This window comes from Eretmochelys imbricata, chromosome 21 (assembly GCF_965152235.1).
Source record: "Eretmochelys imbricata isolate rEreImb1 chromosome 21, rEreImb1.hap1, whole genome shotgun sequence".
Taxonomy (NCBI): Eukaryota; Metazoa; Chordata; order Testudines; family Cheloniidae; genus Eretmochelys; species Eretmochelys imbricata.
This window is the reverse complement of record NC_135592.1, coordinates 15,210,596-15,495,662: the sequence shown is the minus strand read 5'-3', so window position 1 is coordinate 15,495,662 and position 285,067 is coordinate 15,210,596. Positions and strand designations below refer to the sequence as shown.

General features: G+C 55.7%; 1 protein-coding gene across 1 annotated transcript; it reads right to left on the bottom strand.

Moving 5' to 3' along the window:
• Nucleotides 1–56,066: 56,066 nt before the first annotated feature.
• NAV1 (neuron navigator 1) lies at nt 56,067–259,545 on the bottom strand. The gene is made up of 32 exons (XM_077839105.1): nt 258,746–259,545; nt 255,380–255,483; nt 233,903–234,649; nt 151,900–152,002; nt 143,181–143,546; nt 84,977–85,115; nt 83,940–84,240; nt 81,917–82,610; nt 80,602–81,045; nt 80,135–80,176; nt 79,199–79,347; nt 78,000–78,170; nt 76,884–76,936; nt 76,570–76,593; nt 76,379–76,456; nt 74,856–74,939; nt 74,031–74,142; nt 72,624–72,745; nt 71,972–71,980; nt 66,894–67,090; nt 66,180–66,345; nt 65,598–65,772; nt 65,014–65,105; nt 64,789–64,884; nt 63,959–64,118; nt 63,253–63,488; nt 62,367–62,521; nt 61,387–61,458; nt 60,610–60,806; nt 58,964–59,082; nt 58,385–58,582; nt 56,067–56,768 (listed from the first exon to the last, which is right to left on the bottom strand). The coding sequence occupies exons 1-32, from the start codon at nt 259,543–259,545 to the stop codon at nt 56,673–56,675; spliced, it is 6,501 nt and encodes a 2,166-aa protein (XP_077695231.1). The 3' UTR covers nt 56,067–56,672.
• Nucleotides 259,546–285,067: the final 25,522 nt, after the last annotated feature.

Here is a 285,067-nt window from a genome sequence, read left to right as displayed (position 1 = left end):
AACATTGTAAATGAACATCTCACTCAAACTTCGCTTTTAAACTGAAAACTTCCTGTTTTCATTAAAACAACATTTTTCATGGAAAAGATTTCTTTTAGCAAAATTTCACTTTTGATGAAAAAAATCTTTTTTGTCCATTAGTTTTGACCAAATGTAACAATAACACATTTCATTTCTATCATACCAACTTGCAGGGTCTCACGTGGAAACACAAATTATACAGTTACACCCCCACGGGAATACAGCTAGGTCTGGGGTGGGATCTGTGAGGTGGAACATCACTAGAGCACCTCAAGAGATTGCAAATGACAACATTCATCCAACTTCACTCCAACTTCCAGTTTTAAACAAAAAACTTTTCAATTGGCTGAAAACTCAAAGATTCTTGGGGGCAGGGGGGAGTCTCAGGTTTTTTTTGCTCAAACCTCAGCATTTTTCATGGGACAGTTTGAGAAAACCAAAGCATTTTTAATTATAATTATTTTTAAAAGGGAAAAAAAATCATCTCCCAACCAGTTCTAATTATTATCCTAGTGGAGTGGCCTTTTGACAGTGCTTTTTTCTATGAGAAGAATCAGAGAATGAACCTTTGTCATCTGAGAATGAGATCCAAGACAAAAGCAATTTTCTCCTCTCTCCCGGCCTACCTGCTGTGTTAACGCACAGGGTGCCCGTTCAGTTACAGTGTTGAAGTCCATCACTCCTGGATGCACAAGTCTGTATTTGCAAATTGGCAGCTAACTGTTCAGAAAGCTGGTTACACACCTGGGAATGGGCAGTTTGCAAGATGTGTATGGCTCTGTTTTAATACATCCTTTCTACATATTCCCTTGTCTGCCTGTATCAGCCTGCTGTCTCTTCTCATATTTACATTGTAAGTTCTCTGGGGCAGGGAACATCTCTCTATCCTGTTTGTACAGCAGCTGGCACAATAGGGTCTGTGTCCATGACGGGAGCTCCTAAGCACAACAAATTGCATGCACACGCTACAATAAAAGACTATTAAGTACGCAAAGCAAAGTACACAAAAGTTAGGCATTAAGGTTGCCTATTCACTTATAAGCAACTGAAAACTGGGCCTTATCATGGAAAATGTCAAGCAACCTTAATCATAGGCATAGCTATCGTAATAATAATTTTCAGTTAACTGCAGATGATAGCACATGTCAAAAATGAAACACAGGGGAAACAAGGTGGCTTAAGGATTGGTAACGAATGAGCCTTTCACCTCCTGCCGGGGCTGGTCGAAAAGTAGAGTTCCATTTTTGTGAAAAATTTCAAAAGAACCAGAAAATTTTTGCTGCAACTCAAAATGTGTCTCTTTTCTTCCCCATGCTCACTGAGATAAGAAGGCATCTCTGTGCCAAAGACCAGCACAACATTTATGCGCCACTTACGACCTCAAAATAGGGCTTAAGAAGGATTTAGGAAATACATCAGCTTTGCACTGGCCTCTGCACAGAGATGAATTTCACCCTTAATGCTCAAAAAACAACAACCCTCCAAACCGCAAATAATTATACACCTTAGTATTCTTTGCTCAGTGCATACACAGGTTACCAACAGTCATGGCAGTGTACAGTGACTCTGATTGTTAATATATACTTGTAAAACTAAATCTCAGACATTAGGGTAGGAAGGGACCTCATGGATCTTCTAAGACTAACGGAGTAATGGAGATAACTGGAAATCAGCATGGAAAAATTAAGGCCACAAAACCCACTTGCTAATCCCTGATTCGCCAAGAATCCATTCAAATTGTTCTTTTATACACACTGGGCTTGATTCAGATCTCAGTGTAAACTGAGACACACTCCGTTGTTTTCAGTGGACAATATTGGGGAAACTCCACTAATTTAACGGGGGTCACACCATTGCAAACTTGACATCAGAGAGATCGGCATCTAGCCCAGCATCTCAGCCGCTGTCGCATCCGTGATCAGCGATGGACTGATAGTGCTGGGGGGATGCATGGGAATCTGGGAAGTCTGGCACCTTTCTGGATGCATTTGTACCACAATTGGCTGAAATTTTCCAAATACCTTTTTTCCCCATTGAAAATTTGCAATGTTGATCTTCAAAATGTCTGCGCAGGGTGAACTTCACCCAAATTGCTTTTTGAACCCCTCGAGTTCGCACCCTGATTCTCTGAAAGGCCACCTCCAGCTCCTGCGTTTTCCTGATTGCTTGAGGTACCATAAGGCTGATTGCTTAGGTGTCCCTGCTGCCTTTCACCATCTGGTTCAACAAATATTTGCCATCAGTCCGAGGCCCCCACTCTGCCCAATAACACTAAAGGCAGCCGGTGCTGTTACCTCTTACACTCTCCTGCTATCACTTACATCAAAAGCTAGACACCATAACCCTGTCTAATTAAAAATAATTATGTGCTTGGGTTCACCGGGCTGCTTTGGCCCGGCATCTAGCTCCCGCTCACTGGGATCGCCCTAGAGAGCAGACACAACTGCAGAGCCTTCCGTGAGAGATGAGTAATCTGGAGGTGTTTTATTTCGGCCGAGACATACGTGTCTTCTGTAAAGACCCATTTGATCAGCCTCCTTGGCTGATTTTACAGCAGAGCTAATTTAATTGTATTGCTGAGTCCCTGGAGCCGCCTCTGAGCCATATGATATTTTTATCGTCTAAACTCCTAATACATTTTTTGTGCCCTCTAAACTTCGAAACTTTGGTCACTGACGCTCCACTTTCCCATCAAACTCTCTTAACCTGCAGGTAGGGGGAATTGCCCCCAGTGCAGAGAGCCCAGGACCACATATGTGGGTGGACGGGTGAGGGGGAGGTTATGATAACACCTTGGCTTTGCACTGCTCCCTCTGCCCGGGGGCAATTTCAGCCCAGATTAGAGGCCCATTTCCCATTCACTGGAAGCTGTCCCTTAAACACCCAGCTGTATTTTAGGGAGCTGTCCACACACTCCAGTTCTGAAACACACGGGCCCTTTGATTAAACCAGCAGTCAGTTAAAGCAAAGGGCCATCTTGTGGCAGTGATTTTTGAGCAGAACTCTCCCACTGGGCCTAAATGAAGCCTGCAGGAGCTGACGCTAGCTAAGCTCCCCTCACAGTTCATGCACCAACGGTGAGCTATCAGCTGTCCCATCATGATTCCAGGAATAAGCCTGAGCTCCTGCACAGAACTCTTCATCAGCACATCTCAGAGTACTTTACACAGGACAAAAGCATCATTATCCCCATTTTACAAATGGGGAAACTGAGGCACCGGGCAGTTAAAGTCACTTGCCCAAGAACACGGAGCAGGCTGGTGGAAGAGCTGGGAATAGAACCTAGGTCCCCTGAATCCTAGTGCAGTGCTCTATCCACAAGGAAACATTGCTTCTGTAGGGGATTGTTATTTACTTCTACGCAGCTCTGAAGGCTGCTGTCAGACCCCACTCTGGGGATTGCTGAGTCAGATTCCTCCCTGCAGCAGCCACCTCCCTGAGTGAAAAGCACATTAAAATCCCTTTAATGCTTTGAACTTTCACTATTAAAACTATATGAGCTGGGAATGATGGAAGCAGTTGCATCGCAAGGCAATACATTAAGGAAGCAATAACCAATTTTTCTGACCGCAGAACATCATAAGCCATTCATCTGGTGCCCAAGTGATGGATGAAGGCTACTTTTCAGACTATATTTAAGTTTTGTTTATTTTTAAAGAGTGTCAGAAACATAATGTCTTTATCGTGACTGCCAGAGAGGGAGGCAGGGATGCAGAGATTGGCTAAAAGGAAAAAATGGCAGATTTTTTAAAATTAAATTATTTTTAGAAAAAGAGTTGACATTTTCGATGTGATCTCAGAGCTGTTCCCCTTGGCTACAGAAACGCTCACCACCTTGGCATGAAAGAGCAGCAGGGACAGACTGATCAGTGTACTAAGATCTGAGAGGACACATAGATATATCAGATCGCGCTCTTCCGCGTAGCCTCCTGAGCAGGGTCCTGAATGGGAAAGCTCAGGAAATACTGGACATGATTTCTCAGCGATAGTTGCTGGAACATAACAATGAATTTGCTCAGGCCATGCTTACAACCCTGTTCTGTTCACTCCCATTTATCTAATCTCTCTATTTATGCGGCCCTCAGTAGATAGATAAATGTACTAAGATCTAGGAGGAAAGATATATCTGATAATTCAATTCTATCTATCTTCCTAGATCTTAGTACACTGGCTGGTCTATCTATCTTCTTATGTGATACTCATCACAATGGTACCTGGGTACTCAGCTCTGTGGCCATTCGAGCCATTGAGTTTCCTGGGATCAGTGTTCACAGAAAGTGAATTTCAAAGCAGCATATATGAGTATTCATGCTGGAAGTGCTTAAGAGGCTCATCCAATCAAAGAACAGGACCTGAACCATGTGACTTATCTGCCCACACGGCAACCAGATGAATGGCTTATGATGTTCTGCCGTCAGAACAATTGGTTACTGATTCCTTAATGTATTGCCTTGCAGTGCTACTGGTTCCATCATTCCCAGGTTATACAGTTTTAGTAAGGAAAGTCCAAAGCATTAAAGGGACTTCAATGTGCAGCCGCTCAGGGAGGTGTCCTGGCATGATTGGGTGTGTTTGTGTCGCCATGCAAAATAGCGAAGGGAGAGTTACCATTAAAGGCCAGATCAAGTCACCCAGGAAGGGCATTGGAGGAAAGATACCATCTTGGTTTGGCACACATGACTTCTTAGTCCTTTTATCTGCCTACCAACCAGCCCTGACATTTGCATGGCCCTTATCACAGGAGAGAAACAGAGGGGTATGCATGGGGATAGGCAGATAGACCAACCTCTGTATCCTCCTAGATCTTACTACACTGGTATACGTAGCTAGCTAGCTCACACCCCTGTGATCTACTTAGCTCAGACCCATCTTCTGTTCCCTCCCCTCTGTTCATGTCCCTAGATATTTACATGGCCCTCATCACAGCAGGTAGCTAATTCGCTCTTTCTAGATTTTTATGCCCATCACCATGGTATGTGAGCCTCCTTCGGGAATAGTAGAGTTTTTCTACTAGATTTTAGCTTTCCTGTCCTTAAGCCAACATGTCCCCATTCCACTTACATTTCCCCAGGCCTAGGTCCCTCTTCAGGAACACACTTAAGTACATGGTTCACTTCAAGCACATGCCTCGGTCCCATTAAAGTTGATCGTGTGCTGAAGGGCTTTCCTGAATGGGGGCCTTCGTGTCTGAGCGGGTGATTGTGCCATCAGTCTTCTATCGGTCTGGCCGCTAGGCAACTGAGCCAGACTCTTCAATGGCTGCTGGGGATTGGTACCCAAACCATAGAAGTGCTTTCCCCACCTTGACTTAGTAAAATCAGGCCACCGCCGAGATAAAATCAGAGCATGGGCTACAAGAAACAGTAGAAAAGGGAGTGCATCATGTGATTCAATCAGAGCCCCAAGGATGCCGGACTGCCAATGGCTTAGGCCAGATCCCCCTTCCGCCGAACTACGGCACTTCAAATCTTTGCCCCGTTCCCATCGGGCCATGCTTGCGGTTAACCACCCCTTGCTGCATTTCAAGTTTACATGCTTCTTTTGCACACGGCAGCAGTGCCTTGGCTGGAGTCACCTCCCGAATTATACATTAGGTGCCACATCTTGCAACCTGTCCCTCCCACAAGACGTCCTTACTCATGCCAGTCCCATTGCAACGTGCAAGCTTCGGGTGCGGGCGCTCCTGCTGTCGCCCTCCAAGGGCCGGGTCTGTGAGAAAGAGAAAGGAACAGCTTTCTGCATCCACCTACGGGAGGTCTCTGCTAACTCAAGTGGTAGAGGCGGGTGGTTTGAAAGCTCAAGGACCCGGATTCTAGCCGCAGCTCCCAAAGCATGCGTGCAATTTATACAGCGACTGTGAGTGTCACTCACTAGCTGGACTCATTACATTAGAAGGGTGGATTTGGAGGGTCAGGATTCCTAGGCTCTGTGGGAGTGCTGTGAGGCTGAACGCATTCATGTGCTTGGAGATCCCCTGGAGCGAAGGGACCGCAGTTGTGGAAAGCATCACAGAGCCTGAGCCCCAGCTGACAGAAATCCCTCTTGCTCTTTTGGAGCCAATGGATCTAGGTTCCTTTACTCCTGCTGAGGAGCCGGACTGCCCTGTGCAAATGAACACAAGATAGAGCCTGGGTCTGCAATAAATGACTAAACTATCAAAAAGGTGAAGGTCTGAAAAAGTCCAATCTCCATCATAGAATATCAGGGTTGGAAGGGACCTCAGGAGGTCATCTAGTCCAACCCCCTGCTCAAAGCAGGACCAATCTCCAACTACATCATCCCAGCCAGGGCTTTGTCAAGCCTGACCTTAAAAACCTCAAAGGAAGGAGATTCCACCACCTCCCTAGGTAACCCATTCCAGTGTTTCACCACCCTCCTACTGAACAAGTTTTTCCTAATATCCAACCTAAACATCCCCCACTGCAACTTGAGACCATTACTCCTTGTTCTGTCATCTGCTACCACTGAGAACAGTCTAGAGCCATCCTCTTTGGAACCCCCTTTCAGGTAGTTGAAAGCAGCTATCAAATCCCCCCTCATTCTTCTCTTCTGCATAACAGTGCCCTTGGGAGCCATCAGAACGCACTGGAACAGGGATTGTCATTTCCCTCGGATACAAACAACATTTTAATATGTTTCCAAAGCCATCAGACCAGCGACTGTTTTCTCTTCTCCCCCATCTCCACCGCCACCTGTTCTTCCCTGCTCCTCTTTGCTTTGGTTTCATTAAGTGGTGTTGCAACATTCGGCCAGCTGCCAAGAACACCAGGGAAGGAAGTTTCCTTTCTAATAAGCTGGAAGGAAGGAGAGATCATTTCCAGATACCTGCTCCTGTGGCTACTGAGCCAGAGATCCCTAGTGGCAAAGACATTTCTCCCTTTGCTCGAGGCACACTCACTTTCCTAGGACTTTAATGAGGTTTTTTTAGGATCCTGCCACGGAGCAGAAGCAAGACCTAACACACTCAGCATAAGCCCCAGCTCCCCAGACTCCCACGGCACCCTTGGTTTTGCTTCCACTGAGCAGGTGTCTGATTGGCTCATGCAAGATGAGCTAGGGCAGGGGTAGGCAATAGGCAGACTGCGGGCCAAATCCAGATGTCAGATGCTTTTTGAACAGACCCAGAGATCTTTTTATTTATTTATCATCATCATTATCAGGGGTTTTATTGGTTTCTCTAGAATCTGGACCATGCCTATAGCTTGACCAAGAAATTTGGACCTTGATAAAAATAATTGACTACCCCTGGTCTAGGGGTTAGAGCAGGGAAGGGGAAAACATGATTTCTGGACAGGATATTGGCTCTGCTACAAGCCTCCTGTCTGATCTCAGATGAATCGATTAGCTGATCTTTATTATGGGAGCACCTGGATGGCTCAGCCATGATCAGTCATTTTGCTGGGCTCTGCACAAAACACAGAGTGAGAGACAGTCTGAAGAAGCAAAACAGACAAAGGGTGTGAGGGGAAAGTGAGGCAGGGAGCGAGGAAAGGCCTGTTTCAAGGGCAGGCCAGTGGCAGAGCTGGGACTAGAGCCTAGGTCTCCTGCGTCTTCCTTCCCTATGCCTCAGTTTCCTTGCCCAGGATGACACCTACCCGCCTCATGGGGGGGGGAGGGGCTGCATGGGGTTAAACTGCCACCGTTTGTCACGTGCTTTGAGGCCCTTGCAGGAGCGATGCTACAGAACGGGAAGGGAACGAGCCATTAATCACAATGACTCTGCATCCCACTGCTCCCCCAAGCTGCCTCGTGATGCTGGACCCTCGTTTCCAAAAAGCTCGCAGTCGCAGTTATGCCGCACGAGCTCAGCGACGGTGTCGAAGGCCCTCGTTAAATAAAGGCCCCTGACTTCTTATCACTTGGCTAGTTCTAGAGGTATAAAAGAAAGAATCAAAATCGCTGGCTGCCAGTGTAAGGGCCTTCTCTTACTGTGACAGTCTGAGGCCCTGTGCTTAGGCTAAGGCCTTTGGCTAAGTAGCAGAGGCAGCCATGAGCTGAGAAGCGACTGGTTACCTCCTCACATCCCAGACTAGTCACATTGAAAGAAGGTGCTATTGGGCTGTTAGGATACAATCCTGTCCTGATAATGCCCATCGCCTCCAGAGAAAGGGAAGTGCCTAGAAGATGTAAAAGGAAACTTAGTTTGATAGCATCCTGTCTGGCAAGAACTCACTTATCAATAGCTGGGATGTGAAATCCTCACTTCTGTATTGTTTTGTCATTATAGTTCCCACTTTGCTATTGTTTGCCTGTATAATCTCTGTCTGGTTCTGTGATTGTTCCTGTCTGCTGTATAATTAATTTTGCTGGGTGTAAACTAATTAAGGTGGTGGGATATAATTGGTTAAATAATCATGTTACAATATGTTAGGATTGGTTTGTTAAATTTCAGTAAAATGATTGGTTAAGGTACAGCTGAGCAGAACTCAAAGTTTTACTATATAGTCTGCAGTCAATCAGGAGTGGGTGTGTGGGGGGGGAAATGGGAACAGGGAATGGGGGTGGGGGACTTGGAATCATGTTTGGCTAAGGGGGGGAAATGGGACCAGAGACACAGGTAAGGCTCTGTGGTGTCAGAGCTGGGAAGGGGGACACTAAGGATGGAAACTGGAATCATGCTTGCTGGAAGTTCACCCCAATAAACATTGAATTGTTTGCACCTTTGGACTTCGGGTATTGTTGCTCTCTGTTCATGCGAGAAGGACCAGGGAAGTAAGTGGGTGAAGGAATAAACCCCCTAACACCAGGTTCTTTGAAATCCCAGCACAGGAGGTTTGCAGGTTCAGACTCCCAGGGCTTGATCCTGAGCTCCTAGAGACACCATGGTTGGTAAACTCACCCAACCCCACCCACCCCTGTGGGCAGAATGGCTCCCCTTGCCTGGAAACATCCATAGGGCAAATCTGGAGGGGGGAGAAAAACAGCCCCATCCCTAGATCTCCGTGGGCTCCTTCACAGCACCCCATGCCCAGATCAGTGGGGCACAATCAGGCCCAAGAGGTGATTTCGCTGGGCACGTGTTAGCAGCAGCCAGCTCAGGTGGCTGGTGCTGATGTTCCCAGGGCTGCAAGTCTCTGAGTCATCAAGGGAAACACTCTCCGGCTGCTCAACGAATGACAAACTGCACCGCAGAAGGGAGCGTAGATCAGAGTAAGCGTGGATTCTGCTGCAGCCACGTCTCCCAGGCCCCTGGGACACTTGCTGCCTTTATAGGGAACATCAACACTAGCATGTGGTGACATCTTTCCTGCCCAGCCAGCCTTCCCCACACCACGGGCTCATCTCGTCTGGGTTGGGCCCAATCCTGCCCTGATCCCAGGTAGACTCGCCATCTAGAGAAGGGTGGTCCTGAGATTTCTGTGTCATCCAGGCTCCCGTTGGCAGGACAGGGGTAGCCCCATGTGTGCATGAAGTTAAACTGGGCCTTCTCTCCCCTTACCTCACACACATACACAAGCAGAATTGCACTCCCCTCAATGCATGCTATGACTCACACACACACACACACGCTCACACACTTCCTGGCGCACAATCATCCTCTCACTCAAAGACACACAAGGTCTGTACTTAACTCAGGTTCAAATAGCCACGAAGAGACAGCAACTCCGCATTTAACTCGAGTTAGCAGGGCGAGTTTGAGCCTAGGGTTGAATCCGTGTTCAGTGGCTGGTATGTGCTTCCAGGGATGGAATGTGCAAGGTGTTTGGGGAAGAGAGAAATGCTGTCGAAAGAGGAGTATTCCTTGTCTCTGGACAGAGAGTAGTAGCAGTTAGGAAATCCCTTTGAGGTCCCACAGCCCACCTCCCACAGGTGCCTCTGCCAGATTGGTCTCCCCAGCACACTCAGTGCTTCGTTCCGTTTAGCTGTAAATATCGCAAGGGATGCAGCCGTGGTCACATAGCGTATAGTGCCTTGGTCACAGAGCCCGCAGAAAAGGACACGCCCAGCCTCAAGATCTCACCAGCTAAACGAGGCCTGCACTGGGGTGCTGAAAGCTGCAGGTTCAAAGCCTGCGATGGTCCAGGTGTGGGCTACAGAACTGGCCTCAGGGGGTGTCTTCTCCCCAGTGCTGGCAGACCTGCTCCAGGCAGGGCAGGATGGGGGAAGAAGCCCCCTGGCCGGTAACGCAACCGCGGGGAATTTGGGTTAAAAGTCTCTGGGCCAGTAGCAATGACATCTCACCCCTACTGGAGAGGAGATCCCACGTATAAGCTCCCCTGAGCAAGGCTGTTTCTGCAACTTGTCACACAGCTGTTGCTGAAGCACTGGTAACATCACAGCTTATTTTACCACCCCCATCCCCACCTTGCCCCATTTCATCCAACGACCTCAACGCTTCTGCGAGGGACGGCTCAGGATACCCTAGATGGGGAAACTGAGGCAGGGAGCAGGGAAGTGACTTGCCCAAGGTCCCACAGTGAGTCAAAGGGACTTAAGTGGAATAGAACCCAGGAGTCCTGACTCCCCAAGCTCTTCTCTTCGCCTAGTGCACAGTGCCTGCCAGACTCAGGAATAGAACCCAGGAGTCCTGCCGGGGGGGACCCTGCTTGAACTGTTAGACATACTCCCCTCCCAGAGACTGAAATAAAACCCAAGATTCCTGACTCCCAATCTCCTGGTCTAGCTCCTAAACCACATTGCTCCTGTCTTGTGCTGCTCAGAAGGGCTGCAGACACCACTATGACAGAGTCCTTCCCTGGTATCTCGGCTCCTAGGTTCCAAGCCCAGAAGGGATATCTGTGATCCAGTCTGCCCTCCTACATAACAGGCCAGAGCATTTCCCTGAAATAATTCCAGTGAGAATCAGAGCAGATCTTTATCAGAAAACATCCAGTCTGGATTTTAAAACGTCCAGTGATGGAGACTCCGCCCTTGGTAAATTCTTCTGCTGGTTAATCGGTCTCACTGTTTCTAGTCTGCATCAGAGCAATCTGTGTCAAGCCAAGCTAGGTAGGAGCGGCCCGATGCACAGCCAATGATCTTTGAATGAGCGCCGTAAGAGGTGACTGGGCCATTGCAGCAGATCTGTCCTGGACTCGTGCAGGGGCCCCAGGCACTGCCAGCTTGCATGGGACAACAGTGCGTCTAAGAGAGAGACGAGGTCTTGCAACTCATTGCACCCAAAGCTCCCTGGGCTGCATGCCAGAACCGCCAAGAGCAGAGATCAGTTCTTTACTTGTGTCTCTGTCCGGTTTACCCTTCTGTCTTAACAATAGACCCAGGTGGTAAAAAAACCATCCACCCGGGTAACCAGATCAGATCCGGGATCCTGAGAGCTGGGAGAGAGGCAGGAGGCGAGAACAGGCCGGGCTTTGTTTATTGTGCATTTCGCTGCAATAACTGTGGGAGACCCGCTCCCCGTGGCCCCTGGCTCTGCACACAGTGGTCTGGGTTAGGGATCAGATGACAGAAAACGTGCACAGGAGTTCACAAAATCACGTGTATGTTAGTGAGGGGGGGCGGGGGTACGAGAGCAGGCCACGTGTGGCCACGTTTGTGGATCTGCGGTTGTTAGTGCCCCTCTCTCCCCCAGCCCCATTCTGTACGCAGCCCCACAAGCTGACTGAGTGCAGGATGCTGCCCCCCGATTGATTAACACTCAGTCAGGAAGGGGACGGGCAATCCCTGGCCCCTCAGATGTCTGCAGGGAACACAGGCTTGACCTTGAAGTCGGCCTCTGAGACTGGCTCGAGAACAGCCCCAGCAGGCTGGGCTGGGAGCCTTTTGCTGCCTGCCAGTTCGTGGTGACCCCCATTAACATTGCCCCAGAGGTGGGTCTGCATGCAGGCACTGCACCAATTTCTTTTGCAGAGCTCTCTCCTTCTGCAATTGCATTCACCCAGTGCAGACGATGGGGATAGTCCCTCCTTGCTCCAACCTTCCGCTTTTCGGGAGCTGGTTTTGCAGCAGGAAACGAGCCAAGCTGGGGCAGAAGCTGATCCTGAATTTGCACAGGATTCTGCAGGGGACGGAGGTGCTTTCATTCTGGTGCAGTCTCTTCCTGCTGCAGCAGTGAGCGGAGGGGTGCCAGAGTGGAGAGCAGCAGCAAGTAGGCAGAGCTACCAGCCCTGATGCACAAGCTCCAGGCAACCTACAGGCTTTTGCTCCCTAGCAAACAGTCCCTGCAGTTTCCTTGCTCCGCATACCCTCTGCCTTGTTCCCTGACATGAGGAGCCAGGACAAAATATGACCCCCATGCAATAGCATCCTCCGAAAGCCAACAGGAAATTCAAGGCAAGAGGGAGAAGGGGGTGTAACAGGCGGGGGAGGAAGGGGAAAAGGGTTACTGGAAAACACCAGCCAAGCATCGGAACCCAAATGAGAATGATTCCTTCCCTTCCACCTTCATTAGTCTAAGTTCACATTTGTTTTCCCCTTTTCCAGGGCACACAATCATTGATGAAAGGTGGCGATTTCAGGGAAGCCAGAAATGATACAAACAGATCACAAGGGACGCGCCGATGTCCGATTCTGGCTCACGCAAAAGGCTCTGTTTGCTTAGAGTGAAGGATACTCCCGGGAGTTCCCAGTGACTCAATGAAGCTGCTACAAATCTGGGCAATCACTAGCATCCTCTGCAACCTCCAACAGCATCATACCTCCAAACAGCATTGTGCCCCCCACACCCTCGCTGTCCCAGCACTCCCCCATCCCCAAGCCACACATCCAGTCCCCTCCACAGCACGCGGACATGCAGCTTTAACTCGTGCCCCATAGAGTGTAAGGGCTAGGCTGTGACTTGGATTGGACACCTGTACAGGGGACTCTGTGCACCCCTGCCTGAGCTACCTGGGCCTTGGGGTACTCCCCCATCCCAGACCAGCGGAACGGGGGGAGTCTTGTCGCCTTCCCTTAACACAACTAGCACCAGGGGGTGTCAATTTCCAGCTGCGAAGTGGGATGCAGGGGGGGATTTGTCCCTCCGAGGGTTGTGGGAGTGACTCCTGGGGGTCTCGCTCGCTGAGCGCCTTTGGGATCTGCCCTCTACCCCTCTCCACCCCGTCCACTGCACGGCATCGGTGCTGGGGCGCAGAAGCTCATTTCACTTTGTCTTGAGCCACCGAAGCAGACTTGCCCCAGGCTTCTTCACACTTCTGCTCGTCTCAGTGGCTCCCTCTTGAGGCTAAGGGCCTGGTCTAGGCGTCAGGAGAGCACCCCCGCCGTCGGCTCTCCGTGTGATCTTCAGCGAGCAGCTTCACCTCTGGGGGTCTCACTTTCCACAGCTATAAACCGAGGAGGTTGCTGATGGCGTGCGGGGAGGATACATTCACGAATGTCTCGGAGGTGCCCAGCTGCTGCTGTGATGAGGGTTGTAGAAGCCGGGTGAGGTCTCATTTTCCTGGGTCTATCGCCCGGGCGCAACGTTGAGCCTCCAGTACAGAAGGAGAAAGGCAGGGGTCAGAGAGGCTCCTCCGACAGCTTCTGCAAGAGCTGGAGGGCACGATATCGCTGGTTCTGCCCGGCAGCGATGGTTCTGGGCAGCGTCACAGGGGAGCGGTCATGCACAGTGGCCTGCTGACGGACAGCCGTTTGATCTGTGCTGAATACCAGCATGGCCGAGCCAGCGACATGCCTCCAGGAGCTCAGAGCCTCTCTCTAACAGCACGGAGACCCAGTGTGGGACCCAGAGATCAATTCCAGGGACAGCATCGACTGCCGTACTGGCAGCAGGCGTGAGGGAGGCTGCTCTCACCCCAGTGACTCATCACGCTCCGACCCCAGAACGTATCTCCAACCCCACTTAGGAGATTCTCCTCCTCGGATTCCTTAAAAACGAGGTGATGAATGTGTTTCTAGGGCCTCTATATGGGAACCAGTGCTGCTGGTCCCTGGATTTAATATCACCAATGTCCACTGCAAATAGGGGAGAGTCCCATTGGTTTCAAAAGGTTTTGGATCAGGACTGTGAGGTGGGGAATGTTTTCACTCTGATAAGGCAGCTGAGACGTATGAGCTGGAATTCCAGTTAGCTGGTACGTAACATGGGCTTGTGCCCAGGGGGTCTTCGCACACATTTCTGGAGTAGTGAAACTCTTCTCTGGGCTCTAGGGAACTACATGATGCATCCTCCAGACACCCCTGGGAAACGGCTAATATCATTATACCCCTGTTTTGGGGGTGGAAATAGTTGAGACACAGAGAGGCTAAAGGGACAGATCTTTAAAGATAAGTAGGTGCCCAACTCCTAGGGTGACCAGGTGTCCAGTTTTCGACCAAAACAGCCGGTTGAAAAGGGACCCTGGGCTCTGGTCAGCACCGCCGACCGGGCCATTAAAAGTCTGGTCGGTGGTGCTGCAGGTCTAAGGCAGGCTAGTCCCAAACTGTCCTGACTGGCACTGCACTGCACCCTGGAAATGGCTAGCAGGTCCAGCTCCTAGGCAGGGGAGGGCACAGGGCTCTGCACGCTGCTCCCGCCCCAAGCACTGGCTCCACACTCCCATTGGCCGGTTCCCAGCCAATGCGAGCTGGGGGGCGGGGCGGTGCCTGTGGGCAAGAGTGGTGCATGGAGCCTCCTGTCCCCCCCACCTAGGACCTGAGCCCCAACCCCCTGCTCCAGCCCAGAGCCCCCCCCAAACCCAGAGCCCCCTCCTGCACCCCAAACCCATCATCCCTGGCCCCAACCTAGAGTCCACACCCCCAACCCAGAGCCCTCAACCCCCTGTACCCCAACCCTCTCCCACACTCCAAATCCCTCGGTCCTACCCCCCCCAGTCTGGAGCCCCCTCCTGCACCCCAAACCCCTCATCCCCAGCCCCACCCCAGAGCCCACACCCCCAGCTGAAGCCTGCACCCCCTCCCACACCCCAAGCCCCTGCCCTTGCCCAGTGAAAATTAGTGAGGGTGGGGGAGAGCAAGCCACCGAGGGAGGGGGAATGTAGTGAGCGGGGGTGGGGCCTCAGGAAAGGGGCGGGGCTAGTTTGGTTTTGTGTGACTAGAAAGTTGGCAACCCTACCAACGCCCACTGATTTCACTGGCAGTTAGGAGCCTAAATACCTTTGAAAATCCAGCCCTAAGTGACATGCCCAAGGCCACACGGGAAGTCTGTGGCTAAGCTGGGAAGACAACACAGCCAGCGCCTGCTAAACCCAGGGTTGTGAGTTCAATCCTTGAGGGGGCTGTTAAGTTGATCCGGGGCAAAAAATGGGGATTGGTCCTGCTTTGAGCAGGGGGTTGGACTAGATGACCTCCTGAGGTCCCTTCCAACCCTGAGATTCTGTGATTACCTGATTATTTTCCTACAGAACCCCTCAAAATCAGAGCGACGCCCCCTGTTGCTACAGGAGCGAGAGCACAGACTGTTTGCCAGTCTGAGTGCCATGCGATTCACCGCATTAAAGAGCTACAGTCACCCAATCAGGGAGCAAAACCCCATACCACGACTTAGGGGACCAATCAGAAACCACAAACTGCTCACCGGGAGCAAGGCTGAAAATTTGTCCCTCCGCACTATTCGCAGAAGGTGAAATTCACCCCAGTCCCGGGAGCCAGCCCGCGGGAGGTCGGATTGTCAAGAAGAGCAGAGAGCCAGATTTCCAGGGGCTCAGCACCCACAATTGGGGCAGAATTTCACCAGAGCCCTCTGCCCATTTAGGCACCAAAGGAGGGGGCCGATTTGCAGAAGTGCTCAGTCCCCAGTATGCTGAATCATTGAAAATCTGGCCACTTATTTAGCTGCCTGTGTGGGAGCTGAGCTCTTTGGAAAACCAGACCCTCAGGGGCTTAACTGGGACTTAAGTGACTTCTCTGCACAGGATGCATCCCCCCAGAAATTAACAGCATGTATCACCCACACTTAGTGCTGCGTGCTCATCCCCCCAGTGGTGGCTGGGGCACAGAGAGAGCCGACTGCAGCCTTGGCTAGCAAAACTGGCATTCTGGCTCAGGCGTTAGAGGCCGGTGCTTTTAGAACCAGGAGTCGCAGGTTCCATCCCCACGGCTGAGAGCCCAGCATTACTTTAGGAACAATTTGCAAATGGGGGAAAAAAAGCAGCAAACTTGTAAAGAAATAATCCAGCCAGTTCTACTTACCCCCCGATTTCTCTCCCGCTGATGTGTGTCGTGCTGCACGCACCTAGCTCTACATCAACACCCACCCCTACCCCGCCACCTCTTTCAGACCCCCCAGAAGTTAGTGCCCCAAGGTCGTTTCTCCACAGCGTGTGCAATCCCTACCCTCTGTCCAGAGGACAAGGTCAAAAGAGAGCTTTTTAAATGTCTCTGCAAGCAGCGCGAGGGCTCAGTCTATCAAGCGGTTCTCTGAGCAGCTCACATTCAGTCTGGCCTGACCCTTGCTGCTCAGTTCATCGCAGCCAAAGCCAGCCACGAAGCGGCTGCACATCCCAATGGAGGTTTCCTGCGTGAACAGGAGACGAGGCTGGAGCTGATCCCCAGACTGTGCAATTCACACAGGTCCATATGCAGCAGGCCTGGCTAAGGGAGTCATTCTGCCAGCCTCTGTGGGGCCCCTGGAGCGAGCACGGAGAGCAAAACTGGAAACAAAGGCATCTACCCCACAAAGCCCCAGGCATGGACTCCGAGGTGCCGTGGCAGGAGGGGTAGGTATCTACCGGCAAGTGAGTTGAAGGGAGGGCACGGCAGGGCTTGCAGCGACCAGGAGGAGGTGGTCAGAGGATGTAAGTGGACGCAAGCATCCCTTCCTTTCACCAACATCGTCCTCCACCAACCCTAAGCTGCTTGTCAAGGCCCTTCCCAGTCAGTCCCCACTCTGCTTCTGATCTCTCATTTGCTACTGGGCTCTCGATGCTCGCCTCCAGTCGGCCAATGCTGCCAGCCTCCATTGCCCGCTCGTTCTGTTTTCCAACGACCACCTTCGTGCGGTCTCCCCAGCTCCCCTTCACGATGGGGGGGAGCTCCCCGTAAACATCCACAAAGCCACCTCCTTCTTCTCAAACCCTACACAAAACTCGGCCATGAGCAGGCCACTGGTGTGCCAAGACAATGGTCCGTCATGCTAACTCCTCGTACTCCCCTGTCTGGCTGTGGGCATCAGCTGTCTCAGGTCTTATGCTTAGAATGTCAGCTCCTTGGGGCAGAGACAGTCTGTCTGTTGTGTGTGTCCGTACAGCACCAGGAGGTCCTGAATTGTGGCCGAGGCTCCTGGCCTTGACGGTAATATAAATAATATTTATTACTATTTAAGTCACATCAGCTACACTCTGACTCAGTGGACAGGGATGGTGGTAGGGAGCTGGTTGTGCTTCCCTGATCTCGGGCCACCTGGTCTAGGCAGAAGTTAGAGGGGCAGGGAGGCTACCCTAATTTCTGCTTCTGGTGCTCCACCATGGCCCTCCCTCCCGCCTTCCCTCCCCTTGCATGGTGGGTTTCCCAGGGACCGGCAGAACTGCCTCTGCTGGCAGATGGTTCCCTTCCACAAGGAGAATTCTCCACCAGATTCCAGCCCTCAAAGGGACAAGCACAAGCCCATGATGCGTGTGGCCTCGCCGAGGTCCAAAGGGATTTGAATCCTAAGCATTGTGGGAAAAACATTGGTGCCAAAGAGCGGGGCTGTTAGCCCGTCTCTCGACTGCAGAGGGGAACCAGCACTTCGATGGTTGCGATGGGAAGACGGCTCCAAGTCCAAACACGCGCTGTCTGAATTGGCCTTGAAGGTTTAATTAATAAATGGGAAATTATGCTGATTGTATCCAATACTTTAGGACGCGTGACATTCTCAAAATCCCATTATAAACTAAGGGAAGCATGATGAGCAAAATTAGCCACAGCATCTGAAACATCTCAATCCAAGTGATAACACCGTTATTAGGGGTAATGATCAAACGGCGCTTTGGGAACTGCAGCCTCCTCTGGGACGGGTTGTGGACCTGAGGCCCGGACTAGGTGAGCCGAGAGCATATGGGGCCACGGCCTCTGCGAAGTGACCCTCATAACCAAGGGTGGAGAATAACTTTGCAGAATTCAACTTCTCTCCCAGCTGAGATGGCTCTCCTGGTCCCAGCAGCACACAGCGGCTGCATGAGCCAATTGGCCAAGATGTGAGCTCCCATGCACAGCCCTGTCGGTCCCTAGCATTCAAAACTCCTGAATTGAGCCTCCAGAAACCATGGTTATTGCTTTAAAAAAAAAAAAAATCACAAGACCTCAAAAGTAACACGTGCTGGGTTCTGTTTATTTGCCTGCTGGTGCCACAGCCTTTGGCCGTCTTTTCCAGCTCTTCTTTACAACCAGGAGGGCTAGGAACTGAATGGTGACCCTCCCAGAACCACCTGACTCCAGGAGCTGGAGCTTGCTGGGAAAACACCTAAAATCACAGTCGTCGTGATCCAGTAACAGGAGCTGGGGACACGAGGGCCAAATCCTGCCCCTGGAAGTCAGCGGGCGTGTTTCCACCGTGTGTGCTTTAGGTCAGGCCCGCTGCCCAACATCATCGTGGGAAGGGTCCCCAGAATAACGGTACAGGCGTGGGTTCAGCAAGCAGCAGGGCTGGCAGAGGGCTCCCTTGGAGAACAGACACACCCTGAGCGACCTTCCCTTCCCAGTTATCTCCAGAGATGAGGCACTACCCCTCCCGGGAGCACCACGGGACACCTACTCGCCTGCCACTGGTACTGGCCTGCAGGGGAGCAAGCTCGCTGGCACTCAGCACCTCCCAGGATCAGCCTGGAGAGCTCCTTGCAATGGAGAAGAGCCAGGACTGGGCTGTAATGGATACAAAGGGGAGTCTCTAGTGAGGCTGCAGAACCTGGACAGACCTTGTGGTTCTCTCTGGCTCCCACTAGCCCTCTCCTTAAGTCATGGCACGTCCCCAGAGAGGAGTCCTTTGCCCAAACTGAGCGAGACGCAGATGGGGAGGGAGGAAGAGGGGAGAAGAAGAGAAGGAGCAGGAAGCAGATTTCCCAGGCCCTTGCACAGAAAGGTGGGTGAGTGCTGCTGAGATAGCATCTGGCCATGCTAACAGTCCCTCCGGCCCCAGACAGCGCTGCCAAGCCCCGTTTTCACAGGCACAACATTCCAGCTGTCATTCCCTTTTAAAACATAAAGACGGGGGCACTTGATGGCCCAAAGGGCTGAGAATGGGAATGGAGCCTCCCAGCCCCTGAAACGGAGTCCCAGGCAGCAGTGACCCACAGCCGATGGCTGCCACATGACCCCAGTGCGCAAGGCACCGTTTGGGTCTCAGTCCGCTTCCGAGCTGAGGAGATGTGTTGGCATCCCATTGGCTACCCCAACCAGCGCTAATTAGCCCACTCAGCAAGAGTCTTTTCATCTTCTTCCTTTGGCTCAATTGTGCGTACAGCCCCTAGCGCAAAGGGGTCCTGGTGCTACTGTAATACACCTAACAATAGCAAAGCTAGGTTGCCGCTGGTGTGTTGGGGGCTGATGCTCACAGAAAGCAAGCCCGTCACGGAGAAACTGGACATCTTGACAGCTTCTCTCTAGCTACACCAAGGAAGGTCAGTGTGGTCCAGTGGATCAAACATATAACTGCGGGCCAAGAGACTGGGGTTCTAAGCCTGACTCTCGCACTGACTTGCTATGTAACTTCAGGGAAGCCACCGCCCCACTCTTTGCCTCAGTTTCGCCATCTGTAAAATGGGGAGTAAACACTGACTTCTCTTGGCAAAGCACTTTGAAATCAGTGAGCAAGAAGGCCTGGACGAGTGTTTCGGTAGGTTTTGTTCTGGCGGAGTAGCAGTAATATCGTTTGAAAGGCAGGAAGACCTAGGAAGTCTGACTCCACAACTAAATCACAGCTAGGACCTTGGGAATGTCACGCCTTTTCAAATGGGGGAAACTGAGGCATAGAGCAAAGCGGGATAACGACATTTTTGCAAAGTGCTTTGAGATTCTCAAGTGACAGGCAAACGCAGAGTATTAACTACTGCTCCTATCTCATTAGAGCAGCCAGCAATTACAGAGAGTCTCCTTCAAAGGACACGTGCTATAGAGAAATGATGCAGCAGACGGCAAGTGACCCTTCCTACCCGTTGCTGCTTTTCTGTAGTTTCTGGTGCCAGGAGGGGAAAAAAGAAATCTGCAGCATCATCTCAGCAACAAAGAATTAACAAATAAAACCCTGCGCTCGTTAAGCGACAGGCACCGGGCGGTGACCACAGCACTCCACCACTGCAGAGAGGCATCTGTATGGCCCAGTCAGTTCCCAGTGGCTCCAAACTGGTGAACACCAAGCTGCACAAGCTGGGCGGGGGGGTGGGGGGGGGAGAAAGACTGGAGGGTTCTGAGGGGCTTTCCAAAGCAGTTCCCCCCACTCAAGCTCCCACACCCCGAGGGATGAACGCAGCTGCCTGATTGGCAATGAAGATCCAGGATGCATTGTGCCCACTCATCATAGGAGGTGCCAAGTCGGGCCCCCTGATTGCAGGCCGTTCGACCACCCATGGGACAGGCACATCCCCATGCACCGAGGAATCCGCCCGCCGAAACCTGGCTGCGGCTGGATGAGAGGTTTGGGGTGGGGCGGGGGGAGTGAAGTGCAGGCTGCCTGCCTGTGGATAAACTCCTCCTGCCGCCCTCCACCTCCCTAACCCTTCTCTCTCTCGGGGAGGAGTCTCTGTAGCCAGGTGAGAAGATCGTAGCGCAGACAGAGATGGACCCAAGCTGCAAGGTTGGGATGCAGAACTCCTGTCTCTCTCACGGAGCTCAGGGAGGTGGGACCCTGGATTTTGGTTCCGATCCCCCACTCCAGGTCTATCCTGAGCTCTAAACCACCCACCAGGGCCTACGGCAGGCAGCTGCTCTGGGCCAAGCTAACACGGCTAAACACAGGAGTAGCTGGGGTTCCCCACATGGCTGTTGCGACCAGTCAGAGCATAGCAGCATGTGCAGCAGCATCACTCCCCTTCCTGCCCCATCCCTTCACTTCCTCCAAGGGAGGGGAAAGTTCCCATGGCATTTGGGACTGTGAGATGCCAGGCATCCGTGCTGCACGCCCGCCTGCCCCACGGGTCCTGTGTGCAAGGGGAGCAGTAATGGGGCCAGGGAACTAGCCTTGGCTAATACACTGATCATGGTACTCTCAGCCAGACCCAACTCGGCTGTCATCCCAGCTCTGCCACTGACTCATTGTGTGACCTTGCGCAAGTCACTTACCCAACCCGGGTTAGACTCTTGCTTGGGTCCTAACCCCTTTTCCTGCTTCGGGGGGGGGGGGGGGGGGCGCGGGGAGTGAGCCCTGGCCACATGCTGCCAGAGAACAGGAGACATAAGAACAGCCATATTGGGTCAGACCAATGATCCATCTAGCCCAGTATCCTGTTTTCTGACAATGGCCTGTGCCAGATACTTCAAAGGAAATGAACAGAACAGGGCAGTTATCAAGTGATCCATCCCCTGTCCTCCAGTCCCAGCATCTGACAGTCAGAGGCCCAGGTCTACCAGCTGCATCCAGCCACGCTGCAAGGGGGTGGGAGGGGGAGGTGTTTCACAGAGATGTGGCTCAGCACTGATGGGGTTAATGCAACCATTCCACTCTCCTTATGTTATCGTGGGCTCTGGGGAGCAGAACCTTGTCTTTCAAGTCTCATAGGAAGGTGGCCTGGTCTAGCAGTTAGAGGGGACTGGCAGTCTGGCCTTATGGGTTCTATTTTGGGCTCTGCTGTGTGGCCTGAGGCACATGCAGTTTCCCTGCCTCAGTTTCCCCCTTTGTCAAATGCCAGCCATAATAATGACACTCACTTCTATAGCACATGGTGATCTCAAAGCACTTTGCCGGCATTCATTCATTCAGCGTCACGATTCCTTTGGGTGGTGCGTACAGAACAGAGAGGCCTTACTTATTCCATGGCTGAAATGCAGCCGCCCCTTGGGTGGGTCGTGGCTACTGTGTAGCAGTGCACAAGAACACGACACTACATTAGGGCAGGAAGCGAAGGAGAATATCGTATGCAACTGAAACTGCAGGGGGAATTCAGTTCAGCAGAACGTAATCACTGGACGTGGGCAGGGCACCAGCTTTAATTCCTCTGCTCCGATGGAAAGCACCAGCAGCCCATGAGTGGGGAGGGCCTAGGCTTGATGTCTCACCAAAACCATCCCCCCATTTTGCCGCACAGCACCCCTAGCACCGTGCTGGGGCATGGGGGTCAGCACTGACTCAGAGGGGAGAGCGCCCCCTACTGAGTCCCCTTCCGGCTCCCTGCAGCGCGCTCCTGGGGCATTGGGGTCAGCGTTGTCTGCAAGGGGAGAATGCCCCCTAACCCAAGCTGTAGCAAGGTCCCAGCTGGGGCAGTCCGTGGCTGCAGGCTGGACTCCCAGTGACAGGGCTCCCAGAGGGGTATGAAACACCCCCTCTCTGCCCAGAGGGAACGAAGCTGCCAGAGAACAGGGTGCCCACGCCAACAACGTCAGCCACGTCACAGCCAGACAGGCCCTTCTTAGAACAAGAGGGGTCAGAGCCCGGACGTGCTCGTGCCGTGTGAACACTGCCACCAATTTCTGGTGCTGCTGGTTATACGGTAGAGCCCACTGGAACACCCCCCTTACCCCCCCCGGGACACTCCCATCCCGGGATCCCCTTTCACACACACACACAACTAGGCATCCCTTCCTTCCCCTCCCCCTCCCCGCGGCTGGGTACTCCTCCACCTCCAAGACCACCACACACAACCCTGCAGTCCTGGCACCTCTCCCGAGCAGTGGGGCACTCGCGCCCCACCCTACACCCCCCTCACCAGCAGCGTTGACACCCACTGAACCTAGCAAAAGAAAAGAGGCAAAGTGAATAGCAGCTGGCACAGCCCCCCTGGGGACAGGGGGCAACTATGCCCACTCCAGAATTGGGAGCCTACCAACCAAGGGAAACACCTTTCAGCATAAACACCACAGGAGACCAAATCCTGGCCCAGTCCGGCCCCCTCTCCCCTACCCCTCCTGCTTTAACAAGAGCACCACATCAGAACGGCCACCCTGAGTCAGACCAGTGGTCCATCTAGCCCAGTGGCCAATGCCAGATGCTTCAGAGGGAATGAACAGAACACGGCAATAGTGGAGTGATCCATCCCCTGTTGTCCAGTCCCAGCATCTGGCAGTCAGAGGTTCAGGGACATGCAGAGCATGGGGGTTGTGTCCCTGACCATCCTGGCTAATAGCCATTGCTAACCACTAGACTACACTCTCTCCCTAGGGCTGGGAATAGTACCCAGGAGTCCTGGCTAGACCATCCTGCTGTAACAAGTTATAATGCTCACACGCCAGCTCTGCCCAGTCCCTGTCTTCGGAGAGAACCCCGATTGCCCCTTGCTCTGGCTGGCCTAACCTGATTGTTTGGGGGTGCCAGGCTGGGCCATCGGGCTGCAATCCCAGCCCATCTCTGCCCACTGAGACTGCAAGCCCGTCCCGGCTGCAGCAGGAGGAGACCCAGCCTTGTCGTGGACAGGCAGCGCTAATGACTCAAGAGTAGGGAGTTGGTATCTCCCGCCTCATCTTGTAAGTGCTCCAGTGCGGTAATAGACTGAGAGCTCGGAGAGTGACCCTCCTCTCAGCAGCTGGCAAGGAGACAGAGACGCCTCTGCCAGCAATTCTTCCTAGGCACTGCTGGCAAGGGGGGGAATGACAGGGGCCGGGGGGGGGGTTGACAGTCTCTGCTTGGCGCTGGTATTTAATCTGCTGCATCCCCTGGGACATGAGAGATGGACCCTGCCCCCAATGACGCTGGCGTGAAGCCGTCAGAGTCACTGCACTGTCTCTCCCAGACCCCACCCCACGGGGCCCACTCAGGCCTGCTGGGCTCTCGCTTTCTTCCTGCTGCAAATCACCCAGAGAAACGCCTCCCCTCAGCAATGGAGCGTGCTGTCATGGAGCGACCCCTACACAAACCGAGGCACTGGCCTCGGCCCCACACCGGCGGCTGGCATATAGGGCTGGCACGCTCTCGCCCGCCTTCATCTGCGCTCGCTTCCTCCCGTCACCTTTTTCTCATTCCTGCCCTTGTCCCACTCCCCAGCCTCGCTTTTCTGACCCATTCTGGCCTGCTCCGGGCCCCGCTCCCAGCTGCGTGCCCAGAGACACTCGTTCTCATCTTCCCCCCGGTGCGGACACGCTCAGCACGCCCGGTACTGACATGCTTCACTTTGGCGCAGTGGGTTCATCCCATCAGTGGTGCACTCCTGGAAGGGGATGGGGAGCCCTTCTTTCTGCAGCAACACGGCACATGGTGCCACTGGCCTCAGGGTCCCTCGCAGAGCGGGGACGGCCACGCGCACCAACCAGGGGTACACAGTGGGTCCCAGGGAAGGGGCTGCTTAGATCCAGGGTTTGGATGTGGCCCATTGTAGGGTGACTAGGATCAAAGCTCAGGGCTGTTCGGAGCTGGCCCATCTTACCCATGAAAGGACACCCCTGAATCCACCCCTTCCTCACACCACAGGCAGGCAGCCAGAAAGTTTGTTTGCTCTCCAGGGACCCTGCAGGCGGCAGGCACCCACTGTGTAATCGCCCCCCCCATACACTAGTGGCATCGTACAGCAAGCTGGCATGAGCACAGATGCTCCAGATCCTCGCCGGGGCTTCAGACCCAGCCCAGGCTGCCCGCGTGACCCACAGGCAGGCCAGAGACCAGGTGGGAAACGTTCTGTCCTCACTTCCCTCCTTGTCTCGCCAGCATCCCTTGGGATCCCAAGCCCTGTGTCCTGCCTGAGGGAAGCCCCCGAATTGCAGCCTTGAGACAAGAGACGCCAGCCCTGCAGCATCACCCCTGCACTTCTTGCTTTACCCTAACCAGTGCTCAGGAGTCTTCCCGGTCAGGACCAACCCCGGGCTGGAGCCACTTCCTGGCTGGAACCTTGAAATCACCCCCACACCTCTCCTTCTCCGCAGCGCCCGGAGGCGAGGGTCCCCCTGCCAAGCCCGCACGCCACACGCTAGGCTCTCCAGCCCCAGGGCTTCACCGGCAATGAAAGAGGGGCCGGGGCTCAGGCAATTGTTACACTTTCATAACTGATGCAGCAAGCCCAGCGGCGCCGGGGCTCTGAACTGCCCGTGCCCAGTGTAGAGGTGCCCGGGCACAAATATGCCCGGTGCAAACCAGGCGCCCCCCGAGCCAGCCAGCGGGCCCAGGAGCCCCCCCAGCAGCACCCAGCGCCGCTCCCCTTCCCAGGGAGAAAACAAGCAAACTTCAGGGAGCTCTTCCCCTCCGCCGCGCCCCAAGCCCACCCAGCGACGCCAGGGGCGCCCAGCCGGGGCGGGCAGCAGCGCCCCGGACCCTGCCGCAGAGCCGGGAAACTCACCCGCCTGCGGGAGCGGAGCCGGTCCCCGGCGCGCGCGGGACCAGGACGCCCCGAGCCTGGGCTCCGGCAGCTCGAGCCCCGAATGCGGCAGAGGCGCGCTACCCACCAGCCCGCCGGGGCTCCCGTGCGTCGCCGGAGCGCAGCGCTCCCACCTCATTGGCTAAAGCATCTGCGTTAAGGGAGCGGGGTCGGGAGGGGGGAGGAAGGCTGTGCCCCCCCCCCCGCCCACAGCTCCTCCCCACCACGGTGCGGCCCATCCCCCCGCCCCGCCCAAGCGCCCCCCGCCCCAGCCCGGCTTTGCTGCGCGCCGCGGCCCGGAGCGCGGCGGGAGGGAAAAGGGGCTCGCGCCGCACCGGGGGCAGGTCACTGCGCTGGCGGGAGCGGGAGCGGGAGCGGGGGCGGGGGCGGGGGCGGGGGGGAGGAGGCTTCGGGCGCAGCCCGGGCTCGCTCCGAGCGCTAACGTGGCCTCCCGGCGCTGCGCAGTGGCGGGCTCCGAGCCAGGCGACCCCCGGCAGAGGCAAGGCTGGGGAGCCGACGCGCTACCCGGATCGAGGCCCCCCGTGCTGGGATCTGGCTCCGCTCTGGATGCGCAGCCCCCCACTCCCACCCCCCCCCCTTGGGACGGCTCCTCTTTGGGGCTGGCGCGTTGTGACTTCGGCTTCCCCTCGCCCGGACTAGTGCTGAATGCAGGGGGCCCGCTGGAGGCCAGAGAGCGCTGCCTCGCAGTGGGGCTGGGGAGGCAGGACTCCTGGGTTCTATCCCTGGCTGTGCCGCTCGCCTGCTGGAGGAAGTTGGCCAAGTGGCTCCTCTGTGTGTCAGCTTCTCACTCCGTGACACAGGGACAATCACACCTGTCCTGTCCCCCGGGCGGGCTGGGGTGGGTGAACGGAGGGATGAGGCTTACTTCAGGAGTGGCTGTGATGGGCTTCGAGGTCCTCGGAGGGGCTAGGGAAGGACAAAACTCTATTACTCTGTATTAGCAAACTAGAGCCAGCTGCCCTCTGCCCCGTCTAGTGATTGCTCATGGGGCAGTTAAAGACCTCCATTTGTGCGGGAATGTAACATACCCTGGGCTGAGCTGTCCGCCCTGGGCTTGAACCTGGGATACCTGTGTCACTCCTGCTGGATTCAGAGTAGCAGCCGTGTTAGTCTGTATTCGCAAAAAGAACAGGAGGACTTGTGGCACCTCAGAGAGGAACCAATTTATTTGAGCATCGGCTTTCCTGAGCTACAGCCCACTGCATCGGATGCTACCAAACCCAGCTCCTGCAGTGCAAAGCCTGGAGCCGCCTCACAAACTGCTGGACGGGGCGTAGCCATTAGAGGGAGACCTAGACGCTCTCGTCAGAAGGCGGGCAGATTGACCCGGAGGCGGATTTGAGTGCTGGCTTCTTCATTGCGATATTTGGTCCCCTCGACCCAATTGTCCACTAAGCACTGGATTAATTACAGCACGCTTTTTAAATTTAAGTTAGTATGTAAATGCCTACATCCGTTACAACGCCCCCAAACCCCTTATTAAGTCATAAAAACACCCATATAATTACTATACCTGTCCCTTTCTCTTGTTTGCAACACTACGCATGTTATACAGACATTTTTACCTTGAAAATATATTGCTTTGCAATAAATTTGTTGCTACAGTTAGCAGTTCTTACTGGAGGGAGGAAGGGGCCATGACGCTGGGCCTGCTTGTGTAGCTGGGAAAGAAGGGAGGGGGAGATCACACTTCTTTTACGCAAAGCGTATTTTTTAGACAACGACATTTCTCATGCAGCTGCAAGGCTTATCAGTTCTCAACAAGCTACAGGGAAGGGAAAAATATAGCAACTTATTTATTAAACAAAGAAATACTGCCTGTCTGTGCCTTTCGTCCCTCATGCCATGTCAGCACACCAGCAGTTTCCTGGGTCTTTACTTAACCCTAACATATCCCAACACCTGGTTACAATACTATAATACTGTTGCCATTCTGTGGAGCAGTAGCATCTACCTAGGCCTTGCAGGTCAGCTACCAGTGAAGAGAAAATCGGTGACACAGAGTCTAAGTGTAACTTGTTTTAATGACATGTAAACACCCATCCTGGGATGGAAGGGGGTCAAACAGCATGCAGACAATCTGGTTTTCTGGGAATCTCAGCCCAACACCCTTGTCGCGTCCCCAGGGAGCAGTCCCAGAATTGACTCAGGCTAGAGAATAAGGCAAAGAGCAAACTCTCCAGCTCCTTACAACAGCTCCCCTAAAGAAGGCCAGCAATAAAAACTTACTTCAATACAGCATTTCTTCAAAGACTAAAAACTTGCTCTCACGTTAGGAAAAAGAATTTGTAAGATTATTTGTAACAGCGCCATCTGGTTTCTGCTATGACAACGTAAGATACTTGACTCTGCTCTAGCCCCTTTTACCAGAGGATCCCAGAACACTTTGTCACCAAAGTAACCCTCCTCTCAACCCCCCGAGGGCAGAACAGAGGAGAATCTCTGTGTCTGATCAGCAGTGCTTCTCTCAGTAAAATATGCTCTCGTGACCCAGGCCCCAGTCCTGCACTTAGAAGTGCATGGGCAACCCCCCGTTCCTGCATCACATCCCAGGAATCTGCCCACATGGTCCTCAATGCAGGATCAGAGTCTGTGACTTTATGTGAGCTACTGGCACTGCTGTGCCCAGAATGACTGCTGTGATGGGCAACAGAGGCTATACTGCGGCTGCCTATCCTCCTGTGCGTCTGCAAGCAGAACACCCTGTCAAGCAAGTGGAAATTTTGCCTGCAGAATCTGTCCCCCGCTTGCAAAGTGGTTGGCGTCGCTGAAGAACACACCTTACCTGGGTATCTCAGAACCTGGCAGGAATGCTACTGGATGCAGTAACACTTGGGCAAAATGCACAATGCCCTCGTAGCTAGCCTATCGGTGCACATTCTCCTTCAGAAGCAGTTTCGAATCACGCTAGGTGAAATTTGCCCCGGTGCAGAGAGTCAGCGTGAAGCTAGGCACCACTTAAGTTCCACTAATGCCACTAAAGTGGCAGCTGAGCTTTGGGCTGGCTCTCTGCAGATGGGAGAATTTTGCCCATTGTCTGGCAGTGACTTTCCCCATCAGAGCTACAGGGTGTCGCAGCTAGACCTGGTCAGCCATGAACACTGGGATGAGAACTGGTTTAGAAATGGAAATTTTCAACTGCAAAACATCCATTTTGGGAGCAATGTTCAGGTTTACATTAAAAATAATAATCAACCAGCCCTGCCCTCCCCCAAGTTAAATTTTCTCCCTTTTAAATTGATTCTCTCCCAGGATTTGTCTGTCCTTTCCAAGGAACATTTCTAATGAAACTTCTGACCTTTGAATGTTGATTTTTGTCAAAATGTTTCATGGGGAAAAGAAGAATCATTTCCCCTCCAGCTCTGATTGGACAGAGAGCTTTTGTGGGCATGAGGATGGGCACATTACATTATCCAGGGCATCCCCCAACTTATTCCTAATCATACCTTTAACCCATCCCTGCCTTCATGGGTTTTGCTTAGCCTATATATATTATGTCGGCAAACCATTCCAGCAATGTCTGATCTTTATTTGTTTGTATTTTTAAAACAGTATCTGGGCTATTTTTCGATCCCTCTATCTCAGTGGTTCTCAAACTTCATTGCACCGTGACCCCTCTTCTGACAACAAAAATTACTACATGCCCCCAGGATGGGGGACAAAGCTTGAGGCCACCCCAGCCCTGCTGGCACAGGGCAGGCAAAGCTGAAGCCCAAAGGCTTCTGCCCTGGGCAGGGGGCATATAACCTTAGCCCCCCTTCCCAGGGCTGAAGCATTCAGGCTTCAGCCCCGGGCGATGGGGCTCAGGCTTCGGCTTCAGCCTCAGCCCTAGGTCCCAGCGAGTCGAACACCAGCCTTGGTGACCCCATTAAAATGGGGTTGGGACCCCAACCCCTGCTTTATCTGTGAAGCCAGGGTAGTGCCTTGAAATCAACTCTACAGTCCTCAGGCGGAAAGAAATATTCTATTTAATAGAGATAAAGAACTAGACTGGGAGTCAGGAGATTCAGGACCTATTCCCAGACTTCGTGTGAACTTGGGTTAAGCCCAGACCCTGATAGATATATAGGCACCCAACTCCCTTTGAGATCAGCTGGTGAAGAACTAAGTATCATGATTATTTCTATAACTCAGAACATCATGGCTTTCAAGTTCAATACCTCACCAGCTTCCTCCCTGGGCTAGAAGCCAGGGCTGTGTCTCATGGGCAAGGAAACCCCAGCTTCTCGCTGCTTGGAAAAAGCTCCTCCTTCTGGCCTCAAGGGGTCACGTGGGATCAGACATTAGACGTGTCACTGGGATGGGATGGGAGATTGTCCCTCTTGGACGTTGGCTCGGTGTAGTCTTGGAAGGAGGGGAAACTTCACATTTTGGGGAGAAAAACTTTTTTGCCTGGCATAGGAGGAAGTTGATTTAACAAAACAAAATGGCAGCTGTTTGGAGTAGGGCGCGTGCAGGCGAAGAGGTCCCATACTCATACTATCACCCCCTCTTACAGATCCATATATACAGCCCCTTTATCCCAAAGGATATAAAAATGCTTTACAAATGCAGCCAGCTCTGGGGTGGAAAGCAGCAGCCAGACAGCCCCAACCTGGGGAGGAGGAGAAATGTGGGCCGAGGGCACTATGTGAGGCCTTCCAGTGCCAGAAGCTGCCCTGGAATCTTTCATGTCCAGCAGCATGGGGAGGACATTGGGTTTGTAAAGGCTTCTCTGAAAGACACACACAGAGTAAAGAGAAAAGAACAGGAGGACTTGTGGCACCTTAGAGACTAACAAATTTATCTGAGCATAAGTTTTCGTGAGCTACAGCTCACTTCATCGCATGCATTCAGTGGAAAGAGTAAAGTGAATAAGCATCAATGTCCGAGAACCTCAGTTGGAGTAAATCAACCTAGTTTCCATGGGTGTGTGTGATGGGGGTGTGAGCTAACCCTGATAGAGGTCACACCCTTTATCCCAAGGGGGGTAGGGATTTCCAAGCTGGGGCTCGTGCCTCACTAAGGGACAGCCTGATGCCTCTGGTCGGGCTGTAGCCCATTGATTTAGCAGAGCTAATGTACGGATACCTTCCTGCATGTGCGCAATCCAGGCCAGTCACTGTGGCAGGTTTCTCCAGTGGCCTACTCCCAACCCTCTTGCTCCCAAGTGGAGCTAGGCCGGGGGTAGAAAAGCCATTTCATGACAGATTTTGAGCCTTAAAACATCGGCTGCATTTCGAATCAGAACAAAGTCCCCAAAGTCCCCAATTCGATACGGAAGATCATTGTAAAAAACCCAATTCATTTTGGATCAGCCAACACGTTTTTCTTTGATTTTGACTTTTTAAAAATTCTATCTTCTAGTAGAACAATACAATATATAAAACTCTAAATCAAAATAATTCAGAACAAAAGGATAAAAGGGTTCATTCTGAAATGTCCAAACGGTATTGTCGGAACTCCCCCACCCCCAGTTGGTGAAACTGACATGAGTTCCCAAGGCGTTTCGATATCAACAGAACTGCATTGTCCTCCAGAAGCTTGTTCAGTCCAGTTTTTCTGAGCTCTGTGGCTGGCAGGAGGCTGCACCTGCCCCCTCTGGCTTGCAAATGATGGGTGAGTGGCAGGTCAGCAATGCAGCCGGGGCTCAGCCTGAGAAAGACTGGCAGCCTGCTTCAGTTCTGGCTGCCTTCTCTCCCCAGTGAATTGTCCTTGTTTGATCAGAATCTCAGCAGCTGGACTCACCTTTCCCTTCACTCCAGCACTCTCTGGTTTTACAGCCCACATGCCATTCTGCACTCCCCCAGCTTGCTAAAGCAGAAAGTCTCCTCCTTCTTGTTTAACTCAAATGTCCTTCAGGCTCTTTATCTGCCCAGTCTTTGCAACAAACTCATGGGCAGGTGAACAGATACTATGGGAGCAGCTAACTCACACTCAGTTTTCTATGCTACAAAAACACAAGTTTCCAGCTCTCAGGTGAGAGCAGATTTGCCATCCAGGGCTGGTACCATCCCTCCCTCCAGCCCTAAAAAGGTTGAAAAGGCCCTACAGAGGGCTGGGACTGGGGCAGGGAATAAAACCCCGGCTGATTGGGGGAAGTGGCAGCAGCTGGGGGCCATGCCCCAATCAGGGCCCAGGTGGCTCTATAAAGGCTTTGAGCCAGAAGTTCTAGAAGAGACTCTCTCTAGCTTGGAGAGAGAGCAACCTGGCTGCAAGGGCTGAGAAAGTACCTAGACTGGGAGCAGGGCTGGGGAAGGCCAAGGGAGCCGGGGAGCTTGGGCTTAGGAAAGCCTATTTGGTACAGGAGTTGCAGGGGCAGCTGCGGGTAGGCAGAGGCAGCAGGTTCAAATCCCCTCACCTGTGATGAGTGGCTTATACTGCAGTCTGCCCCAGGGAGCTAGTTGGTGACTGGCAGTAGCCGAAGACTGAGGTGAAGTGGGGATAGTGGGTGGGGGGGCTCCCCTGAGAGGGGGAGACCTGGAACTGTGGGTGTACTGCCATGGGGCAGCACCCAAGACAAGGGCATCGGGGTCCAGGAGGGACATGGGGGCCAGGGGTGGCAAGTCACTGGCCTGAAGGAGGTGCTCTGGAGGCTGAATGCTAATTCCCTGAGATGACCAGCAGGAGGTGCTGCTGGTGAGTCTCCGCCTGGCTACAGTGACTATTATGGCATGGGAAGTGGCATTAAGCGGAGTGCCCCAAGGGTCAGTCCTGGGGCTGGTTTTGTTCAATATCTTCATTAATGATCTGGAGGATGGTGTGGATTGTACCCTCAGCAAGTTTGCAGATGACACTAAACTGGGAGGAGTGGTAGATACGCTGGAGGGTAGGGATAGGATACAGAGGGACCTAGACAAATTAGAGGATTGGGCCCAAAGAAAAATAAGGTTCAACAAGGACAAGTGCAGAGTCCTGCACTTAGGATGGAAGAATCCCATGCACCGCTACAGACTAGGGACCGAATGGCTCGGCAGCAGTCCTGCGGAAAGGACCTAGGGGTTACAGTGGACAAGAAGCTGGATATGAGTCAACAGTGTGCCTTGTTGCCAAGAAGGCTAATGGCATTTTGGGCTGTATAAGTAGGGGCATTGCCAGCAGATTGAGGGATGGGATCGTTCCCCTCTATTCGACATTGGTGAGGCCTCATCTGGAGTACTATGCCCAATTTTGGGCCCCACACTACAAGAAGGATGTGAAAAAATTGGAAAATGTCCAGTGGAGAGCAACAAAAATGATGAGGGGACTGGAACACATGACTTATGAGGAGAGGCTGAGGGAACTGGGATTGTTTAGCCTGCAGAAGAGAAGAGTGGGGGGGGGGTTTGATAGCTGCTTTCAACTACCTGAAAGGGGGTTCCAAAGAGGATGGCTCTAGACTGTTCTCAGTGGTAGCTGATGACAGAACAAGGAGTAATGGTTTCAAGTTGCAGTGGGGGAGGTTTAGGTTGGATATTATGAAAAACTTTTTCAGTAGGAGGGTGGTGAAACACTGGAATGGGTTACCTAAGGAGGTGGTGGAATCTCCTTCCTTTGAGGTTTTTAAGGCCTCGCTTGACAAAGCCCTGGCTGGGATGATTTAGTTGGGGATTGGCCCTGCTTTGAGCAGGGGGTTGGATTAGATGACCTCCTGAGGTCCCTTCCAACCCTGATATTCTATGAAGTGTCCACTGGACAATCTAGATATTCAAACGTAATCCACACTAAAGTTTGGGAACCCCTCTCCCTTGCGTATTGGTGAGAGAACACGTGTCTGGGTGGGTCATGGATGGGACTTTCTGACATACAGAGATGCTTAGGTTCTATGCGTGGGCATTAGAGAGACATAGGGTTACACTTAGACCAGCTAAGTGCTCTCACTGAGATCAAGGTGCGGCAGATTTATCACCAACTCAAATAGCACCACAGAAAGAGCAAATACTGTGGAAGTCTGAATTTCTAATTAATGGCCCTTAATAGGGGAATATGAATCCTTTTTATAATGCAGCCAGCTAGTCTCAGCAATAGCAAGCTAGTTCAAACAGGCATCTTTTGGGCTCAACTTCTTCCATGTGCTCATGAAAAATAAGGGTTAGAAAATGTCACCCTGCCTTGTTTTAGGTTGTTAAGAGCTTCTGTACTGCACCCAGTGTCCATGTGGAATGCACTGCGTTGCTGGCTTTCGTTGGGATGGTCTCCTCATTCCTGAGAGTGCATAGGTGACAGTGGCAAAGTATGGGCCACCGACATCTCCCTCAAGTGGCTGGTGCACTGGAGGATAACAGTAATGAAACTTTTTTCAGAGTAACAGCCGTGTTAGTCTGTATTCGCAAAAAGAAAAGGAGTACTTGTGGCACCTTAGAGACTAACCAATTTATTTGAGCATGAGCTTTCGTGAGCTACAGCTCACTTCATCAGGTGTAATGAAACTGCTCTTTTAGCTCAAGTGGCAGACCTCAAACCAGTGCCTAACTTTAAGCATTTCGGGGGGGGGAATAAAGGGACAGCAGGCTGATGTAGCATTATGCCTGGGGAAGAATATTCAATTCACTCTACTCCATGGCAGTCTTTGTGATGCCGGGCTGGGTTTTGTGTCACAGGAGAACAGGATTTGAGGTCCCAATCCAGCAAAGCGTTTAAGTATCCCCCCTAATATTTCAGCACTATAACCTGGACAGCTTTGAGGCACCGCAGAGCAAATCTGGAGTCACTCCACTGATGTCTGTGTTGTTACCGCAGTGTAAAGGAGAGAAGAACCAAAGCCTCAGGGAATAACATTCATCCCATTTTAGACCCCCGCGCAAACCCACTGATTTTTGCCGGGGTGGCCCTGAGGTAAATGACAATAGAGTTTAACCCATAGCCTCTCAAAGCTCTCAACAAAGCTCTCAGCACAGCCTGTAAGAGCTGCCATGTAGCCCCAGCTCTGCACGGCCCTGCTGGAACTTAAGTGAGTGCACTAGGAATCTCCATCCTCTTTTGAAAACTGGCCCCAGGCACTCAGCTATAACAGGGATCAGGGCCATAGAAGCACCAAGATGGATGGAGAGCCAAGGGAAGAGAGAGAATCTCCTTTTCACAGTACATTCTCAGCTGCGTGCCCTAATAAACACAGGCGTCTTTGAAATGTTAATTGAATTAATATATTTTGTAGTGACTTGTTACAAGCCGCTTGGCCTTCAGGTTTTTAACGCCGATTAAATGAGCGGCTCAGCCAGGTTCTGCAGTCCCATTTATTGTTTTATGAGCTAATGGGGTTGTCAAAGGATTGCAGTAAAAAGAGCCACTGTTATAAATACAGAACAATGGAGTGTTTTACAGCTGTGTTCAATTACAATGAGCAGGCAGCCCCTCTCCCCAGAGGCCTGTTTCACCCCAGACTCCAGGCAGGTTTGTAATAGCTCGGGCGTTCTGGACCTAGAAAACTCACCACATCCCTGGGAAAACAAGCATGATCTTTCCTGGACTGAATGACTGCAGTGCTAAGGAGCCGCTAATGTCTCTTCACCAGGGTGCAATGGGGGGGGTCACAGATTAACCCTTACGAGCTCACTCCATTAGCTGCACTCGGCTGGAAGGCAGGGCCCCGCTGCAATGGTATTGCGTCCCTCTCTCTTGGAGCCAGGGCACAGGGGACTCGGTCCCTCGTCTCCTCCAACCAAGTACCCTCTCTGAGGTGGCTAATACAGGCATGGCCACTAGCTTCCCCCACCCCCCAAGTGGTGTCCAGTGCTCAAAGCACCAGGGTGAAAGGGGCTCCCTGACCCCTCTCCCCACCCAGGGCTGGATAGAAGGGGGGGACCAGCACCCATGGGGGCAGCACCCAAGAAACAGCCACTGCAGTTTGATCTCTGGGTCATCTGAGTGCATGGCACAGAGACCCCCCCCCCGGGTCCAGCGCCTAGGATCCAGGTCATAGCTCCCATTGGTGCAGAGTGGCTTGCATCTCTGGGAGAAATTAACAGGGGCTCCCAGCCCCATTGCTATAGGCCCAGCTCAGCCCACATATTGCCATCTCTCCTCCTCCCCCTACACTAGCGGTGAGTTTGGCTCCTGTCTGGCCAGAGCTATGCAGCTGTTTAGCAATCCCCTCCCCCTTCCCCAATGCACCCGGCCCCAGCAGGCTCCCATGACCGGGGGTCTCCAAACACTGGTGCAGAGGACGCAGGTTTCCTCAGAACAGGCACGTGTAAAGCACACCTGTCTCAGATCCATGCACACTTTGATATAGAGGAGGCAAGTGAAGCTGGTACCGCACTGCAAGAACCCATAGAAAAGGGACATAGCGACACAGAGACTCCCCCACGCCATTGGCTTTCCCTAGTGATGAATTCAGCCCTTAATGAGGCTTAAATTACTGCAGTCTCGGGGTAGCCTGAACTGTGGAACAGACCCAGCGCCGCCCAGCTACCAGTGAACAGGGAGTTCGGATGAACTCCAGCTACAGAACCCCGGCCAGCACCTACATTAGGGCTGAGCCATCTGGGGTCAGGGAGCGACAGCCTGTTCTAGACAGAGTCTGAGGGGTTGATTAATTTCCCTCTAGGCACTGCCCTTGCAGACAGCCAGGGTGGAGGTCTGCCCCGGCTGTAATGAAATGGGTGCCGTCCCATTATTGAAATTGAAACACAGATTCATTACTCCCTTGGCGGCTGCTGCTGCAACGGAGCCAAGGGACTTTTCCACCACCCAACTGAGGGTCCTTCAGCTCAAGCCAACGGTGAGCGATAAACAACCCTGATCTAGCCACCAGGCAAAGGGAGACAGGGCTGGTTTTTTTCCCTGTGCAGCCTGGAGTGAAAGGACCTAGCTGAGAGAGACAGTGATTGGGCCTTTTCTGTCCCAAGTCTTCCACTGGCCCTGCGCTTTGGAGCTGTTCCTAGCTCTGCAGCAGACTCAGCTTCCCCAAGGAGGAAGTCAGAGAACTGGCTTTGTCTTTGGGTGAGACGACAATCTGCTTGTGTTCATGCCACGATCACAAGGAAAGGGGTGATAACCTTGTATAGCAGCTCCCAATATCCCTCCAGCGCTTTCATCCAGACACTACATTCAGCTGAGCCTCTTGCCTTCCGTTACTTCCAAGTGATACAGTGCGCTGTTAAACATGTCCTGTTCCTCCCCAGAGGCAGCTGCATTTCAGCGGTCCCTCCCGGTGCTTGTCCATGACCTTGTCAAGTGTTTTGGCAACCTGCTGACTGAACAGTGCTCTGTGATCGAGGATGAGCTGATATTGTAACTGACTGCTCAGGGAGTCTCTGCGGGTGTAGATATATCAGGAATTCCTTTCCATGACGGCACAGTCCGGACCCACCTGCAAGCCTCTTCCTTTTTGATCTGGTCACAGGTTCCGTCTGCCTTGCTCGGGGACTCTAACACAAACACAGGGAGCTGCTCTTTCTGCATGTGACCCGCTATGGGCCTGAGCCCTCTCCCATTCGAATCCGTGGAAAGTCTCGGCTGAACTGGATCAGAGCCCAAGTCCTTCAGAAGACTTACCACCTGGCAATGCCACTGTCTTGGTTAAATCCTACCATGCTAAGGCAGTTCTCATTGCCCAGACACTTGCTTAAATTAATCTTCCTACTGCCAAGCATGGACATTTTCCAGCAAATCCCTTAGGGCCAACTGGACCATGGACAGATTGGGAATGAATTTTGCCAACTGACTGGATCACCCCGGGTCTGGTCTCCATTGTGGAGTGGCCATTCCAGCCGCTGTTTCAATCATACCTGACTCAGCAGTTACATCATCTCTGCTCAGCCCTGTGAAGAGGACATGCCCGAAGCCCTGAGCTCTCCAGTGTTAGGGGCGGGGTGGGCTGGTTCCTTTTTCAGCTGGTGCAGGCTCTGTTCCACCCTGTGCTCGGATGAGAGCGAGTCGAGGCTCATCAAAGTAACCCTTAACTTAGGGGAAAGATCACAGGGCTGGGAGCCAGGAGTTGGAGTTGAAAGCCCAGCTCTTCCGTTCACTGCTGCTTTTATGTCTGTGCATGGCACAGCCCTTATTACTGAGCCAGACCTCAGACCCCCAGACTCGGCAGCAGGGCAGTATCTGCTTTGCCTCCAGTTTTACAGATACATTAATGTAGGGGTTACATACAGTCACTTCAGGGAGAGTATGGAACAGTCCCAGTCTCATCCTCTCAGACAGAGGGCCTCTGGGGACTAACCCACTATGGGCTTGGCTAACCTGGCTGTAACAGGCTATTCTTGCTCCTAGAACCCAAATCAGCAAAACCTACCGCTGTCTAGCAAACCTTGTGTCCCCCCACTGGCGAAGCACCCATCACAGACTGCTCTAGTGGCTAGCACAGAGAGGGCCTAGCAGCTGCTCTTGAGCCCCAGGAGCAGAGCTCTGTGCTGGAGACAGGAGGGACCAGCGTTCAAATCCTGTTGCTGACCCCTGCTAATGGCACGATATAAAACAAAACCGCCATGCTCCACATTGCTCACACAGATTGCTTGTCACACACTGGCAGGTTAGACCATTAAGGGTATGGCAAGGCCTAAGCACCACCTGAGGCTTCAAAATAAGACTTAAATATTGCCTCGTTCTTGTGCCGCATGGGAGTGAATGTTCCCCGCTGTGTCCCTTTCAGAGAGTTTCTTGGAGACCAGCTTTTGACTTGTGTCTAGAGGCAACCTTGCAAAGGCAAAGCAAATGGGCTTTGTGGCCTGATCTGTTTCTTTAGGATGAATCACAAAGGACTGGGTGGGTGGTTTTGTTATTTTTACTATAGAAATTCAGGCCTGGCCAATCCAGTTTTTTGGGGAAGACTCTGCGGCTGCCTGGAGAACTGCTAAAACGATGACATCCCAGTGAAAGCTGCCAGACTGAAATAGGAGGGGATTTCTATTAAAATATTTTAAAGCTCTTGGTTTGTTGTTAACTCTCATTTAACTCAAATGTCTAATAAACACATGGGGGAAAAATCCTCTTTTGCTAAACATTCACCATTCTTGGTCAGTGGCACAGAACAGTCTAGTTTCCTGAGGGCTGTAATACTTTGGTCTCATGTTGGTTGCTAGGTGATCTTTGATATGTAGGAGGTCAGACTAGCTGATCAGGTGGTGGTCCCTTCTGACCTTAAATTCTATGACTAAGCCCTATGGTCCCAAGGGGCACCCACTGCACTGAGGTCTTCTGAAAACTCTGCACTTCATGTCTGTAATTTCCAGTCCAGGCTGATGTTCCTGCACTGCTTTGATCGGATAAGTCCAGCTCCAGCATAGATGAACCTTAGTCAGGTGCCTAAACGGGAGCTGAGGTCTTTACAAAATCTGCCTTTTAGGGGTCTGAGTGGGAGTTTAGCAGGGCCTAGACCTGGTGCTGGGGGCCCATTGCACAGAAGTCAATTTTTACCACATTAGCAATGTCACCAGCACCAACCATTAAAAACAAAACAAACAAAAACCACATACACACCACACCATGAGTCAGACATCTCCAAAGCATGAGATCAGCTTTTAAGACTCTCAGGATTTAAAAATCATCCCTGTTGGTTTCTGTTTTTGTTTTTTGCATTCTGCTTTCTGAGACTTTGGGTCACATTTTACAGCTTTTGTCTGCAATCCCTAAGGCTGGACATTTGCTTTTCTGTTAAAATGCAAGCTGAGCTTTTGACTCAGTCACCTGACTCCAGGAGCTGGGACTTTAGGAAAAAACACCAAGTACATTGAGATTCCCTAGTTGGCAACACTATAGCAGACGTTGGGCTTCGGATACTAAGGCATTACGAGGCAGCTGCAGCAGAGCACGAGTGGTCTTGCACAAGTCCCCTTTAATAGGCTGGATGTGCTTTAGGATCAGTAAAAAGAAAAGGAGTACTTGTGGCAACTTAGAGACTAACCAATTTATTTGAGCATGAGCTTTCCTGAGCTACAGCTCACTTCATCGGATGCATACCGTGGAAACTGCAGCAGACTTTATATACACACAGAGAATATGAAACAATACCTCCTCCCACCCCACTGTCCTGCTGGTAATAGCTTATCTAAAGTGATCATCAAGTTGGGCCATTTCCAGCACAAATCCAGGTTTTCTCACCCTCCACCCCCCCACACACAAACTCACTCTCCTGCTGCTAATAGCCCATCCAAAGTGACCACTCTCTTCACAATGTGTATGATAATCAAGTTGGGCCATTTCCTGCACAAATCCAGGTTCTCTCACTCCCTCACCCCCCTCCAAAAACCACACACACAAACTCACTCTCCTGCTGGTAATAGCTTATCCAAAGTGACCACTCTCCCTACAATGAGAAAAGGAGTACTTGTGGCACCTTAGAGACTAACCAATTTATTTGAGCATGAGCTTTCGTGAGCTACAGCTCACTTCATCGGATGCATACCGTGGAAACTGCAGCAGACATTATATATACACAGAGAATATGAAACAATACCTCCTCCCACCCCACTGTCCTGCTGGTAATAGCTTATCTAAAGTGATCATCAGGTTGGGCCATTTCCAGCACAAATCCAGCTCAGGAAAGCTCATGCTCAAATAAATTGGTTAGTCTCTAAGGTGCCACAAGTACTCCTTTTCTTTTTGCGAATACAGACTAACACGGCTGTTACTCTGAAATCTCCCTACAATGTGCATGATAATCAAGGTGGGCCATTTCCAGCACAAATCCAGGTTTTCTCACCCCCCCCCACCCCCATACACATACAAACTCACTCTCCTGCTGGTAATAGCTTATCTAAAGTGATCATCAAGTTGGGCCATTTCCAGCACAAATCCAGGTTTTCTCACTCCCTCACCCCTCTCCAAAAACCACACACACACACACGGTCTCCTTCTACAAAGAATGCTCTAGACTAGCTCAACCACAAGCTCTGGGCTGGATGCAGGAACTGCTGGGGGTGGCGGGCGGGTGGGTGTTCTTAGGCCAGTGCCTAAGGATCCCTTCTGGCCTTCAGCCTCTAGCAATCTATAAATGTTCGTTTCACGTCACCAAGCCTGAGAGTCCGGACGGGGAAGAAATGACCAAGGAGGACTTAAGATGTGACATTAAAGCAAGGACACTTGACTGCAAGGGCAGGACATTTCATAACTTCGCAGCACTGGGACATGCTGTCGTTTGAACAGCACTTTCCATCCCTCGCAGAGAATCGTTGGGAAGGTTGAAACAGGGGGGCTTAGAAGCTGGACGGTTTCCAAATGCGCGTGGCTAGGGAGCCATCTGCTGGCGGAAAGTTGCAGCGTGTCCTGACGAGCCCAGACTTGGGGCACTGGGTGTGGAGTTCAAAGGTGGGACCCTCGAAAGCTTGTCTCTGTCACCAACAGAAGTTGGTCCAATAAAGGATAAAGACACCCACCCACATACACTGTCCTGGGCACAAGGGGATCAGCTGGAGATGCTGTGGGGACCCATGGGGGGAGGGATAGCTCAGTGGTTTGAGCATTGGCCTGCTAAACCCAGGGTTGTGAGTTCAATCCTTGAGGGGGCCATTTGGGATCAGGGCAAAAATTGGGGATTGGTCCTGCTCTGAGCAGGGGGTTGGACTAGATGACCTCCTGAGGTCCCTTCCAACCCTGGTATTCTATGATTCTATGTCTCAGGTTTTCTGGCAATGTCATATCCAGGTTTGAGTCTGGGGTATGGCTGATTCCTAGGAGCAGGCCTGCGTGGCAGAGGGGGGTGCATGGCAATGCAGCCCTTTGGATGGGGAGCAGGGGAAGTAGCAGACACTTGGCTGAAGACAGCTGACCAGCAGGGAGGAGGGCAAGGTGAAAGTGGCATGGAAAAATGCCCACCAAATTTCCTGTGGCCCGTAAAGATCATCCTGGACTTGCCTTGGAGCAAAGCCCCGAGGAGTCTCCATAGTAGTGACACACAACGGATGCAGCCAGAGGGTGGTGGTGCCAGGAAAGGATTAGCGAGTAACTCCCTTACCTGGGCAAAGCCAACAGCATTGCCAGGGTCACCCTGGGAAGGGGTGGGAGGAGGTGCCTAGGCTGGCAAATAAATATGCCTATCGTGTGAGCACTGAGGAGCTGACTCCGCACTGGTGCACGCCTAGGGGCTGGCAACAGCAGGCTGTCTTCAGCTAACGCCCCCCTATTGGCAGTTGCTCCGGCCCTGCAGTGATCTGCTTCTTCTGGTGACTCGGCCCTCCAGCCAGGTCACCCCTCCAGACACACAGCCCAGTGCATAGCAGCCCAGCATCCTCACAAGACCACTTCGACCCCAGCTCTGGGTTCAGTGGTCCTCACCCCCTTCTCTCTGGGCGTTAAGTCATCCTTACCCCCCTTACGTCAGGGCTTCACGCCACCTTCCCAGGGGATGGAAGAGGAACCCAAGCCTACCCTCTGCACTGGGTTCCAGTCGAGGGACCCTGGGACGAGCACCCACGGTCTGCTACATCAGACACCTCCTCGCTCCTCCTCTAGCCTTCCTGCAGTCCTTTCCCCAGCCCCTTCCTGGGCCCTTTGTAACAACCGGCACCTCCTAGGGCTTCTCCTGTGCATCAGGGCAGCCACAGCAGCTCGCTCCAATCCTGCATCTCCCAAGTATTTCCCCTCCCTGCCACGTTCAGGCTTCCTCTTTGCCCTGCAGGAGCTTTCTTGTTCCCCACAGGTCTCCCCACTCTCGCCCACCCCAGGAGGGGCTGCGGAGTTCTTCTCTCTCTCCCTGCAGACCACCGAACATCAGTCCAGCCCCTAGGCTTTCTTGTCACTGTCTCTTGGGCTTCGCTGCCTGACTGCCTGCAGCTTCCCCCTGGCTCAGGACTGCCCACCTCTGGCCCCAGACACCCCCAGCCTCCCTCCTAGATCAGGACTCTGGGGCTCTGGCTCCAGGCCTCCTACTGCCTTTGGCCCAAGAGCAGAAACTCCCAGCTGCCTCTACCCCTTTCTCTCTCGCTCCTAGGTCACTTCCCTGGCCTCCTTCTCACTGCCCTGTGCCCTTCCTTTCTGAAGACCCAGCTCCTCCCCAGCTGGGGTTGGTCACCAGTTGTGCCCAGCACCCCCTTCAGGTGCCACCCAGTGGCCTAATTGGGCTATTAACTCCTGGTTAACCAGTGCAGGGTTTACACATGGGGCTGGATTAGCTCTCCTGATTTCAGGGGCTCGTTGGGAATTGAAGGAAGAAGGCACAGTGGAGACTTTTCGTTCCTTCTGGGGCCAGAGGGACTGGATCCGTCTGGGGAGCGGCACTAAGGGAAGGGGCTTTCCCCCTCCAGGCTGCTGGTTTGCATACAGGCTGGGTCAGTAGCCCCTGAACGCTGCCCCTGTGTCAGGAGGTGAGTCAGCGGCCAAGGGGAAATGTGGGGCTGTTAATACACTGCGGGTTCCCAACGCACAGAGGGCTGTGCCGCAGTACAGCCCGGGCACGGCATCTGGCAGGGAGCAGCAATGCCCACAGGGGCTGAATGCGACTGGCGTTTGCGGCTCTTGGTGGGAAAGTTCCCAGCGTGCGGCTGCAGACGGGAGTGTGTATGGCCATGCGTGACTGTGTGTCTGTGGGCGGATGAGTGCGTGTGACTTGGGTGGAGCTGGCGCTGGGAGGGCAGGAAGGTGGCGCTGGGAGGGCAGGAAGGCGGCACTGGCTGGCCTGTAGGAAGCAGTGGAACAAGCTTCTCCACCCATGTGCCCACGGCTAGGGGTGACCCAGGTGTTTGGCAGCCATGCCTGGGCACTGCCCCAAACGTTGCCCGTTGTGACACCGGCCTGCTATGAAATGTGCTCAGAGCCACCAGCTCTGTTCCCCAGAGGTCAGTGTGTAGCTGTCCTGTGGCAACACCATCCATGGCAACAACCATCACCATCAGCCCTCTGAGCCACCCAAAGACCTTCCCCGCGGAGCTGGTCCTGGGACGGCCTGGAGCACTGGGGCAGAGGAGTGCCCAGGAAAGCTGGACCCCGCCCCCCCTTCCCATGGCCAGTCAGCCCTGCCCGACCTCCCCCTGGCTCTGGGCTCGGCTGGCCACCTGGCCTGGGCAGCTTGTCACTGCTCCTGGAAACGCCCGGTCAGATCTCCGGGGGCAGGCGACAAGGAGCCGGGGCAGAGCGCGCTCCCCAGAGAATGGAGCGGGACTGATGGGGAGAGAGAAGTGCCCCTACGCGGCTCTCTTGGCAGAGCGCTCGCTCACGGCGCAGGCGGACAATGGGGCACGTCAGGCTGGTGCCAGCTCATGGTAGATCTAGGCCTGCTCCCCAGCACATCCACATGCTGGATTCCTGCTCCCCAGCACATCCACATGCTGGGGGAGGACAAGGGTGCTGCTGCCATTCAAACCCTGGATTCCTTCCCCCCCGGGCAGTCAGTCTCCAGAGCTTGGCACTCAGCCACTGTGCCCTCTAGCTCGGGGCCGGGCCATCACTCATGCAAGCAGGGGTGAAATCTGAGTCACTTGGACTGCAGCAGTCTCAGCGTCTGGCCAACGCCCGACGGTGCCAGTGGGACTGGAGCAGCTTGGCACGGCCGTGCAAGAAACTTTGCAGCCGCTGGAGTTGGGCGAGAACTGAAGCATTAGCTCGGATCACCTGAGGGGCTGTGTGACGAGCTGGCTGCCTGGGACAGTGCCCGGCGCCAGAGAGCTGCATAGCCATAGGGCAGCAAGGCTGGATTGCACCTCCGGGGGTCCATCCGCTCGGGGCAGGAGGATGGGAAAGCTGGGAGGGCGGGTGCCGGTGTAGTGGCACAAACTGCTCCCTGGCAGAAGTTCCTGTCTAGGTTGCACTGATAGGGGCTGGGTCTGCGGGACACCAGGGCAGAAACAGGGGGGTCTGCGGGACATGGGGACTGGGCTGTGGGACACTGGGGTAGGGACAGGGGGGTCTGTGGGACCCTGGGGTAGGGTCTGAGGGGTCTGCGGGACACCAGGGTCGGGGCCAAGGTCTGTGGAACACTGGGATGGGGCTGCGGGGGCTGCGGGACACCAGGGTGGGGGATGGGGTCTTCAGGACACGGGGATGGGGTCTGGGGTCTGTGGGAGACTGGGATGGGGGCCGGGGTCTGCAGGACACCGGGACAGGGGCAGGGGGGGTCTGCAGGACACTGGGATGGGGCAGAGGGGATCTGCGGGACACCGGGACAGGGGCCAGGATCTGCGGGGCACCGGGACAGGGGCAGGGGGGCATCTGCTGGACACCAGGATGGCAGCCCGGGGGTCTGTGGGACACCGGGACAGGGGCCAGGATCTGCGGGGCACCGGGACAGGGGCAGGGGGGCATCTGCTGTACATCAGGATGGCAGCCCGGGGGTCTGTGGGACACCAGGATGTGGGTCCAGGTATCTGCGGGACACCAAGATAGGGGCCAGAATCTGTGGGACATCAGGATGGAGTCTGGGGTCTGTGGGACACTGGGATGGGGGGCCAGGGTCTGCAGGATAACGGGGTAGGGGGTCTTCAGGACACCAGGATGGGGGGGGTCTGTGAAACACTAGGACGGGGGGTCTGCGGGACACTGGGGTGAGGGCCGGCTCTGCGTGATGATGGGTCCTTGGGCTCCCTGAGCTCAGCAAGTGCCTAGAGAGTCCCTGTATCTTTGCACCTGGCTCACTAGGCTCTGTGCCTGGGGACACGGAGGCCCCAGCCCCGAGTCACTGCTGGGTGTCCAGCCCTGGGCGTCCCTTAGAGAGCAGGGACCCCCCCGGGGAAAGCATGCCTTGCCCCAGCACATTGCTCCGGGGGCTGATCCTGTGGGAGGCGGGGGACCTTGTTCGCTCCTCCCCCACCAGTGGCATGGTAGCAGCTGCACAGTGGCCCGCCGAGAGCTGTGCCGGTAGGGCCTGGCGTGGGGTTTGCTAGGAGAACGTGGAGGCAGCTGGCAGAGGGACAAGGGAGCAGAAGGCGGAGCAGAGACAAGCGGGTCTGGCTGAGAGCACTTTACAGTCGTGTACCAGTGCCTGGCTGCTGCAGTGGGGGCCGGGGAGCCAGCTGAGTGGATACACAGGCAGCCGCAAGACGCAAACCACCCCTGGGTTTAGACGCAGAGTGAAGCCCTGTCCCTCCGGGGGCAGCTGTGTTCTGCATGGGCTGTGAGCTGCGGCTTTTAGGCGACAGCGTCTGGTCCACCTGCGTCCCTCTGGGAAGGCTGTAGGGGGCGCTGCCTCTCCAAGTCCCTCCCCGGGGCATGGGGGAGCTCGGCCCCGCAGATGCTGGTCTGAGCAGCTGTCGCTTGTATGGTCACAGCCCCAGTTACCACAGTAGCTGCACCGCTCACAATCTTTACCCCACTTACCCTCACATACGCCTGGGAGGCAAGGCGATGCTGTTAGCCCCATTGTACAGAGCGGGGACACTGAGGCACAGAGAGGCTAAATGACTTGCCCAAGGTCACGCAGGGAGTCTGACAGAGCAGGGACTTGCACTTGGCTCTCCCAAGTCAGTGCCCTAACTAGGGGGCCCAGCTTCCCCTTTACCTCCGTCCCTGCTAGGCTGTGGGAGCTCTAGAGGTAGGTGCTTGAGCGGAGTGGGGGAGAACGCCCAGTGCTTGCCCCTGCCAGCGTGTGACGCCAGCCAGGGGCGTGTGGGCGTGGGAGGGGTGCGTGACACAGGAGTTCAGTTGCGTGTTGCACCATAATTGAGCTATTTGCTTGGGCTCTAACTGGGGGGTCCTGCCTGCAGGACTGCGTCCTCACAGGGTCTATGAGATAAACCAGGTCTTTACCAAAGGGCACGGGAGAGACAACTGCCATCCTGTGAAGCCGAATCACCCCTCTAACCTGCATCTGGGCGGGGTGTGCCCCACCACAGGCCTCTCCCGCTCACCCACCTTGCCTGCAGCAGCTCCCCATCGGGGCGTGGCACGCACTGAGGGTGGGGCTCGCCGCTGTTTGCAGGCGGCCTGGGTTGCCAACACTGATGAAACTACCATGCTGGGCGGGGACTGCTTGTGATCATGGGACCGGCCACAGGCAGTTCAGGGACTGGACTCACACTTCCAACTGCAGTGTAGACGCACCCTGAGTATGCCTCTGCTGAACTTGGGGCAGGGCTGCTGCAGGGGGGATATAATTAGTGGGGGTTGGTCCTGCTTTGAGCAGGGGGTTGGACTAGATACCTCCTGAGGACCCTTCCAACCCTGATCTTCCGTGATTCTATGATAACGCTCAGATTCTGCTCACCTGGGAGCACTTTTCACTTTTGTTGACCTGGCTCAAATGGAGTTTGAGGAACTCCATTCCTGCTTCCTACTTTCCCCTGCCGTTTTCATTGGCTACAATGGTAAGTCCCATCGGTCTGCCACCATCTCTGTGGGCTCTTGATCTTGGCACGTTTCCTCTCTCCCCGTGCAGCAAAGGAGCAGAGATTGATTTCTGTACGAATCCAAAATGTATTGCCCGACGAGATGAATACTGACTGGTGAGAAACCAAAGTCAGCGTGTAGCTCGGGGTGAGATCTCCACAGTCACTGACAGCAGGACAGAGCTGGCTGGGTTAGTTACCTAATGAATAGGGCAGTAATTTGCTCCTTCCTGGAGGGCTGTTGGTGGTGGTGCTTGGCCTGCTCGGCCAGAGAGCACGAACACACCCAGCGGGGCTGGAAACCCTGTCTCCCAACCCCCTTGGAAACCGAGATTCCCAATGGGAGGGCTGCAAACGACCATGCATGATGAGACTCCTGTGTGGCACACCAAGAGACGCGTGGAGGCAGCTGAGCTCTCCCTGGTTAACGCCATCCCGGGCTGCATTCTCACTGAGCTCCGAGCTTGGAAGCAATAGAATCCGACCGACTGTTCAGCCAGATCACGTGCAAAGGTTCCTGGGTACGTGGGGTTTCACAGGGCTGTTTACCTGCCTCTGGGACAGGGTGGCCGGCACTATGAATGTTTGCAAGGGGCTTTGAGGGCCTCAGAAGAAAGGGTACCTAGATACAGGCGGCTCTACATGAGTGCGATCAATGGTGGCATCCCAGTCATTAAGCAAGGGTGGGCCAAGTTGATCATATGGGCTCTTGGGCTTACCCAACATCATTTTGGAAGAGTCCGTAAGGCATGTGTCACATGACTGGATGAACAGCTGCAGAATTGAACCAAAAGCAATGACCAGTGTCTGCCTCCAGAGTGCCCCTGGCAGCACCCTGCAGCACCAAGCGCAGGAATGAGCCATGACCACGCATCGTCATGTAGGCCACAGATCACGGCTCTCCTGGCTCGCTGGTAGGATTCAAACCCAGGACACGGGGGGTGGAACGCATGGGGAATCTCCCTTAGCCTGAGCAGTGCTGGGGCTTATAACTCTGGTGGCTGCCTTTAGCCACGGGGGGCAACCTAGCCACCAAATGAGCAGTCAGCTGGTCACGTAGCTCTACTTCCATTCACATACACACCCTCCTCTGGTGGAAAAATACACCAATGGACACAAACAGGAGTGGAAATGGCGAATATTAAAAAATAGGCTGTCAGGGGATATTGCCAAGCATGGCCTTTATCCCTACAGCAGTGCTGCTAGCTTCAACCTGCGGCCCACGGAACACTTGGTGAGCCCACAATGACAAATGGGTTGAGAACCACTGATCTAGTCTGTCCTCCTGCATAACACAGGCTGGAGAGTGGCCCCACAATCATTCCCAGAGCAGATCTTTTAGACAAACATCCCCTCTTGATTTAAAAATTGTCAGTGGTACACAATCCACCACAACCCTCGGCAAATTGTTCTAGGGCTTAATTACTCCGTTACAAAAATGACACCTTATTTCCAGTCTGAATTTGTCTAGTTTTAACCTCCAGCCATTGGATCATGTTAGACCTTCCTCTGCTAGACTGAAGAGCCCATGATTAAACATTTGTTCACCCTGTAGATATAGCCTGTAATCAAGTCACCCCTTAACCTTTGTTTGTTTACTAAATCAATTCAATCTATCACTCTCAGGCAGGTTTTCCAATCATTCCCAGGGCTCTTCTCTGACCCCTCTCCAATTTATCAACCTCCTTCTTGAATTGTGGGCACCAGAACTGGACACAGGATCCCAGCAGCGGTCGCACCAGTGCCAAATACAGAGATAAAATAACCTCCCTGCTCCGACTCGAGATTCCTGTTTATGCCTCCCAGTTGATGAACAGCTCTCATTCTATGCAGTACAGGGCAGTGCTCGCTGGCCTAATTCCCTTCCCCATTACAATAGGACAGTAATTACCGAGGGAGTCAGAATCCACCTTCTAGATCAAGGGGTGTGGTGGGGCTTAGAAGCAGGGCCCCCGGGATAAATAGGACCAAGAGACAGACAGTACAGGAGATAAATTTATTGAACTTCCAAGGTGTTAGACAGATGACCCCAGAGGAGACATGCCCTTTGGTGTGACTGGCTGGGGCAGCAAGAGATGAGTTGGTGGCAGGTTGTATTTTGCTCTATGTCTTTATTATTATTATTATTTTAAAAGCCTATTTCTGGCTTTGTCTTCTTCTTCTTCAAATTTTTAAACTTAAGTAAAAACGATTCATCTTGGAAACAGTCCAGCTCGTGTTGGTGTCCCATGATTGTTTCCGCAGCTATGTACAATGTCTGACTTGCGGTTTTTTGTCATGTCTACATCAGGTATAAAATGGAGCAAGTCTACAAAGAATCTCTTCAAGAAGGAAAGGGGAAAGCAAAGAAAGACAGGAGAGAGAGAGAGAGCAGTAGAAATTTGGACCAAAATCTTAAGAGAAATTTAAAAAGTGCTATAAAACCCCCTCCGCAGGAATACCATGCAGTTCAGAAACACGGAACCTCAGCAATTACACAGCTCATCTAAAACAGGAATTCATCCATTTCAGGGTTGTTTTTTTTTTAATTCAATAAAAAAAAGGTTTGTTTGTTTTTAATAGAAAAAAGCTAACCTCGTAAGGTTTAGGCCACCCGTCAGCAGTCGCTAATGGGCCAAGGAGACACAAGACTTTGGAGGAATCCTAAATTCAGCCCCGGATGTAGTGCAGCCCGGCTCGGGCTCACAGGGGGGAGAGCAGAAGGAAAGGTTAATCAATGTCTTTGGCAGGGGAGGGGGGAAGGGAGGTCAGGTTGGCCAATGGTTGGATGAATTAGTGCAATTGTCAGCTTTCCCAACAGCCTCACTCTGGCCTTCCGCAGGCATCAATGCCCTGGGTATCAATGCCCGGAGGAACCAGCCACCCTCTTCCTTTGGCTTCCTCATGGACTGATGGGTGGAATTCCCACAATCTCCCCCCCCATATTGTTTTTTGCAAAGCAGGGGCTGAAGTTAGGACAGCGTCAAAGGCTGGCCCCACATTCCCACCGCTCTGTCCCCTGCAGGCTAAAGGAGGCAGCCAGCACTGACCCCCTCTCTGCAGGGCTGGAGCATCATGCCCTGGGGTGTGTTTGCTCTCCCGGGTGTCCTCTCTCCCCTGCTGCGCCCATATGCAGGGCCAGATCCTCAGCCGGTGTAAATGGGCAGCGCTCCACTGAAGTCCACGTCTGCTGACCTGCACCGGCTGAGGAGCTGGCCAGTAAAATGTAATTAGCACTTTGGCATCTCCAACCTGGCATCGCTCCTTGCTGAGGCTAGTCTTATATACCATAGCCCTGTGGGTCCAGTTCCCCTCTCACCCACCCCATTGTATTTCAGGAGTAACCCCGCTGGGCCCGATTCCCCTCTCGCTCACTCTGGTGTAAATCAGGAGTAATGCCATTAAAGTCAACCCCCTCTCCTCCCGATAAAAGTGAGGACTTGAGCCTGGTTCTTTAAAATCCTCCCTCGAGAGGGTCAGCTCGGGCCTTCGGGCCTTGCCCAGCAGGCGTGAGTGGACAGCAAGCCATTGCTCTCGCTACATTGAGCGCTGAGCTCCCTTGATTATGGGGTGCCTGGCAGGGGTGGGGGGAAGGCAGGGGAGCCTAACTTGAATTTGGAATGGAAACCATAGCTTGCGGGGGAGGCAGGGGCAGAGGAAACAGTTGGTTCCAACTCTGGGTGGGTCTTTATTCTACCCACAACCCTCTGCCTGTCCCTAGCACCTGGCCACTTCCTAGCGATGGCCTGGAAAGCTCCATGGTGGATGGACAAGGGCTGCTCCTAGGGACGGAGCTGGACTACGGGCAACAGCCAAGAGTCTCTGGGAGTGAGGCACCCAGATGCAGTTGAAGGGGAGCTGGGATCTCATACCCTTAGGCTCCTTTTAAACACCCACCCGTAGCCTGTCAGAAATGGGCCTCTCTCCCCATGAGCTCTCAGCATCAGGTCCCTGAAGCCCTCCTGTCCCCTGTGTTGCCCCCTCTAGCACCGCTGTTCCTGCAGCCCATGCAAGGGGGCAGGTGGGGGGCAGTCCCAGTCTGATGGGGCAGGGCTCGTGTCCCCCCGCCCCGGCCTTGCTACTGCCCTATAGCGATTGCTGGGCAGGTGTCTCATACAATCAGAAACATGAGTCGGCACAGCACAGTTATTCACACATAGTACAAAAAGGGACAGACAGGCGGGGCCGGGCCCCGTCCAACTCACTCGGGGCCTCCGGGTACAGTGCTATTTACAGCGTGTCCTTATCCTACAGAGTGAACAGAAAAGGCAAACGAGAGAAAACCCCAGTGTTGAGTCCAGCGGCAGGTAAATCACTGTGCAAAGCACCCGGCTCATACGGACACAGAGCGGACAGACAAGGACCAGGGCTTATCCCGTAGAGACGCATTGGCGGAGAAGCCGCCCGTGCCATGCAGCTGCTGCTTGGTGGCTTGGCTGGTTTAATACGCTACCTCTTGGCTCTTCCTTCCTCGCCAGGAATGGGAGGTGGCACCTGCTGGCTGGCACAAAGCTGGATGCCAGCGCTAGATGCCAAGGGTTGATTCAAACCCTACAGAATGCGGCTAGGTCCCTGCCACCCAACTGGGCCATACCCAACCCAGCGCTGGTGCACTGAGAGGGACGCCTGGCCACGGTGAGGAGGGTGAAATACTGCGTGCGGTTGGGCAAGAAATTAAGGGCTAGGGCCCCGATCCTCAAAAGGGATTCAAGTGCCTCACGCCCACTGAAATGAAATGGGGATGAGGTGCCTATGCACCTGGGAGAGTCTTGGCCTAGGCAGGTGTCCCCCCCCAAGAGTGACAGCTGCTGAGCGCCTTCAAACCCAGGTCTCCAAAACAGAAGCCACAAAGAGTGTAAAATATCAGGGGGGAGCCGTGTTAGTCTGTACCCACAAAAACAAGGAGGAGTCCGGTGGCACCTTAAAGACTGACAGATTTATTTGAGCAGAAGCTTTCATGGGTAAAAACCATGCATCTGAAGAAGTGGGGTTTTTACCCAGGGAAGCTTATGCTCAAATAAATCTGTTAGTCTTTAAGGTGCCACCGGACTCCTCGTTGAAAGAGTGTAAAAGAAACCTCTGGGGCGGGGGGGGGGTCCACTGGATTCCAGGGGGGATTTAATTACCCAGCCACCTGTGCTGCCAAACACCGGAAAGCACGCTGGGTCAGAGCGGCATCTACGTCCCAACACGGGGCAGCCTGGGCCCAGAATACGGCACCTCCCTGTGAGACAGGGCCCAGCTGCCCAGTGCGGCTCCAGCTCTGAATCCAAACGTGTGTGGTTGGGGGGGTGGGGTGGGGTGGTTTGATCTTGGGTTCTGCATTAGGCAGAAAGATGCCAACCATTTTTCTTCAACCATGGCCCAGAAACCAATGGGAGTCAGGCACCGAAATACCTTTGAAGCTCTTGACCTCGGTCTTGCTGAGAGTTTGTACAAATGCCACAAGCCCCAGTCCCGAATGGCTCTCTGGCTGCTCCTATAACGCCGGTGTTAACAGCAAAGCAAGGGGATTGAGAGAAGAGCAACCCCGGTGAGACTGGAGCGGGAGAGATGAACAGCAGGGGAAGAATGAAGAGAACCCAGTATTAATAGCTTTGTTAAGTGGTGGCGAAGACACAGCGAGGCCCTTCCAATTGCCTGAGCCTCCTGGAAAGGCGCTGAGCCCACGGAAGAGGGGGAATCATGTGGGTTGGGACTGTGGGAGCTTTGAGCAACAGCAAATTTCTCAGCAGCAAGAGGGATCAGTGTGGAACGGTCGCCCTGGGGCAGAGGTGGCTAGGTCACTGCTTGAGTCATTTAAGATCACGGAACAAAACTCTGGAGCACAGGGCCTGTGGGACAGACTAGATGAGACACCCCAGGCCTTTCCCCATCTCTGTCCACACTGATTCTACCACCATGGTTAAGAGCCACGGACATCATCTGTGCCGGTGTCGCTTCACCCCTGCCACTGGACCCTTGGCTGGCGCAAAGTGCCGTAGCAATGCTCCAATGCGGCTGGACCGATTTCCATCGGTCGAGGGGCTGGCCCCTAACATCAGGGGACCCGGGTGAGGTAAAGCTCATAGCCAAGAGTACCAAAAACCAGCGCCCAAGACAATCACCAGGGGGATTGTGCACATTAAACCAGCCAATGGAACCTTCTGCTCCAGCCAAACCTATCCCTTCAGCCCCCAGAGTTCCCAGGGTTGTCATGCAACCCCCACATATTGGGTTACATTGACAGGGTGTACGTGTCCACGATCACAAACACAGGGAGTGAAGCAAGCACCTTAGATTTGCACACAACACTGCTGCAAATCCCTGGCAGCACCGGTCCAAGGGTCTGCCCTTGGGAGGGTCACAGATTTCAATAGGAACGCCCCCCGCACCTACACACATGGCGTCTGGTGGGGGGCGGGGAATTGCACCAGCCCAGATTTTCCTTACATCGAAAGGCCTCTTGGGTTGGTTTTAAGCCCCCGGAGAGCATTAGGGACAGAGAGATTCTGTGCACAGGCCTTGGCCATACCCAGCGGGCGCCGTGTGCCAGACTGCCCAAGCCCTGCACCCGGAGATAGCATGTGACTGAGAAAGGCAGGTCGGGTGTTGTTTTGTGTCGTCTCCGAGCAAAAGCAAACCGGAAATATAGTAGCACCTGCCTCCTGCCAGAGACACCCTTTGGGAAGGCAGGGCAGTGGGGCCAGAGCCCTTTTCAGAACCGTGGACACGGTTGCATCTGCCCTTCCAGGCCGAAGGCACGGCAGCTGATTGTACTCTGCCTGTGACATGTTACTGCACGCGGCCAACCGCCAGCAGCACCGAAGTTCGCCCTTGCTCCCCGCTGCGGGGCTGCCCATTGAGCCAGGAACCCACTGCCCTGCCCTCCCCACCAAGATGCCAGGCTGCTGCATCTGGCCAGATCCACAGGGGCTCCAGTAACCACCAGCACTAGGCACTGGTTTCCCTACCCCACACCTCCACCCTCCATCACCCCATCAGGGTGAATTCAACACAACAGGCTGCAGGATGGGGAGAGCGGAGCGACTGCTCTCCTCCACTTGTGCATTGTTCACCAGCGCGAACCCATAGCCACCTCCCCAGCACAGGCCACAATCTGCATGGGACAGCGTAGGCAGCTGGGCAGGGCTGGCCCATGGGATTAGACCTGTCAAGAGACAAGGCTGGTGCAGCAGCTCTGGCTGTGGGTGGCACCAGGTGGACCGCGATAGGGCCAGGAGTTTGCCTAGAGGATGTATTTGTAGGTCATGTCCACGGTCACATAGGGACGGGGTGGATTTTCTGTCACTTGGAGCCTTGAAATCGTGACTGGGTGTCTTTCTACATGATCTGCTTGATCCCAACCATGAGCTTTGGCCAGCAGCAGGAATCCCTGGGTGAGGGTCTCTGGACCCCCAGAAGCGTAAGCAGGGTTCTGGGCTCCAACAGTCTCCTGGAGGCCGAGAGACCTGATCCAGAACTGCCTGGTTACGGACACTCACGAGACCCGGCTCACGGCTAGCAACGACGTCAAACCCGAGCACAGTGGGCAGAGGCCAAGGATGCAACTCTGTTAGCAGCAGGCACCCCCCCCCCAGTCATGGAGCCGGACAGGGATCGATCTAGCCCAGCCCATGGGGAGCTGGGGTGAGAGCTAGCCAGAGCCCAGCTCTCCACAGCAGGGAGTGCGGTGGGGCTAGGACCGAGCTCCCAGTTCAGCTTTCCTCCCTGCTCGCCGGGGAGCGGTGCAGGCCTTGGCGGTCCCTGAACGTCCATCAGTGGAACATTTAGGCAGGACAGGAGCACCGCAGCCACCAGCAGAGAAGTGGGGTTAAACATGCCCACCCTCCCTTCCCCTGGTCACACACATTGACTCAGTTTGGCGCTCCTGGGCTGGGGCCCAGTCACCTACCCAATGCTTTGGCCAACACGTGCCCTTGCCTCATACACTCCAGGCTGCTCTGGCAGCCCCCGCACCAGAGATAATAAGGCAGCATTGCAGCACCATGGTTGCCCCCCTTCCACAGCCACCTCTTCTGGCTGTGCAGTTGCATATTTCTTTTGCAGGTCTTGGCTCGGATCTTCACAGCTTGCAGGGACAGCAGCGCAGATTCAGTCCGCAGCACGAGGCGGGGCAGCTTCCCAGATGGGGGCTTCTGCTCCCTGTGTGGTTCTGGGCGAGGGAAGGGACATGCCTTCGCCTGCGGCTCAGCTTGAGTGGCTCAGGCTGAATTCCAAGCAAGCCCACAGGCCGCTTGCCGGAGACTCAACCCGAGGTGCTAGTCTGTCTCGATTGCTAGGAAACAGCACCCGCTGGGCTAAGGTTATCCCTCGGGCCCTGAGTTACTGGGCTCCTGGGCTGAGTATATGACTGGCCCTGGGGGCGTAGTTACCTAGAGGATGTGTCTGCACATCAGCAAGTCCCAGGGTCACCTAGGGCCAGGGTACGTTCTCCAGACCCTGGAGCCTTTAAATCAAGACTGGGTGTCTCCTTCTAAGCCATCACACACAAGCTGAGAGCTGGATGCAACAAGTGGGGGGGGGGGGGGGAGAGGGAGTCCTCTAGCCTGTGCTAGGTAAGTGCTGAGCAGAGATGAGAACGGTTCCCTCTGGCCTGAATGGCTAGAGATGCTATCTCGGGCTATTTCATGGCCTTCTGATGTCCAGAAAGCTATTGATGACAGATGCGGGATGATGCCGAGACGAGAGACCCCTGCAATGCACTGCACCACCAGCGGTACTGAACCCACCCCATGGATGGGCCTAAGCCAACGCTCCCAGCCTGTCCTGGAGCCTGAGGGAAACAAGGAAGGGCTTTCCAAGGGTGTTGGCTGGGGGAGTCGAAGGGGGCTCTTTCACTCGTTCCTCCACTGCCATGCATGGAGGAGGGAGGCCCATCTGCTGCCTGCCCCTTGTCTAGATGTCTCCTAAGGGCTACTGAGATCTCTGTGCTGGACATGGAGACGTGAAGTGAGATCTCTGCCTGCGCTAACCACACATGGAGACATGGCACAGGCAGGGCCTCCTCTGCCAGCCCCCTCGCCTCAGTATCCCGTCACCCTCTACCCTAGCCAGGCGAGAACGGTCACGGGGGACGGACGCTACCAGCTCTGCTGGCTTGGTGGGAGATTGTCACCATCTCTGGCTACTCCCTCGCATTTGAGTCGCCAGGGGCTGCAGCGACCCTGTCTCTCAGCTCCCCCTGCCAGGGCCTGGCTCCCAGCTACGGGTATCTTGTGCTTATAGAAGATGGGTGTCACAAAGTGGGGGGTGAGGAGAGGAACCCCCCCAGCCAGTTGTGCTTCTTTGGGAGCATCGTGCTGCTGACTGAAGTCACGCTGAGCCTGCCAGGAGCTGCGAGGGGGGAATCAGTTACTGGAGAGCATCCAGTCAGCACCAGGTTCATCACCGAGAAGAAACCGACAGCTACAAAAATAAATGAGTCAAACGGAAATGAAAACAAGGAATCGACTCAACGCAAGGCTGCCCGTTCCTCCTCGGGCCGCAGCAATGGGGAGAAAAGAACCAGACCCAAAGAGGAACAAAGGAAGAGCTGAACTCTGTCCAAATCAAATAGGAGGGTGGGGGGGGGGTCGGGGGGAAAGAATATAACCAAAGCAGGGTTTATTGGGAAGTCCTGGTTTAAATGACGGTCATGCAGATTAAATAAGGGATGTACAAAGACAGAGCTGAGAGTCCACCTCCTTCTCCCAGGCCTTCGCTTGCACTGGAGTTTGTGGGGCGGCTGGCGTGGGAGACAGCGAAACCCGGTGCCCGGCAAGTCCCTGGCAGCACGACTCAGACACTTCCATCAGGGATTTGTTCTTCTCTTTGCCCCACAGATTGTTTCGTTAAAAAAAAAAAATCCTCTTGTTCTGGGGCTGCATGCTCCTCCCTGCCCCCAAGCCGCACCCTGGGAGGGGTTCCGCGGGGTCCCCGCCCCACGCAGGGGCCTGCCCGTGGGTGCCGGGGACTCTGCGTTGGCTGCATTTGGCCCCCAGCCCCCAGGAGTTTGCGACAGAGACAGAAAAACCAAGAAGAGAAACCAGGATTCTCCTACCGCCAGTCAGGCTGGGAGGCGGGTGCCTTGCGCTCTCTCGTGGGCCGAGCCCCGCTGCCCCTATGCCCCAAGGGGACGTGCCAGAGCCCCGCGTCCCCGCCGCTTTCCAGCCCTGGCCGCGCACTCCCAGGAGACCAAACAAAAAGCAAAACCAGTTGGCGGGGACGCTGGCAGCCGAGGGCGGCGAGCTCCCCTCTCCGGTGCGGTGCGGCCTCATGGCGTCGGCTGCAGGTTGGGATCCACCAGGGTCTCTCGGTCTGGAGACTCTATGTAGTTGGCTGCTTCCTGGAGCTTCAGCAACATGGCCATCTGCGCAGGAAGCAAGGGCACTGAGAGCAGCTCAGCCAGGCGCGTCCACAGCGGGGCACAGCCAGAGCCCCCCACACCTGACCCACAGTTCCCCTCGCCCTTGACTGTCAGCCAGTCCAGTCCGGCTCTGCGGATGGCCCGCCAATCCTGCCCCATGGCTACTCCACTTCTGCCCCAGCTCTCCCAGAGGCCCCCCACTCCTGACCTGCAGAGTCCCCACTCCACGTTCCCATCCTTCAGCTGGAGCTCCGTGTGACCCAGGGACCTCTCGGTGCCAACCGGCACAGGGGTACACAGATGTTCATAGGGATCCCCTGGGTCAAGTTGACACATATTAGTTCACCAAAGGGTGGCAACGTGAAGTCACTACTGAGAGCCGGTAGTCTGCTGCTCCTCGTAAGCGTTGCAAAATATGAGTAAGGCGAAGACCGAAGAAGTTACGTGTCTACACTGAAAATTACGGTCGGAAGGTAAGGCCGGTCAGCCCAGGAGTGGTGCTAGGCGGGTGGGTTCTTTCCTGGCAGGGGGTAACAGACGCTTCGCTCTTGGTCTGATGGCGTGTGTATTGTGCATTGCAGGGCTTACGAGGGATGCCTCTTTGCAGACCACGCCAGATACCAGCCTGCTTCTACTGGGCCCCCCCATCTGCCACGCGTTTCGGCTTGTTCCCCGCAGCACCCGTTTTACGGCGCGGGCCTGCTATCAATAGCGTGCGCAATGGAATCTGCCTCTGGGACTGAGACACCCCTTGGGGTGGGGGTGGTGGCCCTCTGTGACTGTATACAGACAGTCACCTGGGGAGGGTGCCCGTCCTCCCCCACCAACCCTCCCCATTGTAACCCGCTTCCCCTCCAGGCCCCTCTACCCAGCCATTACTACACACTGCCCTGCCCCCGTGACCTCCCACCCCAACACACACTGCCCTGCCCCCGTGACCCCCCACCCCGACACACACTGCCCTGCCCCCGTGACCTCCCCACCCAGACACACACTGCCCTGCCCCCGTGACCTCCCACCCCAACACACACTGCCCTGCCCCCGTGAGCTCCCACTCCGACACACACTGCCCTGCCCCCGCTGCCTCTGTGACCTCCCCACCCCGACACACACTGCCCTGCCCCCGCTGCCCCCGTGACCTCCCACCCCGACACACACTGCCCTGCCCCCGTGACCCCCCACCCCGACACACACTGCCCTGCCCCCGCTGCCTCTGTGACCTCCCCACCCAGACACACACTGCCCTGCCCCCGTGACCTCCCACCCCGACACACACTGCCCTGCCCCCGCTGCCTCTGTGACCTCCCCACCCCGACACACACTGCCCTGCCCCCGTGACCTCCCACCCCGACACACACTGCCCTGCCCCCGCTGCCTCTGTGACCTCCCCACCCAGACACACACTGCCCTGCCCCCGCTGCCTCTGTGACCTCCCCACCCCAACACACACTGCCCTGCTCCCATGAGCTCCCACTCCGACACACACTGCCCTGCCCCCGTCACCCCCCACCCCAACACACATTGCCCTGCTCCCGCTGCCTCCGTGACCCCCCCCCGTATCTTGTGGGCTCTGATCCCCCACATGCCTGCTTGCACCCCCTACTGGAAGCGGCCCATACCAGGGGGTCGGAGTCCATGGAGCTGGGCGTGGTGTCTTTGACAGTCCGCTCCTCTGGGGGGGAGGCTGTGGTGTGGGGCCCCACGCTGGGTGGGGGCAGGTGGTACAGCTTCGATTGGTCCTGCTGTGCTGACGGCCAGGGAAGGGTGTCCCGGACCCACTCCACGGGGTCTTCCCAGGCTGCCTTCTGGCCATGGACCTGAAAGGGGGGATAGAGACTGGGTGAAGGAACAGTGGGGAAGGGGTGCAAGACTCAATGCTCACTGCAACGTGGGCCCAACTCCCGCACGGAGGCAGCTGCAGACAGAGCCCACTGACAGAGAGTGGGGCTCAGGACAGGGAAGGTCAGGGTTAGCGCAGGCAGAGACTGGGCAACCTTCTAACACCCAGCTCCGCTGGTGACCCTCAATCCCGCCCCGCAGCTCCCTGCCCAGTCCTCCTCATCTCCTGCCAGCTCTGTTGAGGGTCATTCTCCTGGCTGTGGGGCAGGGCAGCTCAGGGCCATTCCTCTGATCGGATGCCCCGCATGAGGGCGGGGGTGTTAGAGCCCTGGGTCAGTTCAGAGGTTTCGGCGGGGTACCTTGATCCCGTCCTTCGCCCCCTCCTGCAGGTAGGGGATGATGGAGTTATTCCACAGGTCGATGAACCAGGTCCGGAAATCCTCAATCCCGATGGGACAGGACAGGAAGAAGCAGGGGCCTGCAGGAGGGGAGGGGACAAGGAGAGGCCAGTGAGCCGAGCAGACACAAGCCCCCGCATCCGCCTTGGCCTCTAGGACCTGCCGTGCACCTCCCCAGCCTTGGCTACCAGGTCACGGCTCCTCCCAGCCTGCACAAGCACAAGGGAACCATGATCCCAAAAGGTGCCTCGACCCTGCCCCCTAGTTGGTTCTCAACCCGGAACACCTGTCCCCTCCCCAGAGGAGGCCGCGCTCCCAACAAGGACTTGGACCGTGATCCCAGCCCCAGCCCCAGCCCAGCTCTGATGGAAAACACGATGTTGGCACCTGGGCAGAGGTTGCTTCTGACCCTCGCCTGGAGCTGAGCGCCCCGGCCAAGTGGCCAATTTGTCCCCTGCAAAGGCTGCAGTGGATGTAACCACCCCAAGCTGTTTGCCACAGCTATCTCTGGGGCGGGGGCCATGGGGGACGGAGCAGGACGGCGGCACTGGGAATGCTCTCTGGTACTGCTGGGCAGCGGCTCCCTCAAAACATCCCCCCGGAATTTGGATCTTACACCCTAAGGGCTTTACAAACCAGACAGACGTGCACTGAAATGCAGCCACCTCTGGGATGGCACACTGGTGGAGGAGAGGCTATTAGGGGCCGGGGACCAGACCCCCCCTCTGCAGGAAGCACCCTGGCAGGCTGGCTGTATAACAGAGTGAAAGCTCCTGAGCGGAGCTGGGGGAAACAGGGCAAAAATAACCCCCCCACCCCCGCCCGCCAAGAGTGGCTGGATTGTGCCGGGATCGAAAGGGAGCTGCTTTCCCAGAGCTCGGACGTATTTCCCAGCACTTGTGGGGTTTTTTTAATCCAGATGTTTATCAAAATCCTGATTGAAAAATGGCCCTTGGGACCTTCGGTCACCCCAGACACTTGGTTTCAGTTGATGATAATTTTAATACTGGGTTTTGGTGACAATCTCGATGGAAAATTCCATATGAAACCTCACCGGCCAAGAAAAGGTCAAAAATTAAACACTTTTGCCAAAAATGTTTGTTTTGGGGAGGAAAAGGCAACTTCCAAGGGAAAACCAGCCTGGAAGTTCAAAAAAAACGGGTGTCAGCACCACCTTAGCACTCAGCCTAGCTGGACTCCAAAGCCCTACCCACCTCACTGGGGGGGGGGGGGGGAGGGAAGGAAAGGACGGATGGAGCTCCTGCCTTCTGACTCCGCCGTGTGACTCTCAGAAGTCCCGCCTTCTGAAGGCGGGACTTCCTGCTGTGCTGCGGGACCCTGGCCAACGACTCGGGCGAGTGCAGGGGGCTGGCTTTGGCTCGTTTTCGGGTCAGTGGTGGGTTTGCCAAAGACTCAGTAGGCAGCCAATGGAAGCTGATCGTTGCCTAGAAGGGGCAAAGCATTTAGCTCTGCCCGCTCCTGCAGGCTCCCCACCATGGGAAGGCCAGTGGCAGAGAAACTGCCAGCTGGGGGAGCTGCAGAGCCAGTCCCTGGGCTGCTCCACGGCCTGTCTCCGCCCCGGCCCTGCTGGCTCCCACCCCACTCACCGATGAGGAAGTCCGAGGTGCTGTGCTTCTCCAGGAAGGTGTGCAGGTGGTACCAGAGCTTGGGCACCCAGTCCAGGACCCGCAGCAGCTCCACCCTGTTGGCGTTGATGTCGCTGTCTGACTCGAGCAGCTTCCGGCGCAGGTAGCGGACCAAGAAGCCGTTGGCCGGCTCCACATTGTTCGAGAAAGTCAGCAGCCTGGGGGACAGGGAGGGCTCGGCACTGCACGTCTGGACAGAACGATCACCCCCACTGCCACCTTGCCCCCCACGCTCCCCGGGGCCCCGGCCCCAGCATCCCCCCCGGGCACCATACCCCTGGTATCAGCTCCAGCGTCCCCAGTGCACTGTACCCCCAAGCAGCAGCCCCAGCGCCCCCTGCACCCCTCAGGGCGCTGTACCCCCTGGAGCCCTGTCATGTGCTACTACCCCAGCAGTGCCCACCCGAAAGGCTCCGGAAAGGCTGCCTCCCAACGCACGCCTCGCAGGCTCTCCAGAGCCTCCCACTGGGGTTGCTGGGGAGATCGGTTTCCCTGGCCAGCAGGAGCAAGAGCGGGCCTGGGCCACATCCCCAACAGCTCATGGCTCCCCCCCAGCGTGGGAGCCCCTTGATCCCAGGCTGGGCAGGCACAGAAGCAGCATCCTCAGGTGATGGAGGGGTCAGGCCCAGGGCCCTGCTCAGCCTGGGCCTCCAGGACAGACAGCAGAGGAGGGACCAGCTGCCATGCAGGCACCCACAGGGTGGCTCTGCCCCTCCCAGGCCCTGAGGTCCCCAGTACCTGAAGCTGAGGTGCAGGCCATGGTTCGGGCTCATCTTCACGGGCTGGTTAGTCGTCCCGATGATGTAGGGGCTGGGGAGAGACAGACAGGGCCCCATGAAACTCTGCACAGCTGCCCCCTGCTTTGGGGTTAATGTCATCACCCACTGGGGCTGGCATGGGGCAGAGGAAGGGGCAGCAATCCCACTGTCTCCCCCTTCAGGCAGGAGGAGAGATTGGCCTGCTGCCCCCCATCTTGTGGGAGAGAGGCCCAGAAAACAGTTCCCAGCCTCCTCCCCACCACCCAGGAGACCCCCCCAGGGGACTCTGGTGGGATGCTGGCCCTGGGCTCGTCCTCTGGCCAGGGCAGGAGGCTCCCCAGCTCAGATCCTTCTGGGCTGCGCTCTCAGGATTATAGCTGGGGGCTCTGGGAGTGCCATGGCCCTGTGCTAGGGGAGCTACTTGGGCCTCACTGCTGTCCCCCAGGCTTCTGCGGAGAGAGGGAGAGGGGCCAGGCCAAGGGGACCCACAGCTGGTGCACCTGGAAGGGCGCAGGGAGCCCCCCCGGCCCAGCCCATGTCATGGGGCAGCCGGCCTAATGTACGGGGTGGAGTCCAAGGGGGTGGGGCTGGCCAGAGACCAAGGGAAGCGCCAAGGGGGGTCTGCAACCATGGAGCATAAGTGTCGCCCCTCAACGATGGGCAGGCTGGGATCCTGATGCTCCATTCCCCCCCGATGTCCCCAGTGAGAGCAGGGCTGGGCTCTCACCACAGAGCGAGGGGTGTGGGGGTTAGGGAGTGGGGCTGGGGGGCCCAGGGGCTGTCGATCCCCAGGGAGCTGCGGCTGGTGGTGGAGTCGAACAGCCCCATCCCTGCCAGAGCAGTGCCAGGTGCTGGGCACAGGGCGCTACCCGGGGGCGCAGCAGGGTCCGAGGCTTGGATGCCATTGGTGGGCACCAAGCAGGGGGCGGGGCCTGCATGCAGGGGACGGGGCTGCCTTACCATTTGTGGTATTTGCAGGTGAGCGCGCCATTGACAAGCTCGCTGATGGAGCAGGCCTCGCTGAGGTCATCGAGGAGGATGACCAATGGCACGTCCCCGATGCCGGTCTCCCGGTCGATCTGATTGGCCAGGTTGGAGAGGTACAGCTGTAGGTCCTGGAATGGAACGGCGGCACTGAACCACCCCCCACAGCAGGGAGCAAGGGGTTTCAGCAGCACGAGGTGTCAACAGAGCAGTGTGCGGGGAGCCCAGGGCGGGGACAGTGGGGGGCTCCGGGTCGGGATTGAGGGGCACCGGCAGGGCTGCGGGGGATCCCGGGGCTGGGACAGCAAAGGGCTGTGGGTCCGGACTGTGGGTCACTGGAAGAACTTGGGGGGGATCCCGGGGCTGGGACGGCAAAGGGCTGTGGGTCAGGACTGAGGGGCAATGGCAGAGCTGCGGGGGAGCCCAGGGCTGGGACAGCAAAGGGCTGTGGGTTGGGACTGGGGGACACCGGCCGAGCTGGGGGGGATCCCGGGGCGGGGACGGCAGGGGGCTGCGGGTCGGGACTGGGGGGCACCGGCCGAGCTGGGGGGTGGGGATCCCGGGGCGGGGACGGCAGGGGGCTGCGTGTCGGGACTGGGGGGCACCGGCCGAGCTGGGGGGGGGATCCCGGGGCGGGGACGGCAGGGGGCTGCGTGTCGGGACTGGGGGGCACTGGCCGAGCTGGGGGGGGGATCCCGGGGCAGGGACGGCAGGGGGCTGCGGGTCGGGACTGGGGGGCACCGGCCGAGCTGGGGGGTGGGGATCCCGGGGCGGGGACGGCAGTGTCTGGAGCTCCCAGGCTCTCCTGGGGTTAGTGAGGAGGGGGATCCGGGTCCCAGCCAGCCCTCACGGAGCCCTTCACCTTGCACGACTGCTGGTGCATGTTGAAGGTGTTGACGATGCCCTCGGTGGCCTCCCGGCCCGAGCGCTCCACCAGGTACTCGGCCAGCCGGTTGGTCAGGTAGGTCTTGCCCGTGCCGCTGGGCCCCGAGAGGATGAGGCGGCGGTGTTTGAGCAGGAGGCCGATGTAGTGCTGCATCATGGGCTTGGGGATGAGGGTCTCGAACACCAGGCTGTCCACGCACTTCTCCTTCAGGCCTGTCGGGGGGCAGGGGGCGTTAGAGCGACCCCTCGCGCTGGGGCCCACCCCCAGCTCCACCTGAGCTGGACTCTGCCCCCCAAGAACTGGGGGGGAGGGGGCTGCCTGAGTGAGACTCCAGGGCCCCCTCCCCTTCAGGGCACAGCCTGCAGGGCCCCCTTCCCCTGGCAGATCCCCTAGCTGCCTCCCGTCCACGCTGGAAGCAGCCCTGATGTGGGCCAGGCCAGCCCTCCTCCACCCGGCTTCTTGTGCCCGACCCACGGTAGTGGCAGGGCCTGCTACTGGGGGAAGGCGGTGGGGGAGGAGATGGGGCCCAGTGCCCCAGCCCAGTGCCCTCCTCCTTTCCCCAGATCCTTAGCCGTGGCCCCTGAAGCTGAGGGGGTGGGAAGTACTGGAGAAACTGTGCCCCACAAGGCTAACGCCAGACCCTGTCTCCAGGGGGTGCCGGCTCTCCCGGCCCAGTACTGGCCTTTGAGCACCACGGCGATGCTGGTCACGCCCCTCCGGCAGGGGGGCAGCTCCGGGGGTTCCGTGTCCAGGACCCTCTTCACGTGGCTGATGCTGTAGCCGTGGACGGACTCGGTGCTCAGCCCCAGCGTGGAGGCGGGGTCCATCTTGGCGACGTAGTCCTGGGCAGAGAGGGGCAATGCTGGTGCTTAGCTTCCCTGGCTCCTGGCTGGTGCCCGTCAATCCTGACCCGCCGCCCCCCGCCATCCCAGCCCTGCGCTCCTCCCCAGCCCAGCCAGACATGCTTCTTCCCGCTGGTGCCCCCCCGCAGCACTAGGAGACCGCACCAGGCCAGCGGGAGACTCCCCGTCAGGCCCTGGACAGGTCCCACCAAGGGGAATGAGGCGCAGGGCTGCTGGCGGGCCTGTGCTGGCCTCATGCAGCTCTCGCAATAAGCTGGGTGCCACTGGCCAGGGCTTAGCTAGGAGACATGGAGGAGCCGGGGCACCAGCAGGGCCAGGGGGGGCGCCTTGCAACATCGGCTGAGAATGCCACTCGAGAGCGAGGTCCATGCTGACTGGACGGGCAGAACCGTCCCTTCTGGGCCGGACATCTCAGAATCCCCACGGGAGGTGATGCATGCAAAGGGCCAACACCTGCCGAGATTGGCTCCCCTTCTCCCTGCTTCCACCCATCCAGCGTGGGCATTTAAAGGCCCCTTAGCCAAGTGTCTCCCCTCTTTTCTGGCTAAGAGCAGCGAGAGCAGAGCCGTGCCCCGCTCCGAAGCAGGGCAGGGCTCAAAGCCCAGTTCCCTAGCACCCCAGATCCCTGGGAGTTTGTTAGCATCTGTACCTTGAACACCTGGCAGACGGCTTCATCCAGCGTCTTCCAATCCACCTTCCCGCTCACCTTGCTGCAGCCCAGGAAGAATTCCTGCTGCTTTAAATCCTGAAAGCCGAAGGCAAAGGCATGAGCATGGCTGGGACGTCCCACTGGCACGCCCCGCTGCGAGCCGTCCACGTGCCCCAACCGGGTTGTGTGCTCGCCCTGGCCCGGCTGCGCCCCCGGGGTCCTTACCCCTTTGATGATGTGCTGGGGCGGCATGCGCACTACTATCCGCAGCGTCACCTCGTCCTTCTGGGCCCCCACCGCGTCCATCGGCGACAGGTCTGGGGAGGGAGCAGCAGAGTCAGCCCCGCTCGCCGCTGGAAGCCACGCTCCCCAGCAGGCGACAGCCATCCCCTGACAGCCCTCGTGACTGACGCAGCTCCTGCAAGCCAGGGCCTGACCCATAGCCTGCTACGGCTCCCAGTGTCTGCAACGAGGAGGGCTCAGGCCCCTTGCCCCAGCTCCCTGGCGCCCAGCAGCAGGCTGGGGTGGACCCTTGGATCTGGCCCCAAGGGCAGGAGGTTCCCAGCTCCTTTGGAGCTGCCAGGGGTCAGGATTTCCCTGCATATCTGGCCTGCACCTGCCCCTGCATCCACTGTGTGGCTCCTCCAGGCTCTGTGGGGCCCAGGCTGACCCCAGCCTGCAGCAGAGCCCGTGGTAGAGAGGCAGCCAGACCCCTGCCCAGGAGCGGGTTGCTGCTCTGTCCTGTGGTCAGCGGTGCACACTCGCTGCACAGAGGTCCCATCCCTGATGCATCCCGCTCTCCCTGGTACCTGTATCTGCCAAGCCGGGGCTGAAGGACTGAGCGAGGGCAAGGCCCAGTGAGCGCCGTGGGGACGAGGAGGCAGATGTGCTCCTGATGTGCCCGGGGATGGAGCCCGGCACTGACGAAGGCCCTGGGACCACCTTGAGCCGATCGTTCTCGGCCTTCAAGAGATCCACCTCCAGCTGTGGAGAAGGCAGGGGTTACAGAGCAGAGCCCGTGGCCATGGACCCAGATCAGGAACCCTCCAGCTCCCTGAGCACTCCCAGCACAAGGAAAACGGACCCTGGACTGGTCCGGCAGGGCTCTCAGCCAACCCCCTCTCCCGTGCCGTGGAGCCACTGACCCCCAATGCCACGAGACCTGGGGTGCTACTGGACAGAGTGCAGCCCCACCATCATCAAAGGCTACGGACTGGACCATGTGCTCAAAGCGCACGCCCTCAGAGGAGAGCAGGGGTGGTGTCTGGCCCCACCAGGGAGAGGGCTGGAAATGGCTGGGAGAGGCAGGCCAGGGGAGTGGCCCAGGGTCGGTGAGCCAGGCCCACTCTGCGGTGGGTCCGTGGCTCCCCACGCAAGGACGGGGCCCTCACCTGCATGTTGTGCATGGTCTCACGGAGCTGGTCCAGCTGGTGGGCTGAGTTCAGAGCCTCCAGCCGGATGTCGGTCAGTTTCATCTCCTTCTCCCACAGCTCCGAGCGCAGTTCCGACACCTCCTTCTTCTCCGGCTCTTCCTCCTCCTCGTTGGCCTGGAAGAGCCTGCGCCGGGAAAAGGACACCCATAGGGTGGCCGGTCACAACGTGCTCTGCTAGGGGGTGCTGAAGCGAGGTGTGACCCCGAGTTCCACCCAGAGGCCACCGTCGGGTCTGAGCAATGCTTTCAGAGGAGGCTGAGCAGCAGCCAGATGGGAGGTGGGGGGGGGGGGGTCACAGGGCCCAGCCGATGCCCCGGTGCCTTCCTGTGCCCACGCGGCGGCAGGACCAGCGAGGGCTAGGGACACAAACATGCCAGCCAAGCTGCCTCGTCCACCCCCATCCACAGCGATCTCGCCAGAGCAGCCGTGCTGAGGACAATGAATGCACCAGGCCAGGGGTCCGTGCTGGGTGCCAGACATGCTGCACCCAGGAAGGGAGAAGGGGCTGGGTGCCCCACACCGTGGCCTGGGGCCTGAGCAGCTGGCACGGGAATCCAAGTCTATGGGCCAGGCTCCCAGCTGGAATCCATGCAGCGTCACTGGGTCACACCAGCGGGGGATCTGGCCCCGTGCATAGCCCCGGGCCAGCTGCAGGGCAAGGGCTGCCCTTACTCAGTGGCGTCGATGCCCACGGAGGAGGAGTTGGAGGACTTGATGGAAGGCGAGGCAGTCTCAGTGGAGCCGTGCTGCAGCTTGGGAGAGGACGGGGCTGAGGAGTCGGGGGTGGCGATTTCCTCGATGTCCGAGTAGGAGGAGGCCGACTTGGGGCCCTTCTTGATGCTGAAGGCCTTGTTGAACGAGCTCCGGAGCTGCAGAAGACAAGGAGGATGTCCAGAAAAGGTTAAACCACAGATCACCCCAGCTGTGACACCAGACACTTCCCCCGCTGGCTCCAGCCATCTCCCATCCTGACCCCGGCTCTGGCCAGCAGGCGACAAACTCCAGGGTCGCTCGGCAGGGAGAGCTTTATCTTGGGTTCCTCCCGGGAGATTCCATCTCCCCCAGCCCTTCCGCTGCTGCACTGGCCCCGCAGGGGCACCCCACAGGAGGGTGGGCGGATCTTCCATGATCACGAATGCACGCGCCCAGTGTGTCCCCCCTCCCTGCTTGCGAGAGCAGCATCCTGTCAGAGGAGCCGGCCCTGGGGGAGACCGACCGGGATGTCTGGTGCATCCCCTTGCCTGGGTAGAAGGAAAGAGCTGGTCGACCTTGCACATCACCCAGCCCCAGCCAGGGGTCAGAGCCTCTTACATCCTGCCTGCGGCTACTCAGCCATCCACAGGGGAGAGGGATACTACCAAAAAAAAGGGGCCAATTGTGAACATCGGGGTCCCTCCAGACCGAAGTGGGGATGCCATGGGGTCCCTGCATGCCTGAGTGCCCCTACCCTCCGACCTCCATCCCTGTTGCTGTTCATACCCCTGCCCCCACTTGCTGCCCAATGCTTAGGGCCCAGATCCTCAAATCCCAGACCCACTAAAATCAGTGGGAGTTAGCAGCCTGAACAGCTGTGATGATCTGGGTCTAGGTGCCCCATGCCCCTCCGTGGGGCTGTTGGCAGAGGGCAGCGTGGGACGAAGCCGTAACCCTGGGGGCTTCAGCACCGTCGGAGGGAGCCAGCTGCGTAAGTTCCAGGCCTATCGGCATTCCGCTGGGCCCCGGGTCAGCCCAGCCCTCCTGGGAAGGAGAAACGGCCTCCCTGAATGAGCCCTCCAGTGCTGACGGAGGACAGCCAGGAACCCCCACCCCCATGGGCAGGTCCCACCGTGCCCGCAGCTATCGGACACGCTTCCCCTTTCCGGAATGCAGAGGTGCACCTGAGCAAGCAGCCGCAGAGGCAAGCGTGGGCGCGCTCCGAGCCTGGCTGAGCCAGCACGGCCGTGCCCAGTGCTGGAGGCACGTCCGCGTTACGCTCCAGGGACAAAATCCCACAGGGCCATGGGCGGGTCCCATCACCGCCCCCTGGCAGCACACACAGAATATGTCCCCCGTGGGGCAGCTCCCGGGCATCCACACACAACCCCTTGGCACCCCAGGCCAGCGTGACAGCGGCAGGGCCACTCATGCCATGCCAGCTCCACTCCAGCAGGAGGCACCCTGGGGCACATCCAGCCCTGCCAGGACTCTGCAGGGCTCAGAGGAGTCTGACCAGGGAAGACCTTGGCCTGCTGCCGTCCATCCCTTGCTTGAAACAACCTTGAAAGGGGACTGCAATATGAAGGAGCCGTGTGATCCAAGACCACTTCAGGGGCCCCCTCCCTGCTTTGCCAGGGCAGCATGGGATAGTGGGGAGAGCGGCGGCTTGAGTGACAGCACTCGGGGTTTCTCCTTCCAGCTGTGGGGGGCTGGTTCCACCGTTCAGCCCTACCGGAGGGCACAACGGGACTGTTACCACGCCGGCTGCTCTGTCTGGGTCTGGACTGGCTCAGCTCAAAGCAGCTGTAACTGGCTGCCCTCACGGGACTCCTGGGACGGGAACTGCCAACACCCAGGGGCGCAGAAGGCAGAGATCAGCCTCGGGTCTCTGATGCGGGGTACCCAATCCCAGTGTTCTCTGGGAAACTCATTACCGCCGCTCCCAGCCAATCACCATGCCTGATTCTACGGCCGCAGAAGAGGATTGGCTGGCGAGGGATTCTATTCGAATGGGGTGGCATCGGGCGAACATTCGACCGCACGCCGCTAGGGGACAGCCTTTCAGAGGAACGCCCCGTTCTAGTGGACGTGGGACATCCCATTCCCCTAAAGCCCAGCTTGGCGGTGCCACGAAAGGCAGCGGGCGTGAGGCGGGGAGAGCACAGTCCCTGTCTCTGGGGGCTTGAGTCTGTTCTGTCAAGCCAGGCAAGGCTGGTGGGAAGCTCCAGCTTGGGGGAAAGCATCACAGATGCCAAATCACGGGGCTAGCGCGTGGTGGCCGGGGGCCCATGTGGTGCTACAGAACCTCTCTGTGGCTCTGATCACAGGGGAGCCTGGCTCAGGAGGGAGAAGGCCAAGCCCACACAGCCCTGGGCTCTGGTGTCCAATGCCGCCATTCTGCAAGGCTCACGCCCGCCCTACTGAACTCAACGGAGCTGCTCCTGCCAGTGCAAGGAACCCAACCCAAGGACTTGGAATCCAGCCCCAAAAGGCTCACCGGACTCTGAGGACTCGGAGAGGGGATGCTGCTCGTGCCCAGCCCTGCTTGAGCCTCCCCAGCAAGGAGGACGACGGGGCTGCTAACACATGACGGGCCCGGCGGCCCAGGCTCCTGCTCAATCCGCATCCCAGATGGAGCATGCAGCATGCACACACGCACACACCGGGGGCACAGGACAGAGACACCGACTGAAAGGGCGGCTCAGGGGGCCAGACGCTGTGATGGGCGGAGGGGACTCTGAAATGGGGGTGTCGCCGGCCTCATTCACGGTCCCACACCAACCCTGGATCTCTCAAGGAGGCTGCTCCCCTTTAGCGCTTTCACAACGCCTGCAGGATACCAACCAGCCCCTGTGGATTGCCGGGTGCGTCACCAGATGGCATGTCACAGGGCTGGCAATCAGTGCATTGCTCTTTCATTACCCTGGCCTTGCAGCATGCCTGACAGACCCGTACGGACCAGACCTTCCTGGGAAGTTAAGGCCCTGTTCTGCTCCCAATGGAGCCAATGCACAGCTCGGTTCAAAGGGGGCAGGACTGGGTCTTGGGGATGGGCATCAGCCTGTCAGCCAGTGGACTAGGCCTGGTGGGCAGAGCGGGCTGGACAATGTGGTCGGGAGGGAGGGCTCCTTACTGAAAATGCTGCATTTTCAGTGGAGAAAAAAACCAAAAAAACCCCAAACCATCAGAAGTCCGGAACTGAAATATTTTGATTCTGAACTGCTGCCAGGGTGCTACATGGGAGGTGCAGTTCAGTTGCCTCATGCTCCCATCCTCTTTCATGGGCTAGGATCCCCAGTCAGACTACAACTCCCATGATGCACCGTCTCCTCGCTTGGCCAGGAAAGGCTGTGCCTTATGGCAACCCAGTGCATCATGGGAGATGTAGTTCGATGGGGGGAGGGTGCAATGTCCCTAAAATTTAGTTCCTGAAATACAATGGGGTCCTTCCCAGGATTGGGGGGTTGGCCTTTGCAAACAGATTTTCATATTAAAATATATCTGGTCACGTTGTGTATTTCAGAGGGGAAGGAGGGCGACCCAGCTCCCTCCAAGGATGGACACCGCCCTCTCTGGAGCCAGTCAGCCCATTGAGAGGGACTGGGGTGCCTTGGGGGGCCCTGTTTTACCTTAGGGCCTGAGCCTGCAGCCTCCATAAATCTGTGCCTATGGGGCTGAAGGACATTCGGCCACCATCTACTCCAAACACGTGGCAATGCCGGGCACCATCACCAGAGAGGGGCAGTGACCTGCCCACAGCCCCACGTGGTGGGTGGCCGAGTCAGACTAGACCCACATCTCCGGACTCTCAAATTCTCCCCCTCCTAGCACCAGAGGATGTGGCCCTTGGAGTTGAGTAAACGAAGGAGCTTGGAGAACTTTGCCCTCTCGTCCCATTTGGTTTCAGCAGATTCGGGATGGGAGTGGGGACGCCGGCAACCCAGGAGCAAGGCTGAGGAAGGGGTCTCAACCGGCTTGGCTGAAAACACTGATGAGAACTTTGGGTGAGAGAAACTTCTTTAGCCAGGAGGGTCAGTTTAGCCTCTAGAAAGCGTATGATGATTTTGTTTTCAACGTAACCTTCTTTCCAGCATCCTCACTCCTCATGACTTGACTCTCTAGTCTTTGACGATAAACATATTCTCGTGTTTGCTATAAATATATCCTAGCTGGGGTGCTATGCAGAGGGCTGATCCTCTGATATGTGCAGTTCCTTCAGGAACAGCGGGCTGGATAATTTGGTGAGTGCTCAGTGCATCCGGGGCTGGACACGCAGGGAACGCGCCGAGGGCTCGGGACTGGCCTCTACCTGTTGCTACCAGCACAGACCGAGCGAGGCCCGCAGAGGCCTGGAAGGCAGGGCAGAGGCAGGTGGTTTCGGGGACATGAGGTATCATCACAGCCCTGGGGTGTTCCCAGTCTGGCCAATGGCAGCAGAAGGATCCCATGAGCGCCCACCCAGCCTGCTGTCGCAGTCCCAAAAGGTTCAGAAAGTTCAGGCTCTGGGGCTCTCTCGGGATTCGCTCCTCACCCGGAGGAGGAGGTCCAAAGCACGGCCTGTCTGATCAGCAGTGACTAGCCAGCTGGGGTACCCAGCTCCATAGGTTTCCAGGTTCTGATTAATCAGTCTGACCTCCTGCACCGCCCAGGCTAGAGATCCTGGCCCAGCCACTGCTGCCCTGAGCCCCAGGCCTTGTGGCTGAGACAGAGCATTGCTCCAAAGACCCACTAAGGCGTTTCCGGTACCAAAACTCAAGGGCACCCAACAGCCCGAGCCCCCTCTGACAATTCAGACCCAGGAGCCCAACTTCCCTTGGCCAGAGCTTGATGGGGAGATGGGGGCCGAGGAGCTAGCTTCAAAGCTAAAACAAGCCCGTAAGCCAGCAACGCTCGGCAAGCCCGGTGGATGGACCATGCTCCACGGGTGGTCAGCGCCAGTGGAATGGATGGAATGGTTAGTTTCATGAGTGCTGTCTCACTGGAAATGAGCGATCGCCCTGGACGGGGGGCAAAACACGGGGAACCAGGGGGGTGGGAAAAGGTGTCAGACTTACCTCGTACACCTGGAAAAAAAGGGTTGGGGTCAGCATTGGGGGAGAGAAAACAAAACAAAGCAAGACTTAATCACACACTCAGCTCAGAGCCCTGCCTGTACCGAGCTGCTGGAGTCAGTGCACAGCTAGGGAGCCCTGGAGACCTGGGCAGCCTCCCCTAGCCTGCTGCAGCCGGCCCGTCCCCTCTACCTGAGCTGGGACCTGGAAAGAAGGGGTGACTGACCCCCATGGGGAATCCTGGCATGGGAGGGCGACTGGGCTGGTCCCTGCTCTGTCCAACTGCACCGCTCCAGGCTGCATTGCAGGAGCCAGCAGCTCCAGTGTGGGATATGGGGGGAGGGAGATCAGTCTGGAGTGGTGCACACGTACTGGAACTGGGCTGGGGAACTTTCCCGGGTGGGCTGAAAACCCTGCCCAGCCAGCGACTCAGCCCTCAGTCCCAGAGTTGGCAAAGCACTTCCGAGAGGAAGTCCCAGCCTGCGGCGTCCCCCTAAGGCAGACAGCAGCATGCTAATCCGGGGCACCAAGGGTCCAGCCCCATGCCACCGGGATGCCTTGTGTGCTAAGAACACAATGTGGAGAGCCCGTTCCTGGAGCAGATCCTTCCACAATTTCCCCCCACGCCTCCTCCCCGCCAGCTCCCCTGACCTACCCAGCTCTTCTTCTTCTTCTTCTTGGCATCAGCATCCTTGCTGCTGCCAATGCTGGAGTGGCTGGTGATGCTGTTGAGGCTGGAGATGCTGTCAGAGGAGTTCTGCCTCTTGATGCGCAGCTCTGGGGTCCCAGGGAGGGAAGACAGAGAGAGAGGCTGAGAATCTACGTGTTGGCAAAGAGCCCTCCCCACTGGGGCCAGTCTCACACCCCATCTATCCTGCTCTGCTCCCCTGGCTCAGCCAGCATCTTCCCCACCCCGGGCTTAGCCCCAGCTCCTGCGCCCTGCAGCGGCTTCCCTGGATTTCTCTGCACTTCGCTTCTCGCCCGTCCAGCACCGTGGGGATCCTTATCTTCCCTTATGGGATGAGTGTGCTGTCTCCAAGAAATCTGTTCTTATGGGAGCTTTGAGACATTTTGCCACCATCTAATAATGGTTCTTTGTCCTCCTAGAGCACCCTGCTAATTTGGCAGGCAAGAGGGAAGGATCAGAACCCCGTGGTGGCAAATAAGGGCAGTACACAACTCTCAGCGATTGGTTCAGGCTCTCTCCAGACTTTTCTGCATCAGTTACATTTGGAACAGGCTTTCAAAGCACCAGAAAAGCTAGAAACAAGTGTGTGGAATGAAAGTGGGGATTCCCACAGTCCTGCAGCAAAGGGGCTGGGTTCTCCGGTAAATTCTGTGACAGGGCTCTGTGCAGGGTGGATTTGCACAGACTGTAAGAATTAGACACAGATTTTCAAATGCTCTGCTCCCAGAACCAGAGTGAGATTTCCAAAGGTGTTTTGGTGCCAAGAGCTTGAGACCTCTGAGGATCTGCGCCCCAGTGGCCTGTGATCGGCTGGTTGTAATTAACAAGCCGTGCTTAGTACAACAGCGGGGGGCATGCACAGCGGCAGCTTGCTCCCATTGGGATGTGCTGACAGACCACGCTGGGTTCTCTCTCATCACCGGCCAATGTTATTCTGTTTCAATGAGATTCCAGACTCTCTCTTCTACCTGGACTTGAAAGAGACGCTCATACATATTGCATCAAATACACAAGGACCAGGCGAGAGTGACACGGATCAGACATGTGCCACGGGCTCCCAATGGCTGCTGAGAGACGGGAGACACTGATGCAGGATGGTCTTTGCTGGGCGTTACAGGGGGTGGGGTGGTAGAGCAGACACCCCATCTCTCCTGGGGGAGAACGCAAGACATTGCACTTGGGGGCGTTTTAAACCTCCCAGCTTCTTGTGAATGAGCAGAATCCCATTGTCCCCCTTTCCTCCCCGTCCTGACGAGGATCTGGATCCCCTGCCTTGGTGAGGACATGACCGGGGGGGTCTAGATCACAGGCCTGGCGCTGGCCGCACAGCAGCAAGAAGCAGGGGTGGCAGCATTGCCACGGTGCCTGGCTCACCTTTGGGCGTGACGTCAGTCCCATTCAGAGCTCCTTGGATCACGGCTTGAGCCTCCGAGTTCTTCTTCTTCAAGAAGTCGATGGTCTCCCGCAGGTCCAGCAGCTCTGTGTCCTGGCAGAAGCACAGGGAAGATACCCTGTAGTCCCTGGTTGGGTGGAGATGCTCGGGCCATCGCTAACCCATGCCCACAGCAAGCACCTCTCCCCCCAGCCAGGACACATGCCAGCTGCTTGCTCATGGTGCTGGGCACAGCGGGCTACCAGCCTCCAGGGCTAATAGCCAGAGTCCTCCAGGGAAGCCCAAGAGAAAAGGAGGGTCTGGGCCGGAGTCTGGGTGGCTGGTCCCAGCCACTCCAGGGCAGCCCACTGCACCAGCTGGCACAGACCCTGGACGCAGGAGAAGCTCAGGCCCAGCAGGGATGAGCATGGGCGCTACGTGTGGGGGTAGGTGCAGTCTCCAGTCAGCCCCCTGGGGGACAGCTCCCCCAGGGATCAGCCCGAGGCACGGCTAACCCCCTGCAAGGACGTGGCAGGCTCTGCTCCTTCTCTGGGAAGAGGCTTCCCCATCGCCCAGCGGGCTGGCTGGGGCCCTCTCCTGGACAGAGGTGCCGGCCTGCCCATGGGTTGGGCGCCCCTTCGCAGATGAAGCCCTGAGGGGACTCACAGGGAGCTGACAGTGCCAAGTTCTATCCCCCAGGCCCTGCAGCTTCGCTGAGCCCAATGGCAGCCAACAGGAGACCCCGGGGGATGGGGGGGGGGGGAAGAGACCTGCTCCCTGGCACAGAGACCCCGGTGCCCCACCAGCTCTTCCTGCGCAGCACCCACCTTCTCTTCCGCGGTCTCTGCCAGCTGGCGCAGACGGGACGTCATGTTCACCAGGCTCTGCTCGAAGGCCGCCACCAGGTTAGCCTGAAAGGCAGTGGGAGAGGGCGTCACGCTCAGCCAGGGAACGGGGAGCCCGGCTGCCAGGGCAGTCCCCAGCCGGCCCCTCTGCTCGGACCACTGGCCGCTGCGTGGCAAGCGCCCTGGGTGGGGGAGGTAAGTGTGCGGCATCCCCCCCCCATCACCTCCCAGCATCACTGTTCCCTCTAAGCTGTGTGCGTCCACTGATCCTAAACCCCGCGCACACAGATCCTAAACCCCGCGCACACAAAAATTTGCACAGAAGAAATTTTTTGGGCACGCGGCCTGTCAAAAATTAGAGGGAACATTGCCCAGCATGCTGCTCTATTGCCTGCCCTGTCCCAGAGGGACCCAGGCTCACAAGCCCAGCAGCCCTGTCCGTACTATTGCCATGGTCTCTCGGAACAACGGCGGAGAAGAGCCCTGATCTCTCGCCCCCTGGGGAAGAGACTCTCTCCCAAGAAGAGGGGGTGGGAGCCAGAGGGAAGGTGCCAGAGGTGGGGATGGACACCTGGAGTCTAGGGTGTGGAGGGATGGTGCCTGAGCGAAGGGGGCCTGGGATAGGAGCAGGTGGATAGGTGTGGCCCTTGCGGGAGGGTTCCCCCAGGGCTGAGAGTGCCTGGGAGGGTTCACAGTTCGGTGCCCGCTCCGGGTCTTGCCGCTCCGACCCCTCTGGTCCTGGGGCCAATGGTGCCGAGACCACAGACCAGAGCAGCCACGCTCATGCCACGCCACAGGGCGTGTGCAGTCTCTCCCACTGGGACGCAGCAGGCCATCTCCCAGGGCCACGCCTCCCCCGCACAGCGGCAGGCTTGCCCGGCGTGCCAGGGGCCCTGCGCACCGTGGGGACGCTGCGTGGCTCCGGGGTGGCACTCCTGCCCTGCAGAGAGCAGCCATGTCGGGGGGATGATCTCAGTGGGGAGGTGACCCCACCCCACAACGTAGATCTGGGGGTGCTGTCAAAACGGGCATCTTCCTGCAAACTGCCAGTTGAGGGTGCCAGGCACAGGGGATGCACTGGCCCCAGCCACCTGAGGACACTCCACTGCCAGCCGCTCCTCTGACCCATTACTCATCATCTACTCTGACCAGCTCCTGTCCCAGGGAGAGCTGCACAGGCTGGAGTGCCTCTGCTGGGCACTGGCCTCTGCATCTCTGCCCTGCCCGCCCTTCGATGCCAGCTCTGCCCCTCGTGTCCGCCACGCGGTGAGCCTTCCCCTCCTTGCTCCTGGCAGGGTCAGAAATGTCCCCATCTGCTCGCCGGAGCAGGGTGCGTCCAATCCCCGCCTTGTCCCCAGTGTGATGGTCCCACGTGCCCCATCACTCCTCCCCCCATCTTTAAGGGATTTCCACAGTTGCGCATTATAGAGGGTCGAGAGACCTCTGATGATGCCCCCCACTCCGGACAAGCACTAGGCCTGGCCCGGAGCTGCGGCTGGACTCACATTGGCTGACAGCTGAGACGTCAGGGTCGCCACCTTCTCCTGGGACGACTCCAGCTCCCGGCGCAGCTTGCGGATTTGCTGGAAGGGAGAGAAGGCAAAGTGGGAAGGGTCAGGGAGGAGTGGGCCGCTCCCCCCCTCGGGGGCTGGGAGCGAGCCGTCAGGGCGGGTGGAGAAGTGGGGTCTCACCGTACCTCGGATTGCATCCTCTCCTCCGCCTGGCAGAGCACAGCGCAGCAGGAAGGAGAGACAGAGAGGCCAGCGTTAGGACAGAGGGGGGAAGTGAGGCGCAGACAGGCAGAGACTTGGGGGGCAGAGCCATGCACAGAACTGAACCCCACCCGCAGCCACCGTGGGGCTCCTCCCACAAAGCCATCCAGACAGCAGCTGGCTGCAGCCACCCCCGCAAGGCCCCATCGGCGTGGCCGGCCCGTGGCCCCCCGCCCCCGGACATGCAGGGAACGGGAGCGCCCCGGCGCGGGCGGGGGACCGCGGGAGCAGCTCTTACCGAGGAGTAGGTGGAGGAGGCGCTGGAGGCCAGGGACAGCACCGATCCATGAACTGCAACAGAACAAACACGTCTGAGTCACGGAGCCCTCCACCGCGCCCTGGCTCAGAGCGCGGGAGTTCAGGGGGCGAGTGCCGGCTTTCCCAGAGGGGTCTGCGGGGCGCCACAGCAGGGGATCAGTGGGGAGGCAGGGGCAGGAGAGGTACTGCAGAGGGACAGGTTACAGGCAGGGGCCACATTCAGCTGGGCAGCCTGCCCCGGCAAGCCTGCCCTTGCCATGCGGCACCACCCAGCCAAGGAGCTCACGTTGCTGTGGGGACACCATTGAGCAGAGCCTGACCACGCCCAGGCCCCTCCTCATCCCTCTGAAGAGCCGGGTCAGCATCACCATCCCCATTATACAGATGGGGAAACTGAGGCACCAGGGTGGGGAAATGGGGGCCTTGCCCCAGGTAACACGGGGAGGCACAGCCAGGAATAGTCCGACTCCCAGCCCTGCGCCTTGCCCATGGTGGCTCAGTCTCCCTCCAGGCCCAGCTGCAACCCCAGCTGCCCAAATCCTCCCTTCCTGGCCCTAAAGCCAACCCATCCCCAGCGCCCACTAGGCTGCCAAACCTGTTGCAACGTGCCAGGTGGGCACCTGGAGCTCCCGTGTCCATCCGCTCGTCTGCGCTCAGGGACTTGTGGGCCCAGAGCCAGGTTCCCAGCCCAGCTTTGCACGTGCAGCCCCTGACACCTCCAGGGGCACCTCTGAGGTCAACCCCCCTATCCCGCAATAGGACTGTGCAGGTTCCTTCCCCCAGAGGAGCCATGAAGCCAGCACTCTGGGGCAGGGAGCAGACAGAGCCATGGGCCCTGCCACTGCTCTCACGCTCCATAGGGAAGCTGGTTTGACCCTTCCTGCTGCCCTGGGACTGACGGGATTCCCCACTTTCTCGCCAGCAGGATTAACCCTTTCTTGTCCCCCACAGTAGCAGTGCTCCGGATTGTGAGCACCACCGCCGCCATCTACGGGTACCAAAAGGGATGCCCGGGGCAGGGGACCACGGAGCCATGCTATCCCCGGGTAACGGGGAGGAAGAGCCCGTCGCTCCGGCCGGAGCACGAGTGTCTCACCGTCATCCGCGGGGTCCCGGAAGGAGCCCGAGCGGATCATGCCCTTGGGTCTGTCTGCCAGGGAGAGGGTGCTGCCCATCTGGGAGGTGCTGTAGAGCTCGAAGGCGGAGTCGTGGGTGGGGATGCTGTTGGAACGGGTGATCCGCGGAGTGGTGGCAGCGGTGGGACTCACTGCATGGAGAAGGCAGGGGAGGGAGAAGAGAAGAGGCGGGCTCAGAAACGCATCTGGCCCAGAGGAGCGGAGCAGCAGGGAGCGTGGGGTGAGGAGGGGCCGGAGCCCTGAGGAGCCAGGGACGCGGGAGGGTGGGGGAGGACGCCACACAAGGTCACGCTCGGGGCCAGAGCCTTAGCTCAGGCAGGAAGGGGGGACACGAGCGAAGCCAGTACGCTAGGCTGAGGAATACCTGCTCGGGGCTGGCCCATGCGCTCTCCCAGGTGGTGCATCCTGGGAACAGCGTGTTCATGCCCAAAGCCGGTGTCAATCAGGAGTAATCCCATTGGGCCCCGATATCCCGCTCACTCACTTCGGTGTCAATCAGGAGTAACCCCACTGGGCCCCGATCCCTCCCCGCACTCACTCCAGTGTAAAACAGGAGTAACGCTGGGCCGGCTGACTCGCTTCGGTTTCAATCAGGAGTAACCCCACTGGGCCTGAACCTTCACGTTGGTGTAAATCAGGAAAATCCCACTGAAGCCAGTTCCTCTGGCACAAGCGAGAGAAGTGGGCCCCACACCTGTGAGGGACTCTCCTACCCGACAGTTTGCCTCCCACTCACTTTCACTGGGCGCGCTTTCAAGGGGAGCCCCCCACTTGCCCTCCCCGCCCCAGCTGGGCTATGTCAGAGCACGGCCCTTTGTGCAGCGGCTGCCCAGAGAGGAAGCAGAGGGCAGGCGCCAGAGGCCACCGGCTTAGCAGAGTCCTTGCCTGTCCTGGGGCTGGGCAGAGGGCCTGGGGGTGGGTTAGGCACTTTGTGGGGCTTCTCTGCCTCTGGTTTCTATGGGCAAGGCCCTCTGGACAAGCCAGCTCCGCCCTCTGCAGCACACAGGCCTTGCTGTGATCCTCGTGTGCGGCACAGACATGAGGGCCAGCTCCTCAGCGGCCGTAAACCGGCAGAGCTCCAGGGACGCTGCTCTCAATGGTGCTGCGCTGATTTACACCCGCCGGGGATTTGGCCCTGACCCAGCCACGGGAAACTGACCGATGTTCGTGAGCGGGCTTTTCCCGGCCAAGGACACGGAGAGGGCGGGAGGCGAGGGCAGCTCCGATGGGTCGTCCGACTCCGGGAGCCCTCCGATCGTGTGGGAGTGGCGCCTCTCCTTGGTCTCCTCTTGGGATTGGAGCTGGTACCTGCCGGGGCCGAGGGAGAGATCAGCGAGGCGACGCTGCCGTGCGTCCCACCGGCCCATTTTCCCCGCCAGGGTCGAGTGGCCAAAGGGCTTTGGAATGGCCACGGCTCTCACCAAAGAGCTCAGAGTAAAGCCGTGTGGTGACCCAGCCCGGACCCTGTCACTGGATCCCCCGGGCAGATCCTTGCGCCCACTGGGACGCTGTGGGGGCAGTTCTAGGGACTCAGTCCGCCTCTCGCTCCGCACGGATCTGACAAACCCAATGGCGAGGGGGAAGGCTTGGCCTCTCTCTGGAGTATCAGGCGTACCAAGGAGGTGCAGGGCTGGGCTCAGTTCTCTGACCAAGATGTCCCCCTCAGCCCTGAGGCATTTCCCGCTGCCCGGGACAGCGCAGGGGAGGCCGAGACACCAGCCGCAGCACTGGGAAGCCAGGCTAGAGGGCGTGGGCTCGACACGACAGCGGGATCTCTGGCATCCATGAAGGGCTGGTCTCCCGCTGCTCCGGGGTGATATTTTGCCCTCGCTCTGAGTGACCTGCAGTGCCCTGGGCAGCAAAGCTGTGCTTTTGGTGCAAGAGGGAGAGGGGCAGGGAGGATGGCCCAGAGTTTAGAGCACTAGCCTAGCAAACCCAGGGTCAGTTCCTTGCTCTGCCACAGTGACCTTGGGCAAGTCCCTTAGCCTCTTGGAGCCTCAGGACCCAGCACTAATGGAGGGCTAGTACCTCACTCCCTGTGGCTGAGAGGTCCCTGAGTGACCGTGAGGGGGCCACACAGGCGTCGAGATTTTACCTCAGCCCCTTCTTGGGCAGTGTGTTCCGGTCGCGGTTGGTGCTGGGGAGGAAGAGAAACACGAGTCATGGTCGGCTCCGTGGGCTGAGAGAGGGAGGGCAGTTGCCAGGGGCAGGCTAGGTGCAATGCCCAGCTGGGGGCCATGCCAGTTTGGTGGTGGGTGCAGTCTGCTGGCTTCACTGGGAGCGGGTATAGAAGGGGTGGGTGGGACCGGAGCCAGCGTTTCCAGGGTGCAGAGGGGATTCCGGCCCGATGCTTGTGCCTCACAAAGCTGTCCATCCCTAGGGCTGCCAGGTGCCCCAAGGGGCGAGGCAGCCCTCCCCAGGGGATCATGGTGGGAGTTGGGGTTCTGTGCCCCCCAGAGCATAGCAGGGAGGCTCTGGAACCCCCCTACCCCGATAGCCGAACCCCAGCACATCTGGGAGGTGGCCCTCCTCCTGCCCACCCTCCCCGTCCTCCGGCGGCACCTGTCCAGATGTGCAGCTCTGGGGCTGCCGGTCCAGCCCTGCTCACTGGTCTCCTCCTCTGTGCTGATGGGAGGGGTGGCGGCAGGGGCAGGGGTGGTGGTGCTGCCCCCGGAAAAGGCACTGGGCAGGCTGATTGGCATCTGCAGAGACTCCATGCTGCGGTGCAGGCCCGAGAGCTTGGGGTACATCCTGCCCTCCTTGGGGACACTGAAGCCGCTCATGAGTTCCAGGCCCTGGGAGAAGCTGGCCGAGTTGATGTTGAGGATGGGGGCGGGGCTGGGGGCGAAGCAAGGCGTGAGGTGCCCGGCCGCCTGGTGCCCGTCCTGCCGCTTGCTGGCGTGGGGCTGGGGCAGGTCACTGGAGGACGGCAGGTCCAGGCTGTTGGAGTTGACCTTGTCCAAGTTGGCCAGGGAAGGGGGCTTCACGTAGCTCTTGGCGGGCGCTCTGTGGGAACACAGTACCGGGTTGCAGAGGGGCAGCAGAGACGCCGGGCCTGACGCTGAGCCAAGATGGGGGAGGAAGCTCACCTAGCAGCCTGAGAGCGTGGTGGGGCCCGGCCCGGTTCGGCACGGGAGAGCGGGATGGGGCCTGGCCCGGCGGGGCTCACACCCTGCACTCGCCGAGTACGGGGCCCAGCCTTACTGCTGAGGCCTGACCCACTTTTGGGGAGAGGGTTTAAAAACAAAAGGCACCTGTACAGTCTGTTGGCGCCCCTAATTCTGGCCATTTCTCTAGTTTCACACGCCACCCACCCCGCACCACCTTGGCTCTCTGCCTGACCGAGGTCTACATCCAGATGCCATGGTGACAGGCAACCATACAAAACCCCAAGGCTGATTGACAGCCACACCACAATGCCTCATGACACCACAATGCCTCATGGGAGCTGTAGTTCGACTGCCTCATATTCCCATTCTCCTTGATTTGCCAGACTCCCTAGTTGGACTACATATCCCATGATGCACCCCAGTCTCAGCTCTTGGAAAGGGAAGACGACATGCATCCTGAGAGACCCTTGCTGTGATGCATTATGGGAGATGGAGTCCAGCTGAGGAGCCCAGCCCATACGGAAGAATGGGGACAGGAGGTAACCGAACGACAACTTTCAAGAGACACTGTGGCAAATACTGAAATATTTGGGGTTTCAGGTGTTTGATTTCCTAGCTGAAAACCCAATTTTCCATCAAAAGCCAGTTTGGATGGAAAATGTCTGACCAGCCCTCATGGCAAGCCCGCCGGAAGAGCCCTGGCTCAGGCTGGGGGGTGGCTGCCTATGGCAGTGGGGCTGATGCTGGGAGGTTTCCCTGGCTCCTACCTGAGCGGCGTTGGGGGCAGCTCGGCCCCTTTGGCGGCAGGCGGGTGGTTGGCTTGGGCCTTGGGGGTGCTTTCAGGAGAGCCGATGCTCTTCAGCGAGACGCACTCGGAGTCCAGGGCCACGGCCTTGGCTTTGGCTTTCTCCTTCTCACGGTCCGTCTGGTTCACCGGGGCCGGCGTGCTCCGGCTCGTGCCGATCTTGGAGGGCTCCTTGAGCCGTGACACCGAGATGCTCCCTTGCTTGGTGCTTAGGAGGCTGGGGTCGATGCTGCTGCTCACAGGCCGGTTCCCGCCACGCCCGCCCGTCACGCTCATGGAGCTGGATTTGGCCGGCCGCGGCAGGCTCCGGTACTGGATGTTGGAGCGAGCCCCAGGGGCCAGAAAGCCAGGCTCCCCGGCATTGGAGACATCCAGGCTGGTTTTCCTCCCATTGACAGGCTTGACGGGGATGCCGGAGCTCTTCTGGATCTTGCCGAGCGTGGCCGAGCCACCCGCCTGCATCACCGTAGCTGTGCCGGTGGCAGGAGGTGGCTTCTTGTATCCGAAGGAGCCGGAGGTAGAGGGCCGGGCGAGCCCTGAGGGAGGCTTCTTGGCATCCCCAATCCGATCCCGGCCAGCGTCGGAGGAAGAGCGCTGCAGGCCCGCATTCTTCACAGACAGCTTGCTCTTGTCAGTGGCTTTAGCTTCAGGTTTGCCTGGGGGAGCGGAGTGAGATGGAGAAGGTCACGAGCAATACAGAAGCGTACCCCAGCCCCCTGGCCCTCCTGGGATTGGACTCCCCTGGCACAACATAGGCTCCTGTGGCTAAGAAACTTCACCCCATCCAGGGAGCTTCTGTTCTGCAAACAGCCTTGCTTTCACCTACCTTGAAAGAGCCAGTTCCCAAGAAGCAGGTGTGATGAGAGTAATTTAACAAGCCCTGGTTCTTACATAGCACTTCTCAGCCATAGATGCCAAAGCGCTTTACCAAGGAGGCCAGGATCATCATCCCTACTGGGCAGATGGGGAAACTGAGGCACAGAGGGGGCAGTGACTCACCCAGCGACACAGTCAGGAATAGAACCCAGATCTCCTGAGTCTTGGTCCAGTGCCCTCTCCACTAGGCCACACTGGAGCAGGGGACCAAGCCTTTCAACATGGAAACCTGTGCATGGTTTCCATGCAAAAAATCAGCCTCATTTCAAGGCTGAACCGAACTGAACGTGAAGGGCACCAACTTCCCCACGGTAGGGGGCACGACCACCGGATCACGTCAAAGATTGACACTCAACTTTTGCACAAGAGCTGGCACGTGCCCTGCTCTGTTCTGTAGTACTTGCCGACTGGAGGGACAGCTGCCAAGCCTGGGATGGGCCGAGCCCCCGGGATGGGGAATACACTGCGGGGAGCAGTCCAGCATGGGCCCCTTGGATGATGGGACTGACGGGCTCTTGGATGCCTGCTGTCACAGCAGGCTGTGATGTGACACCTGCAGGGAAAGCACCTCTCGGGCCCCTGGGGAATCAGAGTGATGATGCCAGCGGGGTGGGTCTGGCACCAAAGGCAGCACGAGCCGGAGGTCACCAGCTGCCCACACTGCCCAGTGTTGGGGCAGCTGCATGCCCATGGCCTGGGCGAGGCCTCGGTGAATTGTACCCACCATACGCTCTCCCCCAGGGAGGGGTGTGCGACCCCTGTAAGGCCCCCTAGAGCGTTCCCCAGGAGGACGCAGTAGTCCCCTCTCATAGCCTCCCTGGGGAGATTCCCAGCCGATCCCTAGGATGAATCCCGAGCATGCAGCCGCTTCAGCCAGCCATGGGGATCGAACCCCTGCCTGGGAGCTAAGGGAGCAGCTGGCTGGCGTGATCCCTGCGCCTGCCACTCGGGGGAGCCCTGCATCCACAGACCGGGCCTGTCCGCGGCACATGGCACTCCTGAGGCTGGCCTGCCCCATAGCCTGGAGGGGCTGCACACCCATTGGCCGAAGCCCCAGAAGGCATGGGAAGGTGGGAGCATCCGACGCCCTCCCCCTGCTGCAGTCTCACCTGCCACTTTGAGGGTGCTCTGGGCTGTGTGGGTGATGGGCGAGGTCACTGCCACCGGTGGCATCTTGCCCTTCTTCAGGGGCCCCGGCGGGCCCAGGCTGACGGGCTTCTTCAGCTCCCCCCCCTTGGCGGGGGCCTCGTCGCAGCTCTCGGCCCGCTCCCGCCGCCACTTGGAGGCGCCGTGCTCCATCTTGAGGCTGCCGCTGTCGTAGTCCAGCTTCTTTGGGCCCTTCTCCTCCGCCTCGCTGTACCAGCTCAGCCCGCTCTCGGCCAGCGAGCGCTTCTCCGAGTCCGTGCGCAGCTGTGCGGGGCGGGGACAGAGAGGTGAGGGGGGCCGCTCCCAGCCAACCCCACCCGCTGCCCGCCCAGGAGACGCCGCCCCTTGGGGAGGAGAAAGTAGGGGCCTTCCCCTCTAGATCACAGGCCTCTCACCCTTGAGGACGGTCCAAGGGGCTGGGGTCCTGGTTCTCTTCCCAGCTCCACCACTGCCCCACTGCACACCACTGCCCCATTCAGTGCCTCAGTTTCCCTCTCTGCAGAGTGCCCGAGGCCATGCAGGGTCAGTGCCGGAGCCAGGAAGAGACCCAAGATCCTGACTCACACCCCAGTGCCATCGCCAAAAAGGCTCATTCTGCTTTGGCACCAGGGCTGGAGGCTAACTCTTTAGATGCGGCATTACTGTTGCGGAAACGGGACAGCCCCACACTCTGATGGCCTAGACTCCTCTATAACCCAGAGCAGGCTCTGGGGCCAGCCCCTCTGCGGGCAGGTTGGGGCAGCCTGGCTGAAGTCTATGGAGCTATGCTGACTGGTCTGGCCCTGATGGGCAGAGACACTGTCCTTGCCCGTCACTGCCCCACGTGTGGTGAGATGGCGGGCCGCAGTCGCGTTCTCAGCCACCAGGCGCCCATGTCACCAGTGCATCCCCCTCCCACCGGCGCTCTCACTGGGACACGGGCCGCCCCTCTCCAGGTCTGCCCTCCCCACCCCTTTCACCAGCGTTGCACGGGCAACTCCCCGTGGCAGTCAGCACGTACCGCTATAGCCGAGTTCCGCCGGGAAGCCGTGGGGCTGGACGGGAGGGAGTTGAGGGAGGAGCTGGCGTTGAACTCTTCCGAGCTGAGGTTGTCAGAGGCATCGCTGAGGCCACTGCTGATGGAGCTGCTCTCATCCCAGCTGGAGCAGGAGAGAGAGAGAGAGAGTTCCCTCCACTGAGCTGTGTGTCACGGGGGAGAGCAGGGCTGCAGCTCCTACCCCCAGGGCTCCCAGAGAAAAAACAGCCAGCCCCCCTGCCCCTATCCAAAGGGCTTTCCGTGCCAGCACCACCCACCACAGCACCCACGGGAACCCCAGATCCAAACAGCCCCGAAGCCGAGGGAGCTCACAACCAGGATCCAGGTTTTGCAGCTCAGGCCCATCCCTCATACCAAGGAGCGGGGAGGAAGTTCGGAGAAGAGCAAACAAATTCGATGGAAGCTGCCTGGCCGGCCGATTCCCCAGGAGGGGAAGCGTTACTCCGCAAGCCTCAGGAAGAGCAGCCAGTAACACATCCTCCCACATAGGTTATGGCTGCGGGGGGCTTGAGAGCTGCTCTTTCCCATACGGGCTGTGGGCCGGGATTTGGAGAAGAACAGGAGGGGGTGGGATGTTCCTCCAAAGGCTTCATCTCCACTATTGTGACATGCTTTAACCCAGCTGGAGCGCCCACAGGGACTGGGTGGGTAGCAGGGCCCGACTGGCTACAGCCCAGTTTGAAGCATGCTTAAGCCCAGTTTTTAAAATCATCCATGAGATCATGGGACACAAAGACCTGGGGCTCGGGCCAGCAGCGGTGACACAGCAGGGGGCTGTGCGAGTCACGTCTGATCAGTCCCGTGCAGGAGGGGCCGAACTAGGTTATAACCTGTTACCCAAGGCGGCCTGTCACCCAAACATGGTTTGATCCGATTCAAACATGATCCCGCATCGTGGTCCAAACCACCGGTGAGCCTTCCCAGAGGGAGGGCACCATGCCAATCCCTCCTAGCCACAGGGCCAGCCCCACCGTGGGAGCTAGCCGTGAGCCAGCGTGAGCTCTGGTGTGCTCACAAGGGACCTGATCCTGCCCCCGTTCGAGTCACTGGCAAGACGTTCACTGACTTCAGTGCGAGAACAGGCTGGGGGTGGGGGGTGCTCCTCAGTCCCCTTGAGGGCACCAGCAGGACAGCACAAGGCACATCCACCAGCATGGACGGGGCAGGAGGCAGACAGCTGCTCATCCAGCCCCTAAGAAGCACACTTCACGCAGCCTGTGAAGAAAGCACAGGATGGGTGTGTGTAGGGGTAGTCCAGGGCTGGAGGCTAACTAGTCCTAGCGATCGGTTTGCTTGTGCCTGGTGTTCCCAGGATCCTCCAGAGCCTGAGTGTCCTGCAGGACTGTCAGGGCAGAGACTGGGTCCTTGTTGTGTCCAGATTGTACAAGCACCAATGATCCCACTTGGAGCAGTGCTCCGGGGCCCCAGACACATTAACACAGCCCAGAGCAGAGCAGAGCAACCAGCTCTCCAGCGGCCCAAGGGTTAATACGGATCCTATTGTCTCTTTGACCTAACTAACCCCATATGGCGCTGACCACTCCCCTGGGGCTCAGGGGTGGGTGGGGTGTGGCCGAGGGTAGACGTGACCCTTTTATCTTTGTCAGGGACTGAAGATGGGCTGGACGCAAAACCCAGCATTCCCAAGCCCCACAGGGCCCAAATGCTTCAAACCGCTCCCCATTGTGGGGCCTGAGCTCACTTCTAGCAGCCACTGATCCAGATAGATTAGTAGACATGGAGCTGCTCGATCTAGAGTCACCCCGCTGACACCAGGTAGCTAAGAGACACTGCACCTTGAAGCAGGTCACCCAGCACAGGTTTGTCTTTAACCACCGCCCATAGGGAAGGATACAACATGGACACCACTGGGATTTCTAGAGCAGTTTTTACATTTCAAACTGACTCCGGCCCCCTGCCCCAGCACCCCTGTCTGGTGGACTCCAATTCAGCCCCACCTCCCTCTGCTCATGGGTGGAGGGGATTCACTTTACAGAGGGGACAGATTCCCGGTTCCAGTAGTGATTCTGGTTCAACTTCAGCACCCCAGCACGTGTGAGGTGCTCCCTGGGCCAGTTTGCAGAGCCCTGAAATCACCTATCACAGCGCCACCCTTCCCCCAATGGCAGGGACCCCACAATAACCCAGCCCCACTGCCAGGAGCCAGCCAGGACCCCAAAGCTGGGCATGCCACAAGAGGGACTCCATATCTACAAGTTATCTGTGCCCACCATCACACAGTGGTTAGGAAAAGGACCCAGGAGTTCTGGTGCCCAGCCCATCAGACCATGCTCTCTCCCTCCAACGGCCGAAGGGAGAACACTGGATCGAATCATTCCCAGAGAGCCCAGCACTCGTCTGTGGCCGAGTCTCCCTCTCCAGCGTGGAATCCCACATTCCCTCTGCAGCCGAGCACAGCCGTGCTGGAGCAGGAGCTGAGGACGGAAGGGAGGGCGAGGCTGCTCTGACCCAAGACTGATACAGATGCGATGGTTAGTTTTTAGAGACTGGCTGGAACCACCTGCTCTCCCCCTAGATCCTGCCTGGCCTGGCTTTCGGGACCTTTGGGACCAGATCCAGAGTCAAGGTTGGCAAGCGGCTCCCAGCTCCGTAACAAGCTGAACCAAACTCCCGGGTCCGAATACTCCCGGCTCTGGGCTATTCAAATCCAGGGCCCGCTCGGCAGGGGGTGGCACAAGCCCATCTCTGTGGATGTTGGCGCCTGCCTGAGCTGGGTGAAGGAGGGGATAAGTGCGATTCAGGCCCACAACCCCCCTGAAATGGCCCTGCTGACTCATCCCTCACCGGGGAGCCCCCCCATGCACACAGTCACCGACCCTGCATCCCCTTCCGGGAGCAGACCTTTCCCCAGCTGGGACTGGCGTGTTCCCCCGGATCAGCCGGACAGTGATCGCCCCCTAGTGGCTGCACCCCGCTGCTTGCATTCCCAACACGCCATGGGGTACCTTGGTGTGCACAGCGCACTGGGTGCTCCCTCCACCCTTGGCTCTGCCAGCCAGCCTCAGCAAAGCTCGGGCCCGATCCTGCAGCCAGCGGTCCCAGGGAGTTCCCCAGCCCTGCTCACCGCAGAAAGGGCTAGCCGCATGGGGTCTGCAAGGGCAGGATCCCCGGGGACAGTCCACCCCGGGCTGGTCTCCTCCGCTCACGCAGGTGTTGAGCTCATGGGCGGTGGGTGGAGTCCACCCACCCCTTCCGCCCATGCCCATCACCTACTGAGGTGCTGGAAGTAGGAGGGCTGCCACACCCCCTGGCCTGAACTGGATTCCACCGTATCCAGGGTTTACAGTTTGGTTCAATAGCTCTTAGCACTCCCACTGTACAAATGGATCCAGCACTCCTGACCACCTACACCCTGGTCTCCCCCGTCCTCACTCCCAGCCAAATGGTCTTTACTCCCATGCTCCCCCAGCTCAGTCCCAGTCCCCACCCCAGGACCCTTAAGACAGGCTGCACATCCGATTTGAGAGCAGGCGTTTGTGGTCTCTCCCACACACCCCTTTTCCACCCACTGGAGTTTTACTAATTTTAACATCAGCAAGAAACCCTCCCCTCCCCGCTCCCAACAGAGAGAGGAAGAGGCTTTGTCACGGAGCTCAGGGGGGCCAGGATGAATGCACACGCATCCGGGGAATACACACACACACACGGAACGTACAAACACACCATGCATCCATGCAGGGAACGCGCACACACACAACACATGCTGGTGCATCCACCCAGCGGGAAATCCCCCTTCCCAGCCAGCCAGCCCCACTATACCAAAAATCCCCCACTGAAGTCACCGGCTGGAGCTCGAGGGCTGGGGCATGGGCACCTTCCGCACGGCTCCTGTGGCACAGAGGATTCGGGAACACAGAGGTATGGTTGAGGCTATCAGTGTCCCAAGGAGAGCGGAGATCTTGGGTGAGCGGCCCCAAGTACACTAGGGTCATAGGAGACAGATGCCCCCCCGGCCCCTCATCCTCTTACCGCCGGGCTGTCCAATGCTCCTCCTCCCGGCTGGCGCCTATGCAAACATGGGCCTCCAGCCCTCTCTGTCCTGCCGGGCCGGGGCAGCAACAGTGGGAAGGCAGGTCTGTGGTTCACAGGTACCCCGACAGCAGGACACTGTCCCGACCTGGCTGCTGGGCCCCTGCCCGGCAGAACTCCCTCTGGAGCAATGGGCTGCTTGCCGGGGTAGCTGGGAAGGAGGCAGCAGGCCCCGGGGGGATAGGGGCCGATCTTGCAGACAGTGCCCCCACGCAGGCTCAGCAGACCGTGTGGAAAAGCCCATCTCCCAGGCTGTCAATCAGCCCTCAGCTGGAGTGAGGAAGGGCTGCTCCGGACTGCGGTGGCAGCTGCCATTTCTCCCAAAGGCCCATCCAGCTCATGACGGGGGGGAGCCGTATGCCCGCAGGGCTTCCCCGCCACAGAGGGGCCCAGATGAGCATGGCCTCCTTTCAGGTCAGTGGCTGAGTAGGTCAGCAAGGCCCCCACAGGCTGGTCGAAGGAGTCTAGCTGTGGACAACGGAAAGGGCAAGCGTTGGCGATGGGACGTGGGGGAGGCCCCTGTGCCCCAGCTCCGGCCCCGCAGCACTGGGGTGCATCTGGATACAAACAGGACAATGCATCAGAGATGCCCGTTCACAGCCAGCTCGGGCCACAGGGAGCATTGTGCTCAGTCTAGGCCTCCTGTGGACATCAGCCCACATTACATAGCCCCATGCTGCCGACCCTGACTCGTTATCCCAGCCTGGGGCTCCCCCCCTTGATCCTGACCTGCAGCCTCCTGCTATGCCAGCTCCTGGCTCTGCTGGAGTTAGGAGCTGAAACACCTTTGAGGATCTAGACCTCAGAGAGGGGAGGGGGAACAGGGAGCTTGCCCGAGGGTGGAAGGGTCTGTGCCTCCCAGAGGTTGGGCCGCAATGCAGAGGGGCTGAAGGGAGGAGGGTGCTAATCATCAGGATGCTACAGGCCCTTTGGCTCTTGGTTGCCGGCTCAGTTCCAGCCTAGGTCAGTGATCAAGTAAAGCCTTTCCTGTGACTTGTCAGCACAATGGTCTGTGTGCCGCGAGTTGGTGGGTTCTCAGCCCAGCTACTAGGGAACCCCACCGCTCCATTGCAACCCTCACCATGCTGTGTTGGCAGCTAGGGCAGAGGGGCTGAGGACTTGGGTTTGCCCGTGGTCCAGGACCGCCCCCTGTGGATCTGCGTGGAGGTGCTGCGGCCAGGGCTGCCAGTGCCGCGGCTGTGCTTTGCAAACCTAGATAAACAGAGGACTCCAGGCACCACGGGGGTCCATGTGGCTGCACTGACTGTGCGGGGGCTGGAACCCTGCACCCGGAGAACCTTGTTAGGGGGGAGCTCGGGGGAGATGGTACAAGGGCTCAGTCGAGCTGGGAACGCCCATCTGCACATGCCCAAAGGGGAATGGGGTGGAATCCCAGGGGCAGGGGCACCCGAAGGAGGGCACAGAGAGCTGAGCCAGCTCCCATGAGAGGGCCTGGGTACGCAGTGCTGCATGGGCCAAGGGGACCAGAAGGGGCCATTTCTAGTTTCTACAACAGAAGGACACTGCAGGGATGGACACGGAGCATTCAGCCTCCTGCTGAGGGACTGCTGCCTGCACCTTGGCAAAGGCTAATTACCCCACAGCCCATGCTCCTTGTGGGGCAGGGCTGAGCAGGCAGTCAGCTGGCCAGCAGCGAGATTCCTTTGTTCTCCCACACGGAGCAACTCGCTGTCAGCGGTCCCCCCTCCCCAAGGACCAGGAAATGCCCCAGCGTCTGGTGCTTTCACAGCCCCTCCGGCATGCTGGGCTGCTAGGCTCTGCAGCCGGGGTTTTCTGGGTCGTGCAGAAGGAGGGGAGGTGGTTTCACTTCTCCAGCAGCTAGCTCCTTAATTAGTTAATGCCTCCAGCAGGCCCTGAAAGGCTCTGTGAGGTGCTAGAGAGGGGTGGGGTGTCCTTGTGAGCCTTCCCACAGCCGGGGGTGGGCAGCGGGAGACCCCGCCGCACTGATGGCAGAACATGCCCCAGCCTGCCCTGGAGATGCCAGCAGCAGGAGCAGTCCTGGCCCATTCGGGGGGCAGGGATAGTTCAGTGGTTTGAGCATTGGCCTGCTAAACCCAGGGTTGTGAGTTCAATCCCTGAGGGGGCCATTTAGGGATTGGCCCTTCTTTGAGCAGGGGGTTGGACTAGATACCTCCTGAGGTTGCTTCCAACCCTGAGATTCTAGATTCTGTTCCCTGGGCTGCAGATGTGTACAGCACTCCTTCCCATGATCCTGGCACCTGCCCCAGGAACATCCGGCTGAGGGCACTTAAAGCCAGGCACCAAAATCCATGCATAGGCATGTGACTGCAAGGGGCCAGCCCATCACTGCCCCATGGCCCATCAGAGCCAGGGTGACTCTGCCCCTCCATAAACCAGCCCCCCTTTATGCAGACACTGACCACTGGGTTAGCTATCTGGGTATTTCTCTGCCCCCCCCCTTACCACAGTATCTAAGCACCTCACAACCTTTACCGTATTAACCCCTGTGAAGCTGGGCAGTGCAGTTATCCCTATTGTACAGATGGGAAACTGAGGCACACAGAGGCTAAGTCACTTGCCCAAGGGAACCAGTTGACCCCAGTGCTCCTGAGTCCCAGTCCAGTGCCTCTAACAACTAGCCCACTCTTTCCGACCCATACAGCACCTGAGGATCTCAAAGCACTTTACAAAGCCCCCATCTCACTGTCAGGGAAACTGAGCCATCAAAAAGGGAAAAGCCTTGCTCAGTCTCTCACATTAAGTCAGCGACAGGGCCAGGAACAGATTTCAGCTCTCTTAGGTCCCGGCGCGATACCGCCCCACCGCATGCCTGTCTATGCAATCTTCACGCACACGAGGCGGGCCTGCTGGGACGCCCTGGGCAGCTAGTCCCTCTGGCAGTGAGCAGCTAAGCAGCACCGAACCCATGCCAGCCACGCAGGGCCACCTGCTTTAGCGCACAGAGCAGCACCCCCAATTTGCTGTAATCAGATTGCAGCAGAGGCAGGTCTGCATGCAAAAGGCAATTAAGGGAGCATGAGCCTGTATGTGAGCAAACACCTAGGTAATTAGGCTTGAGCACCAGCCAGAGCCACAACACACACCCCCTTGAAGGATGGGTAACCATGTTGTAAGGACAGATCCAGAGCCCTGATATTAAACCTCCTGCTGCAGGGCTTAAGCCAATCCCTAGCTATTAGGGATAAGACCTACCTGGGGATGGGTTGTTCCACCTCTGCCCGCTGGGCAGTTCTTACCCCTGCCTCTGAAGCAGCTGGTACTGGCCGCTGTCAGAGACAGGAGACTGGGTACCGGATTCCAGCTCCGATCCAGCCGCGCCTATGTTCCAAGGATTTGTTTCCTCATTTCTGTGGCATCCCTTGCCTTGGCAGCAGGGCCCCTCTGTGACAGGGATCACAACATAAAAGCACCAGGGGACCTTGGATGACCTCAAGCAAATCTTCACCCAAAGCCGGCCCTGAATCAGGAAGGCCGCTCGCTAATCTCTCTGTGCTGTAACTACTGACTCACAGAACCAACCACTTCTCCCTGGGAAAGTTATACCCTGTGTGGAAGCTCCTCCTTCCCCTGACCCGGGGCAGCTCCTGCGGTCTCTGGCTCCCACTTCCCCACTGAGCCTCTTTGCACTTTCCAGCACGGGATCCAAACACTAAACCCGAAACTGAGCTTGTTCCTTGTTTGACAAGGAAAGCAGCAGCCCAGCTCGCTCGCCCAGAGCTAACGCGAAGCCCCAAGAGTAAAGTCCCGGTGAAGTCTCCGGGCTTCTCACAGCCTTGCGCCAGGAAACTTCACTGCCCTGATCCAGCAGCAGGAACTTGCTCTCTTTGGGATGGCACCCCCACCTCCCACGACCTCCAGCAGTGCCCTGTGAGTGAGGCAGCCTCTAATGCACTGGGGGTGTGGGTACTCAGAGCCCCCCACCCCACCCACAGTGATGGCCTCTTGCTCCATTAAGGTGACAGTGTAAAGGGGGCTGTGGGTTGGTCATGGTTGGGGGGGGGGGGGGGGGGCTGTGAGCTCTTTAGGGCAGAGATGGTCTCTTGGTTCTGCGTCTGTACAGCATCGAGCACAACGTGGTCCGGGGCCACGCCGGGGGCTCCTGGGCGCTACGCCTAATACAGAATAATAAGCTGCCAGCCTGAATCCAGGGCAGCAATCAGGCCTGAAAATGGTTCCATTTTGCCATGTCTGGCGGCTCCTGCCAGATGACTGAATCGGTGACGTGCACACGCTTCCTACAGGAGCCAGGGTCCACCTCCCCAAAACCACCCCACGGCAGAAAGCGCAGGAGTGACCGGCCCTCTAGGTGGATGCCCCCATGCAGGGATGAGAACGCTAGAGCTCAGCTGCTGTAGCAAAACACGCTTTGGGGTGGTTATGCCCCCGGGGCAGCCCCCCGTGCTAGTGTAAAACTAGGGTCTGGTGCACCAGTGCAGTGAATCCAGTGCAACCACACCCACGTAACCGCGCCAGGACTGATTGCTCCCGTCTAAAGGCAGCTTCACTGGCCGCATGGGGAAGAGCTTGTGCCAGAGTCGACCTGCAGAGTCCAGAGCAGAGGGGTGACCCTGGTGCTTCCTTCAAAGCTCCTAGAGCTGGGCCGAACATTTTGGACGGAAACGTTTTCCCACCAGAAATGCTCTTTTGTCTAAATCAAAGCAGTTTGCGGGACTTTGATGAAACCAGTACCAGAAAAATGTCGAAGAGAATCGCCTTGAATGCAGCATTTCAATTCATGTAGACTTTGCTAGGCTAGTAAAATATTACCTTGAATATTCCCTTATGTTTGCATACAATCTATCAAACAGTACCTAATATTTCATATTCTATTATCATGTTTTGACTTTATCAAAAAAAACAAAAAACCCAGTTTTGCCTTGCTGGAATGATACACTTCAGCGTTATCCGAATGAAACTGTTCAGTGTTCCCAAGCTGAAATATTCCAGAATTTCTATCTCACTGGGAATTTCCACTTCTTGAGATTGGAATGAAAACCAACGTTGAAACATCGGAATTTTCATGGAAAGGAAATTTTATCTTCCATCCAGCTCTACAAATTAGCATTCTTGCACCCAGCAGTGGATATTCCAAGCTCCGCTCTACTTTGATATTATTTGACACCATCATTCATACTCCCTTTGCTCTGTTTTCTTTTCCCGAACAAGGAGGAAAGGGGGAAGGATTTTTTTCCCTTTAAAACTGAAGGTGGAAGGATACTATCCAGGAGGTGATGCACACGGGACCTGGAAACATCCCCAAGGCACTGCTGCGTTATCCCTACGCAGCAGGTGGGGGATTGTGTTTGTACAGCTCCTAACACAATGGGATCCCCGTGCTGAGCAAGGTCTGGAGGCACAACATTATCATCAACAAAAGTCCCATAAGGGACACAGGGACAGTCGTTTATGGGATCCTTAAGTTCAGTCCATAATTTTAAGCCCCAAATGCTGTTCGGGCTCAAGTGGCACAGGTTCTAGCCCTGACGCCTCTCTGTGAGCTCTGGACCCCCCCTGGACTGATCTTATTCTGAATGGATGGAAAAGGTTTACCCGGCCCCTTATCGGGACAGGGAGGATCTGCCACTGAAGGATCTTGACTGTACAAGGTCCTCAAGCCAAATCAAAGCCCCCCCTCTCCTGAGGCAACACCTCATGCCTCCTGCAGTCAAGCAAGGCACAGACGCACGATGCCCTTTGTAAGGGGAGCCGAGGAGCAGCTCTCATACCTACATGCCCCAGGCCAGAACTGGTGTCAGGCAGGGAATATGCATCCTCAGCCACCTTATACCATGACCGCCGCTTTGCAACAAGCCTGTGGCCCCTAGTTCCTTCCAGTGGTCGGTACAGTGCAGGTCACAGCCATGGGTAACACTGTGGCAAGAACGTAGCTCCTCCCGCTCCCAAAGCCCAGGCCCTGTCACTTGAACTACAGGAGAATCTCCTTTAGCTGTTAGCAGCATGGGGCCTATGACACACAGTGCAGCAGTTCAGATCCCATCCAGTAGAGGGCATCAATACTCACATTAACCCACTCATTAACCTCATCTGCACGCCTATCAGGCTATGCTGTTATGTCGTCGGCTCTGCCAAGCTAAGCAGCACTCAGCTGTGTCAGTGCTTGGATGGGGGCCCTGAACGGACTAGGCAATTCAGAGGCAGTCACTCTCCCACCTGAGTCAGTAGGGGGCACAGTGGGGCTGCTAGAGAGACACTTGAGGCCCCATTTAGGGTCCCTAAAGACTCCTGCAGAAATGGCAGTAATGACCCCATTAGCACAGGGGCGGGGGGTGGGGGGGAGGAGGGGTATGTACAAAGCACCTGGAGGACAAAGGGGTGCTACTTGCATGTTAAGCATGATCACTAGGGTCCAGATTACTAAAGAGTTAAGCTCCTGACTCCCATTAAAATCAACGTCAGTCCGGCAGCTAAGCCCCTTTGAGAATCTGGGTGCAGGTAACTCCAGCGCGCCCCCCACTGTGGAGCATGCTGTTGCAACAGGGGGTGAGCAATCCATTGTGGGGGGAGCAGAGCTCACCTCTGCACTGCTCTGACAGGCAAGCACTGTCCTGCGAAGGGAATGGCTCGGCTCTGGAGCAATCGCACCCCAGCTGGGCGCATTCGACCCATAACAGACTAGCTCCTGCCGAATGCCAGGTTCAGTGGCTGGAGGGCTCTTCAAGGTCGTTCGGGCGGCAAGGCGAGGCCAGCGCTGGGCGGAGAGTCACCATCTCCTGCTCCGATCCATCATATACAGACCACCCCCCCAGCCCCGCGCCCTGTCTCCACCGGCGGATGAAAAGAGGGACTGTCAAAGCAGCCAGCTCCGCTGTGGCTCCTGGAACACTGCACTGTTTGTATCTGCCCTGACAACTGCTGCAGCACATGGAGAGGGAAGAGCACCAACACCGACAATCGGCTCCCAGCCCAGCCACTCCCCTCTCTGCTTGGTGGGAGGAACGAGACAGATGGATGGGGTGAGAGGGGAAAGGGGCGAGAGACAAGGAGCGCAGTGTCACCCGGGTGAGAACCAAGCCAGACGGGCGTAAAGAGGCAGAGGGGGGCTGGAGAGATTTGCAAGCTACCCTGGGAGGTGCGGAGAGCCCCCCCTCCCGCCCTGTTTCCGCTGCAGAACCGGAGATATTCAGCAATCTGCATGATCGGGCCCTTTAAAGCCCATCCACGCTGGTGGAACGTGAATGGGCACATGCTCACAGTGTGCAATATTCCCCTCTAGGGGCTGGGGCCCCAAAGGATAACAGCCTACTACACTCAACAGGGAACAGAGTTACTCCTGTGCCTTGAGTGGCAGAGGCGGTGCCAAGGGTCACACTGTGCTGCTGAGCCAGCCGGGGGGCCACCTCAGAGCCAACTCGGAGCACACCCACTCCCCCAACGGGCAGGAGAGCACGGTGTGTTTGAACAGCGCACCCTCCACCCCCAGCACAGCCATCCCTAAAGGGCACTCACCCAGGCTGGCATGAGTGCAGCGTAGCTTGTCTGCCCTTCCTTACACAACGGCAGCGAGCAAAGTCCAGCAGCAGCCGTTCTCCAGGGCTGGTTTATGAGGAGTCTCCCAGCCCTGCCCCGCTCTCCGCCCCAGGGAAGGGCTGGGGAGCGGACACCCAACGCCTAGCGGTTAGAGGGCAGCAAATGCATGGGGCCCCTGGGGAGCTCTTGGCAAACCCTCTGGGAATGGCATCTGCCCCCCAGTCTGTCAACCCTCCGCCATCCATGCTGGGCGCAGCTTCCCAGCCCTTCCCTGCTTTGGGTCATGCCCTGCTCTGTTCTGTGCAGGCCTGCCAACTGGGAGTCTGCCCCAGCCCTCTGCCTGCCTTGGGCTCAGCTCTCCAGCCAGGACCCAGCTGCTGTGGGCTGCCTTTCTTGCAGGCCAACCCTGCACGGGTGTAGCCAGTGGGGCTAATGGAACAGAACTGATTGGCCCAAGGCTTCTGCTCCCTCCCCCTCCACATTAACAGTCCAGGGCGCAGCGCCCCCAGTTGGCCAACAAGCCCTGCAGTAATGAGCCGGAAGGGGGAAAATACCCTAACTAAGGAAAGTGGCAGACATGACTCCAATGCAGCTTCTCTGATCGGGTTATTGAGAACAGCTAAACGAGTCTGCTTCCAGCGACAGCCTTCGCCACCGCAGTAGGGAGAAGCAGGTGGCATGTGCTGGAGTCACACAGGGCAGATGCCCCCGCGTATCCTGCTGGCAGGGTATTGACTCGTAGCACTGATACAGGCTTTCAGCCACAGACATCAGAGCCGTTCCCAAGGGAAGCCAACATCTCACGCGGAAGCCAGCATCATGGTACAGATGGGGAAACTGAGGCACATGGGAATGACTTGTCCAAAGCTGGTCAATGGCACAGCGGGGAATAGAACCCAGGTCTCCTGATCCAGTGGCCCTGAGCTCCCTCCTCCCCCGGTTGGCATACCGCCCTGATTGCAGTGAGGCACGCAGCTGCATCCCTGCCCCCCCCGCTAGTCAGGTGACCAGGGGCCACAGGCACATATGGTTCAAGTGCATTTGGAGGTTTGCAGTTTCCCCGGCACTGCCTGTCTCCTCCTGCTCCAAGACAAGGGCTGGGGGCAGTCGACATCCTCAGTGCCTCCCTGGCGTACCAGGCCCATGAGTGGACGCATGCCCATGCCCCTCCTCCATCTGGGGCAGCCTGCTGTACGGAGGTCCCTTGGCACTGGGAGGAGGGATACAGCTGTGACCCAGATGTTACTGTGTGGTCAGTTGGCCTGGGCTCAGCCCAGATGCCAGGCTGCCCAGTGCAGACACCCTGTGGAATACCAAGGAAGGAGACGATGATTTAGGGCACTCCGAGGGGTCTAACTAGTGTGGCTGGGATGCAACAGAGAAAGGGAAGCCATAGGCTGCCTAGCAGTCTGAGCTCTCCAGGACTATGGGATACTTTTCTGGTGGGAGCCCCATTGCTGGGGGCACTTCAGCCTAGATGGGTGAGACACTGGAGAACACAGGAGAGGAAATAAGCTTGCATTAGTGGCAGATGGCTTAGAGCTGTTCGGGAAGGCAGCATGGCCTAGTGGCTAGAACCCCAGACTGTAATTCAGGAAACATAGGTTCTGTTCCTGGCTCTGCTGGAGACCTTGGGCAAGTCTCTGTACCTCAGTTTCCCCCTCTGTGAAGCGGGGATGATGATACTGATTGGCTTTGGGATGAACAGCACTAGATATCAGGATCACCCCATGGCGGCAGAAGCCGAGTACCTAGTGACCCCAGGTCTGTCCCACCACCCTGCCTTTATGCCCTATGGACAGAATACGCTCTCCGTTCCTGGTCAGCTCTGTCCCTTGATCAGACTCCGAACGCTCCCTTGGGGGCTGGTCTCAAATCCAAGGGGAGGCACCAAATGCCCTGCATTAGCTGCTCTTCCGTGCTGGCATCGTAACACGACCGTGTCCGAGACACGACGCAGCTCAGCGGGGGTTCAGGCCCTGTGCCTCTAGCATTAACTTCCCGATTCAGCCCCCTTTAGCCCAGGCAACCCTCCATCCCTTTCGGGGCTGCTGCAGCAGCGAGGAGAGGTGACACCCTCGTGTCTTCCTCCGGCAGCTGGAAACACGGGACGTGTCGGCCACGAGAGCACGGCAGTAGCTTTGCTGGCCCCAGGCCATCAATAGCTGTGGCTGGGTTTAAACTCTGGCTAAACCTTCGTTTTGATGCCCCAAACACGGCAGCGTTGTTTTAAGCCCCTAGCAGCAAGTGCTGCGCTGAGCCCCTGGCGGATGCAGATGATGTTCCGCAGGGATGTGGGGGGCCAGCAGTAGGGATGGGAAGGGAGAGATCTGGACCATGTGTGCAGAACAGACATTCCTCTCGGATTTAATATTCCTCCCCCAAACACACAAACTTCCCTGCTCCCATCCTTCCCCTCGACCTCAGAGCAACTCCAGTGAGGGAAGGCCGCTGTCTGCCTCATCACGTGACTGTGGTTTGGAACGGCTCGGCGTGAGCGGGGCTGCTGTGCTCAGCCAGCCGGCGGCAGGGGAACAAGCTGAACCCTATGGAAAGAACGATTTGCGGCAGAGGAGACAGGCTGCATTGCTGAGCCGTGAGTTTGCTGGGAATTAATTGGTGGGGGCAGGGGCAGATTGGTTGAGAAACAACGAAGGCTGGTGGGGGCTGGGGAGCGGACACCCGACGCCTAGCGGTTAGAGGGCAGCAAATGCATGGGGCCCCTGGGGAGCTCTCGGCAAACCCTCTGGGAATGGCATCTGACCCCAGGGAGCAGGGCTGCGCTGGGACATGGGGTCACCATCCTTAAGTGCCTCTGGCACGCGGAGGACGGGTTGCCACGGTATTTGGTGGGTGAAAGTCCTCAGGCTCATATTAATCCTGGGGGAAGCAGTGGGGCATAAGAGGGGTCCCTTCTGCACGGTGGGGAACCGTCACCCCGGGCACGCCTTAGTCAGCGTAGCCCGGGCAGGGCGCGGTGATGTTAGATACTCTCAAAGGCAATGAGGGAAGCTTTCTGGATGGCTGAACCTTTCCCATACAGACTCCTAGTTCAGCGGGGGTAGGAGCCGTAGCAGGAAATCCAATCTCACCCTGCAGGCTCGGCCAGCAGGAGCCAGCCAGGTGGCACGAGAGCCCATTTGCTGGCATTTATGGAAACGGAAATGGCACAGTCGCTTCGCTGCGATTGGTGGGCGCCTCCCTGTCCTCAAGCAGTCCCATGAAAAGTCGACCACCAGCCCCAGCTCTCATCCAGCCCTCTTCATCACCACCTGTCATGTCTTGATCCTCAAACACCCCTGGGAGGCAGGGGTAGGGCTACTAGCCTCATTGGGCAGATGGGAAACTGAGGCACAGAGCAATTAAGTGACTCTCCCAAGGTCACACAGGAAGGCTGCAGAGCAGGGAATTCAATGCAGGTCTCCTAAGTCATAGGGTAGGGCCCTAACCACCAGACCATCCTCCTGAGCCCTGAAACAATCACAAATCTGAGCCATATGATTTGTGGAAAGAGTGTTCCTTGATATTTATTATTCTCAGCAGACCTGGGTCCTATTCCCAGCTCTGCCACTGGCCTGCTGGGGATTTTGTCATCATTCCCCCTCCCTGTGCCTCAGTTTCCCCATCTGTAAAATGGCGATATTGATTCTGACCTCCTTTGCGGAGCACTCTGAGAACTACTGATGAAAGGGCTAAGTAAGAGCTAGGGGTTATTATACTCCACCTAGTTACAAACTGTCAGCCATCCAGACAGGAAACAGAAATGATCCCAGTGTGATTGAGGGGGCCAGTCTGACAACAATAAGGAGGACGATTCTAAACACTTGGTGAAGAACCCACAGAAATTTGCCGCAACTATTCAGCCTAATCTTTGACAAACAGAATTGGCAGAAAATCCAGTGAATTCACAACTGCTCCCCTGCCCAGCAGTGAAAACAGCTTCATAATGAATACGGAGCAGCTCCTCCTCCTGCACAACGCCTTCCTATTTCTAAAGAAAACAACAAATATTTGACGTGCCTAGACGTGTATGCACAGCACCTAGCACAATGGGGCTCGAGTCTACAACTGGGGCTCCTTGATGCTACCACAATACACCTAATGGATAACGTACAGCGCCCATCGCAAAGGGGTCTTGGTCCAGGACAAACCTGGATAAATGGTCTCCTTTGAAAATCCACAAGCAATCGATATGTTATCAAGATCTGGTTTGAGGAGCACATGCCAGCATTCAAACCGGTGTGTTACGACCACCGCAGGCAGAGCTCAGTTCTCCTGCCCGAGGTAAAGGAGAATTTCCATTTGCAATGCAATCTTCTGCACTGACTTAAAAGTAACCTGCAAAAGGGGGTGGTGGGGAACAGGTCTGTCCCCCTTTCACTTCTTTATGGTTGCTCAGAAATTCAGGGCTTGTCTACCCTGGAAGGCTCTCTGCCTACTGATGTGAATGGGGGTGATATACAGAGAGATGAACGCATTGGTGGGCGCCTCCCTGTCCTCAAGCAGTCCCATGAAAAGTCGACCACCAGCCCCAGCTCTCATCCAGCCCTCTTCATCACCACCTGTCATGTCTTGATCCTCACACACCCCTGGGAGGCAGGGGTAGGGCTACTAGCCTCATTGGGCAGATGGGAAACTGAGGCACAGAGCAATTAAGTGACTCTCCACGCATTCTCCGCAGGATAGGAGTCCGATGGCCAGTCCAGCACACAGGGCGTGGGTTGGCTTCCTAGTAATCTACCACTCTCTGACTCATTCCAACAGGAGATTGGCATGGTCAGGTCAGGTGCATCCAAACAGCCACTTCCCGGGTAGCGAAACGTCCCCTGCGCAGGCAGTGTTAAAACAACTCCGCAGACTCCCCCCCCGGGCCTGTGCGTGAGGGAGAGACCAGGCCCGGCCGTCAGACAGTAGGACTTGTGCTCAGCTCCTCTAGCTCCCATCCGATCACCATCAGCAAGCCAAAGAGGAGGTCGTTCCGACAGAGGACATGCATGTCATTGAGTGCAGACTCCCTGCCACTGGAGCTACCAGCAATGGCCAGCCCAGCCGCACAGGCCGCTTGGAGATACTTCCTGGCACACACCATCAGCCTGTGGAACTCCCTGCAATCGGATCAGATGGAGACACAAAGCGTCTCTTCATCAGCTCTCGAGATGGACTATAGTCATACACCTTTGTCTGCAACAACGGGGCTGAGTGGACGTGAACCCCCCTTCCCACTCCCATTGACAGGATAAGAAAAATCTCAGCCTAAGAGCCCACGGGACGAGTCCTGCCCCGGCCCCCAAGTCAAAGAGCTGCACAGGCCATAGGCAGAGGGAGACCCCAGGCCTTTGTGATCGGGGGGTGAGAGGCTAGACGCTGTGCGAACTGGCAGGGGGAGCTGCTGCTGCTCTGGCCCTTACATACTAACTAGGGGCCCAACCTGGCATAGTGCTTGGCACCCATGTACCCCAGTGAAAGCTTCTCTAGCACCTCGCAGAAGGCACCAGGGTAGAGGCAACCAGGATCTGGAGGTGGGGGTGGCATCTAATGGTCAGAGCAGGGCACTCGGCTCAGCCCCTTCCCTGGTACTGTGAGCCTGTGGTTGCCTTCGCCATCGGGCAGGAGCAGTCCCTCCTCCCAGACCAGGAAGCCCTTAGCTAGAAGGTGCTCAAGAGTCGCAGGGCATTAAACCACCACCCACAGCGCCCAGCACATGGTACCTCTCGAGCCCGGGGTCTACTCCAGGGCAGAGCCGGATTATCATCCACGACCAAGGGACTGTCCTGAGGGCACAGTGAGTGGGTCAGGTCCTGGATGAGGCCCTCACGGTTCTGGGAGCTGCACAGACTCAGAACAGAACCCAGGTCTCCTAAGCCCGGGTGCAGTGACCCAGCCATGGGACCATCCCGTCGCTCACCTGAACAGCAGCTTAGCTCCCCTCCCGCAACAACCCAGCCCAAAGCCCAAGTCCCGCAGCACCCCAGTGGCTCCTGCTCCGTTTCCCATCCAAATTCCCGGAGACTCCCGGGTTCTATTCCTGACATTGCCACGTACTCATCACTTTGGGCAAGTCACATCCCCCCTCTGTACCTCAGTTTCCCTCCCACCTTAAATAGGGGGATGAGAATAACAATGCCCCCCCCCCCGATCTCTTCTGTCAGAGCAGTGTCTGAGGTGCTGGGTGCTCTGGGTACCCAGCACATCCCAGGACTGCTCCTATACTGCAGGCGTCAGACCGGCCTGGGATCAGGGGCAGGCTCTCCTCCCAGGGGTCAGCCCCTCAGGTGTTGGCTGGCAGCACACAGCCACTGCCATGCTCCCTGCCGAGCCGCAGGCCTCCTCTGCCCACCTGTCCGATCCGCGCTGCCTCACCTGTGCATGGGTTCCTGTCTCCCAACGCACGCCCCCTTCTCTGCTGAGGCCGTCAGCCTGACACGTCCCCTCTTCACACCCGCACCTGTGCCAACCCCCAGCTGGGGTCCTGCCTTCTCTCAAAGTATGCCATGGCCATACATGCCTGCAGACCCTGCCCCCGGCTGCAGTCCGCCTCCCCCCATGGCATGACAATATCAGACTGAGATGGGGGGGTGGGATGAAAGCTCCTCGCCTGGCTCCCAGCATGGCTCTCCAGGCAGGGACCGTGCCGATCTCTGTGTCTCATGCAGCACCAAGCACGTAATGGCTACTCAGGAAATCCAGGCGGGCACACCGGCCTGGCAGCTCCTGGGGGTTCTCCTTCCCCTGCCCCCACCCACAGTGCTCTGGCGGGGGAGTGCCATCCGGTGGTACAAGAATGAGACAGCTTTCAGGTGCGGACTAGAACAACCCCACCCTGTCAGACTCCCCTTAGCAGGATGGCGGGTGGCCAAGTTACCAAACCTCCCGACGGGGCTGAGGCGGAGCGAGCATCCACGCCCCAGCTGCGCGCCTTTTGGCTCCTTCCCCGCATGCCCACATCTGTCTCTGCTAGGGAAGACTAGACATAGCAGATCAGGATGGGCAGGTTGCTTGGAGGCAAACAGTAGAACCTGGTGCAGCGAGCAGGCCCAGGGCGAGGAAAAGAGAAGGGGTGCAGGCAGATCAGGACTGAGGGGAACTGGCAGAGCTGTGCGTGTGGGGAGCCCAGGGCTAGGATAGCAGGGGGACTGCGGGTAAGTACCGGGAGAGCACAGGTGAACGGTGGCGGTTGTTCCGAGGAGATTCCCATGCGTGCTGCAGGCCAGGGTCTGCGTGCACCGTCAGGGCACTGGGAAGGAACCTGCCCAGCTAGCCCGGCTCTCACAGGAGTATCAGACATCGAACTTCACCCAATTAAAGGGAAAACCCAGGGCTTCAAGACAGGGACGGCCAACTGCAGACCTCATCCTGCCTGTCCAGAGGGTTACCCCCGCACGGTCTAACGAGGAGCCATTCAGCTACGCTGCAGCCGCTGCCTCCGACTTGTTGAGACTGTAATTGCCGTCGGACGTGGGCCAAGGAAAGCAGCTCTGGAGAGGGGAGAACAGGAAGACTGCGCTGCCAGAGGGCTGCACGCACACAGCCCCCAGCCGGTGTGAACTGACAAGGTCACAGACCCCCAAGTAGCTGAGTCACCCCAGCTGGGGGTCTCTGGGCACGTGCTCGGGGCAGGAGCAGCCCGACTCTCAGCATAGGGCGGGTATGGAGTTAAATCAGAACCCAGCGCAGGATCTTTGTCTTCTACTAACTCACGTTCCCAAGGAGCCATGAGGCTGACCCACGTGTAGCTCCATCCAGAAACAGTTTGGCGCCACTTAACCTCACACCTCAAGAGTGTCCTTATCCCCACGTCACAGTGGGGGAAACTGAGGCATGGGGAAGGGCTCTGACATAGCCCAGGGAGTCTGTGGCAGAGCAGAGACGGCAGGCTGGGAGTGTCAGTCTGCAGCAGAGACATTCAGCAAGGCTGGCCATTGCAGGTGTCAACATTCCTGTGTGAGAGAGGGTGCTGAGTAGTGGGTAGAGCAGGGCCCCTCCATGGCCAGGAGGCCAGGGCTCTGTTCCTAGCTCTGGTCAAGTCACTCGGTTTTTATGGGCCTCAGTCTTCCTCTGCTGTAAAAGGGGGATAGCAACATGAGCCTCCCCCATGGGACGGTCTGATGGTGGGGGTCAGAAAAGGGACCCATTGTTATTTGTTATTATTAGACACACAAAACCCTATCCTGTTTCCGGGAGCAACACAACTAGTGGCTAGTCTATATATGTGTCTACTACTAGCTAGAGGAGTTACTCCTTCAGCTCAAGGGCTAGAAGCTTGTGCTGTTAGTGCTGAAAACCCTGGGTTCAAACCTCTCTGGTGACCTTTGGGGGTGCAACACTAGGTTCCCTGAGACCACATCCTTGTCCTTCTGAAGTAAGCGGGAACGCTGCTCGTGGCTCCAATGGGACCAGGCACTGGCCATCAGGGAGGTGGCTAGGAAGAGGGACATGGGCCAACTGCTTGTCTCTAGGTCTTGGCTGGTGAAGGGAACTCCAGCCCCAAGAACCCAGCTAGGTGGGAGGCTGAGAGCTCTTTGGCCTGAGTACAGAATGATGAGCTGCTTGAGCTGTAGTCGACCACACCTGGATCTGCCCATGGCTCTGTCGGCCACACTACCAGCAATTTCAAATGCAGCCCTCCTGCCATTAGCCTCGCTGTCCAGTAAAAGGGGTCAGGAGCACTGGAGAGAGAGCTCAGAACCGGAGTGCTGGCTCCTAGCCGGGGAGGGCAGAGCAGGGGGTCTGTCTGTTAGACTTACCCCAATCCTGATGATGTAGGACAATTCCTTCACCGCCAAAGACCAGTCCCACCTGCTCCTGGTGTCCAAGGAAGCACGCCTCTGGGGAGAGGAACTTAACCTCCCTGCCTTCCAGAAACAGAGCTACAGCCCTGGGGGACCCGGGCCTGCAGAGCTAACCAGGACCCCTTGCTCAAACCGAACCCTTGGAGGCTGGGAAGGAGAATTCCCCTGTGTGCATGGGCGGCCACTTCCCCATCCAGGTGCCCACTTCCTCCCTTCAGAGGCTGCCTCAAAGGGCAAATATTTAACCACCTGCCAGGGCAGGCGGCAGAGAAGTGTTTCATGTTACGCTGCCCCTCAGCGGGGGTGGGGGTTGCTGCAGTTCGCAGTGGGAATCCCTGCTGCCAGGAGGCGGGCTTCAAGGCCAGTGACCTCCAGATGTGAGAAGCACCATTCGCAGGCCATTAGCACTTGGTTCAAAGCCCCTCCCCATCTCCTGGAGAATTAGCTGTGATCAGCACTCTCGCTTCCTTAGCCCCTTGTCGAGAGGCTCAGCGCAGGGCCTGCTGCACCCTCGGCAAGGGGCGCTGGGAGGCAGAAAGGACCCCTCTGAGCAGTGCAAGGGCCCAGTGACTGCTGGGTGGGAGCTGGTGATTGGCAGGAAGTTAGTGGCCAGCTGGTTAAAGGATACAGGTGTGCAGTCAGGGCTGTCAAGCGCCCCCCTGCTCCCTGCACAGCACAGGTTAGCACCTGCGTCCGCTGCGGACTCCTGCAGGATCTGGGGTTTGGATTTTAGGTACGGGCACACCCACAGATTGGGAAGCGGGTGGGAGGTGGGCGAGGCATGTGGCAGGCTCACCGCCTGCGGGCCCAGAACAAACCTGCCCAGGGAGCCGGTCCAGTTCCGCTCAGGGCAGTCTCACACAGAGGGAGCGTGCAGGGACTGGGCCTGGGTATGATCTCCTGCGGCCACCGCTGCCAGGCGCGAGCCTTCACCCCACCACAAACCACTGGTCCCTGACTGACATCCCAAGCCAAAACAGGCCAGTGCCTGGCTTCTGACCCACGCTCTAGCCTCGAGCTGCCAGTCCCGGGTTCTCACCCCGGCACCGAACTGCCAGCCCCAGGTTCTGATCCCAGCAGAGGGGTGTGGTGCCCATTAATTTCCACTTGGGAAGGACTGGGTGACGCTCTCTGGCAAGGAGGCAAAGTCTAACTCCTGAATTCAAACTAGTCTAGACAAAGCCCTGCAGGGCTCGATTCTGCCCCAGCCCTGGAGGGAGGGATTAGGTGGGACCTCGGGGCCATGTGATTCAGCCCAACCCTCCCAGCCCCCTTCGCAGGCAGGGGCCGGAAGCAGACTGCCAGGGCTTTTCGGGGTGCAGGGTTTGGTGGCCTGTCAATTGCAGCTTTGTTTGCAAAGCCACGCGGATCCCGGGCAACCGCCGCTGAGCCCGGCCCGGCCCGGCCCCCTGCCCCGGAGACGGATCAGGGAGCGACCCCCCAGCAAGATCGGATTGCCAGGTCGCCGGAAAGCTCTCCCGGGAGCGATTCGGAGCAATTCCCTGCCCAGTGCACCCGGCTCCTTCTCTTCCCCTAGTGCCTCTCCATTGGCAGTTTAAAACCTGCAGCTTTCACACCCTCTCTGCAGGGGCTTTCCCAACCTCCCCGCCCGGCCCAGCTGGCTGGGGCAGCTCTGCCTGCAGAACATGCATGCAGCAACGCAGCTCGCTCCCCTCCCCAGCAATTGCAAAGCCCCCCCCCGGTTTGCAACGCCGGGCTGCCTGCATTCGCGCTGCTCGCTCGCCGCACGCCAGGGGCTCTGCCTGCCCGTTCAAATCCGCCCCCCGCCAGCACCTTTGCCGTGCAAGTTGCTGAGCTCTTGCATTTCGCAGGAAGCACGGGGAAGAAAGCACCGCTTACGTGCCGGACCCAAACACGCTCCCAGGGAAGGGAAGCATCGAGCCCGCTGCATAAAACAGGCAGAGAGGCTGCCTAGACCCCGGAGTCCACGGCTGCAATGATGGGGGGGGGGGCGGGGGCGTGCAATGATGGGTGCGTGCATCTCTGCAGATTTTGCAAAGAAAATATTTGCAACTTCCTCCCCGGTGAGGGGTTTTTTTTTTGCTTGTTTCCCGACACGCCTGGTTTCAAACGAGGCCAAAACCAACGGGTGAATATTTCCGCCCGGCTGAATATAAAATTAATTAATCAGAAAGGAAGAAAAACTTGGGGAAAGGCGGCCGTTTCCCCACAAAACGGGACGCGCCCCCAGGGGCCACTGCCCGGCTTCCAGCTCAGCAACGAGCCACGGTTTCAACCAGAATAGTGAATAGGGCCATGGGGGGGGGCACCAACCCCGCCTGCCGAGCACAGCTGCAAACACCTCGCATGCGCCCCCCCCCCCCCCAGCGCCGCGACCCCCGGAGCGCACACATGGGGGGGGGCTGTCATAGTAACCCCCCCGCCCTGCTAGAGCTCAGCCCGACGCTGCCACCCCCCGTCCCTTGTCACCCCGCACGACCCCGAATTGGCGGACGGGCCCCCCCCCCCTCCTCCTGCAGTGGCCGGGCGCAGCGGGATGCGCAGGGGGCGCGGAGCCCGCAGCCCCAGCCCGGCTCCCCCGTTACCTGCTGGCCAAATGCCCCGTCCTGAGCGCCCGGCCCGAGCCCTGCAGCGGGACATGCAGCATCGCCGCCCCTGCCCGGCGCCGCAGCGAGCCCGCCTGGGAGCCGGCGCCCCGCGCCTCGCTCGGGCTCCCGGGGAGCAGCCCCATGCATGCAGCCAGCCAGCCAGCGAGGGCCAGGCCCCTGCCCGCGGTCCCTCCTCCTTCCCCCGCCGGCCCCCCTCGCTCTCCGCGGCTGGCTCCTTAAAGCCGCAGCGCCCCTTTCCCGCCCCGGCGCGGCCCCTTTAACACCCGGCGCAGGTACGGCAGACAAAGGGCCGCCGCCGAGGCAAAGCCCCTGCCGCGGCACCGGTCACCCGGCCCAGGCCGGCGGCTCCCACCGCGAGCAGCCCGGCGAGAGCCCGCCGGAGCCCGGGCTGCACCCTGGCTGAAGAGTCTCCTGCCTTGGGGCGCAGGGCACCCAACGAAAGAGCCGTAACGCCTCGGGGGGCCCGCGCCGGGAAAGTCGGGAATGTCCCGGGGCAGCAGGTCTCTGGGTGCCCGGGGAGCCGGGGGGCTTTGTTCTTCGCTCGGCCTTTCCTTAGCTGGCTGCGGCACAATCCAGCACCCCCGCGCGGCAGGGCACGGCCGGGTTGCGGGCACAGGGGTGGCGGGGATCGCCCTGGGGGTACCCCTGTCACCCTGCCGCCCCCCTCCCACAGACTGGATTCTGCAAGAACGCTCCCGGTTTTAAATCACGCCAAACGCCTCCATTGCCGACGCCCGGGCTGGCCGACTCAGAAAGGAGGGCTCAACACCCATGAAATCCCCCAGCTCCGTGGAGTGCTATCGTTTGTACCCCGGGTCTGACCCACTGGCAGGCTGCTGCGGCTCTCCCATCCCGCCCCCCGGCCAGGTCTGCCTTCCTCACTATTCAAGGGTGGAATAGCTCCCTGGTTTGAGCCTTGGCCTGCTAAACCCAGGGTTGTGAGTTCAATCCTTGAGGGGGCCATTTAGGGATCTGGGGCAAAAATTGCGGAGCGGGGCTACTTTGAGCAGGGCGTTGGACTAGATGACCTCCTGAGGTCCCTTCCAATCCTGATATTCTATGATTCTATGAATGGCCAGGCTCCGATCATTGCCTCTCTAGCTAGGTACTGATCTGCCCCTTATTACCATAGTATGGGAGCACCCCCCCCCATCCTTATTGCATTGATCCTCACGCACCCCTGCAAGGCAGAGCAGTGCTAGGATCCCCACTTAAGTCAATGGGGAACCAAGGCACAGAGAGGTTAAGCAACCAGAGGTGCATGGCAGATCAGAGAATTGAACCCAGGCCTCCCACAGCCTAGGCTAGTACCCAACTGGCTGGGTCTCCACCTTTCCCTTGGCACTGTGTCTCACTGCATAATGTGGCCACGAGCTGGATACATGCAGCCTGGCAGGTGGAATCCTTCCCTTGCCTCCAGGGAGCCAGTTTGGAGGGTGACATGGTCCTGAAAGGATTAAATCCAGCCAGCCTCCCACTTCTGATAACGCTAACGCTCCTACTGTACCTTCCGTCTTCAACGCCTTCGCAGCGCCCCCCCAAAACGTTTGCACCTCCGACAAACAGTGCCCAGAGCAGCCCACTGCTCACTCTGACCAGGCCAGCCAGGACTGTCTGAAAATCTCTGAAAATCATTGATACAGTGCCCATAGCCGCACGGTCGGAGGTCCCATGTACACAAGGATTTGGGGCCATGCACTGGATCTGTGTCCTCAAAGCTAGGCTACCACCTTGGGATGCTCAGGGCTTTGAATTGGTCCCAGTGAGGTCACCGTTACACTACAACTTCTGAAAGTGCTGTATACAAGTCTCCCTGACCCGGCCAGGGCTGTAGCCTAGACAGGGCCTAAGGGAGACAGACACAAGGGGAGACATGTCAGGGAACCATAAGCAAGGAGGAATCCTTGGTGTGAGGAAGGAGAGATGGACAGAGGATGTCTGCTATCCTGGGTTTGTGAAGATAAAAACCCATGTGGACCACCAGTGTCTACAATATTGTTGCCATTGAATTATATCAGAAACTGATGCCTCCCAGGCCTCTGCTCCCTGGGGAGAGCCATTTGTGAGCACGGGGGCGCAGGGAGTTAGGCATCTGAACGGCCCGCCAGCCTCTTCCATAGCCCCCACTGCTGAACTGCACTGACTGGAGCCCCCCTCCAGAAGATGCCTCAGGAAGCATGTTTCAAATAAGCCCCCTTTTGACAACCCCCCACTGCCCAACTGCCCCCAACCCTGTATCTCCAAAGTGGGGCGCACAGGTGATGGTGGGAGGGCGTACACAGCTCCTGTTCACACCAATGGGAACAGCTGTGCGGAGATTTGTGAGTGTGTGTAGGGGGGGAATTGGATGTACTTTCCTCCTCCCAACTGGAAGGGATCCCAGGTGCTTCCCGGCCTGGGGAGAGGCAGAGAGCTGGGGGCAGATTCTGGACCTGGGATGGGACAGTGGGGGTAGCTACTGCCCTTGGCTCCAGTGGCTCTGCCTGGCCTTACAGAGGCCCAATCCAGCTCCTATTAACAGTGGCGGATTAGCCACTGGGCCAGCGGGATCCTGGCCAATTGGGGCCCCGGAAAAATTGGCACCCCGACCCTCTCCGCCTGCCCGGAGTTGGGGTGCTGGGGCTTGCCCTGCTCTGCCCGCCTACCCAGTGCTGCTGCTGGGGAGCGGAGGACGCCTCTGCGCCCCAACCCAGCTCCCCGGCAGGAGCGCTGGGGGTGGGGGGACTGCAGGCAGAAGGGGTGGAGAAGGGCCCCCACTTGCTCTGGCCCAGGGCCCCACAAACCCCTAATCCGCCTCTGCCTATTAACATCCATGAAAAGGCTCCCACTGAGCGGGATCATGCCCTTATGGAGCAGAAAGGCACCCTTGATCTCCAGGCTGTGTCCTCTGCAGGGGTGTGCACGCTCATCTGTTGCCTGGGGGAGGTGTTTATGGGGGAGGTTGAGCTCGCAGCAGGGTGGAGGGGGTTAATTGCAGCACTAGCAGAGACGTTGCTGCGAGCCCTGCAGAACTGGTCCCTCTGGGCTAGGAAATAAGTAATTCCTTCCTCCGTTTTCCTCTGCCTAAGCAGCGGCTCTCTGCTCCTTGGTAAATGGGTCTCTGCTTTGTTTATTCCTGGGTCTGGTGAAGCAGTAAAGTAGGAAGGGCCAGGCCAGGGCTCCTGCTGTCAGCTCAGAGAGGCAGCGTGTTCTTATTTGCCAGCAGCATGCTAGTGCATCAAGCATGCAGGTATGTGCAGTCTCAAGTGGGTCAGGGGCTCAGCCCAGGAACCCACTCTAGTGAATGAATTCAGGCACCTTTTGACACAGATTTGCCCAAAGGGAAGTGCAATTTCCTTTATGTGATGTGGCCCTGCTATCCCTCCGAGGGGCGGCTGGCCATGCGGAAAGGATGCAGCTCCTGAAAATTCTCCACACAGTGGCACACGAAGTGTTAAGGCAGGTCTTAATCATAATCCCTAGCTCATCCCAGTAGATCTCAAAGCACTTTACAAAGAAGGGCAGGATCACCATCCCCATTTTACAGATGGGGGCACGGGGTCGAGAAGTGACTTGCCCAGGGTCACCAAGCAGGCCAATGGCAGAGCTGGGAATAGGACCTGTTGCCTGGGTCCCAGTGCAGTGCTGTGTCCACTAGGCCACACTGTCTTCTCTAAATGAAGGAGGTCATAGAGGTGGGAAAAAAACACCAGGTCCCATCCAGGCAACTCCCTTGAAGCGCAGGCAGGATGGTGTATTTCCCAGGGCTTTATCCAGCCGTCTCTTAATTCTAATGGCATCCTACAGCGCCTTTCATGCCAAAGGGTCACCCAAATCTCTCATGGATTTAATTCTCCCCAAGAGCTAGTACTTAGGGAAGAAAGAATCACATAGCAGTTGTTACACAGGGCAGCAGCCCAGAATTCCTTTTCCCCCCCTAGTAAAATGCAGCCATCTCTGGGGAGGAAGGTGGAAGTCATTTCATAGCACACAATAACGTGGCGTTACAATGATTCAAATGATGGGGCTTCTGCCATTTCCCACGGGAGGCTTCTCCACCGCTTGACCCCGTTCAAGGACATTCCCCCCCGGTATGCAGCCTATCTCCAGACGTTTCACTGTATGCAACAACCACCAGATCAGTGAACTATATGGCTGTTTACAGCATGCACCACCCAGCCACTATATATGCCAGACACGCAAGGCCTGGAGCCAGTCAAGCACAGACTTCCCAGAGATTACTCTGTACAAGGGCTGCATCCCTTCACATTCTCCCCGAGCTGTGTCTCTCTCCCTGCCATAATATATGGCTCCTCCACCACCACCTCCCCTCCCACTGGCAGGCTGCCCCATTCCCCCCCTCACCCCCCACAATGGCTAGCACATGAGGGGCAGAGCTAAAATGACAACGTAGGCTGTCAGAACCTTAGAGACAGTCTCAGAGCCAGGAGTTCGACATGGGGCATTGGCAGGCCTGGATCTGCTGGGACCAGGTGCCCCGTTAGCAGCCCACAGGGCTCGCAGAGTTCTCCAGCAGTTTCTAATGTGATGGGCGGCTGGGTGTCAAGGAGACCCGGACACCCACCCACCCTGGACTGTCACTCACTCACGTGCCTGACATGGTGATGAGAACTGATTGCTGCCTCCGAAAACCGAACAGCTGGTCTCAATGGGTACGTCTACATGGCAAAAGAAAGATCCGAGTCTCAGAGCCTTCCTCGCCGGGTTTCCGAGCCTGGGCTCTAGCCCTAATGTCTACACTGCTATTTTTAGCCCAGCAGAGCAAACCCCGGGAGCCTGAGTCAGTTGACTGAGGCTCTGACATGTGGTACTGCGGGTTTTTTCTTTTGCTGTGTAGACAAACTCAGTGACTCCCCAGAGCTGAATTCCTGAATCGGCCTTGTGCTCATTTAGAGTGGCACTATTTTAATTTCACACCACTTTCAAAGCCAGGTCAGTTAAACTGGGGCACACGCCTGTGTAGATGCTCTTAGTTCTGTTGTTATTGATTTGGCGTGGCAGTTCCTCAGATACCATGGTGACTGGCCGTAATTTTCCCACCCCTGCCTTAGTCCTTGACCTGTCTTTGCCTCAGTTTCCCCATGTGTAACACAGGAGGCTTTGTTAGTCCAACACAGCCCAGTGCATTGATTTGTATAATTTATATGACGATAACAGTCCAGCTGAGATCAGGGCCCCACTGTGCAGGTACTGCACAAACACAGAGACAGCCAGCCCCTGCCCCAAACAGCTTACAGGCTAAACAGACCAGAGGAGACTAAGGCATAGAGAAAGCAAGTGACGTGTCGAAGGTCCCACAGGAGGTGAGTAACAAGAGCTGGTCCTGGCATGCAGGACTCCTGGGTCCCAGGCCTGTCTCCTGGACTGCACTGCCTCTCCCCATGCTAAGAAACCCCCTCATTGTTAGCAGCACGAGGATAAGGAAGGAGAATGGGAGCCCTGGCCTGGCAGTTCCTTTGCCAAAGTTCGGAGCAATGGCAGTCCTGAGGTGGGAGGGGTGAGCCAATGCAGCTTGTGCCAAAGGACTCTCGAGCCACAGTGCAGTTATTCATTCTGCCCACGTGCCACTCTGCTCCAGTGTGAGGAGCTGAGCCCATTGTCTGCCTTGTAAATCAGCCAGCTCCATCGATCTTGCTCCTTCCAAAGTCTGGGCCTGCTGCGATCTCCTCCGGCATGTGGGGGAGTTGCAGGGAAATCAGAAAATGAGCCGTGATCTGCTGACAGCAGCCCCCATCCAAAGGCTGTCCGTTACTCCTAGGGGTACTGCTAATAGTGTGCCATGCATCCCCTCCCGCACAAGGAGCTGCCACTCCTCTGGATCTCAGCTGGGGGCGTTGGTGAGGCTGGAATGGGAGCCCCCGGGGACACCCCTCTGCTATATTTGGAGTCGCAGGGAAAAGAGGATTGGATTCTAGAGAAAGGAAGGCGGCTCAGTCTCTGGCCTGCACTGCAGCTTCGCGAGAGGAGAGCACCGCAGCTCAGAGACTTGCAGCTTCCAGCCTGGCTGATTCTGCTGCAGGACCTGGGCTGATGCACCTCTGCTCTTCGGAAAGAGAATCTGCGAGCGAGAGCAGGGTCTAGACATCAAGATTCACACCAGCGCAACTGGGAACAGAATCCAGGCCCTTTGGTTCCAACACACACACTCCCCCGAACAGATCCTGCATTGGAACAACTTCCGCGTCCCAGGCCGCCTGAATGCAGCTCCCTGAGAAGCCTAGACAGGCCATAGTGGGCACTGCAGTGCACTGGGGGCAGAAACCCTCCTCCCCTTGGGTCCTTCTCCCTGTAACCTCAGTTGCAATCAAGGCAGAGGCAGGACAAATCTCTGGGCTAGAAACATGGGCTGGCAAGGGTGTGTGCACCCCATCTGCCCCTGAGACCTGGGACTTTTCTGGGCAGAACCATGCCCCTTCCCCCAGGATCTGGCACAGAGATAGGAGCCTGAACTGGCTGGGGGGCCGGAAGCCAGGGTGGATTTCCAAAGCCTCCTTGCTGCCAGGCAAGTATGTGACAGCTGGGGCACATGGCATGTGCTGTTGGGGACACCTGTTCAGCATGGACCTGAGATGAAGAGCCTTTGCGGAGAACTCTGCCTGACACTCATATTGTGTGTGTGTTTGTGCCTTTATAGAGATACACACACAAACACGCCTTGAAATGCTGAGCCTGCTGGAATGCAGCCAATGCTACACAAACATCTCACGCAGCCCAGAGCACTATCAAAAATGGCAAATCGGGGAATGCCCCACATGCCGAGGATCGTTGTGCATCGGGCAGTGCAGACCCCTCCGCAGCCCTCACAGGTGCAACGGCCTCAGACTGGACCACATGGCTCCTATGACTGGTACAGGAAGATGAGCCCCCTCCCTGTCTAGAGTCTCTGTCTGTCTCTGAAAAGCATCAAATCCCGCCCCCAATTAAAGGAGCCCTCATACGCTCTGGAGTGTCTCAAACCGGACACCCAAACATCTGAGCTGCCAAAATCAGAAACTTCCAAAGCGTCTCAAGTCATTAAGAACACAGGCAAAGAAAGACGTGTGTTCGCAAGGCAGGGAATTTCCAAGAGCACACGTCCCAGTGCGAGTCAGCGGGCCTCGCACTTCAAAATACCTTCAGTGCTTTTGAAAAGCTGCCCGAGTAGAGTAGCCCCTAGAAACCCCATTGTGCTAGGGGCTGGCCAGACATATAGCGAGAGACAATCCCTGTAGACAGACAAGGGGAAACTGAGGTACAGAGTGGGGAAGTGGCTTGCCCAAGGTCCCACATCAGGTCAGTGGCAGAGCTAGAATTAGAACCGGGGTCTCCTGACTCCCACTCCAATCACCCATCCGCTGGGTACCACTGCCTCTTGACACAGTCCTTGAGTGGTCCAGTTCTTCTCCATGTGGTGCGCAGGGTCCCCACGTGGCAGCGGCACCCAGGGGTTCAATGCTCCCTGCAGCAAACACATGGCTTGAGGTGGGCTCGGGGACTCAGGAAGCGAAAGGGTTAATAAAGTCTTGTTTGCATTCAAAAATCCTGCCAGGCGGGGAAGGGGCTGGAGAGATGTACGGAGGGGAGGGGGGAGAGCAGGCTTGCTCTGTGCCTGCCTGTTACTGGTTAGGGGGGCTGTGGCCTGAGGGAAGGGCGGGGGGGGGGGGGGTCATTAGTCCCTGTCTCTGGCCATTGGCTGAGAGGGAGCCAACCAGATTCAAACCCCCAGCTCAGCTGGCCAAGTGGAATTGTTAGTGCTTTGGGGAAGGAGGGGTGATCACTGATGCTCCCCAGGGAGGGGATTTGGCTCTTTCTGTCCTAGCTCCATTGCAAACTGCTGTGAAATCCCCAAGCAGCCCCCAGGGCAGTGGGGGGAGGTGCAGAAATTCCTCTGCTCTGGGTTGCTGCCTTTTTGGAAACATGGCGGGGCTGATCCTAAAGCTCTGATTCCGGCAGGCTCTGTGCAGCGCTATCCTAGAAAACGTAGCAGATCCAGATCCACCCCGGACCGAACAGCAACACCAGAATTGAACTCAGATCCGCCTGCTCCCAAACCACTGACAAATCGAGGAGAATCTCCGTTAGCTGGTGCGTGTATTGGGTGTCTGACACATGGCTGAGCAGCTAGCACTCCATCCCCTAGCTGCATTATCCACCCCACCACCCCCCATTTCCTTGCAGTACCACAACGATGGGCTAATCCTGAACAGGACTAGTCAGGAATTTTCTGAACAAATATGTTGATTTGTCAAAACCAAAACTGTCTGCAAAACATTGCAAAACCCAACTTGCAAAATATTTGGCTGAAAAAGTTTTGATATTGTCAAAATGCCCCACTTTGATGTTTTCAAACTGAAAAGTTTCACAGGTTTTGAGTGAAACTTTTGGTTTTTGTTTGGAAATGTTGGTAAATTTTCTTTACAAAGAGGTAAAAAAAGGTCAATATCAAAAAGAACCATTTTGAAATTACCCAAATGAAATGTTTCCATGGACCCAAACCAATCTTTCCCCTCTGGATTTTTGTTTCACGAAATTTTTTGAGATTTCGATTTTTCATCCCAATTTGGGCTGGGAAATTTTTTTGAAATGTCAAATATCCTCGTAGGATGGGGAAACCGTCTGCTGCCCAGCCCTGATGCTAAGTGTCGAGGCAGATTTCTTAGTGTATTGTTGGCACTGCTCTCTGAGTGTAGTGGGCCCTGACCCAGTCTGGCCTGCTATATAAACCTTAGCACAACCTTGTGTGGGCCAAACAGATTCTACATATTTTAATAAGATTGAAAGTCCCTTGTGCTGATTTATATTTTCAGTTCAGCTTGTTTCGTAGGTATTGAGATAGGTGGTTTCTATGTACAGTACTGTCTGTTTATACACTTGTGTAAACTAAAATGATGCAAACGTGACAACAAAACGCTAATGAATTGGCTGTTGGTATAATGTACTGAAGCAGGCTGTGGGCCTTATGAAATGCTCAGGTGGGCTGTGTACGGCCCGGGGGCCATAGGTTGGGCACCCCTGTGTTAGGACATAGCAGCTGTTGTCCTTGCCTGCCACAAAGCTCCTCCCCCGGGGAGATGTTTTGATGGGTGGGTCCCACTGGGACACAGAGCTGGAACTGGGCCATGGCATAGGCGCTGACTCCATGGGTGCTCCAGGGCTGGAGCACCCACGGTGAAAAATTAGTGGGTGCTCTGCACCTACTGGCAGCCAAGCTCCCTTCCCCTACCCCCACCTCCTCCTCCTCTTCCCCCTCCCCTGAGCGTGCTGCGTCCCCACTCCTCTGCCTACCTCCCAGTGCTTCCCACCCTGCCGTCGCCAAACAGCTGTTTGGCAGCATTAGCATGCTCCAGGAGGGAGGGGGAGGAGTGGAAACATAGTGCGCTCAGAGGAGGAGGCGGGGAAGAGGTGGAGCTGGGGCGGGAATTTGGGGAAGGAGTTGGAATAGGGGCAGGGCAGGGGTGAAAAGAGGTGGTGCAGGGGCGGGGACAGAACGGGGGGTCGAGTACCCACGGGGAAGAGGGGAAGTTGGTGCCTATGGGCCATGGTACTGGATAGCATCGCAGCCAGGCATGAGCAAAGGGGTCCTTCATCACTGTCCCCACTGGGTATGTTCCTGTGCCCCACAGGGAACATCAGGATATCAGCTCTCCTGCAATCGGTGATGAAACTGGGAGTGGCCGGAGAACAGCACGACTACCCCACTCATGGCACTCAGGAGAGGATCTCTCCTCCACCTCGCCCCCCGGCGGGGATCTGTCCCCAGGAGTGAGGAGGATGTGCACTCGCACACAAGCCCTGCACGTCTCGTCCCTTGGCAATCCCTGCAAAGAGGGGGGCAGGCACCTGCTGGGGAGGCTTAGCTCCACCTCCTCACCCTGCCACGGGAGGAGCGGACAAGTCGCCCTCTGGCTAAGTGTCTCCCTCTAGTGGCTGCCCCTAGCGAATTCAAGCACCTGCTGCCGGGGGCGATGCATTACTCCCTTAGCCCACGGGAGAAAGGCCAGGACTGAATGTCTCAGCTCAGTGAGGTCACTGGTGGCCCGTGGAGAGGCGTCCTGGTCCTGTCCCAGGCCAGCAGGCCTTCCAGGACCCCTGTTTTTAGGGTTGACGGGGGAGATCATTTGTGCCACTCGCCAGGGAATTCTGCTCCTCTCCCCGATGTGACTGCACCGGGCTCTGAAGGCCCTGCTTGGGAAGCAAAGAGCGGAAAGGAAAACTTCCTGGGGGCAGCAGCTCCTGCTCGGGACAGGACCCCGGCAGCTGTGCGTGGTGCGTCTCTCAGCCACCTGGGCTGGTTCCTCTCTTCCCATTTACTTTCACTTAACTGGGTAGCAAAACAGTGTCATAAATCAATATTTGTGTTGGGGGGGTGGAGCTCTGGGAAAGGGGGAGAGAGTCTGGTTGTCAGAGCTCATGAACCTGCCACTTTGTTTCCGCCCAGCCCTCAAAGCCAATTAGAGAATCGTTCTGGGGACGAGCTCTGCCAGAACCCCAGGTTTCCTTCCGTGGGAAGGAGGAAAAACAAACACACCCGCGTTCTCCAGCCCCAGCCCCAACGAGGGCCTGATCCCACGGCTAGGGCTGGCCTTTTTCCCCCATCAGCCGCTCGTTAGAGGTCTTTGTTAACGGCATCACATCCGCAACGCAACCTCAAACGCTCAGCAGCCGGCGCTGCCCTCCCAGCTCTGAGACAGCCAGTCCCTCTCGCGTGGAGAAGAGCCGGACTCCCCGCTCAGGCTGCTGTGGTTTGTCCTGTGTCCACCAAAGAACAGTGGCAGGCCCTGCCGTGTGCCAGGGACAGAACGCTTTGTTTCCCTGACTGTGGCCTAGGTCTGGGGCTAAGCACCACAGAGCAGCCAGTCCCAGCTGTCCCGTGCGTCAGCCCCTGTGACACAAGCTAAGCTCTCGGCATGCCTGTTGTCTTTGCGTGGTGCTTAGCTGTTCCTGGATCTCATGCAGCGACCCTGGCCATGCCTGCTTCTCCCATGGTGGCCTTGGCCCCTTCTGCCCCACTGCCGCCTACAGCAAAATGCCTGCTTATCGGCAAGTCTATCATCATCTCTTCCAGAGCCACTTCTACTACCAGGCCTGCACGTGAGTAAGGGTAGGAGGGAACGGCATGCAGGGACTGTCACCTTGCAGGGTGAGCTCTGTGGGGCAGAGACTCTGCAGAGGGCCCAGCACGATAATACCACCCGGCTCCTAGACAGCACTCTTTCTCAGGAGATCGCAAAGTGCTTCACAAAGGAGGCCAGTCCCACTATCCCCACTTTATAGATGGGGAAACTGAGGCAAAAAGTGGTGACGTGATTGTCCCAGCAGGCTAGTGGTAAATCTGGGAATAGAACCCAGGCCTCCTGAATCCCTGTCCAGCACTCTGTCTGTTAGGCCACCTTAGTCTGAGGAAGCCTCCAGGCCCTGCCACAGTTGCCATTATCACTGCTGTCATAACTCTAACACATGGGCTCTGAGTCAGGCCTGGCCATGCCCCAGTGGGATCTCCAGTCCCAGACCTCAGCTCTCATCCCTGCCCTGCCTGGGCCCCTATCCCTGCCCCAGCTGGTGTCAACCTCACTAGCTCTCTCGCCCCAACATCCCAGACCCCAGGCCTACTTGAGGGAATCCTCTGTTCCATCCCCACTGGATCCCACATGCCACCTGGATCCTAGATCCCAACCAGCTGCTAGCGCTGACAGGGTGCTGCTGGATCCCACCCCCAGCCTGTGGGCTCACGACTGTTCCCACAGAGACGCTGGCCGGTGGTTATGTGTAGCCCACCACCTTGGAGCGTATCATCCCTGTCTTTCCAGAGAGGACATGCAGGCCTGGTCAACACCGCCCTGGGGATCTGCCTTCCCCTGCTCCAGAGCAAAATCCCCACTCTCCTAGGAGCACTCCTGTCCCAGGAAGCTGCTCCAGCCTGCGCTAGCCTGTCTCTCTGTGCTGAGCAGTCCAAACTCACACGGCATTTGGGAAGGCAGCATCTTCTCCCTTCCCCCTGCCCCGCTCCAGCTCCCCGCTGAGGACTGCAGTAATAGCGGGGTCTGATTTCCATGGGGAGAGCTCTGGCGGAGAGGGGAGGCCCAGACGATCCCGGTGCTTACCCACTTGTGGCAATGACGTCAGCGGCAAATCTGAACCATGTGCCCTGGCTGTAATGCCACACAGAACTGCTGAGGTCAGCGGAGAGCCAGCACCCAGGAGAGCAGGAGCCTGGGTATCCTGCAGAGCCACGCCGCCCGGGGCCCATCCCCCATCGAGTGTAGCGATGCCCTCTCCAGCCAGGGATCTCAATGTGCTTTGCAAACCGTAACCAATCAACCCTCCCAGCACACTGCTACGACTCCCATCTGCAGACAGGGAAACTAAGGCACACGAGGGGAGGTGTCCAGCCCAAGGTCACACAACAAATTAGCAGCAGATCCAGGACTAGAATCCACCTTTCTCTCCTCTGCTGTTCCCAGGAACCCTTGCTTCCTCCACTCTCACCCTAGGCCTGCTGGCTCTCTGCATTGGGTGTGCATTGCCAGCGTCCGGAGTCTCTCTAGCAGCATGTATGCTTTCATCCCAGTGCCACAGCATCATTGCCCCATGCTGCCTCCTTAGCTCAGAGGGACAGTGCAGTGAGGGTCCTGTCCCGGGAGCACCGTTTGCAGAGCCCAGCCAAGGCCCACTCCCCACAAAGCTCAGGGCTGAGCAGCTCCAGGGGTTTAGCTTGTTCAGTTATAAGAAGGGGCTGGTTGTGAAATCCAGATCTCCCCACTTTCCCCGCTGTCTGGAGCAAAGCTTTTGTCTCAGACTCCTCTCCGCACACAGTGGTCTGGCTCTGCACTGTTACTGTCACAATGACACTTCCCACCCACAGAACTCAAAGCACGTTAGAAGGGGAAACCGAGGCACAGAGACTTGCATCGTGTCATCCAGTGGCAAAGCGAGGACCAGGCTCCAGGACTCCTGACTCCCACTCCAGTGGTCTGTCCACTTGATTAAGCTGCCTCCCCTCTAGCAGGCCCCGGACTGAAAGCACAGACCTTTACAAATCAGACAAGCCAGCTGTTGTGCTCTGGGACAGAGCTTTCAAGGCAGGGGGACAGATCGTGTTATGGGAGAGGGGGGCTGTCCCTGGACTGTTCCCCATTAGGTGGAAGACTCCCAGAGGAGGATCTCAGGGCTGCGATTTTCCATCTGCACATCAAAGTGCTCCAGCAGCCCTGGAGGGGGGCTCTCCTGATTCGCCGAGCAGCTGGGCGTCAAAACCAGCGGGGCGGGCTTCCCAAATCACTTCCAGCCTTCACACTGCCATGAAATGCTAGCCCAGGCCTCCCCGCTGCCCGCTCCCTCCCCTCAGCCATGCCCGCTGTTTATATTGGAAGAGGCTGCCTGACAAAGCCACTTCTAGGAACTCTAGGACATAAGCGGGGTCCAAACCTCTGGCTCCTCCGCCGAGAGCGAGCTGACAATGCCGGCATTTAGCAAAGTGCGGCGCGCGCCATCCGGGCGCTGCCTGCTGCCAGGGCAGTGTAGCCAGGACCGACTCTACCTCACACACACAAGGACTCCCTGGAAACCAGGCTCTGCTAGGAGCCAGGGGCCCGATGCTGTCCCCAGGGAAGGGGCTCTGTGTTCCCAGAGGGCAGGTGGCCAGCTGCTCCCCGCAGTGGATGGATCTAGCACCCATCCCCCTTTAGACACTCACTGATGTCGGGGGGGCAGGACATGCTTTTTGGGCTCAGGACAATCTCCGGCTGGACCAACCTCCATGCAGGAGGTAGATGCTACATAGGTGTCCCATCCCGCGTGCCTGAGTGTGCTGGCCTGCAACACCCCCTGCTGCTTAACCACCAGAGCGTGTGCTGGCTTAGTGCCTTCGGACAGATGTCCAGGGCTGGACAGACAGAACGGCCACATTCCTCTCACTACAGACCGCAGGGAGGGGCTGGGGGCCCGCAGCAAAGAGCTCATACAGGAGCCTCATGCATCCTCCCGTGGACATCCGCACTATGCCACTCCCACACCTCCCCGCTACGCAACCCGCACACACCCGCACTCCCACACACAACCCTCCCACAGTCACCCACGTCCTCCAGGTGCCCAGACACCCAGCTGACCACGGGACACCCGCAGAGCAACTGCAGTCCTTCCACACGCCTCACGGCCATGCTCTGCACACGCACGTGTGCACACATCCTGACACACACACCTCTTCGCACGCACAGACACGCAGCCCCTGAGCCCCACATCGGCTCCTTGTGCCCTATATTTAGCAGCTGTCCATGGGGCAGAGGGATCCCTCCCACGTGATCTTTGAGTTCCCCCTCCGTGGTGAGGCCGGGATCCGGTAACCTGAGAGCCACTCCTTGACCCCTCACTCTGTGAAGGCGTCAAATCCTGGGCAGGGCGACGGGTGCCGGTGACAGTGAGCTGAGCTGCTCCCAGCTTCCTTTGCTGCGACCCAGACAGATTGCTCCGCGTGGGAGGTGGGGGGGAAGGGGCCAGCTGGCCCTGGGCCAGTGCAGCTGGCCACAGCTGTTCTCTCAGGGCCCAAATCACAGAAAGAAGAGTATGTTTTGCCTTGGGAACCAGGGAGGGGCTGGACCAATGCCTCAAGCTAGCTGCTGCCCTTCATGCAGAGCTGCATGCTCAGAAGAGGGGCCTATTTACCCTGGGGTCACACAGCAGGGACAGTAACCTGCCTATCCAAGTCCTCCTCTTCCCCTCGCTTACCCTGGGGTCACACCATTGTCTGGAAGCAGGATTACTGCTGAATTACACCAGGGTGAGTGAGAGGGGAAGATAGCACATGCCGTGTGACGGGGGGCCTGGAGGTTCCTACAACAATCACAATTATTATCAGCGATCCTATGCACTTATCCAGCACCTTTCACTGGAGGATCTCAAAGCACTTTCCCAAAGCCGGTATTTCTGCTGCTGGTTTATAGATGGGGAAACTGAGGCCCAGGGTGGCTAGCGACCAAGGTCACCTGGTGAGTCAACGGCAGAGCAGAGAATAAAGTCCAGCTCTCCGGACTCCCAATCACCTGCTGTGACCTCTAGGCTGCACGCCCCAAGAGCACACATTTTATCTGGAGCTCTCTGTTCTGCGGGATGGATGTGCAGTGCACACGAAAGGAGTGAGGAATATGCACTGAAGCAGGGGGCACAAAGAATTAAATACCCCCCTTAGAGGGGCAGTTCCTCCTGCACTGATCTGCCCCATCCCTGCTCTCTGCATCCTACGTTGCCCCACTCCTCCCCCAGCCCACGGAGTCACAGCACGGACTGTGAAGTGCCGGGACAGCTGGGATGCAGAGGGGCTAGGGCTCCCAGGAATCCCTGCTGCTCAGGACAGCGTGGTAAATATTTATACAATAGCAAACCATCCCTGGACGTCCTTCCCCCCACGAGCGGCAGCCTGCACAGCTGCCTGCGAGACATGGCCAGCACACCAACACACACACATCTCCACAGACAAACGCACAGGCGCACACAGAGACAGACAGACGCATGTGCAGGGCCACAGCTTGCTGGCCAAGTTCTCTCTCCCCCAGGGCCCTCTCAGCTTCAGAGGAGTGAGCCAGATGCTGCCGTGGTGGCAATGACTTCATGGGCTCTTCCGGTGGGAGCCTCCGTGTGTGGACTCAGCCCTTTCAGGGCCTGAGGCTGGAGATGGCGCCCGGCCAGCCAGTGTCAGACTCGGGGGGAATCAGCAGGAGAGCAGACAGCAGCTCCAGCACCAGTCCTGCCCCAGACAGGATGATGCTAGGGAAAGGCAGCGAGGACTCCCGCCTCCTGCAGCTCACAGAGCAGCTCAGCCAAACAGCTGCTCTGACCTCCAGGCTGTGTTATGCTACAACAAGGCTGCTGAGAATAGCAAGCCAGGCTAGCTGTGGGCGGGCTGCTGGGCACCGTGCCTGCCCCAACCCAGAGCTCAACGGGGGGCCCCGTGTTAAAGGAGCACTACTTCCTTCCGAGCCTCACTCCCATAATCACCACACTGAATTGGGGGGGGGGGGCATCACCACCACAAACCCTCACATGGGAGCAACAAAAAAAGTGTCTCTGCCTACAAGTCACCCTGATCCCTGCAGGAGCTTCCAAATCCCAGCCCAGCCTGACTGGAAGGTTTTCATGTCTTTGAACTATACGCAATCACAAACCTTGTTCGGACTGATAGGTGCACTGTGCACCCTTCTTTCAGGCTAGATGGTGGGAGCAATTAAATATCCCTTTATGTAGTGATAGCTGGACACAATAGAAGCCACTGCCCAAGGTAATGGTCATATGACAAGGCCTGGTCAACAGTTAAGCCATGTGGGCTGAGTGGTTCCCCAGGCACTGATTGCAAACACAGGGGCTGGGGGATTGTCTGGCAAACCATGGGTGTTAGAAGGATAAAGCCACAGCAAGAGAAGCAGTGGTGAACATGGCCCACAGAGACAGGCTTGGAAATGGTGAGCAAGGAAACCGCCTGCTGCAAATATTCCTACTATGTACAGCAGAACGGGACTCTGTGTGCATTCTTTACAAATAAACAGGAATGGCACCAAAGAATATCCCTGACTCATATAATCAATTTCTCCTCCTAATGGAAACAACCCAGCAAGGCCTCCAATATTGACTAACTGCTCCTGCCAAACAGGCAATAATATCACCCCACCCTCTCTAAATAGGTGCCTCCCCAAATCCCTGCCCTGTGTGTGGATCCCCCCAAATAACTCCACCCCTGAGTTCTCTTCCTAAATACTATCTCACATTGCTGCATCCCAGGGCATCATCACCCCTTAATCCCCTTCCCGCCCCGCACAGTAACATTTCTGGGGGAGTCATCCAACCTCAGCCAATCTGAAGCCACCAGATTGTACCTAGAATCCCCACACCTCCTCCCCAGTTCTCACTCTCCCAAGGCCTCCTAGAGTCTCAAGCCACCCTGCTGGGTGCCAGCTATCAGGAGCAGACAATGCCCAGGGGCACCGTGTCTCTGCTCTGGTTGGCATCACTCCTTCCATGTGCCCCAGGGTGAGCGCTTGCTGGGCTGAGGCCGCATGGGGCTCTCTGCATTACCGATGCCACCAGTGGGGAATAATCCCCCGCACAGGAATGATCCCTGGTTCCCAGCTCAAGCAGCAGCCAAGGGGCAGCCTTTGGTGCCCACAGCTCCATTGCAACACAGAGGTGTGACCCATGGAGACTACAAGGCCCAGCATGCAATGCTGCGTCTGACCTCCCACGACCTTGGCTGAGAGCACGGGATGCTGGGGACTGTAGTCTCCATGGGCTGCACCTTCCTATTGAACAAGAAGGCTCCGTTTCATGCCAGGGACAGTGCGGCGGCCCATGGCCTGGTGGTACACTGCTGGCGAGTGCCTCCTGCCCTGGCTATTGGGCTAGAAGGGTTGCGGAGGGTGTGTGGGCGGTAATCTTAATGTCCCGGATTCCTTTCCTTTTAATGGTGAATCAGACAAATGGGGGCCCAGGAGGACACCCCAGATCAGCGCTGGGCTTCGCATAGCAATACCGTGACTCCGACCCCACCCATGTCCCCACACATGAGACTGCTTAACTTGTGTCGCAGATCAGCCCAGCTCAGCACCAAGAGTCTCATGACTAAAGCTGCTCTAGCCCATCCTTTTATCCTGGCCTTTGTGCCACAACTCTGGAAAGCCGCCCTCCCCACCGCTGCGCCTGGCTGGTGTGTACCCTTCCCCTCCTCCCGCCACGACGTGCGTGCACGCAGACACCCCCCCCCCCCCCCCCGTGTATCCCAGTCTGCTGGTGACTCATAAAGCCAGCAAGCACGGCCTCATAAACCACAATGAGGGAGGACGCAGTTATCTTGATACTCGCCAGCCTGACGGAATTAGCTGTGAGGCTCGGCAGGCATCTGCATTAACACGCTGTCTTCTGCAAACCTGCCGAAGCTAAGCCAACTGCGGGCACTGCTCCTCCCGTTTTACCCAGCACAGAGAGCGTAAATGACTCAGCCACAGTCACATAGTGAGGCACCGACAGAGCCAGCAAGAGAGCCCAGGCGTCCTGAGTGTGGGGCCCGAGCAGGGTCGTGACCTGCCAAGGTCACCCAGAAAGTCAGCAGCAGAGTTTGAAATTGAACCCAAGTCTCATAAAACCCAGCCTGACGCCTTTCCCACTCGACCCCATCGCCTTCCCAAGCCAGGTGCGGGCCCCTGGTGATTCCACAGTTGCGAGCCCAGCCCCTGGAGCACTGCCATGTGACCGGCAGCTTTATGGAACAGCGAGGCCAGACACTGAAGCATTTCTAACGAGGGTGGGGGATAGGCTTAGGGGACAGATCGGTCCCTCTCTGCCCTGGTCTGTCCCCAGTAGTTTAGGCCTTCAGGAAAGGCAAAGACAAAGAGAATAACAAGGCTGCCCCAAATGGAAAACCCCGACCCCTCTCAGTGTCTGCCAAGAAGCCAAGAAAGGAAGTGCTCCTGGGCACCCCATGGGCCCTACCTCCATCCTCTGAGAAATACCTTGCACTAGGCCTCGTAGCGAGGAGCCTGCACCAATGGCTGGCAGCACGGGGGGAGGGGCAGGAGGGGGGCACCTGGGCTCCTTTCAGGCTGACGGATACCCTGCGGCAGGGCGTGAGTCTCCCCTCCTAGTGCCAGCGGCACTGGGGGCCCCTCTATACAGTCTGACCTGGAGGATGGGGCTTGTCATGAATTTCTGGGGATGAGCTATGCTGGGTGCACAGCATGTGCCAGCTTCATCAGGCAGGATGTAAGCTAGCTGGGTTTACAACAGATGGGCGGGGAGTCTCTCTGTGCCACCATCTACCACCTCTACTGAGGGACTGGAGGGAAACCCACCCCTCTGAGCGATGAAGTTATACCAATGCTATGTCGACAGGACAGCTTCTCCCGTCGACACAGCTCCCGCCTCTCGGGGAGGGGGAGTATCTACGCTCTCTCGTTGGTGCAGACAGAAGCACTGCGGCTGCAGCAGTGAAAGCATAGACAAGCCCATAGCCTCTCCGCTAGTCCATTCAGCAGGGGCCAGGGCAGGATCTAGCTCTGGCCAGTCTAGCTTTCAATGCCTGAAGGAATGAGGCTTCTGCCCCCCTCCCCTTGCGCTTGTACCTTGTGTGATGTCACACTCCGTATGCTTTATGGAAATATGCTGATGAATATGACATAATTGGAATATGCTTTCTGCTCAATACCCTTTCTAGGGTGTCATTAGAAAGCTTGTAATCTACTAAGTGTGTTCATTCTATTTCTGTAGCTGGAGTTAGGAGAGTATGATATAAACTTGTATCACTGATGTAAACGTATTAAGTGGAGGCCATTAAGGGTGCTCCAGAAACAATCAGTTGTAAATGGCTATAGTTACTTGGAAGCCTGCCTGTGTACCTGTGGGCCAGCCTATGGGGAATGGAGATCAGGGGTCTTACAGTGACATATGATCATGTCACCTGATAATGAAATCCATTTTAAATCTGGTACTTTTCCATTTAGAAGGAGGGATGGGGATCCAGAGAGACAAAAGATTCCCGCCTTGTGCCAAAGCTATAAAAGGGGGTGGAGCAGGACAAAAGAGGTAGCCAGTCATGAGAAAACCTCTGCTTACCACCTGAGATGTCTGTTGGAACTAACAAGGACTGTACCAGGGGAAAGGATTGGGCCCAGACTAGGAAGGAGTCTAGTCTGTGAAAGAAACTTATTGGAACATCTCTGAGGGTGAGATATTAATCAGTTTCTTAATGTATTAGGCTTAGACTTGTATGTTTTTGCTTTATTTTGCTTGGTGACTTACTTTGTTCTGTCTGTTATTACTTGAAATCACTTAAATCCTCTTTTTATACTTAATAAAATCACTTTTGTTTATTAATAAACACAGAGTAAGTGATTACTCTGGAGGAGCAAACAGCTGCGCATATCTCTCTATCAGTGTTATAAAGGGCGGACAATTTACGAATTTACCCTGTATAAGCTTTATACAGCGTAAAATGGATTTATTTGGGGTTCAGGCTCCCAGAAAGGCTGAACACTGGGCTCTGGGAAAGTCCCTGTTAACTGAGAAGCCCCTGAGCTGAGTGAATCTCAGTTTCAGTGAACTGCAGAGCATCATGGCCCAACCTCTGGGTCTGTGTTGGAGCTGACTGGGGTGTCTAACTCAGCAAGACAGGAGTGGAGGGGCGCCTGTTCTGCCAGGAGGGTTGTTCTCAGTGGTATCCCAGCTCATCGAGTGACAGTCTCGAGAGGAGTCTCTGGATCGAACCTGTCACACCTTGTTCAATGTATAAAGAAGCCATGTATGGCTAATGATCATCCGTTTTTTCCAGGTCTAGCCTGCAGGTCTCTATGGCTGACCAGAAAGCTGGGAGGGGCGTGGCATTAGAATTCCCAAGAAAGTGAATCTGAGGGGCTAAGGGAAACTATTTTCATTCCAACTCTTCATTTGCTGTGTGCTCCCATTAATGCCTGTTTAACCCTCCTTGGGAGAAAAGCAAGCCATGCAGAACTCTGCCCCAGGGGACAAAGTAGCTCTGCAAAAATCTTGACATCAGTTAGGCAGTTGGTGTGCTGGAAGATGCCAGGATCAAGCCCTAGGACGCCACCAGCAAGAGCTGTGGCTTTGCATCCAGGTTACAGCAAATTGTCCACCGTATTCTTCCTATGAGAGAATGGGGAATCTCCCCGTGGATCCGACCAGCTGCGTGAGTCCCGAGCCCTGGCTTCTGCTACTCTGGAGGGAGGGGGGTGAGCATCCGCAGCACAAGACTCGCACCAATAGCAAGCGCAGGTTTGAATCCCACCAGACCAAACCCAACCCTTCCTCCTGCAGGGACGGGAACAATCAGATTGGCTAGGAGCCAGTCACTGTGCAAGGATCAAGGTCCTGCTGCTTGTGTGACACTAACTCGCTGCCCTTTGCCCCTGGAAGCCATGGCCTTGGGGTGCACCCCGAGGCCCAGCATGCCTTTTGGGGGTGCCTGAGTGCCCACACTTTGGCTCTCAGTCAAGCTGCCAGCGGCCCTCCCTATCCTCCCCTTCCCCCCCAGCTGGAACACTTGGTAGTGCAGCTGCTCATGGTTGAATGGACGGCATGATGATATTGGCGAGGGCAGCGAGGGCGGCTCGGGAAGGCACCGAGACATCCAGCATGAATTTTAAGGCATCGGAGCAGCCAGTTCATGTGGAAGCAGCCGGTCTCGCCTGGGATCGGCTTGACGTGGAACAGGGTGATTGTGCTACACCTACGATTATGGAGCTCACACAACGAGCCAGAGAGACACCCGCCCCTGCCAGAACCCACTGCCTCCCCCACACGCGGCCCTTGCAGCTCCTAGCCAAGGGGAACCAACCAGGGATTTGTTCTGATCTGTTAGGTTCAGGGTTCAGGCAGCCTCCGCATGGCTCCTACAGGCCCCTTGGGTTGCCCTAGGAATAGCGACAGGCTCCGGAGCTGGGGCTGTCTTTTCATGGCGTGTGTACGGCACATCCCGGCCTGAGCCTTCTAGGTGCTGCTGCAATAAAAACCAATGCACTCATGGTTCCTTTCATCCGGGAATCTCAGAACACTTTACGAGCTTGCAGCTTCCCTGGGAAGCAGTTACAAGGACTGTGTGTGCACTGCTATGGGATTGTGTGTGCACCACACTGGTTACACTACAGTTGAACCGTGGCAAACGCTTGTCTGACAACAGGGAGGTGGCAGTCAGGAAGCTGGTCACCTCCGGAAAGATCAGTGATGGGGAGGTTTGGCAGAACGTCAGTGAATCGAACCACACAGGCAGCTGCTGCCTCCTGATTGGCTGCAGCTGATTCCTCTGAAAAGGCACATTCACTTCTAATGAGCCAATCCGATGGTGCATGCAAATCTCTGCGCCCTGACTGGCTCCGAGATTAACGACAGCTCTTTTCCCAGCCATCTACATTCACTTCTCCTTTGGAATGTCATTGTCAGAGGGAAGAAGTGTCACCAACCAGAAAGCCACAGTCATCATGGAGCGACTTCTCCGACGGACCCGTCCTGACTCCACGCCGCCAGCTACAGCTTTCAGGTTTCAACTAACATGATTTATGTGCCTGAAATATCCATACTTTGACTTAGCGTTCACCTCAACGGAAACCAATATCTGCTCCCTGCTTGTGTTTAGATGGGGAAACGAGAGGCCAGCAAGACTAAGAGCAATGTTTTAAAAACGGCAGGGTCTCACATTGGCCACCCAGAACCTGAGGGACCCACAGTCAGCAGCCGCTGTGGAAATGTACCTGAAAGTGACTAGCCCAACCCCTCCAAGCGAGCCAGTGGCAGAGGTGGGCATAGAACCCAGAAGTCTTGGTGGCTGGTCCCTGAGTTCAACCTTTCGAACACACTCCCCCTACAACTATGGCTCTGCCCCAAAACTGTGCACAAGGACACCAGCGTCTGTCCCTCTCTGTCACTGGGGAATGCTATGATGGAGACACATCCCCCATCCCTGGCTCAGAGGGTGGATTGTAGGTGAGTTTAACACCTGGGGGAGCAGATGTGGGCTCTTGTCCAGGGGAGGGGTAGGCTGGGAGGGCAGAAGGGGTATGGAACTGGATGTTGCAGTTAGACGGGTCAGGTCCAGGGCTGGGTGCTGTGAGTGGGTTTGAGGAGGAAGCTCCGGAAGATTTGGGCCAATGGGGAATTGCAGCAGTTGGGCCTTGCTCAGAAATGGGGGTCGGTTCTTCCCCATGGAAATTCTTGGAAACCACAAGTCATGCTTGGGTGTGATGCGGTGCATTCCCAGAGCAAAGGGCTGCACAGAAGCCAAGGACGAAAGGCACCAAGGAGCAGAGAGGGGGTGACCCCCACCAAAGGCAGGGAAATCTCCCCTCCTACTCGAACACTGAACCCCTCAGTGGCAGCACAGCTTCAAGGCTTCCCGAATTCACAGGCTGTCACCACATCAGCAAATCCACGGCACATTTGGCAACGGAAACGAAAGCCCATTGCTGGCTGGCAAGTTCCTGGAACATCCTTAGCGCACTTGCCACGGAATGGGCCCCGTCTGGCCATGGTGCCATGGAAATGTGCCTGTAACCTCACCCCCCGCCCCGCCCCACACAAACATCTGTTACACAATCGCAGCTGCTCCTTGCCATGCAGGCAGATGGAGCAGCGCGGCCGGGGCCGCGCTCCCAGATTTCCCCAGTATGGCAGGTACATGCCTGCAGGGCTAGCAGGAGAAGGAGACATGGGCCTGGGTTTCTAGTGTCACAAAGCCCCAGCTGGATTCAGAGCCTACAGAAACAGCAGGTGCTAGAATCTAGCGGGGTTGGGGGTGTTGAATCCATGGGTCTGGGCTTGACCAGCCTCTGGAAGCCAGAATGTTGCAGCTGGACCTGACCAGGACAAAGGCTGTCCCTGTCCAGCTGGCTGCTTGGCAGTGCATTACAGAGCCATCAGATGCGTCCAGCCTCCCCCAGCCAGGCCTCTGGCCAGAGCCCAGCAGAGCACGGAGACACTATCTCTTCCATTCCCAGCACCTTCTGCTGTGCCACCGCCTACCGGCGCTGGCCTGGTGAGACAGGCGCTGTCCAGTCGCCCTCTCCACCAGGGGCGCAGCAAGAAAAGCAAAAATGCTCTGTTAGTGTCAGAAAAGGAAAAGGGGGTCACCTCAGGGGAGAGCTGGCAGCTGATCTCTGCAGGGCTTCAGTCCCTCATCATCATGCAGCCCCCAGAACCAACGTGTGGGCAGCCCGGCAAATCCTGCCCAGGGTCCCCTCCCGTACGGACCCGCCCCGCTCAATGGCAGGTGAATACAGAGCTGGGGGGACGGGATCTCCCTGATGCCATGTGACCATGAGGGGACCCTTAGGGAATAACTAGCTGCTGTGGAGAAAGAGAGACCTGTTACAAAAGTCCCCAAGGGGCACCTCTGTCTCCGGGCCCATTCAGTTGCAAATGCACAGGTAATTGCTGTCTGTAAGTCATCCCTGGGCTGGGGGCTACTGATGGCAGTGCAGGGCCCGCGCACAGGATGCTTGGTCCTGGCACCTGCCTCAACCAAGTAGCCTGGCTGCAGGACACGCAGAAACCCCAGCGCCGCTGCCCGTGTGGGGACAGTCCAGTCCAGCCACAGCTTTCCACTCTGCGGAGCTGGGCATGGCTGGGACTGACGCTGCAGCTGGGAGCTGTGCCTTCCGCCGGGAGAGTGGCGCCTATGAATCCAGATCACTCCTCCCTGGGCAGAGGAGTCAGCACAAAGTCTAGGCACCATGGCTCCAGCCTATGCAGCACTTAAGTCTTGCTTCAGCCCAGCTTAAGTGGGGCACAGGCCTTAGACAGGCCCCTTCGCAAAGGGCTGTGTCTGCCCAGGTGTTCCCTGCACAAGCAGCAGCCGTCCCTGCAGAGGCAGGCTGGGGAGCGAGGATGAGTATGTCCTGGGCAGGAGGAAGAGGTGGTTTGGACCAGAGCCACCCAGCTGGGGCAAATCAAGTGGGGAGTTTGGGGGGCAGGGAGCTGAACCAGCACAGCTAAGGAGATCGGGGGCAGGGGGAATGGGGTGAACCCCTTTGAGCTCACCTGGTACCAGTGCAGGCCAAGAAACACCTCAGGACCCCTGATTTAATGGCACCCCAGTGCCTGGCCGCTGCCTGGCAGACTCGTCTCTCAGGTGTGCAGGGGATGGGTGCGGGCAGGGGCAGGGCCTGAGGAAGAACGGCTGCTGAGGGGTGAGCTGTCTTTGGGAAGTGGACCACTCTGACGGCTCTCGGGTGAGTAGCTGACCCCGGGGCAGCCTTGCCCGGGGATGGTTCAGCTGAGCCAGGAGAATGGGCAGGAAAGGCACTTGGGTTTTGACCTGCCCCTCCGCATGGCCATGCCACACACTGACTCACACGAAAGAATCCGGGCAGCTCCTGGGGGCTAGAAGCAGCGTTGCACAAAAATAACCACAGCGTGTTAGCCACATGGCAGCCCTGCCTCACATGGAACCCTCACGAGGCACAGAATGCAACCCGCACACGTATGCAGAACATACTCACACCTGTGTGAGCATGCAGCCCTCCCTTCACATTCACCCAGACACACACGTGTGCAGACCCGCTCACACTCAGGGGAGCACTCACACACAGGCACACACAGTTTCGTGGCCCATCAGTTCTGCGGTGGTGCAGTTCGTGGCGACATGCAGCCAGGTCGTTATTGATTCCTGGCTCCGTAAAAAATCAAGACCACAAAGGACGCCGCACAGTCTGCTTTGCAAACGCCACCTGAAATGTACGAGGCTCCCGGGAGAGCTGAATTCCCCACCCCTGCACACACACACACACCCACACGGAGACACACGGCGTGCAGGCGCACAGAGCAACGCAATCACATCTGCACAGCCGCCTGAGGCCACCCTCCCACCCTCAGTCTCCTGAGGTTTAAACTGCAGCAGGCAGCGATCACTCCCGTCTCCTGCGGTCAGCGGCACTCTCCAGGTGCGGGGCAGAGGTTAATTAACCCAGCGAGTGCTGAGCCTTACAATGATCAGTGGGATTGGGGGCACCTTTCCAAGGCCTCAGCGAGGGATGCCAGTGGAGGCGGGAGAATTAAGGGTTAATCTGAGACCCCCTGACTCTGCACTAGTATCTGCACTGCGTGGTGACCTACTGCCCTACAAAATCTCGCTTTGGCATCACATCCATTTCCAAAGGGATGTCTCTCTGCAACATATTAGCAGTTCAGTCTCAAGGTGGCTAATGGCCCCATTTCAAGTACTCTGCTGCTGCCTGGTGCATTAATGCCAATGGGAGACATGGGGCACAGCTGGGGCAGACACAGCATCTTACTGATTCTAGGTCACAGTCAGCTGGGGAGATATTAAAGGCAGGATCCTGAACTGGACTGGGGGCCTGGAGTGCTCCAGGACGGTACAGCACCAGCAGGGCAGCTCCCCCCACCTCCCGCCCACCAACATGCCAGAGCTGGAAGGATCAGCTGGAGGGGTGAGAGAGAAGTTTGGCTTCCATGGCCCTGTGCCCACCCTGCAGGCTTCGATGACAAGGTCTGTGGGGCAGGGAGGGCGTCTCTTCCATCTTCTGTACAGCACCCTGCAGGCGCCCATCCCCGGCCTCTCTGCTGAGGTGCCAGCAAAGGCTCTGCTCGTGATGGCAGGTTTCCATCAATCCCCCAGGATCTGGACTGGGTTCATGCACCCATGTCACCGAGGCCGGGCATCACAGGAAACGACTGCCAGTCACTACCAGCCTGGGCTGCATTGGGAGCAGTCACCTTGGGCATGAACGTAGGACCGTCTCCACTCTGGCTCTCATATGCCCCAGAGAGATGCCACTGTCATACCTAGACGACCAGCAGGTCCTCCAGGTCTCTGGCCTGAGCATGCAGTACTGCTGACCCGAATTATACTGCACCTGGCCTGTCTGACCCTGAGCTTCTACTGCTGCTAATTGCACAGCCCCGTGGTCACAGATCTGACCTGCTCAAAGTTCAGTTCAGCACTCACCTGTTCGGATGCTCCTCCGAGCCTCTCATGGAACGAGGCTCCAGATCTGGCCACAACTCCTGCAAGGAAACCCTTCAGCACCTCCGCTCCCGATTCCATCCAGAGCCAGGGAGGAGAGAGCCCCGGGAACCTAGGGTCACTAGGCTGAACCCAGGAAGCTCGAGGTTCCATCACTGAGCGGGAGCGCTCACCCACCTGCTCCGGGGCTGGGTGGGGAAAGGGGAAGGGAAGCACGGCTAGCTCATGGAACCTGGGTTTCTGCACCCGAAGCAAAGCAGCTGATCCGCAGGGCCGGATTGTCAGTGGCAAAGAGAAGAATCTCGACGCACGGGGCAGAGCATGCTCCCCGCAACACAGCTCGCATCACTCAGACTGGGTCCCCGGAGAGAGCGATGTCCCAGTACAGGAGAGGGGTCGTTTGTCTCAGACTATTTATGGACCCAGTGAGGGGCCTGTGGTTAAAGGGTACGGCTGTATCGGGAAGAACTGCTAGAGAGTCATGGTTTAATCTGCAAACTGGCTTTGTCATTGCCTGGCTCTGTTTTAGCGCTGATTGTTTTGGAGGATGGGGGTGGGGTTATTCAATAGCTGAGCAGCACACGCGTTTCACAGGACCAGATAATCACCATATGAGAACAGCCCCCTAGCGCTTTTCGTTGCTAGATCTTCAAGTGCTTTACAAAGGTGATGGGGAAACTGAGGCACAGAGCAGTGAAGTGACCCACCCAAGGCGATGCAGTGGGTCAGTGGCAGTGCCTGGTGAGGAACTTGGGTCACCCGATTCATTGTCCCATGCCTTGTCCACTGGACTTCTCTGCCTCCCAGCTACGTAGTTCTGAGCTGGACCCTGCCTCTGGTGTTCGCAAATGCTATTGACAGAACCCCAAGAAGGCTCGGATGCCGGGGATTTGGGTGGGATGGTTAGACTCCCTCCTGGCTTCAGTGAAAGGAGCGAGTTGCATCAGAACACAGCACTGCAGCGAGACATGGACCGTCAAGCCAATGCTGAGAGCAAAGCCCTCCCCATCTCGCCAGAGCGCTCTCTAAGGCAGCATGCAGTTACCCAGGTCTGCCGGGCCCTAGGCCCCAAACCGTCCGATTCCAGCAGTACAGGGGGTCTCAGAGCCTCAGCAAGGCTGGGCTTAAGGCGACTTTCACCCGACAGCTGGGCACTTGAAAGGAGAAGGAGAAAATTAATCCCATCTGTGTGCGGAGCTTTAAACAAAGGAGGGAAACCCACGGGTGAGCAAAGCAGCAAAGCAAAGTGGTGCAAGGTAGCAGGAAGTGACCCTGGGCATGGGAACCACAATGAGCGGGGACAGCTTTTCTCACTCGGTGCAAAGGCAGCTGTAAAGGCGCTGTCTGTTGGATGCACCTATCCGCTCGGTCCGTCTAAGCAGCTTACGGGACTGTCCATGCTCCCACTGACGGCTCAGCATCAAGCTGCTATGAGATGTCACCTACACAGAGGGCTTGGGCTTGGCTCCTCTCTGCACATTGGCTTCCAGCCAGCCAGCCCCATGAATCTCTGCACCCCAAGATTGCAAGGGGTGAGTCCCTCCCCTTCGGTGTTACCTGACTGCGTACGCGGCCCTGCGCTAACTGGGCTTCTGCATCTGTCACATCATGGCATTTGAGCTTGTGTTTCCACATGACGATCTGAGACAAAACAAAGCCAGATCTCACGGCATCCACCATCCAGGAGCAAAAGTGCCACAAAGAGACCAGAGCTCCTCCTATTTTGGCCTCACAAATGGCTCCATGAGCCATGAAACTAGCCCGTAGGAAGCACCACAATACCAGGGCCAGATTCATAACTAGGGCAGACATAAAATGATGTGGCCCCATCACCAAAGGGCTTACAACCTAGTACGGACCAGAGGGCGGCCATATGGATCAGCAGGGAAGAAAGAGAGATTGTTACTATTACTTACAGTTTTCAGTACTTATTCAAACATTCAAGAATTAACAGGTCCAATGGAGTTACTCCTGATTTTCACAGGGGTGAGTGAGGGGGGAATCGGCCACAGAAATTACTCCTGATTTACACGGGGACGAGTGAGGGGGGAATCGGGCACAGGAGTTACTCCTGATTTACACGGGGACGAGTGAGGGGGGAATCGGGCACAGGAGTTACTCCTGATTTACACGGGGATGAGTGGGGGGGAATCGGGCACAGGAGTTACTCCTGATTTACACGGGGACGAGTGAGGGGGGAATCGGGCACAGGAGTTACTCCTGATTTACATGGGGACGAGTGAGGGGGGAATCGGGCACAGGAGTTACTCCTGATTTACATGGGGACGAGTGAGGGGGGAATCGGGCACAGGAGTTACTCCTGATTTACATGGGGACGAGTGAGGGGGGAATCGGGCACAGGAGTTACTCCTGATTTACATGGGGACGAGTGAGGGGGGAATCGGGCACACGAGTTACTCCTGATTTATGCCAGACCCCACCCCCTACATAATGAAGATGTTGGGGTGCTGATACAGCCCCCTAAATGTGTCCTATATTTAGCTGGATTCACCTGCACAGGGAACCAATTATGTTTCATTCCGCAGGCAGGAGTGTGGGGGGCAATCCTTGAGCCAAGCGCTAGGGCAGTAATTAGAACCCTGCCAATAGGGATACATGCCACTTTAACAGAGCTCTCTGCAAACCCATGTGCTTTGCCTTTCACTCGGCCCCAGGGCCAATAATAAACTGGCAGCTGCTGCCAGGGCTTCATGCCTGCGCACAGAGCACTGAATGGCACTGGAAGCAGCTGCCCGGATTACCGTCCGTCATTCCCCCGTGGCGGGACTGGGGCTCCAGGTAGTGAGCAGCCACAGAACTGGTACCGCAGGAGAGCTCCCCTCACAGTGCCCCATGCCTGGTCCTCGTTCCCCAGCTATGTTGAAAGGTGCCAAAGGCTGCCACAATGCGAGTGGGGTGGGGGATTTTAATCCAAAGACCAGCACTGACCTTGGTAAAGGCAATGGGTACTAACCAGCCTTTTTTTAGGCTCAATGGGAGCAATGAAGCCTAAAGGCAGATGCAGACAACGTGGGAGACCGCCCAAAGCAACAGGCCACGTGGCAGTCACAGCTAATCCATGTGGGCTGAGGGGTTTCCCTGCTTGCAAATGCAGGAGCTGGGAAGTTGCGGGCTGTGTGTGTTGGAGGCAGAGAGCCAGGAGAAGGAGCTGTGAGCCTGATCTTGAGAGGAAGAGTCAAGCACAGAGAGGGAGCTTCCTGGGCACAGAGCTCGCTGGAGGGGCAGGCGTGGGGATTTCTGAGCGAGGAACCTGCCTGCTGCTCCTAGTTTCTGCGGCGTTCAGAGGGACGTGCCTGTGTGCACATTCTTTGTAAATAAATCAGATCCCACCAACAACCGACCTGAGTCGCAGCATCGAGTTCTCCTCTTGACAGAAACAACCCTGCAAGACCCTGGATATGGCTGCCACTCGGGCCAAAGGGGCAACATCCATCTCTAGGGCAGATCAAGGAGGTCAGTTGCTCTGGCCCATTTTCAGCCTTTACCCACAGTAAAGAAGGTCACTTAGTACCCTATGATGTGTTCACATGGCCACAACCTGTACAGAGACCCACCACCGCTGCATCGCCAAAGGCCACTGAGCAGCCACCTGTAGGCAGTAATGCATCATCATCACCACTCCAGATAGGATCTGAACCCGTGACCTAGAACTAATAGCCAGTAACCCCCATGCCCGTAGCCAGCCAGCCTTTGCTACCAGCCTTAAGCCCTACATCATCACACTTTCCAAAGTCATCACACTTTTCAAAAAAGAAGCTCAGGGCCCCAACTCTTCCGGCTCCTATCGTCCCAAGAGCAGAAGCCCCGTTGCTGAGCGCAGAGGGAACTGGCAGGCTTTGTCTCAGGAAGACTCCCCTGGATGTTGATGGGCTGTAGGTCAGATCCCAAACTGGCTCTGTCTCTCCCAGGGCAGCCTCAGAGCTCTGCCCGGCTTCTGCTCTAGGCTCCTACCGAACCTCCCAAAGGGCGCAGCAGCAAACTATCCTTGATCAGCATACCAAGCCCACTCCACATCCATACAGTACGGACACTATGGGCTCTAAGGGTCTGTCTACACTGCAGTTAAGACACCCATGGCTGGCCCAGGCCAGCTGATTCAGGCTCAGGGGCTCAGGCTAAGCTACTGTTTAATTGTGGTGCAGACATTCCAGCTTGGGATGCAGCCGGAGCTCTGGGACCCACCCATCTCGCAGGGTCCTAGAACCCAGGCTCCAGCCTGAGTGTCTACAACACAATTAAACAGCCCCTTAGCCCGAGCCCCTTAGCCCAAGTCAGCTGGCAGAGGCCAGCTGTGGTTTTTTAATGGCAGTGTAGACATGCCCTAAAGGGGGAATGCAGAGACCCAATCCCCATTACTTGTCTCTGGGAGCAGTCACTTTCCCGGATCCAAGGTGACCTGCGCTAAGTCGGCATATGTGACTATCACAGCCGCCCCCCTCTCCTCAACCCACCCCCTCACAGCTGCCTTTGTTGCTCACCCACATTGGCCAAAAAGAAAGGGACTGAGTGTGTTAAGGGACACGGCTCCTTGAACAGATTTGGGATCAGGGGAAACAGACAGGGTTACTGGACTCATCATGTGTCAGAGGGTCCCCAAGACACCCACCAGAGCTGCGGGCTCTCACCGCACACCACAAGCAGCTGGCACGACTAGGAGCTCTAAGCAGTGTAGTAGGCCAAATACCGCCCCATTCTCTGGGACAAATCAAATACCAGGATTATTTATTTTCTCATGCGTTGAAACAGGAAACCTCCAATGTGTTGAAATTCTGGCCTTGAGTCAGAGGTGGGGGCAGGGAAGAGACGGGGACTGGTTTTTTGTTCAACACACAACCCCCCAGGCAGCATCTCAAGAGCTCGATGGGATCAGCATGGGGAGGGCTGTGTTTCAAAAGAAAACAACACATGCTTTAAATCCAAAAAGTCCCACCCATCTGTCCCCTTCTAACAGTCACTTTCACAGCCTTACTTGGCATCAGAAACCTCTCCCGGGCAAGAGTGGAAGAGAACTCAAATGGGCTGGGGAGACTGGACACAGCTCTTTGCAGGGATTGGCTGGCTGACGACTCCCGCTAGCCTCAGGGTCTGATCCTGCCAGGTGCTGAGCAGCCTTACCTTCTAGTGGGGGACCCGCAAGAGGCGGAGTGCTGCTGTGGGGCGCTGAATGACCCAGCACCCTCTGGGGACTGAACGAGCTCTCCAATACAGATTTCCCCCCTGCTCCTGTGCATCAGGGACTTGGATCCATCTGCCCCTTCACTTGAACGCCCACTGATGGTAACAGCCAGGAGGTTTGGCAGAGTCACTGGACTCAGGGCTCGTTGGTTACACATCTGCAGCCCAGAGCTGTGAAATTAACAAGGACTTGTACAGAGCTCTCCATGCCGCACGGGTATTTTTAGGACCAAGGTGATGCCCCATCCCTTGAAGGATGTTTGGGCTATTTTTTCCCCCTCTTTATACTTCCAGGGATAAATGGAAAACTCATGACATTGTATCTCTCCCTATAAGTTTCCATTTCTGATATGCAGCGAGGAACAGACAAGGCCAAATGCTCTTCTTCCCCAGCCAGAGCTGGGCTGTATCAAATGAGATCCCCTCCATGCCCACTGACATCAATGGTGAATGGACAGAGCTGAGCACAACCCAGGATCGGGGCCCCCATCTCTGCCCACATGGAGCATGTGTAAGGGCCAGCTGGGCTGCATGCGGGAAGGACGCCAGGGAGGTGTTGTTTCTGGGCATCCTGCCTTGGAGGGTTGGTCAGGAATTGTTGGTTGACCCCCTTCCCGGCTGCTTTTATCCACTGCTGGGGTCCCAGCAGACCTAGGGTGAGCTGTCCTGGAGCCGTGCTCTCCTTCGTCTCCCTGGGATGGCTCAGCAAACATTCCAGCAGCACAGGGGCAGTCAGCTGGGGCTTTTCCTCTGGGGGTAGGGGGTATCGTCTCTAACCAGGGATCACACACACAAGGCCATCAACCAAAGGTAGGCGGCACAAAGAACATCCCAGCCTGGGGTTAACCCAGTCCTGTCACCCTGGCTATGGAGACTGACCTTCCCTAAGATGCTTTCTCCCGTCCAGTCCATTTGTAGCCTTTCCCTGATGTGGGGGTGGGGGTGGGGAAGAGAAGGTGAGCTGAGTTTAACCCCATGTGCACCAGGGACCAGTTAGTACCCTCTCCCACCGATCCCAGGTTGGTACTCAAGAAAAATCTGAAGAGCCCCAAAAGCATCTTTGCTGGTTCTAGCCCTATCAGGTTCTGAGACGTTAAAATCACATCCTTCTGATTACAGTCATGCTTTTCCCTCTCCCCCACCAACGGCCCTTCTGGTTAGGCAGCTGATCTCTCCCAAACCACTAAAGGATCAGATTCTCAATGGGTGTAAATCAATACAGAACTACTGAAGTCAATGGGGCTACACTGTTTTACACCAGCTGAGGATCTGGCCCTTTGCAGAAGTGCACGGCAGATGCTCTTGCACGTTAATTTCTCACCCTAGTTGCTGTGGAAGGAGAAACCACTAAAGCCAGATCGCAGACCAAGTGGCAAATACAGCCAGATGATCACTGGAACATGAAGCCCCAGATCCTCATTATCTTCATTAATGATCTGGAGGATGGCGTGGATTGCTCCCTCAGCAAGTTTGCAGATGACACTAAACTGGGAGGAGAGGTAGATACGCTGGAGGGTAGGGACAGGATACAGATGGCCCTAGACAAATTAGGGGATTGGGCCAAAAGAAATCTGATGAGGTTCCACAAGGACAAGTGCAGAGCCCTGCACTTAGGACGGAAGAATCCCATGCACCGCTACAGACTAGGGACCGAATGGCTCGGCAGCAGTTCTGCAGAAAAGGACCTAGGGGTTACAGTGGACGAGAAGCTGGATACGAGTCAACAGTGTGCCCTTGTTGCCAAGAAGGCCAATGGCATTTTGGGCTGTATAAGTAGGGGCATTGCCAGCAGATCGAGGGACTTGATCGTTCCCCTCTATTCGACATTGGTGAGGCCTCATCTGGAGTACTGTGTCCAGTTTTGGGCCCCACACTACAAGAAGGATGTGGAAAAATTGGAAAGAGTCCAGTGGAGGATGACAAAAATGATTAGGGGGCTGGGACACATGACTTATGAGGAGAGGCTGAGGGAACTGGGATTGTTTAGTCTGCGGAAGAGAAGAATGAGGGAGGATTTGATAGCTGCTTTCAACTACCTGAAAGGGGGTTCCAAAGAGGATGGATCTAGACTGTTCTCAGTGGTAGCTGATGACAGAACGAGGAGTAATGGTCTCAGGTTGCAGTGGGGGAGGTTTAGGTTGGATATTAGGAAAAACTTTTTCACTAGGAGGGTGGTGAAGCACTGGAATGCGTTACCTAGGGAGGTGGTGGAATCTCCTTCCTTTGAGGTTTTTAAGGCCTGGCTTGACAAAGCCCTGGCTGGGATGATTTAGTTGGGGATTGGTCCTGCTTTGAGCAGGGGGTTGGACTAGATGACCTCCTGAGGTCCCTTCCAACCCTGATATTCTATGATTCTCTGATTCTCTGATCCGAGGAGCTGAGCGAGGAGTGAATGGCTCACATTGTGGAACAGCTCAGAAGCCCACCAGCTTCCTCGTGGTTATTCAGCACTCCTTCCCAGCCCCCTGGAACACTGCACCTGAGCACTGTCATGTGGTCCCCCAGGAGCCATCCGCAGAGCAGCTGGGAGGTGCTTCCCAGCAGGGGCCAAGAATGACACACGCTAGCCCTGCTTGAGTTAGTACGCTACAAACAGAGGTGCGGCACGGGCAATGGCCACCCAACCCTGCTGGAACGTACTCCGGAGACTAGCCTGATCTGCTGTGGCCACGCTGCCCCTTGTGCTTTGAGCACAGCGTGTGCGTCTACCTGAGCTGGGACGCTCCCTCCCAGCTGCAGTGCAGACAAACCCTCGGCCTAGCAGGGCTGTTTCGGCACTAGGCCTGGCTCTCAACCCAGTGTCATTGCCATTAACTTTGCTGATCCCCAAATGCTGCTTACATTAGATAAAAGATACTTCCAGAGCTGCCCCAGGCAGCCTGTAATCCTCTCAAACACGCCCCCATGCCCGGGACAAGAGCACCGTACAGGACGCTGGCCCGCTGGCCTGGCACAAGGTGCACCATCCCTGCAGGCCACCTGATCCCAATTATCACCCGCCACCAAGCACAGAACCCACCAGAAACATAGTGGGTGGAGGAAGGACACTGCAATGTATCTAATTATCCATCCACCCCCTGACATGCTTCTATCCATCCATCCCTCTAAGCACCCCTCTATCTATCCATCCATCCCTCTATGCACCCATCTATCTATCCATCCATCCACCCTCCATGCATCTATCCATCCATCCCTCTATGCACCCATCTATCTATCCATCCATCCCCATCCATCTATCCATCCATCCCTCTATGCACCCATCTATCGATCCATCCATCCACCCCCATCCATCTATCCATCCATCCCTATATGCACCCATCTATCGATCCATCCATCCATCTGCTCTTTCTGTCTCTCTCTCTCTGCATCTCGTAGACTCAGATTCCAAGGCTGAAGGGACCATTGTGATCATCTAGTCTGATCTCCTGTATAATGCAGGGCAGAGAACTTCCCCACAATAATCCCTAGAGCAGGTCATTTAGAGAAGAATCCAATCTTTGGATCCCCCACAGTCCTTGTTAGTTGTTCCAGTGTCAATGACTCTCACGGGTAAAAACGTACACCTCATTTCCAGTCGGAATCTGTCTAGGGCCAGCAGCGGCACTCACCCCGTGGTGATGTCGTCGTCCTCCGTCAGGGTCTTCCCCATCAGGTCACTGTCGCTCATGTACCCAGACTTCAGATCCACGTCGTCGGCATCCAGGGACTCGACGAGCTCCAGCCGGGAGATGTGGCTCAGCTTGCTGGGGCTGCGCATAGGCATGGTGTGGGAATAGTGCGCACGCTCGCCGTGCATGTACCAGCTGGGGGTGCCTTCCGACCGGCAACTCCCACCCACCGAGGGAGCGTCCCCGGCCTGCAGCCGGGGGCTGGATTGCCCGTAGCGCCAGGACAGCGGGGAGGAGCGGTTGGACAGGCTGGACACGCTCCTGGGGTTGGCTTCATCGCTGTCGTAGCAGGTCATCTCCAAAGAGCTGCAAGGAAGGAGCAGAGAGCAAAGCTTTAGGGACGAGCGTGCCCTGGGGCAGCGAGCGCAAAGCAAGCAGCCCTGGTCCTAGGGGAGAGGTGGAGTCCTGGGCTCCATCTTGCTATCGGACCTGCAGGTGCTCAGCACCTCTGGAAATTAGGGCATGTTCTTAGCCACCCAGCTTTGACACTTCGGGTTCAAGGATGGGGTGGAACCAGGATGGGAACCCAGGAGTCCACAGTGCTAGGCCACTGTCTGAACCGTAATCCTCTCCTTCTTCCCAGCTGCCCCCGATCCCTATTCTCATGATCTCAGCGGCCCCTATGCTCCCCTCATTTATGTCCCGTCCGGCTCCAAATGGCTCTGTACTGCTCCTTGGCCCTTCCCAAGTCTCCCAGGTCCCAGGCTGGCACCTAGCCACCAGGCCATCCTCCCTCTCTGAGCCTAACGGTACCGAGGAGCTGAGTTCTGCGGTGGCCTTGCCTCTAGCCCTCCAGCGTGGCAGGAAAGCAATGGCAGCCGTGGAAGTAGAAAGAGATCCTGGAAAGCGCGTAAATGGCTCCAAGATTAATCTAGGGGACGGCGTCCCGTTCCCTCCTTGTGCCTTGATTTGACAGGCAGCAGAGGCAGGTGCGGGCTCCCCACTCCAGTGAGGGCCCCCTTTCGTTTTGATTCCATAAAGCGGGTATTGGATGCTAAATACAAAGTGATGATTAAAAACAAATCGACAGTGGATTAACAGCTCTGGAGAACCGCCCAGAAGAGCTGGTTCCAATCATTTGGTTGACGCACAAGCGTTGTCTTATTAAATCTAAATTAAGTGGATGTTTTGGAGCCTGTAAACTGAGGGACAAAGCTGCCAACATCTTGCTTCGCGCAAGCTGCTGCACCATGCTGGAAGGGACTTGCAGGGGCTCTCTGGGTGCAAGCACCGGGAAATGCATTTCCCCATAAAGATTTCAATGAGGCCTGGATAGTATTGCGTCCCCTGCTGACAGACGCACCTAGAGTATGGCAGGCCCCAGAGCAGAGAGTCTGCAAACTCACTTCCATCTGCCTGTAATGGGGAGGAACTTCACACAGACAACTCGGCTGCCATAAATGCTCCCCCCACCCCAACACTGGGATCCTGCCCCTAGCTGTGAATCAGCCACTCTAGCCAGATGGGGAGCAGGTTCTGAATCCATAGAAAGCAACTGATCTCTGGAATCTAGCAGAGACAAGAGCCAGGGGGAGTGCCATGGGGACTGAGGGGCACCGGCAGAGCTGAGTAAGGGGAGTCCAGGGCTTGGATAGCAGAGGGAGTTGTACGGCTAGATGGAGGCGCATGGGCCTCTGAGAGCTGTGGCGTGGAGCAGCAGAGGAAGCCCTAGGCTGGAAAAGCAGAGGGGGCCGGGGGTGCAAGTCAGGATTGAAGGGCATCAGCAGAGCGCTGGGGTGGGGGCAGCCCAAGGCTGGAAGAGCAGTGCGGGGAGCAGGTCAGATTGAGGGGCATCAGCAGAGTGGTGGGTGGAGGAAGCTCGCACAGCCCCTGCCATGCACTCAAACCAGCCTTTTACTTCCTTATTTTTGTATCAGCCAAATTCCCCAGCCCCTCCAATCTGTACCGCACTGCACACACACTGCACTTCCTTCTGCTGCCCAGAGCCCGCCTCCTTCAGACCGGGGAGTCTCCACGGAGATGCCTCCAGAGGCTCGGGATGCCTGCAGGTGTGGTAGGCAGCGGATGGAGAGACTTCGCTGACTCGGCCCTGGCTAAACCAGGGATTGTCCCCATGGTCTGTTTCGCTGGCCCATCAGGCAGCGCAAGGCCATGACCAAAGGGAAACTGGCCTGAAATCCAAGGGCATTTGCAAAGGCACAGAGCAGACACAACCTCGCCCATTGCCCTGCCCTGCTGGGATGTAGGGGGACGGGGAGTCCCGTCCCTGCAGTTACTCAGTGCTTCGCTCCTTCAGCTGAGAAGCTGAGTGAGTCAAGTCTGAGCTGCATGGTGGGGTGATGGCCGCTTTGGGACATAATCCCATCGCGCCACCAGAGCAGAAGAGGCCAGGGTGCGAGGGGGGGAGAACTGCTGGCTAAGTTGCAGGAGTCGGCACTCCACTGTGGGGTTTTGGGGGAACCCCCAAACCTTAGCTGCAGACCCAGGCAGCGAGCAAAGGGCTTTCACCACAACTCCTCGGTGCGCATCCACATTCCCCCCTGATGGGTGCGCAACCGGGAGCGGACTCAGCGATCCCAGGGCATGGGGCACCCATGGAGAAGCAGGGTTGGGAGCAGCCGCGTTGGAGGCTGGGAGAGGCGCTAGACATTGATCGGCGATGGAAGAAAAGCCTAGGAGCCCTGCCCCAAACCTTGCACCAACGTTTTCCACAGTCTGCGGTACGGCTGGCAATTTGCACACTTGTCTCCTGCAGTGTGACTCACGCGCACGGCGCTCTTAGCTCATGATCTCAGCCCACATGCAGGGCGCTCAGCAAACGCTCATGTGCAGGCCGTTCTCTCACACGGCGTCTGTTGCACTCAGTGTGCAGGTTTGACTGCCTGTGCACTGATCTTGTTGTGCCCATTCTGGCCGGTGCACGAGCCTTGTTCCAGCAGGAGGCTCTCAGGGCTAACACGGACCTTGTTCCCTTGACTCGTGCCTGCGTTCTCCGCTTGGGCCCTTGGCCGCTGGCTCAGATTTCCTGCACATCCAGCGCCCTGGCTCGTATTGCCTGTGTGTTCTGGTCCTGGCCCCCGATGGTGATTTCAGTGCACTTGGCTCTTGTGATGGACTCTTGCACCCTTGTGATTTTCAAGTGCTCAGCTCCTGCACCGTGGCGTGTGTGCGTTTGCGGGTCCGGCTTGCTCACGGACAACGGTATACTCTGCTCGTGCACATGGCTCACAGTTTCTGTGCAGTTGGCACGTGCCCCCCTGGCTTGTGCTGGGGGTCCCCAGTGCAGGCACGTTGCACTCTCCGAGGGCTTGGCTAGTGTACACCTGTCTCCTGTTCTCTGTGCAGACCCCTGGATGTGTTCTAGTCTGGGCCCGACTGGCTGGTGTTTCCGGAGCTCTCAGCTCCCGTGCATCTGGCGTGTGACAGCTGCATGCTTGGCCTGTGCTTGCTGCATAGAAATGCAGGGCTGGAAGGGTTCTCAAGAGTTCATCTAGTCCATTCCCCTGAGCTGAGGCAGGATTAAGTATCTTAGACCATCCCTGACAGGTGTTTGTCTAACCTGTTAGCAAAAACTTCCAATGAGGGGAATTCCATAACCTCTCAAGGTAACCCGTTCCTGAGCTTAGCCACCCGTAGACAGGTTTCCCTAACATCTAACCTGAATCTCTCTTGCTGCAAACTCAGACAATTCCTTTCGCCCAACCTCGGTGGACAGGGAGAACAACTGATCACCATCCTCTTTATAACATTATTTAGCTATCTGAAGACTTCTCAGGTCCCGTCTCAGCCTTCTCTTCTCTAGATTAAACGTGCCCATTTCTTTCAATCTTTCCTTGCAGGTCAGATTTTCTAAACCTCTGATTGTTTTTGTCCATATGTGGCAAAACGTTTTTGTCCATTCAGTGGCTGGGCCCCCCTCTGGCCTCTCTCCATATGTCCACATCTTTCTCAGGGTGTGGTACCCACAGCTGGACACAGTTCTCCAGCTGAGGCCCGACCACTGCTGCGCAATCCCTGCCTCTTGCTCACAGTCAGCTCATGGTTTCTGCAGGTTTGGCTCCTGACCCTCAGCTCCTGCTTTCGGGGCTGCTGTGTTTTCTGGGCTCGCCTCAGGGGCTGGTGCAAGAGCAGGGCAAGCGTTCTCTATCTGCTCCCCTTGTGCGGCCTTGGTGCTCAGCCCGTGAGCTCCGCAGCTCGTGCACAGATGGCTCCTTTCAGTTAGGTCTAGCTCACCCCACTCCGGGCACCAGTGTCTCTGTGCACACGGTGCCCAAGGGAATAAAGGTGCATGGAGCTGGGCCAGGCTCCTGCTTGCAGGAAGCGGTTGCTAGTGAGCTGCCAGCTAAACATTAAGCAAAGCAGATGGGCTGGAGCCCTGCCCTCCTCCCCTCCTGCCCTGACTCATCTCGGGTGGAGCTCAGCAGGCAGCTCTCCCTCTCCCCAGTGCCCTCACAGTGATCCAGCGTGAGGCTCTGGTTACGCAAGATGGGAAGGCACAGCCACCGGATAGCAGGAGAATGGAGGGGTGGAGCCTTCCCCTCCGACTCCTCACCCCGAGCACCCATAGACAGAGGCCTGGCGTTCCCAGGGATGGGTGCGATGGTTGATTGATTTGTTTTGATTCATGGACAAATGAAGAAAAGAGTCGCTCCAGGGCTCTAACACCTCTCCGTGGCATTGCCCTCCGGTTGGCACAGCAGCTGGAAAATGGAAGGGTTTGCCAGCTTGCTCTGTCTTCAGCTCCCCGAGGTGGAGACAGGGGCCACCCTCACCGTACACCTCCCCGCCCCTCCCGCCGGGGCAGGGAGGGTCCCACGGCCCTGACAGGTCTCAGCTCAGATAGTGACACCATGCTGTGCAGAGATCTGACAGTGGGCACCTGGCTGGGAGCAGTCGCTCACGTCCCAGGCCTCCAGGCAGCCGCAGAAGGGATCTGGCCAGGAGCCTCCCTGTCTCTCAGCCCTGTCCCCGGCTCCTTGCTCGCTGCAATCCAGCTGGCTGCCTTGACCCCTCTCATTCCCATCACTGGCCTCTCTGCCGTTATCACTTGGCCGCTGATTCCATGGACTCAGCAGGGAGCTAACCCTGCCCGCGCTCCCTCCCGCCGGCCACCCCTCGCCAGGGCACGGCCTTTTCCTGCTCCGGTAGCTCAGTCTCATCACCTCCAAGTGAGACTCCCCCCGAGCCCAGATCCCTGGAGAAGCTGCTGCCACAAGTACTCCTTTTCTTTTTGCTGTCTCTGCATTAGCTCATCTGGGCTACAGAGCCAGGGAGGGGAAAAAACTTACTCAAGTCGGACAGGGCTGCCAGCTCCAAGCTCCGAGGGAAAGGAGCGTGACAAGGCAGCTCCCCCGGAGCTGCGCTGCAATAGGGCCGGAGCTCTGCCCTAGGGGCCAGCTAGCCCAGCCCTCCCGGCTACAGGCCATGCTGGCTAACGGAGCCCCCCAACCCAGCAGGAGCTGAGCCTGCAGCCATTGTTTGGAGCAAGGGGGGCCCAGGCCTTCGTGGGATTGGGCCCAGCATTTCACAGCAAAGGCCCAGGCCCCAATCCCAGCTAGCCAGTGGCAGGAGCTTGGAGGGAACCTGGGGGCGGGGAGATGTGCCTGGCCACTCAGGGGAGAGCTCAGGGTATCATGTTTATTATGAGGGGCATGGTTCTGGGTGACCCAGGAAACTCCATCCCTACCCCTGTGTTAGCAGCTGGTCCAAGAAAGATCCCATTGGAGCAGAAATGATGCCCCCCCTTGTACAGCCAAGTGCTGCCACAGGTAGCCAGCACGGCTCCCTCCTGCCGGCTGTGAATGGCTCGGAAGGGGAGCTGGGTTGGAGCCAGGGGCCCAGCTTCAGCCCAAGCTGCTGCTGCGCAGGGCCTAGGGAAGGCAGCCCTATGGGGCACGATGCAGGCAGGCCAGGCCAGGCATCTCCAGGACAGGGCCCTGGTGCCTAGCACTCAGGGGATGGGTGTGGTTGGCCTCTGATCCATGAGGAGTCTCCTTCCTTCAGCACCAGGACAGCGTGCTGGGTTGGCACAGGGAAAGCCCTGTGCATCTCTGGATGGGAGGCAGGAGCTGGGGACCTGGGGGAATCAGCCCTGCCCGCTGGGTGGTGTTGGGCAGCGGGATGGCACGTTCCCGTGTCTCGCTAGGGGACCTCCCCCCGCCTCCTGGGGGGGCTGCGGGGCTCTCTGAAGGCTCCCGACTTTCTGACTGACTCACTGCATTACCCGGGACAAGTCACTGCCCTGCTCTGTGCCTCAGTTCCCCCCCCCCCCGTAAAAGGGGGTAATAATGATATGGAGCCAGCCATGGCAGAATGCTTTGAGACCCTCCATTGAGAGGCACAGCTTGGCCTTTGCTCTGTGGTGTGGGAAAGGCGATGCAGAGAGCTGCCCTGGTCAGAGGTGGATTCCACCCAGGACCTTCTGCACCAAACGGCTGTTGTAGTTGCTGGGGGCAGCCCCTAGGGGGAGCAGTGACCACGGGACTCCTCACCAAAGCACTTCAATCTCCCACAGCCCTTCTGCTTTCCCTGCTGCTTGTGCTGCCCCCTCCTGGCCACCGCAGGGGCGGCGGGGCTAGTGAGAGCTGTTCGCTGGGCTCCCCGATGAAACACCCTGTTGGCTGAGCCCCTGTTCCAGTGGGAGCCGGAGCGGGGGGAGGGAGGCTTCAAATGGACACAGACCCCTGGGGGTTCCCCTGCTGCCATAACCCCCTAGGTAGCTGTGCTCACCCCTGCTGCTCTGTACTTAACAGCTGGAGTCAAACTAGCTTCCCTGTGTCTCTCTCCTTCTCCACCTGGCCCGACGCCACCCTCTAGTGGCTGCAGCCCCCATTGCAGGCCGAAATGGGTCGTTTCCCGTGCCCGGCTCTGGAGGAATTTGAAGCATATCCTTTCCCTGCTCACTTCTCTCCTCCAAGCCAGATGGGGATTTGGTGGTGTCCTTAAGGAATCATGAGCCCAGTCAAACTTGTGACTCCAGCACCCTGCCCGGGCGAGCCTGGGGAAACCCGTGATTTGGCTCGGGCAAGCAGCTCTGCTTCCACGGTTGGGGAAACACATGGGCTTGCCGTGCCACGGCCTGCAGATTCCATCAGCAACTCATTCCAGTTGCTGGGAGGGCCTGGTATCAGCACTGCCCTCAGCTATAGTGCAACTGCGCAGGAGCAGGTCTCAACACAGAGGGGACTGGACTCCCATTTGGGCTGCTGCTGTAAAAATATGACTGTAGAGGCAGTGTGTCCTAGGGGTTAGAGCACAGGGCTACGACTCAGCAGACTTGAGTTCTAGTCCCTATTATGTGATCTTGGGCAAGTCATGGCCCCTCTCGGTGCCTCAGTTTCCCCTCCCACTAGGTCTGTGTAAACCATAAGCTCTTCAGCGCTAGGGCAATCTCTTAAAACTCTTCCATATTGAAATTTGCACAGATTTAACATACACTTTTTCAAGTCTGTTTATCCCCCTTCATCTCAGCCCCTGTCAACATGACAGGGAGAAGCCATGGTGTCAATTTACAGCAAGAGTTAAACTGGCACAAGCCGCCGGGGGATGCACTGATTCTAAAACAAGCTGCTCTCAAACTGGTACAGATTAAATCTGCTGGGAACAGGTTTAAATGACGCTGAAATAAGTGACCCTTATCCCCAAAGAAGAGGGTTCACGCAGGGTTTTTTTAAACTGGTTTGATCGATTTAACTCAACTAATTGAATTAAACTGCTGCATGCCTGTGTGCAGCCAGGGTCTCCAAGCATCTCCATGACGTTTGCACCAGGACTAAGGGCTTGTCTACATTTAAAACGCTGCACCACTGTAATGCGTCAGTGAAGACACTGCCTACGCTGACGAGGGGGGAGTTCTCCCATCGGCATAGGTACATCACGTCCACAAGGGGCAGTGGGAGGCTGAAGGGAGAATTCTCCTGCCGACCGTAGGGTTGGGTCAGTTTAACTGCACTGCTCAGAGGCGTGGATTTTTCACACCCCTGAGTGATAATTATACTGACCAAATTTTCTAGTGTTGACTAGGCCTAAATTGACTACATTGCTCAAAAGAGTAGTGGAGACATCCCTGCTCAGACTGGAGCTCGGGCTCAGAGACCCAGCCCTCTCGGCAGGATTCGCTGCCAGAGTGGGAACACCAACACGGCTATTTCCGGCCCCGGAGAACTAGCCCTGCAAGCCTGAGTCAGTTGACCCAGGCTCTGAGACTCGTGGCCGCAGGGCTTTTGGGCCCGGCAGATGTACCCTCTGTGGCTGTTGCAGCCCCTGGCACAATGGGTCCTTGATCTCAGCTGGTGCCTCGGAGTGCCACCGAAATACACCTGCTAACGAGGCATGACTCGGAGTGAGTGGTGCCCCAGAGAGACTAGCTGGAGGGATCAGCGAGTGGGGCAGTGAGAGTCATCCCTGAGTCAGAGGCTGGCAGCTCTCCGCACTGGGACAGAGGCCTCAGTGACACAGGGGGGCAGTCAGAGTCTTTCCCCGGGGGCGGGGGAACAGCCCCCCCCCGGGCTGGAGATACTATCGCAGGACGGAGCACAGCCACGTCACTAGCCCCCTGCCCTGCCAGGGTGCCCACCCCTAAGAAAGGGCTCGGCTTTGGGGATCAGACCCAGCAAGGAGCCAGGCTGGAGGAGGAGAGGGAAGGGAGGGGTCAGGTGAGAGAGAGGGGGAGGGGATACAGTGGGCATCGTGGCCTCACCTGTGAGACACCTGGGAGCCTCTCAGGCTGGACATGGTCTCCTCCAGATTCTGCCGAAGGTCCAGCACGTTCTGCACTGTCCTCTTCCTCTGGGACTCGGGGTCTGTAGTGACATGGAGAGCAAAGGCTTTTATAGCCATGGCTGTAGGGAGAGGAGGGTGACACGTGCCCCCTCCATAGCCCCACCCACCCACACACCCCACTCCTGTTCCAGGTGTCCCCACGACGCTCCCCGTGCCATGTGCCCCCTCCCCACTCAGCTGCCCACGTGTCCCTTCCCAGCCCTCCCCACCACCTGTGCGAGCTCCACTCTGCTGCTTTGGCATCACAGAGCCACTGGCCCCCTGCCTGCCACATTCTGTGACAGCTGGAGCCCTCGGCGAGCCATGAGCACAGCCCATCTTCCAGCCAGGCCTGGGTCACCGGACCCGCACCTCGGGGTGGAGGTACCGCACCCTGCCCAGGTCTTGCCAAGGTCCCCAAGGCTGCTTTAGCAGGGAAAGCTTACCTGCCTCTGCCCAAGGCCAGCGCTCAGGAGAGGGAGCGTCTGCCTCCCGGCTCCACCCGGCTTTGCTCCGAGATGGGCCGCAGGGAGAGCACAGGACCAGAACTTCCTAGATTCCAAGGCCAGAAGGGACCGACCATTGGGACACTGCACAGCACAGGCCAGAGAACTGCCCACAACTTAATCCCTAGAGCAGATCTGAGAAAAGACCTCCCATCTGCATTTAAAAATGGCCAGAGATGGAGAATCCGCCACGACTCCTGGTCAATTGTTCCAGCGGTGAATTACCCTCCCTGTTAAAATGTGACCCTTCTTTCCAGGCTGAATTTGTCTAGCTTCAGCCTCAAGCCATTGGATTCCATTAGAGCCATCTCTGCTAGACAGAAAAGTCCATTATCAAATTTGTTCCCCACAGAGGATACTCGCAGACAGTAATTAAGTCACCCCTCAACCTTCTCTGTGTTAAGCTAACTAGACTCAAAGTGCTCAGTCTCTCACTCTAAGGCAGGTTTTCTAATCCTTTAATCATTCCCCAGGCTCTTCTCTGACCCCTCTCCAATTTATCAACCTCCTCCTTGAATTGCGAGCACCAGAGCTGGACACAGGATCCCAGCAGCGGTCACACCAGGGCCAAATACAGAGATGAAAACGCCTCTCTGCTCCTGTCTATGCAGCCAAGGATTGCATTAGCAAGCAGCACAAATCTCAATTGCATTCTAAAGTCAGTCCCAGCAGAGCCACCCCCCCAGCCAGGCACTGGCAGCTTCTGACCCCAGCCCCACGAGTGTGGCAGCCCCCCTCCCCAGCCAGCCAGCACCGGAGGGGAGCTCTGCAGGGCAGGCGTTCTCCACAAGGCCAGCTCACCCTCCTACTCTGCTTTGGCTGAAGCCTTTGCATCATTAGTACTTAGTGTCAGCACTACAGCCCGCCCAGGGAGCAGGGGGAGTGGAGGGAACAGGCACATGGGCTTAAGGAACAAACAGGAGCCAGCAAGGAAATGATGGGGCAGGCTGCCAGCCAACTGAAGGCAGAATGAGTGGCAACAGCTGGCACGCTCCTTCCAAGGGATCTGAGCTGCTGCCCCAGGAACTAGAGCCTGCCATCACCTGCAGGAATCCTGAGCAAACTGCTCCGCCTGCAGCCTGCATACCCAGGGGAGGGGTGCTACCTGGCTGGGTCTCCCTGGGATTGCAAGGCTGGCAATGTCCCTTTGGATGACACATTGCCTCCAGGGAAATGCCTCAGCAGGCCTGCAAACCTACCCTGGCAGCCTGCTGCAGCGGGGTGTGACATCCCTAGACCATTGCCCCGAGCCTGGAGGAAAGGGAGCTCTTAGTGCTCAAGCCACAATCCAGGGCCCATCTCAGTCAGCAGCTCGCTGCTATGTAGATATCTATTTGTGCAGTAGATCAGTAGACAGACAGATGAACTGTACATGTGCATTTTGGAGGACAGGTGGACAAACAGATCCGTATACTAACATCTAGGAGCGTGGATGGAGAGACAGACAGACAGATCTGTACGCTACCCTCTAGGAAAGACTGTCATTATGTTAGGGTTGGATGGCTGGATTACCATCAAGAAGGATAGTTAGATAGATGGATTATGTAGATTAGGAACAAATGGTTTGCACATGGCCTGGTTATAATCAGATTTGTCCTCCCTCCAAACATAGCTACAACACTGTTCCACCTGGTAGTGTAGACAAGACCCTGCTCGTTACCGACAGATAGGTTTGGAAAAAACACAAGAACCTCTCCTGCAGCCCGAACCTTCACCCCTTATTGGAATCAAATCCAAAGGTCCATTTGCCCTGGGGGACTATGATACTGTGAGTCTGGTGGGACATTTGCACTGGCCACGGGACAGCACCTTCTCAGGAGATTCCTGAGCCCCATGGGCAGGCCAAAGTAGGGAGAGGTAGTAAGGGGCACTCCCGCCCCTTTTGGGGCACTGCAGGGCCATGCTGTGCTTTACTCCCAGACCAGAGTACTTAGGCCAAGACTTCCCCCTCGTGGGGCTCAGATTAACTCTTGTACAGAACACAGATTCCCCAGCCCCTCGAGCCCACCCCTCTTCGGCGAGACTTGGTGCTAGGCCAGGCAGGCCTCCTCCCCTCACTTCAGGAGTTACCCTGTGCAGCCCCTGCTCCCGCCTCACACGACGGCGACTGGGATCGCGGGCCCTGCGCGGCCCCTGCTCCCGCCTGACACGACGGCGACTGGGATCGCGGGCCCTGCGCGGCCCCTGCTCCCGCTTGACACGACGGCGACTGGGGAACGCGGGCCCTGCGCGGCCCCTGCTCCCGCCTGACACGACGGCGACTGGGATCGCGGGCCCTGCGCGGCCCCTGCTCCCGCCTGACACGACGGCGACTGGGATCGCGGGCCCTGCGCGGCCCCTGCTCCCGCCTGACACGACGGCGACTGGGATCGCGGGCCCTGCGCGGCCCCTGCTCCCGCCTGACACGACGGCGACTGGGATCGCGGGCCCTGCGCGGCCCCTGCTCCCGCCTGACACGACGGCGACTGGGATCGCGGGCCCTGCGTGGCCTCTGCTCCCGCCTGACACGACGGCGACTGGGATCGCGGGCCCTGCGCGGCCCCTGCTCCCGCCTGACACGACGGCGACTGGGATCGCGGGCCCTGCGAGGCCCCTGCTCCCGCCTGACACGAGGGCGACTGGGATCGCGGGCCCCGCGCGGCCCCTGCTCCCGCCTGACACGACGGCGACTGGGATCGCGGGCCCTGTGCGGCCCCTGCTCCCGCCTGACACGAGGGTGACTGGGATCGCGGGCCCTGCGCGGCCCCTGCTCCCGCCTGAGACGACGGCGACTGGGATCGCGGGCCCTGCGCGGCCCCTGCTCCCGCCTCACACGACGGCGACTGGGATCGCGGGCCCTGCGCGGCCCCTGCTCCCGCCTGACACGACGGCGACTGGGATCGCGGGCCCTGCGCGGCCCCTGCTCCTGCCTGACACGAAGGCGACTGGGATCGCGGGCCCTGCGAGGCCCCTGCTCCCGCCTGACACGACGGCGACTGGGATCGTGGGCCCTGCGCGGCCCCTGCTCCCGCCTCACACGACGGCGACTGGGATCGCGGGCCCTGCGCGGCCCCTGCTCCCGCCTGACACGACGGCGACTGGGATCGCGGGCCCTGCGCGGCCCCTGCTCCCGCCTGACACGACGGCGACTGGGATCGCGGGCCCCGCGCGGCCCCTGCTCCCGCTTGACACGACGGCGACTGGGATCGCGGGCCCCGCGCGGCCCCTGCTCCCGCCTGACACGACGGCGACTGGAATCGCGGGCCCCGCGCGGCCCCTGCTCCCGCCTGACACGACGGCGACTGGGATCGCGGGCCTTGCGCGGCCCCTGCTCCCGCCTGACACGACGGCGACTGGGATCGCGGGCCCTGCGAGGCCCCTGCTCCCGCTTGACACGACGGCGACTGGGATCGCGGGCCCTGCGAGGCCCCTGCTCCCACCTGACATGAGGGCGACTGGGATCGCGGGCCCTGCGCGGCCCCTGCTCCCGCCTCACACGACGGCGACTGGGATCGCGGGCCCTGCGAGGCCCCTGCTCCCGCCTGACACGACAGCGACTGGGATCGCGGGCCCTGCGCGGCCCCTGCTCCCGCCTGACACGACGGCGACTGGGATCGCGGGCCCTGCGCGGCCCCTGCTCCCGCCTGACACGACGGCGACTGGGATCGCGGGCCCTGCGCGGCCCCTGCTCCCGCCTGACACGACGGCGACTGGGATCGCGGGCCCTGCGCGGCCCCTGCTCCCGCCTGACACGAGGGCGACTGGGATCGCGGGCCCTGCGCGGCCCCTGCTCCCGCCTGACACGACGGCGACTGGGATCGCGGGCCCTGCGCGGCCCCTGCTCCCGCCTGACACGACGGCGACTGGGGATCACGGGCCCTGCGCGGCCCCTGCTCCCGCCTGACACGACGGCGACTGGGATCGCGGGCCCTGCGCCGTCCCTGCTCCCGCCTGACACGACGGCGACTGGGATCGCGGGCCCTGCGCGGCCTCTGCTCCCGCCTGACACGACGGCGACTGGGATCGCGGGCCCTGCGCGGCCCCTGCTCCCGCCTGACACGACGGCGACTGGGATCGCGGGCCCTGCGCGGCCCCTGCTCCCGCCTGACACGACGGCGACTGGGATCGCGGGCCCTGCGCGGCCTCTGCTCCCGCCTGACACGACGGCGACTGGGATCGCGGGCCCTGCGCGGCCCCTGCTCCCGCCTGACATGAGGGCGACTGGGATCGCGGGCCCTGCGCGGCCCCTGCTCCCGCCTGACACGACGGCGACTGGGATCGCGGGCCCTGCGCGGCCCCTGCTCCCGCCTGACACGACGGCGACTGGGATCGCGGGCCCTGCGCGGCCTCTGCTCCCGCCTGACACGACGGCGACTGGGATCGCGGGCCCTGCGCGGCCCCTGCTCCCGCCTGACACGAGGGTGACTGGGATCGTGGGCCCTGCGCGGCCCCTGCTCCCGCCTGACACGACGGCGACTGGGATCGCGGGCCCTGCGCGGCCCCTGCTCCCACCTGACATGAGGGCGACTGGGATCGCGGGCCCTGCGCGGCCCCTGCTCCCGCCTGACACGACGGCGACTGGAATCGCGGGCCCTGCGCGGCCCCTGCTCCCGCCTGACACGACGGCGACTGGGATCGCGGGCCCTGCGCGGCCCCTGCTCCCGCCTGACACGACGGCGACTGGGATCGCGGGCCCTGCGCGGCCCCTGCTCCCGCCTGACACGACGGCGACTGGGATCGCGGGCCCTGCGCGGCCCCTGCTCCCGCCTGACACGACGGCGACTGGGATCGCGGGCCCTGCGCGGCCCCTGCTCCCGCCTGACACGACGGCGACTGGGATCGCGGGCCCTGCGCGGCCCCTGCTCCCGCCTGACATGAGGGCTACTGGGATCGCGGGCCCTGCGCGGCCTCTGCTCCCGCCTGACACGACGGCGACTGGGATCGCGGGCCCTGCGCGGCCCCTGCTCCCGCCTGACACGACGGCGACTGGGATCGCGGGCCCTGCACGGCCCCTGCTCCCGCCTGACACGACGGCGACTGGAATCGCGGGCCCTGCGCGGCCCCTGCTCCCGCCTGACACGACGGCGACTGGGATCGCGGGCCCTGCGCGGCCCCTGCTCCCGCCTGACACGACGGCGACTGGGATCGCGGGCCCTGCGCGGCCCCTGCTCCCGCCTGACACGACGGCGACTGGGATCGCGGGCCCTGCGCGGCCTCTGCTCCCGCCTCACACGACGGCGACTGGGATCGCGGGCCCTGCGCGGCCCCTGCTCCCGCCTGACACGACGGCGACTGGGATCGCGGGCCCTGCGCGGCCCCTGCTCCCGCCTGACACGACGGCGACTGGGATCGCGGGCCCTGCGCGGCCCCTGCTCCCGCCTGACACGACGGCGACTGGGATCGCGGGCCCTGCGCAGCCCCTGCTCCCGCCTGACACGACGGCGACTGGGATCGCGGGCCCTGCGTGGCCCCTGCTCCCGTGTTGGTGAGAGTCATGCAGCATCTTATTGGCTGCCTTTCCTCCCCGCCCGCTGAGCCAGATTCTTAGCTCCCCTGGATTGCCCCACGTCGGCTTGGAGAAGTGCGCTGCCGGATTGAGTGCGGGAGCGGTGCATGTTTCACGCTGGCTGGGTCAAGCAGGGTTTAACCGAGTATAAAAATGGCCATTTGATTGTCATTGTCTGCCTGGACGAATGACTTCACTGCCCGATCGATGGCACCATTGATTTCCAGATGGCAGAGCCCCAGCATGCCAGGGGCTTGGTGCGGGCTGTGAAGCCAGAGAGGTGAAGCTGGGCAGAAGGGAGGGGATCTGTGGGTCCCGTCCTTATGTTGGAGCAGGGCGTTATATTCACGATCTACGACCTCACCTTGCAGGGTCGCTGCTGTTCCTGTTCAGCAAAGCCATGGTCATACGGGGAAGCTCTCTGGCCCTGCACTTAACCCCACCAGAAAGCAACATGGCCAGGGGCCCCCTGTAACCCCCCTGTCAATCATTATATACCCTTGCCCTTCCACCCGCCAAGGTGATCCGGGTAAGTGCACTGGAGTCTTGCCAAAGCTCCCAGCCCTCCCAGATCCCAAGAGACCGGCCCTTAGAGTCACTGCTCTGATTCCTGGCTTGTGCCTCACAACAGAGCTCCGGTACGAAACTGCAGAAAAACCTGAGTGTCTCTGGATTAAGTTTAGAAGCGTGAGCAACAAGAGTGATGTAGTGGTGGGAGTCTGCTATAGACCACCGGACCGGGGGATGAGGTGGATGAGGCTTTCTTCCGGCAGCTCACGGAAGCTACTAGATCGCATGCCCTGATTCTCATGGGTGACTTTAATTTTCCTGATATCTGCTGGGAGAGCAATACAGCGGTGCACAGACAATCCAGGAAGTTTTTGGAAAGCGTAGGGGACAATTTCCTGGCGCAAGTGCTAGAGGAGCCAACCGTGGGGGCGCTTTTCTTGACCTGCTGCTCACAAACCGGGTAGAATTAGTGGGGGAAGCAAAAGTGGATGGGAATCTGGGAGACAGTGACCATGAGTTGGTTGAGTTCAGGATCCTGACGCAGGGAAGAAAGGTAAGCAGCAGGATACGGACCCTGGACTTCAGGAAAGCAGACTTCGACTCCCTCAGGGAACGGATGGTCAGGATCCCCTGGGGGACTAACATGAAGGGGAAAGGAGTCCAGGAGAGCTGGCTGTATTTCAAGGAATCCCTGTTGAGGTTACAGGGACAAACCATCCCGATGAGTCGAAAGAATAGTAAATATGGCAGGCGACCAGCTTGGCTTAATGGTGAAATCCTAGCGGATCTTAAACATAAAAAAGAAGCTTACAAGAAGTGGAAGGTTGGACATATGACCAGGGAAGAGTATAAAAATACTGCTCGGGCATGTAGGAATGATATCAGGAGGGCCAAATCGCACCTGGAGCTGCAGCTAGCAAGAGATGTCAAGAGTAACAAGAAGGGTTTCTTCAGGTATGTTGGCAACAAGAAGAAAGCCAAGGAAAGTGTGGGCCCCTTACTGAATGAGGGAGGCAACCTAGTGACAGAGGATGTGGAAAAAGCTAATGTACTCAATGCTTTTTTTGCCTCTGTCTTCACGAACAAGGTCAGCTCCCAGACTGCTGCGCTGGGCATCACAAAATGGGGAAGAGATAGCCAGCCCTCTGTGGAGATAGAGGTGGTTAGGGACTATTTAGAAAAGCTGGACATGCACAAGTCCATGGGGCCGGACGAGTTGCATCTGAGAGTGTTCCGGTATACATAGAATCATAGAATCTCAGGGTTGGAAGGGACCTCAGGAGGTCATCTAGTCCAACCCCCTGCTCAAGGCAGGACCAATATCCAATTTTTGCCCCATATCCCTAAATGGTCCCCTCAAGGATTGAACTCACAACCCTGGGTTTAGCAGGCCAAAGCTCAAACCACTGAGCTATCCCTGCTGAAGGAATTGGCGGCTATGATTGCAGAGCCATTGGCCATTATCTTTGAAAACTCGTGGCGAACGGGGGAAGTCCCGGATGACTGGAAAAAGGCTAATGTAGTGCCAATCTTTAAAAAAGGGAAGAAGGAGGATCCTGGGAACTACAGGCCAGTCAGCCTCACCTCAGTCCCTGGAAAAATCATGGAGCAGGTCCTCAATTGTGAATCAATTCTGAAGCACTTAGACGAGAGGAAAGTGATCAGGAACAGTCAGCATGGATTCACCAAGGGAAGGTCATGCCTGACTAATCTAATCGCCTTTTATGATGAGATTACTGGTTCTGTGGATGAAGGGAAAGCAGTGGATGTGTTGTTTCTTGACTTTAGCAAAGCTTTTGACATGGTCTCCCACAGTATTCTTGTCAGCAAGTTAAGGAAGTATGGGCTGGACGAATGCACTATAAGGTGGGTAGAAAGCTGGCTAGATTGTCGGGCTCAACGGGTAGTGATCAATGGCTCCATGTCTAGTTGGCAGTCGGTGTCAAGTGGAGTGCCCCAGGGGTCGGTCCTGGGGCCGGTTTTGTTCAATATCTTCATAAATGATCTGGAGGATGGTGTAGATTGCACTCTCAGCAAATTTGTGGATGATACTAAACTGGAAGGAGTGGTAGATACGCTGGAGGGGAGGGATAGGATACAGAAGGACCTAGACAAATTGGAGGATTGGGCCAAAAGAAATCTGATGAGGTTCAATAAGGATAAGTGCAGGGTCCTGCACTTAGGACGGAAGAATCCCATGCACCGCTACAGACTAGGGGCTGAATGGCTCGGCAGCAGTTCTGCGGAAAAGGACCTAGGGGTGACAGTGGATGAGAAGCTGGATATGAGCCAGCAGTGTGCCCTTGTTGCCAAGAAGGCCGATGGCATTTTGGGATGTATAAGTAGGGGCATAGCGAGCAGATCGAGGGACGTGATCGTTCCCCTCTATTCGACATTGGTGAGGCCTCATCTGGAGTACTGTGTCCAGTTTTAGGCCCCACAGTACAAGAAGGATGTGAATAAATTGGAGAGAGTCCAGCGAAGGGCAACAAAAATGATTAGGGGTCTAGAACACATGACTTATGAGGAGAGGCTGAGGGAGCTGGGATTGTTTAGTCTGCGGAAGAGAAGAATGAGGGGGGATTTGATAGCTGCTTTCAACTACCTGAAAGGGGGTTCCAAAGAGGATGGCTCTAGACTGTTCTCAATGGTAGCAGATGAGAGAACGAGGAGTAATGGTCTCAAGTTGCAGTGGGGGAGGTTTAGATTGGATATTAGGAAAAGCTTTTTCACTATGAGGGTGGTGAAACACTGGAATGCGTTACCTAGGGAGGTGGTATAATCTCCTTCTTTATTGGTTTTTAAGGTCAGGCTTGACAAAGCCCTGGCTGGGATGATTTAACTGGGAATTGGTCCTGCTTCGAGCAGGGGGTTGGACTAGATGACCTTCTGGGGTCCCTTCCAACCCTGATATTCTATGATTCTATGAACACATACACGCCAATTCTGAGCTGACTTGAACTGCTGCTATCTGGAGCTCAGCTACCGCTAATCACTCCTGTGCTATACCGCCAGGCAGCCTGCAATCCCAGCAGCTTTCATGTGTAACCGTTTCCCTGTCACCACTCCTGGGGTCTAGCAGTGGGGCTGCTCGGGGATTCAGTAGGGAAAGTCTGGCTCTACAGACCACTGGGATTTTCCATCCCCTGCACGGGGCTGACTTGCTACCAGGCCTTTCTTCCTCCTCGCCCCAGGAAGATTCCCACACCTCTTCCCCTATCTCGCACCCGAGGTGCGGCTGTAGCCTCTGGCTAGGACGTGTTATGTATGTGGCTGTTACAGGCCAAGTGCAGAGATTGAGGCTCGATAGGTTGCCAGTTCAAAACCCGCTGTGTCGGCCAAGGTGGGGTTGTTGGAAATTTACCAGGACGAGCTCCAGAAGAGGTTGCTGGTCTGATTCAGAGACAGGGCGAGTGTGTGAGGGAATGGGATGCCAGGGCAGATGGGGGATGCAGTCAGTGCCGACCCTTTTCTGGGGGGAAACAGGCAGAAACAACCCAGAAAATGACTTCTGTCCCCTCCGGGCAGAAGGGACTAAGGAGAGGAAGGTGACACCAGCTTAGCCACCCATGGGCAGGTACAGGCCAAAGCCCCCCACAGATCAGGGAGCAGGGTGTGGCTGGGGAACCCCTTCACCTGGTGCTGGGCATTTGGGTATAACTCACCCCGGGCTGGCCTCAGCGTCAGCAGACCATACGAGTGGCTTGAAGACCCTCTGGCTTTGCACTGAGCACAGGCTGGCCGGAGCGGAAGGTCGGGTGTCTCCATCTCTGAATGAGGATCATCCTCTGCAGGCCGAATCCTGCCCCCTTCCCCTTGGCTCAGTCCGAGTCCGTGCCAAGCCGGATCCAATTCAGCAGGGCTCCTGTGCCGGCTCTGGGCAGAGACCCGCAGGGATGTGTGGAAAGCCTGGGGAGCAGGTGCTTGGCACAGTGGGAGGTGGGACCTGCATTAAGTCTCCCCCTTAAAGCAATCACAAGGCAGACCCTCTCCCCCATGCCAGCTGTTAACGGCCGTGACGCCAGTGATTTGATCCACAATTTCCAGCCCTTTCAGTCGGGGCTGGTTTTTTTCTCATTCAAAAGTACTGACAATTTAGTTGACAGGCAGGTCGGTGGTGGTGGGGGGCGATAATTATGGCTTCTTTTAATGTAATGTGGCAACCAATACTTTTGCAATTGCCATGGTAACGCACAGAAGCTACATGTAAACAACAGCTAAGTACCCAGCATGCAACGGAACATCTGCATTGGGAGGCGGAGGTGGGGGGAGGGCTTGCCCACTCTGTATAAATAATACAGGGAGTATTGTGCTTTGTCAGGAGGCGACATGAGCGATAGCAAAACATACACACACTGTTATACACGTGTATTACACGCACCCCCATACAAAACACAGGCAGGGTAATATACACACAGTAACACTCTCCCACACAAAACCAAGGATCTCTTAGCCACAGCATCGCAGTGGGAACTCATGTTCATTTGCTTCTTGCCATGACCCCAGAACCCTTTTCCGACTCACTGCTTCCCCCACCTTACTTGGGTGACCTATAGTCTTGGTTCCTAGACGCATGACCCTGGATTTGGCTATCTGAAAATACACATCGCTCAGGTGAGCCTAGGTCACTGGGCAGCACTAAACTGTCCTTACCACTGTTTACCATGTCATGCCACTTCTACCCCTGTTCAAAGATACGTTTAATCCACCGAGTCGCTGTGTGAGGTCAAGACACGCAGTTCCCTTGAGGAACCTTGATATCACCTCCAGGTTGCGTATTAGCTGGCAAGACCAAGCTTCAAATGTAGCCAGTGCCTATCTTGTGATGGATCCAACAGTCCAGCCCCCTGGTTTTGATCATTCACACCACCAGATGTGTTGCTAATGGCCACACTTCATTTTGGCTGCTATGCAGGGCACATCCTGGCAGGCTGCATCCATTGGCGAGGGCTGTCTGGCTCCTTCATGGACTTGCAGAATGCCCTTCCCTGCACTCCGGCGTGGGTAAGACACTTAGATGAACGCACTTGACTTGACCATCTATATAAATGCAATCACAACATATATATTGCGACAGGGTCAGGCCAGATGGCTATAGGAGAGTAATAGAAGGCAGATATATTAGCCCCAGGTTAAGTAGGTCCCTTTTCCCTGGATAAGGTAACAGGGAAGGTTCCAGAACAATCAGGAACTTTCTGGAAATAATTAAGGCAAACAGGCTGATTAGAACACCTGCAGCCAATCAAGAAGCTGCTAGAATCAATTAAGCCAGGCTAATCAGGGCACCTGGGTTTTAAAAGGAGCTCACAAAAGTTTGTGGTGTGTGTGCGAGGAGCTGGGAGCAAGAGGCGCAAGAAGCTGAGAGTGAGAAGGCGTACTACTGGAAGACTGAGAAGTACAAGCATTATCAGACATCAGGAGGAAGGTTCTGTGGTAAGAATAAAGAAGGTGTTGGGAGAAGGCCATGGGGAAGTAGCCCAGGGAGTTGTAGCTGTCACGCAGCTGTTACAGGAGCCAGGAGTGGGGTTGGGAGAGCTGACACCTTTGCCTGGGAAACTGGACAAAGGCTAGAGGAGGAGCTGGGGGAAGGGGGAGAGAGCCCCCACCGTGTACTTGAGCAAGAAGTTGCTACCCTGAGAGCAGAACTACACGGCCATCGAGAAGGAATGCCTGGCCGTGGTGTGGGCCATTAAGAACCTAGAGCCATATCTCTTCGGGCGACACTTCACCGTGTACACCGACCACTCTCCCCTGACCTGGCTACACCAGATGAAAGGAGCCAATGCCAAGCTCCAGAGGTGAAAGGATGTGCCAGCATGATAGCGGATGTGTTGTCCCAGAGAAGGGGACCTGAACTTCCCCAGGTCACTGGTCACAGTGACCCCACTCAGTTCAGTCTCAAAGGGGGGAGTCAGGGCCCTGCACCCCTCTTCCTGGGATTAACCGTGACTCTCAGCCAGCAAGTAAAACAGAAGGTTTATTGGACAACAGGAACACAGTCCCAAACAGAGCTTGTAGGTACAACCAGGACCCCTCAGTCAAGTCCTTCTTGGGGGCAGCTTAGACCCCAGCCTTGGGGTTCCCTGCGTTTCACCACCCCGCTCTAAACTGAAACCAAAAACCCCGCCAGCAGGCTCTCCCCCTTCCCCCAGCTCCTCCTCTAGCCTTTGTCCAGTTTCCCAGGCAAAGGTGTCAGCTCTCCCAACCCCCCTCCTGGCTCATGTTACAGCCTCAGGTATCTTCCTTCAGGGGAAGTCTCCCATCCCCAATGCCCACAGTCCCAGTGAACCTCCCCTGCAACACTCCCAGGTCAAATCTGCCCCACTCCCTGCTGCGTCACATCTCTCCCCCCTTCGAGACTGTGACCAGTGACCTGGGGAAGTTCGGGGCCCCCTCTCCGGGACAACGCATCTGCTATCATGTTGGCACTTCCCTTCACATGGACCACGTCCATGTCGTAATCCTGCAGGAGCAGGCTCCACCTCAGGAGCTTGGCATTGGCTCCTTTCATCTGGTGTAGCTAGGTCAGGGCACAGTGGTCGGTGTACACGGTGAAGTGTCGCCCGAAGAAATAGGGCTCTAGTTTCTTAAGGGCCCACACCATGGCCAGGCACTCCTTCTTGATGGCCACGTAATTCTGCTCTCGGGGTAGCAACTTCTTGCTCAAGTACACGATGGGGTGTCTCTCCCCCTTTTCATCCTCCTGCATTAACACTGCGCCCAACCCCGTGTTTGAGGCATTGGTGAACACTATAAAGAGCTTGTCAAAGTCCGGGTTTGCCAGAACCGGTCCCCTGACCAGAGCCTCTTTCAGCGCACAGAGAGTCCTTTGGCACTCCTTGGTCCAGACCATCTTGTCTGGTTTCCCCTTCTTGCATAGCTCAGTGATGGGGCTGGCTATGGCGCTAAAGTGGGGCACAAACCTTTGATAGTATCCCGCCATCCCAATAAAGGCTTGGACCTGCTTTTTGGTTTGGGGGTGAGGGCCAGTCTCTAATCACCTCCACCTTCGCTGGTTCTGGCTTTAGGCAGCTGCTCCCCACCCGGTGGCCCAGGTAAGATATTTCAGCCGTCCCCACCTTGCACTTCTCCACTTTTATAGTCAGCCCAGCTCCCTGGAGTCGGTCCAGCACTTGTCTAACCTGGGACACGTGGTCCTCCCAGGTCTGGCTAAAGACACAGATGTCATCAATATATGCCACGGCAAAACTCTCCATCCCCCTCAGTAGCTGATCCACCAGGCGCTGGAAGGTGGCTGGCGCTCCCTTGAGGCTGAACGGCAGGGTCAGGAACTCATAGAGCCCCAGAGGGGTGATAAAGGCCGATTTCAGCCGGGCATCTGCATCCAGCGGCACTTGCCAGTAGCCCTTTGTAAGATCCATGGTGGTAAGGTACCGAGCTCCTCCCAGCTTGTCTAGGAGCTCAACAGGCCTGGGCATGGAGTAGGCATCAGATACAGTGATGGCTCTGGGCTTCCGATAGTCCACACAGAACCAGATCGACCTGTCTTTTTTGGGGATCAGCACCACTGGCGAGGCCCAAGGGCTGGCAGATGGCTGGATCACCCCCAAAGCCAGCATGTCCCAGACCTCTCTTTCCAGATCGTGAGCCGTTTTCCCTGTGACTCGGAAGGGAGAAAATCACATGGTGGGGGGGGGGGTGCAATTCTGTCTGCATCCGGTGGACAGTCAAATTGGTGAGTCCAGGTGGAAAACAGCTGTTGGTATAAATGCAGCACCCCTCTGATCTCAGCTTGCTGGGCAGGGGTTAGCCGATCCGAGATAGGAATTGTTTCCAGGGGGAGCCAGCCCCAGTCTTAGGAAATATATTTACCAAAGGGTCGACTCCCTGCTCCTCCCAATGTCCACACACGGCCAACACCACAGTCCCCCTGTCGGTGGTGTGCCCGGTGCGACAGGTCCACCACATAGTTTACCTCATTTAATTGCTTGACGACCTTAGAAGGGCCCTCCCAGGCGGCCTGTAGTTTGTTCTTTCTCACGGGGATGAGAACCATCACCTGATCCCCAGTGGCGTAGGCACGGGCCCGCGCCGTTTGGTCATACCAGACCTTCTGCTTCCTCTGGGCTCTGGCCAGATTCTCTCTGGCCAGGCCCATGAGTTCAGCAAGTCTCTCTCGGAAGGTGAGGACATACTCCACCACTGATTCTCCACTGGGAGCGGCCTTCCCCTCCCATTCGTCTCTCATCAAGTCCAGGGGCCCCCTTACCCTCCTTCCATATAACCGTTCGAAAGGCGAGAACCCGGTAGATTCCTGGGGCACTTCCCTGTACGCGAACAGCAGGTGAGGTAAGTACTTGTCCTAATCCTGCAGGTGCTGGTTCATAAAGGTTTTCAGCATCACCTTGAGCGTCCCATTGAACCTCTCCACCAGCCCGTTGGACTGGGGGTGATATGCTGAGGTCCAGCTGTGCTGGACCCCACATTTCTCCCACAAGCACCGGAGCAGGGCAGACAGGGAAGGGCAGACCCTTGGTCTGCCAAGACTTCCTTGGGGAACCCCACTCGGCTGAAAATGGTCAGCAGCGCATCTGCCACGGTGTCTGCTTGAAGATAAGGGCACTGTCTCAGGGTAGCGGGTGGCGAAATCTACCCTCACCAGAATGCATTTCTTCCCCGTCCGGGTGCCTTGCTGAGAGGTCCTATTATGTCCATAGCCACCTTCTGGAAAGGCTCCTCTATGATGGGCAAAGGCCTCAAAGCCGCTTTCGCCTTGTCCCGGGCCTTCCCCACCCTCTGACAGGGGTCACAGGATCGGCAATACTGCCGGCCCGTGGTAAAGACCCCGGGCCAGTAAAAGTTCTGTAGCAACCTCTGCCGGGTGCGCCAGATTCCCTGGTGTCCTGAGAGGGGGATGTCATGGGCCAGGTACAGTAGCTTGCGGCGGTACTTCTGGGGGACGACCAGCTGCCTCCTGATCCTCCATGACTCCATTTCTCCCGGCGGGAGCCCATTCTTGGTATAGTAATCCCTTCTCCCACAGGAACCTCTCCTGGCAGCCTCTACCCATGGTCCATAACTCACTGAGGTTGGCCAGGTCCCTAAGCTTCCACAAGGAGGGATCTCTCTGTAATTTGGCCTGGAACTCAGCAGCTGGGGAAGGAATGATACCTGAGGCTGTAACATGAGCCAGGAGCGGGGTTGGGAGAGCTGACACCTTCGCCTGAGAAACTGGACAATGGTGTCAGCTCTCCCAACCCCCCTCCTGGCTCATGTTACAGCCTCAGGTATCTTCCTTCAGGGGAAGTCTCTCATCCCCAATGCCGACAAGGGTCCCAGTGAACCTTCCCTGCAACACTCCCAGGTCAAATCCACCCCACTCCCTGCTGAGTCACACAGGCTGGATGCTAGGCTACAACTTGACCTGCTAGAATGGAGCGAAATGTGCTTTGTCTAGGTATTTTCCACTGAATGCATCCGATGAAGTGGGCTGTAGCTCACGAAAGCTTATGCTCAAGTAAATTTGTTAGGCTTTAAGGTGCCACAAGTCCTCCTGTTCTTTTTGCGAATACAGACTAACGTGGCTGCTCCTCTGAAATTTGTCTAGACTGGTATTCAAGGAGTGATGTTAACAGGTCTTAGCTGACGTGTGTTGACAGCCCAGTGTAGACAAGGCAGTGTGCCTTCAATGTGTGTTAATCTGGTCAAATTAAAACCTAGTCTAGAAAACGCTTACAATTGAGCTAATGATTCTGCACAAGCCCTGAGTATCCCGTTCCTAGTTCTCTGAGCCTCCCAGCTTTTTAAACAAACACCCTTTGATAACGAGGAACACACCCAAGGAAGAACAATTCAAAGGTAAAGGATTCAAACAATTGGCATGGGTTGGGTATCAATGTCTGTGCATCTATTACATACCTGCCAGCCTTCCATAAATACAGTTTAATAATTAACTGGTAATTAAACCCCAGGCAATAACTGTCTTACTAAATCTTAATGACAACCCATGCATATTTAAGGACCTTAATCAAAAGTGTTGCCAAGCAGAGAGGGGTCTAATCCATGGTAGCCCCAGAGATCATTTCAAGAGGGGAGAGGACGGGGTCATCATTTAGAACCTGGGTTGGCTCAATGGGATAATCTCGGTTCAAAAAAAACCCTGCTCATAATCTGTAGCAGGGCAGAGGGTTGAAACTGGAATCGTGGTCAGATGCTCAGTCCCTTGGCACCAGGGACGCTGCTGTTTGCATTTCCCTAGGTTTGGAGATTGCAATGAGATGTGTCAGTTTCTCTTCCAGCAGCTCAGTGCCCCAGGCTGCAGGGCAGAGCTTAAAGCTATTGTAACATTTTATATTCCTAGGAGGCGCTGTTACGTCCCTTGACACCTCCCTTCCTTTTCCCCCAAACAAACCCGACATTTAGTCCTAAACTAAAGTGTCAGTGTCCATCTATTGGTCTGTCTGGTGTGTCTCACTATGGCGTCCTACAGCTCAGGACTGAGATGGATTGAAAAAGGGATGGGGGGGACTGGAATAGCAGAGGGGCTGTGGCTTGGGGCGAAGGGGCACTGGCAGTGCGGTGGGGAGGTGCTCACAGCTGGGATAGTAGGGGGCTGCGAGCTGGGTGTCACCATCACTGCCTGCTGGGTGGAATAACAGGGGCCTGCGGGTGGGGACTGAGGGGCACCAGCAGATCTGTGGGGAAGCAGCTTGCATTGCACTGACTGCACTTGGCCTGACTCATGGAGAAAAGCGGTTCCCAAGGTGAAAGGACGGGAGGTCCCTGAAGCCAAAACCAGTCCCTTGGGCTGGTGGATTGGCTGGTAAAGCGACTAGCCCCAGCCCTGAGTTTTGCACCTCCCCCAGCCAGTTCCCCTCCCTTCCCCCAGCCCTCTCCCACCCCCCAGCACAGACAAACCTGCCTTTCTTCCACCTCCACCAGTTGCTAGATCCAGCCACAAGATGGTGCTGACAGACCTCGGCCAGCAAAACGGCAGCCACCAATCCGGCACGGGCGTAGCTGCAGCGCTGAGCAGCTGCCCGTCCAAGCACGGATTATCTCGCAGGCATTGGACCCAGCCTGGAGGCTCAGGGACCAGGCGGGGACCTGGTTAGGTTAGTGTTTCACTGGGGGCACTGGGGAGCACCTGCTGCAGCCCCCACATCCAACTCAGCTGACCCCTCCCCTGGGCCTGCAAATCTGTTCTACATTCAAGTTCCCTGCACATTGAAGATCCTGCATCTCACTCTACTCTGCACCCTCCCTGTTTCCTCTTGTCCTTCCCCACCTTCCAGCACCCACGGCCCCTTTGCTCTGACCAGCTGATCCAGGTACACTGCCCAGAGCTCTGTGCAGCCCTTAGCCACCTGCCCCTCCAGCTACAGGCCTGGGCTTTGGGGTCTGAGTCCCTCAGCACAGATCACCCTGGGTTACACTGCTCTATGCATCCCACCTGAGCTGCACCTGCCCAGGACCAAGGGAGTCTGCTCTCCGCTCTCCAGCCCGGCCACGCAGCCGGGAATCTGTGCCTCAAAGGGTTCCTCCAATAAGGTTATGACACGAGAAGACATTCGCCTCTCGCCCTGTGGGAAGATGCTGCCAGGGGCTCGGCTGGCCCAAAGGGCTAGAGATTTATTCAAGTCTGAGCAAAGAGAGCCAAGAGCAGCCTCTACCCTCCCTGGTCCCATCTCCTGCTCCGGCACAGCCCGACCGGGAGCCCCAGAAACTCGGCGCTGTGCCGGAGGCTGCATGGAGCTGCACAGGTGCTCCCCCGTTAGGAGGGGCAGCACACTCCCTGCTCTGCAACCAGCCAGATCTGCCAGCCAGGGTGGAAGGAGGTGAGGCCAAACCCTGCCGCTCCCTTTCCTTGCCCCTCTGGAGTAGTGACATGAACAGGGACTGGGACACAGCAGCCCCTGGCCGGCAGAAGGTTCTTTGCAGCCCCTCCAGTGGACTTGAACAAAGCCAGTCCCAGTCTGGCCTATGGCTCCAGGAACCTTGTGGGAGCCAACCCCTCACCCCCGATTTTTACTGATTGAGCCCTAACCCCAGTGCAGGCGCAGGTGAACCTGCCAGGCTCTCCCCCATGCGAGTGGGGGTGATGCTGTGAGTGTCAGTGGGACCCCCTGTGCTGAGGCCAGGTCTGCAAGGAGCCACACGCCCCTGCCTAGATACTTACAAGTGGCAATGGGCCCTGGCCACCGCGGCCTGGTGCCAGATTGATGGAAGGTGTTTGGATGGGAGCCAGCCCAGGGCCCCTACTCGACACACCCTGGTGTGGCTTGCACCAAGCGGATCGGTCTCCCCAGGAGGCTTGTGGGGAGCTGGAGGCTGTTTTGGGGTGAGCAATGCTGCCCCCTGCTAGGCATTCGCTCGGTGGTGGGGATTTACGTGCGCACCAGGATCCAGTTGTTAGGAATCATGGCCGGCAGCGGAGCCAGTCACTGGGCAATGTAATGAGCACTGCAGGTCAGTAGCAGGCTGGCTCTAAAGGAGGAGGGATAGTTGGGGGAGGGATAGTTCAGTGGTTTGAGCCTTGGCCTGCTAAACCCAGAGTTGTGAGTTCAATCCTTGAGGGGGCCATTTAGGGATCGGGGGCAAAAATTGGGGATTGGTCCTGCTTCGAGCAGGGGGTTGGACTAGATGACCTCCTGAGGTCCCTTCCAACCCTGATATTCTATGATTCAGGGTGGTGGCTGCTCAAAGCATTTGCTCACAGCTGTGAAAGCTCCTGTACCTGCTGGTTCCCAGCCCTGCTCCTGCCTTGCCTGGCTCCAGATACCCTGGCCCTGACCCACGGATCTGATTTCTGCCTTCAGCTTTGACTCTCAGCTCTGATTCCTGGCTACAGACTCCTGCTCTATACGCTGGGCACCACTGCCCGGATCCCTGATGCCGATCCTACAATTCCACTGTTGCCAGCTCCTGTGATTTGATCGCACATCTTCTATATTTGATGTAAAGCTCCCAGCTCCAGGAGTCACGTGAATACACCAGACTCACTTTAAAATGGCCAGTTTCTGCCTCTCTTGGCTGCGGGGAAAAGCGTAAACCTGTGACCCTTAAAGATTCAGTCGCCAGGAGGTGAGGACGAAGAGTCCACAGCTAGTATTGTTTTTAAATCTCAGGAGTGTTAAGCCAATCTCAAGATTTTCTGGGGCTCTGACTCGTGATCTCTTGACTGCTTGAGCCAGGTATCCACTGACCACGTCTCTGCGGATGTTTCTGCAGCGTGTGGCGGTAGCGAGAGGAAAGAGGACCTGATCCTGCAAGGGGCCAGGTACATGCAGCTCATCTGGTGCTTAGGGGCAGCTCAGCCCCTGGTGGCATCAGCGCTGCCTGCCACAAGCTGTCCTTCTCCTGGCCCGTCCTGGGGCCCGACCCCACAGCAGCTCCAGAGCCTTGCGACCAGATGTTGCCCCTTTGGGAGCCCGAATGCCCAGTGGCAGCGGCTTGTCTCTGCCTTGGGACCCGGATCGCAGCAGCCTGGCTCCGCGCACCTGCCACCTCGATGGTATTTGGCTCCCAAACGCGGATCGCTCCAGCTCATGACCCAGATTCTTCCCCCCCACCATGGTTTATTTAAAGATGTTTCCATTAGGGACAATGCCCTGGCACTTCCCGTTGACACCTCCTTGGTTGCCACAGCAACCTCACTTACAGATGAGAGCAGTGGGGGGGGGGGGGGCAGCTGTGCAGCTTCCCAGCCGCTGGCAGGTCCCATGGCAGGATCCCGAACACCTCAGTGACTAGCAGAGACTGGCTGGCTCTGTCCGCACAAACCTGACCCCGGAGCTAATGCGGGGCTCCCTGGCACTTAGGTAAGAAATGAGGACGACTGATCCAGAGAAACGTGAATTTGGGCAGTTCAGTGCTTAAGACTCTCACGGCTCTGCTGGAACGAGCCAGCACATTTCACCCAGGCTGCTTCTAAGCAGCTTTGCCAGTGCCCTTCAGCCACAGAGCCACAGGGGCCATCAGGGCCTTCTAGTCTGACCCCTGCCCGGATGCAGGATTTCCTCAGCTCCAGCCCTTTGGCCCCTACTAGCTCGGTGTGTGCCCACCAACTCGGTGACGCCGCGCCTGGGTCCGTCTTTACCGGCTCTGCCGATGGAACGCTCCTCGCGACTCTAGTCTCTGGTGCTGCCCCTCAGTCCTGACCAGCTGTCCTGCTGCTATCCCAGTCTTGGGCTCCTGCACATGCATACCCCCCGTCTGCTGTCGCCCCTCAATCACCCAGCCGGTATCCCACCGCTGGGCCACACACACTCAGCTCTGCCCATGCCTGTCAGCCCTGATCGCTCTTAGCCCAGCTGGACCTGGAACTGCCCCCCCACAATGTGTAGTAATGGAAGGACATGGACACCGGAGGTCAGGCAGGGAGAGCTGCGAGCCTTGTCTGACATGGTACAAGCCCTTCTCCAAGGCGGGTGGCACACACTGGACTGTCCCTTTGAAAGTGCAGTGGGAACAGAGCCCCTCCACAGCGGGAAGATCTTGTGGAGCATATATCATCAGCAGGGTTCAAACTCAGGCCCTGCAGCTCAGACCTTTACTGCTAAGCTAAGGGAGTCACTCAGTGAGCAGGTAGCAGTAGTAGGCTTTTATCCTCTGTGGGCATGGTTTCACTGCAGAGTTAACCCAGGCTCTTACCTGGGTGTTGCCCCTAATATCCCTCCCATCCACACACAAAACTCTGGTTTCAGAGTAACAGCTGTGTTAGTCTGTATTCGCAAAAAGAAAAGGAGGACTTGTGGCACCTTAGAGACTAACCAATTTATTTGAGCGTGAGCTTTCGTGAGCTACAGCTCACTTCATCGGATGCATACTGTGGAAACTGCAGAAGACATTATATACACAGAGACCATGAAACAATACCTCCTCCCACCCCACTCTCCTGCTGGTAATAGCCCATCCAAAGTGACCACTCTCCTTACAATGTGTATGAAAATCAAGGTGGGCCATTTCCAGCACAAATCCAGGTTTTCTCACCCACCCCACCCACCACACACAAACTCACTCTCCTGCTGGTAATAGCTCATCCAAATTGACCACTCTCCTTACAATGTGTATGATAATCAAGGTGGGCCATTTCCAGCATAAATCCAAGTTTAACCAGAACGTCGGGGGGGGGGGGGGGGAGGAGGAAAAAACAAGGGGAAATAGGCTACCTTGCATAATGACTTAGCCACTCCCAGTCTATATTTAAGCCTAAATTAATAGTATCCAATTTGCAAATGAATTCCAATTCAGCAGTTTCTCGCTGGAGTCTGGATTTGAAGTTTTTTTGTTTTAAGATAGCGACCTTCATGGCTATAATTGTGTGACCAGAGAGATTGAAGTGTTCTCCGACTGGTTTATGAATGTTATAATTCTTGACATCTGATTTGTGTCCATTTATTCTTTTACGTAGAGACTGTCCAGTTTGACCAATGTACATGGCAGAGGGGCATTGCTGGCACATGATGGCATATATCACATTGGTGGATGTGTGCAGGTGAACGAGCCTGTGATAGTGTGGCTGATGTTATTAGGCCCTGTGATGGTGTCCCCTGAATAGATATGTGGGCACAGTTGGCAACGGGCTTTGTTGCAAGGATAGGTTCCTGGGTTAGTGGTTCTGTTGTGTGGTATGTGGTTGTTGGTGAGTATTTGCTTCAGGTTGGGGGGCTGTCTGTAGGCAAGGACTGGCCTGTCTCCCAAGATTTGTGAGAGTGTTGGGTCATCCTTCAGGATAGGTTGTAGATCCTTAATAATGCGTTGGAGGGGTTTTAGTTGGGGGCTGAAGGTGACGGCTAGTGGCGTTCTGTTATTTTCTTTGTTAGGGTTGTCCTGTAGTAGGTGACTTCTGGGAACTCTTCTGGCTCTATCAATCTGTTTCTTCACTTCCGCAGGTGGGTATTGTAATTGTAAGAATGCTTGATAGAGATCTTGTAGGTGTTTGTCTCTGTCTGAGGGGTTGGAGCAAATGCGGTTGTATCGCAGAGCAGGGAGTGGCTAAGTCATTATGCAAGGTAGCCTATTTCCCCTTGTTTTTTCCTACCCCCCCCCCCAGGCCTTCTGGTTAAACTTGGATTTATGCTGGAAATGGCCCACCTTGATTATCATATACATTGTAAGGAGAGTGGTCACTTTGGATAAGCTATTACCAGCAGGAGAGTGAGTTTGTGTGTGTGGTTTTTGGAAAAAAGGGGGGGGCGTGAGAAAACCTGGATTTGTGCTGGAAATGACCCACCTTGATTATCATACACATTGTAAAGAGAGTGGTCACTTTGGATGGGCTATTACCAGCAGGAGAGTGAGTTTGTGTGTGTGTGTGTGGGGGGGGGGGGGCGGAGGGTGAGAAAACCTGGATTTGTGCTGGAAAGGGCCCAACTTGATTATCATACACATTGTAAGGAGAGTGATCACTTTAGATAAGCTATTACCAGCAGGAGAGTGGGGTGGGAGGAGGTATTGTTTCATGGTCTCTGTGTATATAATGTCTTCTGCAGTTTCCACAGTATGCATCCGATGAAGTGAGCTGTAGCTCACGAAAGCTCATGCTCAAATAAATTGGTTAGTCTCTAAGGTGCCACAAGTACACAAAACTCTGGCCTGGGTATGGTGGTGCTTTCAAAGCAGGCCAGCTGGCCTGCCTGGGGGGTGGGTGGGCTAGAGCCAGGGTACTACTTTCACTGCGGCTGGAGACCCACCCACTCTGTAGGGAAGATGCAAGCGAAATCCCTCGAACACTGACAGTCCTCCCTCCTGTGCCTTCCCACAGTTCCCTCTGCCTGTCCTTCTGGGCACACAAGTTCTCCCACAATTCCCTGAATCACTGAGCGACTCAGCTCACTGAACTGAGATCCCCCCTAGAAGTCCTAGCAACTCTCAGGGCGAACAGCACCAGTGAGGAGCCAGTAACTCAGACAGGGCTGTGCAGTGTGGCTGCTCACACCTGGGCTGACAGCTGGAGGGGTAGCCATACACGCGCTAGTGTGCTAAAAGCAGTGTAGCCACAGCTGCACGGGTGGCGGGTCAGGCTCGCTGCATGAGTACAATGGCTTAAATGGCCACAGCACCCTGCAGGGCAAAGGATCTTTGCCAGTAGGAATCACTGCACCCACTGCAGACATGCAGCCACCTCTGGAGTGGAATGCAGCAGCTCTCTAACCACATCCAGCAACACAACAGCTTAGGACAATGGGTCAGGGGTAGGGGATATGTGAGGCACTAACGCCCATGCTCAAAAGGAAAGGCAGGCTGTGTTTGGGGCTGTGACCGTCCCAGTAGCTAAGTAGGGGGCGTTCTTCCTTCTTACTGTGCATCTGCTGAACAAATGGCCCAGCCTGAGGATAAGGGGTGCTGTGCTGTGCACTCTGGTGAGAGGCGCCTCCTACAGGAGAAAGGTGCATTTTTCAAACGAAGCACAAAGCCCACGGGCTGATGGCTCATGGCCCGGGCTTTCCTAAGTGCAGGGACGTTATCTCCGGCATCCTGGCCAATTCCAGGGCCTATAATCCCATCCGGTCTCTCTGAAACCTGCCGCGCTTTGGAGTGGGTAGAGGGGTCGTCTTCATTTTCTGCCCTAGACTGCTGTGTCGTGGAGCTGCAGCTTCAGGCGGGCCAGGCTCCCTCCCAGGGGTGGCTGCATTTCAGTGCTGAGTCACAGAGTTTAAGGCCAGAGGGGAGCACAGACTCTCCAGTCTGACCCACTGACTAGCAAAGGCCACCAACCCCACCAAGCCCCACAGCCAGAATGAGACCAAAGCATTACAGCCCTCAGGGGACCAAGCGACTGTGTGCCACAGGCAGAGAACAGGCGGGACCGAGGGGTGCCAATGCCCGGGGATTAAGTGAGACCTAATCTTACCACGTGACCCATGCCCCACACTGCAGAGGAAGGTGAACCAGCCCCCAGGTCCCCTTAGTGCCCAGAGAGACACCTCGCTAAAGCACCTCTGAATTGAAGAAAGCAACAGCAGTGGCTGCCCTGAGCTCTCAGCACACACGAGGGGAGGCTGCTCTCATTCAGGAAGGATGGGCTTGGGAAGAAGGCACCCGGCTGGCAGCCGAAAGAGCTTGGTTCAGTTCCTAGTTCTGCTACAGACTCCCTGTGTGACCTTGGACACATCACTGAATCTACCCCGTGACTCAGTTTCCCATCTGTAAAATAAAATGGTAATCCTGCTGTTGTCTGTTGAGAGTGCCGGCAATTTGGGGCAGGGAGTGTCTCTCACTATCTGTTGTACAGCACCTAGCACACTGGGGTCCGGATTGTGATGGTGTTACTGACATACAGCTAATAATAATCAAACCCTTCTCTGCTGGAGGATGGCACCATTGTGCCAGGACTAGGTGGCCCTGCAGTGGTCTCACGTCATCACAGGACAGGGGGTGATGCCGGGCGGGGGAGGCAGGCTGGCACGCTGTTTGGATAAATTCCAGCTGTGTAGTCTGCCATGGGGATTGAGAATCCCGGGCTGGCATCTGTGGGGGGCGGGGCAGTTTTCACAGAGCGGATGATCCTTGGGAGCTGGTGTATGTCCGCGAACACTGCGGAAACCAGATCTGCTGGGAAAGACCAGAGTGTGGGAACAGCCGGAGAGCGCTGGATTCTGGCTCAGATCAATTAGCGAGCCGCTGCTGCCCTGCCATGTGTTCCACAGCTGTTCGGGTGCTGCGGAGAGCTGAGATCCCCAGCTCTCAGTGACAGTGTGTGCACTGGGCCTGACCCCTGCAGCCCCTCGGGCTGGGCCTGATCCCCGCGGCCCCTCGGACATCCTGCCTGCAATGTGGGTTCAGACCCCAATGTGGGTTCATACCCCACCTGCTGCCTGGGGCTGGACTCTGCATTCCTCATAGAAATAGTGATGGGCAAGTTGCCCCCTGTGCACCCAATGCGGGGGGGGAACGCTCTACCCCCCACCTCACTGTGCCCACACCCACAGGGCCTGGGGGCCCCAGGACTATTGCAGCACTGGCCTAGAGAGCTGAGCACCCCCCACCCTGATGTGCTGACTGCAGAGCCCATGCTCTGCTTTACAAAGTGCTGGGTCGCAGACCCGTCACCACGGCAGCGTCTCTGCACCAAGGCTGCTGGCAAGAACGGTACCATGTGGGGGCCTGGCATTCACTCACACTCAGAGAGGGACCACTTCCCCCAGCCCCAGGCTTTATTCAGCTGTGGGGAAACAGTCGCTGGCCCCACCAAACGTCACGGCTGTCACGTCACTCAGAGCTTCGTGGCAGCAGTGGGCACAGAACCCAGATCCTCCCGCGCCCACCCACAGGCCCCTGCCGCTGGAGCCAGCGGACAGCCCCTCACAGCACGAATGGCATCAGGGTCTGTGAAGCATGGCTAAGCTATTCTCCACCCTGTCAGCAGGGGGCAGCAGTAGACAGATACCCAGCCAGTACATCCTGCATACACAGCAACTTTTAGCCATAGATTCACACCTCAGCACTAGCATGCAACCACCTCTGGCAGGGAGGAGTGCAGATAGCCATAACGGAAGGAGAAATACCAGCCAAGGACACCCTCTCCTTTGGAAAAGGGCTACACCAAGCAGACAGGGCCTTGGGTTTCTAAGGCCTCTGACACCCCAAACTGCTTGGGACCAACCTCACAGAGGAGGATGGCTGTGCTGCCCCGGGCAGGGCTCAGACCTGTGGCTTAGGTCCAACTGGGTGCTGTACAGCTGATGCTCAACCTGTGAAATCTCCTCTCCCACCAGGATGGAGCAGGCTCCCCTCCCGAGGCTGAGAGGTCTTTGATCTAAAACTGGTCCCCGTTGTCGTGTGGGGTGCTAAGAGCTGCACAGCGTGGAGCAGGAAGCAAGCTCCATTCATGGGCTCCCGTCCCTGCAGAGGCACCAAGATTGCGGGGTGCAGCTGGGGCCGGGCCGGTGTGGGTTGCCCCCGCATCACACTCGCTTGGTAAGCCATGTGGCAGGGTCTCCAGGACCTGCAGAGCTGGCAGGGTTGTGATTCCGACTCATTCCAAGGGGAAATCTCTCTGTCATCGCCACAGCACTGCCCACAGAGGTCCACAAGGGTCGTTTGCACACACCCTGGCACTAATGCACAGGGTCTCACAGCGTGGGCTCACAGCAGTCCCTGTGCACAGGACTCCGGGGCTCTCTGTAAATCTTTACTTCCAGAACTGCACAGTTCAGATCCAGATTCAAATCCCAGCAAACTCTCCACAAACCCTGGAGGCGCTCGAGTCCGTCTCTGTGTATAACGCAGTGAGGGTGCAATCAGAGTGCGAGAATCTGTGTGTCCTCGCTCCAGGACCCTGCCAGCGGGGACCATTTCCTGGGCACCACCTGGGTTCAATACCCCATCTCGGTAGCTCTTGGGGACAGATCTGCTTCTGGGACCCGGCCTGGTTATCCAGTTATCCGGCCTGAGAGTAGCTCCCAGACTGGGCTCTTCACCCCATCTCTTCCGTTCTGACGCAGTTTGTGTTTCCATTAGTGCCCAGACTCCTGGGCCATGGAAAACGCCGCCCTCACCAGCTGCTAATGGCCCATTGCTTTCTTTTGCCTGCCCTGATTTACATCACATCCACGCTGAGAGCATCTATGCTGCTGCCTCCTCCAGCCCCTGTCTACATCTCCAAGAGAGAGCACAACCCACCCATGATTCACCGATCCTGAGACATGGCAGCCAGTCACTGAGCTCTACACGGAGGGGCCAGAAGAGACTGGTTGGGCCAGTCATCGTTCCTGCTGTACTATGCATTGTTCATGCCAGGGCTGGCTCTAGCCTGCTCTGGATCCCTGAACTGGTATCCATCCATCCATCACAAAACCAAAATGGGGTTCAAGAAAGAATTAGATAAGTTCCTGGAGGATGGGTCCATCAACGGCTATTAGCCGGGATGGTCAGGGATGCAACCCCATGCTCTGGGTGTCCCTAAGCCTCCAACTGCCAGAAGCCAGGAGTGGACGACAGGGGATGGATCACTTGACTACCCTGTTCTATCCATTCCTTCGGAAGCACCTGGCCACTGTAGGAAGACAGGATACTGGACTAGATGGACCATTAGTCTGACCCAGTATGGCTGTTCTTATGTTCATCCCATACACACCCCTCTATCCATCCATCCATCCTTCTCTATACACTTCCCTCTATCCATCCATCCACCTGTGTACACCTCCATCCATCCATCCATCCATCCATCCACCCACCTGTGTACACCTCCCTCTATCCACCCATCCAGATCTGTATGGCCCAGCACCATGGCATAGCACCACCATCCAGAATCCAGGAGAGGCCAGTGTCACCCAGCTTGGTTCTGTTGCTTTCGACGGAGCTGCACCGATTTACACCAGCCGAGGAGCTGGGCCTGAGCTCCTCACCCCATACCTAGCATTAACTAAGCCCATCACAGTTTCAAGGCAGAGCAGGAGGGATCAGGGTGGGTGTGGGGATGTCAGTTTCTTTCCTTACAATCAGGGAATTCCCTTTTTAAAAATGCAATAAACAGACCTCAGTCAACGTGACACTTAAATTAGGTCCTATGAATAAACAACATGCAAACCGCTGGGTAGCAAACCAGGAGACCAGTGCTGGGTTCCAGGGTGGGACCTCAAGGGAGTGCTGTAGAGGGCTCTTGGTTCTGTAATTATCCAGGATGCCATTACTTGTCCCTCTGATTTAGTTTGTAGCCTCCCAGGAAAAGATGGTTTCCACCCCTCCCCCAGTGCAGCCCATAAGGTAGGAGAGGTGAGTGGTACCCCTAGGCTTTGAGGGTCTTGAGTGAATGCTTTTTCCTTCTTTTCATCCCAGGGTCTCAAAGCCTCTGTGCAACTGAGACACAGAGAAAGGAAGATGGGACTTGCTCAAGTATAGGGGGAGAGCCAGGAACAGAACCCAGGAGTCCTGCAGCCTGACCCCAGACAACATTCCCTCCCCGCTAGAAGATCCAGTGGGTTGCTTGGCTGCTGGGGGATTTTACAGTGGGAATGGACGGAGTTAATGAAATGAACCAGCAAGCCGCTTGACAGTACAGAGTCCTGATTGCTTTGCTGTGACTCCTTGGCTTCCACGGTAGAACATCGACATTGCTCTCCACTGCTCCCCGAGCCGGCGGGATCCATGTCCCCTGCTGCCTTCCCCTATTGCCCTGCCTGACTCCCACATCGCCATGGCAATGCTGCGGTACCTTGGCGGAAGACATGGCAAGGAAGTCAGGGAAGCATCAGTGAAAGTGAGATGCCGAGGGACTGGGGCATGGATTGTTCCCCAATGGACAGCGGGGTCAGAGCATGGCCCAGCTCTCTGGGGGTCACAGCCCAGCTCCCCCCACTGAGATCGATGGGAGACCTTCCACTGACTTCAACTGGCTTTGGATCAGGCCCTGGTCTTCCTGCATACAGAATGGGATGGTTTCCGAGCAGGGATGGATGAGGCAGATAGCTCAGGGCTGGGCACAGCTGAAGTCGGTAAATGCTTCAGAATCCTAATACGAGGAATAATAAAATCATAACAAACTCAGCACAGCTCATCACACCTCATTTCAAAGGCTCACACTCCTGCCAACACTTGTAATGGCAAGACAGATCCAGGGCATGCACCACGGAGGGCATGTGTGAGCACGCGTGCGGGCTTGCACACATGTGTTTCAAGTGTCTGTTTGCATCATGTATGCAGGCATATTTGTGACGATGGCGCATGTGCATGGATGTGCAGCAGCAACCCTAAAACGTGCGAACACACGGAAAAGTGTGTGAGTGAGAGACAGAGAGAGATAATGGCCTTTGCACGAGCACGTGTGCTTGCACGCATCATGCGTGTGATGGTGGCAGTTGGACGCATGTTGCGTGTGGCTGCACGGGCGTGTGCGAACATGGGCATTGTGACTGTGTGCATGGGATTTGGCTGCATGCATGTGGGAGGGTGCGCAATGAGATTGGTGTCTGTTTGCCTGGGCACGTTTGTGTGAAGATGGTGCCTGGGCATGGATGTGAGGGTGTGCACAGCAGTGACGCTAAAATATGTGCGTCTTGTTTGTGGCACTTGCATCCACGTGGGAGGGTGTAATTGTGGCCTTAGCATATGGTGCTTGTTTTTTTAACCCCCTCTCCAGAGTCTCCCTAGGCACCCTCCTGTTTCAGACACAAATCAGGTTTGGGAACAGCTCCCAGTAAAGCCTTCAACTGGTGAACAGGAATTGACTATAAAAGGCCTTGCTGTATTTCTGAGCCATTACAGAGAGGCCCTGTTATACGCAAGCAGTAATGAATCTCCCCAGACAGTGAAATGTTTTTAAATGGTTGCTTGATCCCTTCCAGCGCTTGGAAGAAATATTAATAAACTCTGCAATAAAAGGCAATATCCCAGGGTAACAAAACTTCTCGTGGCCCAGTGGAGGATCCTCAGCTCTATAAATCCTCTAAGAGACACGTCCATCCTCGTACGCCGCTGGCTCGCCCGGCTATCACAGCCGCATTTATGAATGAACCAGGGCCATATTTCAAAGAGCCAGGAAAAGGAACGAGCAGTGAGGTAGAGCGCTGCAGGAGGGAATTCCCCACCAGACACCCACCAACGCTCCAGACACATCAGGCTGAACCCATGCCAGGAGTAACTCCGCCAAGTAACCACCATGAGGTCTGGCTGCTGTTAGCCTGGGTCACCCGGTTCCTTCCTCCCCCACGTTTTATTATTTTCAAGCCTGTTTGCCCAAAACAGGATCTGAAACGGCTTCCCTCCCCCTCCGGCCATGCTGTCTCCAAAGCTGCCATAATGGCATCGCCGAAACCGCCAGCTGGGGGACAGGAAAATCTACCCCCCTCGCCTGCCCATATGGCAGGAGCCCAGCCAGAGGTGGGGGCGTCAATAAAGCCACGTCAGAGGATCAGGTGGCCAGATCACGATGTCCTTACTCAGGCAAACACCCCATTGATCTCAATGGACAGCGCTGGTGGAAATGGACTCTCAATGTAGTTTGATGGGGCAGAGACTTCAGGATTTGGCCAATAGAATTCAGGGATGGAAATAATCCATGCTACCTGGTCCTGGCTAGTTCAAAATGTCCTAGGTAGAGGGTGTTGGCCCCTGCTATGGAGACTGCCTGACCCTTTCCTCCCTGACTCCCTGATAGCTGATCTCAGTTTTCAGCCCATGCAAAGTGTCTAAGTCCAGTTACTCCCAGTTGCGCCACCCTGACCCCTCCTCTCCTTTCCCCATCGCACCCTCTGGATAGCGGCTTGCTCTTATCTTGTCCCCACTGAGCTGGGTTCAGATGCGGAGAGCATTAAGATTTATTGGAGCCCTGGGCACAAAGAACATTTGGGTCCCCCACATCCTGGGGACCAGGGGTGCCAGAACTGGGGAGGGGCAGGGGAGCCATGCCCACCCCACTGTTATCATGGGCGGAGTAGCCTTGGGCAGGTGCAGAGTGGCGGCAGCATGGGCATAGTTTGGGGGGCAGGAAGGGCACTCCCCCCCCCCAAACCGCAAGCTTCGGCCAAAGCACCCGATAGGCCTGATGAGAGACTCCCAGAGCCGTGCCACCCTCTATAGGATTGGTTCAAATTGGTTAGTTTCTAAGGTGCCACAAGTACTCCTTTTTGTTGTACGGAGAGTGCACCCAGTTCCTCCTGGTGTGAACCAGCGAATCTCCCCTGAAGTCCAAGTAACCCAGCTGAGGACCTAGCTCAGCGAAGATTTCAAGGCCAGAAGGCACCATCCGGTCTGCCCCCCCCCTGTACAGCCCAAGCCGGGAATCCACCCAGGGATTCCTGCACCCAGCCCAGAGCTTGTGGTTGAGCTCTCTGTTAACCGAGTGAGAGGAGATGCTGTCGGCAGGCAGGGGACTCTAGCAATTAGAAAGAGGGGGAGAGAAAGATGGGGAATCAATGGGGCGGCGACAGGCCTGTCTCTTAGCAGAACTTGCCAGCAGGAGACTCGCAGTCCTGCAAAAAGCTCCCTCCTGTAGCCGCGGCGGATTTGTTTGTGTTGGCAAGAGGCGGGTCATTAAAGGGACTGTGCTCATGAACAGCTGGGGAAAGCTGCACTTCCCAGAGGGCTTTAACCAGGGCTATAAACCAACCACAGCATCCAAGGGAAAGTTTTTGTACCGGCTCGTAAACCTGCCAGCCTCACTGCTCCCGGCCCTGGCGCTCCAGGCATGGCAGGAGAAGGATCCCAGTATGGAAATCTCCTCTGCCCATGATCTTGGCACTGCTCCTTCCACGGGAATGCAGCTCACTATGCAAAGCGCTTCACCCTCCCGTCTCCTGAAAAGGATTCGCAGAGACCGGGGTGATCCCCAGAGGCAATTACACACAGAGGAGAAGCCAGCCATGGCTGTGTTAAAGACCAAACCACCCACCCCTTAGGGCCTTCAGCAAACCTGCAGCCGGCACAGGATCTGCCACAGCACATCAGACCACGGGACTGATGCCTTCTCCTGCAGCAGCCGATGCTGGATGCTTGGGAGGAAAGGGAAACCTGCTTGTGCGATGCTGTGCGTGGCAGAAAACCAGTCCTTCCTGACCCCTGCCTTCGCCTGGAGCATGTGGTTTAATTCCCATCCTCTTAGCATTCCAAACGCAGAGCCTCTCCAAACACAATGAAACCACTTCATCTTGCTGCAGGGGCGGGAAAGAAACCCACCACTGAACCGCAGCCCTGCGCGCCTGGCTTGGGGATGGTAGCGACTTGCGAATGCCGTCCCTGTGGTTTCATTAATTCCCCCCCTCCCCTCCGACAGCGACCAAGCGCGCACCAGCAATAGGCTAGCGCAAGTCAGTTTCAATGGCTGCTGCGAGTTTGCTTAAAACGACGGCGTTGAATCCTCAGGCTCCGCGCCCATTGAAGCCAAGCGCAGGCCAGAGCCACAGGCTGCTGCTCTGTGTGCTTGTGACGGACACCAGGGTGGACATGTGGGTGTGCCCCATGCTGAGGTTTGACGCTGCACTCCTGGAACCACTTGGGTCCCCTCCTGGGAGATGTCATAGACTCTCAGGGTTGGAAGGGACCTCAGGAGGTATCTAGTCCAACCCCCTGCTCAGAGCAGGACCAATCCCCCATTTTTGCCCCAGATTCCAAATGGCCCCCTCAAGGATTGAACTCACAACCCTGGGTTTAGCAGGCCAGTGCTCAAACCACTGAGCTATCCCTCCCCCACATGGGTTGGATCACCCCCGAGTGAGCCGCCCCTGAGCTCTGATCTGGCTGAGCCTCGCCACACTGCACAGAACACATTGCTTGAGCTAGAGTCCCTTCCCCACTGGCAAAGAGGGCCTGGCGGTGGGGCAGGAGATTTGCTCCAGGGACATCAGCCTGGGTTTCTTTTGATAGCGCTGCAGGAGCCCAAAGAGGTTGCTGCAAGAACTTGTTGATTCAGCACCTCCGCTGCGGGCCCCAGCCACGCCCCTTCTCTGCCGCTTTTCGGGCCGTGCTGGCCCCCCGGGACTGGACTGCGCTTAGCCCTTGGTCGCCAAAGCCACGTCTCAGGCCTAGTCTCCACGCCCAGCTCTTGCTGGCGTCGGGGCTGGAGAGCTGTGACCCCTGCCAATTGTGCTGTGTCGGTAGAAGCCCCTAGTGTGGGGGCAGCTCTTCCGGCAAACCGGCGCTTTGCTGGGATAGCTGGGTTCACTCGGGGGCCGGGAATAAGCGATGCTGGCAGAAGGCTGCTCTGTCTACCCCTGGGCTTTTGCCAGCACCGTTATGTTGGTCAGGAGCCATGTGGTTTTTTCCCACAGAGCTACACCGGCAACACCTTCTAGCATAGATGAGGCCGAGGAGCGGGGCCAGGCTGCGAGGACAGAGCCGGTCAACACGGAGTCACCTCCTCCGCTGAAGGAGCGAGCTGCAGCGGTGCACGGCTGTGCCTTGGCCTTCCGATCTCTGGAGCAGGGAGTCCCTCACAGGTGCAGTCCGTGCATAAGGAGCACACGAGGGATGGCAGGGCATGGCTCCAGATACACATGCATGATCTGTATTGATTGCTGGCTACCAGGTGTGCATGGGGAGAGACGCCCTGGACCCTGGCAGCGTCTCAGCATGGAGAGCTTCACCAGAGCCCCCAGCAGGAGTCCGGGGATCCCATCCTCTCGCTTCGTCCAGCTGAAAGTAGCACAAAGGTGAGGGTGCGAGGCAGCTGTCGTATTTTCTGTTCCCCCCTGTGGCAGCCCGGAGGACACTGCAGTGTCCAGGGAGGAGGGATGGACACCCTCTATGTGCTGCTCAGGGCTATTTCTAGCCACGTTTGCAAATCAGTGCCCTCTCTGCAAGTCTACACCAAGCATCCTGGATTGTGGCTCACTCCCCCGAGCTGCCGAGGAACTCCAGGTGTCTCTTCCACAGTGATCCCTCCTGCCAGGGAACGAGCTCCAGGGGGAAGCCCATCAGTTTTTGGCGTCATCTCTCAAAGCCAGGCTACCTTCTGACTGGTGTCCTTTTCACAGGCTGCCATCGCAAGCAGCTACAGAGTGGAGTGCTGTCTGAACCTTCTCCATATTCCCAGAGAGTATCCACTTTGGTGGGACTTTTAATGGCTTCATGCCTCTGCTCAGGGTATATTCTTAGATCCTCGCTACTCCTGGTCCCGTTTGGGGTTCAGGGATCGCTCCTCACTGAAGGGTTCAGGGATCGCTCCCCCTTAGGGCCTTCAGCAAACCTGAAGCACAGGAACTTAAGGTGCTTGCAAAAGCTTGGCTTTATTCTGTGGTGGTTCCACCCGGCTGTCCGTAAAACCAAGAGCTTCCTAGCCCCCCACCCTGTCTCTGTCTGGGAAGTTCAGCCCTTAAAGGAACAGTCCCCAGTACCACACCTTCTGTGACTGCCTTTGGGATGCATCAGAGCCCAGTGGGGCGTGGAGATTGGCACACAGCAGCATTCTGAACTGCAGCCCTCAGAGAGACTGGATGGCTCAGTGCGTTGGGAATGGGGTACCAAGCCTTTCAGCCACATGGCACCAGCTACAGGGCTGGGATGCTCAGAGGTCATTACTCTCTGTTGGCCCAAGTAATCCGAGTTGATGCAGGGAGTTCAGTTTATGGAACGATGCCGTGCAGTCAGTGTCCGGGAATTGCGTAGTGTCCCTTTAAACAGTTGGCGAGCCCTCTGATGGTGCACACTGTCTTCTTCAGCAGCAGTGTTAGCCCCAGTGAACCTGGTTATTTGGGACCCAGCTGCATCCAAGTGGTTTCCTCATATACTTAATGGTGCGTTGGGAGCAAAGACCCAACGCCCAGCAACTGACCTACTAAGCACCCTGGCATGAAAACGTTTCCGAGTCAATTCCTGCCTCCTCTCGGGTGCTAAATGATCCAAATCCAAATCCTCTTGAGCCAGGGTCCTAGGCAAATCTTGCTTTTGTGTCTACCTACAGCCTGCCCTGCGGATTGAAATGGGGGCTCGGGGAGTGGGGCTGTGTCTGAGCACCCAAAGCCACGGGAAGCCCACGCTGTCAGCTTGGTTGTAAGGCCAGGTTCCACCCAGGCTACCTTGGACCCGGGTTCCCTGCCTTGATTAGTTACAGCTGTAGATGGGGGTTGAGACTCACGGAACCCACTGCCCCAGGAGGGCATTTTCCAGGGCCCTGCCACGCTTCGCAGGCACTTCCCCTCCATCTCCCTGGCCCTTTGCCTGTTCAGGAGGTGGCGGATTCATTCCCACTCCCACCCTCCCTTTGGTTTCATTGCCTCAAGCTCCACCAATCTGCTGGCAGCTTTTGTGCGCCCTTCAATCTGCTGCAGTTTGTTCGCTGGTCACCGCATGTCACTGACTTTTGTCCTTCCCCGGCAGCCCCCCGCCAGCGGGTCTTGCTTCCCCAGACGGGCACAGATGGGGAGGGGTGGGGCTGTTAGCCCCCAGGGGGATCCAAAAGGGTACTACTGATGCTCACCATGTTAACTCTTTGCTGCCTGGCTGCTCACGTCTCACCAGCGGCACTGAGGACCTGGAACTGGATCGACACAGCTACTGCGGAATAAGAGTGTCCACACAGGGCCCAGCCTGAAAAAATGATTCTAAAATAGCTATTTCGGTAAATTTCTGACCGTAGGGGAGTGCTCCATGATCTGCCTTAGGTTAATGCTGGCACATACCGTAATGACACACAGACACCTTAGAAACACCGTAGAGCAGATCAACCAACAGCCCCAGGCCGACGGTCGAGAGACAGACAGACAGTCAGACGATGTTTAAAGGCGATGCATGGGCTGGGAGTCTGGAGTCTGAACTCCACTTACCAAAAGGAACTGACGGCATCTGACACGGTCAGGTAAACAGGAGTTCACATATGAGGGTGTATGTGGTTAACTGAGAGCAGATCTCTTCGCCCCTCATTTACTGCCGACCCACACAAACTAGGCACTGGCTCCCTGCTATCACTGTCAGTTAACTGACTTACGTTACAGGCAAATCCTCAGCTGGGGCACATAACATAGCATTACTGACATCAATGCTTTGTCCCCTATGCTGGAGGAAGGAATCCCACACCATTTCGAGCTCCCTGCCAAATACCTACCTGGGGAACAAACCATCCATACTGGCCTCTTCAGTCTAGCAGACAAAGGCATAACCTGATCCAGTGGCTGGGAGTTGAAGCCAGACATGGTGTACATTTTTTTAAAGCGAGGGTAATTAACCTCTGCACCAATTTACCAAGGGTCGTGGTGGATTCTCCATCACTAGCAATTTTTAAATGAAGACGGGAGGTTTTTCTAAAAGATCTCTTACTTTGCTGCTGTTTTGCATCTGGGTCTTTGTCACCCTACTCTGTCCAATCCCATATTCCCAAACTCTCCTGGACTTCGAGGGGAGCCTGGTTTGGAGAAGGAGAATGGGACCAGATCCATCGTGTCCAGCGTTTGTGCCTGGGCAGGACGGCAGGTTGTGAGGAATGGCCAGGCAGTTCAGTTAAAAGGCAGTCAGGTGAATGAGATTATAGCAAGGAGGAGACAGCCCCTAAAACTAGCAGGGAGAGAGCTCAGAGTTAACAGCACCCCTTTTCAAGCAAAGACAAAAAGCCAGGACTCAAGGGAAATAATCAACTTCAGTTCCATTCCCCTCTCCCACCAGAAAGAGAGTGATGAACTGGTAGGTCCCATATTTCGTCTTTGCTTTGTTCATCCCTGCTTTGGCAGTGCCAGACCCTGGCTCCAGGCCGGCATCGGCTGCTGGGGTGGATCCTTTAGCTGCAAACACAAGTCTCCATGAGAACCCATAAAACTGGCCACTGTTGAGAACAGGACCACGGGCTCATCTCCCTGCAGCCTTTTCCATGGGAATGCCACTGCCGGCACCGTGCGCCAGCCAGCCGGGGAGCAGTCTCGCTGGGAGCGCTTGGTCAACCCTGAAGAATCTATTCAGAGCTCCGGGGTCTGGTGGGCCTGGAGGCTTTAATTCATCGGCCGAGAAGGGAAGGCTGGGGACTGAACAATGCTGAAATAGCTACTGGGCAGCGACAGCACTTCAGCCACAACAGCACTTCCTGGGCAGCTACTGCCACTAAGTCACGTGAATCTCTCTTAATAATAGGGAAGAGCCGAGAGACCTGGAACGTAAACCCACTTTGGGGTAAAACAAGTGAGCCAAGCTTTGAAAAGGGATCTGAACTTTCTCAGGCTAAAGTATCTATAAATCTAGTTAACTGGGTTTTACACACACACACACACACGATCCCCCTCTGAGCCGCACAGAGATGCTAGATGGAACCTGGCTTTGGCAGTCCTTTGGGATTCTCTCACCCTTGGTCAGGAACAAAGCCGTCCTGCATGTGCTATTCTCAGCTCCAGGACACTCCAGTTGGGCACCCAAAAATCACCAGTCGCTTTTAAACACGCTGGCCTGAACCTCCCATGGTGGCTTTAGGCCAGTCTTGGTCCTGATCTGTGCCTCAGTTTACCATTTTGTTTCACTGGGTGGTACATCCCAGAGCTGGCGGGAAGTCATTAATGTTGGAGAGCTCTGGATGCAAAGCTGCCCAAAACTCAGGATTTCCGGTTCACGGTTCAATATTTCAAAACTTGGTTTCACCCCCAAACTGGAACGAAACTCACGTTTTTCAAAACTTCTCACAAACCGAAATCTCAAACCCTTTGTCATTTTGGAACCATCGACACATGGTGTGTCTGAAACAAAATATGGACCCCACCAACTACTGACTGAAAGGGTATGTCTGCATTGCTGCTGGCATGGGCCGCCAGACTAAGAATAGTGGTGTGAACTGTGGGCATGGGTGGTGGTTCGGGTCAGCCACTCAACTTCACATCCACAGGGTCGGGTTCTTACCACTTTCACCGCTGCTAAGAGTGAAGCAGGGCTACCTGGGCGCCTGGCAGGCGGGGCACCCCAGCAGGCGAACAGGCCGGGAAGCCAGTTTTCTGCGGAAGCCCTGCCTGTGATACCGCAAAAGTTTGTCAAACCCCATCACATTTTCGAAACTCTGTTTTGTCGGAAAATTTCCAACCTGCTGGACGTGGAGGAATGCTGCTACAGCACAAGGGTAAAGCTCATCTGTGCAAGGGCTGGTCTGAGATGGTGAAACAAACTTTTCCAGGATCTATGAACCATCACAACCCTTCCCACCCTGCCTTCCTCTCCTAGTGCCAGCTGCATATCTCTGACTGGCCTCCTCTAGCATCAGCATAGAGCAGCGGGGACATATTTATTACCACCCCCCCCCCCAGCAAAACACTCTCCTGCACCCACAAGTCTCACTCTGGGGAGACGACGAAAGGACGAACCACATGGGACAGACCTCAGTAATGTCTCTGAATGCAATAATGGAAGGTGCCCAGGCACTAGGGTGATGAGGGTGATACAAGAACCTATAGAGAATGGAACAGGGATCATGTATATAAATGTACGATCCTATTAATTATCATAGGACACGAATGATCTAATCTATGTATTCTCATCCATAAAGGAGGCAGTGTTGTCTAGTGGCTAACGTAGTGACCTGGGAATCAGGACACCTGGGTTCCGTTCCCAGCTTTGATACAAATATGTACATATGCTCTTACGTCTCCAGCTGCCCCACATCACTCCCACAGGTTCAGAGTGGAAATCTACAGTCAGAGACGGAAAACCAAAAGGACGAAGAAAGAAAAAAAGAAAAGCCAGAATTCAAGGGTAACTACACCTTGAATTCTGGCTCTAGAAAGGCTCTAGCATGTCTGGGGCTGTGCTCTAGAACCGCAGGTTGTCCGTTCCCTGGTCACACAAAGACATATAGAGGTTGGATGCCGTGGAAATTCAAAATTCCAGATGGCCTTTCTTGTATATTTTTGGGTTTCGGTCTCGTTTCCAAGGCAACAAGACTCGCTGCCATCCACTAGTTGCCATAGCAATTTCACCTGCTTCTGGTTCAGCAGAACAGGGGAAGATAAAGCCAGCCTGAGCTCTCGGCTGCCGTGGCGTTGCCGGCTGTGTGCATTCAGAGCTACTGGGGAAAGCAGAACTCAGGGGGACTTTCTACGACACAGCAATGGGCTGATTTGAAGGATCAAAGCAGGGGGCTGAAGGTTCCTGCAGCACAAACCGTCCCTTCGGTTAATTGCTTCAGCTCCCTCCAGATGTGTCGTGTACACATGGCCGATCAGCCTGCCCTCTGCTTCCAAGAGCTTCCTGGCAGGGAGGAGGAGAGTTCAATCCAGCATCTTGTGCTCTCGGTGCTGGATTTACCCCTCGACCTGGCCTCTCTCTGCATTTCAAGGGACAAGTGCCCAAGCTGAGTCTCTGTGAGCAGAGGCAGGGTGGATGCAAAGTCCTTTCCCTCTTGGCTGCTGGCTGGAGTGTGAGTGAAGTCAGCAGTGAGTGCAAGATGGGTTGGCCCAGATGGCAGGGGAGGTGATCCTCAGCTTGGCTTCCCGTGGGCGGGTGGGAACATCACCGAAAAGGTCACTGCAGCTGGCACTACCTGCCCCCCTCTGGTACTATCATCATCATTTACACAGCGGTAAGGCCTGGAGGGCTCTGTTGCACTAGGCTCTTTACAGACGTAGAAAAAAAAAATCCCGGCTCTGAAGAGCTCATAAGCCAGCCAAAGGATGGGATCCAGTGCCCAGGCAGCTGGCAGTCTCAACAGACAGGCCAAGGATTAGTGGCCAAGGAAGAGTAAATGCCCATCTTAGTCCCAGAGGTGACCTTTCAAGGCAATGCGGAGGACCACTGACCATGTCCACTGCCTCTCTGTACTTGTGCTGGGTCACTATTTACGGTGCTTATTTGGCCTCCGTCACCACAGCATCTAGGCACCTCTCAGCCTGTAATATATTTCTCTTCACAACCCTCCAGTGAGGCAGGGCAGTGCTGCTATCCCCATTGTACAGATGGGAAACTGAGGCACAGAGAGGCCAAGTGACTTGCACAGGGCCACACAGGAAGTCTGTGGTGGAGCAGGGAATTGAACCCAGGTTTAGTGTTCTAACCCCTGGGCCATCCTTCCTCACTGCAGGGCTGATTGCTCAGGTGCACTGAAAATACTCCAAGGGTCTGGTAGGGAGATGGCGGGGCAGCTGCTCAGGCTCAGTGAAACTGTCTCATAATCCAAGGCTGGCTCTTGAGAGTTCAGACCTGTCTTTGGGGTCTGGTCCCAGGACAGGTCTCATGTGCCCCGGTGGATCCAGCAAAGCTCTCCGGGCAGTGCTCACTCTGCTGCGGGCACGCTGGGCAACAGCCCCTCATGCCGAACCGCCGGTGACTCTCCAGGACGGGCCGGAGAGGTGAGGAGCGGGCGAGGCAAAGATGGAAACGGGAAGCTCTTAGAGCTGTCAGCATGCAGAGCCGAGTCCACGCCAGCTGTTACGGGGTGACAACAGAGCCGATCAGCAGTGGCAGGAGGGAGCCATGGGTCTGCAGTGCAGTTGCAGACCGTGAGCCGGGAGGCTGAACTTTCTCCCGTGTGTCCGTCGCTTTCACCCTTTCGAGCACATGTGAGTGCAGCTGGGTGGGTGGCCTGCGGTGTGAGGGGGATGGGTGTGCGGGTGGGCGGGTGGGGGGGTGCTGCAGGGGATGGGTGTATGTGTGGTCTGACTGTGTGGGCAGTGAGCTCTGTAAAGCAAAGGGAACCCTGGCTAATCTCGCTACAGAGCCAGTGCAGTCCCATGGCCCGGCTGGGGCATTGCCCTGGACACTCGTGCAGCGGCTGGACCTGCTGCGGGCACATCCTGCTCCACACCACAGCTGGGAGCTCCAGCAGGACCCTCCTGAGCTGCAGCCCAATGGCAGGACACACCCAAGCTCTCCCCAGCTGCACCAGTGTAAGCTGGGCTGAGCCTGGCTTTCTGTGATGGTGCGCTCTCTCTCTCTCTCTCTCTCTCTCTCACTCTGATGGTGCCCTCGCAGGGCCACTCGGGGTTCAAAATGTGTCTGTTCCAGCCACTCCAGAGGGACAGGGGAGCTCCTCCTATCTCAGAGTGAGTGGGTGACAAAGACCCTCCAACTCCCTTGCTGGGGTAGGGGCTTGTCATGTGCCCAGATGGGTTGGATCCAGAGGCAGCTTTGCTGCCCCCGCCCAGGACAACCGAGTCATGGAAGAGATACTGAGCGGGCGTGCTCAGAAAGGGGAAGGGGACAAGCCGAGGGGAGCGCCCTCCTGCTCTGTGCCTGCCCCTTGCCTTTGGAGTGAAGGCTCTCCAGGGCCTCATTTCCAAACACGCCCTAAGAAAAATCCCCCCTGGCCCCAGTCAGCCGCAAGCCCGGACCAGTGAAGCTCCAGTCTCATGCCTTCTGCTCCGTCCCTGCTGCCAGGCGGCTAATGCCATTCGGCAGAAAGGCAAGCCTCTCCCCAGCGACGCACCCCAGCTGCTGGGCAGTGCGGGGGCCAGGCAGGCAGCATCTCTGCTCTCACCTGTCCCACTGCTGGCTTCCGGGGGGAATGTAACTCTTCTTCGGGTGGCCCTCTCGTGAGTGAGCGAGCAAGCGAGCCGGTGTGGCAAGTGCCTCGCAAGCGAGCTGGGGTGAACGGGAGGAGCCGCTGGCTCTCTCCCGCCTAATGGAGGCCCGGGCAGCTCTGACACCGGGTGTAATGTGTGATGGAACTGTTTGGAGTTTCCCAGTTCCTCCTAGGGCTGCAGGGCCCTAGCCTGGCGTTTGTGCCGGGATGCTCCCCTGGGGCAGTGGCCCCCGTGTCCCTCCAGCCCCGCACGCTTAGGCAGTGCTGATATGATTTGCAAGCGGGTGAGGCTTGCAAAGAAAATAGATGAGGCTGCTTTGGAGCCACCCCGGGAACCTAGTGCTGGGCCTAGTGCTGGGCTCCTGAGGAAACCACTGATCTCAGCTTTCTTCACCTTCTCCGCCCCGTCCCCTCCCTGCACTTATCGCACGCAGGGCTGTCGCGGCACCGTGCCTCAGACTAGGCTGTAGGCTCTGTGCAATGGGGGCTGTCTCGGACTCGAGGTGTGTACAGTCCCGAACGCCAGGCTGCCCCAATCCCGAAGTGGGCTGCTAGGGACTGCCCCGCTACAAAGGATAGCGAACAGTCATGATCCCACGCCATACTCCAACCTGTCCCATCCAGGCTTTATAGAGATTTCATCCCCCAAACGGCGGTGTGTGTGCATTAAGGTTGCAAAGTCAAACACTAAGAAGATAGCAAATGCCAGAATTGAAGGTTGCCTGTGCCGATGCATTATGGATTCCCTTACACTATCTGATAAATTCAAACAAGGTCATAGATCGATGCCTCCTTATTTCTCTTATCAGAAGCCACTTCAGGCAGGAAACGCTGCCAGATAAAGAGACAGACATGCCCGTATACTAAGATCAAGGAAGATGGATCGATAGATAAAGAACCCTACTGGGTCTACTCCATCCATCCGCTCCGTATGGTTCTCACCTTTACTCCTTCCCAGAAACTCATGTCCCATAATTCCCACATCAGGTTTAGGTAGGAATACAGAGCACATGATTCTACTCTACAATGTGACCGTGACAGGCCACAGACACTGTGTCTGTCTGACCCTGTACCAGAGTAGGTGATTCTATAAGGTGGATAGAAAGCTGGCTAGATTGTCGGGCTCAACGGGTCGTGATCAATGGCTCCATGTCTAGTTGGCAGCCGGTATCAAGTGGAGTGCCCCAAGAGTTGGTCCTGGGGCCTGTTTTGTTCAATATCTTCATTAATGATCTGGAGGATGGCATGGATTGCACCCTCAGCAAGTTTGCAGATGACACTAAACTGGGAGGAGTGGTAGATACACTGGAGGGTAGGGATAGGATACAGAGGGACCTAGACAAATTGGAGGATTGGGCCAAAAGAAATCTGATGAGGTTCAACAAGGACAAGTGCAGAGTCCTGCACTTAGGATGGAAGAATCCCATGCACCGCTACAGACTAGGGTCCGAATGACTCGGCAGCAGTTCTGCAGAAAAGTGGACGAGAAGCTGGATATAAGTTAACAGTGTGCCCTTGTTGACAAGAAGGCCAATGGCATTTTGGGCTGCATAAGAAGGGGCATTGCCAGCAGATTGAGGGACGTGATTGTTCCCCTCTATACGACATTGGTGAGGCCTCATCTGGAGCACTGTGTCCAGTTTTGGGTCCCATACTACAAGAAAGATGTGGAAAAACTGGAAAGCGTCCAGCGGAGGGCAACAAAAATGATTAGGGGGCTGGAACACATGACTTATGAGGAGAGGCTGAGGGAACTGGGATCATTTAGTCTGCAGAAAAGAAGAATGAGGGAGGATTTGATAGCTGCTTTCAACTACCTGAAAGGGGGTTCCAAAGAGGATGGATCTAGACTGTTCTCAGTGGTACCAGATGACAGAATGAGGAGTAATGGTCTCAAGTTGCAGTAGGTTGGATATTAGGAAAAACTTTTTCACTAGGAGCACTGGAATGCGTTACCTAGGGAGGTGGTGGAATCTCCCTCCTTTCAGGTTTTTAACGTCAGGCTTGACAAAGCCCTGGCTGGGATGATTTAGTTGGGGTTGGTCCTGCTTTGAGCAGGGGGTTGGACTAGATGACCTCCTGAGGTCCCTTCCAACCCTGATATTCTATGATTTCTATGATACTCCACAATGTGACCGTGACAGGCCATAGACACTGTGTCTGTCTGATCCTGTACCAGAGGTGCTCAGCTTGCGAGCAAACCAATGGCTTCTCTAGCCCGGAGCGATCCCTGAGACACAAAGCCCCAGAATTCGGCGTGCCAGGGTAGAACCGTGCTTTACTTTGTGGTCTATGTTGCGAAAAGCTCCCTTGGGAGATGGAGAATGCTCCCCCTGACATGAGGCAGGCAGGGACACAGGCAGGGTGACCAGAGGGAAAATGTGAAAAATTGGGACGGGGGTGGGAGGTAACAGGTGCCTATATAAGAAAAAGCCCCCAAAATTGGGACTGTCCCTATAAAATTGGGACATCTGGTCACCCTAGACACAGGGCCAGATTTAAGGCTGTCCGTGGAGCCAGAGCTCCGCATATCTTAGCTTGCACATGTTGTAAATGGGGTTCAAAGGATAGGCACCGTTCCGTCTAGAGCTCAGCGGACTGTGCTACAAAGAATATTTGTTAAGAATTGAGCCCCTTTCGGGGAAGTCACTCATCTGAGCGGCTGCCCTCTCAATGCCCTCATTATTCCAACGCATTCTCCAAATAGCTGATATGAACAAATTTCAGCCTAGCGGGTGTCCACGTTCTGTTCACTTCGGCTGCTCACTGGCCATGACCCATGCTCTGCGATGGTTTGTCCCATGACCCGATCATTCACTGCTTGGAGGGTTGAAACTTTTAAAGAGAAGAACAGAACCTGGGGTGTGCCCAGCTTGACAAAGGTATTTAGGTGCCGGTGAATGGGTTTTACAAAAATGCCTATGTTGAGTTAGGTGCCTAACTCCCATTGGCACATTGCCACTGGAGGTGTGACTGCAGCTTGGGTCGGCTTTAATCAAGCTTGTGTGGGTAACAGCAGCAGTGACAAACCCCAGAAAAGTCTTCCTGGGACCCAGAGTATGCACGCTGACTGCTTGCCCGGCCACTGCTATTTTTAGCTGTGCTAGCTAAATGCTGTTAGCCTTCTTGGCAACAAGGGCACACTGCTGACTCATAGCCAGCTTCTCGTCCACTGTAACCCCTAGGTCCTTTTCTGCAGAACTTACCCATGGAGTCCAGGTAGGGTTGGACTCGAGGTGGCTAGACCCTCCCACTGCTCCCCAGGTTATCCGTGCAAAAACTCAACACTGTGGGGATTCACAACCATTTGCAGTGATGCTAGGCAGCCACCTGAATACTCAGAAGTCATGAATAAAGTGATCCAAGAAATCCCTGAGATTTGAAATCAGTTCTTTTACTTGCAGGGATATGCACAAATCCAGCGTTTTCCCAGGATTCAGCCAGCTCCGTTTGCAAACAGAACTGGTTTTCTTTTGCTTTTTGCTCTGTGTACTGGCCTCCATGCTTCGTTAGCGGCCCAAGCTTAAGGAATCACTTTTCACAGGCTATTTCCCACCACAAAACCAGAGTTTTAGAGCCAGCCGTTAGCTGAGTCTCCTCGTACTGCTGTCCCGATGGCATGATGTGTGGGAAGGAAACAGAGCTTTGCTAACAACGCCAGCTTTGTAGACTGGCCCAGAGGGGAGGTTGCACCCAAGCAATTTCTCCTACGTGAATCTTTCAGCATCTACTCTGCCTTTCATGCATTGTCCCCATGCCAGCTTGGCAGCGAAGGCAGGGGCTGACATTTGTTCTCCTGCCCTGTGTTTGCTTTGGAAGAAGCAGCCAGGGCTAGCAGCTAGAGCAGAGAACTGGGCATCAGGAGAGCTGGAATCTATTCCCAGCTCTGCCACTGACTTGGTGGGGGATCCCAGCCAAGCCGCCATGCCCCAGTGTCCCCAACTGTAAAATGGGGACAATGCTACTTCCCCTCCAGGTGGTTCACCGATGCTGATAGCGTGCTGGTAGGCTCTTGGACTGCAAGTTCAGACCCTTGATCCAGGGCATTTCCATGTGCGGGGCCCCTAGAGCAGAAGAGTGAGTCAGGGGATGGGACTGACTAGGCCAAATTTTCAAGGGTGCTTCCTTCACTCGGACATTTGTTTCCCTTCCCCTCTCCCACATGTAGCCAGTTCAGTGGGGCTGATACTCTCTCCCAAAGTCCTGTGGCTCCTGGTTGCCTCTGCTCTTCCTGAGGGTCAGGCTCGGGGGGATTACACTGCCAGCTCCGTGGGGCAGCAGGGGGGAGGACACTGCTGCTCCCCTGTCCCAGCCTTGTTAGCCCAGAAAGCTCAAATCCTCCTGCTTTTCTCTCAGCCCTGGACCATGTATCTACAGAACACAGCGTGACTGCAGCCGGGCGCCTTCCTCCCTCTCTGCTACCAACGTGTGGCTGCCCTCAGCCCGAGCCCGAGCGCTCTCTGCGGCAGAGGGGAGGCCAGTCTTCATAGCTCTGTCACTCCATGGCCTCCGCCCAGACTCCCAGCTAGGGAACCAACCGTTACTGTCCCAGGAACAGCGGGGTATGGATAAATGGACTGAGATCCACCAAACTCATTCCAAGCAAGCCGCCCTACCACCATCCCCTGGGAACCACTGTCATCCTCTGTGAACCTGGGCTTGATTTATCCTAGAGGGTACATTTAGTCTGCCGAAGAGAAGAATGAGGGGGGATTTGTTAGCTGCTTTCAACTACCTGAAAGGGGGTTTCAAAGAGGATGGATCTAGACTGTTCTCAGTGGTGGCAAATGACAGAATGAGGAGCAATGGTCTCAAGTTGCAGTGGGGGAGGTTTAGGTTGGATATTAGGAAGAACTTTTTCACTAGCAGGGTGGTGAAGCACTGGAATGCGTTCCCTAGGGAGGTGGTGGAATCTCCTTCCTTAGAAGTTTTTAAGGTCAGGCTTGAGAAAACCCTGGCTGGGATGATGTAGTTGGAGATTGGTCCTGCTTTGAGCATGGGGTGGGACTAGATGACCTCCTGAGGTCCCTTCCAACCCTGATAGTCTATGATTCTAGGATTCTAGGATTCTATGATCTACCCGGCAGCTGGGAGTGGGCCTCCCCGCCCCAGGAGACAGATGCTCTAGCTCTGAAGGATGGACACTGGGGCTTGTGCTGTGGTGGGGGCTACCCTGCCTGAGCTCGGACCCTGGGGCTCGGCGGGCTTGGACTCCAGCGGCTAGCCTGAGCCCCGACCCGTGCCGCAGCGGCCTCCTTGAGCTTTTTAGCCTGGTAGCCTGAGTGGAGCTAGAGTGAGTCTGTTTACTTAGGCTGAGAGGCCCTCTCCCAGCTGCAGTGTAGACAGACCTAGAGGGTCCATATGCCCGTAGTAATCTCCAGCCACTCTTTTCCCCAGCCCCGGGCACCGGGTCAGAGCTTGCATACTCGAGGCCGATCAGAGGCACAGCCCGGGCGTCGCTTTGCATATATTCCCTCAGTTTTGCCAGGAGCGCAGCTCCAAAGCAAGAACTGGATTGTCAGCAGAGCCAACCACGTGCTCCCGGGCAGAATACAGACATGCTTGGGGAAGCTTTATATTCATACGGAGAGACAAACAACTCGCATTTACTTTTTAACTGTTGGACTTGCACCTAGCGGGATGAAGTGAACAAGGAGCCTTTTGTCAGGCTCTCCTAGTGACCAGGAGCTTGGTGTAGAGAAATGCATTACAAACACAATTTTCCGCAGCCTCAGCTGGACTCCGTGGCTCTGATATACACTCGGTCTGCCTGTCCGTCGGTAGAGCTGCCAGAGAGCCCTTTGCATTTCCAGCGAGACGGCAAAATGTCCTCCCGCTCCCCTCCCCAGTCATCCAACAGGCCGAGTTTCCATTCATACAACTCCTTTCATCCCCCCGTGCTTTACAAACAAACCTGAAATGCAGCCACCTCTGAGGTGGAATGGCAGCCATTCAACAGCTGAGAGCGACGATTTAGGACAGGAAGGTGAAACCGCTGAGGGAATTTAGGGACGCAGAATTGAATTACTCAGCTTGGGTTTGGGCCAGAAACCAGGATTAAGAGCCTGCTTTGGTGAATTGAATCTTCCTGACCACAGCTTTGAAGACCTCAGTTAGTTTCATGTCTCAGCCACTAGGCCAGCGTCTCAGACAGCACAGTGCACATCAGCACCACACAGGGGCCTTCAGTCCAAGAGTGACTCAAAGACACAAGCATTACACGCTCAGATCTCTTGTGGCATTTCTTGGAGTTCCCCAGGGTGATCCCTCCCCGTGCCCAGCTTGGCTGAGCTCGCCAGAGCTGACAGAAACGCTTGTCAAGCTGGCCTAGCTATGGCCGACGCTAACCCACGCCAATTGCGAGAGCGTATTTCCGGATGGGGACACCTGTCAATGAGGAGCTGGGTGAGCTCCAACAAACTCATGACACTCAAGCAAAAAGCGAACCCATTCCTGTAGGCTGGTGTGTTTCTCAGTCGAGCACTTGCCCTCTGCATTTTATCAGTTCCAGGTCATGGAGACCAGAATTTTCAGATGGGCCCAGTATCCACATTCACAGCCAGCCTTCCGGCATGGCTCGGCTCCCATTTAGACCCCCCGGTAAGCACTCCGGTTTCCAGACCAGCTCGGCGTGTTAGGTGCTGAGCTGCTCAGAGCATCCCGTCATGGTGTGCGAGAGCACATGGAAATCTGGCTGGGGGCTCTTTGGAAAGTCAGAGTGAAATCCTCGCCCCACTGATGTCAGTGGGAGTTTTGGCACTGACCCCAGTGAAGCCAGGATTTCACCCTCTCTAAAGATACGTCTCTTCTGCAAACACGGGGTGTGACTGCACCTTGGGGATCCGCAGCCGAGCTCGGCTCAATCTAGCTAGCTCGGGTCCTGAGAGAGCAGCGGGGGCTTTGGGGTAGGCTAGCCGCGTGAGCAATTACCCTCGGTTCCAGGTACACTTGTACAGCACGCACTGCCGCAGCTCCAGTACCCGAGCTAGCTAGAGGGATCAAAGTTCGCTCGTACACGTCTGCACCAGCTGCACTCACACCCCGTACCTGCCGTATAAACACACCCTAACAGAGCCGCCATGGTAGCTACTCCACTCCTGGAATGCTACGTTGCCTTTCTCCACCCTGACCCTGCACCTGGATCCACGTGGGTCCCGGGGTCTGTCTATACTGACTGGATGGCCAGCTCAGAGCCTTAGCCAGCCCGCCTGCCATTACCCCTTTGGTGCTGGGGAATAATCCTTGGTTTGATTAATGTAAAACCAATCTGGGGATTCTGCTGCAGACACCGCCTATTGCTGGGGAGGGGAGGAGGAATAAATGAGGCTATTTTTATTTCCATCTGGGAAATCTTTTTTCTCCGACATGTATTACAACTATGCTAATTCTCGGGCTGTGGGATTAATTGATGTCAGTCTCGTTATTGCCCTGACGGGCTCACCCAGGACCGCGGGAACATGTTTTGACACACGTTGTTAGAGCTGCATGGAACTGATGTTCCAGCAATGCAGGGATGATCAGAGTTATTAACGTCAAAGGCACTAGAAACGGGGTCGGGGGAAGGGGAGGTCTGGGCACAGCCCCAACACCCTTCACTCTACAGATTTTACTGACCAGCCCCTTTACATTTTGCCCCAGTTTTATCCCCGCTGACAAAATGTTTCTTGCACAAATGAATACAGGGAAGCAAGTCTCATGCTTCAGGGTGACAGGTGATCAGCTGCAGATGGGGGTCAGGAAGGGGACCCGTGCTCCTCCACCACACTGTAGGGATTTTTGCCTTCCTCTGAAGCAGCAGACACCAGATATTGGCTGCCGTGGAAGGTCCAGGTATCACCCTACAGGGACCTGCTCTGCAGCAATGCAAGAGGCAGCTCCTCAACCTCTCCCTGCCTAGCAAACAAAATCCACCTGAGGCTTTCTGCTGGGATCCATCCAGATCCCACAGTTCTCTAGTGTCTTCCCCACTCTTTTGGGACTGAGGCTGTGCTGAGTAAGGGGTGTGCGGGCCAGGGGTGAGAAGAACTGCAGTGGGGTTGGGGGTGCAGCCATGGCAGCAGCAGTGAGCGGAGGTGGAACAGGACTCCCCTTCCCCCACTCCCCCTGGATCCGAGTGTCCATGGGATTGTGCTGCTAGCCCATGGGGCATGGCCTAACAGGTACCCCCTAGTTACCCACCTTAGGGGCTGAGAAACATGGGACTAAACGGACCCTTGGTCTGATCTGTTACGGCCGGCGCTTGGACCCACTGTCTGATCCATGAGGGCAATTCCTGGGACCATTTGTAGGATGGGGGCCCAGTAAGTGCCTGGGGGCATAGCCAGAGTCACTCCCTGTCCGCCAGACCCAGGCAATTGGAATGGTGGAGAAGGTCGGCTGTGTGCACAGAGCTCCCAGGGAGCAGTGGGAACCGCTGGTGCCCAAATCTAGATACAGAGTCCGATCTTTAGCCATAGGTCCTGCTGTGGATGAGCACGCAACTCTGGCCTGGGCTCTCCCCCCACTGCCTGGGCAATTCATTCGGAGGCAACAAAGAGGCTGGCTCTAGGGGTAAGGTGAGGATTCTACTCAGCTGGAGGATGCTAATGCAAATCTGTTTCCCTATTGGCCAGGGACTGCCTCAGATAACCCCCAGGTTGGAGTTTGCTGCAGCCCTAGCAGCCCTTAGGAGCCATCTTTTGAAAGAAACAGGCCCCCATCTGAAAGAAACCCCCCCCTCTGTCCCCTGGGTCTGCAACCCCAGCTCCAACCCCCAGGCTCATCCTCCAGAGCACCCCTGGGTTAGATCACTGACATGATCGCTCCCCTCCCCATGCACCCAGATAGCACAAGTCACTGTCAGCAAGACCCATGGCGTGGCCACTCCAGGGAGCCCGACACCACATCTAAGAGCCGCAGGGCAGCTGCAGGGTGGATTCCTGTAACAGGATGGATCTGAGCAATACTGTGTTCCACAGATGCCCCTATACCAGGCTGCCTGTTTCCCCCGACACCAGGGAGCTCATGATCCCTGACACCAGATGCCTGCTCACTGACCTTGTGGATTTGCCCCTTCTGTGATACGACATGAGACGCTATCCTCCTGCCCAGACATCCCTTGTGCCCCCAGCCTGCTCCCTACTTTGATATACGTCACTATTATCTCTGCTGGGCATGGTTTCCCTTCCGTGAACCTGTCCTCACTCTCTTCAACTCAATTGCAACCTTCCAAGCATGCCCCTAGCCTGCCTCTGATAAATGTTTCCATTTCCAGGGTCCTCTATGCTGCCAGAGCGGTGCCTGCAGAACCGCAACAGCCTTCCCCAGATAATGCCTCCGATACCCATGCTCCAGGGCCCTGGCATCTCCAGCCCCAGCCCCTTTCACAGCCTGCCTCCATTGCCTCTGGAATTCCAGGGATGGCGCCCAGCTGGCTTGGGAGTTCTGATGGGGTCCAGACTGCCTTCAATACCCTCTTCTGCTTCCCCTGGGGAGTGTCTGTTTCTAGCTATTCCCACCATGGGCTGGATCCCCAGCTGGCATCAATCCACAGTGGCTCAGTTCACTTCAGTGGAGCTGCTCCACCTTAGCTTGGAGGGGGATCGTATCCTTGCTGGAGCAGCCAGTGGCGTCTGGAACTCCTCCTCGCTAACACCCATTTCCATCCATCTGTTGTCACTTCTGAGGGTCCGCCCAAAATACTTTCCCCTCTTAATCTCAAGTGTGTCGAGTGTTGATCTGTTGAGTCTATTACGGTGATTGTATTTTAATTGCTATGCAGTGCCTCAAGCACCCTTAACAAGGGAAGGGATGCCTAGGAAAAAATTGTCTGGTATAAGTGTTGCTGTTTTCCCATTGGGAACAGAGGCAAAGACTCAGCTGCATTTCTCAGCAGCGTCTCGTCTTTTACTTTGTCAGTGCATTGCCCATCCTCTCCGTGAAGCCTCTTCCTCACTCCTCTTTGCTGTCCTGTTGTTACTCATGTGTTAGCAAAAGGTTGCCTTTAGGGCTGGCAGAAACTTTCCGATCACAGCTGTTTTTCAAAAAAAAAAAAATTGGGTTTTTGACTAAACAAAAACTTTTGTGGGAAATATCTGTTTTCTATAGGGAAAAAAATCAAATTGTAATTGAAAAAACAACGGCTCGGAAACAGGAATATCTCAGTGTGGGTGTCCCACTCATCAAAGTTGCACTTCAGTTTCTGCATGTGCTCATTCTCCTCTGTGAGCCAGGTTCCCCATCCAGACTATGTAGCTCATGGTCTGCCACGGCCAAGGACTCCCGTGATGCAGCTGCCATGAAGGGAGACTGCGGTGCATCATGGGAAATGTAGTCAGACCAGGGAGCCAGACCTACAGAGGAGAAGGGGAGCATGAGGCACCCAAACTACAAGGCCCATGAGGCCCTAGTGCAGCATTTTATAATTGAATGATTTTGGGTTTGATTTTTTGCTGAAAAGTTTAAATTTTCTGCTGGGGAGTAAAAGCCCATTTCCCAAACAGCTCTACTTTTAGTATTAGCTTCAGACGAGGGCATGAATTGCTCCCTTGCTCCACACTCGCCTTTGGTCACCAAACTCATTCCCACTTTCAGCTCTGGAGAGTTCCAGCTGGGGGAGTATATATGGAAGGAGGCTGGGACTGTGAGTCGGGAGCAAAGTGCGCGGGCCAAGCTGCGTGTGCAGAGCGCACCAGGAACACAAGGCTAGTGATGACGTGCCTTAGCAGAAGCTTGTGCCACACTTCCCCAGGTGTGCTGGGAGGGAAGCAGCGTGGCTGAGTGGCCAAGCACTGGCCTAGAATTCAGGACAGCTAGGTTCTAGTTCTGGAGCTGGCCTGTAGTGTGACCTTGGGGAAGTTGCTTCACTTTCCTCTGTGTTGATTTCCCCATCTGTAAAATGGGGACAATGGGTGACTTCCTTGGTAAAGCCGATGAGGCTCCATCCCTTCTATGAACACCCGATTCAGTGGTGGTGTCACCTCCCCAAATCCGAACAGAATAAGAAGCCCTGGGAGAGGGAATGGATTCCCATTGTAACTCACAGCGACCTGCTCCTGCCCTACCCACAGAGCTTGGTGCCTGAGTATGCCACACCTTGCTCGTGTGCTGGCAGCTCACAGGACTCTCCCGTTCACAATTCAGTGACCCATTGGATAGAGACTGGTTTTGCTTGGAATTTACACAGCGGGCGGATATGATCACCACGGAGACAGTGCCACATGAATGTCCCCGCTCCAGCAAAGCCGTACATTTTATGGCATTCTCGCATGGCAGAACAGGGCTGTTTTTATTCACCTTCATGACTCAGCCTGATTCGACCCCTCTGCCTTGATGCTGCCCTCCAAGGGAGGAGCTCTGCTACAAGCTGGCGCATGGGGTTGCAACATCACTCACTGAAATTCAGCCTGGCTGCCCTCCTGCCACCAGCCAGGCCAAACCTGAGCAGCGCTGCGACCCTGGGCACCAGGTCACAACAGCTGGAGCGGGGAGTTGGGCCCAACCCCCGGGGAACAGGACCCGCTGCTGAGAGGTGAGTGTGGGATGGGCTTGCTCGGCAACACCTACCACCCCAGGGCCTTCTAATTCCCAGGAGCAGGAATACACACCCACCCACAAACACATGGAGGGAGGCATGGGGAGGAGGAAATGGACAAAATGAAATAAGAAATTCCCCCCAAATAAAACAAAAGTGTATAAAAGCCAAAAAGAATTTCACGAGGCTCTAACCGTCCTCTCAACAGTTAGTCTCTCCAGAGGCTGTGCTCCTCATCATGGCAAAGAGAAGCCAAGTGTCTTTTCATGATCATTATCAAAGACCAACAATACCTGACTGAGCTGAGAGGGGTTTGCTCGTCATGATCTGTGTGTGCATAATAATAAAGCTGCACTCCCATAGCACCTTTCACCAGAGGATCTCAAAGCCTTATGACACTTGTTTCACAGATGGTGAAACTGAGGCACGGAGTGGCAAGATGATTTGCCCAAGGTAGTTTAATGACAGCGCTGGACTTAGAGCCCAGACTTCCCGACTCAGCCCTGGGCTTTTAGCTTGAGCCGTTCAGAAAAATCAGAATTTTTTCTGGTGAAAATTCCCCCTAAAAATTCAACCCATTTTTGTGAATGAAATTCAACAAAATTCTTCATCAGACTTTTGAACTTCAGAAAATGCTGAGTCGCTCTATAAACAGGGTCCAGTTTTTGTGACCCTTTGGGGAGAAATGGAACGTCTGTGGCCATGAAGTCTTTCAAGAAATCATTGTGCACTTGGCAGTGATGGCCTGGCCTGGCCTGGAATTCTGCCGTGGAGCTGTTTATAGGAGTGATCGTCGCCTATCACACAGCCCCGCATGAGCTCCTGGTGCAGCCAGCCCTGAAAACATGCTCGCAGCCTTGGAATGGAATGTCCTTTTGATGCACACTGACAGGCCCGTGGCCGTACAGCCCCCAGGACACGTCAGCTGGGGGAAGGGAACGTCAGATTTCCCAAGCATTCATACATTAAGCAAGGCAATTGCCCCCTTCCTGGAAACACCACGTAATGACAGGCTACCACCCTTCAGTTCAGCGGGAAAGGCCTCACAGGCCCCAGGGGATTGCAAGAGCCGTTTAAGTGTGTCAAAAACTGGCTGAGTGACATGCCTCCATTTCAACATCTTGAGATTGCAGAGCAACAGGCAACGCTGGCTCCCTGTTGTGTGGAGAAAGCCGAGTTCGTAGCTGTTCTGGAATCACAGCCTGTCCGTCTGTTTCCCTGCATTTAGGACATGATCCTCCCAAGTCAGTTGGATGTATTTGCATCCTTGACTTTAACAGGAGTTGGACTGGATTTTACTAATTAGAAACCGTATTGAGTGCCTACAGACAGGAGCACGTGTCTTGACCTATATGTGATGATAGACGCACAACCAGGAACCCATCAGGCAAGGTTGCTTTTCAGTGGGAAACACACCATTGTAATGTGTCTGAGATCCACTAACCCAGCTTGCTGGAGGGGCTTATTGTCCATGCGATAGCGAAGCACAGAGGTCAAATAGCATGCAGCCACTCAAACAAGAAAGTGGATTGTCTTTGTCTGGATTCACTTTCCGTTAGAAAAATGAGCAAAGTGGCAGGAATGTTCATGTGGCTACTAGGGAAATTTCAAGACAAGCAATTTCTGAACCAGTAAATCACCTGATTCATCCAAACAGGGAACAGAAAAAATACAACATGACCTATGAGTCCAATGAGCACTAGCCAACGCAGCCTCAACTTTAAATCTGAAATACTCCCACTGGACCGCGCACAAGCATACTCCGAGTACTGAATATCTTCATGAACACTGTCAACCGCTTGCAGACAATTCAGGAGGAGAAAATTCTGAAGTAATTGTAAAAATTACTCGTTACAAATTATTTTTATACCGGCTCTGGTATCAATTATAAATAGGTCCGCTGGGAAATCTCTATTCCTGACTAAATGCTAAGGCAATGCATTTAGAACAACTATAAGGGAAGAGATTTTTTACACAGAACAGAATTAGCCTGTGGAACTCATTGCTACCGGATATCACTCAGGCCACAAACTTCACAGGATGAGAGGCTTATATGAATAATTAGATCAACATTTCGCTTATACTTGTGACCCTACCTAAACCCTCCAGCTTCAGAGCACAAACCAACCTCTGAGTGCTGGGGATTAGCAAGAAACTTTCCTCTCAGGCATGAAATTGTCTGGTTTGTTCATGATTACTAATGTCTTTGTATTATGATTGCACCTAGAGACCTCATTGTGATGAGCACCATACCAACACATAATGAGAGAGTTTCTCTCCCAAAGAGCTTACACTCTACAGCAGACTAAGGATTGGGAAGGGAAACTGAGGCACAGAGAAGGGGAGTGATTTTCCCAAGCAGGTCAGAGGAAGGAAAAGAACCCATGTCTCCTGATTCCTAGGCCAGTCCATAGACCACTGTACCACATTGCTTTCCTTCTGGATGCTAACAGATGCTTCAAAGCAGTTAGTGCTAGCCACTGTCAGAGACAGGAGACTGGACTGGATGGGCTGCTGGTGTGATCTCCGCTTCAGTGACTAACTCCAACCCTCTCTCTAGAAGCTGGTGCAGAAGGACCATCTGCCCGAAGGTCTGACTCAGCTTTAAACATGGGCTTTAAGCACAACATTCAGACCTGAAACTGAATCTGGATCGTCCAAATTCTGGGGAGGTCTGCACTTTGGGTCTTTATGAAAAGGGGGCTAGCCACAAAAATTGGAGCCTGCTCAGAAATTCCCCGAAGTCAAGAGAGTTATTTGGATCCTGGCTTTGGTTTAGGATCCATCTCCACTGGCGACGTCCTTTGTGAATCCTGCTGCTAGCTCCTAGTGAAAATCGAATGTTGTGAGCTCTTAAAAACATCCAACGACCATGGCTTTGGGCCTGCAGTCTCTCTGCAGTCCCACAGGAGCACCTGGAGGTAGGGTGGATGGGAAGATATAGATGAAATATTTTGATGTTATCGCCCAGCTGCTGGGCTAGGTTTCATAGCCTGTATTTGGCTGCCTCGAGGCACTTTGTGAGTCAGGAATAAGAGAAATGTTATTACCAAGCAAAGTCCATGCGTGTAACATCAGCTATAAATTCTGCTAACAAAACAGGGCGAGCCGCTCGTGATCAATGGGAACTTGGCAGCCTCATTTGAAAACGGAGCTCACCGCTAACATTCAAAGGCACTGGGCCTAATTAGCTATAGCAATTCACTCACCTCCTTCCGTCCTATTTCCCTCTCTCTTTCTAGGTATTTCTTTCCTCCTCATTTCAGAGCAGTGTCTCAGAGGAGGTGGATCTGGGATAACTTCACGCTCATTTCATACCCAAATGCATGCCAAGGTTCTGTCCACACACCATGTCAAAGCAATGGGTTATAACACAATTGTGTCCCCACCATGCTATCATATGGATTGGTCTAATCTAGGACTAAACCATCATAGGGACCCATATGAAGGCCCAGGGGACCCGTTCTGCTCTGTGTTACCCCAGTGCAAATCCAGAGTGACTCCACTGTGTCAACAGAGTTAGTCTGGATTTACACTGGAGTGAGAACAGATTTCAGTTCCTCTGAGAGGCAGAAAGATACACAGATTTCTCTCCCCAACCCAAACAGAAAGATGGATCGATGCTGCAGATGGATGTATTGTCTCTCCTTTCTTTCTCCCTCTAGAGAGAATATCTATACATTTTCCCTCTGTCCTCATACAACTTGTGCTTAACCACTAGAGCCAGGGGAAACTTTTCGACCCAAAACTATTCCCTCCAGAAAAGGAGGTTTTGTCAAAAATGACATTTTTTTGCTATGATCGCTTGGGAACCTTTCTGGGATAGAAGCAGATTTCTGTAACTCAGTTACAATCCACTTTGCTCCCATCCACTCCGGCAAGGTCACAGCCCCAGTGTGTTGGAACATGGGGCTCTACCCTCATGCTAAACCTCTCCAAAAGGCAAGTGACCGGCACTGGCCACCAGTCATGGCTGCTGCTGACATCTGGATGGCATTTGCAGCACAAATCAACAACTTTATTGACACTGTTACGTAACAAGGTTCCACAGTGTTGCCAGCTCTTGTCACTTTATTGGGAGCCTTAAGAAAGCTAGCGGGTGTGTGTGTGTGTGTGTATCCCATATGTTATGCTGCCATTTGACTTAATGCTGTGATCCTGTCACCTCTCACGAGCTAAGTAAGACCAGGCAGGTCCAGAGGAATGACTAGAATGATTAGAAGAGAATGCTTTTGTTGATTCAGTAGACATTCTTCTACAGGTTAACTAAGGGAAGGTCAGCAGGAGACTTGATCGCTGTCTATAAGGCCCTACAAATATTGGATAATGGGCTCTGCAGTCTAGCAGACAAAGATCTAACAAGATCCAATGGCGTGGAGTTGAATCTAGACAAATTCAGACTGGCAATAAGGCACACATTTCTAACAGCGAGGGTAATTTAACCATTAGAACAATTGACCAAGGGTCATGGTGGATTCTCCATCATTGGCAACTTTTAAATCAAGACTGGATGTCATCCTAAGAGATCTGCACTAGTACAAACAGGAATGATTTCGAGGAAGTTCTCTGGCCCCAGCATGACGTGAGGGGGTGCAGTGTTGCTGAACATGCTGTCCTGTCCTTTGGTCGAGACATAGACTAGAGGTCCTGCTACTTGTGGGCATTCAAGATCCAGTAGTTCCAGGGTGCTGTCTGCAAGAGTTGTAGATGTTACCGTCGGAGTCCTGGCAACATACCTTGTGGGTGATTCAATTCTGCCTGCTTAAAATTCCCCCACACTTTCAGTGGGAAAAGGTATTTACTCCTGCCCAGAGCTGTTCATATTGTTCTACACTGGGAAGAGCTGCTGCATTCTTCCCTAAAAGTGGCTGCATTTCAGCAGCAGACTCGATGATGCCTGCGTATAGCTTATTCATCAATTGATTATGTTTGAAAATGCTGGAATGTGATGAAAGGCATAGATGGAAATGCAAGATCGTTATCATTATCTCCCTGGAAACACAGTATCAGACCCAGTATCCCCACCCCCTCCTTTTTTCTTTTTCTTTTTTTGCAAATGTACAAATTCTGGCACCGGATGCAGCTCCTGGCTTTCGTCTCTGCAATGTGGTTCCAAAAACGCTGGCATCTGATTTCTAAAGCCATTGTCTGGATTGTACTATTGAGCTGCAGAACATGGTGGATTTAGGATGCAAAATGTGAATCTCTCGTGGTACAAAAGGAAGCTGCTGATCTGTCTTTGAGGCTGCAGAGCAGCTAAACCAAATGGAACTGGCTTTATTCCACGCAAAGGGAGCTGGGGTCTTAGCAACAAACCAAAAATCAACCTTGCAGTTCCCCAGAATGTAATGACTAGTAAATTTTGAACAAATAAAAGGAAATGCTGCTCTGACAATATGTCACTGACGTGTGGAACTCACTGCTGTAAGAGATCATGAAGTGGCTGGATTTGAAAATCAGCTAGATGATTTTAAGATCACTAATACTGTTGGTGGATAAACACACTAAGGTGGTGAGCAGAACAGTGGAAAAGCTGATTTACAAATTTTGTTTTGAATCTGAGCCCTGAGTTTCATTCACTGCCATCCATGGGCTTTCACTTTTTGTGAGTGTTCAGACAGCTTGTGGCCATGCAGGAACATTTTTCAAGACTCCCAGGTTTCACCAGTTTTAGTGTCAACAATTACTTGACTGGAAATTCATAATGGAAAGTTGATTGTTTACTCTTCACTGTTCTCTTCGAATAGTGTCAGTCATCCAATTGGGGAGCAGATTTATGTGACCAATTATACAGCATGAGTAATGAACAGTGAATAGCTGAAGTGTGCCGTCTGTGAACTCCCCATAAGCTGAAAAATGGGTCATATTCTCTGTTTTGCCTAAAGTGATTTAGCATATCCTGTCTGTTCACTCACTTGTCGGGGTGTTAACATGTGACTGCCAAAGTGCAGGAAAAGCGGTGTTATCCGGCCCTGTACCAGCCAGAAAACGCTATAAACCGGCATTTTTCATCTTCATGGGAAGACCGGTCAATAGTCCGGTTGGCGTGGGGCTAGCAGGCTTCCGACCTGGCTCCATGTGGCTCCCTGGAAGCAGCAACATGTCCCTACTGCTCCTAGGCTGAGGAATGGCCACAGGGTCTCCGTGCGCTATCCTCACCCCACTCCGAGCGCTGGCTCTGCAGCTCCCATTGGCCGTGGTTCCCAAATACGAAACACCCTCCTGCGCTCAAATTCCCTCCCAGAGCCAGCGCCGCACACCTCCTCGCATGCCCCAACCCCCGTCCTCTCGCACCCTTCCCTCTTAGTTAACCAGAATTTTTAATTTACTAGCACCCTCAATTCCCCCAACATGCTGGATAACAAAGCTTTTACTGTATTTGGCAAAAATCAAATCAATTAACAAGAAATCAGGATCCATTTTAAAATGAGCTACTAACCCAAAAAAGAACGTAACTTCTTAACAGGAGTTATTTGGAACCATATCGCTCGACTGTCAAACCTGCCATTGTGTGCAAGAGACACCAGAGACAGAAATGTATGACAAATGTGGAACCCCTGGGTTTTGCTGTACAAATTCTAACAGCTTTCAACTAGAAAACCTGCTTTAAACTATGTTTGCCCCATCTCAAAAAAGATATATTAGAATTGGAAAAGATTCAGAAAAGGGCTACAGAAATGGTTAGGGGTATGGAACAGCTTCCATAGGAGGAGAGATTAATGAGACTGGGACTTTTCAGCTTAGAAAAGAGACGACTCAGGGCGGGGAGGAATATGATAGAGGTCTATAAAATCATGACTGGTGTGGAGAAAGTAAATAAGGAAGTGTTATTTACTCCTCATAACACAAGAGCCAGGGGTCATCCAATTAAATTAATAGGCAGCAGGTTTAAAACAAACAAAAGGAAGTATTTCTTCACACAACACAGAGTCAACCTGTGGAAGTCCTTGCCAGCAGGGCTTTGGAGCGGAGCCCGGAGCTGGAGCGCGGAGCAGCTCCGGAGCAGTGGAGCTGCAGGTATTTGCCTGGAGCTGGAGCGGAGCCGGAACACAGCTCCAAAGCCCTGCTTGCCAGAGGACGTTGTGACAGCCAAGACTATAACAGGGGTCAAAAAAGAACTAGATAAGTTCATGGAGGACAGGTCCATCAGTGGCTATGAGCCAGGATGGGCAGGGATGGTGTCCCTAGCCTCTGTTTGCCAGAAGCTGGGAATGGGAGACAGGGGATGGATCACTTGATGATTCCCTGTTCTGTTCACTCCCTCTGGGGCACCTGGCACTGGCCACTGTCGGAAGACAGGATACTGGACTAGACAGACCATTGGTGTGACCCAGTATGGCTGTTCTTATGTTCTACATTGCTCAGTGGGTGAAATAAATAAACCGGGTTTTAAAAAAGAAAACTGGACAAATTCTGTAACACGTAACCCCAAAGGTGGGACCTCTGCCCTTTAGATCCCCAGCACAGCTCTCTACTTCTTAAACTAAATGACAGATGCTGACCCTTTATGTGAGCCAACTACTCGAGGAGGGTTAGACACACACTTTGTCAATGCAGTGCACGACTATTAACTAGCTATGTTAGAATACCGGTGATCAGACTCCCGGCTCTGGGAGGACAGTGTGGTGCAGTGGTGGGGTAAGAAAAGAACATACATTTGGGATGTGCAGCCTGACAGATAGTGTGGCTGAGATTTCAGTCTGCCATGTTAGAGAACTGGGTTCCTATACTGTAGCCTGTTAGCTTACAGGTCGGGGGTGTTCCTGGGTGACTGGCTTCTAGGGTTGGGGGTGAAGCCTGGGTCGGTAAGAAGGGCTGTGAAGGACAGAGAAATATAAAAACATGAGTCAGCAGAGGTGAGATTTCATTCTCGCTCCTAGTTTGGTATGCCTTCCCCTACACTGACAGGGTATTTAACAGGAAGATCTCTCCCCAGTGCAGGCGGCCTGAATCAGAGCATTGCGTGTACTTCAGTTCGTAGCTGTCTGGAATAGCGATTTTAACCAGATCCCACACTCCAGGCAGAAGCAAGCGGCCTACGGCTGTCAAGAAGTAATCCTCTCTCCCCATCTATCACACCACAAACTTGGAGAGGTGCATTACAGGGGAGAGGCGTTCCCCTTTCCCTGAAGAGATTGGCCAGCGGAGCATCACCAAGGGCAGGAAACAGAAATGGAGCAGCCAAGGAGCTGCACTGGCCACACAACAGTTCATAGTCGGGACAGCTTACCTGCCTTGATCCAGGGTCTCAAAGCACTGGGATATAGATATAGAACAGGGGAGGGCAAACTAATAGCGAGGCAAACCTTCCTCCGTGTGTTCCTCAACCTAACACAGTGCATCCAGCTGCCATTTTCTCGGTGGCTGAGCCTTTCGCCCGGGGTAGGATTTCAATCTCGGATCAAGCCTGTGTGCATGTTGCTTATGGGAAAAAAGCAAGGGAAATAAAACAATTCTTGGCTACGCTACGTGTGTGCTGCCCACTGAGCTACCATCACAACCTCATGCGTGCAGGGCGGCTACTGACCTCCCCCCGGGACAAGTCAGGCTCTTAGGAAACGTGGTTTTATTGGTACTTTTTAAAAAGAAGCCTTGACTTGTAAAAGGCTCAGTACCGGAGCCCCCAGATGTGCGCCGAAGGCCACCTCGGAGTGAAGCAGCCTGCACGGGAAAACTGAGCAGGGCTCTGAAACGCTGGCTGCTGGAAGGCACCCAGAGGAGCCCGGCTCGATACTGTTTGTCTTCTGCAGCCGAGGCCTTGCTCTCCGCTTCACAAGAGTGCAATCAGAGACAAAGGCAGGAAACCAACGTTAAATGCTAACAGGGCAGGATCCAATTAACTCTGAATTTTCAGTTTGCAGCCGGAACTCCAGCTCTGCAGCTAGGATCTCTTCAGGAACTGGCGTCAGACCTTTCCCAACTAACGCAGGGTAACAAATGGGTTCCCCAATACAATTTTTCTTTCTTTCTTTGGTGGGAGAGGGGAATGGAGCTGGGAGCTGATTATTTCCCTTAAGTCCTGGCTTTCTGCCTTTGCTTTGCAAGGGGTGCTGTTAATTCTGAGCTCTCTCCCTGCAAGTTTTGGGGCTAGCTATTGTCTCCTGCTCACTATAATCCCATTTATGGGGCCTTCTTTGAACTGATCTGCTCAGCCATTCCCCTCAACCAACCAAGGCACAAACACAGGACTTGAGGCATCTGATCCCATCCAGAGGACCGAGATGGGTCACTCAAGGTCAGTGACTAACAAGGCCAATTAAGAAGTCCTAACCAAAGCCCTCTAGGCGAAAGGTCTTGGCAAGTTCAACCTTGACTGGGAGAGTCCCTTGCTCTCTCTGTCCTGTTTCCACCTGCCAGTACTGGACAGGCCTGGTGGCCAAACCCTTCGGTGTTGCTGAAGAGACCTTCTGCTGGGCCGTGTACTGAGAGGGATGGACAGAAGCACCAGCATGAGTGGCCTTTGCCCAGCAATGGCACTGGACCAGCTGATACAGATGGATGGGTGGGAAGCCGCATCAGAGGCATTTCCCCCTGGTTCTTCTCGTCTTCTCTTCCCTCTTTTACAGACTTCCCTGGTGACTATTTTTAACGCCACTGAGGTCGGGCAGAATCAGAGCTGCTCCTTTGGAATTGCAGGTAGGACAGTGGAGAGGAAAGGCCTCCTGGGATGGCCCCTGCCGTACCTTGCTTGAGTCTCAGCTGCTTTGCTAAAGGCAAGACACAATCATCCTATTTCAAAGGCAAAACCTTCCTGTTCCCCTTGACACCCAGAGTGATGGAATCTGCCGTGATGTCAGACCGGGAGAGCGCTCCCATCTGGGCCCCTGAATGATCCGAGCGGGGTTCTCTGACCCCATAAAATGGCCTGTGGAGAACGTCCCCTGCCCTGCTTCCATAGCAAACAGGGGAGAAGCTGCTGGAATCCCCAAACCATGTACGTCCACATGAGTTAGCTGTTCTCCATCTTCCCACATGCCCAAGCAAGCCCTGGGAAAGTAATGCCAGTTAGAGATTAAATGAACTAGAAATGCCATGACAGCTCCCAACGCTTCCCGCCTGAGGGGTTTGTGAAAGGGATGGGTTTCAGTGCTGCGTGTCCCAGAGTCTGTACTGTGGGCTCCTTCACCTTGATTCACAAAGCGGAATAAACGGGCAAGTGGCCTGCTGTCAATCACAGACACGTCGCATTGCCCACTGGGCTGGGGGGAGGGAATCTGGGCTTCGACTCTTGTTCAGCCCCACCAAAATCCTGGGAAGAAGAGGCAGACGATATCAGAGCAGCTAGTGCAACCTTTCCACAGCCAGTGCCTGGCTGTTCCCTACCATGTCCCAACGGATTTCACACGACTAGGAGCTTCCATCTCTTCCCTCCCACTGGATCTATTCGAGTGCGACGTCACCAAGTGGTGGGACACACCGTCACAATGCAATAGCAACCCGGTGACTAGCAAACAAGCCCTTTTCATTGGGGGGCGTCATGTTGGAGATTGAAAGGAGCTTCATCCAAATCATCATCACCATCATTGTTCCAACTGCCCAGTTAGAGCCGAGAATTTCCCTCCAGTCAAAAGACACGGGAGGCGGCAGGCTAGCCCTGCCCATCCAGGACCTTGGATATATACTCAAGCGGCAGCTGCCTACCAGCTGTAGCCTCACTTCTATTGTTATTTGCTGTAGCTAGATCGGAGCTAGCTCAGGTATGGCTGCAGTTACACCTCTGATTGCAGAGCAGGCATACTACACAATGTACTGGTAGCCGTAAATGGGTCAACGGAAGCATTATGGTGCAACTTCTGCTCGCGGGGAGCTGGGCTTCCCTGAGGGCAAAACAGGCCGTGCAGCCATTGTGCCGGAGGTCTGAGAACATCACGAGGTGCGCAGGCAAGCGGCATCGGATTGTGAGAACTGCCTAATCAGAGAGCTATTCTCAGCTTTCAGATACGGCGAATGCTTACACGTCTATAAATAGCCAGCAACGGAGCCGTACCTGCATCTCGGCTGTAAGCGTGATTCAGAACCACTGTGTGAGTCAGGAACCTCAGGCCGCTTAGAGAAGAGATTTAGAAGATCGTGTCGGGACTTTTCAGTCCCATACAAAAAGCTTAAAGGCTGGATTTCCAGAAGTGCTCGGCATTAGCCTCGGGGCCGGTTTACACTGAAAAGTTACATGGGCACAGCTACATTGCTCAGGGGAGGGAAAAATTCACACCCCCCTCCCCGAGACATGCAGCTAAGCTGACATAACCCCCAGTGTAGACAGCGCTAGGTCGACAGACAAATGCTTCCCTTGAGCCAGCTACCGCCTCTCGGCGACGGGAGAGCCCTGCCGTGCTCTTTCTGCAGTCAACAGCCATTGATTGAGTGGGGGCACAGTTAGGTCAGCACTGCGCACTCAGCAAAATCCCACTCTAAATGACCTCGTTGAGGACTGTGTTGCCCTAGGGCGGAGTGGCTGGTAGAGCAGACCGTTCCTGTGCCCAGTGGATTGGCAATCACAGCAAAGCCTGGCACTGGCAGAGGAAGCATCGTTCGCTGTTTCATTGCAGCATCTCGCATTTAGCTTTGTCGCAGGTCGTGATGAAACCACCTCACATCGTTACTGCAAAGGACCTAGGGATAGGAAGAGCTGGAATTTGGATCTTCATTCAGATCCAAACCTGAACTTCTCTGAAGCTTGGAAGTGTCTGGATTTGGTGCTCAAGTTTGGGCTCAACATAGACATAGGCCAGAGCCATGAAATTTGCAGCCAAATCCCGATCTGCTTGTATCCTTCTGTGAATACACTCCTAATTGGGGTACCACTGTCTCCAGAGAGATCTCATCTCCGAAGGCCAGAGTGGTCTGCTCAAGGCCTCATCTCTAGTGATGAACGCATCTCAGGGCTTGTCTGCACGGTGGTGGTATGTGCATTATGTGGGGTGATTTCTAAAATGCACTCATGTTGCACATTAATTGGTCTGGGTAGACCTTGCTTGTGTGCTCTGATGTAGCGCTGTTTGAAACAGTGCTACATTAAAGCACACTAGGGAGCCTTTAGTGAGCACCAGCAGGGTCTGCACAGACCAATTAACGTGCAACACATCAGCACTCTTTAGAAATCACATCCCCGTGAGGTGCATTACCCCAGTGTGGAGACAGCCCTGAGAAAGTTTGGAAGCTCAGTTCTGAGTAGCACTCAGACAATAGTTGCATAACTGAACCTCTTGGGCCTACAAACTCCTGTTAATTTTGTGTGCATTGGCTCACTAATGATTTCCAACTTTCTTATGGAAACCTGGCATTGTCCCTTTTGGTCCAAGATGGAACCAGGTTGCATGCTGCCACAAAACGAAAATTAGGAGTTGGGAGGGGAGTTCTCTAAATGTTTTCCAACCTCTAGGTTTGGGTGTAAGGTCAGGTCAGTCCTTATTTTATAGAAGCTGGTTCCCTTGTTCCTAATGGAACCTAACTTGTAACTGCATGGAAACTCCTCTGGATACAATATCAACTATGCAAGTGGCAGTAAAGCCACCTCCATCTCTGGATCACGGTGCAATTACCGTGTGTCACTGCTCTAGGTCACGCACTGGGGCATCGGTACTCAAACTGCTGCTCTCGGCATCTCCCCGCTGCGCCCAAGAATGATTGCCAGCCTCGGCAGCTGCACCGAGCCGGAGATATTTTACAGTGAACCACAGAGGCAGATGACCTCTGCAGGTGCGGACAGCACTTCCCACCACGCTGAGCAGGAGAGCAGGCTTCCATCCAGCCGGGCAATATAGCCAACAGGCCAGTGATCTATGGGGACTTGGCTACCAGCCTGGCCCACAAACTGCTTCACCGGCAGCTGGAAGAAGAGGTTGCACCTACTGAGGAAGAAGTGTGGTTTAATGATCTCTACATGGACCAGGAAATCCTGAGCTCTGCTCCTGGCTGCGAAGTTAACTCTTTCTGTGACCTGGGGTAAGTCATGTCCCAGTTCTGTGCCTCAGTTTCCCCTTCTGTGAAATGGAATAAACCTTACTTATCTGCATTGTCATGAGGATTGATTAGATAGTCATAGAAATGTCTGGCTGGAAGGGACCTTGAGAGGTCATCTAGTCTGGCCCCCCACGTTGAGGCAGGACCAAGTAAACCGAGACCATCCCTGATGCGTGTTTGTCCAACCTGGTCTTATAGATCCCCAATGATGGGGATTCCGCAACCTGCCTTGGAAGCCTGCTCCAGAGGGTAACTCCCCTTATGGTTAGAAAGTTTTCCCTAATAGCTACCCTACATCTCCCTTGCTGCAGATTAAGCCCATTGCTTCTTATCCTCCCCGGTAGGGCATGGAGAACAATCAATCAGTCACCACCCTCTTTATAACAGCCCTTCTGATACGCTCTGTAGGGCAGGTGGAAAATGACAGCGAGGAAGGATGGTACAGAGGTCAGGGCACTGGCCTGAGACCAAGGTTCAAATCTTGGCTCTGCCCCAGACTTGCAGTGTGACCTTGGGGAAGACACCTGGGGCCAAGTTTCTAAAGCTGCAGGTTGGTGCCTAGTGAGCTCTTCCTAAGCCCCTAACTCCCATTGGTCTCAGCTCTCAGGTGCGACGCCGATAAGGGCCGAAGACAGATGAAAAGGGCTGTAAGTGGGACGTGTGATTATCACTGCACGAGTATCCCAGGGTTGGAAGGGAGACCACAGCGGCCAGCGTCTAATCCCGGGAGGCGTCTGTGTGCATGGGTGGCTTTGTCGCAGGACAGCATCTGGGCACGAACGTGTGTCCATCTCTGCGAAGGTGTGGGTGAGTCTCGGAACACATGGGGACGGAGAGGTGTGCACGGCGGGTCTCTGTGGTACAAGGTGCGTTATGTGTTTAAAATGTTTGCTGTGTGTGTATGTCGATGGGCGTGCCCTGGCCTGGGCCCTCCCAAACATCTGGCATGCTGCACTATCCCCGTGCTGCTGCAGCTCAGGCCTCTCCAGCTCTTTCCCCTGTGGGCGCTGACAGTTGCTAGGCTGTACTCTGCCACCGTGGCAAAACATCCTATCCCCTGACTGCGCGAGGAGAAGCCTTGCAACAAGCGAGTGCCCCGAGCTCCCAAGAGACAGCCTCTGGCACTTCCTTCCAACAGGAGACGAGTCTCAGCCCTGCTGGAGAAGCAATAAACACCACATTACTGTCTCCCGTGGACAAGGCAAGAAGGAAAGCCGCGACGGAGGGAAACACAACGTGAAGGAACAGATTAGAAGGCAGCCGAGTTAATGCGAGGAGGGTCTGATCAGCGCAGCTCTGCAGTGTCACTCCTGCTTTGCTGCTTTTGCACAGCTCCCCAGCTCCGAGCTGCAATGCAGCATCCCCTGCTCCCCTCCGGGCTCCACTCTCCAGCTCCGAGCTGCAATGCAGCCTGGCGGGGATGCTCCTGTCTACCCCCCACCGCCTGGGCTCCACTCCCCTGCTCAGCCCTGCCCTGTGGCATCATCAAGACTCCCCTGCTCCCCGGCGCAGACCTGCTTGGCATTCCTGCAGCACACGAGCTTTATGCTGGGCAGCAAGTAGAGATCGTCACCAGCCCAGTGCACCAAACCGCCCCCCAGGGGAACCACTTCACCCCACTGAGAGAAGACGTTGCACAGCAAAGGGGTGCGGGAGTCTGGTTTGATTTTCCATGTCCAGGGCTACCACAGCTCTGGGGACAGTGTGCTTGAGACCCGTGGGCTGGAAAAGCCAAGGGACTGGCTTACCCCACGTACTACAGATGAGAGCCACCCCCACTTTGCTCAGTGCAGCCTCATGTACAGCCAGGGGCAAACTCGGCCCCCGATGAATAAACGCTGCCCTCTGGAAGTGGTGTGCTGGGGGTGAACCGGTGCTTCAGTGGCCACCCTGCTGGAAAGGCGGCTGGCTTGTGACACAGACAGGACTGGTGCCCAGCATCAGAGATCCTAAACCACCACCCAGCCAACTTCTTTGCACTTGTCACAGCTATGCCACACACACTCAGCACTGCTGCACCATCACACACACTCAGCACTGCTGTAGCATGACCACCTACACAAACACACACACATTCAGCACCACTGTACCATCACACACACGTGGCACTGCTGTACATCACACACGCAACGTTGCTGTATCACCACAAAAGCACTGTTGTACAGCCACACACACAAACACGTCCCTGGAGTACTACCGTATACTCACACACATGGCATTGTGGTACCGCTGACAGACACACACAGCATTGTGGGGACACAAACCGGAACTAACCACTCCAGATCAAGGAGGGCCTCCATCTGACAAAATAGAATCTGGGCTTGTATCCCAGCTGGGCTCCGGCCACTACGTACACTTCAACTGGCCTAACACAGTCATGAACCTGCTAAACGCATGCAGGCCTCAGGATTTGAACTCGAGCCCTTTGTTCTTCAAGGAACAGCTCTTGCCCCTCGCTATGTTGAAGGAGCTGCTCTACCAGCCGCTAGCAGCTAGAGAGGGAAGCACTTGTCACAGGAGATGGCCTGTCACCAATGGTTGGCATCATTAAAAGGTTGCGCACCTTAAAGGATGTTATCTGCAGCTCTGCACTGACCTGGAACGAATTCCCCAAGGTAAAGCCGGCACAAATGCCGGCTGAGTGCTTCCCCCGGAGGTTTTAATCAGATCGAGAGTGAAGGAGACACGGAGGTGAATAACTATCCTGCACCATGAAGCATGAAGCTGATTGGGAAATCAAGGAAGTGGTAACTCAACTGGACATGACAGGGGTGGGGGTGCTGGAAACCAACAGAGGCCATGGTGGGAAAGGGGACTCATGCTGGAAATAATGCTCCAGTGGAGGCTGCTGCAGCAGGGGAAAACACAAAGCAAATCCCAGGACACAATGCACAGTGATCACAAACTGAGAGCTGGGCAGCGCCAAGGGGCCTACTGAGCGTTCTGGCATCTGTCACCAGAGCCAGAGGCCCTGGGAACTGCATCACTCATGGGGCACGGGCTGCTAAGCATGCATCACACAGCCCTGGAGCGTCTCGGAGTTGCATCACCCAGAGCAAAAATTCTTGAGTTGCATCACCCAGGAGCGGGTTGGCGAGGAGGTCAGGACGTGGATGGGATAATCCCTCAGGCAGGGCAACACCAACACCGAGTGATGCTCAGGTCTCAACCTCCCAGCCCCCGAGCTTTCATTTCCTGAGCTGACAGCCCAGCTGTGGAGTTGTCCTCTTGCTGGTTTCCCTGCCCATGTCTGCTTGGAGATGAGCACGCTGGCTCTCCGGACAGACTCATGCTGGTGAGGGGGCTCAGGCCAAATTTTTCAAAATGGTTTTTTTGGACAAAAAATGAATTTTAATCAAAATGGACCTTTGACGGTTTCAGCAACATTTTCAAATTTTCAGTGAAGAAACTGAAATGCAAAATATTTCCAGTTTTAGGCAACCGAAGCCACATATTTTTGTCAAAAGAAGAAGAAGAAGATGATCAGGTTTGGGGGGTTTCACTTTTTTACTGAAAACTTTGGAAGAAAATGTTTTGATGTTCACCCCCGCCCCCCCCAATTCAAAGGTTCTTACAAGAACACAGAACCTTTCCCAACCCACTGGCTTGATGATGTCAGCACACCCGCCATGCCCGTCCCATGCTAACCAAAGGGGAAATTACTAGCTTGTATCAGGGCTTCTGCTTTCTGCTCCTAAAGGCCACGACAGCCATCTCTTCTGGAGACACGGTCTTTCAAGAAAGGAGCCTGGCAGTGGTCACTTGAAGGATCTAGATGAAGCCCAGGGACCAGAGGGTGACAGGAAAGTAGGATCCTTCCTCTTCTATCCCATGTCCCAATTTCAGGAGCTTTACTCCAGATTTTACAGCTGGCATGAAAGAAATCTGTCTCCCTACTGACCATCTCTCATGAGCAGCGGGGCACTGGGGACTTGCAAGCGGAACACTATTAGCATAATGGTGCTCTGAGCACCACGGTGTGGCTTTACGCGGCAACGATCCGCCGCTGAGGCAGGAGAGCTACTCGGCCTCTGGCTTCCTTGCGCGGATGGGGCCCGGTTATTGCCTCGTAAAGCAGCATCGGCAGCCCTATTATCGCTTAACTAAACAGAGCAGCAACAACTGAGGGGAGGGGATGGGAGGGGAGGGAAGGGAGGCGTGCGGCCCCCTGGCCAGCAGGCAGGTGAGATGGGCAGCCGGCCAGGGGAGCAGAGCACGCACAGCTGCTTTGGGAAGCATCATCTGATCTGCAAGTGGGGCTGCCTCTTAGTGGGACTTGTCATGTGCAGCCAACCCACTTCCCTGCAGCTGTGAAAGACAGGGGTTTTTAGTCAATCAGTGAAGGAATTAGGTGGCAAGGTACTGCCCTCTGAGTTGGCCATTGTGCCCAGGAGCTTTTGGAAGACTGTGAGCGGCTTGGCTCCTTTTCTCCCCATCCTCCCAGCTCCCTCTCTGAGGGCCTGGCTCTTCTCAAACAGGCAGCCTTTTGCCTCTCCAGCCCCCAGCCAACCCTGTTAGGAAGGGAACATTCTTGAACAGGAAGCCTGGCCTAGTGGGCAGAGCACAGGCCTGGCAGGCAGGACTCCTGGGTTCCACTCTGACCTGCTGGGTGACCTTGAGCCACTCACTTCCCCTTTGTGTTCCCCAGAGTTGATGATACTGGACACACCGGGTGAACCTGTGACTCAGGACAGCCCCAGCCAGAGCACTGCTGAGCCACATGCCTCCCACGTCCCCAGGAGACCTGCACCCACCGCTCCAGTGGTCAAGGAGGAGTGGCACGCTCCCTCCTCGGCAGCGCGGGAAGAGCTCTGTGGAAGCCATCCCGACCGTCCGGGGCCAGCCAGCACGAGCACGGACTTCTGTCATACCTGGCCATGGCACGGGGTGCAAGGAGACAGAAACGCCTGGTGTCCTGCCCCCATGCACATCCATGCAGCAATCACGCACTGCCTGCTCCCTGCCCACACGCGCACCCCTGCATACAGCGGCTGCCATTTAAGAGTCACCCTCTACAGTAGGCACTGCCCAGAGCCAGCTGCATTATGGCCAAACCTAGAACAGAAAGCAGCTGTGGGATTTCAGACACCACTCCTAGGGATCTCCCGGCAAGTGCTGACCTTTTCGTGGCAAACCGCTGTACGTACTCACGCATGCTTCCACCCCATTCATCCCCCCCGCCACACACAGCGCACCCTCTACTGCAAATAGGGCATGTGCCGACGCACACACCCTACGCACCCACACAGAGCGCGCACAGAGAGCACACACCCCTGCAAATACAACATGGACTGACACAGCCTATGCACCCTCGCACCAACACAAACACGCACACAGAGCACACAGACCCAGAGAGAGCACACACACCCTGCACCTACAGCATGTACTAGGGCACACTCATCATATGCTCTCTTGTGTACACACACACACAGACACACACACACACAGAGAAAAGCAGCTTCACGATATTCTAAACTGGGTTCTCCCACCGCATTGCCCGCATGGTCTCTATGCCCCATCACGCCGGGGACTGCTGCCAGCGGAGTTAGCAATCCCAGCTCCCGTCAAGCTTTGATGAGAAACCTCTGTCTCCAGACGACATGGAAGGTATAATTTGATGTTAGAAATAGTCTCTGTAAAACACATGTGGTTGATGGGGCCAATGACCTCTCCCAGCTGGTGAAGGCTGCTCCTGGTTTATGGAAGTGGCTTTGTTTGTGCAGTCCTTTCTAAGATTTAGGTGGTTTTACATGGGTGACACCCCACAGCAATGAGATGTTAAGAGGCTGCAAATATCCTACATCTTGGCCAGCGCTGCATGAAGGCAAAGGCCTGTGTGTCCTTCTGGCATACGGACCATGCGGCAAAGATGAGAAGTCAGGAAGTAGTGAGCAAAGCGCATAAACCGCCAGGCAAGGGGGAGTGGATGACTCTGGACTGACGGCGGGAGGCAGAGGCTTTCACGCAGAGGCCACCGGTTCGCAGCCAACTACTTCCGCAGTGACGGAAAGCTGGTACGATTCGATATCTGCCTGTTGCATTTCAGGTGAGTTGGTGGGTCTTGCAAAAAACACCTCATGTGTGTACCAACTGGCCGTCACCACTGACAGGCCAAGGACCGAATGCAAAGATGGAGTTCGCCTCTAACTCGGGCAGATGCCTCATTCTGAAGCACATCTCTGGAGTGGGGAGGGCGGAAGTGGGGAACCGGCACTTCTGCTGTCCATGCTGCTCTGGAGATGAAGAAAGACCTTTGCTTCCCACGGCTCTCCACCCAGTCCCTTTTCCCTACGTGCACTGCGAACACAATCTCCTTGTCTAGTTCGATCAAACAGGATCCTGTACTGGTCTGGATTTGTTCCGCGCTCTATGGTCATTGCCCCCTGCAGGGAAGTTACCCAGCTGATGCCCGACCTCTGGAGAGGCAGTACATGCTGCACATGTATGAAGTATGTTGCTACGCGGATGAGATTTAGATGCCTGAATGCCTGTGTCCATTCATGGGTCATGTGCTTCTGGTGGGTATTCTGCCATTGGTAAATATGGGGAAATAATACCAGAATAGACTCAGCTTGTCTATTGTGCCTTACGTCTGTAACTCTCCAAGAGGTACCAGTATCCTCATTTTACAGATGGGGAAACTGAGGCATGGGGAAGGGACTTGCCCAAGGTCACCCAGTGACTCAGTGAAGAGAACCCAGCTCTCTTGACTTCCAGTGGTGTATCCCAGCCATGGGGCCAGGCTGCACTTAAGTTCTCCTCAGAGCAACTCCTGCCTCCCAGGACCGAATCCTGACCTCACTGAAGTCCAGGGCCCAGCTCCTACAGATTGAGCAGAACCAGGACTTAGCCTGTAACAATCTGAAACTAAAGCTAAAAGTTTACGCTCTTGAGTCTGTCCAGTCTTCTCCTGTCAGAGCTTCCATCTCAGCTGGTTCATTGCACCAGTCCAGTGTCCTGGCCACCAGGAACATACTCCAGAGAGTAGAATCAGCAGCTTTCCACGATTTAAGGATGGCTCCCAGAAAAACCATGGGAGATAACAGAGAGTGGCCAGCCGGAGCATGAGACAGATCCTGGTGGACGCATCCCCCACAGGCCACACGAGCAGAGTGTATTTCCACAGCACGGAGACTGAAGAGCTCAGAGATGCTCCAGACCTCTAGTCCAGTGACACTCAGACCTCAGTGGTTAAGGGGCCAAATTAGCGATCAACATTACCCAAAGGAGCCAATGTGAATTCATTGTTTCATTTATATATATATATTATTCTCACAGCAAAATGACTGACCAAGTGTTCTACAATTGGTTAATAACATAGTAAAAGCATCCCGATTGGTTAATAACTGAGATTGAGTGATTGAATTATTAACCAATGTTTTAATATCATGTTCTGCAAAGAGCCGCCGGAGACACATTAAAGAGCTGTTTGTGGCTCGCGAGCCTAAGTCTGAGTCTCGCTGCTTTAGCAGATACCATCATGAGAATCTACTTCTGTCTTCCAGAGGCCAGCTCCATGCGAGGGCTTCTTCTCCATAGCCCCAGGGCGGATGCACCCGCTCCACAGCCGCAGCAGGAGTTCGAGGTTTCACTGAACAGTCCAGCGGCCAAAGCAGAGGATGGATGGGCATCTCTGCCAAGCTTGGGTGAGTTCACTGCCTGGAGTGTGGGATTCTCGCAATGGTCAGACTGGGACCCATCACAGCTGCTGGTCCTGTCTGCCATGCCGCCCAATGACCAGTTGAAGGTGCAAGAATGCCCCTAGTGGGCAATGAGGGACTAGCCCTCCACCCCCCAGAGGGCATTCAGGCGAGGACATGCCCTGCAGCCGGAGTGCTGAGCTCCGCCATGTTAATCCTGGCCAGTGTCATTGCGGGTGATCATTTTATTATTCCTATACGTGTCTAATCCTTTAGGAAGCCTGCTAAGCTCTTTGCTTCAGTGGCATCTTGTGATAGGTCGGTATCAGCGTAACCCAGCCCCATCACTGTGCGGGACGTCATATCCCAAATACACCCAAATACACCTGACATCAAGAGCAGTGGGAATTACGGCACCCCCGGCCCTATGCGCACAGTCCTGCAGGCTCCATAGGCTGGGGCTAGCGCAGGGTGACGTGGGCACATGCAGGCATAGCCTGTCTCTATGATGGGGCTCATCCTCATCTGGCTCCCATTGTTGTTCATCTCTCTGTTCTAGACCATCTCACCCTCAGCACCTCTGTTCTCACACAGCCCCGACTCTCTCCCAGGGTTCAGATGGGAAACCCGCAGAGAGTGTCCATAGTGTGGTGCATGAAAGGCAGCTCCCGGCGTTCCGGGGAAACCTTTGGCGGACTGAGCGGATTCCTGACACAATTGTGCATGGCAAGGAGAGGAAGGGTAGCCAGGCTCCACAGACCATCAAAGCAAATCCTCACTCCCCATAGACTCAACACGATGCTCGTAGAGATTGGACGTTCCTGAGCCCAGCGTGTTAGGGATACCCCGCTGTGGACTGTCTGCTCTCTTGCGCTGGTGTACGGCCTTGTGGGTGCCCTGAAGCAGGGGCTGCAATGGGTTGATTATATGCCAGTGAAGAAACTCGTCAGCCCTGGAAGTGGACCCAGCGAACCAATCTCTCCTTTTGCGAGGTCCTCACTTGGGAGCGTATTCTGCACTTGCTCTGCCTACGCAAGCTTCTCCTGCAGTCCCTACTAGATACGGCATTCTTCCTCACTGGATCGTTGCTGGGCACTGCCACCCAGCTGCTGCATTCCACCCCAGAGCTGGCTGCATATTGCTGGAAGTTGAAGTGGTTTCTACACATATGGCCAGATCCTGCCCTGGCCAGCACCACAAGGGGCGGCATGGTGGTGGCAGATGCATCTCTTGCTCCAGGACTCCAGCTGGCAGGGACCAAAGATTAGGAAAGGGGCAGTGTGTTCCCGGAGGTACAGCATGGTGCATTCATGATGGGCAGCTTGTGGGGTGGGTGGATTGCAGACATGGCCCTTTGCTGGCCAACCACTGCCCCTTGGGGATGTGCACCGTAAGCCTTCCTCTGTCCTTCAGCTCACACAAAGGAGGGAACAGTCCCTCACCCCATGCAGCCTTCTGGGCCTGAAGGGTGCTGAGCCGCTCCAGGCTCCCTGTGCTGGAGGAATGTCACTGGAGTGGGCCTCCCTGCAGGGACACAATTTCCGGTCATAAAGCTGCAGTCACTTTCCGCTCTTGGACTCAGAGGGACGCCTATGGAGCAACCCCCATGGGGAAGTGGCCCATCCTCTCAGCACGTCACCAGCTTAAAACCAAATCGCCAAAGAACCAGAGACGCGTCTGCCAGCTGCGGGGGCTGGCTCAGCAGTACGGGAGCACGGTCACTATCAGCAAGAGCTTTTCCTGGCGCAACACGGGCAGCCAGAGATCAGGCCCCATTACTGTGAGCTGAAGGGAATAAGTGACAGGGAATGCCCTGCCCCACACCACCAGCTCCAGCCCTGCCCCTCAGACTTATCCTGCCCTGTCTCACCCCACCCTACAGCCTCACCCTGCCCGACCCCATCCATCCTGTCCCATCCCACCCAGCCTCACTCCGCCACACCCCACTTAGTGAAGAGCTCATCCTCCCCAAAGGCACTCTCCCCCCTCTGACGCCCAGTAGATAGCCCTCCCCCGATAATCTGTACCAGGGAAGGGGGAGCAGAGGTTAACCCCGTGTTCAGCAGGGGGTAGGTATTGCTCCTGCCTTGTCACACCTTCCCTCCCAGCCCAGCTTCAACTCCAGTGGAGTCCATCACAGCCCCCCGCAATCCTCTCTCAGCCCCACTCTGCCCTCTCCCCACCCCATGGAAAAGAGAGGTGTCCTGCAGCACATCCCACCCGTCATCTGATCTGGGCTCCGGAGAACCCAAGTGGGAAGCCATTTCCAGGGACCCCTGCCCCTGAGTGTTTCCTGCTGCCTCCCCATCCCAGACACACGTGGGAAGAACCGAGTATGACTCCACACCCTGCTATCCCCGGGCTCCTAATGACTTTATGGGAATTGAGGGAGCTCAGCACCTCCCAGGATCAGGCCCACAAAGCAGGCCTAACAAAAGTCTAGCTAGGTGATGCTTGGCCCTTACTGGAGATGGGCTTCTGCCTCTGTAACTGACCCTAATGGAAACCCAAGAGCCAGACACCCCTGAGCTCTGACTCAGATCCTTCTTAAGTGCACGTGTCAGCCGGGGGGACTCAGATTCATTTACCAAAAGTGGAAACAGGCCCAGAGATCAGACCTGAGAGGAGTCTGGGACCCCAACACCTTTGCTATCTTAGCCAAAGCCTGGTGCACCATGGTGCAGAGAAGAACCAGAACTGCGCTGTTGCATTTATTTACTGCTCTGGATTGAAAGATCAAGCACAATAGACTGTCAGGACATGCTCCGCTTTCCAAGGACATTCCACCCCCCTGGGCTAAAACTGCGGGTGTAAATAGTGAAGTGGTGGTCCTGGAAGAACAGAGAAGCAAGCAGGCCCTGCTGTAGCAGGGCCTCTTATCTACAGCCCAATGCCAGATTGCACGCAGCGATCCTGTGCTTGCACGGGCAACATAAGGGCACTCTTACATAAACCACCACCACATGTCACCCCCAGGTCAGTCCAGCAGCTTGGCTGGGAAGGGGGAGCTCTGATCACAGGGATGGAGCAAGGCCAAGCTGGCTGGAAGGAGAAATATCGGCATTCCTCAGTCTGATTTAGAAGCAAGACGGTGCCTGAAAACACAAATTTGGGAGGAAAGAATCAAAGCAGAACCTGAAATTCCCCTGAGCAGCAAGGCCGGAAACGACGTGAATCTCCATCCTGCTGACCTAGTGCTGTGAGCTCCCTGGCTTGGCCCTTCCCTTCCCCCTTTGGGGAGGAAGCTGGGGACATTCTAATTAATGGTGCAGAAACGCTGAAAAATAACCCACAATAGTTTCCCTTCCTCCCACCTCCACCCACCCAATGCCTGTATATGTGCATGTCACCCAAGAAGCACAAAGCCGGGGATGTTCGACAGATAGGCAGAGAGGCAGGATAGGCTAGTGGTTAAGGCCCTAGCCTGTGCACCAAAGACCTGGTTCAGTTCCCTGTGTTCCTGCAGAATCCCCGCGTGACTTTGAGCTAGTCACTTTGGGTACGTCTACCCTGCACATTAAGCCTGGGTCTGGGGGATTTGGACTTGTGGGCTCAGGGTTTCCAAGCCCGTGCTGGAGTGTCCACTGCATTGTAAACTGGGCTTGCAGTGGCTGGGCCCAGGTCTCACACCTGTGCTAAAGCATCCATACCGTGCTGTGCTCACCTTCTGACTCAGGTCTACAGCTTGAGCTGAACCAAACTGACAGGGTGTGGAGCCGAGTCAGCAGAGCATGGGCTCCACCCTCCGCCCCCCAGCAGGGTCCTAGGACCCAGGTGCTGAGCACTTGCTGACCCGAGTCTGACTGATTGGTGTGTGGACGGAAGGGGGCATTGGGCTCAAACCTGAGACAGAGCCCAGGGTTAGTGTGCAATGAAGACATAACCATGCGGCCTGATTTTCAAAGGGGTTTAGGTGCCTACTGGGATTTTTCATATGTGCCTAATTCCCACTGGTTTAAAAAAATCTCACTAGGTGTCTATCTGCATCTTTAGGTGCCTGATTGCCCTTGAAAACCCAACCCGTAATCTCTCTAGGGCTGTGTCTACTCTGCAAACCCACAGCAGCAAGTCCCAGAGCCCAGGTCAACTGATTTTGGCTGGCAATATGGTGCTAAAAAGAGCCGTGTAGACGTTCCCGCTCAGACTCTGAGACCCACCCCCTCCCCAGGTTTCAGACCCTGAGCAGGAATGTCTACACTGCTGCTTTTAGCCCCTTGCGAGTCCTGCAAGCCCGAGCTGACCAAGGCCCTGCGATTCACTGGTGCAGGGTTCTTTTTGCAATGTAGAGGCACTCTCTGCATCTCAGTTCTCCACCTGTAAAATGGAGATAGGACCACAGCCCTACCTCAGGGTAAATACAGCCAGGTACTCAGGCCCTGGGGTGCTGGAGGCCAGACAGCACCTAAGATAGTTGGATGTAGTGGCTCTTATCACCTATAGATCTCGAGGGAGTGTGTCGTTATCCCTGCTTCACAGATGAGTCTCAGAGAGGAGAGCGGGGATGTTCCCAAGGTCACGCAGTTTGCTGTTTGCAGCTATGAATAGAGGCCTATGCTGAGTCCCCGCCGGATGCCTCATCCACTGGACCACCTGCCTCTCGAGTGGAAAGGGAAGTCACAGCTGCTTTCCCCTGCCACCTCTTGGCAGATGTTCCTCCACCAGGTCTGTGCTGCTGGGTTAGACACGGGGGTGAATCTGGGCTCTTCCTCACGAGCTCAAGTCAGAGTCGAGCATCCACAGTGGCAGAGGGTCTTTGAGCCTGGCCTGACCCCTCTCTCAGAGTCCACGCTGAACTCGCTACCACTCCAGGAAGGGGGAAGAGTCCTGGGACTGTTTGCTAATGACCAAAGACATCTGTGTTTAAAGGAAGACCTTGGCTCCCGCCCAGCCCCACTTCCTTCCCTACACAACCGGGCCATGCGCTGGGCTTAGCCATGGAGGAACCAGTGCGGAAAAAATAACAGGGGTCCCAGACCCTTCCCTGATCTGTAGGACTAAGCACACGCCGCATCTTTTCAGGATGACCCTTTCCTGACCGCGTGGAAGGGCCAGGAGAACTGGATTCCCCACTCCAGTTCTGCAGTCTAAGCAGGTCTGCTGATCAGGGGCAAATCCAGCACCTGGATTGCCACTTGCCAGATGGGATCCAGACTCCAAACCCTCACCGTAAAGCTGGATGTGTGAGACTACGGCTTGCCATCAGCAGAGGATGCTATGGGTCTGAAGAGGGAGTGGGTTTAGTGGTTAGAGCAAGAGACTGGGAAGCAGGAGTCCTGGGTTCTATTACTATTGGGCTCCTTGGAAATTCTATTCTATTTGGGCTCCTTGGAAACAAAGTGCTAAGGCACGGTTATGTCTGGAGAAGGATGCACTGGGCTGGAAGGAAATCCATGCGCAGACATGGTACAATATATAAATCACGGGCCAGAACCCCCACTGGTGGAAGTCGATTGAAGCCAACGGAGCTCTGATGAGCTACAGCAGCTGCAGATTTGGCCCAGTCTTTCCTCCAGGGTGTCTCTGGTAGATATCCCATGACCTTCTCTCCCTGCCCCAAGGCTGGATAGTGGCGTTACCATGCCCAGACCCGCTTTGCCTGTAGCACGTGTTCAGGTAACTCCTGTGGATGTGCCAGGAAACTACACACACGGGGGCCGATAATATTTTTTCCAGAGCCAGGCTCTAATCCTGCCTTTTGCAAGGTGACTGGGCTCTGGGGCGTGGTGCTGGCAGAGCATCTGCGGCCCAGCTGAGTGGGGCAGGGGGCTCCCAGTGAGGAGGGGGGGGAAGGGGATCGGGTTTCGCGGCTGCCTTTTCCTTTCATTTGGGTCTAGGCCTGTGTGTCTGACAAACCTTCTAGCGTCAGGATTTACACTCCCCTCTCGTACTGGGAGCGGGCGGATTCTCAGCCAAGACGGGGAAGTGGAAAGCTTTCCAGGGCTGCAAGGAAATGGGATATTCTGTGTGTTTAGCCTTGAAACCCAAGCCAGCCATGGAGCCTCCCACCCCTTCCCCAGCCCACGCTGAGCCTCGCCGAGGCCTGGTCCTTTAATATTTCACCCTTTGTGAAATGTGTGTGACTATCATAAGCACTTGAAAGCTGGGGCTTGGCTGCTCGTTCGAGCTGGGAAAAGAGCAGCCAGACGCTGTGCAACTTTCCCCCTGTGCAGCTTTGCAGATTCATCTTGCTCCTGAAGCGCAGAACCTCCTGCTATGTCCATCCTCTGCCTCGCCAGCTTTGCCAGGCACCGCAAACTGACCAAATCTATAGTCTCCTCCCCTACTATTCCAGCCCTGGGCTCCCCCTCTGCAGCTGTGCCAACGTACTCCAGTCCCGCTCTGCAGACCCTCCTGCTATTCCTGTGCTGGACCCCCCCCACAGCTCTGCCAATGCCCCTCAGTCCTGACCCACTGCTCTCCCGCTATTCCAGCCCTGAGCAGTGGCTGCCAATCAAACTCCAGGGGGTGGTAATTTGTGTGATATGAACAAATACATGTCTGCAGTGTCACAGATGAAGGCTGCAAAGCTTATCTCCGTTATTATCCACAGCCTGCTGCTAGCCCAAACCTCCAGAAGCAAAAGCTCACCCAGTCTGCCCCTCCCACCCCAAGTTCTCCAAAGCGTCGTTTGCGGGCAGCACTGTCCCCACACACAGCTCCGGCCAATTATCATCTGGTTTCTGGGGGGGGCGGGTGTTGATCATGGGGGGCGGTTGCATGGAAACAGGCTCTTCTGTGCTTAGAGCAGAACAGCTGCTGCTGATTCCCCAGCTCAGATCACACCCCTTGGTCAGTGCCCATTCGTGGAAGGGTTACAGAGAGTCCAAGACTCCAGACGGGGACTAGAACTGCTGCAGATCCAGGCTGGAGCATGAACGCTGCTGTTGTCCCTAGGAATACCGGGGGGTGGGGGGGGCAGGGGGAGAGAATGGCTATAGTAACAGAGGGGATGGTCAGAGCAGAGCTGATACCTGGTGTCCCTTCATCAAATGACTCTCTGTCTCTCACCAGGAGGCATCAGTGCATCTTTTGGCCCAGTAGCCCTCTTCTCACGCTTGCCTTGCAGCTGTCCCACAAACAAGGGACTAGAACAGACCCTGGTAAGCGGCCACTCCCCCTTCTCCCACAGATCACTCCATGTCTGCCTGCCATGGGCACTCAGCAGCTCTGCTAAGAGCAGGCGTCTCCCTCCCGCCACGCACGCCCGTGAAACCGTTCCGCAGAGCCAGGGGTCAACGGCACGCAACATTTCAGGGCACTGCTGTATTTACTGCGCGGATGTCACCACGGACAGCCCATGTTTGGTGCTCCCAGTGCCTCCCTTCTGCTTGGAGACCCCCGCCCCCCCCAGAGATCTGCCCTTCCACCGCTCCGATCATCACAGCTGCAAATACGAAAGTTGATCCATTTCCAGCGGCCTCTCGCTAGGGTGCGAGGCACAATCTGTCATCCATTTTCCTCGTGAGTGTCACATTCCAGCTCCCCCCCCCAGCGCCCTGACACAGATGCACACTCTGACACACACACACACCAGCCTGGCTTGTGGTCTCTGGCTGATGTCTGACATCTCTCAGCTCTCTCTTCCCCAGTCAGTCATATCATGACATGCACATCACTCCCCCCCCTCCCACACACAGCACACACACCAGCCTGGCTTGTGGTCTCTGGCTGATGTCTGACACCTCACACCTATCCCTTCCCCATATCAATGACACAACTGAGATAATCATGACATGCACACCCTTACACACCCACCCACCCACACCCCCCCCACCCCCCCAGCCCAGCTTGCGGCCTCTGGCTGATGTCTGTAGCTCACACCTCCCCCTTCCCCTTGTCAGTTCCACCAGCCAAGACAATCACAAGGATGCCCAGGAAAACGGTGCTTGTCTATCCCCCACATCTCTGTTCCTTGGGGGGGGGGTTGCTCTCTCCTCCCTTGCCCCTTCCCCCGCTCCCTGTTCTAGCTCGCACGGCCTCGCCAAGCCAGGGGATTTCTCTCGGGCTAGGAAAGGCTCGCTTTGCCAAAGCAAGCATTGTTCTCCGGAGACAAAGTGAGTGTGTGTGTGGGGGGGGGGGGGAAGGGGGGCTTTTTAAGGTAGAACCTCAAGGAAACACTGACAAATACCCAGGGGGGAAAAGCCACGTAAAGAGCCCCAGTGTGCCGGCGCCTTGCAGAATAAAGGAAGGAGAAACCCAGGAGAAGAGATTAGCTCCTCCGGGACGCAGCATTTGCTCTAGGCACTGTTCACTCCTTACCCTCCGCCAGTCCCTTTGATCGCAGCCTAAACGGGACCCAAATGCCGATACCAAGCCCCCCCCCCCAGATAAGAGAGGATGTTCCCCCCAAACTCGCCTTCGCTTTCAACCGCGGGCCCCTGGATTCAAGGGGGGCAGGGGGCCGGGTTTCTGCCCCCTCCCCCGGCCCTATTCATTCATTCCCTCCTGGCACAGCGGATCCGGCTCCGGAGTTGACTCGCCGCCGGTACCGGGTGGGGGGCGCGGGGACGGGACTCACCCAGCATCTGGCTGAAGAGCAGCTGCTCCAGGTCCCCCAGCACCGTCACCACGAGCTCCGGGTCCACCTTCAGGTAGGCTCGCTCCTCCTGCCCCTTCCCCGCCGGGCCGGGCGCCGGCGCCGGCTGCTGCTGCGGCTTCTCCCGGCCCTTGGCTTTGCTGGAGAGGATCTCGTCGTCGGATTTGCTGTCCTCCACCCCGCCGGCCTCGGGCGCCGTGCTCAGGGGCTTCACCTCCGCGTAGGGCCCGCGGGGGATGCGGCTGGGCTTGCCGAGGCTGGACGGGAGCGGGGCCAGCGGCGGCTTGGCCAGGCCGGGGGCGAGCCTGGCTTGGAAGAGGGAGTGCTCCGACTTGGAGAGGCTCTTGGACATGAGCGGGGCTTCCTTGGCTTTCAGCCCCCCGCGCCCGCCCCCCTTGGCCGCCTTGGCCATGTCGTCGCTCCAGCGGGGCTCGTAGAGCTGCATCTTCTTCTCGGCGTCGGTGAGGAAGGCCAGGTTGGTGAGGGACTTCTGCTTGCGCAGGCTGGGGCCGGGCGGCAGCCGGCTCTCCACGCTGCCCGACTTGAAGACCCGCAGCTCGTGCGCCCCGGGCGCTTTGGGCCGCTTGGGCATCATGCCGCCGCCGCCGCCCTTGCCCTCGGCCCCTTTCCGGTAGCCCTTCAGCTCCTCCGGCCCCTCGCCGCTGAGCTCCAGGCTTTTGAGGTTGGTGCCAAGCATCCCGCCTGCGCTGAAACCATTTAACACGCCGGCTGCTGCGAGGGGGAGAGGGGAGCACGGAGCGGGGAGAGAAGAGAGAGAGAGAGGCGGTGAGACCACGGGGCTGCCCAGCCCAGCCCAGCGCGCTCCGCTGCAGCCCCTCCGCGCTGCGCCGCGCCGCCGGCAGACTGAGACCCGGCGGAAGGTCCGGGCCCGCAAGAAGGGCCCTCCCCCTCCGCCGCCTGCCTGCGATGCTCAGCCAGCCAGGGGAGGGGAGGCGGGCAGGGCCGCCTTCTATTTCCAGCGCTCGGGGAGGGGAGGCTGCGCGCCCGGGTGTGCGCAGGGGCTGGCGGGGGGTGGGGGTGGGATGCGGGCTGGTTCCCTAAAGAGCCCAGGAGGAGCCAGCGCCCCGCCTCGCCCCTCTCCCCGCAAAAGCGAGGGGTGGCTTCAACCCACACACCCCGCCCGACAGCCCTGCGCGGTCCCTGCCCTGGGTCGCCTGCGTTCCCACGGGCAGCCGGAGCGCACGGCCGGCTTGCAAAGGATCTGCTGCACCCAGGGGCGGCCTCCGGCCCCATCGCCTCGGGAGCCTGGCCCCACGTGCGCCTCTGCCACCCCCTGTCCAGGGCACTGTGCTCCCCAGTAGGATGCGCTCGGAAGGAAGCGAGGGGCCAACCCTGAGCCCCGCTCCGTCGGGCCCCGGGCGTGTCCCGGCTCCCCCAGCGGTTCCAAGGCTTTCGCTCCACGTGTGAGTGGGGGGCGCAGCTGGGGCTCGGGGGTGGCGTGGGCCGGCCACTCCCAGATCCACAGAAGGCAGCCAGGAAAAAGCCTTCTTCCAGACCCCTTCTTGGGGGGCTGCTCGCCCCACCCCGGGTCTCAAAGGAGCAGGGCCGGGAAACAGGGTTCAAAAGCAGCAGCCTGACTGTGTTCTCTCAAAGCGCTCAGTAGCCCTGTGAGGCAGGGCGCATCATTATCCCCGTGGGGGGGGGGGGGGGAACTGAGTCACAAAGCTATTCGGTGACTTTCCCCGTGTGGCACCACAGTGTGTCAGAGGCCGGGATGGAGTCCTGACCCCAGTGCCCCTTTACCAGGATGTCCTGACACACAGGGCTTGAAGCCGGCACCCCCCTAAAGAGCGGGGTTTGGAATTTCTGTGCCCTTGGTGCCGGGGGCTGGGAGCAGAGACGCTGCTGAAGGGGCTGAGGAAAGGGCAGCACCAGGGTGAGGGTGGCAAATAGGCAATGGGGTGGGAAGCGTCTGCTCAGGCTGTCCACACAGAAATGCCCAGGTCCTGTCACTAGGGCTAGCTCAGGACTGTATAAAGAAAAGCCGGACTCAGTGGACAGGAAGGGGATGCCGCGTGGGTGCTGAGGGGAAGCAGAGCTGTCCATGGGTGCTCCAGAGAGGCAGAGCTGAGGGGAAGAGGAGACTCCTGCGTGGGCTGAGGAGAAGCCAAGCCACCAAGCAATGATGAGGAGAAGTGGCCACCTGTGGGTGCTGAGAACCGGAGCCACCCGTGGTTGCTGAGGAGAAGCAGAGCCACGCGTGGGCAATGAGGAGAAGCAAAGCCGCCTGTGGGTGCTGAGGAAAAGCAGAGCCACCCATGGCAGAGCCACCCATGGGTGATGAGAAGAAGCAGAGCCACCCGTGGGTGCTGAGAAGCAGAGACACCCATGGGTGCTGAGGAGAAGCAGAGATACCTGTGGGCAGTGAGAAGCTGGGACTCCCATGGGTACTGAGGAGAAGCAGAGCCACCCATGGGTGCTGAGGGGAAGCAGAGCCACCCATGGGTACTGAGAAGCAGAGACACCCATGGGCAGTGAGAAGCCGGGACTCCCATGGATACTGAGGAGAAGCAGAGGCACCCATGGGTGCTGAGGGGAAGCAGAGACACCCATGGGTGCTGAGGGGAAGCAGAGACACCCGTGGGCAGTGAGGAGAAGCAGAGACACCCATGGGTGCTGAGGGGAAGGCAGAGGCCCAGCCCAGGAACACAAAGCAAAGGCCGTGAGGACTGAGGCCCTCTGGAAGTCAGCAGACATCCCAAGAGCATACGCCTATTGGAGGAAGTTACCTCTCGGCTCTGCTCCTGACTCATTGCAGGGCTGGGTTGTGGCCAGCCAAGCCTGCTCCAAACCCAGCCAAGATAACACGGAGCAGGCCTGTTCATTTCACATGGACAGACAATGACTTGGAGCCTCCCCATGGTCCACCCCACTCTCCAATGTCTGGCCCACTTAGTCACAGCAATGACCCTGCAGAGGCTCTGTACTGAGGTCCCTGCTCCTGTAGGTTTGGGAAAGTTTGGAGGGAATGTCCAACCAGAAGCCTGAGGGGCCCAGAGACCTTCCCTGTGCCCAGGCCCGGTTGCTGCAGGATCATGGAGTGGTTTGTCCTTGCAGCAGTCTAGGACGCCCGGAAAGCAAGGCTACTCTGGCATGTCCACATGTGTGGAGCTGGATGGTGCAAGGTGCTAATCACCCTCTGTTCCCTGGGGGTCAGTGGGAAGGAAGGAGGGGGCCCAGCCCACAGCACTGGGTTGAACCGAACCCATAGCACACCTTACAGCTGTCCTGCCGGCACAGTCAGTGTCTCCTATCCCACAATGCGGGGACCAGGGGCTCTGGGGCAGTTCCTACATGCCAAGCCCCGCACTGCGGGATGGAGTTCAGGAGACAGGCTGGATCGGCGCAGCGTGCTCATAATTTCCATCTGTTTTTATACAGCGCCTGTCCCTGTGGTATCTGCTCCACTTTATCACCACGGCTCTCCATCCTCAGCGCTGCCCAATCTGCCTGACCCTGTAGGTACGCCCCATGAGGGGCAGGCTCATCTCCCCAGGGGCCATGTTTAGTGCCTGCCTGTCACCATCTCTGCACTGGTCCTACCTGCTGCCCTGTCCTCAGGAGTCCCCCAGCAGCTCTCTCCAGGTCTCAGAATCCTGACCCCACTCTCTGGAAGGTGGGGATTGTTAAACCCATTTTGTGGCATGGGGGAAAGGAGGTGACACAACTTGCTCCAACTTACACAGTTAGAGTAGGTGGAAGAGTCAGAAAGAGAACCCAGGAGTCCTGCCTGCCCAGTCTCCCGCGCTAGCTGCAATACCACGTGTTTGAGAGTGACTCAGCTGGCCTCAGAGCTCCAGACAGCACGTCCAGCTCCCCCGCCCCCACATGGCTACCTGTGGGCACCTGCTCAGGGGACGTGAAAGCAGCGAGCCAGCTGAAGACGGGCACCTCCGATCAGAGCCAAAGCGCACTGAAGTCAATGGAACGACTCCAGCTGGATCAGATCCCTATCACTGCAGTGCCACGCTGGGCCCTGAGAGCTGTGGGTGCAGGTGTGGCACCTCTGGGATCGAAGGCAAAATCCTGGCAGCAGGCAGGTCAAAGCAAGGAGCCAGACTCACAAGACTCCAGCAGCCTCTGACACCCCTGTGGAAGGTGGGTCTGCGTGAATCTGTCTGCCCATCTCTAATATTCCAAGGGAATTAAGGGCAAAGGGGGAAGTGGGTTCTGGTTATCATCATTTTTTGTTAATTACCCTTCCCTTAGGAGGGGGGAATTAATTCTATGTGGTGACCTCACACAGGATTCCATGGCAACCAACGAAATATATTGCATTAGGGCACATTACTATGCTATAGAGATAAGGGAGAGGGAGGAGACTTGGAAAAGCAGAGAAAACTCCTGCAGACAGACCAAAGCTCCTTGGGAACCAATTCTGCAGTTCCTTCTTAGGCAAAACTCCCTGTGACGGGAAGATCAGGCCCTTAGACACTGGGAATCACAGGAAACAGGGACTGAGACAAGTTGGGGAGCAGATCTCCTTGGGGAAGCAATGTCTCCTAGGGATTGGAGCACAGGCCTGGGAGTCAGGACCTGAGTTCTCATCCTGGCACTGGCTCACTGGGTGGCGTTGGGCAAGTCTCTTCCATCTCCCTTAGCTGCCCATCCAAGGAAGTTACTTTAATGAGTGAGGCCAAGAGGATCTGGGCCGTGCTTCAGCCTTATTGCTAGTTTCTGGGTTGGCTCTGTCCCAGGCATCTGGTCTGGCTCATAGATTCTAAGGGCAGAAGGGACCACTGTGATCATCCAGGCTGACCTCCTGTATGACACAGGCCACAGAACTTCCCCAGAATCATTCCTAGAGAAGAGCTTTTAGAAAACACATCTTGTTTTGATTTAAAAATTGCCAGTGATGGAGAATCCACCACGACCCTTGGTAAATTGTTCCAGTGGTTAATTACCCTCCCTGTTAACAATTTACACCTTATTTCCAGTCTGAATTTGTCTTCCTTCAACTTCCAGCCATTGGATAGTGTTAGACCTTCCTCTGTTAGACTGAGAAGCCCATTATTGAATATTTGCTCCCCATGTAGATACTTATAAACTGTGATCAAGTCATCCCTTTGCATTCTCTTAGTTATGCTAAATAGATTGAGCTCCTGGAGTCTATCACTAAAAGGCAGGTTTTCTAATTCTTTAATCATTGTCATGGCTCTCTCTGAACCTTCTCCACTTTATCAACATCCTCCTTGAATTGTGGGCACCAGAAATGGACACAGCCTTCCAGCAATGGGCACACCAGTGCCAAATAGGTAAAATAACTTCTCTGCTCCTACTTGAGATTCCTGTGCATCCCAGGGTGGCATTTGCTCTTTTGGTCACAGCATCACACTGGGAGCTCCTGTTCAGCTGATTATCCACCATCATCCCCAAATCTGTTTCTGAGTCACTGCTTCCCAGGGTAGAGTCCCCCATCCTGAAAGTACGGCCTGCGTTCTTTGGTCCTAGAGGTATACATTGACATTTGGCCATAATAAAACATATATTGCTTGTTTGCACCCAATTTACCAAGCGATCCAGATCACTCTGAATCAGTGACCTGTCCTCTTCATTATGTAATACTCCCCCAATTTTTGTGTCATCTGCAAACTTTATAAATAATGATTTTATGTTTTCTTCCAGGTCATCGATAAAGATGTTAAATAGCAAAGGGCCAAGAACTGACCCCTGCAGGACTCCACTGGAAACACATCTACTTGATGACGAGTCCCCATTTCCAGTTACAAGTTGAAACCTACCCATTACCCAGTTTTTAATCCATTTAATGTTATATTGTTCTACCTTTTTAATCAAAATGTTGTGCACTACCAAGTCATAGACCTTACAGAAATCTAAGCATATTACATCAACACTATTACCTTTACCAACCAAACTTGTAATCTCATCAAAAAAGATATCAAGTTACTTTGACATGATCTGTTTTTCATAAACTCACGTTGATTTGCATTAATTATATTATCCTCCTTTAGTTCATTATTAATTGAGTCCCACATTAACCACTCCATTATCTTGCCCTGGATCGATGTCAGGCTGACAGAACTACTATTACCCGGGTCATCCCATCTACCCTTTTAAAAATTAGAACAAAATTAAATTTCTTTCAGTCTTCTGGAACTTCTCCAGTGCTGCAAGACTTACTGAAAATCAACATTAACTGTCCAATGAGTTCCTCAGCCAACTCTTTTTAAACTCTTGGATGCAAATTATCTGGATCTGCTAATTTTAAAATGTCTGTCTTCAGTAGCTTCTGTTTAACATCCTCCAGAGATACTAGTGGAATGGAAGGAGTGTTATCATCACATGATGAGACCACATTACCTGTTTTTCCCCAAACAGAACAGAAATATTTATTGAACACCCTTTCTGCACTATTATTGATCATTCTACCATTTAGTAATCATTTACCATCTAGTAATGGACCAATAACACTGTCAGGATTCTTTTTGTTCTCAACACTGCTGTCCATAGATTTTGCCTTGTGCCCCCTGGCTTCCCTTATCAATTTTCTACAATTCCTAACTTCTGATTTATATTAATTACTGTCAACGTCACTCTTCTTCCATTTGTTATATATATATATATAGCTGCTTTCAATTCCCCTCTAAACCAACCAAGTTGTTTTTTTTAACGAGCACAGCCTGCTTCCTAGGTTATGGGATTAATCCTATGGGCACAGTTGTGGGCTTTTTGGGGCATCTAGTTTTGAAATGAGTCCCAATGATCATTCACATTCTTCTGGTTATATTCTTCCTTTTAGCTGATTTGACTCATAATTGTTTTCAGCTCTGTGAAATTGTCCCTATTAAAGCACCGGGTGTGTATATATATCTATAGATAGATAGATAGATTACCAGTCTGGACTTTATTTTGCTTGCACATGATAAATGTGATCAAGTCATGATCACTTGTAACTAAGCTACCATTAAAAAGAAAAGGAGGACTTGTGGCACCTTAGAGACTAACAAATTTATTTGAGCATAAGCTTTCGTGAGCTACAGCTCACTTCATCGGATGCATGCAGTGGAAAATACAGTGGGGAGATTTATATACACAGAGAACATGAAACAGTGGGTGTTACCATACACACTGTAACGAGAGTGATCAGGTAAGGTGAGCTATTACCAGCAGGAGAGCGGGGGGGGGGGGGGGGGGGGGCGGGGGCGGACCCTTTTGTAGTGATAATCAAGGTGGGCCATTTCCAGCAGTTGACAAGAAAGTGTGAGGAACAGTGGGGGGGAGGGGGAATAAACATGGGAGAAAAATAATAAAGACTGGGAGTGGATGGGTCATTACACAAAGTAAAACTATTTCCCCATGTTTATTCCTCCCCACCCCCCACTCCCGTTCCTCACGTTCTTGTCAACTGCTGGAAATGGCCCACCTTGATTATCACTACAAAAGGTCCCCCTCCTCCCCCCCCCCCGCTCTCCTGCTGGTAATAGCTCACCTTACCTGATCACTCTCGTTACGGTGTGTATGGTAACGCCCATTGTTTCATGTTCTCTGTGTATATAAATCCTCCCACTGTATTTTCCACTGAATGCATCCGATGAAGTGAGCTGTAGCTCATGAAAGCTGATGCTCAAATAAATGTGTCAGTCTCTAAGGTGCCACAAGTACTCCTGTTCTTTCTGCGGATACAGACTGACACGGCTGCTCCTCTGAAACCTGAGCTACCATTAACATTTAGGTCTGTGATGAGCCCCTCTTTATCTGTCAGGACAAGGTCTAAGACAGAATTTCCCCCCATTAGCTGCAACACTTTTTGGTTGACTCTTTAGGATGAGACTGTCAGATGCCTAGGGGATTTGGATGCCCAATTCCCATTAATTTGGGGCACCCATATCCCTTAATTAGCAGCTTCACACAGCCAGGCACTTTATCTGTATTGATTGTCTGTGGCAGCCGCTGTATCAATGGGCTAGACACAAACTAACAATCAGCTGCTGGGATGGGGTACCCAACCCTGCACCAAGCCGGCGAGGGTGACGAAGCTGCTGTGGCTGACTCAGCCCCTCCCCGCTACACCTGCACTCTCTGTCAGATAATGGAGGGCCAGATCAGTTGTTGGCTGACCCAGAGGAGAACAGACCGCCTATTCTTTGCTCCCTGAATAGGGATAGCCCAGGACTTTTGCAGACTGTCAGAGCCCTGCTGAAGGAGTAGGCCTAACCCAGGACTAGTGCATTTGTTTTGGGACTATTTTTTTGTTGGATAACTAGAAAAGGATGATTGACCCAGGCTGGGCTGCTTGTGATTCCCAGAGTCATAGAATTTAGGACAAAAGGCACTGCCTAAGGGGCTTGCTGAGACTGTTTTAGGGACCCCCCTGCCCAGGGCGCTTGTGGGGAAACTAGTAAAATGCTATGGACCTTTTGCACCCGAGCCGAGCCTGCCCTATGCCACCATAATTGTCAAAGAATCAGAATAGAAAGCAAAAAGTTGATGCCAGAAATCCAGCACCTGAGCTGTCTCTTCCTCGGCTGACAGCCCCAAATCCAGCTGTGCAGACTTGAATCCCAGAGCAGGGTCTAGCAGGCTCATTTGCACCACCGCTCCCCCTATAACTCGCACACCCAAAACCCAGCAGCCCCGCCTCATTGCTCAGCACAGCAGTGATGGTCCAGTAGGGTGGTCTCCCTAGCTGGAAAGTTTATTACTTTTGCAAACCGTACTGCAGGATACGTACTGGCAGAGCATCCAAGAAGAGCATCAGTAGTTCACACCAGGCTAAGGCAAATAAGCCAAGGCCAGTCTGTGAGGCCCGCTCCTTGCTGTCACCATGTTTGCATGCTCACCTGCTAATTTGCTACCAATAGGTCTCAAGTCAATCATTTGCAAATGGGCCATCATCACTTTAGCTGATTTTGTACATCTCCCTTTTTGCGGGGGCCCAACCTGAGGCACCCCAAAACTGAGGCTCCCAAAAATCAGAGGCCCGCTTTGAAAATGTGGCTGCATGGGCTGAGTCCATGTCAGACAGGCACCTGTGACTCCTGACGCCCTGTAATATGAACACTGTCCAGACCAGCTCGCCGAAGGGACCTGTCGTGCCTCAAAAACGAGAGGTCTGTAATAGGACTTCCATTGGGACTTAGACTGAGTTCTGTCCCTTTAAAGAACCATTTCAGCTAGAGAAGTTTCAGACGCTCCCTAAATGAACCTCTCCCTTTTCTCTTCTCTCCCTTTCTTTTTATATTCTCTGCACATCCCCGGAGTATCCCACCATCCTCCACGGCAGAGCCAGCTCCTTGCTGCCGTGGCAACAGCCATCCCAGTATCGGTCAATAAAATAACAACCCAGAGAGATCTGGAGCATTTGTAAGACCAATTTGCAAAGGGATTTTTTTTGGGGGGGGGGTCTGATTATTCCTCTAAGAAATGAGGTAACTAGATTTCCCTCCCTCTCCCCCCTCCAACCTCTCACTGTATCCCTGGCAGCACAGAGCCTGCAAAATACAATGAGCTGGAATAAATGTCTGTGAATGGTTCATTGAAGAATGACTTTGTAAACGTGGAATCAACCATCAGATTGGAAGGGGCCGAAGATGCCAAGCAAATATTGCACACAGTGGCTTCTGCATGGAGGATTAATTCACCAGTGATTTTCTCCTAGTGACCCTCAACCCGGATATAATGCTGTACGGGGAGCCCATTGGCTGTGTCTTGCTTGCAACATTAAATTCTCTGCTCTCTCTCTGCATCCTTCTAGCAATGGGTCATTCCTGGAGCTCAAAGAAAAACTGAAAGGAGGGGAAGACAGAGGAGAAACCGAGCGGTGCCTAGCTCTTGAGCATGTATAATAGATTGTTGGAATCCAATCAAGTCATTAGAGGAGGAAAGAGACAATGTTGCTGTATTCTTCTTTCCATTTAACAGCAAAGGGGCTGGCAAGGGGAGTTTAATCTTGGCTGCAGCAGGATGTGACTTGCTAAGGGGCTTTATCATCTCCCAGCAAAGCACTGGGATCAGCATAGCCAATGGGATTTAGGCACTGAACTTGCTTAGAGGCTTTTGAAAATCTTTGCCTCTCCAGGCATCTGGATCCCTTTGGAAATGAGTCATTTAGGCACTTCTGAAAATTTGACCCTAAATCTCCTTATTTTGTGGAGGGCCAGAGTGCGGGAGGTGGTGGGTATGAGGTGGGGAGGCTGACGGGACATGGAGATGGTTGGGGATGGCCTACAGGACATCATCACTGGTCTCGCCTGCACTGATTACCTTTTGAAGATTGTTAAATGGAGCCGCTCGGAAGGGGTGGGAAACGCTGAGTTGTCCAAACTGAACCTTTTCACATAAATGTCTCCAATTCGATGAAAGTTTCCTCAGATCCAGGATGGAATTTCTGGTCAAAGCCAGAGAGAGACAGACCCACCCCAGTATAGCCAAAAGCCCAGCGGTGAGAGCACTCACCAAGACCCAGGTTCAAATCCTGGTGGTGCCAGGTTCAGAGTAGGCATTTGAACCTGGGTCTCCCACGTGAGTGCCCTAACCACTAGGCTAGAGCATCAGTGTCTCTGTAAGCCACTGAATAGATTTAATTATTTATACCAAATAGAACAGCTTCAAAAGCTTAGTGGTTAGAGAATTTGGCTGACCCAAGTGCAAGCCCCTACTCTGAGTCAGGCAAAGCAGGGGTATAGGTCTCCCATACCCCAGTTGAGCACCCTCACCACTTGGCCATGCTGGAATGGGTTTGTAACCTCCCCCCCGCCCCCATGCAATGGCCCAGCAACTGTGCTAAATCAGAGCAAGGAGAAGTTTACCTGTGGGGAGAGCTTGTGATGGGAAAGAAACGGCCCCACATCACCCCAGCAAGATAAATCCCTTCCCCCAGCAGGAGCCCCAGGATCTGGGGGGTCTATTTTTCACTCTAAGCACCACAGCTGAGTGCGGTTCTAATGGACATTGCCGAATCCCAGCTCAGAACGGCTGCTGACCTGCAGAGATCTAAGGGCGTTAGGTGCTTGAGCATGGGACTGGAGTGACAGCCCTGGCAAGCCAGGGGTCTGCTGATCCACTGGGGGCAGAGAGCCCTGCTGTCAATGCTGGAGCTGCTCCAGCATTGCGAGCCTGTGTCCCTTCGTTCGGTTCCCATGCCACCGCTGCCTCCTGAGCAGGCCCCATGACAAATCTGCGCTCTCAGCCCGAACTCAGAGCTCTGCCAGGCCGGATAGCATTACACCCATGAGGCTGAGGGGCCAGGAGGAGCCGTTCCCAGAAAGAGGCTGTCATTTTCACACGGGCTTGGTGAATTAAACACCCTCCCTAGCACCTGGAGATGGGCTGCAGCTGGAAGAGAGGGGTTTCTATTTTCCCAGGCAGGCTGAGGGCTGGGAACAGCTGGGCCCTGCTGGCTCTGGGATTTGCCCACAATGGGCTCCCAGCCTCACGTGGCCATAAGGACCGAGAGACAGCAGAAAGGCAGGGACAGGACCAGAGCCCATTGGGCCAGACCCTGCAGAGACACAGCACCTGCCCCAAAGAGCTTACAGTCTAAATGGGCAAGGGAGGTGAAGGGAAGGGGAAACTGAGGCACAGAGAGGCTCTTTAAGCCAACGCCTTAAAAACCCATGCTCTCTCTGTGCAGAAGTAGCTGGATGAAATTCTCTGGCCTGTGCTATACAGGAGGTCAGACTGGATGATCAGAATGGTCCCTTCTGGCCTTAAAAGCCATGATTCTGTCAGGCACGGCCCTTAAAGGCTCCATGTCCCTTAAAGGCCTCTCACCGCCCCACAAGTGCAGTGGTGAGTCAGTTGTAGCCCTGCCACCAATCTCAGCGATGTCCGTGGGGCAGGACCAGATGCCCAGATTCTAAAGCACTTTGACTGAGAGGGAGTATCTGGGATTCTTCTGGAGGAGCTGCAGAATTGAGGGCTGGAGGGGCCAATGGGGACCAATCCTTAACTTTTACATGGGGCTTCCCAGCTGTAGATCATAAAGCGGGGTGTCATGTTACAAATGGGGAAAGTGAGGCTCGCAGAAGGAACTCAACTTGCTCAAAGTCACAGACCCAGTCAGTGGCAGAGACAGGATCAGAACTCAGGGCACTCCCAGTCCTTGGAGAAATCAGACTGGAGACCGAGGCTAAGCTGATGACCTGTTAGAAGTCTATGCCTTGCCACACAACTCCCTTAGTTACTTTAGCCCCGTTGCCTCATCGGCTGGATGTTGGTGACCTAATCATTGTGGGCAGGGGAGGATCCCCCGAGCCAAGCAGCCATTTCTGGAACAGAGGGTCAGACGGGTGAGGGCAGGAAAGTGGCACATAATGCACCAGAAGTGAATGGCCAGGTAGATGTGGGTTTTCCAGAGGCAGAACCACATGCCAGGCACCTCAAAGGCACCCATGTGACCCAAGGGGACGTGTTCATCCTGGGTGTCCCCGTGACTGAGCTGCAGCGGACGGGAATTGTTACAGCATAGAGCAAAAGACTGGTAACAGCTCAAGACTTTAGCTCTAGGGGTCTCTGGTTCAGTCCCTGGGGTGGTGGCCGTCACACATATTCAAGGCCCTCCAACCTTGGTCGGACTAAGGAAGTGACGGAGCTGACATGTCCTAGCTCACAGCTGGTCAGTGACCCAGCAACAGTAAGGAGTGAGGCAGGGATGGGGCAGGCCAGCTGCTTCACGTGGAACAAGCTTCCCGCAGCTTGGCGATTGCAGAGACTCATAGCAGAGAGAAGCCACAGAACCGGGAGGGAACCAGAGTCACAAACAGCCCAGCTGCTCCTTGATGAGGGAGCAGCAACTTTAGCAGTGCTGGGGTTTTCCTTAAAGTGCACCCCCTGCTGGCAGGCACCATTCCCGTAGGTGCTTGGCCATTTAAGTCCCAAGGTTATGGCTTCTGCTCCCTGATTGGCTGAGCAACACTTTTTTAAACAGGAGAATAACAAATGCTGATGAGCACAGAGTGGGGGCCCTTGGGGCCATGGGGAGGGGCACCCAAACAGCAGTCGGCTCTTCCACACGCAGCCAAACAAAACCCACCTTGCACAGCTGTTTGCGGACAGCAAAGAGGGAAGGGGCACGGCCCTGTCTGCACTGAACAGCTGATTAGAACTTGAATGCCCAGTTGTGCACATGGGCTTTGCAGGATTTGACCAGCTGTGTTGCTGAGTAATAAGATACCACAAATCCATGGCAATCCGATGCCTTGTCATTCTCTCTCACAAATCCACACCCCCTGATTCTTGCATTCCCTCCCAGGCCTTACTGGGCTAAGCCCCATGGAAGTCAGTGAGAGTTTGACCTGGATGACAGCCTCAGGATTTGCCCATAGAGCCAGACATGGGGCATGAGCTTCTTAGGGCCAGCTTAGGGGAAACGTACCCGTATGTAAACAAAAGTAATTCTCTGTATTTAATCTCCACTGCAGCGGTGTCTGGGCTGCATCCACTGAGCCGATCACTATCCCCCATTCGCTTCATGGCCATGCAGGCAAATTAGGGCAGAATCCCCTAATGGGGCTGTAATCCTCTTACACTGTGTGAGCTGGCCCCTCTTTCTCTAGGCTCTGATGTGGATTCACGTGCTTGGCCCAGCTGTGGCTAATTCCGGCACTGAATGGCACCTGCTTTCCAGGAGTTCCCTTCACTGCTGCTCCTCGGCCCATTCTGCATGCTAGAGGGACTGGACATTCCTTAATCCCACCAGCCTGGCCGTTCACCCCACCCATGCTGGCTTGGCTATAGGCTAGTGTATGTGCATGGTGTGGTGGGGAGGGATAGAGCACACAGCACTCTGGTGCTCTGCGTCAGCCCAGTGCTCTCTGGGGCAGCCAGCAGAATTTAGAGCAGCCCTTAGGTTGCTCTAGTTTCTGTTCTTGTTGCTGGCCAGCTTAGAGCTACTTTCCCTCCCATCACTCTCCTCATCTGAGAATCCAACCTTCAGCGTCCAGGGATGGAAGAAACCTGTCTCCAAGTGACCAGCTACTAGGCAGGTGCTGTGTAGCCCGGCAGGGGAATGCCCGTGCTTGCAATGACCTGGCTGGCCAAGCCGCCGCTGGGGGCTCAGTTGTTAGCCAGGGATTGAAGAGATGTTGTGGGGCCCTAGCCTGAATCTTGGCACGCTCATGGCAGGGTATATGGCTCTTCCCCACTGCAATAGGGAAGAGCACAAGCTCTCCTCTGACTACCAAGGGGATGTCTACAGTGCAGCTGGTCCCGGCGCAGGAAGGCACTCAAAGTAGCCGTGCGGACATCGCAGTGCGGGTGGTCCTACAGGTTCGTTGCCCGGGTGGCGAGGATGATGATGGAGTCTCACGTCTCTCATGCATCAGACCAGTGCGAGAACCGCCAGCGCGGTTACACGTGGGCCAGGCCTGTTCATCCGCCACCATCGCAGGCTGCGCTTTCCTGGCTTTGCACGGTTCACGTTCTTCACACCAAGCGGTAAGGCGCCTTGCTTCAAAGCGGGCCAGGGCCACGTGACAAATCTGCCGCCACCTTGCTGCGTTGTGGGCTGGCGCGTCCCAGTCGCTCGGGTGAACCTGAGAGGCTTTCAAGTTTGACTTCAGCGTGTCTCTATATTGTACATAGGGGCCACCATGAGAATGGTTGCCTTGCTTTAGCTGGCCACAAGATGTGGCCTTGACTATTCTCCAGCCGTCCATACGAATGAGATGTCCAGACCAACCCAGCTAGCTTGAGCACACCCGACACCAGCTTTTCCTCCTGGTGTTAAGCACTCAGAGCTCTGGGCTACTGAAGCAGATCAGTGCAACACTAGAGCCCACTTGCCAGAACCCCCACTGCCTAGTGCTATCTCTGACCCGGCTCCTCTCCAAATGCTTCCTTTGGGGTTTCCAGAACTGAAACGGCCAGCCTGACCCTCGCCCACTCTTCTCCCTGCTCCCAGCGCATGCTGAGCCCAAGGACCTCACAGAGATTTACAGAGGGATCAGTATCACGGGCTCCCATGTGACAGCTGGGGAAACTGAGGCAGGAAGAGGGAAAGGTCACACATTGCTCAAGGTCACACGTTGAATCAGCTGGGGAGTCAGGAACAGAGCCCTGCTCTCTGCCTGCCAAGGAGCAGCACCTGCCCAGCTTTGCTTGGAGCTGCAGAGTTCTCCTCTGAAACACCCTGGACCACCTTTCCAAGAGGGGTAAGGTTCAGCCAATCTCATTGTCCCTCGTTGCATTGGAGCTGGAAGCAGGATTATGGGACTGACTAGACACTGTCCAACCCATCCAGCTGATAACCAGGCGCCAAGCTCAGTGTAAGGGCCCGATCCTGGCAGCTGCACAGCACTCTCCTCTCCAGGCATGCAGGAGTGAAATCAGGAAGGCCAAATCGCACTTGGAGTTGCAGCTAGCAAGAGATGTTAAGAGTAACAAGAAGGGTTTCTTCAGGTATTTAGCAACAAAAAGAAAGTCAAGGAAAGTGTGGGCCCCTTACTGAATGGGGGAGGCAACCTAGTGACAGAGGATATGGAAAAAGCTAACGTACTCAATGCTTTTTTTGCCTCTGTCTTCACGAACAAGGTCAGCTCCCAGACTGCTGCACTGGGCAGCACAGCATGGGGAGGAGGCGACCAGCCCTCTGTGAAGAAAGAAGTGGTTCGGGACTATTTAGAAAAGCTGGAAGAGAACAAGTCCATGGGGACGATGCGTTGCATCCGAGAGTGCTAAAGGAGCTGGTGGATGTGATTGCAGAGCCATTGGCCGTTATCTTTGAAAACTCATGGCGATCGGGGGAGGTCCCGGACAACTCGAGAAAGGTTAATATAGTGCCCATCTTTAAAAAAGGGAAGAAGGAGGATCCTGGGAACCACAGGCCAGTCAGCCTCACCTCAGTCCCTGGAAAAATCATGGAGCAGGTCCTCAAGGAATCAATTCTGAAGCACTTAGAGGAGAGGAAAGTGATCAGGAACAGTCAGCATGGATTCATCAAGGGCAAGTCATGCCTGACTAATCTAATTGCCTTTTATGATGAGACAACTGGCTCTGTGGATGAAAGGAAAGTGGTGGACATGTTGTTCCTTGACTTTAGCAAAGTTTCTGATACGGTCTCCCACAGTATTCTTGCCAGCAAGTTAAAGAAGTATGGGCTGGATGAATGGACTATAAGGTGGATAGAAAGCTGGCTAGATCATCGGGCTCAACGGGTAGTGATCAAAGGCTCCATGTCTAGTTGGCAGCCGATATCAAGTGGAGTGCCCCAAGGTTCGGTCCTGGGGCCGGTTTTGTTCAATATAAATTGGTTAGTCTCTAAGGTGCCACAAGTACTCCTTTTCTTTTTGCAAAGACAGACTAACACGGCTGTTACTCTGAAACCTTCATGAATGATCTGGAGGATGGTGTGGATTGCACCCTCAGCAAGTTTGCAGATGACACTAAACTGGGAGGAGAGGTAGATATGCTGGAGGGTAGGGATAGGATACAGATGGCCCTAGACAAATTGGAGGATTGGGCCAAAAGAAATCTGATGAGGTTCAACAAGGACAAGTGCAGAGTCCTTCACTTAGGATGGAAGAATCCCATGCACCGCTACAGACTAGGGACCGAATGGCTAGGCAGCAGTTCTGCAAAAAAGGACCTAGGGGTTACAGTGGACGAGAAGCTGGATATGAGTCAACAGTGTGCCCTTGTTGCCAAGAAGGCTAATGGCACTTGGGCTGCATAAGTAGGGGCATTGCCAGCAGATTGAGGGACGTGATCATTCCCCTCTATTCGGCATTGGTGAGGCCTCATCTGGAGTACTGTGTCCAGTTTTGGGCCCCACACTACAAGAAGGATGTGGAAAAATTGGAAAGCGTACAGCGGAGGGCAACAAAAATGATTAGGGGACTGGAACACATGAGTTATGAGGAGACGCTGAGGGAACTGGGATTGTTTAGTCTGCGGAAGAGAAGAATGAGGGGGGATTTGATAGTTGTTTTCAACTACCTGAAAGGGGGTTCCAAAGAGGATGGATCTCGACTGTTCTCAGTGGTAGCAGATGACAGAACGAGGAGTAATGATCTCAAGTTGCAGTGAGGGAGGTTTAGGTTAGATATTAGGAAAAACTTTTTCACTAGAAGGGTGGTGAAGCACTGGAATGGGTTACCTAGGGAGGTGGTGGAATCTCCTTCCTTTGAGGTTTTTAAGGTCAGACTTGACAAAGCCCTGGCTGGGATGATTTAGTTGGGGTTGGTCCGGCTTTGAGCAGGGGGTTGGACTAGATGACCTCCTGAGGTCCCTTCCAACCCTGATATTGTATGATTCTATGATTGGCTTCGTTGGATGTGGAGGTCATTCAGCACCTTGCAGGAGTCTCTTGGAACCAAGCACAGTCAGGGCTGCTGAAACATTAACCCCCCACTCCCCTTCATTCCTGGGGCTGGGGCATCCCAAGGCAGCATCTCCAGGAAATCAGCCACACCTGGGGAGAGAGGCTGGAGCCATGCTAGTGGGAGGTACCTTGTTAACAGAGCCAGTCTCAGGGAGCAGGGTGAGTTTGGGCACAAACCCAGAGTAGGCGGATTCTGTCCGAAGGCCCCATTCACAGTCCCTTTAGCCAAAGAGCCACACTCCTTACCAGGCTCCTAGAGAGATACAAGAAGTTTCCCAGAACTGATGGTATAATGGAGGCCAGTTCCTATCATGAAAGCAAACAAGGTCACAGATCGATGCCTCCACCCTGTACATTTCTATGCAGAGGCCACTTCAGTCAGGTAACCCTGCCGGATAGCTGGGAAGACCAGTATACTAAGATCTACGAGGACAGACAGGCAGAGAACGGCAGACAGACAAAGACGATACTAATAGCTAGCAGGACAGGCAGACAGACAGATATGTAGCCAAGGAGCTAGGAAAATAGAGAGATAAGGGAGTGAGGTAATACGTTTTATTGGACCAACTTCCCTTGGTGAAAGAGATGAGTTTCCAAGTTTACACAGAGCTCGGTGTGACTCGAAAGCGTCTCTTTCACCGACAGAAGTTGGTCCAGTAAAACTTATTACCTCACCCACCTCGTCTCTCTAATATCCTGGGCCCAACACAGCTACAGCAACACTGCAAACAACAGAGGAGCACAGACAAAGTATGCTGAGCGGTGGGCGGGTGGGTGGATGGACGGATATTCTCAGCGGACCGTTGGTAGAAATATCATGGCTATTTAACACGTTGGGTAGATAACACTGCAGAGTGCTGGATGCTGCTGCTCTGCTCTGGGCACATTTACAAGATTCAGCCAGGCATTATAAATGTCAGCACCATTGTCCATTGTACACGCAGGGTCAGAGTACCAAGCGCTCACCTCCTGCAACCAGGCCCTCATTTTTAGACTCCCTCAGTGCCCGTTTAGGCACCCAGTTAAAGGCCAGAATCAAACCCTGTGGAGTTACTCCTGATTTACACCTGATTGGCTAGATTTTCACCAGCACTCAGCACCCAGGGCTCGCAGCCCCTCTGAAAAGCTGGCCACTTCTTTCTGTGCCCGACTGGGAGTAGAGTCTATCGAATATCTGCTCCATAATAACCTGCCTCTCCCTGCATTGGCGGCTTATAGCTGCCCACCAATGCATTCCTCCAAAGCTCCATGCCTAGCCACTCCTTCCCCACGTGCCTCAGGAAAATGAAGCACCTTCCAGCACATCTGGATGGCTTGCAAAAGAGGACGTGAGGGGCAGAGTTAAGGGGCTCTCACAAACAGCCTGCCAGCTTCCCCTTTCTGTTTAAATCAAGAGGGATTCCAGGTTGAGGGCCTCTTCTGCTTGCACTGCAGCTGCAGTGCTAGGAGGAGATGGGGTCTCAGATCACTGCGGGCTTTATACTACCCCACACATACCCCTGCAAGGTTGGTCTTGTTTGTTCCTTCTCTTGGTACTGTCTAAATCCTGCATTGTGAGCTCCCTGGGGCAGCGGCTGCCTGTGTACTATTTGTCTGTACAGTGCTCTGCACCATGGTGCCTCAGTTGGGGTCCTTAGAAATAATAAATAATAGAAATTATTAATTAGAAATAATAATATCAGGGCCTCTTTCTGACATCACTATCCCGCTCTCACCCCAGTGTCACTCCTCAGCTGAGCAGTGGGCAGTGTTCTGGGGCCCTACAGGTCAGCTTCCCAGTAGAGGAGAGATCAGTGATGCAGAGTCTGAGTATCTCCTAAGTGTGACTTGCTTTATTCACACAAACACCAGTCCTGGAACAGAGGGGGTCAAACAGCACGGAGAGCAATCCCTTCTTCCAGGAATCTCAGCCCAGCACTAATGACCAGTTCCCAAGGAGCCTCACGAATTGACTCCAAACAGAGCCCATGACAGAGAGAAAAGTTTCCTGCCACTCACGTAGCTCCCTGTACGCAGAACCTTGACCAACCTAAAAGCAATAACACTAGCATTTCTTCCAACACTAAAAACTTACTCGCACATTCAGAAAAATTACTTGGAGGATATGTGTAATAGTGCCACGTCTGCTAATGCCTGCCATAGTCCCATATTCTGCAAAAGGGTAAACAGAGGCACAGAGAGGAGCTGTGGCTTGTTCAAGGTCACACAATGGTCAGTGACAGAACTGGGATTAGAAGTCCTGCAGTTTCCAGCCATGAGTTCAGTCCCGTACATCACATGGCTTCTGAGATCAGACCAGTGGGGGAGCCCAACTCAGAAGCATGACTCTGATTTCTGATTAGATTCTCCCAAGCGATGGGCACCCAGAGATAAAAGCATGCTTATATTCAGAGCCCAAACCTGGGTCGGAGGCAGCATCTCCTCAATTCCTATTCCCTCCTTCTGGGAGATAAGGCTGCTCCACCCTAATGTTCAAACACTCTACGCCAGCAGGGTTGGACCTTTCCGCCCCAAATGGTTCAGGTCAGGGCAGGGCCCCAGGGTTCTGATCCTTTTCTGAACATGCCCAAACCCCTTTGGTCTTGAGATCGGGCCACACATCTGACGAGTTCAGGTTTACCCAGAAATCCAGCACTGCCGGCTCAAACGGGCTGGCAAGCGAGCGGTCATTTCACAGCTGTCACTGGCTGAAACCCAGAAGCCTTGAGCCCCTGCACCATTATTGAAAAAATGAATCAAACTCTCCTGTTCAGACTGGGTGGGGTCCAAGTCTGGGGTAGATTTCAAGCAGTGCAAACCATCTTTCCTGCCCCCATGATCAAAGGGCGTGGTAAATACGCCGCCTGGCCTAGGGTGGCTGGGCAGACCTCCTCCCCACCGACAAACGGTCTGGCAGCCACCTCAGGCCGCGTGGTGATAACTCAGGGCGGGAGTGAAATGGACGTGAGCGAAAGGCAGAGGAGGTAGCTAGCTCCGGAGGGGCTGATCAGTTCCCTGACCATGAGCGGAACTGATGTGACACACTGGAATTGCAGGGCCATATTCCTGTCCTGCTTTACACCGGAGTAAATCCAGCATCACTCTGTTAAAATAAAAAAAGAGTCCCCGAGTATAGGTGAGAGCAGCGTCTGCTCCTTCTCCCTCCACAAGACCCGTCCACGTGCCAAAGCGATGCCAAGCTGACAGGCAAGAGAGATACAGCCGCGTTGTCATCGTGTGCCTTCCAGAGCACCGGTGGCACTGTGGGGAGCGCAGAGGGGCACGGACCAGCAGCAATCACAGGAGCCTTTCCCCAGTATGAGACAGAAGCAGGCAGCATGGCTCTAGGTGACGTTCCAACTCCCACTGAGGCCAGCACAAGTTTTGTCGTTGACAGCTATGGCGGCAGGGTCAGACCTAGCTTGCACGTCTTCCCCCAGCCGCTAGCAGGTGCTGAAGAGGCAAGGGACGTGGATATGGCCCTGCGGAGTGCCTACTGGTGCTAACGCTCCCTGCCCCTGGCATTCAGGACTGTGGGCATTGGTCATACCAGCTACCCTGCTGGCTTGGCAGCGTTTTACGTTCATTCTGCACTGGTGGAGGATCAGGCCCTGGAGCCTGGCTGCAGCCCATGCTGGTCACAAAGGCCCAGCAGGGCTCCCTGCAGCCTCTCCCCCCGTGGCAGACCTAGACCCCAGGCCCCTGTAGAAACCCCACTGACATCTGGACCCGGTTCAGAAAAACCACTTAGCACAGCCGGTGTGAGTACATCAGCTCTGCTGTAGCATCCCCAGGCAACGACGAGCGCTCCCCACCACGGCCTGCAGCCAGCGCTCCTTGAGCGCCCCAGCAGACCTGGCACGCGGCCTCAGGCAATGACGCGCTGACGGCCTGCCTCCTTTTGAGCTAATTACCCGGTGTCTCTCATTACGCCGCAAGAGCAGACCAGCCGCATCCCGCTGCCCCTGGCCACCGAGTGCAGCAACCTCAGTGTTCAACCAGGCCTTGCCGAGGGCCAGATTCGGCCGAGCCAGCTATCAGTCAGTCCGTTACCCTAAAATACAGCTGCTGGCTCCTTCCTTCCCAGCCCCCTCGCCCGGTGACGGAGCTGTTTGCTCAGGTCCCACGTGCTGCCCCCGACCCCAATCCCCAGAGGAGTGAATCCTAGCTTGACTCACCCAAGCCTGGGAAGCCCAGCTCAGGTCCGTCTGCAGGGCTGGTCGGTTCCTCACACACGCGCTCCTCCTGGGAGAATTCACTCTTCTCCCTGTCTCCCTGCAGCCTGGAGACGGAGAAAGGAATTAGGGTCAGGGCATGTGTGACCCCCAGTGAATGTGTTACAGGTCCCCCTCTCCACAGGGGATGAATCTGTTACAGCCCTCAAGCAGGACGTCTGGGCTGTTTAGCTCAAGCTGTGACAGCTGCTACTTTTAGCTCTGGAGATCCCTGGTTCAAGGCGTTGGCCAAGAGGTCTACTGTCACGCATGCATGAAAAGCAGGGCCCTGGAGATGCAGCGTAGTCCCTTGGGGTAGGGGTTCGTTCCCCAGCCATTTGGGGACTGAAAGCTCGTTGGGCTGCCGGGCCGCAGACTCAACCGGCCCCACTTCCAGTAGCAGTGACAGGGGAAGCCAGAAGATCCGGGCCCCACAGCCGGAGGGGACCATGACAGAAAGGGTGAGTCAAGGAGGCAGCAGAGGGCACAGCTGGTTGCCAGGCTGCCTCTCCTGGCTGGGGGGAGGGATAGCTCAGAGGTTTGAGCATTGGCCTGCTAAACCCAGGGTTGTGAGTTCAATCCTTGAGGGGGCTATTTAGGGATCTGGGGCAAAAATTGGGGGATTGGTCCTGCTTTGAGCAGGGCTGAATACCTCCTGAGGTCCTTCCAACCCTGATATTCTATGATTCTATGATCTGATGCCAGCAGGGAGCCCATCTGACCCTCCTCATGGCCTTTGGATTTCGAAATGGGCCTGGGACTCACTAAGGATTCATAGAATCCTAGAAGATCAGGGTTGGAAGGGACCTCAGGAGGTATTTAGTCCAACCCCAACTAAATCATCCCAGCCAGGGCTTTGTCAAGCCTGACCTTAGAAACCTCTAAGGAAGGAGATTCCACCACCTCCCTAGGGAACCCATCCCAGTGGTTTGGGGGTGTTTAAACACGTGTCGGATCCTCATTCCTTCCGTGAGGTCAGTGATGTGATGCTTATGGGTCTAAAGAGATCAGGGCTTGGGTCGGGTGCTTCTCTTACTGAGACCAGTGTAACTGCCACTAGCTCCACAGGGGTTACTCCTGATTTACACCAGAGTGAGTGAGAGAGGAATCAAACCCTGTGGAGTTACTCCTGATTTACACCCGGTTGGATGGGTAGATCACACAGGGCTCAGGGGTTTGCTCCAAGTTGCTCCACACTTCCTACCCCAGTGTCTTGTTCAGCCACTCAGCCCGGGCAGGCTTTTCCCAGGGGAATTCTCTGTTCCACAGGGGATCGCTGTGTTCCCAGACAGCTGTCCATGGCACCACCCTGGGGCCTCGCCCCGCAGCTTGGCTTGGCAGTGGCAGGGAGCCCTCTCCCCTCCCAGTTCTGCACTCTTGCTTTCCCCACACAGAGCCCCCAGCTTGCGTGGAAGCTGGTGGAGCCCTGGGAGTTGACACCATTTGGAGATGCCTGCTGCGGTTCACAGCCCTTGGAGCCATTGGCTCAGGCTCCCTGCAGACTCTGGCATTGCTGCCAGGGTCACAGGCAGGCCACATTATCAACCTTTTCTCTGCATCCACAGAGGCTAGACACATCAGCATGGGCCTCCGGTGCTTAGGGGCTAGGTCTGACTGCACCGGCTAAGGGGGCAGGGAGTATCGAATGGGGAGCTGAAACGATGTGGGCCACTGGGAAGCATGGGAAGGATCCAGCTGTTTAACCACACAGGACAGACCCAGCCGCAAAGACTCATCCGAGCTCCTCTGATGCTGCCCAGCTGGACGCTGCCCCCCTCCCCACCCCCAGGAGCCTGTGGGACCGTCCCTCGCATGCAGCTGTTATGGGATAGAGTTCGGAGCATGTCTCCTGCGAGTGTGGCTGGGATCAACACCACAGCGGGGGGTGGGGGAGGGATGCTTCCGGGAGCGCAGCTCTCTCCCCTCCAGCAGGGCAGGACAGAGCTCCCCCTGCTTTCAGACCTGCTCCCCCCTGCTTTCAACCACCAAGACTTGAGGCACGATTGTGGCAGGCAGAGCGTGAGAATGACAGGGGTGACCAGCAGGAGCAGCCCCCCAGGGCCCCTCACTGTCCGTGCCCAGCCCAACCCCCCCACGACTGTACATGCCCAACCCCCACCCTGCCCACTCACTGTGTGCACCCAACCACCACCCCACCTCCAATTCCCACCACGACTCTGGGCCCCCCTAGGGTTGCCAACCCTCCTGGATTGGTCGGGAGTCTCTCGGAATGGGCCTCGATCTCCCGGTGGCTACAGAAGCCAAACTGGGAGATTTTAGGTCCCTAAACGTCTGGTTGGCAGCACAACGGGGCTAAGGCAGGCTACCTGCCTGCCCTGGCTCTGCGCAGCTCCTGGAAGGGGTCGGCACATCTGTCTAGCTCCTAGGCACAGGGACAGCCAGGGAGCCTCTGCGTGCCATCCCTGCCCTGGGCACTGACTCCACAGCTCCCACTGGCCAGGAACTTCGACCAATGGGAGTTGCAGGGGCGGTGCCTGCAGGCAGGGGCAGGGTGCAGAGCCGCCTGGCTGCCCCTGAGCCTAGGAGCCGGACATGCCGGTCGCTTTGAGGAGTTGCCTGAGGTAAGCGCTGCCCGGCTGGAGCCCACAACCCAAACTCCCTCCTACACCCAACCCCCTGCCCCAGCCCTGAGCCCCCCTCACCCAAACTCCATCCCAGAGTCTGCACCCCTCACCCCCTCCTGCACCCTAGCCCCCTGCCCCAGCCCTGAGCCCCCTCCCACATCCAAACTCCCTCCCAGAGCCTGCACCCGTTCCCGCACTCCAACCCCCTGCCCCAGCCCTGAGCCCCCTCCCGCAACCAAACTCTCTCCCAGATCCCGCACCCCCTTCCGCACCCCAACCCTCTGCCTCAGCCTGGTAAAAGTGAGTGAGGGTGGGGGACAGCAAGTGACAGATGGAGGGGGGATGGAGTGAGGGGGTGGGACCTCAGGCAAGGGGCGTGGCAGGGCAGAGCAAGGATGTTTGGGTTTGTGCAATTAGACAGTTAGCAACCCCAGCCCTCCCTCTGTATTTGCCCAACCCCTCACCCTGTTTGCCTCCCCCCACAACCACTCACTGAGTGTGCCCAGCCCCCACCCCTTGCATGGACTGAGCCCCACATTCCTCATGTTGATCTCTGAAAGCCATCCCCCAAGCTCCATGGTGTTGGCCTACCCTACCCCCACAAATGCTCCCAGTGCCAATGAGGGGCATGGGAAGATGGCCCCGTGGTTTGTGTGGGGTGGGAAGAGTCAGAGGAGGGGAAGATGAGATGCCCCTGCCCGCAGAGGAGCCCCGTGCCCCGCACACTGTTGGGCAGGGAACTCACCGGTAGTGGAAGGGTGCCACAGTGGCAGTGGCCGGGTGACTTTGCTGCGGGACTGAGGAGAAGTTGATGGCCGGCTCCTTATTCTGCATGGGGCTGCTGGTGCCCAGTGAGATCCCCGGGGACTTGTCCTCACCCCTGGCTGCCTTGGGCACCCCGCTGCCTTTCCAGAGGGCTTCCGACACCCACTGGCCTTTCACCGGGCAGCTCTGGGGCCTCTTGGCACTGGATCCTTCTGGGATGCCGGGCAGCCCAGACTCACTGCACAGGCTGAAGCGAGACGGGCTCTTCCCCTGAAGGTGAGGGGTCTTGGCCAGCTCGGCAGCGCCACTCGGCTTCCCTGAGCCCTTCTTGGTGCCGTGGCTGCTGTAGGCCTCTCCGGGCTTTGGACTCTCCTTCTCTCTCTCTATCCCTTGAACCAGAGCCTTCTTCGGAGCCCCCGTCACTCGAGGTGTCGCCTTTGTCCCCCCCCGGGGGCTGCTGCCTGGAGTCCTAGTGTTCTGGCTGAGCCCAGACTCCACCCCGTCGGCCCTTTTGCACTCCGATGCCTCTGCTGTCTCCGGCCCAGGCCCGGCCTCCACGGGGGCTTTAGAAAGGCTCTTGGGCTTGGAGCCTTTGGCTGCCGGACTGCCAATGCAGCCTGGCGCCTTCCCCGGCCGTGGTGATGCCGCCCGCTGGGAAGGGGGGGCCCCCAAGCTGCTCTGCCTCGGGGGCAGCTTGCTCTGGGACATGGTGCGGGGCACTGGGATAGCAGACGCATAATGGCTCCGGCCAGTCACGTTCACGTTGGCCGTCCCATTCATCGTCAGAGGGTCTGCGGGCTGGGGAGGGAAGAGAAAAGCAGAGCAGATTAAGGCTGGGCTTGGGGGCAAATGGGGGAGATGCTCCTAGACGGGGTGCAAGAGGGGCCCCTCAGGCAGCATGGTGCTCAGACTAGGGGGAACAGAGGAACTGCTGGGGTTTGGACTAATGAGGAGACCCGTGACCCTGCCCATTGGCAACAGGATCCTTTCCTTGGCCTCAGGATCCCTTAAAGATCTGCATAATAGGCTACCCCTCTCCAGCCCACCCTGCTGGAGGGGATGGGGTCCCTGTCAGCCCCAGCCATTTACCCCGGATCCTTTACCCCAGGACTGTATTTTTGGAGCTCTGCTTGGACCTTGGGGAACTGACTGCAGAATCCAGGCAACGGAGACGCTGTAGTTTTTGCCTGGCTATAGCCCGGAGAGAGCATGATCACAGACAGGGCACCGCTCCTTGGGGACCCTGAGCTGGCCCAGCCGAGGGGAGCTGGCTCAGGGGCCCTGCTTCTCTCATGAGCACAGGGGTGTCCTCCGACACACAGGACCCTGCAGTCAACTTGCCAGGACCCCCAGTGCTGCCCTCTGGATCCGATCTCATGGCAGTGACAGCATCGCTCATCAGCCCTGCCTACCCCATCCCCACAAGGATAGACCACTGGCCCTGGTCTAAAAGCCCATCCCAATCAACTGCAAGAGGGGCTGTACCTGGGATGCTTCTGGCTTAGACAGAAGCAGGAAACATCAGCAGGAAGCACTAAAAAGAGGGTTACTTCATTCAGAAACATTTAAGATCCATTCTTATAGGTGATTTCCACCAAACCTTTGGAGCAGAGATAGCATAGATCATGTCTCTGGCCTATGGCATCACAGTCTTTCTTAAACTGGTGTCCTAGCTACAACTACAGACACAAACAATCTTCCACACAGCTTGAGCTCCAGCTTTGTTGTGCTCATTCACCATGGACCATACCCTCTCTGGACACTACACAGCACAGAGACACCTAGAGGTTTGGTAATATATTGCAAGCAAACATGGCATCACATGCACCAACCCCCTCCCAGATCCAAACCCATCTAAAACTTTGGAGACGTCCAACTCCAGATTCACAACTTGCAGCTGGCCCCCGTCTTGTGGATGGGTCTGAACAAAGCTCCCTTTGTCATCCACACCCCACAGACCTCCGGGAAAGCTGGGATCCAGGTCTGTTGCCTGGAGCTGGGTCCCAGTGCTGTTTTTGAGGTTCCCCTTGTCACAATGCTGTGGGGGCGGGGGGGGGGGGAGAGGACCCCAGTACAGTGGCCAGAACGCAATGGCCATTTCCCTGATTATCCATTTCTACATGATTCCTCTCCATCTCCTCACTTGAGCCACATTTCAGGGAGATTCTCACCTGCCCCCTATGGTGCCTTGCCCCTGAAAGCAGGGGATGAGGCCCAGCCACACAGAACAGGTCACCGTCTGAGCCCTCGAGTGGCCGAGAGGAATTCCTTTCATATGCTGGAGAAAAACGGGCAGATGAAACGATTGCAAGAATTCAGTTTCCATTAAGAAGCCGCCCGGAGTCCATATCACTCCCCCCAGCACTTTAGTCAGATTACAGGAAATTGAGGTCACGACCCGGTTTGGGGTTCAAAGCAACAACAGATCTGAAGAGCCCTAAGTGCAAAGCACTCTCTCACTCTCTGTGAAATCAGCTGTAAACACTCAGCCAGGGCAGGTGAATGCTACCAGGATCTAGTGCTCTGCTCAGCTTCCAAGCTCCCTGTGTCTCCTGCCAGGACCCAGGCTTGCTCTGCTCAGCTAGTGCCAGCCTCTTCCCTGACGGGGTGCAAGAGCATTCTCCACTGCAGCATTGCACCTCCCCAGAGCTCCTGCACTGGCCATCTCTGTCTAAATCTCATCTGAACACCCAGCTCTTATCCCTGGTCTCTGCCTCCGAGGCTCTCTCCTCTTTCCCGTATTTATCACTGAACTCTACGAAGTGTCCCGGGATGCGTAACAGCCTCTACCCACCATAAACTAGCGTATTAAAGCACACCTGGGTGGGCACTGCCAGCTGGCTAACTGCAGGCAACAGAGAAACTCTCAGCTGGGCCTATCAGACTGAAGAGAGAGGCTGGTATCACCCTGCGTGGGTTCTCCAAGGGCTGCCGGGAGACAGGATTTGTGACCGTTCTGGGGATCTCGCGTGCTGCACGTCCCAAGTTGCCTGCACGCACTGAACCAGACCTGGTGCAGGCGGGTCCGACCCCAGCAGCGTCAGACTGGCCTCTGATCCGCCCCCAAGCTCAGACGTAGCAGAGAGAGGCAGCTGCCCGAGGCTGACTGGGATCTCTGATTCAGGGCCACCCGGCCCCAGCGGCAGGAGACTCCCACTGTACCTGGCACAGGGTCCAGCAGAGGTTGGGTTTAGCACAGCTCAGCTCTGACGCAGGCCTGATGGGCCCCCAGAGACCTGGGTTCCAATCGAGGCAAATCACTTCACCTACCCTGTGCAGCAGTTCCATGGCTGTGAAACCAGCTTCATAGATTCCAAAGCCCGAAGGGACCAGTGTGATCATCTAGTCTGACCCCTGTATAGCGCAGGCCAGAGAACTGCCCCACAATAATCCCTAGAGCATAACTCCCCTACCTCCTGGGACATGTGAGTGTTAAGCCATTGATGGTGAGCTGCTCGGATCCTACAACGACAGAGCAAATATCTACATAGACAGAAATCAGGCCTCTTATTTAGGGGTCTAACAAGAAGTGCCCAAATAGGAAACTTGGCCTTAACCAGGCTAGGGGCACAGACGCAGAACAAAAACAGGGGATAGCCTTTCCGCCTCCCAGCGCCTGCTCTGCTTCAGGGATCCAATAAAACTCCTAGTGACGTTATTATTTTGTATCTTAATCTGAATTGTGGTTTGCCCCTGGGGCCATGATCCCAGAGCAGGCAGCCTCCACCGAGCACAGGCCAGGGAACAGATCCGCCTCTTGGTTTCCTTCACGCAGGCAGGTTTGCAAGACAGCTGTCAATCACTCTGTGCCGTAATTCACCTAAAAAGAGGACGGCTGACCCTAAACTCCATCGCTGTTTAGCCCCTGGAGTCCTTATATGCTGCCCTGAAGAGGAGCTGACTGCCTTGTGCCCTGAACACCTAGCTCGGCAGAGAATTAAGCAGAGCAAGAGCTGATTTACTGCAAACAGATTAACCTATATCACTGCCACCCCCAGACTGGCCCACTCCACTGGGTTCTATCAGACACGCTCCCATTGGTAGGAAAGGCCACCTGCTTACTTGGGGGCCTTGCACACATGGAAGCAGGTCTGCAGAAGAGCTCAGCCCCCAGCATGCCGAGCTCATTGGAAAACCTGCCCCGTATGGTCTATTTCACCCGTGACCCATAGCACCGCCCTCCGGAGAACGAGGCCAGCAGCGCCTGGGGCAATGCAAGGTTAGCGCTGTGGATGCTAATGGTGTATTAACCAGGTGGCATGGGGACACCCACTGTGTCCTGAGCCAGCCATGAGCAGCTTCAAGTACAGCAGACAGAGACAGGGCCTACGAGTGTGTATGTGATAAATGGAGGAGGGGAGCGTAGCAGAGGAAGCAGCTAACAGAAGGGAGTAAGTGAATGCAGGTTCCACCCCCCCCCCCGTAAAGCATGTGATGGCCTGGTGGGGCTGGGTGAAACTGGAGAGTGTAGAGTGTAGCCTGCGGGATAAAATTCAGGTACAGAAGGGGGCTTCAAACCAAAACACAAGCAGGTCAGCACCCAAAACAAAGGTAAGGCACACCTGAGTGGGCTCAGCAACTGGCATGATGCAGGTGCAGGGTTTTGGCTGGAGGTGGGGGTATGTGGGAGAGAGAAGGGGAGACACACCGAAGAAGGAAGGAGAAGGCAGCAAGGAAGTTTCAGACACAACCTAAACAAGCCCTGGGAGTGTGACCCTGAGAAAAGCCTAGAGGGAGAGCTTTTAGGCTGAGTATTGGCTGAAAGGGGGTTGGAGATGTGAGCAAAGAAACTAACTCCTAGAGTTTGAGTCCTGCTGTGTTCAGGGAAACAGGACTTTATGTACGTTCTTGTAAATCAACATCACTGTGCCAAGGATACCCAATAGGGTTGCCAACTCTGACTGAAGCTATTCCGGGAAATTCCCACCCCCCGCACCACCCAACATGACTTAATGTCATTTTCCTAAAATATCCAATTAAAATCTCCCAGATTGCTTTCAACGGTCACTAGGAGATCAACGCCAATTCCAGGAGACTCCAGGCCAATCCTGGGGGGTTGGCAACCGTACTACCCGACTCCACCATCACTTTCTCCTCCTAGCGAAAACAACCTGCCTGACCCCACAAACTTTGGCCAACTGCATGGGTGAAAAGGGGGAACAGCAGCATGCTCTGCCTTCGTTGTATGCCAGCTGCCAGCCTCCCTATTGGTAAGTGGGAGTGCACTGGCCCATCGGAGTCCTAGGGAGGGTCAGTTAGTATGAAAGGCTGCGTTGGGCCCTCAGCGTTGGGGTGTCAGAACTGATGGCAGAATGGGGACCGAGGAGTCCAACTCACTCCACACATCACCTTGGAACTGGCCCCACCACAAGCTGGCGGTTTACATTAACCCTTGCTCCTGAGGTCAGCTTACATGCTCGAGATGAAAGCAATTCAAGACGTGCAGGGTGGCGAAAGGGTGTTCTCACGGCAGCAGGGGGTGTTGGGAGATTGTAGATCATGTTTGGAGATCCCCACATTCACATGGCATCGAGTCGCATCAATGAGCAGGATCCAGTTAGTAAAGGAGCATTTCTGAGCAGAGGGGCAGACGGCTTTGCTAACTCGCCGCATGCCGTGGGGAGGGTGCCTATGGCAGGCTCTTCTCTCATTATCTTTTGGAGCCCTGCTGCTCTTATTGCTCCTGCTGTTCAGCCTGGCTGCACTTCCTTTGCGGCCTGTTCAATCGATTTCACACTCGTTCTCGTCAAGCCCGGAGCAGGCATCCGGGTGAATCTCCCCCTTCAGTGCGGAACCAGGATGGGCTCGGCACGCTTTGCACGATTATACCAGCACGTGGCATGCACGAGGAAGGGGGCTGGCACCTGTTGGTCTGGGAGAACAGGTGCACGTGTGAACGTAACGGGGCCAGGAGAAGAGCCTGATGGTCTCTGTACGTCTCTGGAACAACTGCAGCACATATCAGTGCGAGCTTCCCGCATGCTATGCTGGAGGGACGACGTCTAGGGCCAAGAGGGCCTGGGGGTCTGCCTGGCTCGGTCCCCCCTTGGTCTCTCGGCGGAGATGCCCTCTAAGGCACCCAATTAGCAGTGACTGTGATGTGGTCTGAAACCTGACAGCTCATTTCACAGGGGCTGTGTCTGGTGCGTTAACCACATCTAAAGCGGGGAACAACTTTCCACCCCTGATGTGGGCTGCTTTGGAGCCGATTCCCTGGAGGCTACAGGCCTGTCACCAGCCACTGCAGCCAGAGATTCACAGTGTTGAAGGCCAGAAGGGACCATTAGCTCACGTTGTCTGACCTCCTGCCAGGAAATTTCCCCCAGTTGCCCCTGTGCTGAGCTCAACAGAAAGGTGTCCTGGCCGGATCTAAAGACATCGAGAGATGGAGACTCCACCGCTTCCCTGGGGAGTTTGTTCCAATGACTCACGGTTAAATACTGGTACTTTGTCTGGCTTCAGCTTCCAGCCACTGACTCTCCTTCTGCCTTTCTCTGCTTGATGGCAGAGCCCCGTAATCCTGTTGTGTTCTCCCCGGGAAGGTATTTACACTCAGCACCACTCACTCTTCTTTTTGATCATCTAAACAGCCTGAGCACAGCAAGTCTGTTGTTGTCCGGCATTTTCTCCAGCCCTTGAATCATTTTGGTGGCTCTTTTCTGCGCCCGCTCCCATTTTGCAGCATCCTTTCAAAAACCGTGGGCCCCACAACTGGACGCAGCGTTTCAGTGTTGGTCTCCCCAGCGCCGCACACAGAGGTAAAGTCGCCTTCCTGCTCCTGCTCACCGCTCCCGTTGAAACGCTCAGATATCGCAGTCGTGCTCTTGGCCACAGCGTCTCGCTGGGCACTCGTGTTCCATTGCTGGTCCACTCTGGCCCCACTAAAGATTGTCTGAGTCCCTGCTTTCCAGGACACAACCCCCCAGTCTGTAGGTCTGGCCTGCATGTCTTCCTTCTCGATGGAGGACCTTGCACTGTCCTACATCTGGCCTTCCTCCTGTGCGCGAGCGCTGGGAGTCTCCCCTGTCCTAGTGACCCCCGGGAGATGCTGTTAGCTGGGACCTGCTGCTTGCTGACACTGCCTGTTCCAGCCTTCTAGCTCTCGCTGCGCTGGAGGAGGGGCAGGTAGGCGGAGCTGTTCGCTCTCCCTGAGCCTGGCCCGGGTGTCTGTCTCATCGCATCCCTGTAGTTTCCTAGCCTGAGCATCATTAGGCAGAGCCTGCAGGGGCTGGAATAATGCACTCCCCAGCACAGGCTGGTGGGGAAACTTTCCCCTGCTTAAGAGCCTCTTTCTTGTCCTGTCCAAGCACCGCCCAGGACAGATGTGCAGGGAAGCCCTCTGCCGGTCCTGGGAATGCGCTCAGATTACAGGCCTTGCGGAGCACAGCTGGGAAGCCTGCCAGCCACAGCTGGCCTGCAGTAATGCTTCCCGTCCCTGAAACCTTGGCTGCCCATTTCCCCCGCCTCTGCTGGGGGACAAAGGGCAGGTGGTGAGGTGGATACAAGCAGCTCACGGGCACCCTGTTCTTGCATTCCCAGCCAGCCTCTGACCCACTCCAATGCAAAGCAGGTGGTCTCTCCTGCTTGGATGCTGATCTCTTGGAGTTGCAGCTGAGGATGTCGCATGCAAAGCACCAGGCTGTTAGGGCAGCTTGATTCTCCACTGCCTTGCACCTTAGCATTATTTCTATTCCAGTAGCACCTAATGATCCCACAGGAGACCAGAGCCACAAGGTTGTGACCCTAAATCCAGTGCTCTATCGGTTAGGCCAATGTGCCATGACTATAGCCTTGTGCAACAGGAGCCAGGCCAGCATCCTCATCCCACAGCACACTGCACCTGCCTGGTGCCTCTTCTGCATGAGGGTAAATAACCCACAGAGGGGCAGGGCAGGAGCTAAGGAAATTCCTCCGCCAACATGGTGGAACACACAGGCCCGGATGTGCCGTGCAGCTATCCTCAGCACTTGTGCAGCACCTTCTGCAGAATGCAGGTGGGAATCGCCCCCTCTGAGAAGTGAGCTCGGGGCCCCTGACTTCCACTCAGATGCTCTCCCCACTGGAGCACAGCCCCTCTGCCACAGCCAGCCTCAGAGCCAACGAGGGCGAGGATAAGGTGCCACGGCTCTTGATGGCCTAGCCAGTAGCATCCACCCGCACACAGACTCCTCCACCGCTGCGTGACACTAGAATAGCTACATGGAACATACAGGTTCCCCCTACTCCTACCTGACCCTCTTGGCACAACCCTCCTAACCCAGGTGCGAGGCCAGCAAGAGGCCATGCAACTGCAGTTAGGAATGGTGGTGGGGGGAGGGGAAACAGGGGGAAGAGTTAAGGTTAAGGCTGGGGAGGGGAAACAGGGGTCAGAGTTAAGGTTAATACTGGAAGCTTTGCTGAGCATGTCCAGACATTCTGATAATGCTGTGGAAGAATGATCTAGTTACCCCCTTGAGCGCATGCTAAAGGAGGTGTTATTGTACTCAGGGGTGATAGCACAGGTGGGGGGAGGGGAATGGGAGGGTTAGCATCTCCGCAATGGAAATACTGCAGGGACTCACACATGCCTGGGGGGAGGGCAGAGATGACAGGGGGACCTGGAGGAGCTGGTGCAGTTGCCGTGGTGCCCAGGATCAAGCCAGGGAGCAGGGAGTGGGACCCAGAGGGGCTGGAATGGGCCCAGGCAGGGCTGAAAAGGGAGTGGGGAAGGGGGACAATTGTATCAGGGCCCTGAGCTGAGATGTGCCCCCGAAACTGCTGTAACATCTGTGTAAATGAAGTGCAGGAGCAAGGGGAGATGCCCCAGCAAACAGGATGTGCTGGGCCCCCAGATTTCTCTCCACGGGCCTGGGAGCGGCAGGTCTGAACCCCCAACCCTCCACCTCTCCACGCCTAGTCCCAATACCTCCCTTTGTTCCCCCAGCCCGATTCGCAGGGAGCTTCCGCCCCTGCCCCCTCAAACCAGCCCATTGTCCAGTCTCACACCCACACCATCAGCGCTGGGTTATAAGGCTCTGCGTCCCATGCGAACTGGAGTTTCACTGTCCAACTCCGAGCTGGAAACCTGCCCAAGGCTGGAGCGCAGTGACCCCGTCTACGCAAGCGGGGCTCACAGCTCACGAACCATTCTGGACACGCGGCGTTCTCAAAAAGCCTGCTGGGGGCTGGCATGCAAATGAGCCGCACCCAGCCCTTCCCTTTGCTTCAGCTTTCCCCTGGGCCTACACACAGGTCGTAGCTTTGAGAGGCTGAGCCGGGCTGGCCCAGATCCACCCTTTGCTTTCCTAGCTCATGGTTAGTTTGCACAGCTTGGCCAGGGGCTGGGCTATGCAAACGAAAAGAAGCGAAAGGAAATATGACCATGCAGGTGGGCACAGGCCTGTCCTGCGCCTCGACCCCCAGCCAGTGGAAGGAGCAGCGTTCTGCCATGCGACAGGGCAGAAGGATAGGCCTGCGGAGAAGGTGTTGGACTAGAACTTAGGATCTGTTCCTGGTTCTGTGGGCAAGTCCGTGCCTCAGTTTCCCCATCTGTAAAATGGGGGAAACACGTCCCAGCCTCCCGGCGCCACTCATGACTGTTCATGAACTGCTCAGATACTACACGCACGAATGCTGTAAAGGAGAGGAAACAAGAGAAAGAAAGAATAAACCACCACGGGGGGTCACTTTCTTCTTAATCCCACTGTCCACTTCTCAAGCTTTCATGTCACAGCCTGCTGCCCCGCTAGCAAATGCAATGGTGCTCCCAGGACCGCAGCCCATTGCAGCAGCCCATTACTTCCACTCGCACAGGGCCGCCTGCATTGCAGCCACTTTCCACTGCACTGCAGCCTCCCGGGAGGGAGCTCCCCGCCTGAGCACGGCAGCTCCCTGCAGCCCAGCTCCTTCTAGCCAAACATCCTGAGTTGCAGCCCTGGGCTAAGTGCAACCCGCCTGCATTCGGGAGGCACAGTGCATCGGAGAATGAGAAAGGGGGTTTGACTCACCAGAGCCCTGGGCTAAGCAGCCTCCGCTCACACGCTCCCCGTAGGCCGTACGCAGAGGAATGCAAAATCTGAGAACGCAAATCCCATTTCTCACCAGATGTTCGTTGACCGAAACATCCCTCCCCAGCACACTGGCTCCAGCTTTGCAAGCCGGGCAGGGAGTCGGAGGCTCTCAGTGCTGCTAAGATAAGTCACTTGCTAACCCGTCTGAAGCAGCATTGCCAGCCCCTTGGATGATCCGTCGGTTTCTTCAAGAGCTCACTACAAATGGGGCTTCTTTGGGTTTGGGTTTTTAATTCCCCCCCTTATGACTATTTCCCCTAGTTTAATTCCCTTCCCTCCACCCGTTCTCCCAGCTGCCGTCTTGGCTTTCAGTGCTGGCTCCATCTGGGAGGGCGGGGAGAGCTAGTTACTCAGGAGGAAGCCAGCGGGAACGCGCCGAGTCCCTGGCAGTCGAAGAATGCTGCTCTTCATAGAATCATAGAATATCAGGGTTGGAAGGGACCTCAGGAGGTCATCTAGTCCAACTCCCTGCTCAAAGCAGGACCAATCCCCAATTTTTGCCCCAGATCCCTAAATGGCCCCCTCAACTCACAACCCTGGGTTTAGCAGTCCAGTGCTCAAACCACTGAGCTATCCCTCCCCTTGCTAGTTCACTTCCCCAGCTGCGCTTGCTTCACGAGGGCAGACCCAGAAAGTCTCCATGGAGGGAGAATGGGTCTAGAGGTGCGAGCAGGGGCTTCCATGTTCTGCTCCCAGCACTGGCTTCCTGCATGGCCACAGCCAAGTCACTTAAGTGCCTCATGACTCGGTTTCCCCCCCTGCAACGATAACAAATCCAGGTGCTACAGATACTCTCAGTGGGTAAATCACAGGCATGTGCAAAGCTGGGGCTAGAACCCTGCTCCTGCACAGGAAACAAAGGCCTTCACCACTTGTGATACTGGCGATTTCCCTTAGGCGGTAGGAGTAGTAGGTCTCTTATCCTCTTACTGGGCCCAGCCAGTGAGGAAACCATCACTGAAAGACAAAGCTGGAGCACTGCACAGGAGACTAGCTGGGCAATGATGTGGGAGAGCGTCATGAGTAATAAGGAGCATTGAAAGGGAGCAAAAGACTTGTCGTTTGGGAGCTTCCCCAGAGGGTCAGAGCCTCTGCCAGGCTGAGCGTGCAGCCACATGGGTCTGTCTAGTCAGAACTCGTGGCTCCAAAATTCAGGCTGCGGTTTCCCTGGAGATTCCAGAGCTGCAGGCTGGGAGCGCAGGCCCCTGCAATATCTGGGTTCTCTGACCGCTGGTCCCAAACGGGACACAGACTGGCTGGAGCAGCTGCAAAAATTGCATTTAAAAAAGTGACAGCAAATTTTCCAAACCTCCCTCAAGGTTCCACTCGGCCCTGAGTCCTGGGAGCAGGTCTGGGTCGGTTCTGATTTTCTGGGGACCGGTTTTCCAGTCCCTAGTTTTGAAGGGTGTTCCCATCTAACACTTAGGGCCCAGTCCCCTCTCTGGGGGCGACTCCCCTGGCGGAGGGGGTAGCACCAGGCTTAGAAACACACTTAGGCCCCAGTCAAAGCTGGCTTTGATGACTTAAGTGGTGCCTGTACCTTGGGCAAATCTCCTGCCTTGTGCTCGGTTTGGCGTCTAAGCCCCAAGTGCCCTCAAACATGCCTCCAACCAATGCCTCTGGGATGGCTTCAGCCCTCCGGAACTGGGGAGCCTAGGTGGAGGCGCACCCAGCGGAGAACAGCCCAGGGCAGGACGGCCACCTTAGCAGGGCCACGGCCCATGCTGGGGCCAGTTAGCCCCGCGGGAGGACTGAACATCAGGGACTTTCCAGCTGCCAAGCTTGCATGGGAGGGGGGCACTGAGATGGGTGATGAGCCAGCCCGATCAACACTTGGGCCAGGCTGTTATTCCCACACACCTGCAGTCCTAAAAGTTCCCCACAGGCTGCTCCCCACGCCAGGCTGTATAGTGCGATGTGATCAGAGCACAGCCTGTGAGCGCAGCAAGGCGCTCTGTGAGCCACCGTGCAATCAGCGGTGGCCCCGTGCAGAGCTCCCTCCTGGAGGGACCAGCTGTCTGCTGCAGGGCCCACGTGCGGGCTGCTGCAAGCGAGGGCCTCCGTTCCGCGTTCTTCTCTTTGCCTCCCGTCCGGCGACCACGCCTTGCCCCTGCAGGGCTCTGTCACGGCTTGGTGATCCTCATGCCAAGTGCCCTTGCCCCTGCCCCAGGGTGAGCAGTGCTTGGTGCCCCCACGCTGGCACACAGGCCGATAGGTGTAAACTGAAGCTGCCTAGAGAAATCCTTGCGTGGATTTCAAGCAAGCCTATGCGGGAGGGGAGAGACATACGGCTCAAGCCACGCCCTTTATGCGTGCACCCCTCGCACCATGCTACCGGCTCCGCTCTGCGCCCTCTGCCCACTATTGACCCCCTTCTGACAACAAAAATGACTACAGGACTCTAGGAGGGGGGACTGAAGCCTGCGCCCGCCTGAGCCCTGCCGCCCCGGGCTGAAGCCTTTGAGCTTTGGCCCCGGGCCCCAGCAAATCTAACGCCAGCCCTGGCAACCCCATTAAAACAGGCTCATGACCCACAATGTGAGAACTGCTGCCTTAGCAAACTCTGAGTCAGCTGGAGGTAGCAGGCAGAGCGCCGTGGAGCACGGCAGGGGGGTGAAGCCAGCTGGAAATGTTATTATAAAGTTCTTGGTGGACTTGGCCTATTGGAGCCCTCCAGCACCAGGAAAGTTTGGATTTCTCCCCTGCTGCCAAAGCATCCCTACTCTCGTGCACGTGGTTCATGTGAGGTTGGGAACTGGGGACGCTCTCTGTATCCGCTGCTGTCTGGGCTGTGCACAGGGTCGCCTGGAGAGCTGGGTCCGTTCCTGAACCAGCTAAAGTGAACAGCTTGGAAACCGCAATGAGCAACGTTGCCAGGACACTGTGACTGGGGCTGTTTACAGCCGTGGTCCCTTCCCAAGGGGGATTGGAAGACTGTGAAGACAGAGAAAAGGAAAGCAGGAAGGTGGAGGGGAGATTGGAGGAATCTCTGCCGTGATGTTCTCCAACCTCCTCTACTTCTACGATCGCAGTTTGCCAGCTAAAGCCAACCGAGAGTCGCCTGCCGCAAAAAGGTGGGCTCAGGCCCGGTTTGGAATCTCTCCAGCCTGTGTGAGAACTGAAATATATGTCATACTTTCAGGGTGCATCAGGGGCCTACAGCTCAGAGATTGCAAAAAAACCGTCTGAAAGGACATCTGTAATCCATCAGAGGAATCAGACTGGCAGTGTATTTAATCTTTAAAAAGCACAGCAGGCTAAGGGAATGCAAATCCCAGCCTGCACGTCCTGCGACGTCCACGGGCTTTTCATTTCATCAGGCTGCATTCAGCTAAATTAACATGAAATCTAGTTTTCAATGGCCCTTGAGGGCGAAATCATATGACTGGCAGGGCTTTCGGAGGGACTCCGGGTAACACACTGAGTCACGGAAAGAAAGGTCTTATTTATCAGACAAGATCTAAGTGTTCCCATGCATTAGCAGCAATGACTTCATGGGGAGCTATGAGCTACAAAAGTTTTAATTAGAGGCAAGGGGGAACCAGTTCAAATAAACCTTGCCTTTCTCTGACCCGAGGGCTCTGAGATGTTCGGGTAACGTCTCTTTCCTCCCATTAACTTTCGTTTGCAGAGCTGCCTCTGTGTTTTGGGCTCAGGTTGGGATCTGGCCCAGCAGCTCCAGGATGCTATGATCCCCTCGGTATCTGTAGTCCAAACAGAAGCAGGAGTTAGCAGGGATCTCATGGAAGAGCCTGTTGCCAGGAGAGCTAGAGCAGATGTGCCGGTGTATGAGGCCGGGGCAGATCAGCCGAGGGCTGCATGGGCATTTGGAGTTCTGGGTGCCTAGCTAGCTAGAGACCCAATTCTGAACCATTTGGGGAACCTCAACTCTGAACCCTACTGAATCAGGGGGCAACTCAGATTCAAATCCCGGAATCCAAACCCACAGCGAGGGCTTTGGCTTTGGGTCAGACTGAACAGGGCCTGTGCAGAATGGCGGAGTTGGCCAGGCCAGCAAACGAGACCCAAATCCAACCCCTGAGTCAGCTTTTAAGCCAAATCCCAAACCCAGCTGAAGCCCGACCAGGTCCAACCCCCCTGCCCCTTTCCAGCATTAGCACAGACCTGTGCTGGGCTCTGCGGAGACCCGTGCATGGGAGCTCCCCATTCCTGCACAATGAACTGGAGGAATTCGGAGACTGGCAGCTACTTCCGGACTCTTGCGCCATGGGCCAGTGAGAAGTTGGGAACGTCGGGGAGGAGCGTGAGACGCGAGAGCAATCTGCTGAGTCCGAGACGGGGCGGCACGTACGACAGTGGGGATTGGGGACCCATGGCGATGGGTCCAAGAAAAATGGCAATCTTCAAAACCCAGTTTTCTTTCAATCTGGGTCCTGATCCTGCCCCTCTTGCCCTCACATTTTAGAAACATGAATGGATTTAATTTGCATTAACCCTTGGACAGGAGGGGAGCTGGGGCCCACATTTCCAAAGGCCGTCGGCACCCAGCAGCTCCCACTGGGACACTCAAGCTCAGATTCACCCAGCACCCAACACATGCAGCTCTCGCAAAAGCCAGTCCGCATATTGCGGCTGCTCAGCCCTCCTGAAATGGCTGCTTAAGGGGCTTGCCCGAGGTTACACACCGAGTCTGTAGCAGAGCCAGGAACTGTCCCCGGACTTCCCAGGTCTGAGGCTAGGGCCCCAACCGCTAGGCCGTCCTTCCCTTGCTTTGGCATTGCCCTTCTCAATTGCTATTAGCAAAAAGCAAGAGATGTTCGTGACTGGCAGCAGATTGGACGTGAGTCTGACTAAGGAGGCAGCTGAGAGCTGGATGGGGGCTTAGTCAAGATCTCGGTGAAGGGGAATACGGTGTTAATGGCAGCTGCAGAGAAGCACAGTCAGGAAACCAGGTGCGGCTGCAGGCTACATGGAAGGAGTGGCCATGCATGAAGAGACGGAGTCAGAACTAGGCATGTGCAAACCATGGGAGCTGGACCAAGGGCTGGATGAAGAGGAAGCCAGTTGAGGAACAGGCATTTTGGATCATGTTACTTCTGAGGAAGGGTCAGGATCAAGTCCTACAACAGAGTCTGGAGCAGGACAGGAAGCCAGGAACATCATCTGGCAGCCATAGCCCAGGTAGGCCAGCAGCATGGCTCAGTGGTTAGGGAGCTAGCCCGGGACTCAGGAGACTTGTGTTCAATCCCACCACAGACTCCCTGTGTGACCTTGGGCCAGGCCTGTAGGCCCAGCTCCTCAAAGGAAATTAGGCACCTAAATCCCTTTGAGGATCTGGGCCTTAGGGTCTCTGGGCCTGAGCTCCACTTCTGTACAACATGGGCAACAGCGTTGCTGCCTGTCCCAGAGGAGTGTGAGGGGAAATAGGTGAAAGACCGCATGATGCTCCTATCTCATGGGAATGGGGGTCTTGACCCGCAGGGGCTGTGGGGCCAGAATGAAACACAAGCAAAGGAAGCGGATGTCTGGCCCTGTGATCCAGGGCAGGTCCTGCCAGCCAGGCACCAGCCAGAGCTGGCCAGATGGGAGAAAGCTCAGCAGCAGACCCAGCTTTGGGAATTGTAGGGGCAGGCAGCCCCCACCCTGGTCAGTAAGTCCTCTCCCTTCGGCAATGGGACTGCTCATTCCACAGGGGCTCTGCGAGATCCGGACATGGATGGAGAGCAGCTGGCTCAAGCATACTCCAGAGAGAACTGAAGTGAGGATGAGGGAAGAATTTCAAGAACTCGGCCAGAACTTTGATCTCTCCTGCCACTGAGGCCATGTGCCCTCTGATTGCTAGAATGCCGTTTCAGGGCTGTGCCTGTCTCCATCTGGTTAGGAGACTGCACCGGGATTCATGCCTCCATCGCCTCCAGGTTAGACCAGTGCAAGGTGCTCTGTGTGAGCCCATGGCAAAGGCCCCGTGGAATCACCAGGTGGCCCACACAGACAGATAAGTGACCGTCACATCATGCTTCCTACTGGCTCCATCTCCAGTATCAGATCCACTGCCAGATCCTCATCCTTTAGAGGCTATGGTTTTCAAGAGTGATTTTGGGTACCTCAAAGATGCCTGATTCCCAGAGGCTAGGTGCTGGGCACTTTGCAGAAACTGACCAGCCCAAATCGCTAGTCACTTTTGAAGATCCCTTCCACAAGTGGGACCCAACTGTCACGGACAGGCAAGCAGTCATGCCCGCTGCAGTTAGCAGGGACACCCAAGCTGACAGCCCAGGATTCACCGCTGAGCTTTTGGCTGTGGAACTCCCTGCCACTGGAGATCAGGATGTGTCCAGACTGCAACATGCTCAGCCTGTGCCAGCCCTCTCACACTGACTTTAACTAGGGAACGGCCAGGAGTCCTTCCCCAGGCAAGGAGCAATTGAAAACAAAAATCCCTGCTTAGAAAGGGCTGCAAGCAGCAGCAGAGGGGCAGGAAGGCTGAGCCTGCTGGATGAAAGTAGCTTTTAAAATTGTCTATTTGGTGCCTAGATAGCATGGTGATGGGCACACCGTAAATGCATTGAGAAATGGATGAGATTCTGTCGTGACGGGTGCTCTGCTAACCTCATGGGATGGGGACTGAAGTCGGTGGGAAAGTGGGGAACGTTGTTGTATGACAGGAGGCAGTGTCACCTAGTGGATAATGCAGGGCCATGAATGAGCAGTTCAGGCTGCACACACGAGAGGGCAGAGGTGTGCTCACACTAAGATTATTACAAGCATTTTGCACTTACAATTACAACACAATGAATTTTATTTTGTGCCACTTTGTACGGAATGAAATTGTGTGTTGACGGGACTAAATAATAAATAACAGCAGATGGAGAGGGGGAGGCAGAGACAAGGGCAGGCGAGAGAGAGAGAGAGATCGTTCCCGCTAAGATGGGAAGAGAGCTGGAGACTCAACGAGATGGAGACACAGGGAGTGTCGGGTTAACACAAAAGTGTTCTTAGCCGTCTCTTTACAGGGGCCTCTGGCAAAATGGAGTTCAGTCTCAACGCTCCTGCCAGGCTTCTGATTAAAACACGCTGGTGATGGGGAGTGAGGATAAAGGGATGAAATCAGAGAGACACAGGCAGGCAGGTCTCCGAGCTGGATCCTGAGGGACCCATAGAGCACTCGTTTTGTTCAGTGTCTTTACAGTGCCTAGCACAATGGAGCCTGGAGCGTGACAAGGACTCATAGGCACTACCATGGCACAGATACATAACAGCTGCACCCATCAGCCGGTGCTCAGCACCTCGGAGGATGAAGTCTTTACTCCCAGCCCCCTCTCCGCATCTCTCATATATATGCCTGCTTCCCGCCATATTTGTCCCTCTCCATGCTGAGCCCCACTTCTATGCCAACCTGTTGGTGCCAGCATGGCAACCTGGCGTCTAAGCCAATTATGGCAGAAGAAGCCGAGACAGCCAATGACTGGCCCGAGTCAGCCTCAGGAAATGTAATTCTGCCGGTCGTTGCTAGCGGCGTAGTTGGCTGATGATGACCCCGCTATGGATGGCAAGTGCCTCCAGAAGTGACTAGTGAGGGGGGCCCCAACATGCGAGCCCTGAATAGGGCCTGGCTTCCATTAAGTGCTGGGTACCCAGCCCCTGAAAAGCAGGCCTGTGTGTGGTGTCCCAGGTTGGGCCCCCAACACCACCAATTTGGAAAACGGCAGATGATGGGGGTAGAGCATAGCCCAGCACCCCTGACTTGAAGGTGCCAGGGGCTTAGCCTGGGCTATCACAGGCCAGATTTAATTTTACTGGGATGCCCCTTTTAAAGTGAAAGATTTTCCAAACCACGCGGCATTGGCTTAACTTTGCCCCCCTTGAGGTCACTGCGAATCCTCCTAGTTGGGAACAAAGTCTGGCCAGTGCTGAGTGTTCTTGGAAAGCCCACGCTAGCATCCTACCAAGAGAGTGTCTGATTTCTGACAGCTACTGGAGGGAACTAACCCCAAACAGAGCCAGGAGAATAGCACGTCTCCAGCTTGTTCGCACTTCTCCCCAGTTACAGGGGCATTGCTCTGGCGAGAGTTTCCAGGCATCCTTAGCAGGGGATGTCCATGGGGATTTCTTTTTATAGCAAAGCCACCTTGAGAAAGGTGATTCTTGCTTTTGCTTTCTGGCTCTACTTCAAGGGGTTGCCCCAAGCTACTGGTGTTCCTGCTTTGCTGTATCTTCTGCATTTTCTCTGCATGAGGCAGTTCCATGCAAATACTGAAAAGGCAAATTGACATAAAGAAGCAAATGCCCATCATCCATACAGAAGGCCAAGGGGGAGATGGTCACCAGCACATATGGGAGTTAGCACACAATGCCCACTGACTTTCAGATGCCTACCTGTCTCTTGGGCCTGTGAATGCCTCCACCCAAATACGCGGGATAGGTACAATCAGGAGGGACTGTCGGGAAATGAAGAGGTAACAGCTACTTGCAGCTGGAAAGAGCTAATAGTGATAAACCTGGAGTAACCTAGAGAGACCCCCAGGTGGGGAGGTTTTTAACATTTCAGTGGACGGTACAGCTGCTACCTGACATCACAGAAAGTGGGCTGGGGAAGGAGAAGCAGTCTAGGTAGTTAGGTAGCTCCCACTATTAACAGACAGTATCTAAGCTGCTCCAAGCTTTTAAAAACAGAAGTGACAACAGCAATCTCACCTGCCTCTTTCCTCCCCAGTCAGAGTTGTGGCTTGATAGAGTGTGTATGTCCGTGAGTGCACAAGTGTGTGTGTGATTGTGTCTGTTTGCGCATGCAAACCTGTGTCGTGTGCAGAACTTACTGAGCAAAAGCTACATCAGCGATGACGGTCTCCGAGAGATGCGAACGCCCCTGGATCCCAGCCCTGGTGGTGCTGAAAGGACAGCTCCTAGGGGCATTGTCCAGATCTAAATGAGGGCTGAGGTTTCCAGAGCCGCCTAGGGGATTCGGGTGCCTGATTGCCAGTCAGTTTAGAGCTCCAGCTGTATTTTAAGCCAGGCCCAGCCCTGTGCCACTAGCAGCATCCAGGACAATGACAGGCAAATGCATTTTTTTAAAAATCCATTTCATTTTCCCCAGGGATGCCAGGGCTTTGGCACTGTGTTCTCCACTTGCTGGGACAGGGATTTAGCCTAGTCTGTTTCAAGTCAGTTTCACTTCCCTGAGCCTAGCTCAAGGATTGCTAATGCTGCTGAGGAAGAAAATGTCTATTAAAGAAAATTAAAGCAACATTGTCAGGAATTCTAGGGTTTGTAAATCATCCTTTTCCCTCCCCTCCGAACCCGAGCCAGCCTTTATTTAACAACCAGAATTAAGGATGTCACACTGTGTGCTCTTCTGACAAGAGTTCATTAGAAAGCTTGGTGATGGTGAGTTTTAACATTAATTATCATTTGCTTGATCCTGCTGCCTTTGCTCGGGCGATTATAGCCACTGATTTCCATGGAGATACTCCCAGGTGTGAGGGCTCCCAGGCTGGCTCTGCGATTCGCGTGCTTACTGGGCAACACACTGAGAAACCGGCAGTCTCTGATTGGGATGGAGTGGAAGTCGATCTGCAGGTGGCGTTTTTAAAACTAAGAAAAAGCGTGTGAAATTAACGGAGAACAACAGGGATGGCCATGCATGCAGCTGCCTCTGTCTCAGTCACTCTGAATCCCAAGCATGAAAACTAGGAATGAATGCCTGAGCAGGAGATGTCGTAGTCTCCACCGCGTGTATTGGGGCCCTATCCATCTCCTTTGACCTCTACGGCAAAACTCACATTGACTTATGAGGCGCATCCCCCCGCTGTGCCATGGAATCAGCATGCGGCGTCTGCTGTCCTTCAGGGGATCCATGGAGGGTTGGTTTCGCTGGTCTTAATTCATGCTTTTGTCCGCTGTTCCTCTCTCTCTCCCACCATCCCATGAAGAGTGGGAGCAGAGCAAAGTGCCAGGACTGGTCTGAGCTGTACTAAGGAGAATGGCCCATCAAGGGCTGTGGCCCTCCGCACTGTGCAGTGGCCAGAGAGCACAAGGACTTGGCGTGGAAATGAATGTGTTCTAGCCACCAAGACTGTGTCACATGGATGCTAGATGCAGCAAGCCTGTGGCCTGGCAGGCTGCATCGCCCAGTGGTTAGAGCAGGGGACTGGGACTCAGGAGAAGGGCTGAGTGGGCAACTGATTCATTTCAGTGTCCAAAAAAAATTCCTCTTGGGTCACCCTGAAATGTTCCATTCAACCGGCCGTGATTTTTTGTGTGTGGGGAGGTGCATTTTGTTTGTTGGAAATAAATCTAGATACATGTCTCAACAAAATGCTTGGAGTTTTTTTTTAAAAAACATTTGGCCAAAACTATCTGCTGAATTCGACTCGAATTTGTGAATAAATTTGGTTGACTCGAAACAGCGTTTTTCAGCAAATCATGGTTCACCCAGCTGTAGCCATAGAGTTTAAAACCAGAAGGGGCCACCAGATCATCTCGTGGGACTCGAGGTGTATCCCAGGCTACCAGCACCACCCACTAACCCCAACAACCACCAGGAGATCTCTCTATGCCTGCGTAGCTGAGGACAATACTTGGCCATGGCTCTTTGGAAAGCAAAGTATCACTATGATTAGGAAGCCAGTGAAAGGAGGGGACAGGGATAGCTCAGTGGTTTGAGCATTGGCCTGCTAAACCCAAGGTTTTGAGTTCAGTCCTTGAGGGGGCCATTTAGGGATCTGGGGCAAAAATTGGGGATTGGTCCTGCCATGACTGCAGCCAGCTGGAGATGCTGCATTAGCACACACCACGTCCCCAACAGTAGCTCTGGAAGGTGGACACATGTCAGCGCTCTTGCGGAGCTCCCAGGCCCCCAGGATGGAACCTTGATGTCCAGCTGCTGCGATGCCTCAGGGACGGGCATGGTGGAGATCACCAGAACTAATGGGATCTGACCAGCCTTGGCCCCATGTGCCCATGTGGACTCTGCCAGGCTTCCCACGTCACTCCTGGATGGGAGTGCTGGGGGCTTCCAGCAGTGACCTGGGAGCACAAGAGAGACAGGCTGACTAGCCCCTCAGATCACTGCAAGGCTGCAAACGCCATGGGAAGCATGGGAGGGTGACTGAGATGCATGTACCAGTTTACATGACATTGCCTGTCCCTACCCAATAAACCCTGCTGCATGCATTCTGGATCCTTCACCTCCCACATAGCAACAGAGCAAGTGGATCCAGGTTCATTGTTCTCCGCAGAGTGGACAGGACACAGCGATTGTTCCCACGGCACTGTCCTGTGTCCTCTCACTGATCGCTGTTATGATCAATTACACTGTAACCCACCAGTGCTCATCCCAGGTACATCCTCACCAAGGGAAATAGATACAAAACCAGAGAAAAATATGGGCCTGATTCCTCACTCCCTCACTCCAGTGTAAATCAGGAGTAACCCCATTGGGCCCAATTCCCCCCTCGCTCACCCCATGTAAATCAGGAGTAACCCCACTGAAGTGAAGGGAGTTATGTTGCTAAATTGACTTGAGACTGACTCAGGAAAGGCCGGGACCAGCCCTTCTCGACAGTCTGGGATGTGTCTAGTGCAGCATGGGTAATGCCAAGACCAAATAATAATGTGACTGAAATGTAGATGTCACCATCTGCCCCAGTGGGCACCCCTGTGCAGGGGAGCCGAATTCCGGGGTGACGGGTGCACTTGGGAAGCAACCTACGCAGTCCCTATAAAGGTGCAAACCCCTCCCATGCCCCAGGGGATACAAATAGCACAGATCATTGTTGCAACACTAGGGGTACTAGCTCTGGTGTTCTAGCCAGCGTCTGTCATCCTGCCTTTCTAACCCTGCCAGCTATCTCAGCTCCGTACTTTTAGCGAGCAAGCGTTCTACATTTCTCTAGAGCCTCTCACCCCAAATTCCTGCCCAGGCCAGGCGCTGATCCAAGGCTGCTCACTCTGGGGAAACTGAACCCACTGTAAATGCAGGATCAGTGATGTGCGGCCACTTCTAGGGGAGATAGCAGCAGCCAGGTCGGTGGCCAGTTCACTGCACTTGTGGGGTAGGAGGCAAACATTATCCTAGGACACACCCTGGGGCAAATGTCTCCTCTTACAAGAAGTGCCCCTTGGACCCTCATGTCCATGCAGAAGTGGCAGGACATGAGCGTCTAGGACCTCCTATCCTAGACTGTTGTGTATCCTTGCAAATGGCAGCTGCATCCCAGTAGCACTGCCAGATGAACGAGAATCCAGCTTGGGAAGCGGGGGGAATGGGCGACAGGGCTTCCAGCTGCGTGATGTTAAACAGCTGCCACCTCTCATCCCAGAGGTGGCTGCACTGCAGTGGTGGGGGAAGAGTATATAGTTTGTTTTTTACACAATGTAGTCTGTACAGCAATCGGGGGCCCTTTGTAATGAAATTAAACAGAAGATAGAACAGTAGCAGTTCATGGAGGCCAGAGATAATACTGGAACCTTTTACCTTACCTCTGCTAAGTGTAGGGAGATAGGTACAGGGAACAGTTTTCATCTAGGCCAGCCCAAGCAGGGACCCAAAGAAGCTGCAAAAGGCAAAGAGCTTATGCTGTCTCAGCATGTGGAAAGGAACAATAGACATGGCGATTTTTGAGCCTCCCGTGCGCTAAAGCAGCAGCTTTTGACTGGGTCCTGATTCTGCAGTTGTGCTGGTGATTTCGAGTTGAGGGACGGTCACACAAGGGATTATTTATCAGACGCTGCCCAGCTGCGGGATCCGGTGCCACGTCTGGCTCTTCGCCAGTGCAGTGAGGTCACAAAAGAATCTGCAGCTGCAGTGCTGGAATTGACGAAGAACCGGGCAGATACTTCCCTGCTCTTAGAATCACAGAATCATAGAATATCAGGGTTGGAAGGGACCCCAGAAGGTCATCTAGTCCAACCCCCTGGCTCGAAGCAGGACCAATTCCCAGTTAAATCATCCCAGCCACGGCTTTGTCAAGCCTGACCTTAAAAACCTCTAAGGAAGGAGATTCTACCACCTCCCTAGGTAACGCATTCCAGTGTTTCACCACCCTCATAGTGAAAAAGTTTTTCCTAATATCCAATCTAAACCTCCCCCACTGCAACTTGACACCATTACTCCTCGTTCTGTCATCTGCTACCACTGAGAACAGTCTAGAGCCATCCTCTTTGGAAGCAGCTATCAAATCCCCCCTCATTCTTCTCTTCTGCAGGCTAAACAATCCCAGCTCCCTCAGCCTCTCCTCATAAGTCATGTGTTCTAGACCCCTAATCATTTTTGTTGCCCTTCGCTGGACTCTCTCCAATTTATCCACATCCTTCTTGTAGTGTGGGGCCCAAAACTGGACACAGTACTCCAGATGAGGCCTCACCAATGTCGAATAGAGGGGAATGATCACGTCCCTCGATCTACTCGCTATGCCCCTACTTATACATCCCAAAATGCCATTGGCCTTCTTGGCAACAAGGGCACACTGCTGACTCATATCCAGCTTCTCGTCCACTGTCACCCCTAGGTCCTTTTCCGCAGAACTGCTGCCTAGCCATTCGGTCCCTAGTCTGTAGCGGTGCATTGGATTTTTCCGTCCTAAGTGCAGGACCCTGCACTTATCCTTATTGAACCTCATCAGATTTCTTTTGGCCCAATCCTCCAATTTGTCTAGGTCCTTCTGTATCCTATCCCTCCCCTTCAGCGTATCTACCACTCCTCCCAGTTTAGTATCATCCGCAAATTTGCTGAGAGTGCAATCCACACCATCCTCCAGATCATTTATGAAGATATTGAACAAAACCGGCCCCAGGACCGACCCTTGGGGCACTCCACTTGATACCGGCTGCCAACTAGACATGGAGCCATTGATCACTACCCGTTGAGCCCGACAATCTAGCCAGCTTTCTACCCACCTTATAGTGCATTCATCCAGCCCATACTTCCTTAACTTGCTGACAAGAATACTGTGGGAGACCGTGTCAAAAGCTTTGCTAAAGTCAAGAAACAATACATCCACTGCTTTCCCTTCATCCACAGAACCAGTAATCTCATCATAAAAGGCGATTAGATTAGTCAGGCATGACCTTCCCTTGGTGAATCCATGCTGGCTGTTCCTGATCACTTTCCTCTCATGCAAGTGCATCAGGATTGATTCTTTGAGGACCTGCTCCATGATTTTTCCAGGGACTGAGGTGAGGCTGACTGGCCTGTAGTTCCCAGGATCCTCCTTCTTCCCTTTTTTAAAGATTGGCACTACATTAGCCCTTTTCCAGTCATCCGGGACTTCCCTGGTTCGCCATGAGTTTTCAAAGATAATGGCCAATGGCTCTGCAATCACAGCCGCCAATTCCTTCAGCACTCTCGGATGCAACTCGTCAGGCCCCATGGACTTGTGCACGTCCAGCTTTTCTAAATAGTCCCTAACCACCTCTATCTCCACAGAGGGCTGGCCATCTCTTCCCCATTTTGTGATGCCCAGCGCAGCAGTCTGGGAGCTGACCTTGTTAGTGAAAACAGAGGCAAAAAAAGCATTGAATACATTAGCTTTTTCCACATCCTCTGTCACTAGCCCCAGGCTGCAGGAGATCCCAGTGCCTTTGTCTCACCATTCTCCTGGGATGTAAGGAAACACCAGACTAATTTTTTCATATGGGAAACTGAAGCAGAGAGGTTAAGGGACTTGCCACAGGTCCCCCAGGATGACAGTGGCAGAGCAGGGCAGCAGCAAGCTGTGAAAGGGCTGGGACAGATGGGGCTCATTGCAGTGTCGCCGGGGGGCCTCCTATCTCTTCTGGGCACCAGCCCATCGGGACACTGCCAGAAAAGTTGTGAAGTGAGGGGCTTTCAGTGAATTAATAAAGTTAATTCATTACTGGTCGCTGTTTTCTCTCACTCTAACACAAAAATGAGTCTATCCATCCTATAAACAGTTAATCCCCATTATTGTATTAGTCAGCACAAATTAAGAACACTCCTAGGACAATCGGCAAATTCCCACATTGAGCAAAGAATTAATTCTATTCAAAGTTTTCTGCTAAATCAAACAATTCCATTAATAGACATTTTTAGACCCTAGTGACTGTGTGTTTTCTAAGGGGTGCACTCCATAGCAAAGTGACAGGAGCTAGTGAACCGATTGCCACCAGGCCAGCCAGGCACAGAAGAGCTGTGTTCCTTGCTGTTTAAAGGGGCGTGTGTGTCCCACATGCTGTGTCATGCTTTGCTACGTGAGTGAAAGCTGGGTCACCAAGCTAAGCAGGATTCAGATTTGACCTAGATAATCAGCCCTGGCCTCCTCGCTCAGTGGGTTCTTTTTCAATTAGCTAAAAAGGGAAGTGATTTAGCACTAATGAAAATAAATTAACTGTCCCACAAATCGCAAGGGGGCCCAGGCTGCGTCAGTGCTGGCTGGAGACATGGGACAGCAGGGAGGTGAAACGGACGCGTCAGTGGGCCTGACTCAAAGCAGTGCGGGCTAACCCCGCCAGCCCGCCTGACCTGGGAGAGAGGCTGCTATAAATACTTGGAGCCTGATTCCCCATTGCCTCAGACCTACTGGGCCACTGCAGCAGCGCAAATGGAGTAAGATGCCACCGCACCAGAATAGGAGCATTTCGCACCCCCGCTGCACTGGTGTCAATGACGACAACACAAGGCGCGGAGCAACAGGGAACCAGGCCTTTGGCATGGAGACAAACGGCAAAGACAGCTTTGAGTTAGGAGGAATCTGCCCTAATTGGGACTTGAACCAGGGACCCTGGGGGAGCAGAGCTGCAGCTGGAGCCCCTGAGCTAAAGGAAAGTCACCATTAGCTTGGCCCAATGCTAATGACCTGCCCCGCCAGCTTCTAGCTAGTGCCCTATTCTCTGCTGCTGTAGCTCATACCCTGCAGCAGTGAGCAGGACTGCGTGGGCGTCTGATACTGGTCTCATCCCCATACTCACATCAGCAAGGGACAAGCGAACCTACAGCTCTTTCGAGTCCATTCCTGCCCCTGTCTGCCGGAAGAGAACGGCTCCAAAACCAAACAAATCCCAGCGCTTCCGCACTCAGGATTATTTCCATTCTAGCAAAACAGCTCAATAGATGCAGCTGTTTCGTGAACACCCGAACGCTGTGCAGTGCTGGCATGGCCAGAGCTGGCAAGTCCATGCCGTAGTGCCCGAGGACACCCTGCCCGGGACAGGCATCGTAGCAGAATTGCTCCGTTGCTTAGAGAAACTGAGGGCCCCGCCCCCCTTAGTGGGCTGGAAAGCAGAATTCACACAGGCAGATTCCAAAGACTAACTCTGCCCCACCTCCAAGCAGC

What these genes read in the sequence shown, in the direction of transcription:
- NAV1 (XM_077839105.1), bottom strand. Translation starts at nt 259,545, where the DNA reads ATGAATGGGACGGCCAACGTGAACGTGACTGGCCGGAGCCATTATGCG. An exon ending in CGTCTCAGCTGTCAGCCAAT is followed by an intron (nt 74,940 to 76,378) that starts GTGAGTCCAGCC and finishes ACTGCCTTTCAG; the next exon opens with GCTAACCTGGTGGCGGCCTT. An exon ending in CCGTCTGCCAGGTGTTCAAG is followed by an intron (nt 64,119 to 64,788) that starts GTACAGATGCTA and finishes CTCTCTGCCCAG; the next exon opens with GACTACGTCGCCAAGATGGA.